Source organism: Pristiophorus japonicus, chromosome 9 (genome assembly GCF_044704955.1).
Source record: "Pristiophorus japonicus isolate sPriJap1 chromosome 9, sPriJap1.hap1, whole genome shotgun sequence".
Taxonomy (NCBI): domain Eukaryota; kingdom Metazoa; phylum Chordata; class Chondrichthyes; family Pristiophoridae; genus Pristiophorus; species Pristiophorus japonicus.
In genome coordinates this window covers 27,805,376-28,045,763 of record NC_091985.1, presented here as the reverse complement: position 1 = coordinate 28,045,763, position 240,388 = coordinate 27,805,376, and the positions used below count along the sequence as shown (strand labels likewise).

At 43.0% G+C, this 240,388-nt stretch overlaps 1 protein-coding gene across 3 annotated transcripts; it reads left to right on the top strand.

The window, feature by feature from the left end:
* Positions 1-120,559: 120,559 nt before the first annotated feature.
* On the top strand, positions 120,560-239,287 carry ahctf1 (AT hook containing transcription factor 1). 3 transcript variants are annotated; one of them, XR_011594987.1, is made up of 38 exons: positions 120,560-120,840; positions 139,239-139,367; positions 145,152-145,405; positions 146,862-147,042; positions 148,668-148,875; positions 149,113-149,229; positions 149,937-150,021; positions 152,587-152,737; positions 153,657-153,789; positions 157,996-158,177; positions 160,979-161,040; positions 162,080-162,208; positions 164,832-164,922; positions 168,654-168,743; positions 172,150-172,290; positions 172,628-172,732; positions 172,836-172,935; positions 173,198-173,321; positions 173,408-173,464; positions 174,127-174,273; positions 175,662-175,852; positions 180,714-180,858; positions 182,062-182,190; positions 186,054-186,198; positions 186,934-187,084; positions 190,600-190,707; positions 195,072-195,264; positions 197,624-197,821; positions 207,865-208,378; positions 208,794-208,911; positions 210,470-210,585; positions 210,692-210,793; positions 215,526-215,704; positions 220,289-221,879; positions 232,116-232,234; positions 232,682-232,818; positions 233,032-234,436; positions 239,247-239,287. XR_011594987.1 is itself a non-coding variant. In XM_070889213.1 (37 exons), exons 2-37 carry the CDS (start codon positions 139,247-139,249, stop codon positions 233,246-233,248), a joined length of 6,831 nt encoding a protein of 2,276 aa, XP_070745314.1. In that variant the 5' UTR covers positions 120,560-120,840; positions 139,239-139,246; the 3' UTR covers positions 233,249-234,480. The 3 variants fall into 3 exon arrangements, 2 of the variants coding, with proteins under 2 accessions (XP_070745314.1, XP_070745315.1); XM_070889213.1 differs by lacking the exon at positions 239,247-239,287 and having other exon boundaries at positions 233,032-234,480; XM_070889214.1 differs by lacking the exons at positions 210,692-210,793; positions 239,247-239,287 and having other exon boundaries at positions 233,032-234,480.
* Positions 239,288-240,388: the final 1,101 nt, after the last annotated feature.

The following is a 240,388-nucleotide window of genomic DNA, read 5'->3' as shown; positions in this document are numbered from 1 at the left end:
TTTCAGCGCCGGGACCTGGCTCCGCCCCCCCACAGCTCGTGCTGCCTGCGCCGAGTACCACAGGACCTGTAAGTAGGTGCAGACTACCGAGGATTTTTTTAGGCGCCGTTTTAGCTCGGAGGGGCGCCCGTTTTTTTTCTTGTGGAAACTTGGGCCCATTCTGTGGCAGATTGCCAAAATTAATTTGTATGCTTAAATTCGCTTTTAGATGATCATGCTTTGAATCTATTTGATTAAGAGCTGTCCAAAAAGAAAGCATTGTTTAGTGTCTTTGCTAATGACCTGTTCACTTCGTATTAAGGGACTATTGGTAACTGAACAAGCAAATGTTAAAAAAGAAAATATGATTTGATTGTTGTAGCAAGGTTCTTGATAAATATTACAACTTTTTATGCAGGTACAAAATGTAGTTTTGATTTGAGAGCTTTATAATTGAATGTATATGAAAAATAAGTTGTATTTCTTTTTTTTAAATGAAAGTAAATAGATATGTTAAAAACATAAACCGGCCTTTGGTTTGAAATCGATTGATTGCTTCTGATTCTTTGCTTAAAAGGAGTGATTACAATAAACTGAAGTTATCGGACTATGGAATATTAGATGTGGTTTGATTGGAACTGGTAATCTAAAATAAAATGCCCACCTTGCACATCAAAGACTACATTTTCAGTGTTACAGCAAATGCCGTTAAGCTAACTATTAACTCTTAAACCAGACCTAATGTGCTTGAAGGGGGTAGTATGTCGTATCAGAGCTTGGTCATTCTTCAGACTTTTAAATTTCAGAGTTTTAAATTTGTTTCGGAGCAGTTTAAGTTGTGTGTAAATTAAACATCATAATTATTATTAATTTCTGTAATGATGTTACTTGTGTAATTTTATTCATTGTAAATAAATTCAACTGATTGCTTCATTTGGAAGAAATGGTCTTTTCTGACTTTTAGAATAAAGCTGATAATACAAAATACTCAAGTAAAAGCAGTATGGTTAGTCCTTCTGCATGCTGTTCGCATTCACATCATCATCATAGGCAGTCCCTCAGAATTGAGGAAGACTTGCTTCCACTCCCTAAGTGAGTTCTTTGATGGCTGAACAGCCCGATACGAGAGCCACAGACCCTGTTACAGGTGAGACAGACATTCATCGAGGGAAGGGGTGAGTGGGGCTGGTTTGCCGCGCGCTCCTTCCACTGCCCGCGCTTGGCCTCTTCACGCTCTTTACGTTGAAACTCGAAGAGCTCAACGGCTTCCCGGATGCACTTTCTCCACCTCAGGCGGTCTTCAGCCAGGGTCTCCCAGGTGTCAGTGGTGATGTCGCACTTTACCAGGGAGGCTTTGAGGGAGTCCTTATAACATTTCCACTGTCCTCCTTTGGCTCGGTTACCACGAAGGAGCTCCGCATAAAGCATTTGCTTAGGGAGTCTCCTATCTGGTATGCGAACTATGTGGCCTGCCCAGCGAAGCTGATCGAGTGTGGTCAGTGCTTCAATACTAGGGATGTTAGCCTGGTCGAGGACACTGATGTTGGTCCGCCTATCCACCCAGGGGCTTTGCAGGATCTTGCGGAGACATCGTTGGTGATATATCTCCAGCGACTTGAGCTGCCTTCTATACATCGTCCATGCCTCAGATCCATACAGGAGGGCGGGTGTTACTACAGCCCTGTATACCCATAAGCTTGGTGGTAGATTTGAGGGCCTGGTCTTCAAACACTCTTTTCCTCAGACGGCTGAAGGCTGCACTGGCGCACTGGAGGCGATGTTGAATCTCCGCATCAATGTCTGCCTTTGTTGATAAGAGGCTCCCGAGATATGGGAAATGATCCACGTTGTCAAGGGCCTCATCATACAAAACAAGTTTTAGTTCATTGGAGTCGTGGGTTTGCTTTTTTTTGACCATTTTCCCAAGTTTACAGTGTTGAGCGAGGCTGAACTGCAACATGAAAAGTCAATTCACGGAATCCACATAATTCAATGAGGTATCACATGGTAGACTCATGACGATGAAGGTTAGGGCATGTAGAGCCAAGGAACCAATAGCTGAATGGATAGCAAATTGGCTAGAAAATATAAAGTATAGTGGTAAAGGCTATCTATTCAGATTGGAGGAAGGTAAAAAGTGGTGTTCCACAAGGATCAGTGCAGGGACCGCTGTTGCTCATAATAGCTTCTACAAGTATATAAAAAGGAAGAGTAGCAAAAGTAAACATTGGTCCCTTAGAGACTGAGGCAGGAGAAATTATGGGGAATAAGAAAGTGGCAGAAACATTAAACAAATACTTTGTTTAAAATCTGTCTTCACAGGGTAGAAGATGCAAAAAGATATCTAAAATGTTGGGGAACCAAGGATCTGATGAGGGTGAGGAACTTAATGTAATGAATATAAGTAGAGAAAAAGTGCTAGAGAAACTAATGGAACAAAAAGCCGACAAATCCCCTGGACCTGATGGCCTACATTCTAGGGTTCTGAGAGGTGGCTGCAGAGATATTGGATGCATTGGTTTTGATCTTTTAAAAATTCTCTCGATTCTAGAACAATCTCAACAGATTGGAAGATAGCAAATGTAACAATGCTATTCATGAAAGGAGGGAGAGAGAAAACAGAACTACAGGCCAATTAGCCTGATATCAGTCATCGGGAAAATGCTGGAATCCATTGTTAAGGAAGTGGTATCAAGGCACTTAGATAATCATAACATGATTAGGCAGAGTCAACATGGTTTTATGAAAGGGAAATAGTATGTGACAAATTTATTCGAGTTTTTTGAGGATTTAACTAGCAGGGTAGATAAAGGGGAACCAGCAGCTATTATATATTTGGATTTCCAAAAGGCATTCGATGAGGTGCCACATAAAAGGTTATTGCACAAGATAAGGGCTTACGGGATTGGAGGTAATGTATTAATTAGAATGGATAGAGGATTGATTAACGGATAGAAAACAGAGTAGGGATAAACAGGTCTTTTTCAGGTTGGCAGGCTATAACTATGCCACAAGGATCAGTGCTGGGGTCTCAGCTATTTACAATCTATATTAATGACCTAGATGACTAGATGTGTAATGTATCCAAGTTTGCTGACTATACAAAGCTAGGTGGGACAGTAAGCTGTGAGGAGAACACAACGCATCTGTAAAGGGATATAGATGGACTAAGTGAGTTGGATGGCTGAGCAGGCTCGATGGGCCGTAGGGTATACTCCTGCTCTTATTTCTTATGTTCCTATAAAACAAGTAATTCCATAACAAAATTTGCAGATATCAAACTGGGGTTATAGCTAACACTGAGGAAGAATGCAAATACATTAGAAAACTTGCAGACTAGGTGATTAAATGGAAAATTAATTTTAATATACATAAATGTGAGGTGAGGAAAAATAGAAAGATCATCTACACCTTTCAGAAAATAAACTGAATGGGGTAGCAGAGCAAAAGAATCTGGGGATTCAGGTCAACAAATCATTAAAAGCAGCTTCGCAGGTCAGCAAAGCAATTTAAAAATGCTAACATTGGGATTTATTTCTAGTGGTATCGAAAAGTAGTGAAGTTATGTTAAACTTGTATCTGACCCTGGTCAGGCTGAAATTGAGTACTCCTGGTCTCCATATTATAAAAAGGACATAGAACCACTGGAGATGATGCGATAAAGATTTACAAGGATGGTACCACAATTGCGAGATTACAGCAATCAGGAAAGAATGAACAGATTGGGGCTTCCTTATTTACAAGAGAAAACTTAGAGACCCGATAGAGGTCTTTAAAAATGATGAATGGGTTCGACAGGGTAGATCTGGACCGAATGTTTCCACTTGTGGGAGAATCCAAAACTTGGGGCCGTAAGTACATGATAGTTATTAAATGAATCCAATAGCGTGATGAGGAGAAATTTCTTTACTTAGAGTGGTTAGAGTGTACGACAGATAGCGGTTGAGGCAAATAGCTTGGATGCTTTCAAAAGGAAAGTAAATGAATACATGAGATAAAATGGAATAGAAAGATAGGCTGAAAGGCTGACATGCGGGAGATGGAATGGGAGGAGAATCATAGAATAGTACAGCACTGAAGGAGTCTATTGAGCAATTCCCTGCTTTTTCCTCATCTCCCTGCAATTGTTTCTCCAAGTATTTATCCAATTCCCTTTTTGAAGGCTACTATTGAATCTGTATCCATTACTCTATTAGGCAGTGAACTCCAAATCCTAACCACTAATTATGTTTATATTTAAAAAAAAGAAGTTTTCATCATGCTGCCTCTAATTTTGCCAATCACCTTCAATATGTGCCCCCCGGTTATCGGCCCATCAGCCATTGGCAACAGTTTCCCTTTATTTACTCTATCTAACCCTTTAAATGTAGTATCTCCAAATTTGCGGATGACACTAAGTTGGGTGGCAGTGTGAGCTGCGAGGAGGATGCTGTGAGGCTGCAGAGCGACTTGGATAGGTTAGGTGAGTGGGCAAATGCATGGCAGATGAAGTATAATGTGGATAAATGTGAGGTTATCCACTTTGGTGGTAAAAACAGAGAGACAGACTATTATCTGAATGGTGACAGATTAGGAAAAGGGAAGGTGCAACGAGATCTGGGTGTCATCGTACATCAGTCATTGAAGGTTGGCATGCAGGTGCAGCAGGCGGTTAAGAAAGCAAATGGCATGTTGGCCTTCATAGCAAGGGGATTTGAGTACAGGGGCAGGGAGGTGTTGCTACAGTTGTACAGGGCATTGGTGAGGCCACACCTGGAGTATTGTGTACAGTTTTGGTCTCCTAACCTGAGGAAGGACATTCTTGCTATTGAGGGAGTGCAGCAAAGGTTCACCAGACTGATTCCTGGGATGGCGGGACTGACCTATCAAGAAAGACTGGATCAACTGGGCTTGTATTCACTGGAGTTCAGAAGAATGAGAGGGGACCTCATAGAAACATTTAAAATTCTGACGGGGTTAGACAGGTTAGATGCAGGAAGAATGTTCCCAATGTTGGGGAAGTCCAGAACCAGAGGTCACAGTCTAAGGATAAGGGGTAAGAGATGCGGAGGAACTTCTTCACCCAGAGAGTGGTGAACCTGTGGAATTCTCTACCACAGAAAGTTGTTGAGGCCAATTCACTAAATATATTCAAAAAGGAGTTAGATGAGGTCCTTACTACTAGGGGGATCAAGGGGTATGGCGAGAAAGCAGGAATGGGGTACTGAAGTTGAATGTTCAGCCATGAACTCATTGAATGGCGGTGCAGGCTAGAAGGGCCGAATGGCCTACTCCTGCACCTATTTTCTATGTTTCTATGTTTTCTATGATTTTAAACACTCTCCTCTTGGCCTTCTTTACTTTGAGAACAATGCCAGCTTCTCTAGTCTATCCATGTAACTGTAATCCCTCATCCTGGAGCCATTTTAATAAACCTTGTGATATATTCTTCACGACATCACTAACAAACACACTTTTAAGATGGCTCCATTACACAGGACCTTGTCAGGTGACCCTTTTATTACTATATATCAGGAGTTGCATTACCACAGTAGTCCACAAGGTGGCACAATAGTCCACTAGAGCGAGCTTTATTACACTTCTCCCTCAATAAAGTAATCATAACAAAATAATAATTATATATAATTTGCATGGTTATACACAAAAGCTATGGACTTATTTTGCCATTTTTATTAATCAAACTTAACAACTGGTTTTCTGTTTCGAAGAGGATACCTTCGCTCTCGAACAGAACTTTCCAACCGTGGTGTCGAACTTAGACCCATTCTAGGCTGAGCCTGAGGAGAATTTTTCTCCAAGGGATGCCCTTGATCTGTACAACTTCAGATTGTTTATCTGACTGACTCAGACTCAGACTTTAAATTCTGACTTTCTCTTGGACTTGTTTCTAGAACATCTGATGTAGGATTTGCTACTTGTGACAAGACTATTTGATGAGTCAGAAATGAATCATTCCAACTTTCAACTCCTTCCACATCTGCCATCATCATCATCGTAGGCTGTCCCTCGGAATCGAGGAAGACTTGCTTCCACTCTAAAAATGAGTTCTTAGGTGACTGAACAGTCCAATACGGGAACCACAGTTCCTGTCACAGGTGGGACAGATAGTCATTGAGGGAAAAGGTGGGTGGGACTTGTTTGCCGCACGCTCTTTCCGCTGCCTGCGCTTGGTTTCTGCCTGCTCTCGGCGATGAGACTCGAGGTGTTCAGCGCCCTCACAGATGCATTTCCGACACTTAGGGTGGCCTTTGGCCAGAGACTCCGAGGTGTCGGTGGGGATGTTGCACTTTATCAAGGAGGCTTTGAGGGTGTCCTTGAAACGTTTCCTCTGCCCACCTTTGGCTCATTTGCCGTGAAGGAGTTCCGAGTAGAGCGCTTGCTTTGGGAGTCTCGTGTCAGGCATCCGAACAATTTGGCCTGCCCAGCGGAACTGATCAAGTGTGGTCAATAAAGTATGATCACTGTGAACAAATTATCCTGTCCATGATCAAACATCTTGACCAAATATGTGTGAGGGCCACATATCTTCACTACTTTTCCTGGTAACCACTTTCACAATTTATGGTGATGGTTCTTCACTCTAACCTTCTAATTCAATTTCACACTTCTCTCTCTTACTCGACCTCTATCATGATTCGCTTTCTGTCTTAATTGTTTCTCTTCTATTGTCTGTGCCAAGTTTGGCTTTAACAATGAGAATCTGGTTCATGGCTATCGTTTGAGAAACAACTCTGCTGGTGTTCTACCAATAGTTGTATGAGGAGTACAATAAGTAATTAGAAAATTTGCCAAATTGTGGTCCAACGATAACTGCTGTTTCCTTGAATTTGGATCCAGCATTTACTTAATGAGAGCACATTTTACAATTTGTATTGTGTGCCCTACTGCACCATTTGAAGCAGGGTGGTACGATGGAACCTTGGTATGTTTCACACCATTTCTGTTCATGAACTGTGCAAATTCTTCTGAACAAAATTGTGGCCATTATCAAACACAATTTCTTCTGGGAGGCCATATGAAAAAAACAAATTTTGCAAATTGTCCAGTGTTTTACTTGTTATTTTCTGCATTAGAAACAACTCTACCCACTTTGAATGGCTATCAATCACAATGAACAATCGTCCTTCTAGCTCAGCAAAATCAACATGTAATCGTTGCCATATTCTAGGAGGCCATTTCCATGGCTGTAATGGTACTGATGGTGGTTTTTTGCTTACTGATTGACATGTTATACACTGACTAACGATGTACTCTATATCTTTATCTAGACCAGGCCACCATAAGTAACTGCGTGCAAAACTCTTGGTCAAGCGCATTCCCAGGTGCTGGTCATTAAGATCTCCTATCAATTTGGAACTGAATTTATTTGTGATAACCACTCTTGCACCCCACATGATACAATCTTTATCCACTGACAATTCATTCCGATGAATGAAGTATGGATGAATATCTTTCTCTGATACCTGGTTTGGCCAGCCATTTCCAATGTAATCATGCACCTTTGAGACAACTGGGTCATGTTTGGTTGCTCTACCAATCTCTTTAGCTGTAACTGGCATTTCATCAATGTATGTAAAATAGAACACTTCTTCCCTGTTGGGTGTAACTTGTGATGGGGATGGCAACTTGGACATAGAATCAGCATTACCACCTGACATAGGTACAACAATGGGTGTAGCCCAATAACTTAGATCTACCTTAGAGATAATGTTCTCCGTGTCTAGTCTTTTGAGGTCTTGCCCAACTTTCTCCTTGAGTGCGTATGGTACTGGACGTGGCTTGCAGTAAAGTGGTCTAGCATCCTTCTGTACTCTGACACTCGCCTTGAATCGGACTGCCTGTTTCGCGGAATGCCTTTGGATATTGCTTGATGACATATTCTTTCAATGCAAATCTCGTTTCAACACAAAATCCCATTCCAATCCAGCTTCAGTGATCCCAACCAATTTCTACCTATCAAGGCAGGCTTGTCTCCTGCCACTATTAAGAGAGGCGAGCTCCGAAACTGATCCTTGTATTTCACCAGTACGGTGATATGCCCTACAACAGGAATTTACTCTACTGAGTAGCCTCGGAGCTCTATCTTTGACTTCTCCAGTGGAAAATCACTCAACTGGTCGAGATATAGCAATTCCGATACTACGCTCACTGATGCTCGAGTGTCAATTTCCATCGGTAACCTGGTTCCTGCAACTTCTACTTGGATGACAATACTTTGCGAATCGTTGTTGGGTACCCACGTGCTCATGATGACGTGCATCTCCAGAACCTTCTCATCCTGTTGCTTCTCTTCAATGTTATGTAGTCTCTGGCGATTTCTACTTATAGCATTGAATTTCGGTTTACTCTTCAGTCGGCATGCCTTCGTAAGATGCCCAGTTTTCTTGAAGAAGCACTTTGCCTTTACATATAGACAGCTTTGAGCGATGTGTTGTCCCAGGCACTGATAGCATAACTTCAATGCATTGTTACCCTGACCAGTTGCTGAGGCCTTGGGGCCCAACTGCCTTTTAAGATAAGAACATAAGAAATAGGAACAGGAGTGGGCCATACGGCCCTTCGAGCCTGCTCCGCCATTCAATAAGATCATGGCTGATCTGATCATCAACTCAGCTCCACTTGCCTGCCCGCTCCCCATGACCCCTTATCATTCAAGAAACTGTCCAGTTCTGTCTTAAATTTATTCAATGTCCCAGCTTCCACAGCTCTCTGAGGCAGCATATTCCACAGATATACAACCCTCTGAGAGAAGAAATTTCTCCTCATCTCTGTTTAAAATGGGCGGCCCCTTGTCATAAGATCATGCCCTCTAGTTCTAGTCTCCCCCACCAGTGGAAACATCCTCTCTGCATCCACCTCGTCAAGCCCCCTCATAATCTTATACGTTTCAATAAGATCGCCTCTCATTCTTTTGAATTTCAATGAATAGAGGCTCAACCTACTCAACCTTTCCTCATACGTCAACCCCCTCATCACCAGAATCAACCTAGTGAATCTCCTCTGATCTGCCTCCAAAGCAAGTATATCCTTTCGTAAATATGGAAACCAAAACTGTTGCAGTATTCCAGGTGTGGCCTCACCAATACCATGTATAGCTGTAGCAAGACTTCTCTGCTTTTATCCTCCATCCCCTTTGCAATAAAAGACAAGATTCCATTGGCCTTCCTGATCACTTGCTGTACCTGCATACTATCCTTTTGTGTTTCATGCACAAGTACCCCCAGGTCCCACTGTACTGCGGCACTTTGCAATCTTTCTCCATTTAAATAATAATTTGCTCTTTGATTTTTTTTCTGCCAAAGTGCATGGTCTCACACTTTCCAACAGCCAAATTTTTGCCTACTCACTTAGCCTGTCTCTGTGTCTATGTCCTTTTGCAGATTTTTTGTGTCCTGCTCCTCACACATTGCTTTTCCTCCCATCTTTGTATCATCAGCAAACTTGGTTACGTTACACTCAGTCCCTTCTTCCAAGTCGTTAAAATAGATTGTAAATAATTGGGGTCCCAGCACTGATCCCTTCGGCATCCCACTAGTTACTGGTTGCCAACTAGAGAATGAACCATTTATCCCAACTCTGTTTTCTGTTAGTTAGCCAATCCTCTATCCATGCTAATATATTACCCCAATCCCAAGAACTTTTATCTTGTGCAGTAACCTTTTATGTGGCACCTTGTCAAATCCCTTCTGGAAGTCCAAATACACCACATCCACTGGTTCCCCTTTATCCACCCTGTTCGTTACATCCTCAAAGAACTCCAGCAAATTTGTCAAACATGACTTCCCCTTCATAAATCCATGCTGACTCTGCCTGACCGAATTTTGCTTATCCAAATGTCCTGCTACTGCTTCTTTAATAATGGACTCCAACATTTTCCCAACCACAGATGTTAGGCTAACTGGTCTATAGTTTCTTGCTTTTTGTCTGCCTCTTATTTTAAATAGGGGTGTTACATTTGCATTTTTCCAATCTGCTGAAACCTCCCCAGAATCCAGGGAATTTTGGTAAATTACAACCAATGCATCCACAATCCCTGCCGCTACTTCTCCTAAGACCCTAGGATGCAATGCATCAGGTCCAGGGGATTTATCTGCCTTTAGTCCCATTATCTTACTGAGTACCACCTCATAGTGATTCTGATTGTGTTAAGCTCCTCCCCCCCCATAGCCCCTTGAGTATCCACTGTTGGAATATTGTTCGTGTCCTCTACCGTAAAGACCGATTGAACAAATATTTGTTCAGAGTTTCTGCTATCTCCATGTTTCCCATTATTAGTTCCCCGGCCTCGACCTCTAAGGGACCAACACATACTTTAGCCATTCTTTTCCTTTTTATATACCAACTCTTGCTATCTGTTATTATATGTTTTGCTAGTTTACTTTCATAGTCTATGATGGGGAGAATCGCCCTTCTCCTCTCTTAACAAGCCCAGATTCAACAGATGTACACCTTGGATAAGTTTCAATTACTTTAATTCCAACACGTGAAGGGGGAGCATCTCACTTCACAGTCGCCTGAGAAAGGATCTCCAACGAGCTGTTCAAATTGCACCTTAATTATACAGGGTTTAGCACATGGGTGTCCTCGTGGACAGACCTTAACAGTGACGTGATTGGTTATACCAATACATGATCAAATACCCATTTGTTCCCTCCTTCCAAGTGTCACTCCCTTATATTATATTGCTCCCTTGAGCCCAAGGTCAACGAGTGGTCATCTTGTGTACGTGCGGTTTTAAGCATACTTTCAATGAGTGGTCATCTTGTGGCTCTATGCGTACGTGCAGTTTTAAGCATACCTTCTGTTTAGCCAGCTCAGGGCCAACATAATAGCCAGCTAACATCTTAGATAATCAATCTTGCTCTTGCAATCCCCCTGTTGGCCCTTGGCTATATACCCCAAGATAGGCCAATGTGCTGTCCCCTCATTATTTCATCCAAAGGGGAAGTGATATTGTCAGCTTAATCCGTCCGTCTGGGTGGCCAAGCCCGTACCTTCGGATGGCTTCTCATATCTCTTTGCCTTCACACACCATTTACCTATTTTACAGATTTTTCCTTAGATAATAAAGATTTAGTTTTTTCTAAGGCTTTTATGAGGGCCTGAGGTATGGCTTTCCTCGCCCGTCGTTTACATCTCCAACATAATTCAATCAACAATACCATTAAAACCACACATTGCACAACCACCAATATATGGGATATTATTCTTATCCAGGGGTGCACCTGCACGTTTAGTACAAAGTTCCAAAGCCCTGCACACCAGGGTTGGTTTGCCAACATTTCTTTAGTGTCTTTCTGGAGTTTGTCGATCTTCTTCATCAGGGTGATGCACTTCTGCTGTTGTTCATGGATGTCCTGTTCCAACTTCGTTTGTTCTTCACTAAGTCTGGATATGTGTTGTCCTTGTAGTTCTTCGAAACCTTTATACCCTGCTTTGATAGTGTCCACCGCCGTTCCACTGACAGACTCTCCTTTCAATTCCGGATATATGATATATCCCTGAATATCGATGATTTCTTTTGGCGCAAAACAGAAATCGGTGGTTGTGATAGGGCAGTGGGTAACTCACTGTCATGTTGACCGCCGTGATGCTCACACACTATCCTCCCTTTCTTTGTGAGGCTGCGGTCATTTCGGGGTCCAGTGTCAGCGGTATGACACTCAACACACATCCTTCTGTTCGGCCATATCCACAGTCGTTGGTATCGATGTCTGGGCGCTCTTGGCATAAAACAACTTGATTATTCTTATAACAATCTTTAATATAGAAACCTTTGGTATTGTTTCCCTTTTTAATTACGTACTGGTGCAATTTGTGATATCGCACACGGGTCTGATTCCTTATTTCTCCTATGTTGCTTACTTGGCACAATGTGTTTCCCTTTGTCACGTCGTATTGTGGTATGTGATAACACAAATCCAATTACATTTTGATGTCCGGTTACACACCTGTTTTTAGGGACCCAGGCATGTCTATTCCTCTGGCCCTCACAGGCTTGGGTATCATAACTTCAATGCATTGTTACCGTGACCAGTTGCTGTGGCCTTGGGACCGAACTGCCTTTTAAGATAAGAACATAAGAAATAGGAACAGGAGTAGGCCATACGGCCCTTCATGCCTGCTCCGCCATTCAATAAGATCATGGCTGATCTGATCATCGACTCAGCTCCATTTCCCTGTCCGCTCCCCATAACCTCTTATCATTGAAGAAACTGTCCATTTCTGTCTTAAATTTATTTAATGTCCCAGCTTCCACAGCTCTCTGAGGCAGCAAATTCCACAGATTAACAACCCTCTGAGAGAATAAATTTCTCCTTATCTCTGTCTAAAATGGGCGGCCCCTTGTTATAAGATCATGCCCTCTAGTTCTAGTCTCCCCCACCAGTGGAAACATCCTCTCTGCATTCACCTCGTCAAGCCCCCTCATAATCTTATGGGTTTCAATAAGATCGCCTCTCATTCTTCTGAATTCCAATGAATAGAGGCTCAAACTACTCAACCTTTCCTCATAAGTCAACACCCTCATCACCAGAATCAACCTAGTGAACCTTCTCCGATCTGCAACCTAAGCAAGTATATCCTTTCGTAAATATGGAAACCAAAACTGTTGCAGTATTCCAGGTGTGGCCTCACCAATACCATGTATAGCTGTAGCAAGACTTCCCTGCTTTTATCCTCCATCCCCTTTGCAATAAAAGACAAGATTCCATTGGCCTTCCTGATCACTTGCTGTACCTCCATACTATCCTTTTGTGTTTCATGCACAAGTACCCCCAGGTCTCACTGTGCTGCGGCACTTTGCAATCTTCTTCCATTTAAATAATAACTTGCTCTTTGATTTTTTTCTGCCAAAGTGCATGACCTCACACTTTCCAACAGCCAAATTTTTGCCTACTCACTTAGCCTATGTGTCTATGTCCTTTTGCAGATTTTTTGTGTCCTCCTCCTCACACATTGCTTTTCCTCCCATCTTTGTATCATCAGCAAACTTAGTTATGTTACACTCAGTCCCTTCTTCCAAGTCGTTAAAATAGATTGTAAATAATTGGGGTCCCAGCACTGATCCCTTCGGCATCCCACTAGTTACTGGTTGCCAACTATAGAATGAACCATTTATCCCAACTCTGTTTTCTGTTAGTTCACCAATCCTCTATCCATGCTAATATATTACCCCAACCCCAAGAACTTTTATCTTGTGCAGTAACCTTTCATGTGGCACCTTGTCAAATCCCTTCTGGAAGTCCAAATACACCACATCCACTGGTTCCCCTTTATCCACGCTGTTCGTTACATCCTCAAAGAACTCCAGCAAATTTGTCAAACATGACTTCCCCTTCATAAATCCATGCTGACTCTGCCTGACCGAATTCTGCTCATCCAAATGTCCTGCTACTGCTTCTTTAATAATGGACTCCAACATTTTCCCAACCACAGGCTAACTGGTCTATAGTTTCCTGCTTTTTGTCTGCCTCTTTTTTTAAATAGGGGTGCTACATTTGCATTTTTCCAATCTGCTGGAATCTCCCCAGAATCCAGGGAATTTTGGTAAATTACAACCAATGCATCCACAATCCCTGCCGCTACTTCTCCTAAGACCATAGGATGCAAGGCATCAGGTCCAGGGGATTTATCTGCCTTTAGTCCCATTATCTTACTGAGTACCACCTCATAGTGATTGTGATTGTGTTAAGTTCCTCTCCCCCTATACCCCTTGAGTATCCACTGTTGGAATATTGATCGTGTCCTCTACTGTAAAGACTGATTGAACAAATATTTGTTCAGAGTTTCTGCCATCTCCATGTTTCCCATTGCTAGTTCCCCGGTCTCGTCCTCTAAGGGACCAACATTTACTTTAGGCATTCTTTTCCTTTTTATATACCTATAGAAACTCTTGCTATCTGTTTTTATATTTTGTGCTAGTTTACTTTCATAGTCTATGATGGGGAGAATCGCCCTTCTCCTCTCTTAACAAGCCCGGATTCAACAGACATACACCTTGGATAAGTTTCAATTGCTTTAATTCCAACACGTGAAGGGGGAGCATCTCACTTCACAGTCGCCTGAGAAAGGATCCAACGAGCTGTTCAAATTGCACCTTAATTATACAGGGTTTAGCACATGGGTGTCCTCATGGACAGACCCTAACAGTGACGTGATTGGTTGTACCAACACATGATCAAATACCCATTTGTTCCCTCCTTCCAAGTGTCACTCCCTTATATTATATTGCTCCCTTGAGTCCGAGGTCAACGAGTGGTCATCTTGTGTACGTGCGTTTTTAAGCATACTTTCAATGAGTGGTCATCTTGTGGCTCTATGCATACGTGCAGTTTTAAGCATACCTTCTGGTTAGCCAGCTCAGGGCCTACATAATAGCCAGATAACATATTTGATAATCAATCTTGCTCTTGCAACCCTCCTTTTGGCCCTTGGCTATATACCCCAAGATAGGCCAATGTGCTGTCCCCTCATTATTTCATCCAAAGGGGGAAGTGATATTGTCAGCTTAATCCGTCCGTCTGGGTGGCCAAGCCCGTACCTTCGGATGGCTTCTCGTATCTCTTTCCCTTCACACACCATTTACCTATTTTACAGATTTTTCCTTAGATAATAAAGATTTAGTTTTTTCTAAGGCTTTTATGGGGGCCTGAGGTATGGCTTTCCTCGCCCGTCGTTTACATCTCCAACATAATTCAATCAACAATACCATTAAAACCACACATTGCACAACCACCAATATATGGGTTATTATTCTTATCCAGGGGTGCACCTGCACGTTTAGTACAAAGTTCCAAAGCCCTGCGCACCAGGGTTGGTTTGCTAACTTTTCTTTAGTGTCTTTCTGGAGTTTGTCGATCTTCTTCATCAGGGTGATGCACTTCTGCTGTTGTTCATGGATGTCCTGTTCCAACTTCGTTTGTTCTTCACTAAGTCTGGATATGTGTTGTCCTTGTAGTTCTTCGAAACCTTTATATCCTGCTTTGATAGTGTCCACCGCCGTTCCACTGACAGACTCTCCTTTCAATTCCGGATATATGATATATTCCTGAATATCGATGACTTCCTTTGGCGCAAAACAGAAATCGGTGGTTGTGATAGGGCAGTGAGTAACTCACCTCACTATCATGTTGACCGCCGTGATGCTCACACACTATCCTCCCTTTCTTTGTGAGGCTGCGGTCATTTCGGAGTCCAGTGTCAGCGGTGTGACACTCAACGCACATCCTTCTGTTCGGCCATATCCACAGTTGTTGTTATCGAGGACTGGGTGCTCTTGGCATAAAACAACTTGCTTATTCTTATAACAATCTTTAATATAGAAACCTTTGGTATTGTTTCCCTTTTTAATTGCGTACTGGTGTAATTTGTGATACCGCACACGGGTCTGATTCCTTATTTCTCCTATATTGCTTACCTGGTGCAATGTGTTTCCCTTTGTCACATCGTATTGTGGGATTGATTGCACAAACCCTATTACATTCTGATGTCCAGTTACACATCTGATCTTAGGGACCCAGGCATGTCTATTCCTCTGGACTTCACCGCTTGGGTATCATTCGTGCCCAATGTCCATTCAGCAAATACATCATTGGTTATCCAATCCCGCACCTCCCCATTCTGGAGTTGTTCTAGGTTATGTTCTACCGCATTGTGCATCCAAGCCCCATACCCTGCACAAACTATCTCGGCTGCTATTCTTTTACTCATAGTTTGTCCAGCCTGGTTTACCAAATTTATCATTTTTGCATGGTCCCGCAATGTATGGGCAACTTGTAGCAGTTCCCATTCCGCGCCGTTCCCTAGCTGGGCCTGCATTTTCTTGTTATCATTTCCCGTTTCCAGCAGTCCTTTTAAGATCTGTGTGAGGGTGATGACCTGCTTTTCTATTGTTTGAAGATCTATTGTATTAACCGTCACAATGCCCGCTGCGTGTCCTGCACTAATATTCCCCTTTCTCCTCCTGCCTTTCCCATTTTTGTTTGGCTTTTTTTATGCTGAACTTCATAGTCTTGGATTCGGACCCCTCAAGGGCTCTTAGGGTTATGTTTTTATAAAAGTTTATAGTTTTCGTACCGCAAAACAGTGGGATCGTTATATCCGTTAGGTTTAATAATACCGTAATTACCCTTTGCCGTACCCCGAAGTGGATTTTGACCTTCGTTCTTTTTATTACTAATCCTCCGCTTGCCCAGTGTCATGTCTGGGTGTTCTGGGGTCGTTGTGGTTGGGGCTATTGTGTTGGTTGGGATCTCTATCTTACACACGAACATTCTCCATAAGGAACCATTACTACATTGAGATTCCCCAATGGGTATGGGGGTAGTCCCCTCCACCCCTATCTGGTGAGGTTACATCACACCCACACACACACTTGTGTGGATTTCCTTGGTCCGAGCTATTCATGCATGTCCATGATTGGTTCTGCCATGAGTCTCCCTTATCCAGGCTTGTCCATTCCACTTCAAGTCGCCCCCCCACTTTGGCATTTTCCGCAAAAGATTGAGTTTGTAGTGGAAATATTTCCTTGATAGCCATCTAGGCAACTTAGTGGTGGGTCGTGGCATAAGATGGGCTTACCCAGTATTCCTCCTACTAGGACTAGGGTTCTGTAAAACACATGTTTTCCCAGTCGTCACCGATCAGTTAGGGTCTCATGTTACACATAATGTTTTAACTGTGTCCAATGTTTCCACCGTCCGGTTCCGCCTATCGCCATGCACGCGTCGCTTACCATTATTACCTAGTGAGGGCCTGTCCATTTTGGTGAGAATCCTGGTTTTCGGGGTTTATTTTTACCATTACCTTGCTCCCAACCTGTTGTATCAGAGCCTTTTGTTACTTGGTGCCAGTTTCCAAGTCCTTGATCACTTGCTGATCCCTGGCGTGTGCCTTCAGATCGTGTAATTGTTCACATAATTCCATCACAAATCTCCTTACTCGGTCCTGGTAGGGTCTGATGTCATCACTCCCTGTCACTAGAACCTCAGGTAATCTCATTGGCCTTCCTGTCATTAATTCTTTTTTCAAAAATATACTTTATTCATATAAAATTTTCACAATACACTGGAAAATAGCGGTCAGCAATTCCATACAATTGGTTTGGATACTGACAGCAGTTCCATACAATGCACTAGCGTGCATTTCATTTCAAGGTAGTTTAGTACAATCCGTAAATCACATTACATGTAGTACTGTGCAGATGAGGGTATTACATGGAACAGATGAGAACAGGTTTACATTAGATTCCATTTCAATACCGATCACAAATCACGGTACATGTAGCACTATGTAGATGAATGCAGTACAGGCGGATGGGGATACATTTACATTTCTTTACAAGTTGCTAAACAGTGCAGAGACTTTCATTACACATGGCACAACACAGGTGTTTTTCAGTACATGGTGCTCTATGTATACAAGCAGATTAACAAGTACAGCCCCAGAGGGGTCTGATTCCATCCCCTGGGTTTACCGTGGCGAAAGGATCTTAAACTGCAGCTCTTCCCTATCGTGCCTTTGCAGCGACTGCACCAATCTTTAGTGCGTCCGTCAGCACGTACTCCTGGACCTTGGATTGCGTCAGTCTGCAACACTCGGCCGTGGATATCTCCTTGCTTTGGAAGACCAGCAAGTTTCGGGAAGATCAAAGTGCGTCTTTCACTGAGTTGATGGCTCTCCAGCAGCAGATGATGTCTGTCTCGGTGTGCGTCCCTGGGAACAGTCCGCAGAGCACAGAGTCTTGTGTTACAGAGCTGCTTGGGATGAACCTCGACAGCAACCACTGCATCTCCTTCCAGACCTGCCTTGCAAAGGGGCAGTCCCAAAGGAGATGGATGACAGTCTCGTCTGCACCACAGCCAACTCGGGAACAGAGTGCAGTGTCTCTGAATCCCCGGCTGATGGGTAGGGCCCTTCTCACCGCCAATCAAGCTACGTCTTGGTGCTTGTGTGAAAGCTCTGGCAATGAGACATTCTGCCTAACGAGTTCGACAGTCTGCTCAGGGAACCGTCCGACAGGATCCATCATCTCCTTTTGTAGGGCGTCCAGGACCTTGCGTGCATACCACTGCTTTGTAGCCTTGTGGTCAAAGGTGTTTTTCTTGAAAAACTTTTCCACAAAGGACCAGGTGCTGAGGCATGGTCCAACTAGTTGGAGTGTTCTGCGGCAGCCTGGCCAGACCCATCCTTCGCAACACCGGGGACAGATAGAATCTCAGCATGTACTGACACTTGGTGTTTGCGTACGAAAGGTCTATGCACAGCTTGATGCAGCCGCACACAAAGGTGGCCATTCGGATGAGAGCCATGTTCGAAACGTCCTTTCCTCCCTCGTCCAGAGATTTGTACATCGTGTCTCTGTGGACACGGTCCATTTTCGATCTTCAGACGAAATGGAAGACGGCTCAGATGACTACCACGGCACAGGAGCGGAGTATGGGTCAGACCTGCGCCACGTACAACACCGAGAGTACCTCACTCCTGATGACCAAGTTCTTTCCTGCAATGGAGAGTGAGCGCAGCTTCCACCATCCCAGTTTATGTTTGGCTTTAGCGATACGCTCCTTCCAGTTTTTGACGCGCGCCCCGTCCGCTCCGAAGCATATTCTCAAAACCTTCAGGTAATCTGATTTCACGGTGAAGGGAATAAAGGATCGGTCGGACCAGCTTCCAAAGAACATGGCCTCGCTTTTGCTGGTGATTTACCTTTGCTCCCGAGGCCAGTTCAAACTGGTCACAGATTGTCATTAATTCGAAAGGTGCGAGTCCGGTGGTCCGGTTTGGGGTCGCCCTTAACTTCATTAAAATCTAGGGCAGCATATCTACCCATCCCTTTCCTGTAATGTGGTGAACCAACTAGAGTTTTCTACAGTTCAAGCAGGACGCCTCTGCTCCTGCATTTCATATCTCGACTAATAAAAGCAAGTATTCCATATGCCTTTTTAAATCACCTTGTCTACCTAGCCTGCTAGCTTCAGGGGTTTGTGGACTCCAAGGTCCCTTTGTTCCTCTACACTTTTCAGTGTCGTACCATTTAATGTTTGTTTTATAATCTGCACCATAATCTGTTGCCCCTGTAGTTTTTAGCACTTTTTGCTGCTATATGCCTACACTTCATGGTTTGGATTCCCACTAAACATCATCTTTTAGAATTGCTTCCTGCTTTCTTTTTTAAAAACGGTCACTGTAGCAACTAACTGCGACCCCTCATTTCTTGCATTACAAAGAGCCTCTCTCTCTCTCTCTACATTTCCATCACGTTTGTCAGTCTGTTGCAGTTAGAAACATAGAAACATAGAAAATAGGTGCAGGAGTAGGCCATTCGGCCCTTCTAGCCTGCACCGCCATTCAATGAGTTCATGGCTGAACATGCAACTTCAGTACCCCATTCCTGCTTTCTCACCATACCCCTTGATTCCCCTAGTAGTAAGGACTTCATCTAACTCCTTTTTGAATATATTTAGTGAATTGGCCTCAACAACTTTCTGTGGTAGAGAATTCCACAGGTTCACCACTCTCTGGGTGAAGAAATTCCTCCTCATCTCGGTCCTAAATGGCTTCCCCTTATCCTTAGACTGTGTCCCCTGGTTCTGGACTTCCCCAACATTGGGAACATTCTTCCTGCATCTAATCTGTCGAACGCCGTCAGAATTTTAAACGTTTCTATGAGATCCCCTCTCATTCTTCTGAACTCCAGTGAATACAAGCCCAGTTGATCCAGTCTTTCTTGATAGGTCAGTCCCGCCATCCCGGGAATCAGTCTGGTGAACCTTCGCTGCACTCCCTCAATAGCAAGAATGTCCTTTCTCAGGTTAGGAGACTAAAACTGTACACAATACTCCAGGTGTGGCCTCACCAAGGCCCTGTACAACTGTAGCAACACCTTCCTACCCCTGTACTCAAATCCCCTCGCTATGAAGGCCAACATGCCATTTGCTTTCTTAACCGCCTGCTGTACCTGCATGCCAACCTTCAATGACTGATGTACCATGACACCCAGGTCTCGTTGCACCTCCCCTTTTCCTAATCTGTCACCATTCAGATAATAGTCTGTCTCTCAGTTTTTACCACCAAAGTGGATAACCTCACATTTATCCACATTATACTTCATCTGCCATGCATTTGCCCACTCACCTAACCTATCCAAGTCGCTCTGCAGCCTCATAGCATCCTCCTCGCAGCTCACACTGCCACCCAACTTAGTGTCATCCGCAAATTTGGAGATACTACATTTAATCCTCTCGTCTAAATCATTAATGTACAGTGTAAACAGCTGGGGCCCCAGCACAGAACCTTGCGGTACCCCACTAGTCACTGCCTGCCATTCTGAAAAGTACCCATTTACTCCTACTCTTTGCGTCCTGTCTGACAATCAGTTCTCAATCCATGTCAGCACACTACCCCCAATCCCATGTGCTTTAACTTTGCACATTAATCTCTTGTGTGGGACCTTGTCGAAAGCCTTCTGAAAGTCCAAATATACCACATCAACTGGTTCTCCCTTGTCCACTCTACTGGAAACATCCTCAAAAAATTCCAGAAGATTTGTCAAGCATGATTTCCCTTTCACAAATCCATGCTGACTTGGACCTATCATATTACCTCTTTCCAAATGCACTGCTATGACATCCTTAATAATTGTTTCCATCACTTTACCCACTACCGATGTCAGGCTGACCGGTCTATAATTCCCTGTTTTCTCTCTCCCTCCTTTTTTAAAAAGTGGGGTTACATTGGCTACCCTCCACTCCATAGGAACTGATCCAGAGTCAATGCAATGTTGGAAAATGACTGTCAATGCATCCACTATTTCCAAGGCCACCTCCTTAAGTACTCTGGGATGCAGTCCATCAGGCCCTGGGGATTTATCGGCCTTCAATCCCATCAATTTCCCCAACACAATTTCCCGACTAATAAGGATTTCCCTCAGTTCCTCCTCCTTACTAGACCCTCCAAACCCTTTTATATCCGGAAGGTTGTTTGTGTCCTCCTCAGTGAATACCGAACCAAAGTACTTGTTCAATTGGTCCGCCATTTCTTTGTTCCCCGTTATGACTTCCCCTGATTCTGACTGCAGGGGACCTACGTTTGTCTTTACTAACCTTTTTCTCTTTACATATCTATAGAAACTTTTGCAATCCTTCTTAATGTTCCCTGCAAGCTTCTTCTCGTACTCCATTTTCCCTGCCCTAATCAAACCCTTTGTCCTCCTCTGCTGAGTTCTAAATTTCTCCCAGTCCCCGGGTTCGCTGCTATTTCTGGCCAATTTGTATGCCACTTCCTTGGCTTTAATACTATCCCTGATTTCCCTTGATAGCCACGTTTGAGCCACCTTCCCTTTTTTATTTTTATGCCAGACAGGAATGTACAATTGTTGTAGTTCATTCATGCGGTCTCTAAATGTTTGCCATTGCCCATCCACAGTCAATCCCTTTAGTATCATTCGCCAATCTATCCTAGCCAATTCACGCCTCATACCTTCAAAGTTAGCCTTCTTTAAATTCTGGACCATGGTCTCTGAATTAACTGTTTCATTCTCCATCCTAATGCAGAATTCCACCATATTATGGTCACTCTTCCCCAAGGGGTCTCGCACAACGAGATTGCTAATTAATCCTCTCTCATTACACAACACCCAGTCTAAGATGGCCTCCCCCCTAGTTGGTTCCTCGACATATTGGTCTAAAAAACCATCCCTTATGCACTCCAGGAAATCCTCCTCCACCGTATTGCTTCCAGTTTGGTTAACCCAATCTATGTGCATATTAAAGTCACCCATTATAACTGCTGCACCTTTATTGCACGCACCCCTAATTTCATGTTTGTTGGGGAGGGCATCATCACTACTACTGTTTGGAGGTCTGTACACAACTCCCACTAACGTTTTTTGCCCTTTGGTATTTTGCAGCTCTACCCAGATAGATTCCACATCATCCAAGCTAATGTCCTTCCGAACTATTGCCTTAATTTGCTCCTTAACCAGCAATGCTACCCCACCTCCTTTTCCTTTTATTCTATTTTTCCTGAATGTTGAATACCCCTGGATGTTGAGTTCCCAGCCCTGATCATCCTGGAGCCACGTCTCCGTAATCCCAATCACATCATATTTGTTAACATCTATTTGCACAGTTAATTCATCCACCTTATTGCGGATACTCCTTGCATTAAGACACAAAGCCTTCAGGCTTGTTTTTTTAACACCCTTTGTCCTTTTAGAATTTTGCTGTACAGTGGCCCTTTTTGTTCTTTGCCTTGGGTTTCTCTGCCCTCCACTTTTCCTCATCTCCTTTCTGTCTTTTGCTTTTGCCTCCTTTTTGTTTCCCTCTGTCTCCCTGCATTGGTTCCCATCCCCCTGCCATATTAGATTAAATCCTCCCCAACAGCACTAGCAAACACTCCCCCCTAGGACATTGGTTCCGGTCCTGCCCAGGTGCAGACCGTCCGGTTTGTACTGGTCCCACCTCCCCCAGAACCGGTTCCAATGCCCCAGGAATTTGAATCCCTCCCTGCTGCACCACTGCTCAAGCCACGTATTCATCTGCGCTATCCTGCGATTCCTACTCTGACTATCACGTGGCACTGGTAGCAATCCCGAGATTACTACTTTTGAGGTCCTACTTTTTAATTTAGCTCCTAGCTCCTTAAATTCGTTTCGTAGGACCTCATCCCTTTTTTTACCTATGTCGTTGATACCAATGTGCACCACGACAACTGGCTGTTCTCCCTCCCTTTTTAGAATGTCCTGCACCCGTTCCGAGACATCCTTGACCCTTGCACCAGGGAGGCAACATACCATCCTGGAGTCTCGGTTGCGGCCGCAGAAACGCCTATCTATTCCCCTCACCATTGAATCCCCAATCACTATTGCTCTCCCACTCTTTTTCCTGCCCTCCTGTGCAGCAGAGCCAGCCATGGTGCCATGAACTTGGCTGCTGCTGCCCTCCCCTGATGAGTCATCCCCCTCAACAGTACCCAAAGCAGTGTATCTGTTTTGCAGGGGGATGACCACATGGAACTCCTGCACTACCTTCCTTGCACTGCTCTTCCTGTTGGTCTTCCATTCCCTATCTGGCTGTGGACCCTTTCCCTGCGGTACGACCAACTCGCTACACGTGATACTCACGTCATTCTCAGCATCGTGGATGCTCCAGAGTGAATCCACCCTCAGCTCCAACTCCGCAATGCGGACCGTCAGGAGCTTGAGGTGGATACACTTCCTGCAGATATAGTCGTCAGGGACACTGGTGTCGTCCCTGAGTTCCCACATGGTACAGGAGGAGCATAACACCCGACCGAGCTCTCCTGCCATGACTTAACCCTTAGATACACTTAAATTGGCAACAACAATGTTAAAAGCTACTCACTGATATAGAAGAGAAAAAAGAAAACTACTCACCAATCACCAGCCAATCACTTACCCTCTTGGCTGTGACGTCACCTTTTGATTTCTTTCTACTTCTTTTTGCCTTCTTCCTGTAGCTGCCTTTTATAGGCCTCTCCACGCACCTCCTCGACGCTGCTCCCGACTGCCGCCGACACTGGGCCCCGGACTCCCTGCTGTGCCTTTTATAGGCCTCTCCACGCACCTCCTCGACGCTGCTCCCGACTGCCGCCGACCTATATAACAGACTTCGGGTATCGTAACCTCCACACCCCCCCCCCGCCCCGTTTCTAATTTATGGGGGCTGCTGGCAGTTGTTCCTTTTTATGTGTCCTGATGGATGGTGTTATCATCACATCAATTGTCAGTTTATTTAATCACTTTCTTAGTCAATAGTCTAGTCCATTTACTTATTTCATAATACGTGCGAGTGATTAAAACAAGGGGTTTCTCTTCCTTTTGTTTCTTTTCCGACTCTCACCATTTTCTTTGTTCAGCGGGTGGGTCGTCTGAAATAATGATTAAACAAAATTGGAAAACAATTAGTTTTAGATTTTTGTCTGCTGGGTACCGTGTCAGGGATTCCTGGTCCCCATTCAAATTTCTCACTTCCCATGGCCATAGGTTGTCAGCGGTACGAGCCTTACTTGCTCGCCCTGAATGAGACTAATACTTGTAACTTATTGGTTGTCAGCGGTACGTCCCTTATTTATTCCGCATGAGTGAGACCGTTATTTGCAACCTTATCAATTATCAATCACAACTTTACACAGACACACTTCTAAATAACCGATCGCAATTGTTTCCACAAACCTCACCATCCCAAAAGTTCATTAGCACATTGGAACGTTATCTTTTTTTGAACCCCTTCTATAATGTGGTTTACCCCCTTTTTATCATTAAATCAGTTGCAACATATTAATCAGGCCTCACCGTCTTCTGTTATGATTCTCCCCACTAGTCTCGACACCATTCTTATCCAGGTACGATTAAGCCCATCACTCTCCCTGAACTCAGTGCAGGTTGTACTAGCCCTCTGCCAAAATCCCTTGATCATTCTCCCATGTAGCCACGCTGTTTTAGGCTTGCACCACCCAGATAGTCCTACTTGGGTCAGATCCAATATTACAGGTACTACTTTGTGATGCACACTATGGTACAATATCACCTGAGTTGAGATTACCATTAGCCCATTTGTTGGCCCTGGGATGTGGTTATGACAAACAATTCGCTTTTCCCACAAATCTGTTTATTCATTGGAGAAGGAACCTTTGGATGAGTCCTTTTTTAAACTCTACTGCTTGTACAACCGCGCTCCCGTACTGGATATAATGGACGGTTACAGTGGTATGATTACCATGCCACCATCATTGTACCCCTATCCTATACCTCGGCCGTCCCTACTTCTACCATTCACGATATGCCTCTTACTACTTTGTGGGATTGGCGGGGTTTGCGAGGTATGTCTGTGGACAGGAGGTAGTTCCAAATCTGGGATCGAAGAGGTTCTTCCAGCTCGTGTGTCCTGTCCACTTCCCTTTGGATCATACTGTGCCTGATTAGGTGGGGGTATCCCATTAGGCACCCCTTCTTCCTCATTCCCCTGGAGAGGACGAATCCCACTTGAGAGATTTACTCTCAGATGCAGTCGGTTACAGTGGTGTGCCCTCCTGACCCCTCAGGAATAATCCACTAACCCCCTGTAAATAACATCGCTTCTTCCCGATGGTCATCTACTTAAAACAAAAGAAACAGAATCTCTGGTGATTCTCTTCAAATTAAGAAGATTTCCACTATTCAAAAGGTATCACCACTGAGTTAAAACAGTTCACAGCTGCCTGTGAAAGAGTTAACTTCCTTTGTTTCGAAAACTGACAAATCACAGACACCATCAATCAATATCGACTTCAGCCAACTGCCTATTTCAGTTTAAATTCTCCAGTTAAAAATGTTACTTTTATAAAAGTCTCTTTATTTTTAGAATAAAAACACAAACATTCAGAAAAACACCTTTGCACATAATAGTATTTCATCCTTTTCTCCCCAGTTACACATTGGTCAGAATTTTTTTTTAAAAACCATATCAATTATTAATGTGAAATGCCTTATGTCTGGAACTAAAGACTCTCCACACAATTTACATCAACCTGAATTTGATCATGCCCATAATAAAGTCTGGTCTTTAATAGGTTAATTAACCTCAGTAACTCCAATATTAAACTTTCCAATGCCACTTGGAAAAAGGGGAGGAGCCACAGCCAAACAAAGGAACAGTCACACATGTTTTCCTAAAACTTTACTGAATCAAAGGAAAACATGAGAACAGTAAGAAACATGATCTTCTCTTTTCTCCTTTTGATTCAGTCATAACTATTTATCCATTAAAAATTAAAAAGTAGGACCTCAAAAGTAGTAATCTCAGGATTGCTACCAGTGCCACATGCTAGTCAGAGGAGGAATCTCAGGATGGCTCAGATGAATGCGTGGCTTGAGGAGTGGTGCAGAAGGGAGGGATTCAAATTCCTGGGACATTGGAACCAGTTCTGGAGGAGGTGGGACCAGTACAAACAGGACGGTCTGCACCTGGGCAGGACCGGGACCAATGTCCAAGGGGGAGTGTTTGCTAGTGCTGTTGGGGAGGAGTTAAACTAATATGGTAGGGGGATGGGAACCTATGCAGGGAGACAGAGGGAAGCAGAATGGGGACAGGAGCAAAAGATAGAAAGAAGAAAAGTAGAAGTGGAGGGCAGAGAAACCCAAGGCAAAAAGCAAAAAGGGCCAAATTACAGCAAAATTCTAAAGGAGCATAGTGTTTGAAAAAGACAAGCTTGAAGGTTCTCTGCCTCAATGCGAGGAGTACTTGGAATAAGGTGGACGAATTAATTGCGCAGATAGCAGTTAACGGATATGATGTAATTGGCATCACGGAGACATGGCTCCAGGGTGACCAAGGCTGGGAACTCAACATCCAGGGGTATTCAACATTTAGGAAGGATAGACAGAAAGGAAAAGGAGGTGGGGTGGCATTGTTGGTTAAAGAGGAAATTAATGCAATTGTAAGGAAGGCCATTAGCTTGGATGTTGGGAATCGGTATGGGTGGAGCCACGAAATACCAAAGAGCAGAAAACGCTAGTGGGAGTTATGTACAGACCACCAAACAGTAGTAGTGAGGTTGGGGGCAGCATCAAACAAGAAATTAGGGATGCGTGCAATAAAGGTACAGCAGTTATCACGGGTGACTTTAATCTACATATTGATTGCTACCAGTTTGGTTAGCTCAATGCGGTGGAGGAGGATTTCCTGGAGTGTATTAGGGATGGTTTTCTAGACCAATATGTCGAGGAACCAACTAGAGGGCTGGCCATCCTGGACTGGGTGATGTGTAATGAGAAAGGACTAATTAGCAACCTTGTTGTGCGAGATCCGTTGGGGAAGAGTGACCATAATATAGAATTCTTTATTAAGATGGAGAGTGACACAGTTAATTCAGAGATTAGGGTCCTAAACTTAAGGAAAGGTAACTTCGATGGTATGAGATGTGAATTGGTTAGAATAGACTGGCGATTGATACTTAAAGGGTTGACAGTGGATAGGCAATGGCAAACATTTAAAGATCACATGGATGAACTTCAACAATTGTACATCCCTGTCTGGAGTAAAAATAAAATGGGGAAGGTAGCTCTACCGTTGCTAACAAGGGAAATTAAGGATAGTGTTAAATCCAAGGAAGAGGCATATAAATTGGCCAGGAAAAGCAGCAAACCTGAGGACTGGGAGAATTTTGTAATACAACAGAGGACGACAAAGGGTTTAATTAGGAGGGGGAAAATAGAGTATGAGAGGAAGCTTGCTGGAAACATAAAATGACTGCAAAAGCTTCTATAGATATGTGAAAAGAAAAAGATTAGTGAAAACAAACATAGGTCCCTTGCAGTCAGATTCAGGTGAATTTATAATGGGTAACAAAGAAATGGCGGACCAATTAAACAAGTACTTTGGTTCTGTCTTCACGAAGGAAGACACAAATAAACTTCCGGAAATACTAGGGGAACGAGGGTCGAGTGAGAATGAGGAACTGAAGGAAATCCTTATTAGGCGGGAAATGGTGTTAGGGAAATTGATGGGATTGAAGGCCGATAAATCCGCGGGGTCTGATAGTCTGCATCCCAGAGTACTTAAGGAAGTAGCCTTATAAATAGTGGATGCATTGTTGATCATTTTCCAACAGTCTATCGACTCTGGATCGGTTCCTATGGACTGGAGGGTGGCTAATGTAACACCACTTTTTAAGAAAGGAGGGAGAGAGAAAACGGGTAATTATAGACCAGTTAGCCTGACATCAGTCGTGGGGAAAATGTTGGAATCAATTATTAAAGATGAAATAGCAGCACATTTGGAAAGAAGTGACGGGATCGGCATGGATTTATGAAAGAGAAATCCTGCTTGACAACTCTTCTAGAGTTTTTTGAGGATGTAACTGGTAGAGTGGACAAGGGAGAACAAGTGGATGTGGTGTATTTGGACTTTCAAAAGGCTTTTGACAAGGTCCCACACAAGAGATTGGTGTGCAAAATTAAAGCACATGGTATTAGGGGTAATGTACCGACGTGGATAGAGAACTGGTTGGCAGACAGGAAGCAGAGAGTCGGGATAAACGGGTCCTTTTCAGAATGGCGGGCAGTGACTAGTGGGGTACTGCAGGGCTCAGTGCTGGGACCCCAGCTATTTACAATATACATTAATGATTTGGATGAGGGAATTGAGTGTAATATCTCCAAGTTTGCAGATGACACTAAGCTGGGTGGCAGTGTGAGCTGTGAGGAGGACGCTATAAGGCTGCAGGGTGACTTGGACAGGTTAGGTGAGTGGGCAAACGTGTGGCAGATGCAATATAATGTGGATAAATGTGAGGTTATCCACTCTGGTGACAAAAACACGAAGGCAGAATATTATCTGAATGGTGGCAGATTAGGAAAGGGGAAGGTGTAGTAAGACCTGGGTGTCATTGTTCATCAGTCATTGAAAGTTGGCATGCAGGTACAGCAGGCGGTGAAGGCGGCAAATGGTATGTTGGCCTTCATAGCTAGGGGATTAGAGTATAGGAGCAGGGAGGTCTTACTGCAGTTGTACAGGGCCTTAGTGAGGCCTCACCTGGAATATTGTGTCCAATTTTGGTCTCCTAATCTGAGGAAGGACGTTCTTGCTATTGAGGGAGTGCTGCGAAGGTTCACCAGACTGATTCCCGGGATGGCAGGAGTGACATATGAGGAGAGACTGGATTGACTGCGCCTGTATTCATTGGAGTTTAGAAGGATGAGAGGGGATCTCGTAGAAACATATAAAATTCTGACAGTTGCAGGAAGAATGTTCCCGATGTTGGGGAAGTCCAGAACCAGGGGACACAGTCTAAGGAAAAAGGGTAACCATTTAGGACTGAGATGAGGAGAAACTTCTTCACTCAAGAGTTGTTTACCTGTGGAATTCCCTACCGCAGAGAGTTGTTGATGCCAGTTCATTGGATATATTCAAGGGGGAGTTAGATGTGGCCCTTACGGCTAAAGGGATCAAGGGATTATGGAGAGAAAGCAGGAAAGGGGTACTGAGGTGAATGATCAGCCATGATCTTATTGAATGGTGGTGCAGGCTCGAAGGGCCTACTCCTGCACCTATTTTCTATGTTTCCATTATTCCTTAAATCAATTTTCAATTTCTGATCCCTATCATATCTCCTCTAAACTTCCCCTCAATTACTTTAAACCTATGCTCTCTGTTGACCTCGCCGTCGAAGGAAACAGGACTTTCCTATCACTCTACCGAGACCCCACCTAATTTTATACAGCTCAATGAAGTCAACCCTCAGGCCTCGTCTGTTCCAAAGAAAAAAAAAGAGACCCAGCATCTCGAATCTTTCCGCACAGCCAAAATTCTCCAGTCCAGGCAACATTCTTGTAAATCTCCTCTGCACCCTTTTCAGTGCTATCACATCTTTCCTGTATTATCTGATCCTTTCTTTCCATCTCTTTATTTTGTTCCTGATAGCAGGCTAATACTACTATATGAGTCCGGTCCCCTTTATTTCTTGGCTGGCACTCCCACCACTTTGCCTGCCTCTCCGGTGGGTTGTCTGGTTGCCATCCCTTTTTCTTCATTCCCTCATGTTAATTTCATGTTTTTATGTGCTAGCATTTTCCCTATAGATCCCTCGGGTCCCCAGTCATATTCGCCGGCCATTTCTAAGATCGCTAAGGGGCTACCTTTCCCTTAGTGGGCTACTCTTGTACCTCCGTCGCGTCTCCTGACCGACACATGCTCGTTCGTACCGCGCCCCAGTTAGAGCCTACTCATACCCCAAGTCATACTTATTCTTTGGTCTCCGTGGCTCGTTTATTTGTTCTTTCTAAAGATTTCCTCCTTTCCCGTAAACAGTGCAACAGCTCTAACTTGTAGGTGGTATTTAAAACGTACTTACCCCAACAGCTGCCACATCATTTTCGAGTTAGCGAGTCTGTATCCTGCAGAACTACGCCAGTTGATGGGGAGAATCGCCCTTCTCCTCTCTTAACAAGCTCGGATTCAACAGACACCTTGGATGAGTTTCAATTACTTTAATTCCAACACATGAAGCGGGAGCATCTCACTTCTCAGTCGCCTGAGAAAGGATCTCCAACGAGCTGTTCAAATTGCACCTTAATTATACAGGATTTAGCACATGGGTGTCCTCGTGGATAGACCTTAACAGTGACGTGATTGGTTGTACCAACACATGATCAAATACTCATTTGTTCCCTCCTTCCAAGTGTCACTCGCCTTATATTATATTGCTCCCTTGAGCCTGAGGTCAACGAGTGGTCATCTTGTGTACGTGCGGTTTTAAGCATACTTTCAACGAGTGGTCATCTTGTGGCTCTATGCGTACGTGCAGTTTTAAGCATACTTTCTGTTTAACCAGCTCAGGGCCTACATAATAGCCAGATAACATCTTTGATAATCAATCTTGCTCTTGCAGTCTATCTTCCCTTAATCATTTTTTTAGTCGTTCTTTGCTGGCTTTTAAAAGCTCCCCAGTCTTCTGTTCTCCCACTAGTTTTGGCCCTTGTTTTAATTGGATACCGTCCTTTATTTCTTTAGTTAGCCACGGATGGCTACCTTTTCTCTTACACCCTTTCCTCCTCATTGGAATATATTTTTCTTGAAAGTTGTGAAATATCTCCTTAAATGTACACCACTGTTAATCAACCGCCCTACACTTTAATCTATTTTCCCAGTCCACTTTACCCAACTCTGCCCTCATACCTTCATAGTCTCCTTTATTTAAGCTTAGTACGCTGGTTAGAGATCCAACTTTCTCACCCTCCATCTGAATTTGAAATTCAATCATGCTATGATCAATCATTCCAAGGGGATCCTTTACTAGGAGATTGCTTATTAATCCTGTCTCATTACACAGGACCAGATCTAAGATAGCCTGCCCAGTGTTTGGTTCAGTTACATATTGCTCAAGGAACCCGTCCCTTATGCACTCTGGGAACTACCCCTCAAGGCAACCCTGACCAATTTGATTTGTCCAATCATTATGGAGGTTAAAATCACCCATGATTATTGCTGTTCCCTTTTTACAAGCTCCCACTATTTCCTGGTTTATTCTCTGACCAACAGAGTTGCTACTGGTAGGGGCCTATAGACAATGCCCACCAGTGACTTTTTCCCCTTATTGTTCCTTATCTCCACTTAAACTGTTTCAACATCCTGATCATTTGAGCCAATATAGTTTCTTACTATTGCAGTGATTGCATCCTTTATCAATGGAGCTACCCCACCTCCTTTTCATTTCTGTCTGTCCTTTCGGATTGTCAAGTACCCCTGAATATTTAATTCTCAGTCCTGGTCACCTTGCAACCACGTCTCTGTAATGCTATCAGATCATACCAATTTGTATCGATTTGTACCGTCAACTCATCTATTCTGTTACAAATGCTATGTGCATTTAGACAAAGTGCCTTTAAGTTTGTTTTTTTACCCTTTTTTTCCTGCTTGTTTCATCTCTCCTTCAAACTCACTTTCTTTATTTTTGCTTTCTAATTCCAGCTTTACTCCCCTCCCTACTGAATCTATTTTCAGGTTCCCATCCCCTTGCCAAGCTAGTTTAAACCCTCCCCAACAGCACTAGCAAACCTCCCCTGCGAGGATATTGGTCCCGGCTCTGTTGAGGTGCAACCCGTCCAGCTTGTACAGGTCCCACCACCCCCAGAAGCGGACCCATTGCCTCAGGAAACTAAAGCCCTTCTGGCTGCACCATCTCTCCAGCCTTGAATTCATCTGCTCTATCCTCCTATTTCTGTACTCACTAGCTCGTGGCACTGGGAGTAATCCGGAGATTACTACCTTTGAGGTTCTGCTTTTTAATCTCTCTCCTAGCTCCCTAAACTCTGCCTGCAGGACCTCATCCCTCTTCCTACCTATGTCATTGGTCCCGATATGGACCACGACCTCTGGCTGTTCACCCTCTCCCACCCCAGAATGCCCTACAGCCGCTCAGTGACATCCTGGACGCTGGCACCAGGGAGGCAACATACCATCCTGGAGTCACGTCTGTGGCCGTAGAAACGCCGGTCTGCTCCCCTGACTAGCGAATCCCCGACCACTATAGCTCTTCCATTCTTTTTCCTCCCCCCGTGCAGCTGAGCCACCCGTGGTGCAGTGGACTTGGCTCTGGCTGCACTCCCCAGAGCCACCATCACCCCCACCAGTACTCAGAACAGAATACTGGTTGGAGAGCGAGATGGACTCAGGGGACCCCTGCACTATCTGCCTAGTCCTCCTCGTCTGTCTGGCGGTCACCCACTTCCTCTCTGCCTACACACTCTTAAGCTGTGGGGTGACCGTCTCTCGAAACGTGCTATCCACGTTGCTCTCAGTCTCATGGATGCACCGCAGTGACCCCAGCTGCCACTCAAGCTCCAAAATGCGGAGCTCAAGTTGGTGCACCTGGAGACACCTCCTGCACATGTGGTCACCCTGGCTGTGTGAAGCATCCGGGACTTCCCACATGCCACAGGATGCGCAATCCACGGGACTGAGCTGCCCTGCCATCTCTCTCGTTACACTCTTGCTTTTAACTTGCAGGTGATTCACCTCAGTTGTCTGATGACTGGAAATGGTGCAAAATTCTCGGGAGTATTGGTCGGCCATATCTATTGACATAGCTGTTTGGCAAGCGAAATCAAAAGTCAAGTTAGGGGTTGTCAACAATGTTCTTCTGATTGCTTCATTTTTCATCCCACAAAAAGCAGTCACGCAATGCTCGGTCCTGAAAGTTTCCGAAATGACAGTAAATGGATAGTCTTTTTAATGCTACAATGTACTCACTGATACTCTCGTCAATTAATTGATTTCTTATTCCAAAACGATAACTTTCAGCAATTTCCAGGGGCTCAGGACTGCAGTGCTGTTCTAACGTGGTTAGAATCTGTGACAGTGGAGTATCCTTCGGAACAAGCACATTTTTCAGGGTTTCATACACCTCGGAACCTGCGTCAGTCAAGAAAATAGTCCATTTTCTTTCTAACACCTTACAGTTTTCATCATCAGGGACTTTGATACTACTATTTGCAGTGAAAAACATTTGTAGCTGCTCTACATACGCTCTGAAAGTCTCGATCGTGATGGAACTTACCCAAGCGCCCTATTATTTCCAAAGACGTGGCCATCTGGACTCTTCAGTTCAATCAAATGTGCTTGTAATTTACCTTGGGTTTTTAGCTGTGCTGCAAAACAAAGAACCTCTCAACGTCTCTCTGTTGTTTGGCAGGAATCATCCACCAACACACATTTCAACTAGGGAATCCGATTATCCCATCTCCATCGCCAATGTGATATATTTTTTACAACATCACAAACACATACACAAGATGGCTCCATTACACAGGAACTTGTGAGGTGACTTTGTCACATGATGCTTTTATTGTATTTACATGAGTAGTTGCATTTCCACAATAGTCCACTAGGTGGAGCAGTAGTCCACATGGGGAGCTCTATTTCAAATCTCTTCTGTCTGCTCTCCAATGGAGGATGGGAGAAAGTTAAGGGAACAAATAATATCTCCATATGTAATGCACCTTGAAAGAAACAAAAAACTTGCATTGATTATAGTGCCTTCCATGATCCCAGGAAGTGCTTTACAGTCAATTAAGCACTTTATCATAAAAGAAGTGTAGTCACTGTTGTAATGTAGGAAATGTGGGAGACTATTTGCGCACAGTAAGGTCCCACAAACAGTAATGTGATAATGAGCAGATAATGTTTTAGTGATGCTGGTTGCCACAAGACTTGACTGTTTCAAGTGCTCCAAATGGTACTGAAGCACTTTATCACAACTTACAATACATGGTGCCACACACGGTCACAACAAAGCGATGAAGATGGAAATCCTGACTGATTTTCATCTCCCAGAAATACTGAGACCAATTGTAATGCTCCAACTGCTCCTACTATGATTGAAAGCACAAGATAGATAACAGACAAAGGCGGCTATTCAGTCCATTTTAGCATATTCATCCAGAATCCCCATCAGAGCATCCAAAATTCTTCAGCAATTCCAAGGTTTCTGCCTCTACTTTCATATACTACAAATCTATTCCATGAGTTGATCACCCTTTCGTGAAGTAAAATTCATGACATCCGTTCTAAATTTAGATTTTACTCGTTTAAATTTGTGCAGTCTTGTCTTTCTAATACTGGAGCTGCTAGATGAAAAAAAAGACTACGGTCCATCTAGTTCGCCTTCTATCATCCTGGTTGTTGCATGATACAACGATAATGGAGTTGTTGATTAATAATAGCAATCAATCTCGATCAATTGTATTTTTCAAAAATGAGATGGTACTGCCCATCATCCCTTAAATCTCTTCTGTCTTCCACCCTATCACAGACTTTCCCTGTTGTTCTTTCCACCCCCCCCCCCACCCCCCGAATCTGTTACATCTCGAACTTTTCCAATTCTGAAGAAGGGTCACAGACCTGAAACTTTAACGCTCTTTCTCTCCACAATGCTTGACCTGCTGAGATTTCCAGCATTTTTTGTTTTATTTCAGATTCCAGCATCCACGGTATTTTGTTTTCCATTACTCTGTGTTCTGTCAACCAATTACGTATCCGTTGTAAAATATTTCCACTGATTCCTACTTTATTTTCAGTATGAGCTTTTACAGAAGAACTGTATCTGTTATTATGTAAACATTACGAATGTGTAAGACTTGCCACCAGGGGGTGCACCCGTGGGAGACCCAAGGGTCACCTGCACACCCTGGGCAAGCAGGTATAAAAGGCATTCTACCATGCTGCCTCCTCACTCTGGAGTTACAATAGAGAGACCGTCACAACAGTTTGAGCTCAAGATTTACAGTCTTGTGGAGTTATTCTAAACGTAACAGTATCAAAGACCTAAATGAAATCAGAGTACAGCACATCCACTAAATCTAGCTCCTTTGTCACATTCTCAAAGAAACCACAAAGTTAAATTCACAAGACCAGCCCCTCATGACCCCAGTTTGGCTACTAAAGAACGAACTTGCAGTTGTACTGCACCTTTCTTGTCCTGAAAGCGCTTCACAGTCAATTAATTATTTTTGAATGCTAGAGAGGAACCAGTAAAAGCTGGTTAAACCGATGCAGTAACTACAGGCAGGATCAAGAGAGTTTGGGCAGTCAATTGTCACTACCACAATTCATTGTGATGAGCAAGTTAAAAGGATCCATTCACACCTTTTGGGGTTGAATTTGGTCCTGGTGCCTGTTTTCCGGGTGGAAAAAGGAGGGGCGAAAGGAACAATTTTGAGGTGTATTTGCACCTATGTTATGGACGCCTGCATATTAGTCAAGGTGGCTTTGCAGGCGTTCGGACAACCACCTAAAACAGGTAGAGAATTTTTTTTACTAATGCCTGATTTAGGCCTCCATGCAGAAATTGGTTAAGATTGTGTTGTGTAGGAACAGAACTTGGGATTCTTAAGCGCTCACTGTGGCTTAAGTAATGATCGGCACCAAAAGGTATGTTTTAAAAATAAACCAATAGCCTAATATTCTTACATAAAAACAGTGAATGCCCAATATTCTTCTTAGTTAAATACACAAGCTGCCTGTGGAAGCATGACAGGTGCCGGCAGCCCGGAGTTAAACAAAAAAATGTTAATGAGGCCTGAGGAACAATTTTGGGCTGGCGTTCGGCCTCCCGGTTTGAGCACGTGCTGTCATGCTCCTTAAAATGGGCCGCAACCAATTTCCATCCCTTTGACTTAGAAGGCGGTCTTTTTAAAAATTTCACATTCCAGTGACAGACAGCAGCCAAATCATGCAGGTTTTGCAATTCACCAGGAACATAGGAACAGGAGTAGGCCATTCAGCCTCTTGAGCCCGTTCTGCCATTCAATTGGCTGATCTGTACTACCAGGCAGAGGCACTCTGTGGGCAAAACAAAACCCTGTCATTTTGCAGACAGCTCTAATGAGTTGTATCGATATTGGCAAGGAGTCCAGAAAACAATTGCAAGAGAACTACTGAGCAATGGTCAATGACCTGTGAGTTAATGTTCAAGCTTCAGTTGTCAGTGGTGAGACTGATGGCCACCAAACTAAGAAACATAGAAATCTACAGTGCAGTGTCAAAATCTCGACTCTCAATTTAACTAAAATATGAAACTCTGACACAAATAGCTCGGTAGATGTTCCTTTAATAAGTTTTACTTGCTGCAAGGAAAAGCCTCACTAAGTCAAGGGCTCAGCAAAGACTTCTACAGAGGTTCAAAATCACATTATCTTTATACAGAAGAACAAAGAAATTATGGTTCCATCGCGTGTATCGGTTCCGCCCTTGCGGTCAGCAAATACAGATAAGGAGTTCTTCAATCACTTAATTAACATTACATCCTTGTTTTAATTCTCTACATATCTATACAGCCTTTATCTAATACTTCTAAGGTTTAGCACAGCGACAGTTATTAGTAGGGAGTATAATTCTAACAGGACAGGGAGGGTAAATTCAAGGTTCCCTCACTCACACAGTTGGCCCCTGCTTTTCTAAATTAGTTGGCTGTCAAGGTTAGTGTGTTTATGCAGAAGCAAACTGTCTGCCGCAGGGGCTTCTGGGAGAACTGAGATTCCATTTTGTTTTATTACAAAAGGGTACATTTAACAGAAAGTGTAACTTCTAAAGTAATTTTCCACATTCCCCCCTTTTGTCCTTTACCAGGACAACTTGATCCATTCTAATCTTGCACAGTCTTTCTATTTCCAATTCCACACAAGAACCTTCAGTAGTTGTTGCTACAATAACCCTAGCAGTGGTCTCGGTTGGTAATATTGTTTCTCCCAACCTGGTGCAGCAGCACTTAACTAATACAAACAAAAGGTATAAGGCAAAGATTATCAGCAAGAATATGATCAAACCCTGTACCAAGGATTTTCCCAGGGATCCCAGCCATCCGGATACCCAATTCCACAAGGTGGTACTTCCCTGGCCAAGAGTTTGTTTGTACTCTATCACCCTCTTCCTAATATATTCAGCTAGATTGCTGATCTCTTCTGAATTATCCGGGATGTACGTACAGCATTCTTCACCAATTTACGTGCATGTCCCTCCCTCTTTGGCTAGGAGATAATCTAAGGCCATACGATTTTGGAGAGCCACCATTCGAATGGCTACCATGTCGTCATTTACCTTTTCGAAGGCCTGGGAAGTTGTGTTGGCTACTAATTCTACTAAATTAGCCAGTTCCCATAATTGTCATTCGTTCGATGCTATTCCATAGGGTGGTATCATTACCTCGACTATTTCATTTAACCATGTCAAATTCCGTTTAAGTCTATGGCTTCCATAGGCATCCCTTAGAGTCTTTGTTGTCCTAATAAAGGGCATCACATATCCTAAATAACAGGACCCCGTCTAGTTGGCTGGTAACCATGGGTAGGCTTTATGGCCGCAAATAAAGTAAGTGCAATTATAGGACGTCAGTCTCTGGTCCTTCCATACCATCCATACTCGAGTGGTCTCCCCATCCCACCTTTTACCCGAGGTTTTATTAAGGACCAGAGTCCAGTTAAAGATTGCTATCTTTCTCCCATCAGTGTGATTTGTCGTGGCTTGCCATTTAGTCATTTGGGGACATTTGCTGCATCCCACTTCTGGTCCTTTAGTTTCATCACTTACTAAGCATATTATACCTTCAGGATTTCCTTTCCCGGGAGTAATATTTAGGAAGGGTGGCTGACGGCTATTACTATAATTTGGCTGATGCCATCCCTGGAAGGTTGTAAGATTATATCCTGCTGACCTCCATTCTGTTAGATCCTTTGTTTCTGACACCTTGGTTAGGTTTGTTCTATTTTGCACTATTAACCATTCTGCCATTTCTGATTCATTAAAGGGAACGGATCTTAGGGGAATACCCCCTTCGGAGTGGACAGGTCCATGGGAACATATCCAACAGTCAGACAAGTTCCTTTCTTGAGCATACTTATGACTCAGTGCCATATAAACATTTTCCTGTAGTTCCCTTTGTTTATGTTTCTGTACCCCTGGTTCTGTCAATGACACAAGGCACAACCCTGTTGAGCATAGCACTTACAGTTCCTTATTCATTCCTCCTTGTCGGGTGTCCTTTTGCAATGGGACGCATGGATCCATGTTGGTCTTTCTTTTATCTTGATTGCAGTATTAGTTGTCAGCAAGACCTGGTATTGTCCTTCAAATCTTGGTTGTAGGCTGCTTTTTCTTTTAAAAATTTTGATATAAACGAAATGTCCAGGCTCCAGATTATGACACTTCCCCTCTGCTGGTTCGACTTGGGCTTCTTTTACCTGTGAATGAAAGCTGGAAATACATTTGGTTAGTGCGATACAATAATTCAACATATTTTCTTCCATTTTATGGATGTTCATTTGTTTTGCAGTAAACGGCGCAGTAAAAGGCATTCGTTGAGGACGCCCCATAACTATTTCATGCGGTGACAGATCTGTTGTTCTGTTTATTGCAGATTGCATTATCATCAAGGTTAAAGGCAGCAGTTCTACTCATTTTAAGTTCAGTGTCATTGCATAATTTTGCCAGCTTATTTTTAAGCATTCCATTATATCTTTCAGCAAGTCCGGCTGATTGTGGATGATAACTGCAATGAAAACGTTGGTTGATCTGTACTGCTTTACACATTTCTTTTATAACAGTTCCCGTAAAATGTGACCCATTGTCACTAGAAAGCTTTGCGGGAATTCCGAAACGCGGTACAATTTTTTTTAACAAAAATTTAGCAACAGTAGTGGCATCGGCCTTTTTACATGGAAAGGCTTCAATCCATCTAGAGAATACATCTACAATAACTAATACATACTTAAATCCCATACACACAGGTAATTCAATAAAATCTATTTGTAAATGTACAAAAGGCCCTATTGGATTTGGGTGGGAGGCAGATTCTACTTTTTCCTTCTTACCCGGATTCATTGTCTGACAGGTAACAACATTTTCAGAGATTTGTTTTGCAATTGACGAAATACCTGGTGCATACCAAGTTGCCAAAATATAATCTGCCACCCCCCCCCCCCTTTTGTAGTATTTGTATTTATTGTTGGATTACAAAATGTCAAATATGGTAATACTGTTTTTTGTTAAATTGGACTTCTCATTTATGCTTATAGTGCTTCACAGATCACAGAATGCAAAGTACTTGTTTGATAATTGTGTGCCCAACTTCTGTTTTAGAAGCTGAACATCAAAAACTCCAATCTTTTGCTTTGTAACTTCAATTTTATGATAGTGTCTCATAAATTACAACCTTTTAAGCTATAGCTTCTGGCACAGCAATTGTGTAAATTTTATTAAAAGGCTTCCAAACCCAAGATTTTTTTCCAATACACCTAAAATGTTTATCAAGGAGAATCACCTGAAATATCTCAAAATCCCAATTCAAATATTGTACTGCCAATCTTATTTAAAAATCTTCTTACTGAGCTAGAAGCTTTCTCGTCAAGGTTTTACACAAAGGAAAATGGGAGCGTACTCCCCCAGCCTGCAGCCTCGAGACACCCACGCAGGCTTTAAAAAAAAAAGGCATTACAGCTTCCCTACTCCGTTCTTTATCTCATTGCTAGACTAAATTTATTGTCTTTCAACCCAATGTAATCAATGATTACGCGTCTTCTTTCGACAAGTAAGCATGTCAAATAAATAATTTTTTTTTTTTTAAAAACCACCGGGACCATGTATTTTTTATCTTTTGCTCAACAAACCTATCCTTTGTGTATTTTCTAGCTCCGTAACTTATCATCCAAATAAATCCACGCCTGCGTTTCTAACTTAAAATTTCCTACATACAGGACAACACTACAAAAGGGTTAAAAAAAACTTTCACTCTGTTTGAAAAAGTGGGTGGAGCTAATACAAACAGAGTTCTACCACTCTTCCAAACAGGCTTTCAGACACATGAAAAATTCATTCCGCAGTCAAAAATCACACAAGCACTCTCATTCAAAGACAGACATTCACAAAAGTCTCTCTTCATTCAACAAAACTTGTTTTTTTTTGGCCAGCTCTATTTTTGGATCCATACATCACGATCAGGTTTTTTTTTTTTCCTTTTCTTACATATTGATTTACTTCCTCTGTTAATTTTATGTGGGCTCGAAGAATCGGAACCCAGGCCTTTTCTATTACTTTCTTTTTACCTCTTCTACCTGGGTCTCTGCCTATAAGACACTCCTCTAGACATGTTATCCTTTCTAAATTAAATGAACCATCAGGTGGAAATGGTTTGTTTTCACCTTTAGTCCACTTTACCTAATTTTTTAGGTGATCAATTGAAGACTGACCACAATTCTGGAGCATAAAATAGGCTGGTGTGCCCTTTGGTGGTGTTTTACTTGCTCCGGCACCCATTCTGGATGATTAAGATTTTTCAGTTTCTGATCTCTCAATCCTTTCAGTCAATGAGTTCTCTACGCCCACTTCTCCTGGCCGTTACGTGGCCTAATAAGGCTCTTAATTTGGACTCAAACTGGGTGTGTGAGATATATATTGACACGAACCGTAGTTGATCAGTTACTGTTTCTTTTCTCAATCAATTTTTGTTTTTCTGAATCACAATTTTCCCTCGTGACGCTTCCCGTTTCGTTAACTGCAATATCGCACAAAAGTACTGAACACAACAGTATAACAAGAACAATTAAAACAAATAACATCCACGCGGGTATACAAATCATAGCCTTAAACTCTATCTAAACATATAGTCAAATTCTCAGTCTGCATTGTACGCCACTACAGACTGAGTCCTTAACTTATCTAAAATGGTCCTATCTTGCAAGGACCCCGATCCTGTCTTTCAAGGATCCTGATCCTATCTTTCAAGGATCACTTTAATTCCGGTCCTATCTTTCAAGGATCATCGATCGATAGCGCTCTTTTACCTTAAACTAATGAAGATCTCCCCGGGCTGTTTCCAGATCGGATATTTACAGGATCAGATCCCTTCTGCCTTCAAGCCGAGAAGGAAATGATTAAAAAATAACTTTAGCTCTTAAATGTCGAGTCTCGTAGATCGCAGTACCTCCACTGTGGACAACAGATTACATATGCGATTCAACAGTAAAGAGACCCTTTGTGAGCAAAAGGCTCACCTTATTCTGGCCAGTTAAGCCCTTCACTGAAGAGGCACTATGTTTGCATCCGTTTACTCACAGAATAGAGGGTCAGCGAGCTCGGTGGAACCTCCAAGAAGTAACTATCGAAATCTCGACTCTCAATTTAACTAAAATATGAAACTCTGACACAAACAGCTCGGTAAATGTTCTTTTAATAAGTTTTACTTGACTTAGGAAAAGCCTCGCTAAGTCAAGGGCTCCGCAAAGACTTCTACAGAGGTTCAAAATCACATTATCTTTATATAGAAGAACAAGGAAATTATGGTTCCATCACTTGTATCAGTTCTGCCCTTGCGGTCAGCAAATACAGATAAGGAGTTCTTCAATCACTTAACATTACATCCTTGTTTTAATTCTCACATATCTATACAGCCTTTATCTAATACTTAAGGTTTAGCACAGCGACAGTTATTAGTAGGGAGTATAATTCTAACAGGACAGGGAGGGTAAATTCAAGGTTCCCTTGCTCACACAGATGGCCCCTGCTTTTCAAAATTAGTTGGCTGTCAAGGTTAGTGTGTTTATGAATCAGCAAACTGCTGCAGGGGCTTCTGGGAGAACTGAGATTCCATTTTGTTTTATTACAAAAGGGTACATTTAACAGAAAGTGCAACTTCTAAAGTAATTTTCCACAGCAGAGGAGGCCATTTCATCCCATCATGTCCGCGCCGGCCGATTAAGAGCCACACGACCCTTGGTTAGCAGTCCTGAAGGTTACATATAAACCTATGAACAATGGCGGGAAGGTAAAGAGCATCCAGCCCAACCAGTCCGCCCCACACAACTGCAACACCCCCTCCTGCACTGCAACATTGTACACTCCACCCCAACTGGAGCCATGTGCTCTCCTGGGAGAGGCAAAACAACATAAAAAACCCAGGCCAATTGGGGAGAAAAAAAAAATCTGGGAAAATCCCTCTCCGACCCATCCAGGCGATCAAAACTAGTCCAGGAGATCACCCTGGCCATATTCAATTCGCTGCGGTACTTACCATTATATGTGCACCAGCCAACAAGAGGTTATCCAGTCTAATCCCAGTTACCAGTTCGAGGTCCCGGCAGGTTACGGCACTTCAAGTCCCCATCCAAGCACCTTCTAAATGTGGTGAGGGTTTCTGCATCCACCACCCTTCCAGGCAGTGAGTTCCAGACCCTCACAACCCTCTACGTGAAGAAGCCTCCCCTCAAATCTCCTCTGAACCTTCCATCAATCACTAAAACTATGGCCCCTCGTAATTGACCCCTCCACAGGTCATGGGCTAGACTTTGCACTTTTTGTGAATCGATACCGCCCACTTAACGTCCATTTTAACGCTGAGATGAGGTATAACGCCCAGATATCGCCCAATTAGGCACAAAATAGAAAATAGAAAGTAACACCCACTTATCGCCCAGCATTACTTTCGGCATGTACTTAACGCCGAGAAATAATAATACAGTCCACCCACTTTTTGGGGGCATAAAGATCAGAATGGGAGAACCTAATACCCAAAATATCAGCGAGCGTTACCTTCGGCATGTAATTAAGACAGAGAAATAATATCTCATGCCCACTTTTTGTCGTAAAGATCAGAATTGCTGAAACCAATGCCCAAAATATTGCCGAGCATTACTTTCGGCACTTCGCACACATATCGTCGAAAATATTTATCGTCGACAAAACAGCTGTGAAAAAGTTGCTCTCACCTGAACTAATCACAGCGGTATGGACACCATTTTGTAAATCGCAGATCACTTCATTTAAAAGCCTGTTTCAACTTCTGGGGAGTTTTGATATACTGTGGAGTTCTTTTAAGGTGATTTGAACATCTGAACAAACATCTTATTATACTGTGGACGATTGGAATTTAGTTTAGGTGTCTTAGTGGGAAAATTTATTGTGTGAACAATAGGTATAATACTGATAGTTATTGGAATGGGGCCTGTCATTTCTCAGCCGGTCTTGATGACCACGCACATGCTGCAGACTCGAGAGGGTAGAAGGTATATTTCAACAGCATTAAGTGCCCAATTTAAGACGTGCCAGACTGCTGAGGAGGAGGAGACCTTATACCCCACACACTTACAGGGAGAAGCGGTCTTACCTGAACTTGTCCGATAACACGTGCCAGAGGAGACTGCGCTTCCACAAAGAGGTTATCAGTGAGATATGCCAGCTCATCAGATGAGATGTGCAGCCTACCAGCACCATCAGGGCCGCACTGTACGTCAAGATCAAGGTCACCGCGGTACTTTCCTTCTACACATCGGGTTCCTTTCAGGCCTCAGCCGGCGACATTTGCGCTATATCTCAGCATGCCACACATTGCTGCATTAGACAGGTCACTGAAGCCCTTTACGCACGCAGGAGGGACTTGATCAGCTTCCCTATGACCAGGGAGGCTCAGACTGAGAGGGCTCTAGGATTCTACCGAATTGCTAACTTCCCCAAGGTGCAGGGAGCAATAGACTGTACGCACGTCGTCATGCGGGCACCTTTTCAGGATGCAGAGGTTTTTCAGAACCGAAAGGGATTCCACTCCCTGAATCGACAATGAGTTGCACACCACCAGCAAATTATTATAGCAGTGAAGGCAAAATTTCCAGGCAACATCCTGCGTGAGAGCGCTGTATTTGACATGTTTGTCAGCCAGCCACAAGGTCAATGCTGGATGCTTGGTGACAAAGGATATGGCCTCGCCACCTGGCTGATGACCCCCCTGCGTAACACACACACCGAAGCCGAGAAGCGATACAAAGAGAGTCACAGAGCCACACACAATATCGTCGAGAAACCCTTAAGCAGCGCTTTAGATGCCTGGACCACTCCGGAGGCGAGCTATAATACCATCCTGAGCAGGTGGCTCAATTCATGGTGGTGTGCTGCATGCTGTACAATTTGGCTATCAAGAGGGGACAAGAATTGACAGAAGGGACTGGCGGTCTACCTCAGGAGAGAGAGGAAGAGGAGGACGAGGAGGTGGACGCTGACCTCGGGCCAAATAATCAGGCTGGCGCTGAAACCATGCCCTCGCTACCCCCTCTAGACTACAGGAAAGGACCCATGGTGGCTACATAGCTGCAAGACTCTTACGTCAGCAGCTCATAAATGAGCACTTTGCTTGAAAAAACGTTGCTGGTATTTACAAAGCTGCTGTGTCTGCAGCTCATACATCAATGGTGTGCATCACTTTGGTGACTGTTAAAGTTTAAGTTGATTCATGTTAAGTTCAATTATCCCCTTTTATGTTAAGGAATCACATGCGTGTAATGGTGCAGCTTTCTGAGACAATGTGCAACAAGGTTATGTTAAATAAAAAACATTTAATGAGAACATTTGTATGAAATCATAATTATAACTGTAAAAAAACACCCCACCCCACAACAAATTTATAACATTTAGATCAATCAAATGGTCAACATTTCCAACAACACAGAACACAAATGCAAAACAAGGTAGCCCCCTCCCCCAAACCTCCCAACAAAATTGCACCAACAACATAAAAATATGACCAAGACAACACACCTGTGGACATGCACCTCACATTCCTTCCCACCCCAGCCCCTTCCCCTCCTGACTCCAAGCCACTTGGCTGAGGAGCTCCTCAGGCGCTGCTTCATTGGGGAGGGGTGGGGGGGGGGGGGGAAATGACAGCAGAACCGCTGGTTGGACGGATACGGGAGAGGACGGTCCCGAGGTGGGAACGTGCCCCGAGCCAGAAGCAAGATCTTCCTCCTGGCTCTCGTGTCATTGGCAATGGGGGTGCGGCACCTTGGGGTGCAGTGCCGCGCTCCGGGACCACTGGGAGGCCTCTGCCACCAGTGTCCAGTGTTCCTGGCTATCACCTCCAGGGCCTCCGCCATCCTCGGCACGTACGCCATCATGGTGGCGGACATGCTGGCCAGCTGTTGGGATATGCCCCCCCATTGTCTGTAGGATCTGCTGACCTATGTCAACACTCCTCCTGGACAAGTCTACCCTGTCTCCGCTCAGATCTGACGCTCGTGGAGCAGACCTGCCGCGTCAAACCAACCTCCGCTTGGTCGGTGACGTCCTGGAGACATCTCGGGTGCCCTGTGGCAAGGTGCTTGGGCCCGCTACTCCCACGGCTGCAGGAGCACTAGATATCTTTGCTATGGACTGCATTATGGAGCTCGGCGATGCAGGCTCCTCAAAGTCAGCACCGTCTTCCGTGGAAAAGGGACCCAGCAGATCCACGGGTGAGAAACGGGGCTCCTCAGCACCAGATGGAGGATTGTCTGGTGAGTCCAGCCCCGGATCCCCAGCCTTCTGGGCTCGGTGGTCTTGCATGGGGCCGCGCTGCTGGCTTGAGCTACAAAACATAAATGAGGTTATTAGAGGAGAAGGGGGTGCTCGGGTCACAAGGTGATTCCAGCGCTACACACAGCATATGCACGACAAAAGCACCACCGCTATCAAAATCATCACAGACGTCACATTTCATGACCATGACCATGACCAAATTCTGCATTGCAATGATTCCCATAAGGCCATCATTATTTAGAGAACACTTTTTTCATTCATCGATCACATATTATTGCTCGGATATGAGTGGGTGTGGCATCTATTGACTTTACATCACGCAATGGTGTATACTTTACTCATGTGGCATCACATCAGGTTCTGCAGCTGCTTGTGTAGCCGACCGGGGGTGGCTCCCCACTAGTGCCAGCACCCGCTCCTCAATGTCGGTGAGGTCACTGATGACCCGGCACCTGTTCGTCTCTGCTCGGCCCTATTCCTCGAAAGCTTCTTCTGTAAAAAAAAAGTATCACCAGCAGGACATGGCATCAGATCATTGCGTGAGATCATTGCTAGGTCCTGTCACAGAGACTGATACAACACATAATAATCCTGATTATATCTGTCGGTTATGAAAATGATCATTCTTTATCTAAAGACGTACACCGTGAACGCAGGCTTTGAGTAAAACATTCCCGGTATAAGTACAAGGCATTACATCTGATTTTAATCACTCATTACACTTATATATTTATATAATTTGAATTGTAAGTACATGTAAATAAATGTAATGCTTACTCTGGCGGGAGCAGACAAGGTCATTCCAATGCTTGCGGCACTGGTTGCCCTCACGCACCTCGTTAGTCACCGACAAGACCACTTCGGCTATGTCGGCCCATATCCTCTGGTAGACCTGTGGGGTGGGTGTCTCACGCCCACCCTGGGTCAATTGACCCCAGCGTGACTCGACCTCCTGCAGGAGGGAGGCATTTACCTCATCCGAGAATTTCCTCACTCTTTTTCGCCCCCCACCTCACTACTTTTGCTAGCGTCAATCTCCACAGTGTGTTGTGTCGCCTCCAACATCCTTTACATTGTAAAAAAAATTTCCACCAAAAACTTGGTTGGGAGAAAGTTATTTGTGCTCTGACTTCTTTTTGCTGATGGAAAATCTCCCTCCTAACTCTCAAAACAGCCAAAAAAGCACACACCACATCCACACACGCTTTCAATTCCATTCTGCTCCATCTCTCTCTCCTCTTCTGCGCATGTAATGATGACCCCTGACCTCCTGAAATGCAGGAGTCCGTTGCTATGCCGTTGCTATGGACGCCGAAACTTTACGGCAGAAGGTCAAAAATTTTAATGCTAAAGCCCATTTCAGGTCGCTTGCGGTAATGCCCATTTTATAAAAATTGGAAGTTGGGGTTTTGAAAATGGGCGATCTCAAAACCCATATTTACCGCCACGCTGGAAATAATGCCCATTTTTGGGCGATCTGCACAAAAGTGGAAAGTCTAGCCCATTCCTCTTCATCATCAACCACACAGCCAATGTTAGTGTCGTCTGCAAATTTCTTAATCATACTCCCTATATTCAAATCTAGATCATTGATGTATACCACAAAAGCAACGGACCAAGTACTGAGCCCTGTGGAACCCCACTGGAAACATCCTTCCAGTCACAAAAACATCCATCAACCATCACCCTTTGCTTCATACCTCAAAGCCAATTTTGGATCTAACTTGCCACTTTGCCCTGGATCCCATGGGCTTTAACCTTCATGACCAGTCTACCATGTGGAATCTTATCAAAACCTTTGCTATAGTCCATATATACTACATCATACGCACTATCCTCATCGACCCTCCTGGTTACCTCCTCCAAAAATTCAATCAGGTTATCTGAATAGTGGCAGATTAGGAAAAGGGGAGATGGAACGGGACCTGGGTGTCATGGTTCGTCATTGAAGGCACAGCAGGCAGTGAAGGCGGCAAATGGTATGTTGGCCTTCATAGCTAGGGTATTTGAGTCTAGGAGCAGTGAGGTCTTACTGCAGTTGTACAGGGCCTTGGTGAGACCTCACCTGGAATATTGTGTTCAGTTTTGGTCTCCTAATCTGAGGAAGGACGTTCTTGCTATTGAGGGAGTGCAGCGAAGGTTCACCAGACTGATTCCAGGGATGGCTGGACTGACATATGAGGAGAGGCTGGATCAACTGGGCCTTTATACACTGGAGTTTAGAAGGACGAGAGGGGATCTCATGGAAACGTATAAGTTTCTGACGGGACTGGACAGGTTAGATGCGGGAAGAATGCTCCCGACGTTGGGGAAGTCCAGAACCAGGGGACTCAGTCTGAGGATAAGGGGTAGGCCATTTAGGACTGAGATGAGGAGAAACTGCTTCACTCAGAGTTGTTAACCTGTGGAAATCCCTGCCGCAGAGAGTTGTTGATGCCAGTTCATTGGATATATTCAAGAGGGAGTTAGATATGGCCCTTACTGCTAAAGGGATCAAGGGGTATGGAGATAAAGCGGGAAAGGAGTACTGAGGGAATGATCAGCCATGATCTTATTAAATGGTGGTGCAGGCTCGAAGGGCCGAATGGCCTACTCCTGCACCTATTTTCTATGTTTCTATGTCAAACACGATCTTCCCTTAACAAATCCGTGCTGACTGTCCCTAATTAATCCTTGCCTTTCTAAATGTAGATTTTTCCTGTCTTTCAGGATTTTTTCCAATAATTTTCCCACCACTGAGGTTAGGCTGACAGGCCTGTAATTACTCGGCCTATCTCTTTCTCCCTTCTTAAACAAGAGTATCACATTAGTAGTTCTCCCGCATCATGCCCAAATCCAAAGAGGACTGGAAAATGAATGTTAAGGCCTCTGCTATTTCCTCTTTTATTTTGCTCAACAGCCTGGGATGCACTTCATCCGGGCCTGGGGACTTGTCTACTTTCAAAGCTGCTAAACCCCTTAATACCTCCTCAATCACTATGTTTATATCATCCAGAATTTCACACTCCACCTCGATGGCAGTATCTGCATTGCCCCTTTCCTTTGTGAAAACTGACGCAAAGTATTCATTAGGAACCAGAGCAACATTTTCCGCCTCCACACAAAGATTACCCTCATGGTCTCGAATAGGCCCTACCCTTTCTTTGGTTATCCTCTTGCTCTTAATATATTTATTGAACATCTTTGGGTTTTGCTTAATTTTACTTGCCAAGAATTTTTCATGCTCTCTCTTAGCCTTCCTAATATCCTTTTTAATTTTACCTCTGAACTTTCTATATTCTTCCAAAGATTCTACAGTTTGTAGCCGTCGGTATATGACATAAGCTTCCCTTTTTTCCTTTATCCTCCCCTGTAAGTCCCTAGATATCCAGGGGGCTCTAGAATTGTTATTCCCATCTTTTTTCATTAAGGGCACATTTGGCCTGAGCCCTCCGGATCTCCTCCTTGAATGCCTCCCACTGTTTCGACACTGATTTACCTTCAAGTAGCTGTTTCCAGTCCCCTGTGGCCAAATCATTCCTCAACTTAGCAAAGTTAGCTTTTCCCCAATTTGGGACTGGTATTCCACGTCTATCCGTGTCCTTCTCCATAACTAACTTGAATCTGACTGAATTATGGTCACTGGCACCCAAGTGCTCTCCCACTACCCTTTCCACCTGCCCAGATTGATTCCCCAAATCTAAATCCGAAACCGCCTCCTCTCGTGTTGGGCTTGTTACATACGGACTTTAAAGTTCTCTTGAATGCATTTCAAGAATTCCGCACCCTCTATACCCTTCACACTATATTTGTCCCAATCAATATTAGGATAGTTAAAATCCCCTACTATTACTGCCCTATGGTTTTTGGACTTCCCAGAAATTGCCTACATATTTCCTCCTCTATCTCCCTCCCACTGTTTGTGGGTCTAGAATACATGTCCAACAGTGTGATCGCCCCTTTTTTTATTTTCCAATTCAACCCATATGGCCTCAGTTGATAATCCCTCGAACATATCATCCCTCCTCACCGCTGTAATAGTTTCTTTAATCAATATCGCGACTCACCTTCCACCCCTTTTTACCCCTCTCTGTCTTGTCTAAAAATCCTGTAACCAGGAATATTGAGCTGCCAAACCTGCCCCTCTTTCAGCCATGTTTCTGTAATGGCTATAATGTCATACTCCCAAGTGTCTACCTGTGCTCTTTGCTCCTCCGCCTTATTCGCTATACTCCTTGCATTAAAGTATAAACCATTTAGCACAGGAAGACCTCCATGATTACTACTTGCTGACCCTTGTTTCCTCTGTCTTACAGATTCACTTTCTAAATTCTTGCTATCCAATTTCACCTTTACTTCCTTCCCTATTGAATTTGCTCTCCGGTTATCATCCCCCTGCCAAGCTAGTTTAAACTCTCCTCAACAGCACTTGCAAAACTCCCCGCGAGGATATTGGTCCCGGCGCTGTTGAGGTGCAACCCGTCTGGTTTGTACAGTTCCCATCTCCCCCAGAAGTGGTCCCAATGCATCAGGAATTTAAAGCCCTTCCTTTGACACCAACTCTCCAGCCACGCATTCATCTTTTCCATCCTTCTATTCTTATACTCATTAGCATGTGGCATCGGTAGTAACCCGGAAGTTACTACCTTTTGAGGTCCTACCCTTTCATTTTTCTCTTAGCTTCCTAAATTCTGCCTGCAGGACCTCATCCCTCTTTCTACCTATGTCGTTGGTCCAGATATGGACCACGACCTCTAGCCGTTTACCCTCTCCCCCCAGAATGCCCTGTGTCCGCTCTGTGACATCCCTGGCCCTGGCACCAGGGAGGCACCATACCATCTTGGAGTCAGTTCTACAGCCGCAGAAACACCTCTCTATTCCCCTAACTATTGAATCCCCTAGCACAACAGCTTTTTTATTCTTCATCCCTCAGCCCTGTGCAGCTGAGCCACCCGTGGTGCCTTGGACTTGGCTCTGCATTCCCCAGAGGCACCATCGCCCTCACCGGTGCTCAGAAGAGACTATCGGTTGGAAAGATGGGGGGTCTCCTTCACTACCTGCCTAGCGTTCTTACTCCGTCTGCTGGTCACTCACTTCTCTTCTACCTGCAAGCTTTTAAGCTGCGGGGTGACCACCTCCTGAAACGTGCTATCCACTTAGCTCTCAGCTTCGCGGATGCACCGTATTGACTCCAGCCACCGCTCAAACACCAAAACGCTGAACACGAGTAATTGAAGCTGGAGACACCTCCTGCACACATAGTTGTCTAGGCCGTGCAAAGAATCCAGGACTTCCTATGTGCCACAGGATGTACAGTCCACAGGACTGAGCTGCCCTGCCATCCCTCTAATTAGACTTATCGCATTAAAATGTAATTAAAAAGAAAGCGAGGGAGAGGGAGAGGGAGAGGGAGAGAGACTTACCAATCAAACAGCCAACCACTTACTTGCCCGGACGAGAGCTGTGAACTCCTCGCCTACCTCCGGCCCTCCTGCTCCTCAGACTCCTGATCTCCTTAACTCTCTGGCCTCTCGGACTCATCGAAGTTGGGGCTGCTCGAATTTTCGTCCAGTCCGACCAGTAAGAAACTAAATTGTCAAAAGGAACAAAAAGATTCTGGAAATTCAAATGCTTCAACCACTAAAATTACCAACACAAGTTGAAAACAGAGTTAAGATTAACAATGATCTCCTGTGCCCCGTCTGAGAGCACCTCACGCTTAAGTGAGTGTGAATAAGTACCATCCTTTAGGCTTGTTGTTGCTTGCAGTAGCAGCTGTGCCTCTGCAGCGGTAACATTAAATGTGTTGTTCCGATCCTTGCACAAAGATCCCGAGTCAGATTCCGATAAGGCAGCGATGGGATGTCATCTGAATTGTGTTGCCTTTCTTATATTTTTCCTCATAGTTCTGAGATTTGATAGGCCCTTGCTAAGCATATTATGGATAACACTATGCAGTTAACATGGACCAATCAGAAAGCTGGGAGAACCTCGAGAAGCATACAGATATAAAACTTATTAGTGTAAGATTATGTGCTATTAAGCTTTCTGGTATAGGTAGGACACTGGGAGATAGTTGCTAACCTTTCCGCTGGAACAGCAGGTAACTTCTTCAGGAACTGATAACTAAATATCAGTCTATAGGCCAAAAATGTGAGGTTAAAGCCTACATCACATGCAAACAGACAGAAATCAAACACATCACATAGTATCCAATCAGCCTTTGCTCAGGAAAGGGGTTAGAAAATATTCAACAAATATCATACTGATCACCGAGGATAAATGAAAGCTATTTACTTCACCAACTTGCTAGTTTTAAAAATAAATCGTACGCTGTTCTCCTCTCACATGAAATTGCGGCGATAAAGGATACGGGGGGCCGAAATTCATCAACCTACTGCCCGCTGCCACCGACTGCTGCCCACATTCCCCGAGGATCCGCCCACTGCCACTATCGAGGTGGCCTGGAGCGGGCGGGAAGGGAGAGCTGCCGGGAACCACCCGCTGATGTCAGCGGTCGGCCGAGTGGCGCAACTGAGCGCCCGCCCGCCGAGTTCCCAGATTCCTGCGGGCAGGAGTCAGCGGCAGAACGGGGGTGGACTGCTCCATGGAGGCTGGTCTGTCCCTGACGGCGAGTATGAAGAACATTTTTACATTTTTTTTCAACAGAGACTTATCCTGCATGGGGTCCCCTGGAGTTCTTCCAATAGATTTTTTTATTTTTTTATTGGTGATTTTTTTTTTTCAGGCCTTCGGCCCTCCATGGGCCCAACTCCATCCTCGGCGGCACTTGGGTGGCAAGCGCCTCTGCCGTCGAGAATGAGAGCTCCCGCCCAGATTGGTGGTGTACGTCACCCATCGAGGGAGCTTGGCCATGAATATCCCACCGTAAGTACCATCCGGTAACTCGGCGGCCATTGGCAGCACTTGGGCAGGCGGGGGCCTTGATGAAAATCGGCCCCATGATCTTTTATATTGCTAGATAATTGTGGTTGTGATGAATCATGGTCAATCTCAGTTTCCTTCAACATGCTTGAGAGGGGCTTCTCCCAGAAGATAGCGGGACCAGGGGTTGGGTGAACAGTGTACGATGTTGCCCGGATGTGGTGAGCTTGAGGGGGCTATTTTCATACGTGTGTGTCAGGATATGAAGTAATTATGAAGTGCCTTCATTGTTGCAATGGAGGAAACGCAGTTGACAATTTGCACAATGCAAGATCCCTCAAACAGCAATGTGATAATGACCAGAGGAGAATCTGCCCCTGATAATCTGTTATAGGAACTGCCTTTTGATTATGAAAAAGTTATGTTGTAACCAGAGCCTTTTACAAATTGAGAGGCACGTGCAGGCTCCAAGCAATAGAAATAATATAATTTAAAGACGATATGGTAAAGAGTATTACATTTTTTTTTTTTTTAAAAAGTACTCCTCTTGGAGGACACACATGACTTACATTTGCAGTGTTCCTTTTTGACGCACTCAGGTTATCGATAACTTATTTCTTTAAAAACATTCAACCATATATCTTTGTACGATAAATGATAAAGTCCCATCAATCAAATATTGTTCAGCAAACTTTCTTTTAAAAATGTGGTTACAAACAAACAGAAAAAAAAAAATCAAAGAGCAAGTTATTATTTAAATGGAGAAAGATTGCAAAGTGCCGCAGTACAGCGGGACCTGGGGGTGCTTGTGCATGAAAGTCAAAAAGATAGTATGCAGGTACTGCAAGTGATCAGAAAGGCCAATGGTATCTTGGCCTTTATTGCAAAAGGGATGGAGTATAAAAGCAGGGAAGTCCTGCTACAGCTATATAAGATATTGGTGAGGCCACACCTGGAATACTGCGTGCAGTTTTGGTTTCCATATTTATGGAGGCAGTTCAGAGAAGGTTCACTAGGTTGATTCTGGAGATGAGGGAGTTGACTTATGAGGAAAGGTTGAGTAGGTTGGGCCTCTAGTCATTGGAATTCAGAAGAATGAGAGGTGATCTTATCGAAATGTATAAGATTATGAGGGGGCTTGACAAGGTGGATGCAGAGAGGATGTTTCCACTGATGGGGAGACTAGAACTAGAGGGCATGATCTTAGAATAAGGGCCGCCCATTTAAAACAGATGAGGAGGAATTTCTTCTCTCAAAGGGTTGTAAATTTGTGGAATTCGGTGCCTCAGAGAGCTGTGGAAGCTGGGACAGTGAATAAATTTAAGATAGAAATAGACAGTTTCTTAAACAATAAGGGGATAAGGGGTTATGGGGAGCGGGCGGGAGGAAGTGGAGCTGAGTCCATGAGCAGATCAGCCTTGATCTTATTAAATGGCGGAGCAGGCTCGAGGGGCCGTATGGCCTACTCCTGTTCCTCTTACTTATGTTCTTATGTAGCACAGTGTCATGAATTTCATCGAAATGTATCAAATCATTTCACCAAGGGTCTTCTTAGCAGTTCTCTCTTCCCTAATAATGAAAGGTGTGCCACAAACACATTTTTCCATAAAGACAGGACCCCTTTTAATATCTCCTTTGTATTGTGGATCCACATCCAACAATTCCACAAAACGTTCTGTCCCCTTTATAAGAACATAAGAAATAGGAACAAGAGTAGACCATACGGCCCCTCGAGCCTGCTCCGCCATTTAATAAGATCAAGGCTGATCTGCTCATGGACTCAGCTCCACTTCCTCCCGCCCGCTCCCCATAACCCCTTATCCCCTTATTGTTTAAGAAACTGTCTATTTCTGTCTTAAATTTATTCACTGTCCCAGCTTCCACAGCTCTCTGAGGCACCGAATTCCACAAACTTACAACCCTTTGAGAGAAGAAATTCCTCCTCATCTGTTTTAAATGGGCGGCCCCTTATTCTAAGATCATGCCCTCTAGTTCTAGTCTCCCCATCAGTGGAACCATCCTCTCTGCAGCCACCTTTCAAGCCCCCTCAATCTTATACTCAAGGGATCTCCTAAAATTGTTTTTTGCCTATTTCCACTGGTAAAGTCACATGTTTTTCCAGCTTGGTGCATCGGTAGAAAACAATTGCTTCTCGGTTGTGACTTGCAAAAAGAGGAAATTCTCCCAGCTCTTGGTGGATCCCAAAATCCACACGCGTCGCGTTAGTGACATCATCACGCACGTTAAGTAATGCATGTACACAATGTGCACAAAGACATCACTAATGTCATGTGCACACATTCTGGGATTCAACTTTCAGTCTCAACTTCTGGGAGGGAGATAATTTGAGGTAATTTCACTTGTTCTCTATGACTAAGCGCCAGGTGGGAGCATGAAACCTTAATTCCTAATCCAAAAAATGAGTCAAATTAAACCAATTTAGTTTAATTTTTAAAGGAGCAACTGTGATTTAACTAAATGGCACAACAGGCTCGAGGGGCTGAATGGCCTACTCCTGTTCCTATGCTCCTTCCTTCCTTACATGTTTTGCCCAATATGGTTAATTAGCATTGGCAGTAACATCACTGCAGTTATCTCACCGACGTACTGTTGGTTATTGAAACGGATATATCCTTTACAACGTCAGTAACAAGGCACTACACAATATGGCTCCAACGGTCAGCATGGTGACCTCGTCACATGACCCTTTTATTATTCATCAGGAGTTGTATTACCACAGTAGCCCATTAGAGTGAGCTATTACACTTCTCCCTCCTTAATGAAGAAGTAATCGTAACAAAATAATCATACATAATTTGCATGGTTATTCACAACAAAAGATATGGACTTATTTTTCCATATTTACAAATCAAACTTAACCATTGGTTTTGTGTTTCGAAGAGGATGCCTTCACTCTTGAACAGAACTCATCAAACTTAATTTTTAACTTAGACTCATTAAAGGCTGAGCCTGAGGAGAGTTTTTCTCTAAGGGCAGCCCTTGATCTACATTTGAACTCTCTACCACTTTAGTGTTTATCTGCCTCAGACTTTAAATTCGGACTTGTTTCTAGTATATCTGATGTAGGATTTGCTACTGGTACTCTACTTGTAACAAGACTCATAAGTCAGAAATAATCGAATCAATCTGACTTTCAACTCCTTCCACCTCTGTAGATAAAATATCAGTGTGAACAACCTAACCTTTCCATGATCAAACATCTTGACCAAATATGTGCGAGGGCCACATACCTTCACTACTTTTCCTAGGAACCACTTTCACAATTTATGCGGATGGTTCTTCAATCTAACCTTCTGATTCAATTTCACACTTCTCTTTTACTCTACCTCTATCATGATTCTCTATGTGTCTTAATTGTTTTTCTTCTACTGACTGTGCCAAGATTGGCTTTAACAACGAGAATCTGGTTTGTGGTCGTCGTTTGAGAAACAACTCTGCTCATGTTCGACTAGTAGTTTTGTAAGGAGTATTACGATAAGTAATCCAAAAAGTTGCCAATTTGTGGTCTAACGACAACTGCCATTTCTTTGGATTTTAATCCAACATTTGCTTAATGAGGGCACGTTTTACAATTTGTACTGTGTACTCTGCTGCACCATTTGAAGCAGGATGGTACGGTGGAACCTTGCTTTATTTCACACCATTTCTGCTCATGAACTGTGCAAATTATTCTGAACAAAATTACGGCCCATTATCAGACACAATTTCTTCTGGGAAGCCATATGAAGAAAACAATCTTCGCAAACTGCCTAGTATTTTACTTGTTATTTTCTGCATCGGAAACATCTCTACCCACTTCGAATGGCTATCAATCACAATGAAAAATTGTTGTCCTTCTAGCTCTGCAAAATCTACATGTAACCGTTGCCACATCCTAGGAGGCCATTTCCATGGCTGTAATGGTATTGATGGTGGTTTCTTGCTTACTGATTGACATGTTGTACACTAACTAACGATGTACTCTATGGGCCTGAAATTGAAAAACTTACCTCCCACTGCCGCCGACATTCCTCTCGTCAAACTGCCCCGTACCACTTTCAACGTGGTCTGGAGGGGAGAGCCGCCGGGAAGCGCCCGCCGACATCAGCGGGCGACCGAGTCGCGCAATTGACCACCCGCCCGCTGAGCTGCGATATTGATGCGGGCGGGAGTCGGCAGCAGAATGGGGGTGGACTGCTGGCTGGAGGCTGGTCTGTCCCCGACGGTAGGTAGGAAGGAAGATGGGGGAGAAATAAAGGTTAGTAGACATTTTGTAATTTTTTCTTTACAGGGACTTACCTGGATGGGGTCCCCTGAAGGTCTTCAGATGGTTTAATTTTTTTTTTTATGCTTTTGCTTTTCAGCTCTTCAACCCTCTCGTGGGGCCGACTCCATCCTCGGCGGCACTTGGGCGGCAAGCGCCTTTGCCGCCTAGAATGAAAGCTCCCGCCAGCTGCCGCGCAGATTGGCGTGTAAGTCGCTCGTTTGATGCCTGCCGACCTTCAAGGAAGTTCTCTGATGAAAACGCCGCTCAAAGTACCGTCCTTTGGGTGGCACTTGGGCGGGCAGGGAGCTTCATCAAATTCGGGCCCTATATCTTTATCTAAATCTGGCCACCATAAGTAACTGTGTGCAAAACTCTTGGTCAAGCACATTCCCAGGTACTGGTCATGACAATCTCCTATTTGGACTTGAATTTATTTGGGATAACCACTCTTGCACCCCACATGATACAATCTTTATCCATTAATAATTCATTCCTATGAACAAAGTATGGATGAATATCTTCCTCTGATACCTGGTTTGGCCAGGCATTTGCAATGTAATCATACACCTTTGACGTAACTGGGTCACATTTGGTTGCTCTACCAATCTCTTCAGCTGTGACTGACAGTTCATCAATGTATGAAAAATAGAACACATCTACCTTAGAGATAATGTTCTCAGTCTCTAAGTCTTTTGAGTTCTTGCTCAAATCTCTCCTAGAGTGCATATGGTATGGAATGTGGCTTGCAGTAAACTGGACTAGCATCCTTCTGCACTCTGACACTCACCTTGAAGTCTTGGATCGGACTGCCTGTCTCGTGGAACACCTTCTGATACAGCTTGACGACATCCTCTTTCAATGCAAATTTTGTTTCTGCACGAAAAATCTCGTACCAATCCAGCTTCCCTGATCCCAACCAATGTCTATCTATTAAGGCAGGCTTGTCCCCTGCCACTACTATGAGAGGCAAGCTCGGAAACTGATCCTTGTATTTCACTGGTATGGTGGTACGTCCTACCACAGGGATTTGCTCTCCTGAGTAGCCTTGCAGCTCCATTTTCAATTTCTCTAGTGAAATAAATCACGCAACTTGTCGAGATACAGCGATTCTGGTACTACGCTCACGGATGCACTAGTATCGATTTCCATGGGTATCCTGGTTCCTGCAATGTCTACTTGGATGATGATACATCACGAATCGTTATAAGATACCCTTGTGCTCCTGATGACGTGCATCTCCAGAACCTCCTCATCCTGCTGCTTCTCTTCAATGCTATGTAGGCGATTTCTACTTATAGCATTGAAAATTGGTTTACTCTCGAGTTGGCATGTCTTCGCAAGGTGCCCAGTTTTTTTGCAGCAGAAACACTCTACCTTCACATATGGACAGCTTTGAACAATATATTGTCCCAGGCACCAATAGCATGAATTCAATGCGTTGTTACCTTAGTCAGTCGCTGAGGCCTTGGGGTCCAACTGCCTTTTACTTTTAACCTGAAGGCGATTCACCTTGGTTGTGTGAGGACCGAAAATGGTGTGAAATTCACAGTGAATGGATAGCTTTTTTAATGCTACAATGTACTCACTAATATATAGAAACATAGAAATTTACAGTGCAGAAGGAGGCCATTTCAGCCCATCGTGTCCGCGCCGGCCGACAAAGAGCCACAGGGCCCTCGGTAAGCAGCCCTGAAGGTTACATATAAACCTATGAACAATGGCGGACAGGTAAAGAGAATCCGGCCCAACCAGTCCGCCTCTCAAAATGTCATACACTTCAATGAGGTCTCCCCTCTGTTACAAGGAGAACAAACCCAGCCTATCCAATCTGTCCTCATAGCCAAGATTGTCCATTCCAGGCAGCATCCTCGTAAATTTCCTCTGCACCCTCTCTAGTGCAATCACGTCCTTCCTATAATATGGCGATCAGAACTGCACGCAAATACTCCAGCTGTGGCCTAACCAAAGTATTATACAATTTAAGCATAACATCCCTGTTCTTGTATTCTATGCCTCGGCCAATAAAGGCAAGCATTCCATATGCCTTCTTAACCACCTTATCCACCTGGCCTGCTACTTTCAGGGATCTATGGACAAGCACTCCAAGGTCCCTTTGTTCATCTACACTTCTAAGTGGCCTACCGTTTAATGTGTATATCCTTTCCTTATTAGCCCTCCCAAAGTGCATTATCTCACACTTCTCCAAATTAAATTCCATTTGCCACTGCTCTGCCCACCTGACCAATAGATTGATATCCTCCTGCAGTCTATGACTTTCCTCTTCATTATCAACCACACAGCCAATTTTAGTGTCATCTGTAAACTTTTTAATCATACCCCCTATATTCAAATCTAGATCATTGATGTATGCCACAAAAAGCAAGGGACACAGTAATGAGCTCTGCGGAACCCCACTGGAAACATCCTTCCAGTCACAAAGACATCCATCAATCATTACCCTTTGCTTCCTACATCTAAGCCAATTTTGGATCCAACTTGCCACTTTGCCCTGGATCCCATGGGCTTTTACCTGCGTGACCAGTCTGTCATGTGGGAAATCAGTGGTTAGTGGTGTGCCACAGGGATCAGTGCTGGGACCACAACTGTTTACAATATACATAGATGACCTAGAGGAGGGGACAGAGTGTAGTGCAACAAAATTTGCAGATGACACTAAGATTAGTGGGAAAGCGGGTTGTGTAGAGGACTCAGAGAGGCTGCAAGGAGATTTGGATAGGTTAAGCGAATGGGCTAAGGTTTGGCAGATGGAATACAATGTCGGAAAGTCTGAGGTCATCGACATTGGGAAAAAAAACAGTAAAAGGGAATATTATTTGAATGGGGAGAAATTACAACATGCTGTGGTGCAAAGGGACCTGGGGGTCCTTGTGCATGAATCCCAAAAGGTTAGTTTGCAGGTAATCAGGAAGGCAAATGGAATGTTGGCCTTGATTGCGAAAGGGATGGAGTACAAAAGCAGGGAGGTGTTGCTGCAACTGTATAAGGTATTGGTAAGGCCGCACCTGGAGTACTGCGTGCAGTTTTAGTCACCTTACTTAAGGAAGGATATATTCGCTTTGGAAGGGGTACAGAGACGATTCACTAGGCTGATTCGAGAAATGAGGGCGTTACCTTATGATGATAGATTGAGTAGACTGGGTCTTTACTCCTTGGAGTTCAGAAGGATGAGGGGTGATCTTATAGAAACATTTAAAATCATGAAAGGGATCGACAAGATAGAGGCAGAGAGGTTGTTTCCATTGGTGGGGGAGATTAGAACTAGGGGGCACAGCCTCAAAATACGGGGGAGCCAATTTAAAACCAAGTTGAGAAAGAATTTCTTCTCCCAGAGGGTTGTGAATCTGTGGAATTCTCTGCCCAAGGAAGCAGTTGAGGCTAGCTCATTGAATGTTTTCAAGTCAAAGCTAGATAGATTTTTAAGCAATAAGGGAATTAAGGGTTACGGGGAGAGGGCGGGTAAGTGGAGCTGAGTCCACGACCAGATCGGCCATGATCCTATTGAATGGCGGAGCAGGCTCGAGGGGCTAGATGGCCTACTCCTGTTCTTATGTTCTTATGCTCTGACGCTGTCCTGGGGTTCCGCAGTGGAGTGAGCAGCCAAGTGGACAGAGGATATCCCTTGTCCCCAAGCAACCAACCGCAATCCTGATTCGGGCCGGTGAAGGCGGAGGGCACACTGGTCTGGCGCAGAATGAATGAATCATGGCTGCTGCCTCCCTTGCCCGCTGCCTGTCTGCACGGTGCTGACGGCGACGCCTTCTCCTGCGTGCTGCCCTGCTTCTGACCAGGTGTCGCCCTCCCAACACTCCTCCCATCCTCAGGGTGAACACTGCCAAGCGGGTCTCTGCAGCCCACAGGCCTCCACTAAAGAGTCAGACCTGAAAGTTGTACAAGAGTATATGCAAATCTCTGAGCAGTGCTCAGCAGGTTGAATGGAGCCAAAACAATTAATAAAACTATTAAAAGATAAATACAGTGGATGCTGTAATTTAAAATAAATATATTAAAATTAATAAAACTATTTCCCTACCAAAGGGCCCCGATCGCGGCAACACTCCAGCGGTGTCCCGTTTGACCACCGATTTGAATACCTTGTGGGGGCACCACTGGGAAAAGACCTACCTTTTTGCAGTTGTAAATCATGGTCCTGGTGGCTTTCCAGCTCTCTGCTGGAATGTCTCCTTTACAGCGGCTTCACCGCGCTGTTTCCGGCGGATGTGCACATCGCTCAAATCCTCCCCCCCCACCCAAACTCCGCGCTAGCCGGCCCTTCGGGAACGGTGAATTTCGGCCCCAGGAAGCCTTGCTACAATTGTACAGGGCCTTGATGAGACTACATCTGGCGTATTGTGCAGAGTTTTGGTCTCCTTATCCAAGGAAGGATATACTTGCCTTGGAGGCGGTGCAACAAAGGTTCACTAGATTGAATTAGTGGGATGAGAGGGCTGTCCTATGATGAGAGATTGTCTAGAATGGGCCTATACTCTCTGGAGTTTAGAAGAATGAGAGGTGATCTCATTGAACCATACAAGGTTCTGAAGGGGATTGACAGGGTAGATGCTGAGAGGTCGTTTCCCCTGGCTGGAGTGTCTAGAACTCAGGGGCACAGTCTCAGGATAAGGGGTAAGCCATTTAAAACAGAGATGAAGAAGAATTTCTACACTCAGAGGGTTCTGAATCTTTGGAGTTCTCTGTCCCAGAGGGCTGTGGATTCTGAGTCTCTGAATATATTCAAAGCTGAGATAGATAGATTTTGGGAGTCTAGGAGAAATCAAGGGATATGGAGATCAGGCAGGAAAATGGAGTTGAGGTTGGTGATCAGCCATGATCTTATTGAATGGCGGAGCATGTTCGAGGGGCCGTATCGCCTACTCCTGCTCCTATTTCCTGTGTTCACTGTCGTAACGTAGGCACACACGGCACCCAGTTTGCAGACAGCAAGATCACATATAGAGCAAATTACCACATCATCTCTTTTAGTGGTGTTGGTTGAGGTATAAATGTTGGCCAGGACACTTCCCTTTCTCTTCTTCAAATAGTGCCATGAGATATTTTACATATACCTGAGAACAGAGTGGTTCTTGGATTAAAGCTTCATTCAAAAAGGCACCAACTCCCTCAGTACTGCATTCAAGTATCAGCCTAGATTATGTGCTCAATCTCTGGAGTGGGGCTTGAACCCACGACTTTGTGACTCAGAGACGTAAGTGTATTACTGTTGGGCCAAGGCTCACACTCATGATAATTTTGAAGTTGAAATGACTGGAATAATGCAAGAATCCCCAATCACTTCAAACAAAATTAACCCATCAATTCCCAGTGACTGCTGAAGCACATCATTGGAGTTGGCTCCATTGCAGACTGCTCACTGAAATGATGAACATTAAATCTTCCACACAAAGTCTGAGGAATGAATGCTTGGTTTTGAACAGGGTCTAGTTCTCCTGTGTGAGAGGCAGGATCAGCAGGAAAGACATATCATACAAATTGAAGCACAAATTAAAAATGTGTAAGTAAAGAATATTTTTTGCAAACTCTTTTTTAATGTTACAATCAAAGCCATTTGATTTCATTTATATATAAATAATATATATATATAAATATATATAAATATCAGGCCTCGTGACTTAACTGTATTTTGCTGTCAGCACAGATTAACAGGATATTAGTTTCCTACAATAACATATTACCTATAGCTTCCTAATTTATTTTTTAAAAAAATCACTTTATTTAACGTTGGATACTTTCCAACAAACAATACTCCATGAAACAGTTTGGCAACAAAACTTTGAGAGTCGTTGAGAAAAAAAGCAAGTTAGCTAAACGAAGACTTTGTGGCCAGCTCACTTATTGGGCCTGAAATCACGCTCCTCACGGGTGCCCACGAGATGCGCACGCGCCCATGGGGACCCACAAGTTCCGGGTTTCGGTATGCAAAGTGCATGCGCCGAAACCCAGCATTTCCGATCCATGAAAAATTATTTTGACAGATCACATGCATGCGAAACTAAGGGGCCTCTGTGGGCAGAGAGTTCGGCAATTTTCCCAACTCCTGTCCAGCGAATGTCCTTCAAATTCTTACGACTGAAAAAAAGTAGGCTTTGACTTGTTTTCATCAGTATAAGACCTTTAAAGTACTGAAGTTGCATGTTCAGCCATGAACTCATTGAATGGCGGTGCAGGCTCGAAGGGCCGAATGGCCTACTCCTGCACCTATTTTCTATGTTTCTATGTTTCTACAGAAAAAGACAAAAAAAATAATTTAAACATTTAAAATCCTGTTAAATAAGGTAAGTTTATTTTCGATCCTTAAAAATATATACATTTATTTTTCAAAAACTTAAATTTTTGTTTTAAATAATTAATTAAATTCCATTTTTATTAATTTGGAATGTGTGATTTAAAAAAAGTTATTTTCAGTGTTTCTGGGGTATTCCCATTCATACTTATGGTGATTCCGTATATACCATAAGTATGAATGGGGATTCCCCCTACTGATAGGTCAGGTCAGGTCAGGTCGGGTCGGCCTACGTGATCCCATTGGTGCGTACAAAACCCTTATGTGCCTGGGATACGTGTGCGTCTACAAATGATTTTGCAATGATGGTCCCAGGACCAAAAGTCTGCGAACCTCCAGGTAGATTCGTAGAAATTTTTCAGGTCAGAGGCATCCGCCCGCAGGAAGCCTCCGACCACAATTTCTGGGCCATTGTCTTAAAACCACTGACAGTGATTTCAGTTAAAAATGTTCCTGCTTGAAATCAAGAAAACAAACAGGACCATTCAGGGCTTGACAGGGTAGATACAGGGAGGATGTTTCCCCTGGCTGGGGAGTCTAGAACACGGGGTCACAGTCTCAGAATAAAGGACCGGCCATTTAGGACTGAAATGAGGAGAAATTTCTTCACTCAGAAGGTGGTGAATCTTTGGAATTCTCTACCTCACAGGGCTGTGAAGGCTCAGTAGTTGAGTATATTCAAGACAGAGAGCGATAGAATTTTTGGATATTAATGGAATCAAGGGATTTAGGGATCAATTTTCGCCAATTATTTGCGCCGTTTTTTTAGTGTGAAGTTTTTTTTGGAGTAAATTCAAATCTCCAAATTTCCCCAAAGTTTCTGCACTAGGGTAATTCACTTAGGTAGGATTTTTTTAGGTTACGATTTTTAAAAATCTGATTGGGGACGTAACCTGCCACCCACGCCAAGTTTAGCCAGCTCCGATTAGCTCCAATTTTTCTGAGACGGCATATGTGACCACTCTGGAAAAACCTTCTGGGCAGTTAACAAAATCAGCACAGGTAAGAGAATCAGCAGAGCAGATGCAGTTTCACAGACCAAACAGCAGCAGAGAGAGTGGAAGTGGAGTGGAGGAGGGGGGGAGAAAGAGAAGAGGGAGAATAGAGGAGGGGGGGTGAAAGAGAAGAGGGAGAGTGGAGGAGGGGAGGAGAAAGAGAAGAGGGAGAGTGGAGGAGGGGGAGAAAGAGAAGAGGGAGAGTGGAGGAGGGGGGGGAGAAAGAGAAGAGGGAGAGTGGAGGAGGGGGGGAGAAAGAGAAGAGGGAGAGTGGAGGAGGGGGGGAGAAAGAGAAGAGGGAGAGTGGAGGAGGGGGGAGAAAGAGAAGAGGGAGAGTGGAGGAGGGGGGGGAGAAAGAGAAGAGGGAGAGTGGAGGAGGGGGGGAGAAAGAGGAGTGGAGGAGGGGGGAGAAAGTGAAGAGGGAGAGTGGAGGAGGGGGGAGAAAGAGAAGAGGGAGAGTGGAGGAGGGGGGAGAAAGAGAAGAGGGAGAGTGGAGGAGGGGGGAGAAAGAGAAGAGGGAGAGTGGAGGAGGGGGGAGAAAGAGAAGAGGGAGAGTGGAGGAGGGGGGAGAAAGAGAAGGAGGAGAGGGGGGGCGGAGGGAGAAGGAGAGTGGAGGGGGGGCGGGGGGAGGAGGAGAGTGGAGGCGGGTGGGGAGAGAAGGAGCGTGGAGGGGGGTGTGGAGAGAAGGAGAGTGGAGGGGGGGTGTGGAGAGAAGGAGAGTGGAGGGGGGGGGGGGAGAGGAGAGTGGAGGGAGGGAGAAGAAAAGAGTGGGGGGGGAAGAGAGAGTTGGGGGGGTGGGGGAAGAGAAGAGTGGAGGGGGGAGAGGGAGGAGGAGAGTGGGGGGGGGAAAGAGAGTTGGGGAGGGTGGGGGAAGAGAAGAGTGGAGGGGCGGGGCAAGGGAAGAGGAGAGTGGGGTGGAAGCCTTTTGGTTTTGGCCAGGGTTAGGAGCGGCAACCGGGATGGGGTGGCCGGGGGCAGGAGGGTGGGGGGTGGAAGAGACTTTTGGCATAAACTCTTTAATAATTTAATGCTGGTAAATTGCTGCAATGTCCAAGGTGCTTGTGCAGGTTGCTGTGAGCTGGCCAGAATGTGTCGTATGTTTCATTTTCCAGCCTCAGCCCGCAGTGTGTCCCTCATTACCCTGGCAACCCAATCGTTCTGGCGCAGATCTTGGGCTCCACCCCCAAAAGCTAAAGGACAGGCTATGCGACGCCAAAAACAATTCAAACGGGGAAAGTTGGATCATTTGTTTTTGGCGGAGTTGGGCCCCCCCAAAAAAAGGGCGTAACTCTTCAAGTACACCAAAAAACAGCATTGGGGAAAATTGAGCCCGTGGAGAAACATAGAAAATAGGTACAGGAGTAGGCCATTCGGCCGTTCGAGCCTGCACTATCATTCAATAAGATCATGGCTGATCATTCACCTCAGTACCCCTTTCCTGCTTTCTCTCCATACCCGTTGATCCCTTTAGCCGTAAGGGCCATATCTAACTCCTTCTTGAATATATCCAATGAACTGGCATCAACAACTCTCTGCGGCAGGGAATTCCACACGTTAACAACTCTCTGAGTGAAGAAGTTTCTCCTCATCGCAGTCCTAAATGGCTTGCTCCTTATCCTTAGATTGTGTCCCCTGGTTCTGGACTTCCCCAACATCGGGATCATTCTTCCTGCATCTAACCTGTCCAATCCCTGTCAGAATTTTATGTTTCTATGAGATCTCTTCTCATCCTTCTAAACTCCAGTGAATAAAGGCCCAGTCAATCCAGTCTCTCCTCATATGTCAGTCCAGGCATTCCGGGAATCAGTCTGGTGAACCTTCGCTGCACTCCCTCAATAGCAAGAACATCCTTCCTCAGATTAGGAGACCAAAACTGAACACAATATTCCAGGTGAGGCCTCACCAAGGCCCTGTACAGCTGCAGTAAGACCTCCCTGCTCATATATTCAAAACCCCGAACTATGAAGGCCAACATACCATTTGTCTTCTTCACCATCTGCTGTACCTGCATGCCAACTTTCAATGACTGATGTACCATGACACCCAGGTCTCGTTGCACCTCCCCTTTTTCTAATCTGCCGCCATTCAGCCTTCATGTTTTTGCCCCCAAAATGCATGACCATATATTTATCCACATTATACTGCATCTGCCATGCATTTGCCCACTCACCTAACCTGTCCAAGTCACCCTGCAGCATCTTAGCGTCCTCTTCACAGCTCACACCGCCACCCAGTTTAGTGTCATCTGCAAACTTGGGAGATATTATACTCAATTCCTTCATCTAAATCATTAATGTATATTGTAAATAGCTGGGGTCCCAGCACCGAGCCCTGCAGCACCGCACTAGTCATTGCTTGCCATTCTGAAAAGGACCCGTTTATCCCCGACTCTCTGCTTCCTGTCTGCCAACCAGTTCTCTATCCACATCAGTACATTACCCCCAATACCATGTGCTTTAATTTTGCACACCAATCTCGTGTGGGACATTGTCAAAAGCCTTTTGAAAGTCCAAATACACCACATCAACTGGTTCTCCCTTGTCCACTCTACTAGTTACATCATCAAAAAATTCCAGAAGATTTGTCAAGCATGATTTTCCTTTCACCTAAAGCAGTAATCTCAGGATTGCTACCAGTGCCACGTGCTAGTCAGAGTAGGAATCACAGGATAGCTCAGATGAATACGTGGCTTGAGGAGTGGTGCAGAAGGGAGGGATTCAAATTCTTTTGGCATTGGAGCCAGTTCTAGGGGAGGTGGAACCAGGACAAACCAGACGGTCTGCACCTGGGTAGGACTGGAACCAATGTCCTAGGGGGGGTGTTTGCTAGTGCTGTTGGGGAGGAGTTAAACTAATATGGCAGGGGGATGGGAACCTATGCAGGGAGACAGAGGGAAATAAAAGGGAGACAGAGGCAAAAGATAGAAAGGAGAATAGTAAAAGCGGAGGGCAGAGAAACCCAAGGCAAAAAACAAAATGGACCACATTACAGCAAAATTCTAAAGGGGCAAAGTGTGTTAAAAAGACAAAGGCTCTGTGCTTCAATGCAAGGAGTATTCAGAATAAGGTGGACGAATTAACTGCGCAGATAGCAGTTAATGGATATGATGTAATTGGCATCACAGAGACATGGCTCCAGGGTGACCAAGGCTGGGAACTCAACATCCAGGGGTATTCAACATTTAGGAAAGATGGACAGAAAGGAAAAGGAGGCGGGGTGGCGTTACTGGTTAAAGAGGAAATTAATGCAATAGTAAGGAAGGACATTGGCTTGGATGACGTGGAATTGGTATGGGTGGAGCTACGGAATACCAAAGGGCAGAAAACGCTGGTGGGAGTGGTGTACAGGTCACCAAGCAGTAATAGTGAGGTTGGGGACAGCATCAAACAAGAAATAAGGGATGTGTGCAATAAAGGTACAGCAGTTATCATGGGCAACTTTAATTTACATATAGATTGGGCTAACCAAACTGGTAGCAATGCGGTGGAGGAGGATTTCCTGGAGTGTATTAGGGATGGTTTTCTTGACCAATATGTTGAGGAATCAACTAGAGAGCTGGCCATCCTAGACTGGGTGTTGTGTAAGGAGAAGGGACTAATTAGCAATCTTGTTGTGCGAGCCCCCTTGGGGGGTGACCATAATATGGTAGAATTCTTTATTAAGATGGAGTGTGACACAGTTAATTCAGAAACTAGGGTCCTGAACTTAAGGAAAGCTAACTTCGACGGTATGAAGCGTGAATTGGCTAGAATAGACTGGCAAATGATACTTAAAGGGTTGATGGTGGACAATGGCAAATGTTTATAGATCACATGGATGAACTTCAACAGTTGTACATCCCTGTCTGGAGTAAAAATAAAACAGGGAAGGTGGCTCAACCATGGCTAACAAGGGAAATTAGGGGTAGTGTTAGATCCAAGGAAGATGCATATAAATTGGCCAGAAAAAGCAGCAAACCTGAGGACTGGGAGAAATTTAGAATTCAGCAGAAGAGGACAAAGGGTTTAATTAGGAGGGGGAAAATAGAGTACGAAAGGAAGCTTGCCAGGAACATAAAAACTGACTGCAAAAGCTTCTATAGATATGTGAAGAGAAAAAGATTCGTGAAGACAAACGTAGGTCCCTTGCAGTTGGACTCAGGTGAATTTATAATGGGGAACAAAGAAATGGCAGACCAATTGAACAAATACTTTGGTTCTGTCTTCACAAAGGAAGACACAAATAACCTTCCGTATGTCCTAGGGGACCGAGGGTCTGGTGAGAAGGAGGAACTGAAGGATATCCCTATTAGGCGGGAAATTGTGTTGGAGAAATTGATGGGATTGAAGGCAGTTAAATCCCCGGGGCCTGATTTCCTCAAGTACTCTGGGATGCAGACAGTGGCCCTAGAAATAGTGGATGCATTGGTGATCATTTTCCAACGGTCTATCAACTCTGGATCAGTTCCTATGGACTGGAGGGTAGCTAATGTAACACCACTTTTTAAAAAAGGAGGGAGAGAGAAAGCAGGTAATTATAGACCGGTTAGCCTGACATCAATAGTGGGGAAAATGTTGGAATCAATTATTAAGGATGAAATAGCAGCGCATTTGGAAAGCAGTGACAGGATCGGTCCAAGTCAGCATGGATTTATGAAAGGGAAATCATTCTTGACAAATCTTCTGGAATTTTTTGAGGATGTAACTAGCAGAGTGGACAAGGGAGAACCAGTGGTTGTGGTGTTTTTGGACTTGCAAAAGGCCTTTGAGAAGGTTCCACATAAGCGATTGGTGTGCAAAATCAAAGCACATGGTATTGGGGGTAATGTACTGGCGTGGATAGAGAATTGGTTGGCAGACAGGAAGCAGAGAGTCGGGATAAACGGGTCCTTTTCGGAATGGGAGCCAGTGACTAGTGGAGTGCCGCAGGGCTCAGTGCTGGGACCCCAGCTCTTTACAATATACATTAATGATTTGGATGAAGGAATTGAGTGTAATATCTCCAAGTTTGCAGATGACACTAAACTGGGTGGCAGTGTGAGCTGTGAGGAGGATGCTAAGAGGCTGCAGGGTGATTTGGACAGGTTAGGTGAGTGGGCAAATGCATGGCAGATGCAGTATAATGTAGATAAATGTGAGGTCATCCATTTTGGGGGCAAAAACACGAAGGCTGAATGGCGGCAGATTAGGAAAAGGGGAGGTGCAACGAGACCTGGGTGTCATGGTACATCAGTAATTGAATGTTGGCATGCAGGTGCAGCAGATGGTGAAGAAGGCAAATGGTATGTTGGCCTTCATAGTTAGGGGTTTTGAATATATGAGCAGGGAGGTCTTACTGCAGCTGTACAGGGCCTTGGTGAGGCCTCGCCTGGAATATTGTGTTCAGTTTTGGTCTCCTAATCTGAGGAAAGACGTTCTTGCTATTGAGGGAGTGCAGCGAAGGTTCACCAGACTGATTCCCGGAATGGCTGGACTGACATTGAGGAGAGGTTGGATTGACTGGGCCTTTATTCACTGGAGTTTAGAAGGATGAGAGGAGATCTCATAGAAACATAAAATTCTGACAGGGATTGGACAGGTTAGATGCAGGAAGAATGTTCCCGATGTTAGGGAAGTCCAGAACCAGGGGACACAGACAGTCTAAGGATAAGGAGTAAGCCATTTAGGACTGAGATGAGGAGAAACTTCTTCACTGAGTTGTTAACATGTGGAATTCCCTCCCGCAGAGAGTTGTTGATGCCAGTTCATTGGATATATTCAAAAGGGAGTTAGATATGGCCCTTATGGCTAAAGGGATCAAGGGGTATGGAGAGAAAGCAGGAAAAGAGTATTGAGGGGAATGATCAGCCATGATCTTATTGAATGGTGGTGCAGGCTCGAAGGGCCAAATGGCCTACTCCTGCACCTATTTTCTGTGTTTCATAAATCCACGTTGACTTGGACCGATCCTGTCACTGCTTTCCAAATGCGCTGCTATTTCATCTTTAATAATTGATTCCAACATTTTCCCCACTACTGAGGTCAGGCTAACCGATCTATAATTACTCGTTTTCGCTCTCCCTCCTTTTTTAAAAAGTGAGGCAGTGCAGTAAAGTGGAGTTGAGGTCGAAGATCAGCCATGATCTTGTTGAATGACAGAGCAGGCTCAAGGGGCTGAATGGACTATTCCTGCTCCTATTTGTTATATTCTTATGAGTAGCCAGACCTGGTAAAGATGGCAGGTTTCCTTCCCTGAGGGACATTAGTGAATGAATTGGGTTTTTATGACAATCAAACAATCACATGGACATATTTACTGATACCATCTTTTGAAGTGTCATTTTTTTTTTTAAACTGGATTTAAATTCTCCAACTGCCTCTGACAAACAATTGACTAACTTTGGGTCCCCAAACAATTCCTCTCTTGCATTTTTCCACATCCATTGGAAGAACTCTGAAATGAACAAGTTGCATTTTCAACCCTAGGACAGATCAATAAAAACAGACATTAAAATAACAATGAAAAGCCAAGAGAAACCGAAGTTCAGCTTCCAAATGAATAAGGAATTGCCCATTTTATTCTTATAACTTTGTAAAAAAAATATAGGGACATATTTCAGACAGGAGTAGACATTGGTCCATCTGGCCCACCCATTCAACTTCCTGCAAAATTGCCTTGAAGGATTTCTAAAATGTAATAAATTTGATTCCCATTTGATGACTGGAATTGTCCAGTCTCGTTTCAAATCCTGTCATGGTTTCTTGCTCCATCATCTACGCTGGTAGACTGTTCCACATGTTATCAACCCTTTACTGAGAAAAAAATTGCCTGAATTTCCCATTTTATTTTGTTGTCCCTAATTTGAAATTATGCTCCCTTGTTGCCGATTTTCTTACACAACAGAAAAACATATTGGAATCTATATTCTCCAAACCCTTCATAATCTTAAATACTTCTAGCCGATCACACCTCTCTTTTATTTTCTCATTTGTCTCATGGCTCTATCCCCTTCTCAAAATTAATTTAGTAACCCTCCTTTGCACTACCTTCACTAACTTAATATAGGGAGAACCAAAACTGCTCACAATACTCCAGATGCGGTCTTATCAAGGCTAGATATAATTTTAGGAATTACCACTCTCAAATTATGTTACACCCCAAGTTACTCATCCTAACATTCTATTCACTTTCCTTGCTGCTGTGAACACTGTACTGACAGTTTTAATGACCTGCTCACCCAAACTGGAAGATCTTTTACTGTTGCAACACTGCAAGCAAATTTCCACACTATTCTTTCCTCTGTTAACTCTCAGAATTGTACACTTCTCCGTATTAAACTGCATATGCCATGTCTGCCCACAGACCTAGCCTCTCTAAATCCTTCTGGATTTTTGCACATTGGCAATCTTTTGTCATTGTTCCTGGTTTGGAGTAATTTGAAAAGATTTGACACAATTCCAAATCATTTATAAAAATTCTGAATAGCAGCCCCAGCGCCAAGCCTTGTCCTATATTCTGCTGATTTTTAGGCAATATGGAATCTACCATTCCTATCTGCAATCTTACTTTCACCCCCTGTACACATTATTTTGGCCAATCTTACTTGACATCTTAGACCCTCAATTTCTTCTAGTGCTTGACTGTACTCTTGTCTATTTCTTGCAACTTCTTCTTGAGATCCATGATCTTTTACTCTTATTCCTGTCGTTTCACTTTAGCGTCATCGTACCACGGCCTATGATCCAACCATTCTGGATTTTTTGAGTGCAGAGGTGTGAAATCTCTTTATTAAACTAAAATTACTAGAATGAGATCTGCTTCTAGCATAATGAAGCCAAGAACATTGCTAACAATCATAACAGTGGTAGGCCAATCAGCCTCTCGAACCTGCACCGCCATTCAAATGAGATCATGGCTGATCTGCCAATAACTCCATATACCTGCCTTTGTCCCATGTCCCTAAATACCTTCCATTAACAAAAATCTATCAATCTCCGATTTAAAATTAACAATTGATCTAGCATCAATTGTCTTTTGTGGAAGAGAGTTCCAAACTTCTAAGCGTTACCTAATTTCACTCCTGAAGGGTCTGGCTCCAAATCTTTAGACTTTGCCCCCTAGCCCTGGACTCCCCAAGGAGCAGAAATAGTTTCTCCCTATCTGCACCCCTTAATATCTTGAAAACTGTGATCAAATCACAACTTAATCTTCTAAATTCCAGGGAAGGCTACCCTAGTCTGTGTAATCTCTCCTCGTAACTTAACCCCTGGAATCCAGGAATCCTAATTGTTAATTAATTCATGCCCTCATCTGAATGACGAGGCTGGACACTTAACATTGAGAATGTCAAGTTTTTTTTTTAAATCGCTAATGCCCCCAAGTGGCAGAATTAATATATTTCTGACAGCTGCTCTCAAACACAAAAACCTAGATGCTTAAAAGTATTTAATGCAAGTTCAACAGCCCCCATTATTCTAGAGTAGAGATGTATGATGAATTACCTACCTACCTAGCACTGGCATGCGACAGCCTATTATTCATAGAAACATAGAAAATAGGTGCAGGAGTAGGCCATTCGGCCCTTCGAGCCTGTACCACCATTCAATAAGATCATGGCTGATCATTCCCTCAGTACCCCTTTCCTGCTTTCTCTCCATACCCCTTGATTCCTTTAGCCGTAAGGGCCAGATCTAACTCCCTCTTGAATATATCCAATGAACTGGCATCAACAACTCTCTGCAGTCGGGAATTCCACAGGCTAACAACTCAGTGAAGAAGTTTCTCCTCATCTCGGTCCTAAATGGCCTACCCTTTATCCTTAGACTGTGTCCCCTTGTTCTGGACTTCCCAAACATCGGGAACATTCTTTCTGCATCTAACCTGTCCAGTCCCGTCAGAATCTTATATGTTTCTATGAGATCCTCTCGCATCCTTCTAAAATTCCAGTGTATAAAGGCCCAGTCGATCCTGTCTCTCCTCATAGGTCAGTTCAGCCATCCCTGGAATCAGTCTGGTGAACCTTCGCTACACTCCCTCAATAGCAAGAATGTCCTTCCTCAGATTAGGGGACAAAAACTGAACACAATATTCCAGGTGAGGCCTCACCAAGGCCCTTTACAGCTGCAGTATGACCTCCCTGCTCCTATACTTAAATCCCCTAGCTATGAAGGCCAACATGCCATTTGCCTTCTTCACCGCCTGCTGTACCTGCATGCCAACTTTCAATGACTGATGAACCATGACACCCAGGTCTCGTTGCACCTCCTCTTTTCCTAATCTGCCATTCAGATAACATTCTGCTTTCGTGTTTTTGCCCCCAAAGTGGATAACCTCACATTTATCCACATTATACTGCATCTGCCATGCATTTGCCCACTCACCTAACCTGTCCAAGTCACCCTGCAGCCTTAGCGTCCTCCTCACAGCTCACACCACCACCCAGTTTAGTGTCATCTGCAAATTTGGAGATATTACACTCAATTCCTTCATCCAAATCATTAATGTATATTGTAAAGAGCTGGGGTCCCAGCACTGAGCCCTGCGGCACTCCACTAGTCATTGCCTGCCATTCTGAAAAGGACTCTCTGCTTCCTGTCTGCCAACCAGTTCTCTATCCACGTCAGTGCATTACCCCCAATACCATGTGCTTTGATTTTGCACACCAATTTCTTGTGTAGGACCTTGTCAAAAGCCATTTGAAAGTCCAAATAACCACATCCACTGGTTCTCCCTTGTCCACACTACTAGTTACATCCTCAAAAAATTCCAGAAGATTTGTCAAGCATGATTTCCCTTTCATAAATCCATGCTGACTTGGATCGATTCTGTCACTTTTCCAAATGCGCTGCTATTTCATCTTTAATAATTGATCCCAACATTTTCTCCACTACTGATGTCAGGCTAACCGGTTGATAATTACCCGTTTTCTCTCTCCCTCCTTTTTTAAAAAGTGATGTTACATTAGCTACCCTCCAGTCCATAGGGACTGATCCAGAGTCGATAGACTGTTGGAAAATGATCACCAATGCATCCACTATTTCTAGGGCCACTTCCTTAAGTACTCTGGGATGCAGACTATCAGGCCCCGGGGATTTATCAGCCTTCAATCCGCTTAATTTCCCTAACACAATTTCCCGCCTAATAAAGGATATCCTTCAGTTCCTCCTTCTCACTAGACCCTCAGTCCCCTAGTACTTCCGGAAGGTTATTTGTGTCTTCCTTCATGAAAACAGAACCAAAGTATTTGTTCAATTGGTCTGTCATTTCTTTGTTCCCCATTATAAATTCACCTGAATCTGACTGCAAGGGACCTACATTTGTTTTCACTAATCTTTTTCTCTTCACATATCTATAAAAGCTTTTGCAGTCAGTTTTTATGTACCCGGCAAGCTTCTTCTCATACTCTATTTTCCCCCTCTTAATTAAACCCTTTGTCCGCCTCTGCTGAATTCTAAATTTCTCCTATTCCTCAGGTTTTCTGTTTTTTCTGGCCAATTTATATGCCTCTTCCTTGGATTTAACACTATCCTTAATTTCCCTTGTTGGCCACAGTTGAGCCACCTTCCCAGTTTTATTTTTACTCCAGACAGGGATGTACAATTGCTGAAGTTCATCCATGTGATCTTTAAATGCTTTCCATTGCCTATCCACCGTCAACCCTTTAAGTATCATTTGCCAGTCTATTCTAGTCAATTCACGCCTCATACCATCGAAGTTACCTTTCCTTAAGTTCAGGACCCTAGTCTCTGAATTAACTGTGTCACTCTCCATGTTAATAAAGAATTCTACCATATTATGGTCACTCTTCCCCAAGGGGTCTCGCACAACAAGATTGCTAATTAGTCCTTTCTCATTACACATCACCCTGTCTAGGATATCCAGCCCTCTAGTTGGTTCCTCGACATATTGGTCGAGAAAACCATCCCGAATACACTCCAGGAAATCCTCCTCCATCGTATTGCTACCAGTTTGGTTAGCCCAATCTATATGTAGATTAAAGTCGCCCATGATAACTGCTGCACTGGTGGGCGCAGTTTATAGGCCCCCAAATAATAACTTCACGGTGGGGCGGGCAATAATCAAGGGAATAATGGAGGCATGTGAAAAAGGAACGGCAGTAATCATGGGGGATTTTAACCTACATATCGATCGGTCAAATCAAATCGCACGGGGTAGCCTGGAGGAGTAATTCATAGAATGCATACGGGATTGTTTCTTAGAACAGTATGTTACAGAACCTACAAGGGAGCAAGTGATCTTAGATCTGGTCCTGTGCAATGAGACAGGAAAAATAAACGATCTCCTAGTAAAAGATCCTCTCGGAATGAGTGATCACAGTATGGTTGAATTTGTAATATAGATTGAGGGTGAGGAAGTAGTGTCTCAAACGAGCGTACTATGCTTAAACAAAGGGGACTACAGTGGGATGAGGGCAGAGTTGGCTAAAGTAGACTGGAAAAACAGACTAAACGGTGGCACAATTGAGGAACAGTGGAGGACTTTTAAGGAGCTCTTTCATAGTGCTCAACAAAAATATATTCCAGTGAAAAAGAAGGGCGGTAAGAGAAGGGATAACCAGCTGTGGATAACCAAGGAAATAAAGGAGAGTATCAAATTAAAAACCAATGCGTATAAGGTGGCCAAGGTTAGTGGGAAAATAGAAGATTGGGAAAATTTTAAACGACAACAAAGAATGACTAAGAAAGCAATAAAGAAAGGAAAGATAGATTACGAAGGTAAGCTTGCGCAAAACATAAAAATGGATAATAAAAGCTTTTACAGATATATAAAACGGAAAAGACTGACTGAAGTAAATGTTGGTCCCTTCGAAGATGAGAAGGGGGATTTAATAATGGGAAATGTGGAAATGGCTGAGACCTTAAACAATTATTTTGCTTCGGTCTTCACAGTGGAAGACACAAAAACCATGCCAGAAATTGCTGGTCACAGGAATGTGGGAAGAGAGGACCTTGAGACAATCACTATCACTAGGGGGGTAGTACTGAACAGGCTAATGGGACTCAAGGTAGACAAATCCCCTGGTCCTGATGAAATGCATCCCAGGGTATTAAAAGAGATGGCAGAAGTTATAGCAGATGCATTCGTTATAATCTACCAAAATTCTCTGGACTCTGGGGAGGGACCAGCGGATTGGAAAGCAGCTAATGTAACGCCTCTGTTTAAAAAAGGGATCAGACAAAAGGCAGGTAACGATAGGCCAGTTAGTTTAACATCTGTAGTGGGGAAAATGCTTGAAACTATTCATTAAGGAAGAAATAGCGGGACATTTAGATAGGAATAGTGCAATCAAGCAGATGCAGCATGGATTCATGAAGGGAAAATCATGTTTAACTAATTTACTGGAATTCTTTGAGGATATAACGAGCATGGTGGATAGAGGTGTGCCGATGGATGTGGTGTATTTAGATTTCCAAAAAGGCATTCGATAAGGTGCTACACAAAAGGTTACTGCAGAAGATAAAGGTACGCGGAGTCTGTGGAAATGTATTGGCATGGATAGAGAATTGGCTGGCTAACAGAAAGCAGAGAGTCGGGATAAATGGGTCCTTTTCGGGTTGGAAATCGGTGGTTAGTGGTGTGCCACAGGGATCGGTGCTGGGACCACAACTGTTTACAATATACATAGATGATCTGGAAGAGGGGACAGAGTGTAGTGTAACAAAATTTGCAGATGACACTAAGATTAGTGGGAAAGCGGGTTGTGAAAGCAGAGAGGCTGCAAAGAGATTTACATAGGTTAAGCAAATGGGCTAAGGTTTGGCAGATGGAATACAATGTCGGAAAGTGAGGTCATCCACCTTGGGAAAAAAAACAGTAAAAGGGAATATTATTTGAATGGGGAGAAATTACAACATGCTGCGGTGCAGAGGGACCTGGGGGTCCTTGTGCATGAATCCCAAAAAGTTAGTTTTCAGGTGCAGCAGGTAATCAGGAAGGCGAATGGAAAGTTGGCCTTCATTGCGAGAGGAATGGAGTACAAAAGCAGGGAGGTCCTTCTGCAACTGTATAGGGTATTGGTGAGGCCGCACCTGGAGTACTGCGTGCAGTTTTGGTCACCTTACTTAAGGAAGGATATACTGGCTATGGAGGGGGTACAGAGACGATTCACTAGATTGGGTCTTTACTCGTTGGAGTTCAGAAGGATGAGGGGTGATCTTATAGAAACATTTAAAATAATGAAAGGGATAGACAAGATAGAGGCAGAGAGGTTGTTTCCACTGGTCAGGGAGACTAGAACTAGGGGGCACAGCCTCAAAATACGGGGGAGCCAATTTAAAACCGAGTTGAGAAGGAATTTCTTCTCCGAGGGGGTTGTGAATCTGTGGAATTCTCTGCCCAAGGAAGCAGTTGAGGCTAGCTCATTGAATGTATTCAAATCACAGATTGATTGATTTTTAACCAATAAGGGAATTAAGGGTTATGGGGAGCGGGCGAGTAAGTGGAGCTGAGACAACGGCCAGATCAGCCATGATCTTGTTGAATGGCGGAGCAGGCTCAAGGGGCTAGATGGCCTACTCCTGTTCCTAATTCATATGTTCTTATGTACCTTTATTGCATGCCTCCCTAATTTCTTGTTTGATGCTGTATCCAACCTCACTACTCCTGTTTGGTGGTCTGTACACAACTCCCACTCGCATTTTCTGCCCTTTGGTATTCCGCAGCTCCACCCATACAGATTCCAGATCATCCAAGCTAATGTCCTTCCTTACGATTGCGTTAATTTCCTCTTTAACCATCAACGCTACACCACCTCCTTTTCCTTTCTGTCTATCCTTCCTGAATGTTGTGTACCCCTGAATGTTGAGTTCCCAGCCTTAGTCACCCTGGAGCCATGTCTCCGTGATGCCAATTATATCATATTCATTTAATGTGCAGTTAATTCTTCCATCTTATTACAAATACTCCTCGCATTGAGGCACAGAGCCTTCAGGCATGTCTTTTTAAACACACTTTGCCCTTTTGGAATTTTGCTGTAAACGTGGCCCTTTTTGATTTTTACCTTGGGTTTCTCTACCCTCCACTTTTACTTTTCTTCTTTCTATCTTTTGCTTCTGCCCCCATTCTACTTCCCTCTGTCTCCCTGCATAGGTTCCCATCCCCCTGCCATATTAGTTTAACCCCTCCCCAACAGCACTAGCAAACACTCCCCCTAGGACATTGGTTCCGGTCCTGCTAAGGTGCAGACCATCCAGTTTGTACTGGTCCCACCTCCCCCAGAACTGGTTCCAATGTCCCAGGAATTTGAATCCCTCCCTTTTGCACCACTCCCCAAGCCACGTATTCATCTGAGCTATCCTGCGATCCTACTCTGACTAGCACGTGGCACTGGTAGCAATCCTGAGATTACGACCTTTAAGGTCCTACTTTTGAAATTTAGCTCCTCGCTCCCTAAATTCATCTTGTAGGACCTCATCCCATTTTTTACCTATATCATTGGTACCTATATACACGACGACAGCCCAAGGCGGGCGGACAGACAGAGAAAGAGAGCCCCGCCATTCTCCTCCTCCAGCCAGTAGAGAGCCAGCAGCGCTTTTACTTTCACTACCCCCTGGGCAAGGCAGCATCTAGTGCCAGGAAAACAACAACTTGTATTTATATAGTGCCTGCAATTAGTAAAACGTTCCAAGGCACTTCACAGAAGTGTTATAAAACAAAACAAATAAATTTGACACCGAGAAACCTAAGAAATTACGGCAGATGACCAAAAGCTTGGTTAGAGGGGTAGGTTTTATGGAGCCTAAGGAGGAAAGAGAGGCGGAGAGGGTTAAGGAGGGAGTTCCAGAGCTTAGGGCCTAGGCAGCTGAAAGCACCGCCACTGATGGTTGAGCAGTTATAATCAGGGATGCTCAAGAGGGCAGACATTCTGGGTGGGTGAGGCTGAATGAGATTACAGAGATCGGGAGGGGCGAATCCATGGAGGGATTTGTGAACAAAAATGAGAAAGCAAGAAGCCGGTCAGGCAGCATCACTGGGAAAGCAGCAGGAAGGGCTTGCAACGTTAACCGCCGTATACTTCCTCACCCACCACCAAACCACCACCATGCATGCTGCCTGACCCGCTGAGTGTGTGCAGCTTTGTTTTCGGTTTTTAATTCGGGGATTTCCAGCAGTTGCAGTATTTAATTTTGGATCAATTTGTTTATCCCCCAGCTCGACGCCTTTATTTCAAAATTAAAACTTCCTGGGTTAGGTTGAACCTTTTTGAGGGAGGAATTTTACTTTGTTAAAAGTGGGAAAAGTTTAATGGGCGGAGGAGACTGCAACTAGCGTGTAGCGCCAGGAGGTAGGCTCTGTACTGGCCTGGGTTGATCTGTTACACGGCAGGAATATTTGAAGAATAAAGCGCGCTGCACTATCCGTTTCATTCACTGGAGGGGAGCGCTTTCAGTATTATTCACTTCACCCAACGTGGCTCTGTGCTGGAGATTAGTTTGCAATCGATGCTTGGTCGGTCCCCCGCGGAGCAATCGAAACAGATCCCAATAAGGCTCACACAGAGTTGCATCCCCGTCCCAACAGTCGACGGAAAGCCAATGGGCTTTAAAACCATTACTCCCTATACCCCACAGAGGGCAGCAAAACCTCGATACAATTGCTGCAGTCTTTAACCGCCTGTTCACATTCAACTACAGCCGATCCTTGCCTGCGGTTAGAGAAAGAGCTAAAAAAAAACAGCACGCGTAATACCACCGACCGAGAATGTCCCCATGCATTGGAAACCAGGTGATTTCCCAGAATTTGAAATGTGGAGCGACGGGCTTGTGCACATAAACCAGTTTCTCAATTGCTTCCAGCAATGAATGCTTCAGCACTTGGCCAACGCTGCAATGACCCGCGATGCCTCAATACTGACATGGAATTAAATAGCCTGACCCGGGAATTGTAACAGGGCCAGGCTCGGATTGCCGGCGCTGACGAAGTCCCGCTCTCCCAACGGAACGAGATCGTGGGTTTTTCGGCCCAGCTTCCAACTGGCACGGAGGGCATCTGCTTTGTAAAGCCTTGTTAAAACGAACGAGTTATTAAACATTTAAACACAGATTCTGGTAGCCCACTATACTGCCATCACATTTTAGTGATTCCAAATATCTGGCTATATGGAGGTGGGTTTAGGGGAAAACAGTGGTTTCGTATTAGTTTGTTTAACATCTGCACGTATAATTTTATGCCTCTACCCTACGTAAACTGGAGGTGATCCAAAACTCAGCAGCCCGTGTCCTAACTCGCACCAAATCCCGCTCACCAACCACCCCAGTGCTCGCTGACCGACACTGGCTTCTGGTTAAGCAACGCCTGGATTTCAAAATTCTCATCCTTATTTTCAAATCCCTCCATGGCTTCCCCCCTCCTATCTCTGTAATGTCTTCTAGCCTCACAACCACCCCACCAGATGTCTGCGCTCCTCTAATTCTGCCCTCTTGAGCATCCCCGATAATAATCGCTCAACCATTGGTGGCTGTGCCTTCTGCTGCCGTGCCTTCTGCTGCCTAGGTCCCAAGCTCTGGAACTCCCTGTCTAAACCTCTCCACCTCTTTCCTCCTTCAATACACTCCTTAAAATATACCTCTTTGACCAAGCTTTTGGTCACCTGTGCTAATTTCTACTTATGTGGCTCGGTGTCAAACCTTTATCTCCTGTGAAGTGCCATGGGACGTTTCACTACATTAAAAGGCACTATATAAATACAAGTTGTTGTTCCATGATTAAATGTTACATTTACCAGAATCCACTTACCATATATAGTCATGGATTTCCAGATAGATGGACCGCAGTTGGATAGAGTGCAATAGATTTCCGAATGTGATGTCGACAGTGCAGTATTAACATTGGTTCAATACAATTATACAGGAGCCCAAGTAGGTAATGCTCTGACCTGTCCTCCCCCTTTTGGTATCAATCCCTTTCTTGTCAATCCCTCTTGACCAAAATAGGAAGGGAAACTCCTGGAAAATCTGCTATACTTAAAACCATACTGATTGACTTCTCCCACCTTTTATGTGGGAAAGTTCTTTCTACTACTGGGCTTGAATAGAGACCCGAGGGTATGTGTGCATAAATCGTAAAGTTGGCAAGGCAGGTTGAGAAAGCAGTTAAGGCAGCTTATGGGCTCCTGGGCTGCATAAATAGAGGCATAGAGTACAACAATGTAGAAATGATGATGAACCGTATAAAACACTGGTTCGGTTCCAGAGGGAGTGCAGAAATTATTTATACGAGAATGATTCCAGGAATGAGGGACTTCAGTTACGTTGATAGATTGGAGAAGCTGGGGTTGTTCTCCTTGGAGCAGAGACGGTTGAGAGGAGATTTGATAGAGGTCTTCAAAATCATGAGGGGTCTGGACAGAGTAAATAGAGAAACTGTTTCCATTGGCTGAAGGGTCGAGAACCAGACGACACAGATTACGGTGATTGGCAAAAGAATCAAATACAAAGTAAGGAAAAACTTTTTAAAAAATTTTAAACACAGCAAGTGTTTAAGATCTGGAATGCACTGCCTGAAAGGATGGTGGAGGCAGACTCAATCTTATCTTTCAAAAGGGAGTTGGATAAGTATCTGAAGGAAAATAAATTGCAGGGCTACAGGGAAAGGGCATGGGAGTGGGACTAGCTGAGAGTCGGCATGGGCTCAACGGGCCAAATGGTTTTCTGTGCTGTAACCATTCTACAAGACTGAGAACTTGCAATGTCAGAAACACAGATTCATATTATGTCGTCGTACTCTAGTAACTGCTGAATCTTGACAAATATATCCTGGTTTTAAATAGATTACAGATGCAGAATAACAGATGCGCAAGATAATACAGTAATCTTTGGGATATTCAGTCTAGTGATGTATATCTTGAATTTAAGTGCTTATATTAATTATCAGTACATTGTCATGCTGAAGGAGTGCTGCACTGTCAGAGGTTCTGTCCTTCCATGTGATGTTAAAACAAAAGGACCCAACTGTTTGTTCAGATGGATATTAAAGAACCCAGAACTATTCAGGATGATACCAGGGATGAGAAACTAGTTATGAGGAGAGAGATGTTAGGACGATATCCAATGAAATAGAGAAGGCCGAGGAAGATTTAAGAGGATTTTAAAATGATGAATTTTGATAGAGTTGGATAAATCTAATTGAGAAGTCAATTACAAAAATGTAAAATAGTCACTAAGAAAGTGAAGAGAGATAGGAGAAAGAGATGGGTGCTTTGTCACATGGAGTAATTGAAGCAAGGATATTGCCATCTTTAAGGGAAGAGTTGATGAACATTTAAAGCAGAGAAAGATATGGGCCTATGGAGTGCAGCGGGCAGTTTAGAATTGCTCTGCTCAATAGATATGATGTGGGGAAAAAGCTTGAAGCTATCATTAAGGAAGAAATAGCGGGACATCTAGATAGGAATAGTGTAATCAAGCAGACTCAACATGGATTCATGAAGGGGAAATCATGTTTAGCTAATTTACTGGAATTCTTTGAGGATATAACGAGCATGGTGGATAGAGGTGTGCCGATGGATGTGGTGTATTTAGATTTCCAAAAGGCATTCGATAAGGTACCACACAAAAGGTTACTGCAGAAGATAAAGGTACGCGGAGTCAGAGGAAATGTATTAGCATGGATAGAGAATTGGCTGACTAACAGAAAGCAGAGAGTCGGGATAAATGGGTCCTTTTCGGGTTGGAAATCGGTGGTTAGTGGTGTGCCACAGGGATCGGTGCTGGAACCACAACTGTTTACAATATACATAGATGACCTGGAAAAGGGGACAGAGTGTAGTGTAACAAAATTTGCAGATGACACAAAGATTAGTGGGAAAGCGGGTTGTGTAGAGGACACAGAGAGGCTGCAGAGATTTAGATAGGTTAAGCGAATGGGCTAAGGTTTGGCAGATGGAATACAATGTCGGAAAATGTGAGGTCATCCACCTTGGGGAAAAAAAAAACAGTAAAATGGAATATTATTTTAAATGTTTCTATAAGATCACCCCTCATCCTTCTGAACTCCAACGAGTAAAGACCCAGTCTACTCAACCTATCATCATAAGGCGAGAAATTACAACATGCTGCAGTGCAGAGGGACCTGGGGGTCCTTGTGCATGAAACTCTTTTTGAGTTTATCTGTGAACAAAAAAGACATTAAACCGTGCCACCCGCCCTGGGTGACACAGCAGACATTTACAAGGCCCCTTTTTTTTTTCTTTTTTTTTTAGTTTGCAGGTGCAGCAGGTAATCAGGAAGGCGAATGGAATGTTGGCCTTCATTGCGAGAGGGATGGAGTACAAAAGCAGGGAGGTCCTTCTGCAACTGTATACGGTATTGGCGAGGCCGTACCTGGAGTACTGCGTGCAGTTTTGGTCACCTTACTTAAGGAAGGATATACTAGCTTTGGAGGGGGTACAGAGACGATTCACTAGGCTGATTCCGGAGATGAGGGGGTTACCTTATGATGATAGATTGAGTAGACTGGGTCTTTACTCGTTGGAGTTCAGAAGGATGAGGAGTGATCTTATAGAAATATTTAAAATAATGAAAGGGATAGACAAGATAGAGGCAAAGAAGTTGTTTCCACTGGTTGGGGAAACGAGAACTAGGGGGCACAGCCTCAAAATACGGGGGAGCCAATTTAAAACCGAGTTGAGAAGGAATTTCTTCTCCCAGAGGGTTGTGAATCTGTGGAATTCTCTGCTCAAGGAAGCAGTTGAGGCTAGCTCATTGAATGTATTCAAATCACAGATAGATGGATTTTTAACCAATAAGGGAATTAAGGGTTATGGGGAGCAGGCGGGTAAGTGGAACTGAGTCCACGGCCAGATCAGCCATGATCTTGTTGAATGGCAGAGCAGGCTTGAGGGGCTAGATGGCCTATTCCTGTTCCTAATTCTTATGTTCCTATGAACTGAATAATCTTCTATGTTAAACCTCAGAGCAGGGATTTCTCCTAATGTCCTGTTCCTCAACCAATGCACTAAAACAGATTCATCTTGTTGCTATTAGTGGAATTTAGTTGCACATAAATTGGCTGCCACATTTGCCTGCATAACATTGAATAGTCTTCAAATGTAATTTGTGCGAAGCACGTTGATATTTGATAATATATCTAATGCAAGTTGTTCTTTATCATTATTATGTAGATGGACTTGTTATGTTATCATGCTTTTAATAAAAGCTGTACTGTACAGCTATGTGGGAAGGGTGGGATACGATTTGCCATAATGAGCGTGGCAATACCCACGTTCCAGCTTCCTGAAGTTAAAAATGAATAGGCAGCTTTTAGTTTTCACTGAAACAACATAATTTTGGTCTGACTTAGAAAGCAAGCATTCAGAACAGGATCAGTAGTTATTTCAGCTCCCTTTCTTTTTCAAGCACTACTACTGGATCTCCCTTGGCATTGCTCACAGCACATCTGTGGATCTGCTGGTTTGTAGCATGTGTAAGAACACTGGGATCTACACTCCGACTAGAATATTCATCAAGAGCACCAGACAAATCCTTAACCATAAACCCTCATCAAGGAACCATGTGGGTTTTATCACCCAGTTTATGGTATGGGAGTAAACTTGGCTCACCGAACTGTCTTACCTCACCAGTTTGCATTATATTAGTATTTTTACTACCATCTTCCCATCAAGATCGGCACAAGCTACTAAGTGAATGAATTAACCATTTCTTACCAATTATCAAAGTCATGAATTAACCTTTGTTTATTAACCTCAGTTAGCAGTACTTACACATTGAGTCTGTAAATAATTGATAGGGTTAATTGACAAAATAAATAAATTACAAAGGCAGTTCAGTTGTATCACAGTAATTCAGCATTAACATTGTAAATTTACAGTTGAGATCAGGGTCTGAGATTGCTATTGGTGAGATTAATATAGGAACTGTCTTAGATATCTGACAAGCTAACAACACAAGATATCAAGGCTACTGAATAGATCAACACCAGAATGTACCAGGGCTCCAAAGGTTAAATTATGAGGAGAGATTACTAGGTTTGTATTCCCTGCAATATAGAAGGAGGTTTAGGGATGATTTGATTGAGCATTTTCAGGTTTTGACAGGAATTGATAGGGTGGATAGGGAGAAACTTTTTTCTGCTGGTGAGGAAGTCTAGGACAAAAGGAATATAACTTTAAAATCAGAGCGAGACCATTCAGAAGTGAAGTTAGGAAACACTTTCACAAAATGGGTATGGAACTGGCTCCGACAAAATGCAGATGTTATCTCAATTAATAATTTTAAATTTGAGATCGCTAGATTATTGCTAGCCAGAGGTATTAAGAAATATAGATCCAAGACGGGTGGATGAAGTTAGCATGCAGATCAGCCATGATCTAATTGAATGGCAGAACAGGTTTGAGGGGCTGAATGGCCTCCTCCTGTTCCTATATGGTTGCAGTGTAGTGTTGCCGACGATGGAGAGCACAAGATCATGGTAGGTGGGTGCATTGGCGACTATGCAGGCCGATATGTGACAGCCATTGAATATCACAAGACTCGCATAACCACATTCCCCGGGGGGGGGGGGGGGGGGGAGGGTGTTGTCCTGTTGATCCCTCTGAAGTTGCCGATCCTTCTGTCCCTGGAGTCTTGCAACTCAAAACCTTCACTTAATTCAGCATCTGTTGGTGGTGAGGGTTTTTCCAAAAGTCAATAAGCATGTTAGAAAGGTTTTCAAAACTTATCCAACCTCATCCTTACAAGAACGTGTATTTATATAGCGCCTTGAATGTAGTGAAACATCGCCAAGGCGCTTCACAGGAGTATTACGAGATAACAATTGGACACCGAGCCGCATAAGTAGAAACTAGCGCAGGTGACCAAAAGCTTGGTCAAAGAGGTATGTTTTAAGGAGCGTCTTGAAGGAGGATAGAGAGGCAGAGAGGTTTAGGCATGGTGCTGCAGAGATTGGGGCCTAGGCAACAGAAGGTATGGCCATGGCCACCAATGGTTGAGCGATTACAAATCAGGGATACTCAGGAGTGCAGATATCTCGGGGGGAGGGTGTTGGAGGAGATTACAAACTTAGGGAAGGGCGAGGCCATGGAGGGATTTGAAAAGAAGAATGAGAATTTTGAAACTGAGATGTTGCTTAACCGGAAGCCAATGCATGTCAGCGAGCACAGGGGTGATGGGTGAGCAGGACTTGGTGCGCGTTAGGAAACGGGCAGCCGAGTTTTGGATCACCTTTAGTTTACGTAGGGTAGAATGTGGGAGGCTAGCCAGGAGTGCGTTGGAATAGTCAAGTCTAGAGTTAACAAAGGCATGGATCAGGGCTTCAGCAGCAGATGAGCTGAGGCAAAGGTGGAGACCGACAATGTTATGGAGGTGGTCTAAGTTATGCTGCAGATATGTGGTCAAAAGCTCATTTCAGGGTCAGATATAACACCACGGTTGCGACCAGTCTTAGTTAGAAAATAGGTGCAGGAGTAGGCCAGTCGGCCCTTCTAGCCTGCACCGCCATTCAATGAGTTCATGGCTGAACATGCAACTTCAGTACCCCATTCCTGCTTTCTCGCCATACCCCTTGATCCCCCTAGTAGTAAGGACTACATTTAACTCCTTTTTGAATATATTTAGTGAATTGGCCTCAACAACTTTCTGTGGTAGAGAACTCCACAGGTTCACCACTCTCTGGGTGAAGAAGTTTCTCCTCATCTCGGTCCTAAATGGCTTACCCCTTATCCTTAGACTCTGACCCCTGGTTCTGGACTTCCCCAACATTGGGAATATTCTTCCTGCATCTACCCTGGATAAACCCCGTCAGAATTTTAAATGTTTCTATGAGATCCCCTCTCATTTTTCTGAACTCCAGTGAATAAAAGCCCAGTTGATCCAGTCTTTCTTGATAGGTCAGTCCCGCCATCCCGGGAATCAGTCTGGTGAACCTTCGCTGCACTCCCTCAACAGAAAGAATGTCCTTCCTCAAGTTAGGAGACCAAAACTGTACTCAATACGTCAGATGTGGCCTCACCAAGGCCCTGTACAATTGTAACACCTCCCTGCCCCTGTACTCAAATCCCCTCGCTATGAAGGCCAACATGCCATTTGCTTTCTTAACCGCCTGCTGTACCTGCATGCCAACCTTCAATGACTGATGTACCATGACACCCAGGTCTCGTTGCACTTCCCCTTTTCCTAATCTGTCACCATTCAGATAATAGTCTGTCTCTCTGTTTTTACCACCAAAGTGGATAACCTCACATTTATCCACATTATACTTCATCTGCCATGCATTTGTCCACTCACCTAACCTATCCAAGTCACTCTGCAGCCTCATAGCATCCTCCTCGCAGCTCACACTGCCACCCAATTTGGAGATACATTTAATCCCCTCATCTAAATCATTAATGTACAATGTAAACAGCTGGGGCCCAGCACAGAACCTTGCGGTACCCCACTAGTCACTGCCTGTCATTCTGAAAAGTACCCATTTACTCCTACTCTTTGCTTCCTGTCTGCCAACCAGTTCTCAATCCACGTCAGCACACTACCCCCAATCCCATGTGCTTTAACTTTGCATATTAATCTCTTGTGTGGGACCTTATCGAAAGCCTTCTGAAAGTCCAAATACACCACATCAACTGGTTCTCCCTTGTCCACTCTACTGGAAACATCCTCAAAAAAATTCCAGAAGATTTGTCAAGCATGATTTCCCTTTCACAAATCCATGCTGACTTGGACCTATCATGTCACCTCTTTCCAAATGCGCTGCTATGACATCCTTAATAATTGATTCCATCATTTTATCCACTACCAATTCAGTCTCAGACAGGAGTTGGCGTGAGGGATGGAGTCAGTGTCTAGGGAACAGAGCTTGTGGCGGGGACCGAAAACAATGGCTTCAGTTTTCCTAATATTCAACTCTTATGAGCCAGCATAGATAAACTGGCTGCCTTGCCTTTCTCCAAGAGGGTGATGTTAGCCTTCTGAAACATCAAGTATTATGAACCTCCATATGTAAAGGTTTTAACCATTCCTCCTGAATAAATTCACCTTCAGTGCTGCTAGCTGGCCATAAAGCCCACCTCCCTGGATCTTGGAGAAACTTGTACATCTAAGTGACATGCTTATTCTGCCTGTATCTGGCTGGTATAGTTATACAATCTTAACTTCTGTCATCTTTCTCTTTTTCTCTGTCAGAGATGCATTTAGAATTTTGCAGAGATACCCCTTCACATTTACTAGACACAGAACATCTACACCTTCTACTACAAAAACTACAAATCAAACTGGAACTAAACTAAGAACTTAGGACCGAAGGCCAAAGAGTTTTAGTGTAAAAAAAAAACACATCTTGTATATCCTTAATCTCTAAAGAATTCCATTGACAAATCTGAGTGAAACATTCTAGAAGAGTTCAGCTCTTCTGGTATCAAATCACCTCGCACAGCTCTGTTGAAACCGCTGATGGCCTCCAAATCAATGAATCAGGTCTTTGCTATCAAAGGGGTTGCACACAGGTTCAGTTAAGGCAGGACCTTATATATCCTCCTTAAAATATGAGTTGTCTTCTGGTAAGGAATGTTTTGCTTCTATAGGCATTAATATTTTAATTAGCATTAGCTCTTTCCTTTCCTCGCATTCAGCCTGACTCCATTTTGAAGATATATTTAACACAATTCTTAAGGCATTTCTTCTACATATTGGCCTGTTAAGAACTATTGATATCAATGACAGGTGCATTTCAGACACCTGGCAGATGGGAGAAGCCACACAATGCAACAAAGGATTCCCACTCATCCGGGGGTGGGGAGAAGTGGGGGTGATGGGTGGAAAGAAAGAGGGCAGGAATTCCAGGTCTCTCCTGCGAACATTCCGTAATGGTTCATTGGCATTCTTTGTAAGAAAATTCTGCACAACAGAATTAACTAGCGCTCCAGGCCATCGACCTCTTGGTGCGTCCCACAACTGCCATTTTATCAGCCAGTTTGCCTCAATGTTCTGGGCGCATTAGCAAGGCCACTGCTGGGCGCATTAGCTAGGCCACTACAAGGCTGGGGCAAAGGAAGCTCCCGACAACACTATTTCTGGCTTTGTTTGAAAGTAGTCTAAAATTGATCATGAGGATAAGCGGTGTTTTGATTTGTTGAGGAAAAGTTAAATTGTCAGGTGCTTGTAAATATCTGGCTCCAAGTGAGAGAAAAAAAAAGTATGACTTTCCTTTTTCTTCATACTTTTGAAGTCCAACAGATATACTGAAAACTTTTACAAAAAACTATTTGATCTCCCATGGCCTTGCACACAGATAGTCAAGACTAATTTGAATTTTTTAGGACAACTGGGATTGGAGGGTGTGGGATAATGGAACCAATGTATGGGAGTGGAATGAGGAGACGGCAAATATTAGGCGGAGAGGTAAAGATGGGTGTTGGAGAATCTATACATTTACTTCTGTAGATTTTTTAAAAAGCAAAATGGCTATTGCAAGAATTATTGGTAGAATAAATTGTAGCAATAAGATAGAATCATACAGCGCAATTCCCATCATGCCGGCTCTCGGAGTTACCAATTTAGTCCCATTTCCCCGCTTACTCCCATACACCTGCAAATTTAAAAAAAAAGAGAGAGATCCAATTCCCTTTTAAAAATTACTATTGAATCTGCTTCCACCACACTTTCAGGTAATGCATTCCAGATCATAATTTGCTGAGTAAAGAAAATTCTCCTCAACTCAGCCGGTTTTTTTGCCAAATATTTTAAATCTGTGTCCTCTGGTTACCGACCCTTCTGCCACTGGAAACAGTTTCTCCCTTTCTACTCTACTCTCATAATTTGAGCACCTATCAAATCTCCCTTTAACCTTCTGTGCTCCAAGGAGAACAATCCCAACTTCTCGAGTCTCTCCAGATACTGAAACCTCTCATCCCTCAGACCATTCTAGTACATCTCCTTTGCACGCACTCCAAGGTTTTGATGTCCTTCCTAAAGTGTGGTGGACACAAAATGAATAAATAAAGTTAGCCTTTAACTCAATATAAAAACATCTTAAGCAAGCCATACAGGAAGAACATTTTAGATCACTTTACCAAGAAGGTATTCCGGCAGAGACATGTATAATGAAAGATAGTTGACCAGGGTCTAAAAGGATGATAACTTTAGAGAATGGAACAGAATCTTGATAAGGATGATAAGGCCCCTATGGTTATGCCTGTTCAGCAATACGTTCAATGACCTATGGCTCATAAGTTACTCATTAAAGTGAAACTCAATGACCTAAAACGTGATGACTTAAGTGAATTGTAAAAGTCACAAATGTAACCATATATGGACAGTGAAATGCCTATTAAAGGAGGGAAAAACTTGAAATCTGTCGCTTCGAGAGAACAAGAGATAGCATCCAAACACAGCCGTGTCCCAAGTGTGAGTATCCTCCATTGGTACAGGACCAGCAGGGTACCTCCTTTCCACTATCATATTCCTGGGTCACGGGAATCCTTCTTGCCAGATTGTCCATGCTTCCTTCCTCCTCTGCTATTAACTCAGTTTCTCTCTCCACAGGTGCTGCCTGACCTGCTGAGTGTCTCCAGCATTGTCTGTTTATATTCTAATGCTAATTGGATGCTGATACTAAAAAGGATACACCTTTAAATAGATGCAAATATTAAGGATACATTATGGTTGAATGTATTCAATTTCTACAAAACATTTTAATACATGCAATGATTTTACTGCTGATGAAAACAAGGTATGTATCAAATCATCCAGAGAAATAGCAAGTTTCCCCCCTACTAAAAAGAGTGGGTCAGTCTTTGTCTGAATCTACAAGTTATTATTTAAAAAATACCCTATACTCACACCAAAATCATTGGAGAACTAGCAATGAGAACTATATTACAGTTTTCAATTTGTGCCAAGATCTGTACTTTGAGGGCTTCTGCCTTGTTAGAAATTCTAAAGAATCACCAGTTTATGGATTGCAAATCAATCATTCCATAGTTTTTAAGACAACTATTAAAACCATCAACATTAAATCAGTGCTCATCTCACTAACCAAACACTTTGAATACTACACAACAACCTTTATTTATATAGTGCCTTTAACATAGTAAGTCGTCCGAGAACATTTTATTTTGCTTTAAATAGGGCATCCTTTCCAAATCCAATTCCCTTTAAATTATGTTATAATCTGTCTCAATAGTGCTCTAATAATTCTTTGTATGAAAAATGTTTCTAGTGACACATTGGCAGCATTCTCACCTCGGAGTCAGAAGGTTGAGAGTTCACACTCCATTGAGCACATAGTCGAGGCAATCACTGCATTGTCTTTGGGATGAGGTTAGACCAAGGCCTTGTCTGCCTGTTCAAGTGGAAGTAAAAGATCCAGTGGCACAATATGAAGAGTTCTTCTGGTATTCAGGCCAGTATTCATCCCTCATTACACCACCAAATCAGATTATCTGGTCCAAAAGCAAAATACTGCAGATGTTTTCCAGGCGACACAGCGATTTACTTCTACTTCTTTCAATTTAGTATACTGTATTCACTGCTCATGATATGGTCTCCTCTATATTGGGGAGACCAAGCATAGATTGGTGACCGCTTCGCGGAGCACCTCCGTTCAGTCCGCAAGTGTGACCCTGAGCTTCCAGTCACCCCTCACTTTAATTCTCCACTGTATTCCCACTCTGTCCTCGGTCTCCTACACTGCTCCAAAGAAGTTCAACACAAGCTCGAGGAACGCATCTTTCATTTAGGCATTTTACAGCCTTCTGGACTCAATATTGAGTTCAAAAATTTCAGAGCGTAACCACTGCCAATCTTTGGCTGGCTGGCTGGCTGGCTCCCTCCCTCCCTTCCCACAGCCCTCAAGGCCTGTTTCTTTCTTTTTTTCTCCTTGTCTCTAATGGCAGTTGGTCACAACAACATAAGAAATAGGAGCAGGAGTAGGCCACAAGGTCCCTTGAGCCCGCTCAATCATTTAATACGATCGTGGCTGATCCGATCATGGACTCAGGTCCACTTCCCTGCCCACTCCCCATAACCCCTTATTCACTTATCGGTTAAGAAACTGTCTATTTCTGTCTTAAATTTATTCAATGACCCAGCTTCCACAGCTCTGAGGCAGTGAATTCCACAAATTTACAACCCTCAGAAGAAATTCCTCCTCATCTCAGTTTTAAATAGGCAGCCCATTATTCTAAGATTATGCCCCCTAGTTCTAGTCTCCACTATCAGTGGAAACATCCTCTCTGCATCCACCTTGTCAAGCCCCTTCATAATCTTATACGTTTCGATAAGATCACCGCTCATTCTTCTGAATTCCATTGAGTAGAGGCCCAACCTACTCAACCTTTCTTCATAAGTCAATCCTCTCATCTCCGGAATAAACCTAGTGAACCTACTCTGAACTGCCTCCAAAGCAAGTATATCCCTTCGTAAATATGGAGACCAAAACTATACACAGTATTCCAGGTGTGGCCTCATCAATACCCTGCATAACTGTAGTAAGACTTCCCTGCTTTTATACTCCATCCCATTTGCAATAAAGGCCAAGATTCCATTGGCCTTCCTGATCACTTGCTGTACCTGCAAACTAACCTTTTGTGTTTCAAGCACAAGTATCCCCAGGTCCTGCTGCATTGCAGCACTTTGCAATCTTTCTTCATTTAAATAATAACTTGCTCTTTGATTTTTTTTCTGTCAAAGTGCATAACCTCACACTTTCCAACATTATACTCCATCTGCTAAATTTTTGCCCACTCACTTAGCCTGTCTATGTCCTTTTGCAGATTTTATGTGTCCTCCTCACACATTGCTTTTCCTCCCATCTTTGTATTGTCAGCAAACTTGGCTACGTTATACTCAGTCCCTTCTTCCAAGTCATTAATATAGATTGTAAATAGTTGGGGTCCCAGCACTGATCCCTGCGGCACCCCACTAGTTACTGATTGTCAACCCGAGAATGAACCATTTATCCCGACTCTCTGTTTTCTGTTAGTTAGTCAATCCTCTATCCATGCGAATATATTACCCCCAACCCCATGAACTTTTATCTTGTACAGTAAATTTTTATGTGGCACCTTTTCAAATGCTTTCTGGAAGTCCAAATACACCACATCCACTGGTTCCCCTTTATCCACCCTGTTTGTAACATCCTCAAAGAATTCCTGCAAATATGTCAAACGTGACTTCCCCTTCATAAATCCACACTGACTCTGCCTGACTGAATTATGTTTTTCCAAATATCCTGCGACTGCTTCTTTAATAATGGACTCCAACATTTTCCCAACCCAGATGTTTGGCTAACTGGTCTATAGTTTCCTGCTTTTTGTTTGCCTCCTTTTTAAAAAAAATATAGGGGCGTTACATTTGCAGTTTTCCAATCTGCTGGAACCTCCCCAGAATCCAGGGAATTTTGGTAAATTACAACCAATGTATCCATTATCCCTGCCGCTACTCCTCTTAAGACCCTAGGATGCAAGCCATCAAGTCCAAGGGATTTATCCGCCTTTAATCCATCCTATTCTTACTGAGTACCACCTCCTCAGGTGATTGTGCCAAGTTCCTCCTCCCCTTGACTATCCACTGTTGGGGTATTGTTAGTGTCCTCTACCGTAAAGCCTGATACAAAATATTTGTTCAGAGTTTCTACCATCTCCATGTTCCCCATTACTAATTCCCCGGTCTCATCCTCTAAGGGACCAACATTTACTTTAGCCACTCTTTTCCTTTTTATATACCAAGAGAAACTCTTGCTATCTGTTTTTATATTTTGTGCAGTAGCCACGGATGGCTATCTTTTCTGTTACACCCTTTTTTCCCTCACTGGAATATATTTTCCTTGAGAGCTGTGAAATAGCTCCTTAAATGTACACCACTGTTCATCAACCGTCCTACACGTTAATTTATTTTCTTAGTCCACTTCAGCCAACTCTGCCCTCATACCTTCATAGTCTCCTTTATTTAAGCTTCGTACGCTGGTTTGAGATCCAACTTTCTCACCCTCCATCTGAATTTGAAATTCAACCATGCTAATGATCACTCATTCCAAGGGGATCCTTTACAAAAAAGATTGTTTATTCATCCTGTCTCATTACACAGGAGATAGCCTGCCCCCTGGTTGTTTCTGTTACATACTGCTCAAGGAACCCGCCCCTTATGCACTATAAACTCTTCCTCAAGGCTACCCAGACCAATTTGATTTGTCCAATCAATACGAGGGTACTGAAGTTTCATGTTCAGCCATGAACTCATTGAATAGCGGTGCAGGCTAGAAGGGCTGAATGGCCTGCTCCTGCACCTATTTTCTATGTTTCTATGTTTCTATGAGAGGTTAAAATCACCCATGATTATTGTTGTTCCCTTTTTACAAGCCCCCACTATTTCCTGGTGTATACTCCAACCAACAGAACTGCTATTGTTAAGGGGCCTATAGACTACGCTCACCAGTGACTTTTTCCCCTAATTATTCCTTATCTCCACCCAAACTGTTTCAACATCCTGATCATTTGAGCCAATATCATTTCTCACTATTGCAGTGATTCCATCCTTCATCAACAGAGCTACCCCACCTCCTTTTCCTTTCTGTCTGTCCTTCCGGATTGTCAAATACCCCTGAATATTTAGATCCCAGTCCTGGTCACCTTGCAACCACGTCTCTGTAATGGCCATCAGATCATACCCATTTGTATCTATTTGTGCCGTCAACTCATCTATTTTGTTACGAATGCTACTTGCATTTAAACAAAGCCTTAAAATTTGTTTTTTTAAACTCTTTTTTCCTGCTCGTTTCCTCTCTCCTTCAAACTCACTTTCTTTATTTTTGCTATCTAATTCCAACTTTACTCTCCTCCCTACTGAATCTATTTTCAGGTTCCCATCCCCTGCCAAGCTAGTTTAAACCCTCCCCAAGCCCCGTGCGAGGATATTGGTCCCGGCTCTATTGAGGTGCAATCCGTCCAGCTTGTGCAGGTCCCACCTCCCCCAGAAGCGGTCCCAATGCCACAGGAAACTAAAGCTCTCCCTCCTGCACCATCTCTTCAGCCACACATTCACCTGCTCTATCCTCCTGTTTCTGCAGTCACGAGCTTGTGGCACCGGGAGTAATCCGGAGATTGCTACCTTTAAGGTCCTGCTTTTTAATCTCTCCTAGCTCCCTAAACTCTGCCTTCAGGACTTAATCCCTCTTTCTACCTAGGTCATTGGTCCCGGTATGGACCAAGACCTCTGGCTGTTCACCCTCTCCCCCCAGAATGCCCCGCGGCCGTTCGGTGACATAATCCCACCATTCACACCCTCTCTCGACTAATGTTTTTCTAATTCCTGGCATCAGCATTTGAATTTGGGCCATCATCCCTTTTGTCGGGAAATTGTGTTGGGGAAATTGATGGGATTGAAGGCCGATAAATCCCCAGGGCCTGATGGACTACATCCCAGAGTACTTAAGGAGGTGGCCTTGGAAATAGCAGATGCATTGACAGTCATTTTCCAACATTCCATTGACTCTGGATCAGTTCCTATCGAGTGGAGGGTAGCCAATGTAACCCCACTTTTTAAAAAAGGAGGGAGAGAGAAAACAGGGAATTATAGACCGGTCAGCTTGATCTCAGTAGTGGGTAAAATGATGGAATCAATTATTAAGGATGTCATAGCAGTGCATTTGGAAAGAGGTGACATGATAGGTCCAAGTCAGCATGGATTTGTGAATGGGAAATCATGCTTGACAAATCTTCTGGAATTTTTTGAGGATGTTTCCAGTAAAGTGGACAAGGGGGAACCAGTTGATGTGGTATATTTGGACTTTCAGAAGGCTTTCGACAAGGTCCCACACAAGAGATTAATGTGCAAAGTTAAAGCACATGGGATTGGGGGTAGTGTGCTGACGTGGATTGAGAACTGGTCGTCAGACAGGAAGCAGAGTAGGAGTAAATGGGTACTTTTCAGAATGGCAGGCAGTGACTAGTGGGGTACCGCAAGGTTCTGTGCTGGGGCCCCAGCTGTTTACATTGTACATTAATGATTTAGACGAGGGGATTAAATGTAGTATCTCCAAATTTGCGGATGACACTAAGTTGGGTGGCTGTGTGAGCTGCGAGGAGGATGCTATGAGGCTGCAGAGTGACTTGGATAGGTTAGGTGAGTGGGCAAATGCATGGCAGATGAAGTATAATGTGGATAAATGTGAGGTTATCCACTTTGGTGGTAAAAACAGAGAGACAGACTATTATCTGAATGGTGACAGATTAGGAAAAAGGGAGGTGCAACGAGACCTGGGTGTCATGGTACATCAGTCATTGAAGGTTGGCATGCAGGTACAGCAGGCGGTTAAGAAAGCAAATGGCATGTTGGCCTTCATAGCGAGGGGATTCGAGTACAGGGGCAGGGAGGTGTTGCTACAGTTGTACAGGGCATTGGTGAGGCCACACCTGGAGTATTGTGTACAGTTTTGGTCTCCTAACCTGAGGAGGGACATTCTTGCTATTGAGGGAGTGCAGCGAAGGTTCACCAGACTGATTCCCGGGATGGCAGGACTGACCTATCAAGAAAGACTGGATCAACTGGGCTTGTATTCACTGGAGTTCAGAAGAATGAGAGGGGACCTCATAGAAACGTTTAAAATTCTGATGGGTTTAGACAGGTTTGGATGCAGGAAGAATGTTCCCAATGTTGGGGAAGTCCAGAACCAGGTGTCACAGTCTAAGGATAAGGGGTAAGCCATTTAGGACCGAGATGAGGAGGAACGTCTTCACCCAGAGAGTGGTGAATCTGTGGAATTCTCTACCACAGAAAGTAGTTGAGGCCAATTCACTAAATATATTCAAAAAAGAGTTAGATGTAGTCCTTACTACTAAGGGGATCAAAGGGTATGGTGAGAAAGCAGGAATGGGGTACTGAAGTTGCATGTTCAGCCATGAACTCATTGAATGGCGGTGCAGGCTAGAAGGGCCGAATGGCCTACTCCTGCACCTATTTTCTATGTTTCTATGTATTATAGACCCCCAAATGGTGGGAGAGAGAGATGAGTAAATATATAGGCAAGTTGCTGGGATGTCCAAAAACCATAGTAGGGGATTTTAACTATCCTAATTTTGATTGGGATAAATATATAGTGTGAAGGGTATAGAGGATGCGAAATTCTTAAAATGCAGTCAAGAGAACTTTTTTAGTCAGTATGTAGCAAGCCCAACATGAGGGGGCGGTTTTGGATTTATTTTTGGGGAATGAAGCTGGGCAGGTGGAAGGGGTATTAGTGGGAGAGCACTTGGGTGCCAGCACCCATAATTCAGTTAGTTATGGATAAGATATCGAGGAAGAGTGTGACATTCTGGATGAAAAGGAGAGAGAGAGAGAGAGAGAGAGAGAGAGAGAGGAAGTATTAAGGGGTTTAGCAGCTTTGAAATTAGTTAAGTCCCCAGGCCCGGATGAAATGCATCCCAGGCTGTTGAGCGAAGTAAAAGAGGAAATAGCAGAGGCTTTCCAGTCCTCTTTGGATTTGGGCATGGTGCTGGAGGACTGTTAATGTGGCACCCTTGTTTAAGGGAAAAAGGGATAGGCCAAGTAATTACAGGCCTATCAGCCTGACCTCAGTGGTGGGAAAATTACTGGAAAAAATCCTGAATGACAGGATAAATCCACATTTGGAAAGGCAAGGATTAATTAGGGACAGATCTATTAAGGGAAGATCGTGTTTGACTAACATGATTGAATTTTTTGAGGAGGTAACCAGGAGGGTCGATGAGGGTAGTGCGTACGATGTAGTGTATATGCACTTTAGCAAAGCTTTTGATAAGGTCCCACATGGTAGACCGGTCACCAAGGTTAAAGCCCATGGGATCCAAGGCAAAGTGGCAAGTTGGATCCAAAATTGGCTCAGAGACAGGAAGCAAAGGGTAATGGTTAATGGATGTTTGTGTGACTGGAAGCATGTTTCCACTGGGGTTCCATAGGGCTCAGTACTGGGTCTCTTGCTTTTTGTGGTATATATATCAATGATCTAGATTTGAATATAGGGAAAATGATTAAGAAGTTTGAAGATGGAAGATGACACTAAAATTGACTGTGTGGCTGATAATGAAAAGAAAAGTCATGGACTGCAGGAGGATATTAATCTACTGGTCAGGTGGGCAGAGCAATGGCAAATGGAATTTAATTTGGAGAAGTGTGAGGTAATGCACTTTGAGGGCTAATAAGGAAAGGTTATACACATTAAGCGGTAGGCCACTTAAAAGTGTAGATGAACAAAGGGAGTGCTCGTCCACAGATCCCTGAAAGTAGTAGGCCAGGTGGATAAGGTGGTTAGGAATGCATGCCTTTATTGGCTGAGGAATAGAATACAAGAGCATGCTTATATTGTTTGATACTCTGGTTAGGCCACAGCTGGAGTACTGCTTGCAGTTCCGGTCGCCGTATTATAGGAAGGATGTGATTGCACTAGAGAGGGTGCAGAGATTTACTAGGATGCTGCCTGGAATGGAGAATCTTAGCTATGAGGACAGATTGGAACAGAGGCGGCTGAGGGGTACAAAATTTTGAGGGGCCTGGATATTGTGGCGAGCAGGGGCCTATTTCCCTTGGTGGAGGGGTCAATTACAAGGGGGCATAGTTTTAAGGTGGTTGGTGGAAGGTTCAGAGGGGACTTGAGGGGAGGCTTCTTCACGCAGACAGTTGTGGGGATCTGGAACTCACTGCCTGGAAGGGTGGTGGATGCAGAAACCCTCACCACATTTAAAAGGTGCTTGGATGGGCACTTGAAATGCTGTAACCATCAGGGTTATGGACGTAGAGCTGGTAACTGGGATTAGACTGGATAACCTCTTGTTGGCTGGCGCAGATACGATGGTAAGTACTGCAGGGAATCGAATACGGTCAGGGTGATCTCCTGGACTAGTTTCGCTCGCCTGGATGGGTTGGAGAGCAATTTTCCCAGAATTCTCTCTCCCCAATTGGCCGAGGTTTTAATGTGTTTTTTGCCTCTCCCAGGAGAACTCATGGCTCCGGTTCGGATGGAGTGCAGAATGTTTTGGTACAAGGGGTGTCGCAGTTGTGTGGGGTGGACTGGTTGCTCTTTACCTTTCCGCCATTGTTCATAGGTTTATATGTAACCTTCAGGGCTGCTGACCGAGGACCTTGTGGCTCTTTGTCAGCCGGTGCGGACACCATGGGCGGAATGGCCTCTTTCTGCGCTGTAGATTTCTATGTTTCTATACCATTTGCTTTCTTAATTGCTTGATGTACCTACATGTTAACTTTCAGTAATTCGTGTACAAGGACACCGAGGTCCCTCTGAACACCAACACCTAATATCCCTCACCATTTAAAAAAAACTCTGCTTTTCTATTTTTCCTACTAAAGTGGCTAACTTCACATTATATTCCGTTTGCCATGTTCTTGCCCATTCCCTTAAGCCTGTCTATATCCCCTTAAAGTCTCTTTGCATCCTCCTCACAGCTTACATTCCCACCTAGCTTTGTATCATCAGCAAACTTGGATATATTACATTTGGTCCCCTCATCCAAATCATTGATATAGATTATGAATAGCTGGCGTCCAAGCACCGATCCTGGCAGCACTCCATAATGTTACAGCCTGCCAACCCGAAAATGACCCATTTATTCCTACTCTCTGTTTTCTGTTCTGTCTGTTAACCAATCCTCAATCTATGCTAGCATATGAGCCCCAATCCCATGAGCCCTAATTTTGTTCAATAACCTCTTGTGCGGCACCTTATCGAATGCCTTCTGAAAATCCAAATACACCACATCGACTGGTCCCCCCTTAACTATTCTGCAAGTTACAACCTCTAAAACTCGAACAGATTTGTCAAACAGGATTTCCCTTTCAGAAATCAGTGTTGATTCTGTCCAATCCTATTATTATTTTCTAAGTACCTTGTTACCACATCCTCAATAATAGATTCTAGCATTTTCCCTATGACTGATGTCAGGCCAACTGGGCTGTATTTCCCCATTTTCTCCTTCCCTCCTTTCTTAAATAGCAGGGTTACATTGGTTCCCACAGATCGGAATGTAACTATTCTAGAATCTATGGGAATTTGGAAGATGACAACCAATGCATTCACTATCTCTAAAGCCACCTCTTTCAAAAACCCTATGATGTAGGCCATCAGATCCAGGGGATTTATCGGCTTTCAGTCCCATTAATTTCTCCAGTACCATTTCTTTACGAATACTAATTTCTTTCAGTTCCTCATTCTCGCTAGACCTTTGGTTCTCTACTATTTTTGTGAAGACAATGTATTTGTTTAATATCCTTATTCCCCATTATAATTTCTCCTGTCTCAGCCTGTAGGGGACCCATTTACTTTTACTAATCTTTTCCTTTTTACATACCTATATAAAAGTTTTTACAGACTGTTTTTTGGTCTCTCGCTAGTTTACTCTCATATTCTATTTTCCCTTTATCAATTTCTTGGTCCTCCTTTTCTGAATTCTAACATCCTCCCAATCCTCAGGCTTACTGCTCTTTTTGACAACACTATAAGCCTCTTCCTTTGATCCAATACTATCTTTAACTTCTCTTGTTAGCCACGGATGGATCACTTTTCCTATGGGGTTTTTGTGCCTTGTACGGTGGCATTGTGGTTGTTACTGGACTCTTAATCCAGAAAAGGGGAATTCAAATCCCACATTGGCAGTTTGAAAATTTTAATTTCGTTTTTTTTTAAATCTGGAAATAAAGAGTTGGTTATCAATAAAAATAACAGAGAAGCAGAAAATGCTGCAAATATTCAGCAGGGCAGCAGTTGGAAAGAGTTAATGTTTCAGCTTGACTTTTCATCAGAACAATAACTGTTTTTATCTCCACAGATGCTGCCTGACTTGCTGAGTATTTCCACCATTTTCTGTTTTTATTTCAGATTTCTCACATCCACAGTATTTTGCTGTTGACCATGAAGCAGTCGGATTTTCGTAAAAAATCTAAATTGTTCACTAATGTCCTTCAGGGAATGAAACATTCCATTCTTAGCCAGTCTGGCCCATACATGACTCAAATCCCACACCAATGTGGTTGACTCTTAGCTGTTCTCACTCCGTTGAATCAAACTGCCAGAAGGCAGCTCACCAGCCCTTGGACTCTAAGGGAATTAAGAGATATGGGGATTGGGCGGGAAAACGGAGCTCAGGTCGAATACCAGCTATCATCTTATTGAATGGCAGAGCAGGCCCAGGGTCGTATGGCCTATTCCTGCTCCTATTAAAAACTTACTTTTATGTCGCGCCTTTCACGAGCACTGGATGTCCCAAAGCGCTTTACAGCCTCTTAAGTACTTTACAATGTATGAAATGCAGCAGCGGGGATAACTCCCCTGCTGCTCTTCCATGGGATCTTTTACGTCCACCCAACAGAGCAGACGAGGCCTCGGTTTAATGTCTCATCCAAAAGATGGCGCATCCTCCCTCAGCACTGCACTGGAGTGTCAGCCTAGATTTTTTGTGTGCTCAAGTCCCTGGAGTAGGATTTGAACCCACAACCTTATGGCTCAGAGGCGAGTGTGCTACCAGAGCCACAGCTAAGTGCTCAGAGAGCAGGACCTGGCTGTTCTCTGAAGTGGCCTAATACTCAGTTGAACCAAAGTGTCAGAAAGTGGCTCATCACCACCACAGGACTCTAGGGGAATTAAGGGATATGAGGAAATCGGGCAGGAAAGTGGAGTTGAGGTCGAAGATCAGCCATGATATTGAATGATGGAGCAGGCTCGAGGGGCTGTGTGGCCTACTCCTACTTATATTTTCAGGGGCAATGAGGGGCCCATCGATGCCCAGATCATGAGAACGAGTATATCATAGAATGGTTACAGCACAGGAGACCATTTGGTCTGTCGGGCACGTGCTGGCTCTCTGCAAGGACACTTCAGCTAGTCCCACTTCCCCGCCCTTTCCCTGTAGCCCTGAAACCCTAACCCGAACCCTTTTTCCTTCGGGTATTTTTCCCAATTTTTTTTTGAAAGCCACAATTGACTCTGCCTCCATCACCCTTTTAGGCAGTGCATTTCAGATCCTAACCACTCGCTGTGAAATTTTTTTTCCTCATGTAGCCTTTGATTTTTTTGCCAATCACCTTAAATCTGTGTCCTCTGGTTCTCGACCAATGGGAACAATTTCTCTCTATCCAGACTCTCATGATTTTGAACACCTTTATCAAATCTCCTCTCAACCTTCTCTGCTCTAAGGAGAACAATCTCAACTTCTCTAGTCTATCCATATAACTGAAGTCATTCTGATAAATCTTTTCTACACTTTCTCGAAGACTTTCACATCCTTCCTAAAGTGCGGTGCCCAGAATTAGACACAATACTCCAGTTGGGGCCAAACCAGTGCTTTTATAAAGGTTCATCATAACTTCCTTGCTTATGTGCTATATGCCTCTATTTAAATGAAGCCCAGGATCCCGTATGCTTTTTTAAAATCGCTTTCTCAACCTGCCCTGCCACCTTCAACGATTGGTGCACATATACCCCCCAGGTCTCTCTGTTCATGCATCCCCTTTAGGATTGTACCCGTTAATTTATATTGCCTCTTATATTGTGTTCAGTTTTGGTCTCCTAATCTGAGGAAGGATGTTCTTGCTATTACAGCGAAGTTTCACCAGACTGATTCCCGGGATGGCAGGGCTGACATATGAGGAGAGACTGGATCAACTGGGCATGTATTCACTGGAGTTTAGAAGGATGAGAGGGGATCTCATAGAAACATATAAAATTCTGACAGGACTGGACAGGTTAGATGCAGGAAGAATGTTCCCGATGTTGGGAAATTCCAGAACCAGGGGACATAGTCTAAGGATAAGGGGTAGGCCATTTAGGACTGAGATGAGGAGAAACTTCTTCACTCAGAGAGTTGTTAACCTGTGGAATTCCCTACCGCAGAGAGTTGTTGATGCCAGTTCATTGGATATATTCAAGAGAGAGAGTTGGATATGGCCGTTATGGCTAAAGGGAACAAGGGGTATGGAGAAAAAGCAGGAAAGGGGTACGGAGGTGAATGATCAGCCTTGATCTTATTGAATGGTGGTGCAGGCTCGAATGGCCTACTCCTGCACCTATTTTCTATGTTTCTCGCCTCATTCTTCCTACCAAAATGTATCACTTCTCACTTTTCTGTGTTAAATTTCATCTGCCACATGTCTGCCCATTTCACCAGCCTGTCTATGACTTCAAGTCGATCACTAGCCTCCTCACTGTTCACTATACTTCCAAGTTTTGAGTCATCTGTAAATTTTGAAATTGTTCCATGTACGCCAAAGTCCAAATCATTAAGAGAAGCGGTGGTTCCAGTACCAACCCCTGGGGAACATCACTGTATACCTTCCTCCAGTTCGAAAAACAACCGTTCACTCTACTGCGTTTCCTATCACTTAGCCAATTTTGTATCCATGCTGTCACTGTCCCTTTTATTCCATGGGCTTCAACTTTGCTGGAAAGAGTATTACGTGGCACTTTATCAAATGTCTTTTGGAAGTCCATCTACACCCAGTCAACCGCATTGCCCTCATCAACCTTCTCTGTTACCTCATCAAAAATCTCGATCAAGTTAGTTAAATACGATTTGCTTTTAACAAATCTGGCTTTCCTTAATTAATCCACATTTGTCCAAGTACCTGCTAACTTTGTCCCCGATTATCATTTCGAAAAGCTTCCCCACTACCGAGCTTAAACTGACTGGCCTGTAGTTGCTGGGTTTATCCTTACACCCTTTTTTGAACAAAGGTATAACATTTGAAATTCTCCAGTCCTCTGGCACCATCTTCATATTCAAGGAGAATTGGAAGATTATGGCCACTACCTTGAAAATGTCCTCCTTAACTTCCCTCAGCATCATAGGATGCATCCCATCCGGTCCTGCTGACTTTTCAACTTTAAGTACAGACAGCCTTTCAGTACCTCCTCTTGGAAAAGGAGGAGAGGTATCCCTGATAGCAAAGGATGGGATAAAGACAGTAGAGAGAAAGGATCTAGAATCAGTTGTGTGGAGCCAAGAAACAGCAAGGGGCAGAAAATATTGGTGGGAGTTATTTATGGACCCCCCAAACAGTAGTTGCAATGTATGGCAGAGTATAAATCAGGACATTAGAGGCACATGTAACAAGGGTAATACAGTAATCGTGGGGAAATTTGTAATAATACTGTGGAGGGCGAATTTATCGAATGTATACAAGATAATTTTCTAGATCAGTATGTTAAGGAACCAACTAGGGAACAGGCTATTTTGGATTTCATATTGTGCAATGAGAAAGGGTTAATTAATAACCTTGTAGTAAAGGGGCCTTTAGGGAAGAGTGACCATAATATGATAGAATTTTACATTGAGTTTGAAAGTGATTTAATTAAATCCAAAACGAGGGTCTTAAATCTAAACAAAGCAAACTACGTAGGTATGAGGGGCGAGCTGGCTACGGTAGATTGTGAAACAACATTAAACGGGCAGCAGAGCGGCCTATAAAGGCCAGCTGGTGCAGCTGCAGCGGGGAGAGAAGGCAAAAAAGTAGAAAGAAATCGAAAGGTGACGTCACAGCCAAGGGGGTAAGTGATTAGTAAGTAGTTTTTCTTTTTCTTTACTATATCAGTAAGTAACCTTAGCATTGCTGTTGCCAAATTAAGTTAATCTAGGGGTTAAGTCATGGCAGGACAGCTCGGACACATGTTATGTTCCTCCTGTACCATGTGGGAAACAGGGACATCTCTGGTGTCCCTGACGACTACGTGTGCGGGAAGTGTAGTCGTCTCCAGCTCCTGCCTGACCGCGTTGCAGAACTGGAGCTGCGGGTGGATTCACTCTGGAGCATGCACGATGCTGAGAATGATGTGAATAGCACATTTAGTGAGTTGGTCTTTCCGCAGGTAAAGGGTCCACAGCCAGATAGGGAATGGAAGACCAACAGGAAGAGCAGTGCAAGGAAAGTAGAGCAGGAATCCCCTGCGGTCATCCCCCTATAAAACAGATGCACTGCTTTGGGTACGATTGAGGGGGATGACTCATCAGGGGAGAGTAGCAGCAGCCAGGTTCATGGCACTGTGGCTGGCTCTGCTGCACAGGAGGGCAGCAAAAAGAGTGGGAGAGCGATAGCGATAGGGGATTCAATTGTAAGGGGAATAGATAGGTGTTTCTGCGGCCGCAACCGAGACTCCAGAATGGTATATTGCCTCCCGGGTGCAAGGGTCAAGGAGGTCTCGGAGCGGGTGCAGGACATTCTGAAATCGGAGGGTAAACAGCCAGTTGTCGTGGTGCATATAGATAAAAAACGGGATGAGGTCCTACAAGACAAATTTAGGGAGCTAGGAGTTAAATTAAAAAGAAGGATTTCAAAAGTAGTAATCTCAGGATTGCTACTAGTGCCACTTGCTAGTCAGAGTAGGAATCGCAGGATAGCTCAAATGAATACGTGGCTTGAGCAGTGGTGCAGAAGGGAGGGTTTCAAATTCCTGGGACATTGGAACCGGTTCTGGGGGAAGTGGGACCAGTACAAAACGGACAGTCTGCACCTGGGCAGGACCGGAACCAATGTCCGAGGGGGAGTGTTTGCTAGTGCTGCTTGGGAGGAGTTAAACTAATATGGCAGGGGAATGGGAACCTATGCAGGGAGACAGAGGGGAATAAAATGGAGACAGAAGCAAAAGATAGAAAGGAGAATAGTAAAAGTGGAAGGCAGAGAAACCCAAGGCAAGAAACAAAAAGTCCACTTTACAGCAGAATTCTAAAGGGTCAAAGTGTGTTCAAAAGACAAGCCTGAAGGCTCTGTGCCTCAATGCGAGGAGTATTAGGAATAAGGTGGACGAATTAACTGCGCAGATAGCAGTTAACGGATACGATCTGATTGGCATCACAGAGACATGGCTCCAGGGTGACCAAGGCTGGGAACTCAATATCTATGGGTAATCAGCATTTAGGAAAGATAGACAGAAAGGAAAGGGGTGGCGTTACTGGTTAAAGAAGAAATTAATGCAATTGTAAGGAAGGACATTAGCTTGGATGATGTGGAATCTGTATGGGTAGAGCTACGGAATACCAAAGGGCAGAAAACACTAGTGGGAGTTCTGTACAGGCCACCAAATAGTAGTAGTGAGGTTGGGGGCAGCATCAAACAAGAAATAAGGGACGTGTGCAATAAAGGTACAGCAGTAATCATGGGCAACTTTAATCTACATATTGATTGGGCTAACCTAACTGGTAGCAATGCGGTGGAGGAGGATTTCCTGGAGTGTATTAGGGATGGTTTTCTAGACCAATATGTCGAGGAACCAACCAGAGAGCTGGCCATCCGAGACTGGGTGATGTGTAATAAGAAGGGACTAATTAGCAATCTTGTTGTGCGAGGCCCCTTGGGGAAAAGTGACCATAATATGGTCGAATTCTTTATTAAGATGGAGAGTGACAAAGTTAATTCAGAAACTAGGGTCCTGAACTTAAGGAAAGGTAACTTTGATGGTATGAGGCACGAATTGGCTAGATTAGACTGGCAAATGATATTTAAAGGGTTGACGGTGGATAGGCAATGGCAAACCTTTAAAGATCATATGGATGAACTTCAACAATTGTACAGCCCGGTCTGGAGTAAAAATAAAACAGGAAAAGTGGCTCAACTGTGGCTAACAAGGGAAATTAAGGATAGTGTTAAATACAAGGAAGAGGCATACAAATTAGCCAGAAAAAGTAGCAAGCCGGAGGACTGGGAGAAATTTAGAATACAGCAGAGGAGGACAAAGAGTTTAATTAAGAGGGGGAAAATAGAGTACTAGAGGAAGCTTGCCGGTAACATAAAAAATGACTGCAAAAGCTTCTATACATATGTGAAGAGAAAAAGATTAGTGAAGACAAACGTAGGTCCCTTGTAGTCGGATTCGGGTGAATTTATAACGGGGAACAAAGAAATGGCAGATCAATTGAACAAATACTTTGGTTCTGTCTTCACAAAGGAAGACACAAATAACCTTCCGGATGTACGAGGGAACCGAAGGTCTAGTGAGAAGGAGGAACTGAAGAATATCCTTATTAGGCAGGAATTTGTGTTAGGGAAATTGACAAGATTGAAGGCCGATAAATCCCCAGGGGCTGATAGTCTACATCCCAGAGTACTTAAGGAAGTGGCCCTCGAAATAGTGAATGCATTGGTGATAATTTTCCAACAGTCCATCGACTCTGGATCAGTTCCTTTGGACTGGAGGGTTGCTAATGTTACACCACTTTTTAAAAAAGGAGGGAGAGAGAAAATGGGTATTATAGACTGGTTAGCCTGACATCAGTAGTGGGGAAAATGTTAGAATCAATCATTAAGGATAAATAGCAGCACATTTGGAAAGCAGTGATAGGATTGGTCCAAGTCAGCATGGATTTATGAAGGGGAAATCATGTTTGACAAATCTTCTGGAATTTTTGAGGATGTAACTAGTAGAGGGGACAGGAGAGAACCAGTGGATGTGGTGCATTTGGACTTTCAAAAGCTTTTGACAAGGCCCCACACAAGAGATTGGTGTGCAAAATCAAAGCACATGGTATTGGGGGTAATGTACTGACGTGGATAGAGAACTGGTTGGCAGACAGGAAGCAGAGAGTCGGGATAAACGGGTCCTTTTCAAAATGGCAGGCAGTGACTAGTGGAGTGCTGCAGGGCTCAGTGCTGGGACCCCAGCTCTTTACAATATATATTAATGATTAGATGATGGAATTGCATGTAATATCTCCAAGTTTGCAGATGACAAAAAACTGGGTGGCGGCGTGAGCTACAAGGAGGATGCTAAGAGGCTGCAGGGTGATTTGGACAGGTTAGGCGAGCGGGCAAATGCATGGCAGATGCAGTATAATATGGATAAATGTGAGGTTATCCACTTTGGGGGCAAAAACACGAAGGCAGAATATTATCTGAATGGCGGCAGATTAGGAAAAGGGAGGTGCAGCGAGACCTGGGTGTCATGGTTCATCAGTCATTGAAGGTGAAGAAGGCAAATGGTGTGTTGGCCTTCATAGCTAGGGGATTTGAGTATAGGAGCAGGGAAGTCTTACTGCAGTTGTACAGAGCCTTGGTGAGGCCCCACCTGGAATAGTGTATTCAGTTTTGGTCTCCTAATCTGAGGAAGGTGGTTCTTGCTATTGAGGGAGTGCAGCGAAGGTTCACCAGATTGATTCCTGGGATGGCAGGACTGTCATATGAGGAGAGACTGGATCGACTGGGCCTGTATTCACTGGAGTTTAGAAGGATGAGAGGGAATCTCATAGAAACATAAAATTCTGACTCGATTGGACAGGTTAGATGCAGAAAGCATGTTCCCGATGTTGGGGAAGTCCAGAACCAGGGGACACAGTCCAAGGATAAGGGGTAAGCCATTTAGGACTGAGATGAGGAGGAACTTCCTCACTCAGAGTTGTTAACTTGTGGAATTCCCTACTGCAGAGAGTTGTTGATGCCAGTTCATTGGATATATTCAAGAGGGAGTTAGATATGGCCCTTGCGGCTAAAGGGATATGGAGAGAAAGCAGGAAAGGGGTACTGAGGTGAATGATCAGCCATGATCTTATTGAATGGCGGTGCAGGCTCGAAGGGCCGGATGGCCTACTCCTGCACCTATTTTCTATGTTTCTATGGTACGATGGTGGACAAGCAATGGATAGCATTTAAACAATTAATACATAATTTACAACAAATATACATTCCGACAAGGCACAAAAACCCCACAGGAAAAATGATTCAACTGTGGCTAATGAGAAGTTAAAAATAGTATTAAATCAAAGGAAAAGGCTGATAATGTTGCCAAAAAAAAGTAGTAAACCTGAGGATTGGGAGGATCCTTGTTTACAAATCCTTCCATGGCTTCGTCCTTCCCTCTCTCTGTAATCTCTTTCAGCCTCACAAATGCCATCCCCACCCCCCACCGAGATGTCTGCGCTCCTCAAATTCTGCCCTCTTCAGCATCCCTGATTATAACTGCTCATGTGGCCATGCCTTCAGCTGCCTAGGCCCCAAGCTCTGGAACTCCCTCCCTAAACTTCTCCGCTTCTCTTTCCTCCTTTAAGACGCTCCTTAAAATCTACCTCTTTGACCAAGCTTTTGGTCATCTGCCGTAATTTCTTCTTATATGGCTCGGTGTCAAATTTATTTGTTTGTCTTAAAACACTGCTGTGAAGCGCCTTGGGACGTTTTACTAAGTTAAAGGTGCTATATAAATACAAGTTGTTGTTGATTTCAGAATTCAGCAAAAGAGGAGCAAGAAATCGATAAAGGGAAAATAGAATACGAGAGTAATCTAGCGAGAGACACAAAAAGAGACTGTAAAAGCTTCTATAGGTATTTAAAAAGGAAAAGATTAGCAAAAAAAAATGTGGGTCCCCCACAAGCTGAGACAGGAGAAATGGAATAAGGAAATGGCAGAGAAATTAAACAAATACTTTGTGTCTATCTTCACAGGAGATGACGTAAAAAAACTTGCACGGTCTAGCAAAGATGAGGAACTGAAAGAAATTAGTATTAGTAAAAAAAAAAAGTACTAGAGAATTTAAATATGACTGAAAGCCGATAAATCCCCTGGACCTGATGGCCTGCATCCTAGGGTTTTGAAAGAGGTGGCTATCGAGATCGTAGATGCATTGCTCGTCATCGTCCAAAATTCTATAGATTCTAGTACGGTTCCTGCGGATAGAAACGTAGCAAATGTAGCCCAGCTATTTAAGAAAAGTAGGGAGCGAGAAAACGGGGAGCTACAGACCAGTTAGCCTGATATCAGTAGTAGGGAAAATGCTAGAATCTATTAAGGACGTGGTGGTAGGGCACTTAGAAAATAATAGGAGTGGGCAGAATGAACACGGATTTCTGAAAGGAAAATCATGTTTGACAAATCTGTTTGAGTTTTTGGGGTTGTTACTAACAGAAGAGAGAAGGGGGTGGGTGGGGGAACCAGTGGTTGTGTGGTGTATTTGGATTTTCAGAAGGCATTCGATAAGGTGCCACACAAGAGGTTATTGAACAAAATTAGGGCTCATGGGATTGGGGTAATATATTAGCATGGATTGAGGATTGATTAACGTACAGAATATAGAGTATAGGAATAAACAAAGCATTTAAGAACATAAGAAATAGAAGCAGGAGTAGGCCAATATGGCCTCTCGAGCCTGCTCCACCATTTAATACAATCATGGCTGATCCGATCATGGACTCAGCTCCACTTCCTTGCCCGCTCCGCATAACTCCTTATTCCCTTATCAGTTAAGAAACTATCTCTGTCTTAAATCCATTCAATGTCCCACTTCCACAGCACTCTGAGGCAGCGAATTCCACATATTTAAGAGAAGTAGCGGCAGGGATTGTGGATGCATTGGTTGTAATTTACCAACATTCCCTGGATTCTGGGGAGGTCCCAGCAGATTGGAAAACTGCAAATGTTTCGCCCTTATTTAAAAAAAGGAGGCAGACAAAAAGCAAGAAACTATAGACCAGTTAGCCTATCATCTGTGTTGGGAAAATGTTGGAGTCTATTATTAAAGCAGCAGTAGCAGGACATTTGGAAAAACATAATTCAGTCAGGCAGAGTCAGCATGGATTCCTCCTCATCTCAGTTTTTGAAAGAGGTGCGGAATTGGAGCTGAGGGTGGATTCACTCTGGAGCATCCACGATGCTGAGAATGACATGAGTAGCACGTGTAGCGAGTTGGTCTTACCGCAAGAGAAGGGTCCACAGCCAGATAGGGAATGGAAGACCAGCAGGAAGAGTAGTGCAAGGAAGGTAGTGCAGGGGTCCCCTGTGGTCATCCCCCTGCAAAACAGATATACTACTTTGAGTGCTGGTGGGGGGGGGGGGGATGACTCATCAGGGGAGGGCAGCAGCAGCCAAGTTCATGGCACCATGGCTGGCTCTGTTGCACAGGAGGGCAGGAAAAAGAGTGGGAGAGCAATAGTGATAGGGGATTCAATTGTGAGGGGAATAGATAGGCGTTTCTGCGGCCGCAACCGAGACTCCAGGATGGTATGTTGCCTCCCTGGTGCAAGGGTCAAGGATGTCTCGGAGCAGGTGCAGGACATTCTAAAAAGGGAGGGAGAACAGCCAGTTGTCGTGGTGCACATTGGTACCAACGACATAGGTAAAAAAAAAAAGGGGATGAGGTCCTAATTTAAGGAGCTAGGAGCTAAATTAAAAAGTAGGACCTCAAAAGTAGTAATCTCGGGATTGCTACCAGTGCCACGTGATAGTCAGAGTAGGAATCGCAGGATAGCGCAGATGAATACGTGGCTTGAGCAGTGGTGCAGCAGGGAGGGATTCAAATTCCTGGGGCATTGGAACCGGTTCTGGGGGAGGTGGGACCAGTACAAACCAGACAGTCTGCACCTGGGCAGGACCGGAACCAATGTCCTAGGGGGGAGTGTTTGCTAGTGCTGTTGGGGAGGAGTTAAATTAATATGGCAAGGGGATGGGAACCAATGCAGGGAGACAGAGGGAAACAAAAAGGAGGCAAAAGCAAAAGACAGAAAGGAGATGAGGAAAAGTGGAGGGCAGAGAAACCCAAGGCAAAGAACAAAAAGGGCCATTGTACAGCGAAATTCTAAAAAGGACAAAGGGTGTTAAAAAAACAAGCCTGAAGGCTTTGCGTCTTAATGCAAGGAGTATCCGCAATAAGGTGGATGAATTAACTGTGCAAATAGATGTTAACAAATATGATGTGATTGGGATTACGGAGACGTAGCTCCAGGATGATCAGGGCTGGGAACTCAACATCCAGGGGTATTCAACATTCAGGAAGGATAGAATAAAAGGAAAAGGAGGTGGGGTAGCATTGCTGGTTAAGGAGATTAATGCAATAGTTTGGAAGGACATTAGCTTGGATGATGTGGAATCTGTATGGGTAGAGCTGCAGAACACCAAAGGGCAAAAAAAGTTAGTGGGAGTTGTGTACAGACCTCCAAACAGTAGTAGTGATGTTGGGGAGGGCATCAAACAGGAAATTAGGGGTGCATGCAATAAAGGTGCAGCAGTTATAATGGGTGACTTTAATATGCATATAGATTGGGCTACCCAAACTGGAAGCAATACGGTGGAGGAGGATTTCCTGGAGTGCATAAGGGATGGTTTTCTAGACCAATATGTCGAGGAACCAACTAGGGGGGAGGCCATCTTAGACTGGGTGTAGTGTAATGAGAGAGGATTAATTAGCAATCTCGTTGTGCGAGGCCCCTTGGGGAAGAGTGACCATAATATGGTGGAATTCTGCATTAGGATGGAGAATGAAACAGTTAATTCAGAGACCATGGTCCAGAACTTAAAGAAGGCTAACTTTGAAGGTATGAGGCGTGAATTGGCTAGGATAGATTGGCGAATGATACTTAAGGGGTTGACTGTGGATGGGCAATGGCAGACATTTAGAGACCGCATGGATGAACTACAACAATTGTACATTCCTGTCTGGCGTAAAAATAAAAAAGGGAAGGTGGCTCAACCGTGGCTATCAAGGATAGTATTAAAGCCAAGGAAGTGGCATACAAATTGGCCAGAAATAGCAGCGAACCCAGGGACTGGGAGCAATTTAGAACTCAGCAGAGGAGGACAAAGGGTTTGATTAGGGCAGGGAAAATGGAGTACGAGAAGAAGCTTGCAGGGAACATTAAGGCGGATTGCAAAAGTTTCTATAGGTATGTAAAGAGAAAAAGGTTAGTAAAGACAAACGTAGGTCCCCTGCAGTCAGAATCAGGAGAAGTCATAACGGGGAACAAAGAAATGGCGGACCAATTGAACAAGTACTTTGGTTCGGTATTCACTAAGGAGGACACAAACAACCTTCTGGTTATAAAAGGGGTCAGAGGGTCTAGTAAGGAGGAGGAACTGAGGGAAATCCTTATTAGTCGGGAAATTGTGTTGGGGAAATTGATGGGATTGAAGGCCGATAAATCCCCAGGGCCTGATGGACTGCATCCCAGAGTACTTAAAGAGGTGGCCTTGGAAATAGCGGATGCATTGACAGTCATTTTCCAACATTCCATTGACTCTGGATCAGTTCCTATCGAGTGGAGGGTAGCCAATGTAACCCCACTTTTTAAAAAAGGAGGGAGAGAGAAAACAGGGAATTATAGACCGGTCAGCCTGACCTCAGTAGTGGGTAAAATGATGGAATCAATTATTAAGGATGTCGTGGCAGCGCATTTGGAAAGAGGTAACATGATAGGTCCAAGTCAGCAAGGATTTGAGAAAGGGAAATCATGCTTGACAAATCTTCTGGAATTTTTTGAGGATGTTTCCAGTAGAGTGGACAAGGGAGAACCAGTTGATGTGGTATATTTGGACTTTCAGAAGGCTTTCGACAAGGTCCCACACAAGGGATTAATGTGCAAAGTTAAAGCACATGGGATTGGGGGTAGTGTGCTGACGTGGATTGAGAACTGGTTGTCAGACAGGAAGCAAAGAGTAGGAGTAAATGGGTACTTTTCAGAATGGCAGGCAGTGACTAGTGGGGTACCGCAAGGTTCTGTGCTGGGGCCCCAGCTGTTTACATTGTACATTAATGATTTAGACGAGGGGATTAAATGTAGTATCTCCAAATTTGCGGATGACACTAAGTTGGGTGGCAGTGTGAGCTGCGAGGAGGATGCTATGAGGCTGCAGAGTGACTTGGATAGGTTAGGTGAGTGGGCAAATGCATGGCAGATGAAGTATAATGTGGATAAATATGAGGTTATCCACTTTGGTGGTAAAAACAGAGAGACAGACTATTATCTGAATGGTGACAGATTAGGAAAAGGGGAGGTGCAACGAGACCTGGGTATCATGGTACATCAATCATTGAAGGTTGGCATGCAGGTACATCAGGCGGTTAAGAAAGCAAATGGCATGTTGGCCTTCATAGCGAGGGGATTTGAGTACAGGGGCAGGGAGGTGTTGCTACAGTTGTACAGGGCCTTGGTGAGGACACACCTGGAGTATTGTGTACAGTTCTGGTCTCCTAACTTGAGGAATGACATTCTTGCTATTGAGGGAGTGCAGCAAAGGTTCACCAGACTGATTCCCGGGATGGTGGGACTGACCTATCAAGAAAGACTGGATCAACTGGGCTTGTATTCACTGGAGTTCAGAAGAATGAGAGGGGATCTCATAGAAATGTTTAAAATTCTGACAGGTTTAGACAGGTTAGATGCAGGAAGAATGTTCCCAATGTTGGGGAAGTCCAGAACCAGGGGTCACAGTCTAAGGATAAGGGGTAAGCCATTTAGGACCGAGATGAGGAGAAACTTCTTCACCCAGAGAGTGGTGAACCTGTGGAATTCTCTACCACAGAAAGTAGTTGAGGCCAATTCACCAAATATATTCAAAAGGGAGTTAGATGAAGTCCTTACTACTAGGGGGATCAAGGGGTATGGCGAGAAAGCAGGAATGGGGTACTGAAGTTGCATGTTCAGCCATGAACTCATTGAATGGCGGTGCAGGTTAGAAGGGCTGAATGGCCTACTCCTGCACCTATTTTCTATGTTTCTATGTAACCCTTATTCCAAGATTATGCCCCCTAGTTCTAGTCTCCCCTATCAGTGGAAACATCTTCTTTGCATCCACCTTGTCAAGCCCCCTCATAATCTTATACATTTCAATAAGATTACCTCTCATTCTTCCGAATTCCAATGAGTCGAGGCCCAACCTACCCTCATAAGTTAACCCCTTTATCTCCAGAATCAACCTAGTGAACCTTCTCTGAACTGCCTCCAAAGCAAGTATATCCTTTCTTAAATATGGAAACCAAAACTGTGTTCTAGGGGCCTCACCAATACCCTGTAAAAATGTAGCAAGAGTTCCTTGCTTTTATACTCCATCCTCTTTGCAATAAAAGCCAAGATTCCATTTGCCTTCCTGATCACTTGCTGTACCTGCTTTGTGTTTCATGCACAAGTACCAACAGGTCCCGCTGTACTGCAGCACTTTGCAATCTTTCTCCATTTAAATAATAACTTGCTCTTTGATGTTTTCTCCCAAAGTGTATGACCTCACACTTTCCAACATTATACTCCATCTGCCAAATTTTTGCCCACTCACTTAACCTGTCTATGTCCTTTTGCAGCTTTTTTGTGTCCTCCTCACACATTGCTTTTCCTCCCATCTTTGTGCTATCTGTTTTTATATATTTCACGCTAGTTTACTTTCATAGTCTATCTTCCCTGTCTTAATCATTGTTTTATAGTCATTCTTTGCTGGCTTTTAAAAGCTCTCCAATCTTCTGTCCTCCCACTAGTTTTGGTGATTTGTAGGCCCTTGTTTTTAAATTGGGTACCGTCCTTTATTTCTTTAGCTACGGATGGCTATCTTTTCTTTTACACCCTTTCCTCCTCACTGGAATATATTTTTCTTGAGTTGTGAAATAGCTCCTTAAATGTACGCCACTGTTCATCAACCGTCCTACACTTTAATCTATTTTCCCAGTCCACTTTAGCCAACTCTGCCCTCATACCTTTGTAGTCTCCTTTATTTAAGCTTAGTACGCTGGTTTGAAATCCAACTTTCTCACCCTTCATCTGAATTTGAAACTCAACCATGCTATGATCACTCATTCTAAGGGAATCCTTTACGAGGAGATTGTTTATTCATCCCATCTCATTACACAGGACCAGATCCAAGATAGCCTGCCCCCGGTTGGTTCCGTTACATACTGCTGAAGGAACCTGTCCCTTATGAACTCTTCCTCAAGGCTACCCAGACCAATTTGATTTGTCCAATGAGAGGTTAAAATCATCCACGATTATTGCTGTTCCATTTTTACAAGCTCCCACTATTTCCTGGTGTATGCTCCGACCAACAGAATTGCTTCTGTTCGGGGACCTATAGACTACGCCCACGAGTGACTTTTTCCCCTTATTGTTCCTCATCTCCACTCAAACTGTTTCAACATCCTGATCATTTGAGCCAATATCATTTCTCACTATTGCATTGATTCCATCCTTTATCAACAGAGCTACCCCATCTCCTTTTCCGGTCTGTCTTTCCTTCCAGATTGTCAAGTACCCCTGAATATTTAATTCCCAGTCCTAGTCACCTTGCAACCACGTCTCTGTAATGGCTATTAAATCATATTGATTTGTATCTATTTGTGCCATCAACTCATCCATTTTGTTATGAATGCTACATGCATTTCGACAAAAAGAGCCTTTAAATTTGTTTTTTTTTTTAAACCCTTTTTTTCTGCTTGTTTCCTCTCTCCTTCAAACTCACTTTATTTTTGCTTTCTAATTCCAGCTTTACTCCCCTCCCTACTGATCTATTTTCAGGTTCCCATCCCTCTGCCAAGCTAGTTTAAACCCTCCCCAACAGCACTAGCAAACCCCCCCCTGGGAGGATATTGGTGCCAGCTCTATTGAGGTGCAACCCATCTGGTTTGTACAGGTCCCACATCCCCCAGAAGCGGTCCCAACGCCTCAGGAAACTAAAGCCCTCCCGCCTGCACCATCTCTCCAGCCACTTATTCATCTGCTCTAACCTCCTATTTCTGTACTCACTAGCTCGTGGCACCGGGAGTAATCCGGAGATTACTATCTTTGAAGTCCTGCTAATTAATTTCTCTCCTACCTCCCTAAACTCTGCCTGCAGGACCTCATCTCTCTTTCTACCTATGTCATTGGTTCCGATATAGACCACGGCTTCTGGCAGGTTTAATTAGGAAGGGGAAAATAGAGTATGAGAGTAAGCTTGCAGGGAACATAAAAACTGACTGCAAAAGCTTCTATAGATATGTGAAGAGAAAAAGATTAGTGAAGACTAATGTAGGTACCTTGCAGTCAGAATCAGGCGAGTTCATAATGGGGAACAAGGAAATGGCAGACCAATGGAACAAATACTTTGGTTCTGTCTTCACTAAAGACGACACGAAGACTGAGGATCTAGCAAGAAGGGGGAACTGAGGGAAATCCTTAATAGTCAGGAAATGGCTTTAGGGAAATTGAAGGGACTAAAGGCCGATAAATCCCCAGGGCCTGATAGTCTGCATCCTAGAGATACTTAAGGAAGTGGCCCTAGAAATAGATGATGCATTGGTGGTCATTTTCCAACATTCCATGGACGCAGGATCAGTTCTATGGATTGGAGGGTAGCTAATGTAACCCCACTTTTTAAAGAAGGAGGGAAGAGAGAGAACAGGGAATTATAGACCAGTTAGCCGGACATCGGTGGTGGGGAAAATGCTGGAATCAATTATTAAAGATGTAATAGCAGTGCATTTGGAAAGCAGTGACAGGATCGATCCAAGTTTGCATGGATTTATGAAAGGGAAATCATGCTTGACGAATCTTTTTTGAGGATGTAACTAGTAGAGTGGATAAGGGAGAACCAGTGGATGTGGTGTATTTGGACTTTCAAAAGGCTTTTGACAAGGTCCCACACAAGAGATTAGTGTGCAAAATTAAGGCATATGGTATTGGGGGTAATGTATTGACGTGGATAGAGAAATGACTGGCAGACAGGAAGCAAAGAGTAGGAATAAACGGGACCTTTTCAGAATGGCAGGCAGTGACTAGTGGGGTGCCGCAGGGTTCAGTGCTGGGACCCCAGCTATTGACAATATACATCAATGATTTAGACGAAGGAATTGAATGTAATATCTCTAAGTTTGCAGATGACACTAAGCTGGGTGGCAGTGTGAGCTGCGAGGAGGATGCCAAGAGGCTGCAGGGGGACTTGGACAGGTTAGGTAATGGACAAATGCATGGAAGATGCAGTATAATGTGGATAAATGTGAGGTTTGGTGGCAAAAACAGGAAGGCAGATTATCTGAATGGTGACAGATTAGTAAAAGGGGAGATGCAATGAGACCTGGGTGTCATGGTACATCAGTCATTGAAGATAGGCATGCAAGTACAGCAGGCAGTAAAGAAAGCAAATGGCATGCTGGCCTTCATAGTGAGGGAATTTGAGTATCGGAGCAGGGAGGTCTTGCTGCAGTTGTACAGGGCCTTGGCAAGACCACACCTTGAGTATTGTGTGCAGTTTTGGTCTCCTAATCTGAGGAAGGACATGCTTGCTATTGGGGGAGTGCAGCGAAGGTTCACCAGACTGATTCCCGAGATGGCAGGACTGATATATGAGGAAAGACTAGATCGGCTAGGCTTATACTCACTGGAATTTAGAAGAATGAGGGGAGATCTCAGAAACGTATAAAATTCTGACAGGACTGAACAGGTTAGATGCAGGAAGAATGTTCCCGATGTTGGGGGAAGTCCAAAACCAGGGGTCACAGTCTAAAGATAAGGGGTAAAACATATAGGACCAAGATGAGGAGAACATTTTTCACCCAGAGAGTTGTGAACCTGTGGAATTCTCTGCCACAGAAAGTTGTGGAGTCCAGTTTGTTGGACATATTCAAAAGGGAGTTAGATGTGGCCGTTACAGTTAAAGGGATCAGGGGGTATGGAAAGAAGGCAGGGGTAGGGTACGGAGGTTGCATGATTAGCCATGATATTGAATGGCGGTGCAGGTTCAAAGGGCCGAATGGCTTGCTCCTTCACCTATTTTCTATGTTCACCCTCTTCCCCCCCCAGAATGTCCTGTAGCCGCTCGGTGACATCCTTGACCCTGACAGCTGGGGAGGCAACATACTATCCTGGAGTCACGTCTGCCTGCTCCCCTGATTTTCGAATCCCCTACCACTATAGCTCTTCCATTCTTCTTCCTTCCTTCAGAACTGAGTACCGGTTGGAGAGCGAGGTGGACTCAGGGGACTCCTGCACTACCTGCCTCGTCCTCCTCTTCTGTCCGGCAGTCACCGAATCCCTATTTGCCTGCACATTCTTAAGCTGTGCGGTGACCACCTCTAGAAACGTGCTATCCACGTAGCTCTCAGTCTTGTGGATGCACCGCAGTGACTCCAGCTGATGCTCAAGCTCCAAAACACAGAGTTAGAGTTGGTGCAGCTGGAGCCACCTCCTGGAAACGTGGTTGTTCCGGCTGCGTGAAGCATCCAGGATTTCCCACATGCCACAGGATGTGCAATCCACGGAATTGAGCTGCCCTGCCATCCCTCTGGTTACACTCGCAACTATCAAGTAGAACTAAACTCTAAACTTTAGCAAAACACACCCAGCTGCTACTCGGCAAACAGCTGATTTAATTCATTAGTTCTCCTTAGATAATACAGATCACTTATTTATTTAATTGCAGTTCCTAACTTACATCAATGCCCAAGGTTTTTTTTAAAAAGCAAAGAAAAATACTCACCAATCCACCAGCCAATCTGGGTTGGCATGCTAGAACTCGTTGGGTTAGTACTTGGGCCTCAGCTATTTACAATATATATCAATGATTTGGATGAGGGGATTAAATGTAATATATTCAAGTTTGCTGATAACACAAAGCTAGGTAGGAATGTAAATTGTGACAGTGATGCAAAGAGGCTTCAAAGAGGGTATAGACAGGTTAACAAAGTGGGCAAGAACATGGCAAATTGAATACAATATGGAGAAATGTGAAGTTATCCACTTTGGTGGGAAAAATAGAAAAACAGTTTTTTTTAAATCGGGAGAGATATTGGGAAATGTTGGTGTTCAGTGAGACCCGAGTGTCCTTGTACACGAGTCACAAAGTTAACTTACAAGTACAGCAAGCAATTAAGAAAGCAAATGGTATGTTGGCTTTTATTACAAGAGGACTGGAGTATGAGTAAATACATCTTACTGCAATTATATAGGAACTTGGTGAAATTACACCTGGTGTATTGTGTAGTTTTGGTCTCCTTACCCAAGGAAGAATATACTTGCCATAGAGGGAGTGCAACGAAGGGTCCTGAGATTGGGGGGGAGGGGATTATCCTATGGAGGAGAAATTGAGTAGACCAGGCCTATATTCTCTCAAGTTTAGAGAATGAGAGGTGATCTCATTGAAATATACAAAATTCTTACAGGGCTTGACAGGGTAGATGCAGGAAGGATGTTTCCCCTGGCTGGGGAGTCTAGAACCAGGGGGGTCACAGTCTCAGAATAAAGGGTCAGCCATTAGAACTTGAGATGAGGAGAAATTTCTTCACTCAGGAGTGGTGAATAATTGGAATTCTTTACCCCATGGGGCTGTGGAGGCTCAGTTGTTGAGTATATTCAAGACAGAGATAGTTAGATTTTTGGATACTAAGGGATATCGAGTTGAGGTAGAAGATCCACCATGATCTTATTGAATGGCAGAGCAGACTCGAAGGCCAAATAGGCTACTCCTGCTCCCATTTCTTATGTTCTGTTGATCAATTTTTATCTCATCCAGTATCTCCATGATCTCCTCTTTCATTATGACTTTGGCAGCATCTTCTCCCGTAGTGAAGCCAGATGCAAAATACTCATTTAGTACTAAGCACTCAGCCTCCATGTGTAGGACTCCTTTTGGTCCCTAATCAGCCTCACCCTTCCTCTTACTACCTGTTTATTATTTATATGCCTATTGAAGACTTTTGAATTCCCTTTTATGTTAGCTGCCAATCTATTCGCATACTCTCTCTTTGCCCCTCTTATTTGCTTTTACACATCCCTTCTGAACTTTCTATATTCAGCCCAATTCTCACTTGTATTCTCAACCTGACATCGGTCACATGCACTCTTTGTCTGCTTCATCTTGCTTTTTATCTCTTTCGTCACCCAAGGAACTCTGGCTTTAGTTACCCTACCTTTCCTCCTCATGGGAAAGAATGTATCCAAATAAATGATATATAAAATAGAGAGAATTAATATTTTTTTCAAAACCTAATATTCTGTGTACGAACCAATAAAAGTAGACAGGACTAAAGAAGCATTTCCCCAACCGAGAACTTACACGCTGCTGCTCCTGTTTCCGCTGACAGGAAGGGCGGCATTCGCCGGTTTGTCGGGAAGCTGCAAACGGCAGGGATTTGAATGCGGCGGGGATTCCCGCCCTGGGCGTGCGGCTCTCGCGAGAGCTGGGGGTAGGGGGGCCCGACGTGAGTTGGAGCGGAGAGCAGTGCGCAGCTCCCGGCTGGCAAATGGCGCCGGCGTTAAACTAAAAGGAGCGGGAGACTGAGCTAAGAAGATAGGAAGGAATAGCAGCGGCTTGGTGGGGGCGGCAGCGGTGGAAAAAGAAATCGACACGGGCAACCGCCACCATCACTGAATAGGAGCGAGCCGAGGGGGGCGGGGGCCAAGTGGCCCTGGATTCATGACAGGAGCGCCGGCTTCACCCCAAGCGGCAGGCAGGCGGTGCATCCGATCGATCGCCGGGCAGGTACGGTTTGTATAACTCGTCAGCCCATCCCGGCACCCGGTCTATTGCAACCCCATTCCGCGGGGGGGGAAGGAGAGGACATTACTTTGAACCCGCGAAGTAGGCGAGAGAGAGCCTGGGCCGGGTGGCGTGTGTGTGTGTGTGTGTGTGTCAGTGACTCACTGCCGTGTAGGCCCCGGCGCGCGCGACTCTGCTGCTGCTCCGAGAATGCCCAGCACTTTAATGCCCGCTCTATATCAGTGTGGTTTTCAGATCTTTAGGAGGAGGAGGGAATGGGAAAAGAAACTGTTTGCAGAATTTCCAAACAATCCTTGATATTTTTCCCCTTTGATTCACTAGGTGTAAACGAGATGGAAGCATTGCCTTTCTCTCCCCATCCCTCGACTTCCTGCAGTTAACGTGTGAGGGAATCCCAAGTGTTCTTGCTACATTTATTAGGATTCATAAATCTTCACGGTGGTAAAGTCCACAGGGAATTGAACCTACCCAACCTCCTCCTCCTCCTCCTCCTCCGCCTTATTTTGCAAACGTAATGCTGGGATTTGTAGTTTTGGTGGATTAAATACGTTTGAATAAAGAGAAACCAGACCCACTTTAAGTCGAGCGCACCAGTTGAACATAGGTATCTAGGGTGTTTGGGTGCACATGGGGCGAAACACCTGTGTGGAACGAATCCGTACATTAAGTTGGTCTCGGGGACTAGTGTGAGTTGCACCACATTGGTGTACTGCAGTTTAACATGAATCTATAACATGTAGGAAAGTAATAGCAGTGATTATGGATCCTCTAATGCAAGAATGGGTTGCAACTTGCATTTGTTCTGTGTAGATAAGTATATTTTCGTTTTCAACAAAACTCCAAAAAGAAAATGCGGTTTTGTAATTTTTTTTGACATTTATGCATCTTCTATGGGAAAATATGTTGGTCGAGATTGATATTTGTAAAAGTATATTGAATTGAAGTTGTCTAGTAAGACAGTATGGTTTTTGTTTTGAAAATAATGAACTTCCATTTATTTAATACAAAAGCAAAATACTGCAGATGCTGGAATCTGGAATAAAAACAGAAAATGCTGGAAATCTCAGCAGGTCAGACAGCATCTGTCTGACGAAGGGCCATCGACCCGAAACGTTAACTCTGCTTTCTTTCCTCAGATGCTGCCTGACCTGAGATTTCCAGAATTTTCTGTGTTTTTTCATTTATTTCATGCCTTTTGCGCTCTCAACCAATAGATTACTGATAACTTAAGTGCAGTTATGACGTTGTCGTCTTCTTAGGCGGTCCCTATCGTATCGATTACATAAACTGTAGTTATGATGTAGGCAAATGTAGATAGCCATTTTGTGGATAGCAAGATCCCACAAACAGCAAATAAATGAATTATCTGCTGTTAGTGGTGCAGTGGGATTGTTTACATTCATCTGAGCAGGTAAATAGGCCTTAGTTTAACATCTTGTATGAAAGTTTGGATTATCTGCTAAATATACAGCATTCTCCCAGTTCTGCACAATTATGTGCTCATATTTTTGCTGCATTGTAGGTGCTGTACAAATGCTGGTCATAGTTGTGGTAGATTTATATTGAGTAGGAAACTCTATATTTTGGAAGAAACAACTATATTTTGACTTGGATCCCATTGAATGCAGTCAGTTTTGTAATCTGACCAGGTATATTTGATGCTGAGGCTGTTTGACATCAGTGTTTATTTGGTATATATATTTCAGCATGTTAATGTGAAAGCAAGAGCACATCTTGTGTTTCTATATTAACAGCATTGTTGTTTTTGGACGTTTTTGAGCATTGAATTTTAATATTATGTAAGGGGGAGAGAACAGGGTGTGAGCAAATAAAATCAAAAGGAAAAATTGTATATGCTGGAAACCTGAAATGGAAGCAGAATATGCAGGGCATGCACAACAGGTCATTTTAGTATTTATAAAGAGAAAAGCCAGATTTTGAACTCTGCTGGCCTGCACATTTGATTAAGATCAAGTTAACCTCTTGGGAAAATCCCCAAATTTGTCTTCCTGATCTCATCGTGGGTCATTTTGGAACCACGATCAGTCAACACAGATTGAATAGCAGTAGGGAAGAGTTCAGAAAGCATTAAGTTTGTGGCTTGAAAGCAGGTGGAATGATAGCATATGTGATTCTCTGAAGCAACCTATTCTGCCTCTCAATGTACAATTACAGTGGTTTCTCAAAATCAACTCATTGCAGCTTGTGACATCACTTGCATTGCGAACATTTCCTCATACAGGTGCTCACGTCAGAAATGGAAAATCACACAAGCCCAGGATAATTTTATCTTTAAAATGTTTTTTGTGTATCTGATCTTTGTGTATCAACAATCATGGTAATGCTATTATCAGGCCATGGACTGCTACTGTGAAACACACAGGTTGTATCTTATGGGGCTATAACTCTTCAGTAAGCTGGTTACTTTGTGTCAGCTTCTGTACAATAGTTGCCTTTGCTGTAAGTAACTCAAAACAAGTTTCTGAATTTTAGGAAAAATTACTTATTTGGTCGTACAGAATTAGCATCCTTCATGCTTCTCCAAGGCCAAATGCATTAATGAGGCTTTTATATCTCCTCTGTCTAATGCATCTTCCCGTTGTTAGCAGTAGAATTGTACTATTATAGATTCTACTATTGATTTAGACATTGGACAGGATTGCTCCTCTTAGTAACATCAAAACTAATTTTGGTAAAGTTTGTATTAAACTCTGCCGAATTAAGTTCACTATTCTCCAAAGTTTGTTTCTATTTGCTAGATTTAACTTATTGACCTGTCAAGATTTATCTTTTAAAGAATTGAGAATTCATAATTTCTAACTGATACACGTCATGCCTACTTATTTTGAATAAAAGATCAAAGGGCAAATGTGAGAAACTAAAAAATTTAAATTAAATCAGTTCTGTGGCACTGATTGGACCAGGTAATGGACCAGCGGCAATTTGTGAGCCGCATTCTCTCATTTTTGGCCCTAAGCAGTCTTTCTAGTGCATTGCTCTGAGCCTCCATCTGTAACCTGTCTGATTTATGGTGCTGACTGAATTGGGATTCAACACTATTTCTCATCCTTTTCTTGGTCTTCAGCAATAAAAACAAGGGAATGCTAATTGGTACTTTTCCCAACAACTGTACGGAAATTGAAGGAATCCTCTTAAAATAGAATTACTTAATAGAAATAAATACACTTTGTTTCCTGACGCTCCCCGGCCCCCCCCCTCCCCCCGCCAAACCCGGTCACTACTTGGCTACTGCCCACAGTAGCATGATTGAAATCAGGAGTTCACCTTGGGAAATTTCAAGCGTAGAGCCTTGTCCAAATACTCTGATGCAGCTCCTTACTGCATTCCCGAGAGTAATCTTTTGAACAACTCATCAGTTGACACTTGGCAAAAGTTTATGTAAGCCTGAGTCACTTAGTTAATTTTTATGTAAACTAAATTCTACTGGTTTGCTTATATTTAACATGTCTACTGACTAGGCGTTAATTATGTTTTAATCTTTCAAAGTTATTTCATAATTTAAACACATCATCACGGTAGGCTGGTGGCCTGTATAAGCAGGTTGGGAGCTCAACTTGCCTGTGATCAAAATAAAATGATCAAGAGGACAAGCTATCATTGGCACTTTTTTTCTAGCAGGCAGGGAAAACTATTATAAGCTATCCACCTCTAGACACCTAGGTGTTGCCTCATTTATGTTAAAGATGATGCTGTATTATGTGCAATATCAATAAATAGTAAGGTAAATGATACACTCCTTACCATGGATTGCATGGATGGTGCTTGGGGAAATTTATAGAAAGGCCAGCGAGATACGTTAAAACAGCAGGCAAAATAAAATGATGAAAGGTTCTGATGAGATAGATAGGGGAGTTAATGGCAAGGGAGTCATTCATTTAATATTGTCAGCGAGGAGAGGGGAGGAAAAATGTCTATGTGGGGTTATTGAAGCACAAAATACTTTGCCACATCATAGTTGAAGTAGACACCATTGCATTTTTTAAGAGAAATGTGGATACACATTTGAAGCAGAGAAAGATACAGTGCTATGGGAGAGCAAAGCACGGCAGGTTTAGATTTGGATTACCCGAGCAAAAAGTCAGAACATGCAGGAATGGTGCGAATAACCACCATATAATTGCAAAATTGGGGTATATGCATAATGAGAGCTTTCATTGCATTGTAATGTGGAGTATGTCAGTATATTTGTGATTGGTGTGGTGGAACACCGTTGAAAATGCTGGGTATGTATACTCGCTAACTAGCTGGGCAGCATGATATCAAGTGCCAGAAATGCTGACCTTAAAAGTAAATCATCAATAATTCAGTCCATGTGTAATATTAAAATGTATGCTTTCAGAGTCCCAAATATTGTTTCATGTATAATGCTTTGCTCTATCAAACACAATTCATATTTGTAGATCATTATAGACTTGTGTTAAATTTATGGACATGTTTATGCTCTATTATCCATATATCTCCTACTTGCAATTACATTCAAATTCCACTAATCCAAGAAGGAAAACAGTGCATAAGGATTGGTGTTTTGTTTATTCTTGGAGTGGCATGGGAAAGGGACATGCACAACCTGTGGGGCTGGGTAGAATTTGAATCCTTCCTGTAGTTAAACCAGCACAATTTGTTTCATCCCTTAAACTGCGTCCCTGATGGTTATACACACTCGGTTAATTGGATATAGGTTGTGGCAGTGATTTTCTGCCACTATTTTTTCAATGCCAATTTTCTCCCATTCCCTGCCAAATAGGTTGATTGTTTGCTGGGGAGCAGTTCCATGGGTGGCAGTCATTCTCCAGCACTTCTCCGTTGTCTTTTCACTTGAGCCATGCCAGTGAGGGTTGGAGTGGGGTGGGGGGGGGCATCACAGCCATGCTTGATGTTGATCTCACCCAACATCCAACAACTTCTAGCAAGAGCCACTGGATATCTAGAAGCAGCAGGATGCCTGCTTTTCACCCCTTTTCCCTAATCAGTGGATGCTGAAGCTAATTGTACTGCTGTTAATGCCACCCCACCTACGACCAGCTAACACAACACGGACTAAGGATTACTCTTGACAATGCCTCCTCTATGGTTCAGTTATTCAGTCCTTTAAACAAGTGAGCCATTGGGGTAGTTGTGCTGTGTCTAGCGTACCTTTTAACTTTTTAAACATACTATTTATAAAGCTTCCAGCAACAGTTAGTGGAGTTGCACTACATGAATCATGTTCACCTTTTGTGAGGAAGGGAGATTTATTTTGGTATGTTTGCCCTTTCTATCTGGTAATACCTCAACCTGGGCGGCTTACTGCGATGGGATGAAGTAGATGGAGACTGCTGATGCTGAACTGAACGTATGTAATTTTTGTCCCACATAAGGCTGAATTTTTTTTGTGAAAGAGAAAATAGGTTCATTTAGTATGGTGTTTTATTTTAAGCAAGTATTCCAATTTGCCATCTAAGACTTGAATCACTTGGGAGCATGACAATCCCTTTTTTGATCCACAAAATTGTTTCTGTGCTGGCCGATGTGAATTGAGAATGCTCATTGCAGAAACTGACTAATAACCAGCAATAATCACTTGTTACATAGCCAACACTAGAGGAGAATTGTGTGGGTAATTATAAATATTTAAGATTGAGATGAGGAGGAATTTTATCGCTCAGAGCGTTGTGAATCTTTGGAATTCTCTACCCCAAAGGTCTGTGGCTGTTGAATTGTTGAGTATATTCAAGGCTGAGTTACAGATTTTTGAACTCTAGGGGAATCGAGGCATATGGGGATTGGGTGGGAAAGTGGAGTTGAGGTTGAAGATCAGCCATGATCCTACTGAATGGCGGAGCAGGCGCTAGGGGCCATATGGCCTACTCCTCCTCTGAATTTTTGGTATTGCATCATCCATTGCAGCTAAATAAAATATCCAGTATGGTCAACTAAAGCAAGCTTTGCTCATTTTGGTTTTTTAAAATTTCATTTCTTTTTCTCTCTCTACACTCCATCCTCACAGCCCCCACCCCCCTCAATCGTTGTCTTGCTTATGATGAGATCATGGCTGATCCACCTCATTTTCACTTTCCTGCTCTGTCCCATGTTGATTTTTATTGCTTTTGAGACCTTTCTGAAGCACAAATAAAAGAAATGCAGCTGTTATAACTACTTGGAATATATTACTAAATATAAATAAAAAATAAACTAACAATTTCAAAGTGCAAAGTTTCATTTGTCACGTACAAGTGTTTCTAAATAAACTTTCTTGAATATGGAATCTTACTTCTCTAATCAAACTTCTCAAAGCATATATTCTCAGCCTGTTTTGATGTTTTATACAAACAGGTTCCAGTTACTTTTACTGCTTCATAAAGTAGTTCACCCAGGGTGTTACCTATAGTAATTTTCATTGATGCACAGAAGCTGAGGAAGAATGCTGTGTAAATGGCCAGTCTTCCCGTCAGTAAGAATTCTAGGAGTTGTAGGTACAATTGTATATTGGGAGTTATGAACTGGTATCTTGTTGAGTCTCTTCAGCTGACATAGTTAGTTCTGAAAAGTCCCAGTACCTGATTTGTTGGGGAACTACAAGCCTATGATGGAAAATGTTAAGTAATTCAAATAAAAATGCTTTAATCTTTTTAATTCTGTAATTATTTTGTATCTTTATGTTGCAATCCTTATTGCCATCAGTGGAGATTTGCATTATTGTGTGAGGTTTGGGTTAAAGTATATTGCTTGAAGCAGTGTGGAAATAGTTTTACGATGTATCTAAGTCTGAGCAGAATGTACATACTATCAACATGGTGCGAAACCAGAGTGGATCTTGCTAACTCTTAAAGAAAAAAATATACTCTAAAACAAATGATGTGAGTAGAAGGGGACAGTAGCCAATATTTTTATGTATCTTTGATACAAAAAGCCAAAGTATCTAAAGGACTTCATAAAATAATTTGATAAATAGCAAAAGTTGTACATCCCTTACTGTTCTCGGCAGTCTATTATTCAAGCCAGTTTAGGTGCATACATTTGTTAATCTGTTTATATCTTTATACATATTGGGGCTGAATACATTTTTGATGAACATATTTAAGTAAATGGTATTTTAATTTTTAAATATGTATGTTTCTTTTATTTCATGTGTTCATGTATTCTTTAAGTGATTTTCATTCATGCTTATGGGGTTTCCATACAAACGTGAACCCCATAAGTACGAATGGAGATTCCCTTCGTTTATTGGTTGGGTAAGCCAAGGTGATCCCTGGGGTGCTTGTGAACCGCATGCACCCCTAGGATATGTGGGCCTCAATGCAGGCCCAGGAGCGAAAATCTACGAACCTCCCGGACAACCAGGTAAATTCGTAGATTTTATTGCCGGTTGGAGGCATCCATCCGCGGGACGCCTCCGACCTCAATTTCTACCTCACTATTTCCGTCCCTAGCTCTGCTTCTAGAAAGATCAACTTCACTTGATTTGTAAGGTGCAATACAATTCTGTGTTCACTCTGATATATAAACAGTTGCTTTTTGGCATATAAAAGATTACATAGAAGTTATAGCTCAGAAACACGCCATTCAATTCTATTGAGATCTCTGTCGGTTTATGCTCCACACGAGCCGCCTCCCACCTTACTGCATCTGATCTTATCAACATATCCTTCTATTCCTTTCTCCCTTGTCCTTATCTAGCTTCTCCTTAAATGCTCCTATGCTATTCGCCTCAACTACTCCATGTGGTAGCGAGTTCCATATACTAACCACTCTCTGGGCAAAGAAGGTTCTCCTGAATTTCTATTGGATTTAGTCATTTTTATTGGCTTTCTTCCTATACCGAACATGTTCATGGAACACAGCAATTTCCATAAGCAGTACCTTTTACGTGTGCTGTAAGACCAGGCATATATGGCCATATAAGAATGAAATATTTCAAAAATTAATAGGTACATATTACAGAAATTAAAAATGTATGTAATACAAGAAAATGAAAGTAAATACATTAGGTGAAAGTGTTCAAGGATTTATTCAGTGTTAGTGGGCAGCTGAAACTGAGCTCAATAACTTGTACAACAAATTGTATTTATACAGCACCTTTAACATAGTAAACATCCCAAGATGCTGTTTGAACTAGTTAGGAACAAAATGTTCCTCGAAAGCTTATTCCCTTGAAAGTGTTGGAGAACAATTAATCTATAAGATTATTTCTGTCTGTCTCTGTGTGTGTGTGTGTGTGTGTGTGTATGTGTGTGTGTGTGTGTGTGTATGTCTCTCATATGTATAACATGCAATTCCTGTGTCACAATTTTGAGTCATTACCTGTACTAATATTGAAAATCTGTATATAAACATTAATAGTGACAAAGCCCCATTTAAAATGCAAACATTTTGCTATTTGTTGGTGAACCAATCAAAACACTTTTTTTTTAAACTCTTTACATTTTCCCTCAGTAACTGACATTTATTTGTCCAAAATAAGGTGTTAGTTTTTTTTAAATCAGAGCATTATATATATTATATTAACTCTTAAATTTACCAACTGAATTTTTTTGTCTTTAAGCTATTCGTTGAAGGTATTAGTGTCTCCCGAAAGCCTTGTTTGGACTTAATATTTTTGCCCAGAGTGGTAAAGTTCTTAGCTGAAGGCATATCCTCACAGTCTGAAGATGTGCAGTGTGCACAATTTCACAGGATGCATCAGTAGCATTTAAACTAGCCAAATGATTAGAATGTATTTCTCAGTCGCTAACCAAATTGATTTGGTTTGTTATAAAATTATTTGAAAATCTAGGAAACATTTTCTAAAGTTTTATTCAGCTAATTTAAAAAAAATTAGCCGACTGTTTGAAAGAACTTCAGAATGTACCGATTACACACCTGTTGACTTATTAGTTTCTAAATACAAGTACTTCAGAAAGTCTATTAAGGTGAGAGATAGTCTTCTCAATGGTGTGTGTATGTCTTTAATTACTCTATTAAAAAAAACAAATGAGTTTATAGAATCATAGAATAGTACAGCACAGAAGGAGGCCATTCAGTCCATCGAATCTCCACTGGCTGTTTTGAAATTGCATCCAGTTAGTCTTGCGTCTCTACTCTTTCCCCATATCCCTGAAATTTTTTTCTCTGTCAAATATTTATCCAATTCCCTTTTGAAGGCTAGTATTGAATCTGTATCCACCACCTTATAAGGCAGTGCATTCCAAATCCTAACCACTCGTGTTTAAAAAAAAATGTTCCTCGTGTAGCCTCTGGTTCTTTTGCCAATCATAAGAACACAAGAAATAGGAGCTGGAGTAAGCCTTTTGGACGTTCAAGCCTTCTCCACCATTCAACAAGATCATGGCTGATCGTCTACCTCAACTCCACATTCCCGCACTATCCCCATATCCCTTAATTCCCTTCGTTCCAAATATTTATCGACCTCTGTCTTGAATATACTCAACGACTGGGCATCCACAGCTCTCTGGGGCAGAGAATTCCAAAGATTCACAACCCTTTTGAGTGAAGAAACTTCTCCTCCTCTTCAGCCCTAAATGGCCGACATCTTATTCTGTGACTGTGACCCCGTGTTCAAGATTCCCCAGGCAGGGGAAACAACATCTTAGCATTAACCTTGTCAATTTTGTATGTTTCAATTAGATCACCTCTCATTCTTCTAAACTCTAGGGAATATAGGCCTAGTCTAGTCTATCTCTCTTCATAGGGCAATCCCCTCATCCCAGCTACTAGTCGAGTGAGCCTTTGTTGCACTTTCCTTGAAGTATGTCTTTCCTTAGGTAAGGAGACCAGAACTGTACACAGTACAGGTGTGGTCTCACCAATGCCTTGTATAATAGTAGTACGACTTCTTTACTCTTGTACTCTCTAAACTCAGTAACAAAAGCTGACATACCATTTGCTTTCCTAATTTCTTGCAGTACCTGCATGTTAACTTTCTGTAATTCATGCAAAAGGATACCCAGGTCCCTCTGAATGCAAACATTTCCCAGTCTACCGCCATTCAAAAAATAATCTGCTTTTCTATTTTTTTCCTACCAAAGTGGATAACTTCACACTTTCCCACTTTGCATTCCATTTCACATGTTCTTGCCCACTCAGTCAACCTGCTTATATATCTCTCTGCAATCTCTTTGCATTCTTCTCACAGCTTACTTTCCCACCTAACTTTATATCATCAGCAAACTTGGATACATTACACTCAGTCCCTTCATCTAGTGTTATGCTCCTCCTGTAATATGTGGGAAGTCAGGGACGCTTCCAATGTCCCTGACAATGACATGTGTGGGAAGTGCATCCACCTGCAGCACCTGACAGACCGCATTGCGGCACTGGAGCTGTGGGTGAATTTACTCTGGAGCATCCACGATGCTGAGAATGACGTGAATAGCACATTTAGTGAGTTGGCCACACCGCAAGTAAAGGGTACACAGTCAGATAGGGGATGGGTGACCAACAGGAAGAGCAGTGGAAGGAAGGTAGTTCAGGGGTCCCCTGTGGTCATCCCCCTGCAAAACAGATACACCGCTTTGGGTACTGTTGAGGGGGATGACACATCGGGGGAGAGCAGCAGCAGCCAAGTTCATGGCACCGTGCGTGGCTCTGCTGCACAGGAGGGCAGGAAAAAGAGTGGGAGAGCTATAGTGATAGGGGATTCTATTGTAAGGGGAATAGACGTTTCTGCGGCTGCAGGAGACTCCAGGATGGTATGTTGCCTCCCTGGTGCAAGGGTCAAGGATGTCTCGGAGTGGGTGCAGGACATTCTGAAAAGGGAGGGTGAACAGCCAGTTGTCGTGGTGCATATAGGTACCAACGATATAGGTAAAAAACGGGATGAGGTCCTACAAGATGAATTTAAGGAGCTAGGAGCTAAATTTAAAATGTAGGACCTCAAAAGCTGACATACCATTTGCTTTGACATACCATTTATTTTTTGAATGGCGGTAGACTGGGAAATGTTTGCATTCAGAGGGACCTGGGTATCCTTTTGCATGAATTACAGAAAGTTAACATGCAGGTACTGCAAGCAATTAGGAAAGCACATGGTATGTCAGCTTTTGTGGTCCTACTTTTTAATTTGGCTCCTAGCTCCTTAAATTCATCTTGCTTGAGGAGTTGTGCAGAAGGGAGGGATTCAAATTCCTGGGACATTGGAACCAGTTCTGTGAGAGGTGGGACCAGTACAAACCGGACAGTCTGCACCTGGGCAGGACCGGAACCAATGTCCGAGGGGGAGTGTTTGCTAGTGCTGTTGGGGAGGGGTTAAACGAATATGGCAGGGGGGTGGGAATCTATGCAGAGAGACAGAGGGAAGTAGAATGGAAGCAAATGCAAAAGATAGAAGGAAGAAAAATAAAAGTGGAGGGCAGAGAAACCCAAGGCAAAAATCAAAAAGGGCCACATTACAGCAAAATTCTAAAGGGGCAAAGGGTGTTAATAAGACAAGCCTGAAGGCTCTGTGCCTCAATGCGCAACTTATTCGGAATAAGGTGGACGAATTAATTGCACAGATGGCAGTTAACGGATATGATGTAATTGGCATCACGGAGACATGGCTCCAGGGTGACCAAGGCTGGGAACTCAACATACAGTGGTATTCAACATTTAGGAAGGACAGACAGAATGGAAAAGGAGGTGGTGTTAAAGAGGAAATTAATGCAATAGTAAGGAAGGACATTATCTTGGATGATGTGGAATCGGTATGGGTGGAGCTATGGAATACCAAAGGGCAGAAAATGCTAGTGGGAGTTGTGTACAGACCACCAAACAGTAGTCGTGAGGTTGGAGACAGCATCAAACAAGAAATTAGGGATGCATGCAATCAAGATACAGCAGTTATCATGGGCGACTTTAATCTACATATTGATTGGGCTAACCAAACTGGTAGCAATGCGGTGGAGGAGGATTTCCTGGAGTGTATTAGGGATGGTTTCCTAGTCAAGGAACCGACTAGAGGGCTGGCCATCCTGGACTGGGTGATGTGTAACGAGAAAGGACGAATTAACAATCTTGTTGTGCGAGGCCCCTTGGGGAAGAGTGACTATAATATGGTAGAATTCTTTATTAAAATGGAGAGTGACGCTGTTAATTCAGAGACTAGGGTACTGAAGTTAAGGAAAGGTAACTTCGATGGTATGAAACGTGAATTGGCTAGAATAGACTGGTGAGTGATACTTAAAGGGTTGACGGTGGATAGGCAATGGCAAACATTTAAAGATCACATGGATGAACTTCAGCAATTGTACATCCCTGTCTGGAGTAAAAATAAAAGGGGTAAGGTGGCTCAACTGTGGCTAACAAGGGAAATTAAGGATTGTGTTAAAGCCAAGGAAGAGGCATATAAATTGGCCAGTAAAACCTGAGGACTGGGAGAATTTTGTAATACAGCAGAGGAGAACAAAGGGTTTAATTAGGAGGGGGATAATAGAGTATGAGAGGAAGCTTGCTGGCAACATAAAAACTGACTGCAAAAGCTTCTATAGATATGTGAAGAGAAGATGATTAGTAAAAACAAACGTAGGTCCCTTGCAGTCAGATTCAGGTGAATTTATAATGGGGAACAAAGAAATGGCGGACTAGTTGAACAAATACTTTGGTTCTGTCTTCACAAAGGAAGACACAAAATAACCTTCCGGAAATACTAGGACACCGAGGGTCCAGTGGGAAGGAGGATCTGAAGGAAATCCTTATTAGGTGGGAAATTGTGTTAGGGAAATTGATGGGATTGAAGGTTGATAAATCCTCGGCATCTGCATCCCAGAGTACTTAAGGAAGTAGCCCTAGAAATAGTGGATGCATTGGTGATCATTTTCCAGCAGTCTATCGACTCTGGATCGGTTCCTGTAGACTGGAGGGTAGCTAATGTAACACCACTTTTTAAGAAAGAAAGGAGGGAAAGACAAAGCGGGTAATTATAGACGGGGTTAGCCTGACATCAGTAGTGGGGAAAATGTTGGAATCAATTATTAAAGATAAAATAGCAACACATTTGGAAAGCAGTGACAGGATCAGTCCAAGTCAGCATGGATTTATGAAAGAGAAATCCTGCTTGACAAACCTTCTAGAATCTTTTGAGGATGTAACTGGTAGAGTGGACAAGGGAGAACTAGTGAATGTGGTGTATTTGGACTTTCAAAAGGCTTTTGACAAGGTCCCACACAAGAGATTGGTGTGCAAAATTAAAGCACATGGTATTGGGGGTAATGTACTGACGTGGATAGAGAACTAGTTGGCAGACAGGAAGCAGAGAGTCGGGATAAACGGGTCCTTTTCAGAATGGCAGGCAGTGACTAATAGAGTGCCACAGGGCTCAGTGCTGGGACCCCAGCTATTTACAATATACATTAATGATTTGGATGAGGGAATTGAGTGTAATATCTCCAAGTTTGCAGATGACACTAAGCTGGGTGGCGGTGTGAGCTGTGAGGAGGACACTAAAAGGCTGCAGGGTAACTTGGACAGGTTAGGTGAGTGGGAAAATGCGTGGCAGATGCAGTATAATGTGGATAAATGTGAGGTTATCCACTTTGGTAGCAAAAACACAAAGGCAGAATATTATCTGAATGGTGGCAGATTAGGAAAAGGGGAGGTGCAACGAGACCTGGGTGTCATGATTCAGCAGTCATTGAAAGTTGGCATGCAGGTACAGCGGACAGTGAAGAAGGCAAATGGTATGTTGGCCTTCATAGCTAGGGGATTTGAGTATAGGAGCAGGGAGGTCTTACTGCAGTTGTACAGGGCCTTAGTGAGGCCCCACCTGGAATATTGTGTTCAGTTTTGGTCTCCTAATCTGAGGAAAGATATTCTTGCTATTGAGGGAGTGCAGCGAAGATTCACCAGACTGATTCCCGGGATGGCAGGACTGACATATGAGGAGAGACTGGATCGACTGGGCTGTAGTCACTGGAGTTTAGAAGGATGAGAGGAGATCTCATAGAAACATATAAAATTCTGACGGGACTGGACAGGTTAGATGCAGGAAGAATGTTCCCGATGTTGGGGAAGTCCAGGACCAGGGGACACAGTCTAAGAATAAGGGGTAAGCCATTTAGGACTGAGATGAGGAGAAACTTCTTCACTGAGAGTTGTTAACCTGTGGAATTTCCTACCGCAGAGAGTTGTTGATGCCAGTTCATTGGATATATTCAAGAGGGAGTTCGATATGGTCCTTATGGCTAAAGGGATCAAGGGGCATGGAGAGAAAGCAGGAAAGGGGTACTGAGGTGAATGATCAGCCATGATCTTATTGAATGGTGGTGCAAGCTCGAATGGCCTACTCCTGCACCTAGTTTCTATGTTTCTATATAGATTGTAAATAGCTGAGGCCCAAGCACTGATCCTTGCGGTATCCCACTAGTTACTGCCTGCCAACCCAAAAAGGTTCCCTATATTCCAACTATCTGTTTTCTGTCCATTAACCAATCCTCAATCCATGATAATATATTACCCCCAATCCCATACATCCTAATTTTGTGTAATAACCTTGTGTGGCACCTTATCGAATATTTTTTGAAAATCCAAATACGCTGCATCCACTGGTTCCCCCTTAACCATTCTACTCGTTACATCTTCAAAAAAACTCTTTTGATTTGTCAAACACGGTTTCCCTTTCATGGAACCATGTTGACTCTGCCTAATCATATTATGGTTTTCTAACTGCCCTGTTACCACGTCCCACATAATAAAATCTAGCATTTTGCCTACTACTGATGTCAGGCTAACTGGCCTATAGTTCTCCGGTTTTTTTTTCTCTTCCTCCTTTCTTAAATAGCGGGGTTATGTTTGCTACCTTCCAATCCTTGGAAACTGTTCTCGAATCTAGGGAATTCTGGAAGATTAATACCAGTACATCCACTATCTCTGCAGCTACCTCGTTTAAAACCCAAGAGTGCAGGTCGTCCGGTACAGGGGATTTGTCATCACTTAGTCCCATTAATTTCTACAGTACTATGTCTTTACTTGTACTGATTTATTTAAGTTCCTCATTCTCTCTAGATCCTTGATTCTCCATTATTTCCAGAAAGTTTTTTTATGTCTTCTACCGTGAAGACAGATACAAAGTATTTGTTTCATGTCTCTGCCATTTCCGTGTTGCTGATTATAATTTCTCCTGTCTCTACCTCTAATGGGCCCACGTTTACTTTGACTAATCGCTTCCAAGTTACATACCTATAGAAACATTTACAATCTGTTTTTATGTCTCTTGCTAATTTACACTCTTATTCTTTTTGCTCTTTCCTTAGCAATTTCTTGGTCTTTGCTGAATTCTAAAATCCTCCCAATCCTCAGGCTTACTATTTTTCGCAATATTATTAGCCTGTCCCTTTGATTTAGTACAATAGAAACATAGAAAATAGGTGCAGGAGCAGGCCATTCAGCCCTTCTAGCCTGCACCGCCATTCAATAAGTTCATGGCTGAACATGAAACTTCAGTACCCCCTTCCTGATTTCTCGCCATACCCCTTGACCCCCGAGTAGTAAGGACTTCATCTAACTCCCTTTTGAATATATTTAGCGAATTGGCCCCAACCACTTTCTGTGGCAGAGAATTCCACAGGTTCACGACTCTCTGGGTGAAGAAGTCTCTCCTCATCTTGGTCCTAAATGGCTTACCCCTTATCCTTAGACTGTGACCCCTGGTTCTGGACTTCCCCAACATTGGGAACATTCTTCCTGCATCTAACCTGTCTAAACCCGTCAGAATTTTAAACGTTTCTATGAGGTCCCCTCTCATTCTTCTGAACTCCAGTGAATACAAGCCTAGTTGATCCAGTCTTTCTTGATAGATCAGTCCCACCATCCTGGGAATCAGTCTGGTGAATCTTCGCTGCACTCCCTCAATAGCAAGAATGTCCTTCCTCAAGTTAGGAGACCAAAACTGTACACAATACTCCAGGTGTGGCCTCACCAAGGCCCTGTACAACTGTAGCAACACCTTTAACTTCTCTTGTTAGCCACGGATGGAGCACTTTTCCCGTGGGACTTTTGATTCTTAAAGGAATGTGTATTTGTTGTAAATTAAGTATTCTTTAAATACTAGCCTACTTGCTTGTCTATTGTCATACCTATTAATTTGTACCTGCTCTATTCATGTATTTTGTTGCGAATGCTTTGCGCATTCAGATATAGTGCCTTTAGCTTTGACATTTTTCTATTTTTCCCTGATTTCACCTTAGTCACTAATGTCCTTTTACCTTTGTTACTCTCTGTCCCTTCCTGACCCACTCTCTTATTTTTACCCCAAACTCTGCTCTGCTCTGGGGTCTTGACATTTCTCTTGCTGCTTTCGTGGACCACAACAACTGGAACCTCCCCTTCCCATTCAAAGTTCTTTTCTAGCCGCAATCACCTTAAACCTATGCCCTCTGGTTATCAACCCTTCATCCATTGGAACCGATTTTCTTTATTTACTCTTTCTAAACCCTTCACGATTTTAAACACGTCTAGCAACATTTCTCTCGGCCTTCTCTGCTCCAAGGAGAACAACCCCAGCTGCTCCAAGGAGAACAACCCCAGCTTCTCCAGTCTAGCCACGTAACTGTAATCCCTCATTCCTGGAACCATCTGAGTAAATCTCTTCTGTACCCTCTTCAAAGCCTTCACATCCTTCCTTTAAAACCAGCCTATACTATTTACTAAGCACACATTTCCACAAACAAAGAAACATTACTTCAGAGTGCTCAAATTTCATCACTTGCACTGTTATATTAAAAAGTGATTCATATGACCTAAAATGGTCCATGAGAGATTTTTGAACTGAATTTTCAATATTTAGATATATATTGAAAGGCTCTAATTGTATATAATGTTCAGCACAAAAGCAGGCCATTCGGCCCAACTGGTCTATGCCTAATTATCATTTTTTTTAAATGAAGTTCCTGCCACTTGCACTGTCCGCACTTATCACGGATAGCCGCCTATGTCGGACAAATGGCGCTAACCTTTTGGCATCACTGCAAGAGTCAATTACAAAGACACTGCTTAAAATGTATTTAACGCGCTGGCTATTTCGGACAGTTCAATCAGCTGTTTGCTCCTCGTTAAAATGCAATTACTTTAGTGATGTGTCTGTCATTAAGTCCTTTCATAAATGTTGCAACACGCACGCACACACACACACACACACACACACTTTGTTGAGCTCCTCGTTGTTGCAGATAGCAAGCTGAAGGTGACGGGGATGATGCGTATCGTCTTGTCCTGTGCCGTGTTGCCCGTCGTTTCCAGAATCTTGGCTGTCTGGAACCTGAGGGCATCGGTCAATCAGTCTGGGGCCACGCCACTTAGCTTGGGCTCTTGTGCACCAAAACACAGATGTGCTGTGTACATTAAAATAAAGCAACTAGCAAGGGATTCCACCGTGTTATTCTGGCAACAACTTTTTAGAAAACGTACTCCGTTGAAAATTTCTTGGCTACACCGTTCACCATGTACAGTGGGCAAATCTAGTTGACCTCAATGTGTCTGCTATAAGTGTTGGGTCTGTATTGTCAAAATGTAACCATTCTATTTCTTGACACATTTTGGGGAGGGGTGGGGCGGGCGGCGGGGGGTGGGGGGGGAAGAGAGAGCGAGCGACATCCAGGAACTAATCATAAAAAACAAATTTAATGTTTGATAATGCTTTCTCCTAGAAAGTTCCAAACCAGTACTGGTTCCGACTAAATGTCATCGACCTGAAACATTAACTTTGGTTCTCTCTCCACAGATACTACCGAACCAGCATTTCCAGAATTTTCTGGGTTTTTATTTCTGTTTTCCTGGGCTTCCCTTTCTTCCCCCACCCAGTGAGACCCGTGTTGATCAACACTAGGAATCCACCAGTGAGGGAAACACACATCCCAACACACCTGTGGTCTTACCAGACCCCAAAGTTCCCACTCCACAGTGATGCTGGACTGCTTAATCCCCACATGCTGCCAAACCCCACCATCCCAGTGCAACTAAAAGCCTAGGGTCACCCCAGCACTACCAGAGCAGAGGACTGCCCCTACTCCCCTACTCTGCTGCTAAATACCAGATATCTAACTCCAACTGGTACATCTTGCATACCAACTTACTGCATATTTTCAACTTTAAAATGGAAAAGGATACCAAAAAATGTTTTTAAAGTAGGTAAAGCAGTATATAAAATAAAAGCCATTCATTTATGGTTTTCACAGAAAAATGGACAGTCATGGAATTCAATCCCAAAATATGCTTTTAATAAAAGAATTTGACTTATTCAGTCACTAAATCAGTGGTCCTGGTGTTATCCCGAACATAATTATAAAAGTGTAGCCTCCAACTTGCCATGAACAACACCATGGGAGATCTGCTAGTGTTTAAAATTCTAAATACCTAAATGGCTGTGTAATTGTTCTGTAGCACCCCATATATTTTGGCTTATTCTATTTCAGAGTGAAGTATGTGTGAGCTAACAGCACAAGTCACCAGTAGTCTGCTACAGTTTCCAGAAGTGACCATAGAAGCTCTTGGTGACGACGAGTCCACACAAGATGAAGGGCTGTATGGGAAAATTGCCGCAGGTAAGGCATAACCATGTTCGATCAAAACATAAGATTTTTGTTGCTCTCTTTCCTAGCCTGTAACTTAATATAACATTTAAGAACACTCAAATGAATAATTTTGTGTATTAATCTTTTCCTCTTATCTTTCAGACCCCTCCCCCCCCCCCCCCCCCCCCCAAATTAGTGGAAATCACTGAACATCAGTGTGCTTTAACTACAAAGTGTTTGTTGTGTATTTCTGGAAAATGCGACACTGCTTGTACATTATGGTGTTTCTCCTCATTCATATCTATCTTGTGGCATTGGACATTTTTGTTTCCAGTTATTGATTGATTCTGGTCAATTTGTCCTTGATACGGTTCAATGGTGGCATCTGGTTTCAAGATATGTATGTTTTTCTACAGCTTTCCAGGAATGAAACAAAACATTTTTTTTGCATAATTTATCAACACTTGCTATCCAGCAACTTGTTGCAGATATAAGCATGTAGAAATGTTTTTATTTGCTGGAAAGATCTTCCAGGATCTGTCCCTTGCAAAGAGATTTTGGGCTCCAGTTCATTTCAGAATTTCAGGTCAGGCAAAAACCCAAGGGAAGGAATCTTTGAGTATTAAGTATGCAAAGAAAAGATCCATTTTTATGTTTTACTGAAATTTTTTTCAGGATTTCTCTGTGGTTAGATAATATCTTCATGTGAAGATAATATGCAAAATCTAGAGTGTTTGACACTTAAGGTGCTGGAGTTCTATGCTCTGTTCTAATTCACACTGTGAACTTGTTTTTTATTTCATTCAGTGCCAGATCTCCTTTGGCAAGCACCCTCTTCTCCCATAATTAGGTATAGGAGTCAAGTTGGGTTAAAATAAATACTGCTATTCATTGGGGCCAGTCAGCACTGCCAGCTACTAGGTCAAATGAGCAAAAGGATTATATAAACTAAAGCACACAAATTAGATTACTTTGCTTTTAAACAGTATTTTGCCTTGCAGCAGCTTTCTATATTTCCTTTTGTTGTTAAGGGTATAAAATAAATACTTTTTACTCAGAAAATATTTACAAATTATAATTCCTTTCAGAACCAGTCCTTACAGCATGGAGTAGGAAAGCTGCCCCGTTGGCTGAGGGCCTGAGTTTTATAATGCAAACCAAAACATTTAAAATTGAAGCAACTATGAACATTTAATATGCATCTTCTAGAATCATAGAAATTGCACTTCTTTCCTTGATTAGTAAAGTATTTCTGATGCAGTATTTAATGTTACTAAAAGCTCCTGCAGAAATCATCTTTTAATTTCAGGACTTTTATTCAGACATTTCCCTCCAAACATGGTGCATTCCTTCCAGAAGTGGCCATTCTTACCATTGTTACATTATTTCACTACATTTTGGAATTCATTAAACTTTATTTTTGTTGTGGCGAGAACTTTTGTATTAATCTCCATTCTAGAACCCATATTTAAAATCAAGTGTTGCTAGCATGTAGTTTTTGGATCAGCTATAAAGACCGTTTATCTGTCTTGTGTCCTGTTTCCAGATTTATTGGTGCAGGGTTGCTTATAACTAACCAGGCTCCAGAATCATTAGTTACTTTCCAATCTGTGGGAACCGTTGTAGAATCTATGACATTTTGGAAGATGACAGCCAATGCATCCACTATCTTTGTAGCCACCTCTTTCAAAACCCGAGGATGTAGGCCTTCAGGTCCAGGGAATTTATTGGTTTTCAATCCCATTACTTTCTCCAGTACTATTTTCTTTCAGTTCCTCATTCTCACTAGACCCCTGATGCTCCACTATTTCCAGGAGGTTTTTCGTGTCTTCCGTGAAGACAGTCACAAAATATTTGTTTTATTTCTCTGCCATCTCCTTATTCTCCATTATAATTTCTCCTGTCTCAGCCTGTAGGGAACCCACATTTACTTTCGCCAATCCTTTCCTTTTTACATACCTATAGAAGTGCTTGCAGTCTGTTTTTATGTCTCTCACTAGTTTACTCTCTCATTCTATTTTCCCTTTCTCTATAAATTTCTTGGTCCTCCTTTGCTGAATTCTAAAATCCTCCTAATCTTCAGGCTTGCTGATTTTTTTTTTGGCAGCATTATAAGCCTCTTCCTTTGATCTAATACTATGTTTAACTTCTCTTGTTAGCCATGGATGGATAACTTTCTTGTGGGGTTTTTGTGCCTTAAAGGAATGTATGTTTGTTGTAAATTATGAGATGAGCATTTTGGTCAAGCATGCGATAAGAACTGGCACTTATGCACTGTTTTTATTGTGTCCTTAAGGTATAATTATAGAAATTAGCTCTTGATGCATAATTGTTCCATGCCAGGCAATAATTATAATTAAGGTGCACAGATTTCCACAGTTTTATAACTAGAATTTAAGCAGAAGGGGTGTGTGAAATTTTCGCACTGTGTCCACTTGAACAATGAAGAACATCTAAGGGTACAATTATAGATTATGTCCATGCAAGTTAAAGTTATGTCTGCAGAGAGCATTTTGAGCTATACACTAGTGTAAAACATTGATGGGGGGAGAAAAGAGATGAATTAAGGATGCTAGCATATTGCCTTAAGTGTGATTATGTCAATATAGTGATCAAGTTAAACATTCTGTTTCCATCACCTGGAATTTCATCAATATTTGGATATTTTACAAATTTGTCCATTTTTGTACCAAAAAGACACATTGATATTGCTCGCTGGTATCAATACAATAAGTCTAAGGAACATCACCAAGATCCAGGTCGGTGATGGGAGTGTGGGCAGATACAGCAGGAGCGGCGAGGTCAGGGCAAAGAAGCGGCGAGAGATTGTCGAGGGACGTGATCGGGGCCCAGGAGAGGTGTGAGTTCGGGGCCAGAAGAGGCGAGAGCCCAGGGGCAGCACGGGCCCGTCCACACTGCGATACGTGTGCGCACTAGATCCGTGCAGCAGAGCTGGTCTCCAGTCGTCTTGGTTAATCCTTGCAACTGGACCAAGACCGAACTCTGTCAAGCTGGTGTGCAACGGTCACCACATGTTAAAACAATCCTCGCACAGGCATCTTCCACCCTTCAAGATTTTGTTTGGGACCTGGAATATTAGGTCCTTCATTGAAACACCTGTGAACTTTTTGACGTGGAAGCAAGTCATCCTCGATTCGAAGAACTGCCTATGATGATGAACGATGATGCTTGTCTGCTGGAGGTGGAGTTCTGATGTGAGCTGTCACACAATACTGGGTTGCTGCTTTGCATCTGGAATTTTACTTCGTACAGTTCTGCATGTTGCTGCAAAAAAGCTTTGAGCAGACACTTCCCCACTGGATTTTGTGATGGGGAGGAAGAATGAGTTGATGATAGCCAATATGTGTGGCCTCCTTAATGAGATGTTCTTGTGAGCAGGTTTTCTTGCCCCCTCCACCTCCCCCCCCCCCCCCCCCCCGCCTCTTATGCAGGAACTAAGTTGTCATACATGGTTGAATTGCTAAATGATTCTGAATCATTGACTGTATCTCTACTGATAATTCAACTAAGTTAATCAGTTTTAATGGGGGCATTCAGTAGGAGATTTTAAATTTGGGGTAATTGTTCTGTTTATTGTCTGCATTGTCTATCAGCACTGTAGCTGTACAGTGTGAGTTCAGAATTTAAAAGCTATGTTCGTAGAGGGGGAGTTGTCAGTTATACATATTTTACCTCATGCACTGCTGAGATTTGATATTTTCGCTGGGAATCTGGTAGCCAATATATGACTGAATATTCAGATGCAACATGTGTACTGCAATGTGTATTGTTCCTAGACTGCCTTTTAAGAAGTTTACTTTTTTAAAACAACAGTTCTGAGAAAGTTGCTGCCAATACATACAGCTGTGTTGTATTGTACGCTTTTCTAAAGAGCATGCAAATTCATTCCAGAATCCTATTGCTTCCTCCTTCATTCAGGCGAATGGTATGGTCCTAGTTGCTGACTTCTGTAGTTACTCTGGCTCCAAAGAAGCAATACCACCAGTTTACTTGCACTGAAATGGCAAGCTATACTCTTGTAGTGGTTCACGTGGGATATAATACTGTCCCGTAGAGGTCAGGATTACTGCCTGGTCTTGTAGATGGTTGTCCAGTGCTCTACTATTAGATCAGTGGTATTCAAACTTTTCTGTGAGAGGCGGGTGTGGTGAAGGTCTGATCTTAATCTGTGCTCCAATTTGGTTTGATCTAGCATATAGATTCTTCTTGGACCCCAGTTTAAAAATTTGTGTTAGGTCTAATGGGATTGGAGCCACCTTCCTCGTATGACCTGTGGTGTTAAGAGTATACTATGCCAAGGAGTAATGGGACCTGATTCACATCCAGGATTCATCAGTTAGCGATGTCTCAAGATATAATTGTGTATGTATGCCTTGCATCAACTCTGCATTGATGAAATCAGTGTGTCTCTTTTTTGCACATTTCATGTGGCTTCAACTCTGAACTGCATGTTATCTGTGCTGGCAAGAAGCTTTTGGCATAAGGGACTAGAGTGTGTATTGTGGCACTATAATATGTGATGAATTGCAGCCAGTTTTCTGCTCCAGCTGTTGTTTTAAAGGCATCATGTTGTCGGCTTGAGGGTGTGGGGGGATTTAGTGAATGCATTACAGCTGTTTGGGATTTACTTTTTTGCCAGTTTTGTGCCACTGAGTATAAGTGCAGCAAAAGATTGTACAACAAGGGCGCAAGTTAGGAGTTGAACGCTACCATTGTAGCTACTGAGCCAACTTATCAGATCTATGTACTGTACAACGTTCTCAAAGTATTTATTTGAGAGAATAGCCAAGTCTGTTTCACTGGTGCTATGAAAATATCTGCCAGGCATTTGTCAGCCTTTCTCTTGCTGAGATGACTTTCATGGGAGAAAAAAAATAATGTAGGTTATTATATTCAAATGGTTGTTTAGTTAACAAATACAGCACGTTTCAAGTGTGACAAATAAAAGTTGTCGCTTTGCAATATGGCACTGCTAAGGCTTTGTTTTGTAACATATCCTGAATGGTTACAGCAGCTTTTTTTTATGTTTACCTCAGAACCAAAACAAAATCTGATAGAAATATAATCAACAGAAATTCTGGAAGGGCATTGTTCAGATTGGGAGGAAGGTTCTGATGAAATCATCAATTTAAGCATGTTTATTTGAGCAGAAACTTTGAGTCAACACTGACTGCTGTTGTGGTTATTTGGTAAAGAAGTTAAGTTTCATCTTTTCGGTTTATATATTTCTCGTACCCTAACTAGATGGACAGTAAAAGTAAAGAGCTGCACCTCCCAGAGAATATGCAATGATTGAATTGTTACCGATATGTGAGGGGAATAAAGCTATTTATTATCTACCTACAGCAGGTAACACTATTTCTGAGGCGATCTCTTACAAACTTCTTCCCAAATTCTTTCAGTGGATATTCTCCACTTTCACACTGCAGCCCAGGCCACCCCCTTGCTTAATGCTTTTTAAACAAAAATCATTCTTGGGAGTTGGGGTGTCATTAGCAAAGTTGACATATATTGCTCATCCCTAGTTGCCCTGAGAATGTGGTGTTTTTTTTATCTTCATAACAATTTTGATAAAAACTGAGTGGCTTGTTGGTCCATTTCAGAGGGCAGTTAAAAGTCAAGCATGTTGGTGTGAGCCTGGAGTCACATATAGGGCCAGATCTGGTAAGGTTAGCAGGTTTCCTTCCCTAAAGGACATGAGAAAATCTGTTTTTTGGATCTTAAAAACCTAAATAAAGTGTTGAGGAAAATTCATATTTTACCAGCAGCTAAGTAGTTGTGTTTCTCTTTCAGGGAGAAATGGATTGTCCTGGCTAGCTTGTGGTGCTCATTTGGAGTTACTTAACTCAGTCACAGGTGAACGACTGTCTGCCTATCGGTTCCGTGGAATTGGAGAACAGCCCCCCACTATTCTTGCTGTAAAAGAATTTTGCTGGCTGAAAAGGACTGGATTGTTGATAGGATTGAAAGAATCTGAAGGTAGCATCCTCTGCCTTTATGACCTCGCAGTATCCAGAGTGGTTAAAGCAGTGTTCCTCCCTGGAAAGGTACATTTTTGTAATCCTTTTACTGCCACCCCCTCTCCCTTTACAAACTACTTGCATTGATCAGTCAAGCGCTTAATTTGAGTCTTTAACATATTTTAAGAATGCTTATGCTATTTGCAGTTAAGAAAAAGAAAATGTGCATTTATTAATCTGTATTTGTTTTTCCAGAAGGGTGTGTTTGAAATTTGTCATATCAGTTTTCACATTCTCAGCTCTCTGGACGCCAAGCAAGAGTTATTTCCATCCTTTCACAAGACTGCAAGGAAATGTGAAAATGCCTTTGTTTTCTATTTAACCTTCAACCAACTGTATTCCACCTGGGACAGGACTATTACATGTTTTGTTCCTTTCCAAAATGGTCTGAATTTCTACTTTTTACAAACATGTTGTTCCTCCTTTCCAAACACCTGTCTTTGCTTGGAAAGTGGAAGAATTTCAGCACTTGGATGCTAGATTTACCTTGTCCTTTTACTTTTTAAGTAAGATTAATAAAACCAGTTCATATTCCACATAATTTGTGAAGTGTCCAATGCTGCCAGCATCTAGTCCGGAATTGAGGGTTGTTCAAACTTAATTTCTGGTCAACTTCGATGTTCATTTTTAAGATGCCATTTGAAATAATGCATAATGTTTGTGCCTTTCTACTAAAGAGTATTATGTATTTCTGGTGGATATGTTTTTATCTTGTTGAAAAGTTCCATCTTGACATTAGTCAGGATCATAATAGCATGCGGGTAAGAAAGTATCTATCTTTTGGAAGGAAAATCTTTTAATCTTCCAATGTAACATTTTGTACCCTGACTCAGTCCCGTTCTGTACCTTATTGGAATTCAGTTCCTCCTGTTCATACATGGTGTTGTTTCCAAGAAAATAACTTGGTCATTACTGGAAAAGGTACCTTTTATACATGGTGCAGGAAAGACATATTGTCAATAACCAGCATCAAACTACTTAGTGATATTGCGCACATGATTTGGATCAGTTAGATCTCTGGTGCATGCTGGATTCTTCAGCTTGTAAAATAATGTTTTTTGTAGCTTTATTTTGTTTTATCCCTGATTTTAAAGTAATTTAGTTTAAATGTGTGGTTCTTTCTGTGCAAGGTAGGTGAATATTACTGATTTTTATGTTGCGGCACTTTGTAGATCAGCTGTCGAGTACCATCTGGATTGTGGAGGGAGGAACTCTTCTCACTTGCTACCTGGAACAATACCTTTCTTACTGCCTCCCTTAACTTAAGAACCAAATGAGAAACAGCTGAAAATGAACATTTAACGTAGTGTTTCAACATCAAGGTACATGATGTTGAGACACTACATTAAAAATAGCAGCTAGTAACGCTATCAGCTTAAGTTTATTTATGGTTTTTATTTAATATTTTGATGTATGATTTCAGATATGTTATGTATTTTAAAAGAAAATTGTGCATAATTCGGTGTTTTTTTTAAAAACTCAGGTGACCGCCATTGAACCAATAGTTAACCACGGGGGTGCCACTGCCAGCACACAGCGCTTGAACCAGAGTCTGCGGTGGTTTTTTGGCATAGTAGCTGTTGTAACTGACACCGGACATGTTCTGCTCATTGATCTGTGCTTGGATGACTTCTCGTGCAGTCAAAGTGAGCAGGAACCAGCAGGTAAATTGAACTGCACAACTGTGCCTGAGAATAGAAGTAATGATGCTCGTCTTCCTCTGCACTCTGAATTTTAAAGTGAAATTTGCGACCCAATTATTACTGGTTGGCAGTGGAGGCCTGATGCATGGTTGACACTTTCCTCACCACTGGTCCTTTTACTTTGCCATTGCCACCATGGTACGCAAAGATTCACCAAAATATTATATCCATTACACAATTACTGATTTTCTTTTTCATTTCCAAACAAAAATTTCCAAGTTTAACACATTCCTGTCACTCTTTTTCCACCACCCCCAGTGAAGAACTCTTGCCGTATGGGCTTTACTATACTTGTAGGTAGTGATGAAATTGACCTGCAGGGAGCAAATGTTCTTGAACTGAAACACCCAAGATATTCTCCACTCCTTCCCAGGAATAAATATTCTGCCCTTTAATATTACTTTGCTTCTCCTCTGCTGCTCAGTGCAATTTAACTTTGGGTTAGATTGGACTTGAACCAATATAATTATCTGGGGAGCTACAATTTGATTTAGTATGTTATTTTACCTATCCAGTGGTGAACAGAGAATCTTTTGAAATGGTTTCTCTTCCTGCTCCTGCACATTTGGCTCTGGAGACCCCAGGAATCCACCTTAGGCTCTGCCCTATTTCCCATTTACATGCTGCCCCTTGGCAACATCTTCCGAAAATACATGTCTGGCTCCACATGTACGCTGACAGCACTATTCTCTACCTCAGCACCAGTTCTTTTGACCCCTCCATTACCTCTGTGATGTCAGACTGCTTGTGCGACATCTGGTCCTGGATGAGTCAAAATGTTACCCCCACTCCAATCTCAAAGCAAAGTCCACTGTTCCCAGCACGGTGGCTCACGCAGCCCGTGCGAGCCTTTCATGTTTCCAGTCCCCGGGGTTGCCGGCTTCTTTGTAAAGATGCCTCTAAGCATGGATACAATATAACATGTCTTGTCAGGTATCAATTATTATCTTAGCCTTGCTTCTCCTCCACCATGATGGTGATGACTGGTGGAAAAAGTGCCAGAGGGAGATGCTTTGTCAGTTGCAGTTGAATGCTGGATTCCAGGTTTCCTATGATCTCCACTTGCGTGGTTCTCTCAATGGGTATTTTTTTTTAAAGCTCTTGTCTCTTGTGCTTGGGCTGCTTCTGCTACTGCTGTTGCTGGATGGGTAGTAGGAAGATGGGGGAGGATTAAGGACGGTGGAGTACTAGGTGGGGTCTCATGTTCTTTCTTCCCCCTGGCGGTGGACCCCTCAACACTGGCCCCATAGGCCCTTGCATTAATTTGTGCATGACCAGCATAAACCCTGTGGGCAGGCAAGCCCTGGTACTGTCCTGAGGTTCTCCAAGAGCAGTGCAAAGCAGAACTGTTCTGTCCTCTTGCTGATCTTCATTGCAATTGCAGGTATTTGTTTGAGTTCTACAAGTAAAAATGCTTTTCAAATTTGAAAATATTACTATAGGAATACCCATTGTTATAAAATGCTGACTGTAGGTTTCTGTGTGTTTTTTAGCTGATCATCCACCCAGGCCTTTCAATTAGGTTCTGCTGTGTTAAAACATTGACTTTATTTTCACTTGATGTGTTCTAACTAATCTCTTTTCAGATCTCGAAGTGGTCAATAGATCCCCTGCGGAAATCCCTCGTATGAGGGAAACTGTGATGAGGGAAGGACGGCACCTTTGCTTCCAGTTGCAGAGTCCATCAGCGATAGCAGCCACTGCAATGAGCTATGTCCCCAGAACAAACCAGCTGGTAGTTGGCTTTGCTAATGGTTACGTTCAACTCTGGAACCTGAAGACTTTGAAAAAGGAGTAAGTAATAAGTTGAGATTTTGTTTGCTCATGGTGCAGGATTGTCTCATTAACCTATCTGAAGTTTTCTAGGTCTCTTTAATATAATTCACATTTGACATTCAATTTCACTGACTAGTATAAGTAAGACTGAGTTATTTTGAAGCAGAGAGTCGACATTATAGTAACAACAGATGCCACATTCTAGTGGACTTATGTGAAATAGTTGATTTGATGGAAACCTTTTCCTTGGTGCAGATACTACTCGCAGTTGGAAGGAGGGAAGGTGCCTGTCTATGCATTCACCTTTCAGGAACCTGAGAACGACCCTCGAAACTGCTGTTATCTTTGGGCTGTACAGTCTGCTCAGGACGGGTGAGTGTATGCCCATAATTGTGAAAAATAATATAAAATAAAATGTGCAATATGGCTATGAAGAGAGCATTTCATGTTTAGTGTAAATTTAGTGCTCATCAAAGCGATTGATGCTGAGCATGGCACAGTTTATATTTTGGGCTTCAAATGTCTGGGTTAATCACTCCAAAGTTCGGTATAGCGCAGTTAGGTGCAGCGTAAAGCTCGTACTACTTTGCTGTAACAATGCATCTCTGCCTCAACCGCAGGAGAGCAACCACTATTGCTTCGCAGACCATTTTCTACAGTAGTCATTCTGTGGCATTCTGGAGAATTCAGTTAGTCCTGAATATGGGGAAATTTTCTGCTGTGGGAATGAGATCGAGGGTACCCAAACTTTATCACAAAGGACTATTACAACAGTAAACAGTAGATTTTTATCTCATTAGCGCGCGTACGAATTCGGCATAGAATTAATCTTGGAAGCAAAAGGTTGGCGTCTAATCCACTGCACCACCCAATTCTTCCAGCATTTTATATTCCAGAATAAAATTCATCTTTAGTTTTTGTTGATCCATTTTATATTCCACTATTTTAACCTACACTATAAATGTGTAGTTGAAATCCATGTCTGCACAGTGCTGGGATAGTTTTTGTGGTCAAGAAACATTGAAAGGGATAGTAATGTGTACAGTTATAGTCTGCTACTTGTTTGTTTTTGTTTATAGCGAAGGGGACGTGGTAAGTCTGCACCTGCTCCAGTTGGCATTTGGTGACCGGAAGTGTTTGACGTCAGGACAAATCCTCTATGAGGTACAGATCATTTTTTTTTTCTCCTATGGAACCATATGTTTTGATACATACACACAAAGTAACCCAAGTTAATTTGAGCGAATGGCAGTTTCTGAATCAAAATGGGAAGGAGATTAATGATAAAAGATTTGGGTGCTAATGTTTTTGAAAAGTATTTGCAATTTTAAGAATTTTTTTTAAAAGTCTAATCCAATTGGTGATTGCTGTGTTGTCTTGTTAATGAATGGATCCTCTGATATGATGCATAATTCCTGGCAATCTATACAGCTTCACATCTGGTGCATCTGTCATACCTCTGTTGCGAATGCAAAGTATATTCACACTTGTACCTGATTTATAGACTTGCGGACTAGCTTTGCCCTTGTGAAGGGGGAGGAAATGTAAGGAAGAGGAGAATGAAAAACGTTATGGATAATGTGAAGCTGTTGACGGTGATCATAGAAACATAGAAAATAGGTGCAGGAGTAGGCCATTCGGCCCTTCGAGCCTGCACCACCATTCAATATGATCATGGCTGATCATGCAACTTTAGTACCCCTTTCCTGCTTTCTCTCCATACCCCTTGATCCCTTTACTCATAAGGGCCACATCTAACTCCCTTTTTGAATATATCTAAGGAACTGGCCTCAACAACTTTCTGTGGTAGAGAATTCCACAGGTTCTCAATTCTCTGAGTGAAGAAGTTTCTCCTCGTCTCGGTCCTAAATGACTTACCTCTTATCCTTAGACTGTGACCCTTGGTTCTGGACTTCCCCAGCATCGGGAACATTCTTCCTGCATCTAACCTGAATAAAACCCATCAGAATTTTAAACGTTTCTATGAGATCCCCTCTCATTCTTCTAAATTCCAGTGAATATAAGCCTAGTCGATCCAGTCTTTCTTCATATGTCAGTCCTGCCATTTCGGGAATCAGTCTGGTGAACCTTCGCTGCACTCCCTCAATAGCAAGAATGTCCTTCCTCAGATTAGGAGACCAAAACTGTACACAATATTCAAGATGTGGCTTCACCAAGGCTCTGTACAACTACAGTAAGGCTTCCCTGCTCCTATACTCAAATCCTCTCGCTATGAAGGCCAACATGCCATTTGCCGCCTTCACCGCTTGCTGTACCTGCATGCCACCTTTCAATGACTGATGTATCATGACACCCAGGTCTCGTTGCACCTGCCCTTTTCCTAATCTGTCACCATTCAGATAATATTCTGCCTTCGTGTTTTTGCCAGCAAAGTGGATAACCTCACATTTATCCACATTATACTGCATCTGCCATGCATTTGCCCACTCACCTAACCTGTCCAAGTCACCCTGCAGCCTCTTGTCATCCTCCTCACAGCTTACACTGCCACCCAACTTAGTGTCATCTGCAAAATTGGAGATATTACATTCAATTCCTTTATCTAAATCATTAATCTATATTGTAAATAGCTGGGGTCCCAGCACTGAACCTTGCCATTCTGAAAAGGACCTGTTTATTCCTACTCTTTGCTTCCAGTCTGCCAACCAGTTCTCTATCCACGTCAATACATTACTCCCAATACCACTATTAATACCATTAATTTTGCACACTAATCTCTTGTGTGGGACCTTGTCAAAAGCCTTTTGAAAGTCCAAATACACCACATCCACTGGTTCTCCCTTGTCCACTCTACGAGTTACATCCTCAAAAAGTTCTAGAAGATTTGTCAAGCATGATTTCTCTTTCATAAATCCATGCTGACTTGGACCGATCCTGTCACTGCTTTCCAAATGCGCTGCTATTATACTTTAATAATTGATTCCAACATTTTCCCCACTACCGATGTCTGGCTAACTGGTCTATAATTACCTGTTTTCTCTTTCCCTCCTTTTTTTAAAAAGTGGGGTTACATCAGCTACCCTCCAATCCATAGGAACTGACAGAGTCTATAGAATGTTGGAAAATGATCACCAATGCATCCACTATTTCTAGGGCCACTTTCTTAAGTACTCTGGGATGCATCCTATCAGGCCCTAGGGATTTATCGGCCTTCAATCCCATCAATTTCCTTAACACAATTTCTTGACTAATAAGGATTTTCTTCAGTTCCTTCTCGCTAGACCCTTGGTCCCCTAGTATTTTCGGAAGGTTATTTGTGTCTTCCTTAGTGAAGACAGAACCAAAGTATTTGTTCAATTGATCTGCCATTTCTTTGTTCCCCATTATAAATTCACCTGATTCTTACTGCAAGGCACCTAAATTTGTCTTCACTAATCTTTTTCTCTTCACATATGGAGGAGGGAGTCTTGTGGGTTTCCAGTGCCATTGCTTTCTTCAAGTCCATGCTTCTCAAACCAGGATTAGATATAGACATAAAGATTATCTGTAGATATGTCTATAATATAAAATAGAACAACAGAAATATGTTAAGTCAGCAAATAGCAAAAGTCTGATCTTGCAGAGCTCTAGGTTCTGGAGACATGGTTTGGAAATCTGTTCTTCATGCACATGCCATAGAGATTAGTGGTGTGTTTAAGGGAGCGGAAGAAGAAAAGCTGGGTTACCATTTGTATTCAGTTTCTAAATGGTCTTTCTGTTGTTTTGAAGGGCTTGGAATATTGTGAAGAGCGTTATACCCAAGATCTTACCTATGAAGTATTTTCTTCAAGGACTCGGAGTACCAATGCTCGACTGCTGGGCTGCCAGACTATAGAGAAATTTCGGAATCATGCTGATAGAGAAGAAAGTGTGACTGAGGGTGAGTTTAAAGTATTATTTACATAGTCAAGACAAAGTTCTATTTTGATCCTTTTTGAAGGCCAAAGGGGGGAGTGTTACTGCTTGCATCCAGAAGTGTCCATCACTGCCTGCCATTGGGAAAGATTGGAAGATTCAGGTGCTCAACATTCACTTAATTGAGAAATGATGTGGAATTTCCCAATCTGTGTTAAATTTTCTGTTCTTAAAACACATGTAGCTTTGTCACTTATGATTGCATGTTACAAAATATAGCCTGATTTTAACTCTGGTGGGGAAAAGCAGAGCACGGTGAGGTGATTTGGAAACTCGCCCATTGCTACAGAAATCAGACCCAGGCTATTAAACTTTTGGGCCTCATTAACATGCTGAAAGTCAACTTCACACATGAAACAAAGTCTGGTGCCCGATGGCCACCCACTGGCACTGAAGTAAGTGTTGACAACAGGGTTCCAGGAGGGTCACAGAGAAATCGGAGGTGGTCTAAACTTCCCTTGTGGAACACTGACCATATTCCTGCTTGGTTTTTTTTAAGTATCTGTTGGGGACTCTTCATCTTCCCAGCAGGTTTGCGACTTCAGAGGATACAAAGTTCTAGGCACAAGCTTGCACTGTTTGATGCTCTATTCCTTATATGCATGACTTAAAGATCAGATTAATCATCACTTGCTGAACTAGGGTTTCTGGAGTATTCATAGGCAGTGGGAACACCTGGCTTGTATTCCAGTGCAATCTCTCAATCTCTGCATCCAGCAGTGACCACAATCAAAACTGTTTTCTTAAAGTTGCCCTTGTTTTGAAACCTGTTTCACTGTGTAAAGAGCAAAAATAATTGAATAAATTTAATAATTGATTTTACTGTGCTTTTGTTTTGTACTGAAGTGTTTTCAAGAAGCTTAGTGAGATCTTTTTGCTTACAGCCACCTCGCCAGACACCAGTGTGTCTATTTTCAGTTGGCAGGTGAATACATATGGGCAACGCAAGCCCTCTACCTACCTGGGTATTTTTGATATCAATCGATGGTATCATGCACAGATGCCTGACTCACTAAGGTAAGCGATCTGAATTTTGCTCATTATTTTCTTTTCATAACTATTTTTTGATAATACTAACATTATTGAACAGCCATAAAGCATTCAGTGTTAATGAAAACAGTCATAGATGGAAGTACTAGAGCTTAAATATAAGTGCCACATAAAAGGTAACTACACAAGATAAAAGGGTTGGGGCTAATATATTAGCACGGATAGAGGATTGGCTAACTAACAGAAAGCAGAGCGTCGTGATAAATGGCTCATTCTCTGGTTGGCAATCGGTAACTAGTGGGGTGCAGCAGGGATCAGTGCTGAGACCTCAACTATTTACAATCTATATTAATGACTTGGAAGAAGGAGCCGAGTGTAACGTAGCCAATTTTGCTGACGATACAAAGATGGGAGGAAAAACAATGTGTGAGGAGGACACAAAAAACCTGCAAAAGGACATAGTGAGTAGGCAAAAATTTGGCAGATGGAGTATAATATTGGAAAGTGTGAGGTCATACACTTTGGCAGAAAAAAATCAAAGAGCAAGTTATTATTTAAATGGAGAAAGATTGCCAAGTGCTGCAGTACAGCGAGACCTACGGGTACTTGTGCATTAAACACAAAAGGATAGTATGCAGGTACAGCAAGTGATCAGGAAGGCCAATGGAATCTTGGCCTTTATTGCAAAGGGGGTGGAGCATAAAAGCAGGGAAGTCTTGCTACAGTTGTACAGGGTATTGGTTAGGCCATGCCTGGAATACTGCGTGCAGTTTTGGTTTCCATATCTACGAAAGGATATACTTGCTTTGGAGGCATTTCAGAGAAGGTTCACTAGGTTGATTCCAGAGATGAGGAGGTTGACTTATGAGGAAAGGTTGAGTAGGTTGGGCCTCAATGGAATTCAGAAGAATGAGAGGTGATTTTAACGAAATGTATAAGATTATGAGGGGGCTTGACAAGGTGGATGCAGAGAGGATGTTTCCACTGATAGGGGAGACTAGAACTAGAGGGCATGATCTTAGAATAAGGGGCCGCCCATTTAAAACAGATGAGAAATTTCTTCTCTGAGGATTGTAAATCTGGGGACATTGAATAAATTGAAGACAGAATTGACAGTTTCTTAAATGATAAGGTGTTATGGGGAGCGAGCAGGGAAGTGGACCTGAGTCCATGATCGGATCAGCCATGATCGTATTAAATGACGGAGCAGGCTCGAGGAGCCATATGGCCTACTCCTGCTCCTATTTCTTCTGTTCTTAAAGTGCTCAAAATAAATAGATCATTGGCGAGTGATGGTATTAATCCTTGAATATCCTAAGAGAAACAAAGGAGGAGATTTGTGAGGTTCACATTATGGCCACCCTCCTTATTGGAGAGTTGAACATTGGGAGGCCATCAGTTGAAAACATGTAAGGTTTTCAAAAGGGGCAATGAAGCAGACTGCAGATCCATTTTAGTACTGGCTAAAATAATGGAATAGCATGCCAGGAGTAAACTTGAGGTTTACCTGTATAGTACACAATCCTATCCAGATGGATTTAGAAAGGGAAGATTCTGTCTGACCAACCTTTATTTTTTTTTGAGGAAGCAACATCCTAATTGGACTGTGAAAAGTTTTGAACAAAAGGCTCTAGCTAAGGTTAAAACAATGAGGATTTGGGATAAATGAATAAGAAACTGGCTGATGGGTGCAAAACATTGTGTACTTATTTGAGTTATTTTGGCAAGAGGGAAGAGCCCAAGGATCAGTATTGATGCGGCCACTATTTCTCATTTGCATCAACAACTTGCATTCGGATACTCTGTTCAAGCTAGTCCGATTTGCAGGTGACCTCAAACTAAACTACATTTTGCACTTGCACTAGACTCAGTGGGTGGTAATTCTGAAGCAGAAATGTTAGGGTGGCATTGTGAGCAGTGTTCTGAATGGGAGCATGTATGGTGCAGCAGGTTTATTTGCCAAAAATTATTATTCAGGTTGCTACATCCTGTAATGGCTTAACCAGATGGTGGAAATTAATTTTGTGGAATTCTTAGTCAAGACAGTTGTGATTTTGATTGAGATTTCATTAAATGGAGTGGCCTGTTGGCTTGGTGGTTAAATGTACTGCACAATGTGGTACTGAGGTATACAAAAAAAATGACACCATAAGTTTGATCTCTTGTCTCTGCTAAGTTTGTTGATCTGTACGTTGGATATAGGGATTGGGTAATGCTGGCTTTTAATCTCCAGGAATACAGGTAAAATATTGAGATGGAAGTGTTTTGCTGTTTCTCTTCGCTGTGATGTTAGTCATAACCTCGTGGGGGCAGATGGGAATTGACAGGCTAATTCGGAGGATATGAGGATTTGGCCTGGAGCGGGTGATAGTCTGATACTGGGTCTAAGAGGAGAGGTAGCTCTTGTGCATCTGTCTGTTTGTTCAATAGCGAGCATCTTGAGGGAAGGAGTGCTCCATTTCCTAGAATTGATATCCCTCCGTTTGAGAGTAGAAAAGTTGGAAACATCAAACCTTTCCACAAAGGACGCGACTGCTACTAAGTTTGCGGGGTGGGAATGTGAGTTGTGGGGGGATGCAGACAGACTGAGTGAATGTGCAGGAACATGGTGTGTGGAGAGGTGTGAAGTTGTCCACTTTGGTGGGAAAAATAGAAAAAGTGTTTTTTGAATGGTGAGAGATTGGGGGATGTTGGTGTTCAGAGGGACCTGGGTGTCCTTGTGCACGAATCACTGAGGGTTGGCATGCAAGTACAGCAAGCAATTAGGAGGGTGAATGGTATGTTCATTGCAGGAGGATTTGAGCATGGGAGTAGAGATATCTTATTGCAATTATGTGGAGCACTGGTGGGACTGTACCTGGAATGTTGTGTGCAGTTTTGGTCTCCTTGCCTGGGGAAGGATATGCTTGCCATAGAGGGAATGCAACAAAGGTTCACCAGACTGATTCCTGGGATTGGGGAATTGTCCTATAAGGAGAGACTGAGTAGACTCGGCCTATATTCTTTAGAGTTTAGAAGAATGAGTGATCTCATTAAAACATACAAAATTCTTACAGGGCTTGACAGGGTAGATGCAGAGAGGATGTTTCCCCTGGCTGGGGAGTCTAGAACCAGGGGTCACAGTCTCAGAATAAGGGGTTGGCCATTTAGGACTGAGATGAGGAGAAACCTCTTGACACACAGGGTGGTGAATCTTTAGAAATCTTTACCCCAGAGGGCTGTGGAGGCTCAGTCTTTGAGTATATTAAGACAGAGATCGATAGATTTTTGAATATTAAGGGAATCGAAGGGATATGGGGAAAGTGGAGTTGATCAAACATCAGCCATGATCTTATTAAATGGTGGAGCAGGCTCGAGGGGCCGAATGGTCTACTCCGGCTCCTAATTCTTATGTTCTTATGAACCAGAAGTGTTCTGTACATACGCGCTTCAGGTTCGTCACAGGGGCGGGCTCGTTAAATGTTTTTTAAAATGCCGGGATGGAACGGGCTCTGCGGGAAAAGTGCCAGGAGGGAGCGGCCTCTGCGGGAAAAATGCCGGGAGGGAACGGGCTTTTGAGGGGATAAAACAACTTCTGGTTCCAGATTAATGCACAGAAGCACGCTTCTGTGCAGCTTCCGGTCGTTGACAGCAGTCACTCCGTTCTACGAAAGGTCACTCTCCTATTGTGATCTCACAGAAAAGGCAGTGATGATGCAACTTTCAAGGCAGTGTGGCATCTAATTGACTCAGATTGTCTGGACTGTAACCCAGTAAGAGCTTAAACGAGTTGGCTTGGAGTAGGTGAACAGGGAAAATACCCCAGGCTAGCTGAGGAAATCCTCAATTAATATTGAAGCTTGTCGCATGCACAAGTATAATAAACTGACTTTGGACTACATTGTAATATATTTTAGTTTCAAAGACTAAACTATATTTCTGAGAAGTGTAATTGTAAAGCTGCTCTATAGCAAAATGAGATATGCATGCTCAAAATTCTGATCCAACAAATTGAAAATGTTAAACTTCAGAAGGTCAAGATCTATTTATTATGGTAAACCATCTAGCTTCCAGATGATTAACAGTTTAGTTCCTGAGTTACTTACTCAGCAATGTATAGTTTTTGTACGGGCCATGATGGAACAATTCGAGTGATGTATCTGTATTCTGCCTGCACCTCTACTTTAAAGTGTAGAAAGAAATTTGGCACTAGTTATAATTTTATGATTTAATTCCATGATTTCTTATTTACAGAGTAGGAGAGCAGCTTCATAACTGCCCCTACTTTGCATTGTGGTCCCTCGATGCTGTAGTAGGCATGACCTTTCCATATTATCTGCTGGATGTCTTGGTACACGAAAGAAGCCTTAGCCGTGGAGTTCCTCCTTCTTATCCCCCACCAGAGCAGTTTTTTAATCCTAGTACCTACAATTTTGGTGAGTGTATTCAAGTGACTGAAGTCTTTTATAGTGTTATAGCAGAATGTAACATTCATGTGATAAAATGTTAGTGGGAATAAAAATTAATTAAACTGGTGATAATTCAATATTAACATTCTGATTTATATCCAAAAGCTGCTATTTTTGTTGGGGCCAGAGGTAAAATATAACCCATTTAATCTAGTAGTGGGCACTGAGTTTATCCAGTGAGTAACTAAACTATAGAGGTCAATGTTTGTTCGATGTTGGTTTTTTCGCAGAATTAGCTGATCTCAGCTGGGGCAATAGTAGGGAAGCTGCTCATGGCCCCTCATGATCAAGCAGGCTCATGCTTGTGTAATGGCCACTTGGGAAAGTTAACTTAGAATGATCTTCGCCCATCAAACCATATTTCATTTATAAGAAATATAAGGTATAGACTTGCAGCTTTGTATTTTGTAAGTTATTCATTGAACCTCATTTGTTTATGGCGTACTGCTACTGGTTTTAAACCTGTCCAATTTGTAATATTTGTGTTGTATTTCTCCACCATTGGAAGCTGGCCCTTCAACTGCCTAGATCTTGAGCTCTGGAATTCCCCCTCTTGTGTTCTCTCTCTCTCTCCTCTCATTCTCACTCATCCTTTAAGATGTTCCTTAAAACCTACCTCTTTGACCAAGCTATCTCCTAATGTGACTCAGTGTCAGATTAAATAGATAACACTCCTGGAAAGTTGGAACATTTTACTATGTTAAAAGCACTATATAAATGCAAGTTGTTTGCAACAGAAAGGGTGGGGGTGCGGGGGGAGATGCACTTTTGTGGTTTAATTAGCTCAAGGAAATTTGAGGGAGCTAGTTCATTTCTCTTGATGCCTTTGCATTGTTTGCCACATATTTCAGTCTACTCGGGTAATAACAGTAGTGTTCAGTATTTATCACTTTTGTAGATTTTATTTTATGGAATGAAATGATGAATGCTAAAATGTTAATAGCACAAACTAAAATTGTATGATGTGGGATTTTAATTAATCTGCATTGTTTGAATGGTTTAAATTGCTGAAAGTGTATGCACACTGGTTTATTTTTTTTGTTTTACTTGAGACTTTAAGGCATAGAAACATAGAAAATAGGTGCAGGAGTAGGACATTCGCCCCTTCGAGCCTGCACCGCCATTCAATAAGATCATGGCTGATCATCACCTGAGTACCCCTTTCCTGCTTTCTCTCCATACCTCTTGATCCCTTTAGCCGTAAGGGCCATATCTAACTCCCTCTTGAATATATCCAACGAACTGGCATTAACAACTCTCTGCGGTAGGGAATTCCATAGGTTAACAACTCTCAGTGAAGAAGTTTCTCCTCGTCTCAGTCCTAAATGGCCTACCTCTTACCTTAGACTATGTCCCCTGGTTCGGGACTTCCCCAACATCGGAAACATTCTTCCTACATCTAACCGTCCAGTCCCATCAGAATTTTATATATTTCTATGAGATCTCCTCTCATCCTTCTAAACTCCAGTGAATACAGGCCCAGTCGATCCAGTCTCTCCTCATATGTCAGTTCTGCCATCCCGGGAATCAGTCTGGTGAACCTTCGCTGCACTCCCTCAATAGCAAGAACGTCCTTCCTCCGATTAGGAGACCAAAACTGAACACAATATTCTAGGTGAGGCCTCACCAAGGCCCTGTACAACTGCAGTAAGACCTCCCTGCTCCTATACTCAAATCCCCCAGCTATGAAGGCCAACATGCCATTTGCCTTCTTCACCGCCTGCTGTACCTGCATGCCCACTTTCAATGACTGATGTGCCATGACACCCAGGTCTCGTTGCATCTGCCGTCATTCAGATAATCTGCCTTCCTGTTTTTGCCACCAAAGTGGATAACCTCACATTTATCCACATTATACTGCATCTGCCATGCATTTGCCCACTCGCCTAACCTGTCCAAGTCACCCTGCAGCCTCTTAGCATCCTCCTCACAGCTCACACCGCCACCCAGTTTAGTGTCATCTGCAAACTTGGAGCTATTACACTCAATTCCTTCATCTAAATCATTGATGTATATTGTAAATAGCTGGGGTCCCAGCAACGAGCCTTGCAACACCCCACTAGTCACTGCCTGCCATTCTGAAAAGGACCTGTTTATCCCGCTTCTCTGTTTCCTGTCTGACAACCAGTTCTCTATCCACGTCAATACATTACTCTCAATACCATGAGCTTTAATTTTGCACACCAAACTCTTGTGTGGGACCTTATCAAAAACCTTTTGAAAGTCCAAATACACCACATCCACTGGTTCTCCCCTGTCCACTCTATTAATTACATCCTCAAAAAATTCTAGAAGATTTGTCAAGCATGATTTTCCTTTCATAAATCCATGCTGACTTGGACCGTTCCTGTCACTGCTTTCCAAATGTGCTGCTATTTCATCTTTAATAATTGATTCCAACATTTTCCCCACCACCGATGTCAGGCTAACCGGCCTATAATTCCGTTTTCTCTCTCCCTCCTTTATTTAAAAAGTGGTGTTACATTAGCTACCCTCCAGTCCATAGGAACTAATCCAGAGTCGATAGACTGCTGGAAAATGATCACCAATGAATCCACTATTTCTAGGGCAACTTCCTTAAGTACTCTGGGATGCAGACTATCAGGCCCTGGGAATTTATCGGCCTTCAATCCCATCAATTTCCTGAACACAATTTCCTGACTAATAAGGATTTTCTTCAGTTCTTCCTTCTCACTAGACATTATGGTTGAACTAAAAATAACAAACTTCTTTTGTACTCTAAATGGACTTTATTTTTATTTTTACAGATGCAACCTGTTTGATAAATTCAGGACTTGTGCATATAACATGTTCTGGGTTTCAAAAAGAGGTGAGTATTTAATGTTTATTTTGTGAAAATCAACAGTGCACTCCCACTTTCATGCCAGAATAGTATTTAATATAGCTGTCGTTCAATGTCACTTCATTTATTTGAGGTAATGTTAAATTTACAAAGAAAATGATAACCTGTTAGTATTTTAAAATAGTAAAACCTGTCAAATTCAGATTTAAGCTAACCCAACACTACTTAAGCTGGATATTAGACTAGTTTCTTCAATCCTTGTGAACTAAATCCTTTTATGATTGATAAATATATTTTTGCCAATTTAGCTGTGGCTGTTTAAGATTATAGAATCTTGTAACCTTGAAAGCACTGCTTCTGATCTGTGCTATATTTTCAATATTTTAATAGCCTTCAATTAATCAGTTAATCATTTGGAATGCAGTAATGAATTTGTGCTGTGGGTCTGAGTGTAATTGATTTGAACTCCAGCTTCCTGTTTGAGGCACTGACTATTCTAGCATTGTATCCATGATGCTGCCATTCATTTTTACGATTCATTCAACTGGATCTTTGCTTTATTTTCTCCTCTACTCCACTTGTCATCACTTGCCTTTTAAAAAAAATCTACAGTTCACTGTTGTATCATTTGCTCAGACTGCTGTTTGGCACCAGGTTTTCTGTGTGGAATCCTGATTCTGGACATCCCTCAATATAATATGGTAGTCCTTAACTAGCCACTCAGTAGCAATACTCACATCCCAAAAAGCTTGCATTTCAACTCTGGTACCATGCAAGTTCTAAAAGAAATTATACATTGTAAGAACTAAATTTTAAAGCCCTGTATTTATTTACTCATACCCATGATCCATAATTTATCAGCTTCTATAAGAAACTGGAGACTTTGAACCGATTGCCTTTGCTATATGTTCAACTTGTTTTAATCAGCTCTCCCCAGTCTGCAAGAAAGTACTTTATTGGCCTAATATGGTAATTTTTATCCTAATATCATACATTTACTATCCTGATAGAACTTTGTTGACGAACTGTTGATCATCACACTACTGATATCTAATTTGTTTTCTAGACATTGAATTATTTGAAGAAAACTGGTCCTTTTCTCAGTGAAGCTATACCTGATGGTTATAGTCGTTGCCTGATGGCTGGTCTTCTTTCTCCAAGACTTGCAGATGTACAGCCTTCTTGCCTCACACAAGTAAGTTGAGAGCGAGAATTTATATAGTGCCTTTCACGACCACCGGTCATCTCAAAACGCTTTACAGCCAACAAAGTACTTTTGGAGTGTAGTCACTGTTGTAATGTGGGAAACACGGCAGCCAACTTGCGCACAGCAAACTCCCACAAATAGCAATGTGATAATGACCAGATAATCTGTTTTTTTTTTATGTTGATAAATAAGGGCTAAATATTGGCCAGGACACCGGGGATAACTCCCCAGCTCTTCTAAATAGTGCCATGGGATCTTCTACGTTCACCTGAGAGGGCAGACGGCACCTTGCTTTAATGTCTCATCCGAAATACGGCATCTCTGACTGTGCAGCACCCCCTCAGCACTGCACTGGAGTGTCAGCCTAGCTTTATGTGCTTAAGTTCCTGGAATTACATACAATCTTCTAATGATGGGTACAAAGAAACAGTGAAGGAGAAGAAAAGGCCATTTGGCCCATCAAATCTTGTCAATCTTACACTCCAACTCTTGTGGAACATCATCCACCTTCTACCCTGAATTTCTATACATTTCATTTTACTTGGCATTTTTTCATTTGTAACTAAGTTTTCTGAAATAATTAACTATATAATCAGACAGAACTTCAATATTTACTTTATCAGTAATATTCTGAATTAATTATTGATATGGAAGTACTCCTTCAGCCATGGTGGTAGCACTCTCGCCTCTGAGTCAGAAGATTATGGGTTCAAGTCCCACTCCAGAGACTTGAGCACAAAAATCTAGAGTGATGCACCAATGCAGTACTGAGGGAGAACTGCACGTTGGAGGTGTCTGCTTTCAGATGAGATGTTAAACCGAGGCCCCGTCTACCCTCTCAGGTGGATGGAAAAGATCCCATAGCACTATTTTGAAGACAAGCAGGGGAGTTATCCCTGGTGTCCTGGCCAATATTTATCCCTCAATCAACATTACTAAAAAACAGATTATCTGGTCATTTATCACATTGCTGTTTGTGGGAACTTGCTGTGTGCTAATTGGCTGCTGTGTTTCCTACATTACAACAGTGACTACACTTTTACTCTAAGACTTGAATAAATAATTTAAGTTGACACTTCAGTGCAGTACTGAAGTAATCTTTTGGATGAGTTGTTAACCCAAGGCCCAGTTTAGCCTGTTCAGGTGGATGCAAATGATTCTGTTCAGAGAAGAGCAGAGCGTTCTCCTGGTTTCCTAGCCAAAATTCTTGCCTTAATCAACAGAATTTTTTTTAAAATAGATCGATTGTTCATTCATGTCAATTGTTTTTGGGATTTTGCTGTGTGCAAATTGGCTGTCAAGTAATTGTCTTTGAGGTGCTTTGGGTAAACCTTGAGGACTATATAAATTGAAGTTCTTTCTCCCAAAGTTTTCTTTCTTTCCCCCTCCAAAACCTCTGTGTATAAACTGCTTTTCTTGAAGGTTGCAATCAAATATTTTAGTTTTTAATTACAGCATTGAAACTTGTGGTTTCCTCCCCATCCATATAAAATACACAGACTAGCAGAGAAAAGGCACAGCCTTTTTACAAGGGAACATTACTTTATTGGCAGAGGGGTGGAGACAAAGTATTGACGACAAAAAATGCTCTGGGGTTGCACCTTAAACAACATTTATAGGAAACTGTTTAAACATTTATTTTTGACGGGATCTAAATATGTTGCTTATGACCATAATTCTTGTATAGCCTTCCATTAGTTCATATATGTTCAAAAGAGTTCTGACTGCATCAGGACTTCAGTTCTGGACATGGTAGAACTATCTACTTGTCATGCCATGAACAACCTGGGCAGCGCCGAGCCTGCTGCCAACTGAGGCAAGCTTTTACAAGACTTATAAATGAAATAATTTAATGCATGATGATCTTATTGATTAGCTTTGAACTTATCAAACTGTAGTTCACGTTTGTTAAATTTTTAGTGCAGTGACTCAACAATACTTTTCACAAAGAATATTAAACAGAAGTGAGCTGTTCAGAGCTAAACAGATAAATGCATTGAGCAGCACACAGTAGTTGGTGAATACATCATTGATGACCTTTTCGCTGGGCGACAAGCCCATGAATCAGCTATTTTTGTCAATTCTGTCAGATGATTAAAGCATGAAAATGTAGGCAGGAATGATTGAATAATTTGGGCCCAGACTGTTCTCTACCTAAATTTATTATCTCGAGTGTTGCAACTATTTGATAAGGTATAATTTGATTTATTTGAGGAAGAGTTAATTCATGCACTGTACTTAAGCAGGGTTTTGCTGTATTGAAATAAAGATGGCAAAGTTGACACATGGTAGTTTACTTTGTGGTTGTCTCACTGACTGCCTCTAAGATTTAATTAAGTCACTGAATAGGTTTCACTTATGAGGGCTATAACATTAATGTGTTTGCAGTGATTTGAGTCTTTTAAAAACCATATAATTTCCAGTGTGCGCCTCATCAGGAAAATGATTCGTTATTCGCTTTGAGGCTCACTGTGCCAGGTTACTTTGTACACGAGGTCCTGTTTCATTGCATAGGGACTGTGGGCTTTCCTATGGAGACAGACCTTTAAAGTTGGGATGAGGTGGTATCTGGAGTGCAAATTCAATTATAACACTAAACTTTTTTTTCAAGGAAGAGAAACTTGAAGCAATTTTGTCAGCAGCTGTGGAATCTAGTTCCTTAGGGTTAATAACTGGGTGCATCAAACAGTGGACATCAGAAGGTAAGCCTCCTGAAACCTGTTTAAATAAACAACTTTTAACCTGGTTACTCCCGTGTCCATTTTAAAGTTTAAGTATTGGATTTGAGGTTATGTGATTGAATGAATGGAATGCATCAAATTGGTCATGGGCCAAATTATAATGGTGTATTTTGAAAATATTACATTTTCAGCTTCTGTTCCCTGTTGCAGCTTGATATTCTGGCCTTGTCAATACTGTGCTGATTATATTTTTGTACTGCTGGACGAGTTTTTATAGTCACTGGCACTACTGCGGCAGTACATTTACAAAGCCCCAAGGAGTCTCTTCTGTGGACTGCAAAGTGCGCAGGCTTCAGTTTTGCCCCTCTATTTTCTCATCAAAAGTAGCTGATGGGACAGTTCAGTCTTCCAATCGGAAGAAAATAGAATGGTAGTAAAAGAGACTCCATGGTGGAACAAGCTCGAGGGATTGAATAGTCCACTGTTCCTGGGGCTTCTGTAAATGTAAAATGTGTTGGATATTGCACTGGCCAAAGTTGTACTGGAAGTGGCATGAGGGAAAAAATGCAAAAATAGTCCACTGTTATCAGTCCCGCACCAAATGCTTTGCTGCACTCTTGAGGCCATTTAAGACATGGCACCAGGTCCAATAGTGGATTGTAATGGGATAAAAGTATATTCTTCTTTCCAGTTTTCAGTCCTCTTCTCTTCTCTTCTGATGCTGGTGACTCATCAGGGGCAGATTCACAAATGCCAATAGTTCTCCAGTGTCTCATCCCAAGTGTCAACTTTTTGTATTGGCCTAGACACCAAGGGCCCAAGTTTCCACATGATTTGCGCCTGATTTCTAGGAGCAACTGGTGGCGAACGGACTATCTTAGAAATCGCAATTCTCCACATTTTTTTTTCTGCAGTTCTAGTCAGGTAGAACAGTTCTACTTTGGAACATAATTTTTTCTTCAAAAGGGGGCGTGTCCGGCCACTGACGCCTGATTTGAAAGTTTCCACAGTGAAAACGTACTCCAAACTAAAGTAGAATGGAGCAAGTGAAGATTTTTGTAGAACTGAAAAAACCTGTTCTACACATTAAAAAATCAGGCGCAGGTTACAAATTAGGCGTCCAGAACGAGGTGGGGGCGGAGGGGGGTGGAAAGGAACTCATTAAATTCTACAATAAATCCTTATTTATACTTTTACAAATATTATACAAATAAATCCAACCTGAATAAACAAAGAAAAGATTAAATAAACCATCTTCCTACCTGTGTGAAAGTGCTTCAGCCAGGGAGAATTCTGCAGCCATTCGTGCCGCTGAGCGGGAGATGGGGAATGGGGGGTGGGGGGGGGGGGGGGGAGAAAGTCGTTCGTGCCGCTGAGGGGGAGGGGGAGGGGGGGGGGGTGGGGAGAAAGCCGTTCGTTGCCGGGGGGGAGGAGAAAGCGGTTTGTTGTTGTGGAGGGGAGGGAGGGGAAAGAGACAGCGGTTTGTTGCCGGGGAGGGAGGGGAAGGAGACAGCGGGTTGTTGCCGGGGGGGAGGAGAAAGCGGTTTGTTGTTGTGGAGGGGAGGGAGGGGAAAGAGACAGCGGTTTGTTGCCGGGGAGGGGAAGGAGACAGCCGTTTGTTGCCGCGGAGGGGAGGGAGGGGAAGGAGACAGTGAGAAGGGTAGCCTCAGTGCTGATGTGCTGATGGCAATGTGATTTTATTAAAAAATGTTCAAAAATTAAACAGCTACAAAGAACTACAAAAATGGTCGAGTGCCAATGTTTTTTTTCACACTGAGCATGCGCGAACGCTCCAACGCGCACGCGCAGCGTTGCCGGCAGGAAAAAAACTAATTTAAATAGTACCCGCCCCCTCCCACTTACAAAATCGGCGCGAGTGTAGGCTCCGCCCCCCTGGGCGCCGCGCCAAACAGACAAGAAGCTGCAAAGCACTCGAGAATAGCGCGTTTTTTTTCTGGCGCCGTTTTAGGCGCGAAAAACGGGCGCCCAGCTCGGAGGGGCGCCCGTTTTTTATCCTGTGGAAACTTGGGTCCCAAATGTTGACCATGTGAGGAAATTACAGCCGTTCCTGTCCTCGATTAGTATGTACAGTCTCGTCTTGTCCAGCAAGAATTTCTAGATAGTAGTCATGAATGATAACTCTGGCATCCTTTCCCCTCCCTCTCGCCTCCTACTACCCTGACTAAATATTGCATTCAGTACATAATTGTGTAAATATGTGATGGTATAAAATTAAATATTTTTTTTAATGTGGGTCAGTCTCAACTATTGTTTGCCCATGCTAGGAAATTAAACATTTTCCTACTTTTTGCACCCAATTCTGTGTTGGGGTTAAAAGAAGACTTATCTTCCTCAAGATAGACTCCCTAATATAAGGAGTCGACACCCACCCATACAGCGACCATGGAATCACTCAGATGAAACCTCAGTTAACCGTTTTTTATTTGGACATGCTCGGGACGGTTCCGATGAACAACAGTTTGTAATGACAGTTACACATTTCCTGCGGTGTGCGACCCTCCTATAAAACCATCGATTGGCCTACTGCTATAGAGATTTGTTGACTCTTATCAGACTAGCTCTGAGTGGTTATTCCCCACCTGTCCATCTCTCATCACACTCTTCTGGAATGTGTTCAACTTTGCCTCAGTTTATCATGACGTGTGAAGTAACCTTGCTTCCCAGGGCTTCCTAGTTTCTCATGAGATTCAGATGCTCTTACAATCTATGTTCCCAAACATTTGTGTACTTGTTCTGTACTGAATATGTAAGTTTCCATCGGTCAATTACCATCCCTACCGTAAGACAGAGGAACACCCGATTCCTCAGAACCCCCTAATTCCCTTTAACCTGATTCCATGCCATTCCCTTATGCTTCTTACTCAAGTGAACTTTTTACCCCCTTACACTCTGTATTAATCAGGCCCCAGCATGTATAACAAGTCTAGGATATAGCTCATTCTGCACTGAGCTAAATGATGCACCTCAAACTTGTCACCCTTGGAGATGGCAAAAATAGGATAATTTGATTCTATAATTCCGGGCTGCATTCAGATCCAAAGTTCAAAGCTCTGAGTTGAAAGAATAGTGTGCTAACTCACTGTATCACCTTGTGTCACAAAGCTAGGTTTGCTTTTAATATATTTTCACTATAAATCAGAATATTACAAATTGCACTTTTTAATATGTAGAGGCGATTTTAAGATGAATATAACAAATCAACAGCATATTATTGACACAAAAGTTGTCGTTAATGAGCTTACATTTTTCACTTCGAAAAACTTGAACAGTAAAGTTTGAGTTGTAAATTTCTTTTAGCTTCCTTAATCTTTTTGTACATATTACCGTATCGATTCAAAAATAACTGAAAACAGGTGCTGGGACAATTTATAGCTATGTGAAGGATTGAGGTTCTGTAGTTCTTCAAGAAAATGACAAATGCAATTAAACCCCATGAAACTTATTTCTTTGACCTTGGATATACTTCATGAAGGAATTAGTGTTTTATTTTCCTACAATTATGATTTTTTTCCCCCCTATTATTTCCATAACTTGCAAACTACAACTGAATTTTCTAGAATTGAACACTGCAAACTACTTTTTTTTTTAAGTCATTTCACTTCAGTTAGTGGTGAAATATGTAAAAAATGTTAAATCTTGTGCTTTAACCGTAAAATTTAATTTCAGATAGCTGTTTTAATCTGTGGTTCTGCTATATTGTGATGCTTTTATTTTTAACTCTTCACCGCAAGAACAACCCAGGTCAGCTGCCAGTCTGCGCTTTGTACTTGAGTGGACCTGGAAAAAAATAACTCGTACCAAAGAGGAACTCGACAACATCTGTAAGTCCGCAGCTTGTGAATATTTTTTCCCCAGTAGTTCTCAGCTTTTACAGTACATAGTCCAGTATTAGAGGTTATATTTTCTTTAAAACGCACGGGTGGCGAGAGATGGTGTTGAAGTATACCGAGCCTTTTACCTTTCCCGTTTTGTTCCTTTTGAAGGTGGTGACTCACCTGCGGTGCAGATTCACGAATGTCAGCATGTGTTTCTAAACTATTTTTTTTTAAATTTGCTATCTGTTCATACCCATAAAATTAAAAATTTTTCCTGGCTCTAGCATAAGTTTTGTCTTTGACATAGTTCCTATATACTTGCGTTGGGTTTTAATCATCTATCTCTATGGACAATGGATTACTTCCATGACTGGAAGAAAAGTATTGTATGTTTCTGTATTCTATGAACAGTTAGTCACCTCAGTAAATTGCTTTTGTTTACCATCCCCTAACTCAGCTTATCACTTTGTTAGTAACTTGTTTTTAAAAAATAATGGTTTGCTGTATGCATAGATGTGTACATGAATCCTAAAATAGAAATAGAAGCTTGGGCAGCTGAAATAAACAGACTGAAACAATCTTTATGTTGTCTAGTGTCGCTAGATTACAGGTGGTTCTTTATTGCTGGTTTTAATTTCCAGATCAGTAAATCTGTTCATTGTACTGATCTGAAAGATTTATGTATCCATACCATTTTGGAAAATTAAAACTTAAACAAGCCATATCAGTCTTTTCAGTTCAGAACATTGCGTGTCTTTATATCTTCTAGTACAGTGTTGACACGAGCTACATCTTGCTAATTGAGATTCAAGATGTGGCTAATTACGTTTCTGATGAATAAAAAATGAGTAATAGATAGTCGTTGAGCATGTGATCTCAGTACTCGTATTCGCATGGCGTACGCATGTGCACTGTAACATTTTTGTGCGTTTGTGGGTAAAATGATAAACAGTCACAGTCCGGCCATAAGGATGGCTTATTTGAGATATGAAAGTGTCACGATGGTAAAAATCAAAGGTGCTCCCGATCTTGAGGATGAAGCAGTGCAGAGGGAATTGCATGACCTGGAAGTCCTCAGTGCTGACAGTAGATGAAACAAGTATTAAATTCCCTGCAGCCCTACAATCCTCCAATATATCTGCGCTCCTCCTATTGGGAGAAATTATGAGCATTTCTCACTTTCTAGTTCATGGTCATCAATAGAATTGTCTCCGATAGCATTGTTCACTATTATTCTGGAGTATGTTTGTTTTCCATGAGTAGGATACTCATCCCCAATACCACTGAAACCCTTATCTATATTTTTGGCATCTCTAGCCTATTATTCTAGACCCTCCTTGCCAGCCTTCCATTCTGCTCCCGCCACGAACTCCAACTTGACCAAAACTCCTGCTGCCTGTAGCCTGCTCTGATCGCCCATCAGCCCACTCTTCGTTGGCCTACGCTGTGTCTCTGTTTCAATTGGTGAAAATTCTTGTCCTCATTTACCCCCCCCCCCCTCCAACCACAGCCTGGCCCAACCTTTATTTGTAGCTTTTTCTAGCCTTGCATCTCCACCCACAACTTTTAGTCCTCTGATTCTGGCCACCTGTGCATTTCCCCCTTCCTTGTTACTATTGGTGGTAGAGTCTTCAACTGCACTGGCCCATTTATCTGGAATTCACGCTTAATCTGTCTAATTCACCATTTCTCTCTCCGCCCTTAAAAGCCTTCCAAAATCCCATCTTTTTCACCAATTTTTCCAGTCACCTTACAAAGCTGTCTCCCACCATGCTCATCTGTGCTCCTTTATCCCTTTAATCTATGTCCCCCACCATCCTTTAGTAAAGTGCCGTAGGATGTTTTCTATGCTTTAGGATGCTTGTATAAATAAATGCAACCTGCTGTTCTATATATTTTCAGTTATTTTTGTCAATGTAGTGTGGGCTTTGTAGGACGCCAAGCTGACCACCCAGAGCAAATGGGAAGACTTTTATTTTCAATATTTGATTGCTTTTCTGGAAGTTTTCAGTTCCTGAATTAGTAGCTTTGGAAAGATTTTGAACAATTTGGTTGGTTTTGTGATAAGTTATCGATTGGTAGCTTTGCCTATCTATCTAATAGTTTTTGATTGGCTCACCACACACTCAGCTATATTTGGTCTGATCAGTATGGGAGTTATTTGAGTTGTTCAGAAGATGGTGATGTACACTTAAGGTGCTACACACTACTATTAAAACTTAGTTACAGCGCCGATTAGACTGCTTGATGAATTTATATATTTGAAATATGAGCTTTAACATAAGAATTAGGAGCAGGAGTAGGCCATACGGCCCCTCGAGTCTGCTCTGCCACTTAATACGATCATGGCTGATCCGATCATGGACTCGGGTCCACTTCCCTGCCTGCTCTACATAACCGCTTATTCCCTTATCGTTTAAGAAACTGTCTGTTTCTGTCGTAAATTTATTCAATGTCCCAGCTTCCACAGCTCTCTGAGGCAGCGAATTCCACAGATTTACAACCCTCAGAAGAAATTTCTCCTCGTCTCCCCTATCAGTGGAAACATCCTCTCTGCATTCACCTTGTCATAATCTTATATGTTTCGATAAGATCACCTCTCATTCTTCTGAATTCCAATGAGTAGAGGCCCAACCTACTCAACCTTTCCTCATAAGTCAACCCCCTCATCTCCGGAATCAACCTAGTGAACCTTCTCTGAACTGCCTCCAAAGCAAGTATATCCTTTCGTAAATATGGAAACCAAAACTGCACGCAGTATTCCACATGTGGCCTTTTCATCAAGAAACATGGTCCGTTATCTAGGTGTGTTAGGCTGACTATTGGATTAAACTATTTGTATTTTGGCCAAACCTTGAACATTAACATCTATTGACATTTTTTTACCTAGTTTATTGTTCTATAATTTCAACCCATAGCCTCTTCCTAAAAACAATTTATTTTTCCTTTGTGTGGTCTTGCCATGTTGACGACATCTAGCTGAAACCTAACCAATGTATAACTAGCAACTGAAAGATATGCAAATCAGCTTGGAGCAAATCTACATCTTGTGGGGGTGGTGGGGTGGCGGGATTTGGTACTTCTCGTCTTCCTGTCTGGAGGGGGCTAGTGTTTGCTCAGTAACTCCCTGTGATAACGTGGCTGACATCACTAATTTGCATGTATAGTACTGCAGGCATGAGTTAAGTGGATCACCCCAAATGAATTAATAGAAATAGATAAATTACATGCTCAGTTGTAAAGAATCTTGCATTACAGGTACATTTATTCTCATTAAAATGCTGGCTGTTGATGCAGATACTAGTGTAAGTCAACAAGTGAGGGTTAATAGTTGTGAGATATTCAAGATTGTTTTGAAAAGGTTGCCACATCCTTAACTCTAGTGTGTTTCACTTTATCCTTTAACCACTAGGTGTTCCACTTTTTGATGGATCGTGTCACTTCATTGACCCACACACACTCCAGTCTCTGCAGCACTGCCAGATGTTACTTAGCAACCTCACCACCATTGTTAGCTGTTTCCTTACTGAAGCCCAGGAGCTGACTGAGCGAGGTGTGTGTATAAGTGTTCCAGCTGCCATTCCTTTGTGTATATTGCTACTAATATGCCATTTTATTTTGTGTGATCAACAATATTTTTAAGCCTGTGCTAATTCTGTTTCCTTAATCATACTAACAAATAACCATCAAATACAATTATGTGGCAGTAACCTACAAATAAACATTTTGAGGCAGCTTTTCCAGTCATTTTAACTGCTTTTTGTCACACAATTGGTGGTGATGATAAGGAGAGACTCTAGCTAAATATTTAGCACTAGTTCATTACGACATATTAAAAAATTCTAGAACTCCTTTTGTTTAGCATATTGATATCAAATATTTTTCAACAGGACTGGTTGATTTAATGAACAAACGCATTGTAGGCACCCTGATTTCTCAATACGCTCAGGTAGTGTTATGGTTCTGTCGTGCTGGCCTACTCCCAGAGGGTTCAGGTAAGACCAAGATATATTTTTTAAAACTGATTATCAGCTAAGCAAAAATAACAACATTTTTATGCTATACAGTCTACATAAATGCTATTTACTTTTCTCTTAGATGATGCTGATGTATTACAATTATCCAGGCCCATCTACAACTATCCAGTTATACAAAATTATTATACCAACAGGCGGCACAAGTTGGAGCGTTTATCAAAGTATGTTCCTAGGGATTATTTTTGTGGAATTGAATGTACAGTATTGTGATCCTCAAATCTGCTAAATAAATGTACAGTTCAACTCCATTTTGCTTTTTATATGTTCCTAGTTCATAATTTCTGATTTTGAAATCAATATCTTGCATGTAAGTTTCCCCTGGAAAATTATTTTTAGAGGAAAATTGATTTTAGGAAAGAAGCATTGGATAGTCACAAGATGACTCATATTTCACACTTCTGTTATACTGTTTGCTTTGCCCAGAGGCAAATGGTGTTCAGACTGCCTGTTGATCGATGGGATGGTTTCAGAGACTGGGGATCACATAGAGCAGTTGTGGAAAAGGGATGAAGGAGGAACAGGAAAATATCCACCATCAACTCTTCACGTAAGATTGTGATTCATGAATGGTAAAATTGGATTATTAGAAATTTTGCAAATGTTAAAACTGATTGTGTTTATTTTTAATAACAGGCTCTTCTTGATGTGTATTTACTGGAGACTGTCGATGAAACGACAAAGCATGCCATTGTATCCTTCAGTTGTGTAGAAGTTTTTTTTCAATGTGTGCAGCCTTTCTGGCTTACTGATTCTGCAAATAACTTGTGCATGGAAAATAAGATTATGCTCAAATTTATGCAATGCACACCATGTACTGCTTGAAAATACTTAAGTTGAAAATACAGTAATGGAAAACTATACAGAATTTGTGTGGTAAGTAGCAGTGCCTGGAACAATATAGAGATATCCAATCTAGAAAGAAAACTGTGAATAGTAGTGTACTTGTTTGGAAGATAATTGGTCAAACTGGGGTTACCTAATAGGGAGAAGACAATTTTGAGTAAGGGCTACTTTCTGGCATCCTTAAACTAGAGAGAATCAGTGTATCTTACTGCTTACCCGATTACCAGTGCACACATTTTAAGCCATGATGCTAGTAGATGATGTTACTGGAATTATTGGTGCTTGCCAAGTATTTTTCTTTATTTCAACTACAAATCATTCAAAAACAAGTATTGAATGAAACTATAATCATTAGTACATTGCATTCTTTGTGGGAAAGCCATTGAAGTGCGGCCAACTGGCTGATTTGCAAATACCTGGCCTCCTGTTGTGATTTTAATTATATAGGTAATTACTTATAATTTGGGTGATTGTGCTTATGTTTTGGAACCTTAACCTTTGATTTCCAGGCTATTTACCTGCTGCTAGATGTTCTTTCTTCTGTTCCTAACAAGAATGAATCTTCAATTGAATCCTTTCCACCTGCTTTTGCCGTACCTGTGGGTCTGGTGAACCTTATCCAAGGTTTTTGGCTTTTGGATCACAGTGACCATGAGGTAAGTACAGACACCAGAAATAATCTCTGCTTGCCCCTCAATTGAAACACATTGTTGATTTTCTGTTGAAATTTTAATCTGCCTAGGTGGATTACTTACACATTGAAAATTGATTTTATTTGCTCAGTTAAAATTGTATACGATAACTTACAAACTTTAAGAATAGCTTTACTAATCAAGGTAATGAGTATCACACAGGAACTCATCTTTTTAGGCTCAAATCTACAACACGTAGATATCAGTGAAACATGTGCTGTGAAGGTCAAAACAAATGACATGTCTGCAAGAAATCCAGACTAGATGCGATATACACTAGCATTCTAAAGGAAATCAGGAAGGAAATGGGAAGTGCTCCATTAAATATTTTAGGAGCACCATAGTTACTGGCACAAGGATTGGTAGATAGTACATTGTCATCCCAATATTAAAAATAAAAAAGAGAGTGACATGGCTTGTAAATTACACACATCTACAGCGAGAAGAAACACTTTATGGCATTATACAGAAGGTTATTCTGCTCACCTAAAGCAAGCAGAGTTCATAAGGAATAATAAGCATGGATATAGAAGCAGTATGCCGTACATCACCAATCTGCTGGAATGCTTTGACGAGTTAACTAAAGTAGTGGTTTATTACCATCACAAGGTAGATACAGATGAAGGAGGCCATTTGGCCTATCCAGAACGAACCCCCTCCCCATTGTTTATTTCATCTGTTTCTTAAATAATTTCTGCAAAAGCAGAGAAGGAAAAGGACTCCGATATGATACTATTAAGTTACTGAAAGTTTCAAATTAATTTAAAGTTGTTGACAACAATATTAATTATGCAAGGGCATTGACAATCTTTGCGCAGTCAATGAACCGATAGCATCTCCCATGTCCCAAACGGTCGCCTCTCTCCAAACATTATTGCAACCCGCAATTAAAGCAATTACAACCCGCTCTCACCTGAACACTTGCCTGTGGTATAAACGTCAAATGCATTAGGTGACACCGAGGATTTGTTTGCTGATGACATTTCTATATGTCCCAGACACTAATTCCCTTTTAATTTGTGCTTTAAGACGTGTAAAACAATCCCTTTATTAGATGGTTTGGATGAAGTAGGGTGGGAGGAGGCTCATTGTGGAGCATAAACACTGACATAGACCAGTTGGGCCAAATGGCCTGTTTCTGTGCTGTAAATTCTGTGATTGAGACGCAAGATATGTCTGTGATAGAACTGTCCCTATGGTAGTAAAATTATTCAGTATATTGTGCAGCAAGAACAGCCACAGAAATCATGAGAGTAAGGTTTGACGAGTCTAAACGAAATAAGTGGTAGTGATCGTCCGTTGGAAAATATTGCATTTTGATATTTTCTTTTATTCCTTCCCCATTTTCCAAGAATGCTTTGGATCGTATTTTACATCCAGCTACCAGCAGGTCGCTGTCCTCATGGCAGCATGTCCGGATCATACAGGCCTTGATGTGCCAAGGAGAGCATAGGAAGGCCCTTCGATACATGCAGGCAATGAAACCTTCAATGTCTAGTAGCAGTGAGGTTAAACTTCACCTTACTGTGCTGCTGTTTAACAGGTAACTGAATTGATTCTGAAGTTTATTTTTGCAATTCTTCTCACTGCTGGTTGAATTAAGGGACTATCCTTTCAGTTGTTGGAGGTAGATTTGCTTGTAGGTACAATTGCTATAACACATCAATTGTGCCAACTGTTTTGCGAGCATGAACAGCACGAGTGTAGTTTCTCATTGGGCTCATTTTTTCGTTGTGGGGGAGGAGAAGAGAGAAAATCTCAGGACTGTTAACCAAAATTATATGTACTGTGTCTCTAAATATAAATTGGGGTTGACCCTGTCGAATCAGACATTACTACATCTGTATATTTTTAAAAATCAATTTAACTTGCATTTATGGTACTTCAAGTACCAGCAAAGTAACAAAATGACCATAACAGTAAGACAACACTGCTACTGTTGCGTATGCAATAACTCAATAGGTTTAGCGACTTGACTCGACTTTATTAGCTCCCCCTGGTAGCAGGTAAACCTAGGCATACATACATGACATAATTCCCCCCTCAAGATCTTGGTTTATCAGTCCTATTTACAAATTGAGATGGTCCGGGGCTTTCCGCTCCCTCGTTGATCGTCTCAGTTCAATTCCAGATCTGGGTGAGCTCTCCGAGTCATTCATGATTTGAGGCTGGGTAGCCGATCTAATGGGAGTGGCAGTGTCCATGTTGGGGATTGAAGGCCCAGATTCACTGACAACAGCAGGGTTTTCTGATGGCTGGATATGAATCGGTTGGTCATAGATGGTCGTGTCTTCAAGCTGTTCCGGTTCGTCGGGTGTGTGCCGCAATTTCGTCTGATCAATGTGCCTCCTGCATGTTTGCCCATTAGTGAGCCTGACAATAAGCACCCTGTTACCCTCCTTGGCCATAACAGTGCCAGTGACCCACTTGGGGCCTTGACCATAATTTAGCACATACGCAGAATCATTAATAGAGATGTCGCGTGACACGGCAGTGCGAACATGATACTGCTGATGTTGACATCTGTTTTCGACATGATCGTTAAGATCAGGGTGGACAAGCGAGAGCCTGGCCTTGAGACCTCTCCATCAACAGTTCAGCAGGGGGGACCCCGGTAAGCGTGTGGGGTCTCGTCTTGTAACCAAGCAGTATGCATGACAAGCGAGTCTGCAAATAAGTGTGAGTTACGCGTTTGAGGCTCTGATGGATTGGATGGCCTTGACCATTGGACGTGGGTTTGAATGGTGCGGACCTTGCGTGCTTGATACCGTGAGTCTCTCAAACTCTTGAAACTCCAAACTCATGAAGCACAATCCAATGTCGGGCAGACCATGAGTGGCGAACATGGCACGTAGGCTCTCAGTGGCGGCTGTGGATGTGCTGGATGACATGATTACCATTCTATCCATTTGGAATATGCATCCATCACCACCAAAAACATTTTTCCCAGGAAAGGACCCGCATAGTCGATGTGGATCCTCGACCATGGTTTGGATGGCCACGACCACAGACTTAGCGGAGATTCCACTGATGCATTGCTTAACTGTATGGAAGTGTTGCACTGATGCACACATGACTCCAAATCAGAGTCAATGCCAGACCACCAAACGTGAGACCTGGCAATGGCCTTCATCATCACAACACCGGGATGGGCACTGTGTAAATCCCGTACAAATCTCTCCCTGCCTTTCTTGGGCATAACAACATGATTACCCCATAGCAAACAATTAGATTGAATGGATAGTTCGTCTTTGCGACGGTTGTAAGGTTTGGTCTCATCGCACACTTCCCTGGGAATGGCCGACCAAGGACACAGCGTTTTGCAACCGATAAGATCGGATCCTGGTTGGTCCAGGTCCTAACTTGTTGAGCAATGACGGGCAACCCTTCACTCTCAAAGACATCCATGACCAACAGTAGGTCTGAGAACTGTGGTGTTTCCACCTCCGGCGTGGGCAACGGTAAACGGCTCAATGCTTCGGCACAATTCTCGGTGCTAGCTAAGGCTTCTTTCTCTACCATGCCGTAGGCTCTTTCCGTTTTAGACATGCTTCTCGACACATACGCAACGGGTTGTAGTTTGCCGACTCATTGGATTGTTGGAGCACGCAACCAACCCCATGTGATGAAGCGTCATAGGCCAATACTAAACACTTGCATGGGTCATAATTTGTTGGAACAAAGCAGATTTCTAGCCATCTCGAAGGTCTTGTCTTGAGATACACCCCAAACCCAGTTGTTGCCTTTTTCTGAGCAGCTCTAATAATGTGCTCCGTTTAGGTAAGACATTACCGAAGTAGTTGAGAAGACCAAGGAACGAACGCAACTCTCTCAAATTCTGGGGTCTGGCTGCATTTTTGATGGCCTCTGTTTTTGATGCCGTCTGCAGCAATCTTCCTTCCCAGGAATTCGACTTCCAGTGCCATAAAGACGCACTTTGAATGTTTCAGCCTGAGCTCCACTTTGTCCAGATGAAGTAGAACCTCTTCCAGGTTGTGCAGGTGTTCGGCAGTGTCACGACCTGTGACCAAAATGTCATCTTGGAACACCACGGTTCTAGGGACATCTTCAGTAAACTCTTCATGTTTCTCTGAAATATGGCTGCAGCCGCGCGAATTTCGAGCGCACAGCCTCTACAAATATACTGTCTGAAATGGCACTGATGAGGCCGATGATTGCCCCCACAACGCCAACAGGGTGAAATCGCATTCGTGCTCAATGGTGGACTTCTAGCCGCTACAGGTTTCGCAAACAGTTGGGTAGGCCCTGCCAGGTGCAGCTCTGCCAACCAACGACAAAATCTGGTGCACCTTACTTGCCGTGGAGTTCTGACTCTGCAAGGAAATCTGCTTTGTACTATCGACCGTGGTCAGGCAAGCCTGGGCGATCGTGATGGCCCTGCTCAGATCCAGCGTCTCCGCAGCCAGCAGCTTTTGCAAGATCACCTCGTGGTTTATGCCTATTACAAAGACGTCGCGCAGCATGTCTTCCAACGCGGTTCCAAACTTACACGGCCCGGCGAGACGTCTCAGTTCGGCAACAAATTCCTTCACGTCTTGGCCCTCGGAACGAACATGCTTGTAAAAGCTATATCTCGAGATAATGATGCCTTCTTTAGGTTTGAGATGGTTCCGAATCAGAGCACACAATTCCTCATAGGTCTTTTCCGTTGGACGTGCAGGTGAGAGGAGATTCTTTGAGGCCATAGAATTTTGGACCACAAACCGTGAGGAACACTGCACTGTGCCTATCTGCGTCAACATCTTCATCCATCTTGTTGGCCACGAAGTATTGGTCGAGGCGATCTGTAAAATCCTTCCAGTCTTCTCTCTCCATGAATCGCTCCAGGATTCCAACGGTGCTCATTATTTGTGTGTGTGTGTGTGTGTGTGTGAAAGTTCGCATTGTGCCTCGTCGCCAAATGTTGCATATGCAATAACCCAATAGGCTTAGTACCGTGAACTCAATCAGGTGCGACCTGACCCTACTTTATTAGCTCTCAAAGTGAGGATTAAACATGGAGGCATTTTTTTATATACAAGGGCTACACGTGTGTGTCTGTGGCCCAAAGACCTCTGACGGTCGCACCCCCTGGTGACAGGTAAACCCAGGCACACATACATTACAGCTATATTTATGTTTTTGGACAACCGTACCGACAGAACACTTATTATCTGTTTCGGAAGCTCTACCAACCACGGCTTTCTTTTGTGGAGGATTTATCGTAGCACCCTGTTTAGTTGTAGCCCCTCTCCCTTTATACCCTTTCTTATCACAGCTATGTGTCAGCTCTGCTGTAACTCCCTTTTGCTTTTGCATGAAAATTATTATTCTGGGCTGCTGCTAATGTCCTTGCAATCAATTATCTTTCACTCCGCTTATTTTTTCCCTTTCTGAAGGCTATTCAACTATAGGATTCATTCTCTTACAGGTCATGCATCCAAACTCAGCCACTTCTAAAGGGCATTTCCAAACTATCTTCTTTATTTTGACAGGATACAGACATTCCAAACATTGATTGACTATTTAAAATATTATCATTTTAAAATTACGTATGTTCACACAAAATTATTATCCAATAGGCCCCAAATAGGTTACGTCCATCATCTTGAAGCTGGCCAGTATGAAAAGCTACAGCTGAATAATTTGCACTCCCTGCTTTTGTTTTCTGTAGCACCGTAGACAGACAAAGTTAATTGTCTTGTTATCATGTGTACATCTATCTGACACCAGAGGGGTGCAAGAGCTGGGCATTTAAAGTTGTACTTTTGAAACTGCCTTTTAGACAATGGTTGAAAACCTGCCTATAAATACTGAAGACACCAAGGTGGGAGAAAGAAGTGTCCAGAATAAGGAGGCATAACCTTAAAGTTAGAGCTAGGCAGTTCAAGAGTGATGTCAAGAAGAACATCTTCACAAAAAAGGTAGTAGAAATCTGGAACACTCACTCCCAAAAAGCTGTTGAGGTCATAAGAACATAAGAAATAGAAGCAGAAGTAGGCCATCTGGCCCTTCACACTTGCTCTGCCATTTAATAGGATCTACCTCAATGCCACCTTACTGCATTATCCCCTGATTCCCTTAGTATCCAAAAATATATTGATCTCTGTTTTGAAAATAATCAACGACTGAGCAATCTACAGCTCGCTGGGGTAGAAAATTCCAAAGATTGCAACGCTTGGAGTGGAGAAATTCTCCCCATCTCAGTCCTAAATGCCCTACTCCTTATTCTGAACTGTGACCCCTAGTTCTCGATTCCCCAGCCAGGGGAAACATCAAGGTCAATTGAAAATTTCAACACTGAGATTGCTAGGTTTTTGTTATGGGCATGTTAAAAGTTTGTGTGAAACCTGAGATTGAAGCTAAGCACAAGAAACATTTATTTTGTAATATTAAACTTTCAGGTGTATGGTGGAAGCTTGGCATCTACTTCGACTAAATGCTAACAGAATAAATGTAGAGGACCTGCTAAGGCACATGTATGAATTATGTCAGGAGAATGGGCTGATGGAGGAGCTACTTAAACTCCCTTTTACTGCTACTGAACAGGTAAGGTACCCACAAATCACTAATTCTTAAGACAACTGAAGTCTGGAAAGTGGAGTTAATTTTTAGGTCTAATTTGGAGAAACAATATTTTCTGTTCAAATCATATTTTAGTAGACAAGCGTTTACTGTTATAACAGGGTTAATATAAAAGCCACGTGAACACAGCATCCTGCAATATTTGTATAGTTTTATACTTATTTTTTTTCTTCGGCAACTTTCTCCTCCTGCAATGTGGACTCATTACTGGGGATCTGATTTGTAGGTGGGTAGGCACTTTCAGCATCTCGATCAAGTAATAGTTCTTCATGTGTGAGCCCCGGTGGGCGGGCGGGGGAGGCGGCGGCGATGAAGGTGGGCATCAGAAGCAAAATCACCACATATTTATGTTGTCATAAAATATTTTTTTTCTGATTTTTTTTTTTTTAAGTTTTTAAAATTATGGTTTAATATAAACTTACCTTAGTGGGCAGGGTTTGTAACAATAAAATGTGTTTTTTACATTTTACTATGTTTTTGTATGTTTTAAAACTCTTACGCCTGTAAAAGTAGGCTCTGCCCCTGCTTTTATCAGGCGCAAATGTTTTCAGGACATTCGCTGGGCAAGATATGGGTAAATGCCACAATCTTGCCCATGCGAATGTCCTGGATGTGGAGCTATGGAGGATCTGTCAAGCCAGTTTTCAGCGCATGCGCATTGTGCAACTGAAAGCCAGCTTTTGCGATGCCTTCCCGGGTCCATGTACACTCCGTATGGACCTGGGAGGCAGGAATTTCTAGGCCATAGTGTTCAGAAGCAGAAATCGTGGCCCTTTTCTGTCACCCCACCCTCTAATCTAATCCGGGGGCTTGCTATTATCCCTACTGTCACGCCAGCTGAAATCAGCTGTCGATACACAGACTGCTGATCAATTCTGAGCCTTTCCTAGGCTCAGCTATTAACTGCCTTTCTAGCTGAGCCATCATGGAAGCCAGTTATATAATTACAGTAACCATATTTTAATACTTCTGTTCATGCTATATATTTTTTTCGATCTTGAGCATGTATTTGGTTATATGTTTAGTGTTAGCAACACGAAAGTACTAATGTCAAAAATAATTCTCCAACGTTTACCTCCTAAAGTGTACCAAATATGCTAACGCTCTTCAAAATGGGCATGCAGAATTTGATGCTTTTGAGAATTCAGATTTATCATCTATTCACAGGAGTGTTTGGAGAAGTTTTTGAAAAACAGTGGCAGTCTTCAAAACCAAGAATTTCTTTTAGTTCATCACCTTCAACGTGCCAACTATGTACCTGCCTTGCAGCTTAATCAGTCACTGAAAATGAGTTTGGTAAGTTGAAAACCACCTCTATTTGATTATTGTTTTTAATTATTGGGGGCTGAATTTAATTCTGTCTCCACATCAGCCGAGGGGTGTGCTGGGGAAAGTGGGGAAAGAGATCTTTCTGGTATACCTTAACAGCTTTGTATGAAATATCAACCTCACCCACATTTGTGGCGTTTGAGTGTAAAAAGCAGCGCGATATTCTAGGATAACATTATGTTAGTGTTAAAACATTTATGTGGATACAAATTTTGGTGTCTCTTTTTTTTCTTTAAAATATTTTATACATTTAAGCCCATCTGAAATTGTTCAGGCCTTTGGTTTGCAACTACGGAGCAGTGTTAATTATCTATCACAAAGACCAATTTATTATATCATCTAAATGGGTTTTTGTGTGTGTGCGTGTGTATAATGTGTGTGGAATTCAAAACCATTGAATGATGAGCAAGAGTAAATCTGCCTGTGTAGATTAGATTAAACTTGGCCATGGCTAGTTATAAAGGGCCCAAGTTTCCACATGATTTGCGCCTGATTTTTAGGAGCAACTGGTGGAGAACGGACTATCTTAGAATTCGCAATTCTCCACATTTTTTTTACTGCAATTCTAGTCAGGTAGAACAGTTCTACTTTGGAACAGAATTTTTTCTTCAAAAGGGGGCGTATCCGGCCACTGACGCCTGATTTGAAAGTTTCCACAGTGAAAATGTACTCCAAACTAAAGTAGAATGGAGCAAGTGAAGATTTTTGTAGAACTGAAAAAACCTGTTCTACACATTAAAAAATCAGGCGCAGGTTACAAATCAGGCGTCCAGAACGAGGTGGCGGGGGGAAGGGAACTCATTAAATTCTACAATAAATCCTTATTTATACTTCTACAAATATTATACAAATAAATCCAACCTGAATAAACATTTATAAGCAAAGAAAAGGTTAAATAAACCATCTTCCTACCTGTGTGAAAGTGCTTCAGCCAGGAAGAATGGTGCAGCAAGCCTCACAAAACGAGGGAGCCGACCGAACACGGGCGGGGTGGGGAGGGAGGGAGGGAAGGGAGCCGACGAACGCGGGCGGGAGGGAAGGGAGCCGACGAACGCGCGCCAGGGAGGGAGGGAAGGGAGCCGCCGAACGCGGGAGGGAGGGAAGGGAGCCGACCGAACACGGGGGGTGGGGGAGGAGAGGAGGAGGGAGCCGACCAAACGCGGGCGGGGGGGGGGGGAGAGGGGGGGGGAGGGAGGGAAGGGAGCCGACGAACGCGGGTGGGGGGGGGCAGGGAAGGGAGCCGACGAACGCGGGCGGGGGGCAGGGAGGGAAGGGAGCCGACGAACGCGGGCGGGGGGGCAGGGAGGGAAGGGAGCCGACGAACGCGGGCGGGGAGGGAGCCGCCGACCGAACGCGGGGGGTGGGGGAGGAGAGGAGGAGGGAGCCGACCGAACGCGGGCGGGGAGGGAGAGGGAGGGAAGGGAGCCGACGAACGCGGGCGGGGGGGCAGGGAGGGAAGGGAGCCGACGAACGCGGGCGGGGGGGGAGAGGGAGGGAAGGGAGCCGACGAACGCGGGCGGGAGGGGGAAGGGAGCCGACGAACATGGGCCGGGAGGGAAGGGAGCCGACGAACGCGGGCCGGGGGGGAGGGAGGGAGGGAGGGAAGGGAGCCGACCGAACGCGGGCGGGGAGGGAGCCGCGACCGAACGCGGGGGGTGGGGGAGGAGAGGAGGAGGGAGCCGACCGAACGCGGGCGGGGAGGGAGCCCGCCCGAGAACGCGGGGGGTGGGGGAGGAGAGGAGAGGGACCGACCGAACGCGGGGCGGGGGGGAGAGGGAGGGAAGGGAGCCGATGAACGCGGGCAGGGCAGGGCAGGGCAGGGAGGGAAGGGAGCCGTCGAACGCGGGGGGAGGGGGGGGGGAAGGGAGCCGACGGAACGCGGGGGGGGGGGGGCGGAAAGGGAGAGGAAGGGAGCCGACCGATCGCGGGGGGGGGGGCGAGAGGGAAGGGAGCCGACCGAACGCGGGGGGGGGGGGGAGGCGGGGGCGAGAGGGAAGGGAGCCGACCAAACGCGGGGGGTGGAGGGAAGGGAGCCGACGAACGCGGGCGGGAGGGAAGGAGCCAGGGAGGGAGCTTACCGAACGCAGGGGAGGGGAGGGAGGAAAGGGAGCCAACCGAACGCGGGGGGGGGGGGGGGGGGGGGGGAAAGGGAGCGGTTCCAGACGGCTGGCGGGAAAGAGAGAAGGCTGCAGGAAGCCTCAGAAATTGAGGAGCCATTTCCCGATGGCAAAAGGGGGAGGTCGTTGGGAAATGGCTGCCTCAACTTTCTGAGGCTTCCTGCACCCTTCTCACTGCTACAAGAAGCCTCTGTGCTGATGGCAATGTGCTTTTATTAAAAAATGTTCAAAAACTAAACAGCTACAAAGAACTACAAAAATGGCCGAGTGCCAATGTTTTTTTCACACTGAGCATGCGCGAACGCTCCAACGCGCACATGCAGCGTTGCCGGCAGGAAAAAAACTAATTTACTAGTACCCGTACCCTCCCACTTACAAAATCGGCGCGAGTGTAGGCTCCGCGCCCCGGGCGCCGCGCCAGGCAGGCAAGGAGCTGCAAAGCGCTCCAGAATCGCTCGTTTTTTTTCCGGCGCGTTTTAGGTGCGAAAAACGGGCACCCAGCTCGGAGGGGCGCCCGTTTTTTATCATGTGGAACTTCCACAGGAGTTGCTCCTATTTTTTGGAGTATCCTAAAAATCGCAATTCTCCACATTTAGTTTGCTCCAGTTTCAGTGAGTGAGTTTCAGTTTCTTTTTATTCTTTATTTGAAAAGGGAGCGTTACCAGCCATTTACACCTGTTTTGGCCATTTAAGCAAGTTTAGACAGCAAAAAGTTACTCCAAACTAACTTAGGCCAGCGTATGTGCCCACTTTTGTACACTCAGAAAAACCTTGCGGACACTTTAGAAATTAGGCGCAGGTAACCAGAGATTGCGGGGGGGGGGGGGGGGGGGGCGGGGCGGGGGGGAAGTTAGAGGGTTTTCCAAAGCATTAAACACTTCACTTTTAACAATAAAGAACCATCATCAATATGACCGTGTTATGATAGGAATGGCAGGTTTTTTTTTAAATCCCAAGCAGCAAGACTGGACAGGGTGTAGGTGCTATCAGCCTGATTAAACTGAGTATATTTTTAGTAAAAAATAGCTAGATATTAAAGGACTGGAAAATCTTTGAAGATTCTTTTCTCTTCTCTTCTCTCCACCCAACCGCCCCCCCCCCCCCACCCCCCCCCAAACCGGATCAAAACTCTTTTCTTCCCCTCACCCACCACGCCCCCCGATCAAAAATCTTCCCCCCCCCCCCCCCCCCCAGCAACCTGTCTCTTGTAACCCTCAGCGTGGGAAGGCAGCGGCCGACCTGTGCAACAGGCCACTCGGCCCGGGATAGGGACAGCGTGCTTTGGGCTCTCCCACACAGCCTGCAGAGATTCGGGCTGCCAGGAGCTACTGCGAGAGTGCGCGCACGTGCCGAGGTCCCGGCACTGTTTTCAGCGCCGGGACCTGGCTCCACCTCACCACCCCTTGTGCTGCGCTGCGCCGAGCCCGAAGACGTCCCAAGAAGCGTGGAGAATTACACGACAAGTTTTCAGCGCCCTTTTTATTCTATGAGGTGCGCCGTTCCAAGGGTCGATGGAAACTTAGGCCCATAGTCAGGAGTCCTATGTTACATAGTATATCTTGCTTCACATAAGCTAATACATTCCAGTGTTGACTGTGGGATGAAAAGGATCTAGCTCTGGAGGAAGAAAGGTATGGAAAGTAAAGAATAAGGCATGAGGATACAAAAAGGGAAAACGACGGGAATAAATATATTTTTTTAATGTTTTATCAGAATGATCGTGATCCTCAAATTCGAGAGAGAACAGCTGCTAGGAATTCTATCCTGGAGCAGTATGGAAAAGTTCTTCCAAGGGTACAGAGAAGGCTAGCAACTGAACGTACAAAACCTTACCATAATTTAGCAATTTTACGCGAAGGTGAGACGATGCTTCAAGATTATTCTAAATTTTGAAATCTGCAATCTATAAGTAACTTTTCACAAGATAGATATAGCTGAAGAAGGCGGTGGCAGTGCATCTTAGCTTGTCCATCCAAAAAGACCCTAGAATTTCCTGCTTCACGACAGTGATCTGTTTTTTGTTTGTGACACTAGTGTTTTTTTGTTTTCTACCTGACTTCCAATCGATGCTATCTCCATGTAGAGAGCTGTTTGTTGACACTGGACTTATGTTTGGCTTTTTGCTAAGTTAAACCTATGCTCCTTTGTACCACTGGCATAGTTTCATTTAAAATAATATTATGGATTTTCCTTTTTAATGCTACATATCTCTGAGGTTAATATTCAGTTGCTTCTTTTCAAGGCTGAAAAGTCCAAATATTTCTGGTCGTTCCTTGTAACTCAGTTCTCTGATACTAGGGATCGGCTTTATGGTTCTTTTCTGAACTACATCCAGTGCTTGAATGTCTGACATGTGTCTCATTGACCAGAACTGGACACGGGTGTCTGTGAGCTCACCAAAGCATCACACAGTTTGAGCATGATTTCTTTCAACTTGTACTGTGCTGTTTTGATTATTTGGTTCATCGTTCCATTTGCTTTGTTGATGGCTGCTACACAGTGGTTTGATTTGTTGAGTGTTCAGTCTCCTAAAACCTGTGGATCTTATTAAACTTCATCCACTTAAGAATTTTTATTTTGTTTTTGCAAACAGTTACACGGCCCAAACCATTATCTACTGTGGCGAGGCGGACTACTTCGGGAAGTGTGATTACTCGTGCAACATTCATCAGTTCAGTGCTTTCCAAGGTTAACGAGGTGTGGCTAAAAAACGAGCAAGAAGAATCTCTGTTTCCTCACTACAGGTAAGGAATTCTAGTACTGCAGTGGCGGTCTTGGCTACTCCACTGTGTGCAGCCAATAGCTGACGATGATTTCCTTCTGTGTGTCTGCCATACAAAATCAGAATATGATATAAGATGAGTAAAAAGTAGTATTTGATGCCAAATTTAGATTTTAAAAGCTTGTAGATTGAAGGGCAAAGGTGGGACTGAGTGAGTTAAAGATGTCTGTAGTTTTGAACTAATAAAAAGATTCGCTCAAACAGTAAATGGTAATAATGGGGTGGAAATTGCAGTCGGAGGCTTCCCGTGGGCAATTGCCTCTGACCTGAAACATTTCTATAAAAGTACCTGGTGGTCCCGGAGGAGCGTGAGATTCCGGTGGGGAGGCCTTCTCTCCCCGCGCTGCGAAGCACGCTCCCGTCCTCGAGGTTCCCACACAGAAGATGCAGTCACGTAGAGACAATCACTATCACTAGGGTGGTAGTGCTGGACAGGCTAATGGGACTCCAGATAGACAAGTTCCCTGGTCCTGATGAAATGCATCCCAGGGTATTAAAAGAGATGGCGGATGTTATAGCAGATGCATTCGTTATAATCTACCAAAATTCTCTGGACTCTGGGGAGGTACCAGCGGATTGGAAAGCAGCTAAAGTAACGCCTCTGTTTATAAAAAAAAAGGGGCAGACAAAGGCAGATAACTATAGGCCGGTTAGTTTAACATCTGTAGTGGGGAAAATGCTTGAAGCTATCATTTAAGGAAGAAATAGCGGGACATCTAGATAGAAATAGTGCAATCAAGCAGACGCAACATGGATTCATGAAGGGGAAATCATGTTTAACTAATTTACTGGAATTCTTTGAGGATATAACGAGCATGGTGGATAGAGGTGTACCGATGGATGTGGTGTATTTAGATTTCCAAAAGGCATTCGATAAGGTGCCACACAAAAGGTTACTGCAGAAGATAAAGGTACGCGGAGTCAGAGGAAATGTATTCGCATGGATAGAGAATTGGCTAACTAACAGAAAGCAGAGAATCGGGATAAATGGGTCCTTTTCAGGTTGGAAATCGGTGGTTAGTGGTGTGCCACAGGGATCGGTGCTGGGACCACAACTGTTTACAATATATATAGATGACCTGGAAGAGGGGATAGAGTGTAGTGTAACAAAATTTGCAGATGACACAAAGATTAATGGGAAAGCGGGTTGTGTAGAGGACACAGAGAGACTGCAAAGAGATTTAGATAGGTTAAGCGAATGGGCTAAGGTTTGGCAGATGGAATACAATGTCGGAAAATGTGAGGTCATCCACCTTGGGAAAAATAAAACAGTAAAAGGGAATATTATTTGAATGGGGAGAAATTACAACATGCTACAGTGCAGAGGGACCTGGGGGTCCTTGTGCATGAATCCCAAAAAGTTAGTTTGCAGGTGCAGCAGGTAATCAGGAAGGCGAATGGAATGTTGGCCTTCATTGCGAAAGGGATGGAGTACAAAAGCAGGGAGGTGTTGCTGTAACTGTATAGGGTATTGGTGAGGCCGCACCTGGAGCACTGCGTGCAGTTTTGGTCACCTTACTTAAGGAAGGATATACTAGCTTTGGAGGGGGTACAGAGACGATTCACGAGGCTGATTCGGGAGATGAGGGGGTTATCTTATGATGATAGATTGAGTAGACTGGGTCTTTATTCGTTGGCGTTCAGAAGGATGAGGGGTGATCTTATAGAAACATTTAAAATAATGAAAGGGATAGACAAAATGGAGGCAGAGATGTTGTTTCCACTGGTCGGGGAGACTAGAACTAGGGGGCACAGCCTCAAAATACAGGGGAGCCAATTTAAAACCGAGTTGAGAAGGAATTTCTTCTCCCAGAGGGTTGTGAATCTGTGGAATTCTCTGCCCAAGGAAGCAGTTGAGGCTAGCTCATTGAATGTATTCAAATCACAGATAGATAGATTTTTAACCAATAAGGGAATTAAGGGTTCTGGGGAGCGGGCGGGTAAGTGAAGCTGAGTCCACGGCCAGATCAGCCATGATCTTGTTAAATGGCGGAGCAGGCTCGAGGGGCTAGATGGCCTACTCCTGTTCCTAATTCTTGTGTTCAGCCAATCGGGTACAGTATTCCACAGCTTTCTCATTAATCGCAATGAGAACTCCGTATCTACGAGTTCTCATTGCTATTAATGAGGGGGAAAAAACAAACACACTAAAAACATCATAAAAAAATAAATAAAAAACAACCTCATAATTAAAATTAAAGTTAATAAATATCTTAGAGGAAAAAATTCCGAGTTTTAAATTTTTTTAAATTATGGTTAAAAATAAATGTACCGTAGTGGGCAGGGTTTTTTATAATAATTTTTTAAATTTAATTATATTTTTGTATGTTTTCAAAACTCTTACGCCTGTAAAAGTAGGCTATACGCAAGAATTTTGAGGACATTTTCTGGGCAAGATATGGGTAAATCCCGCAATCTTGCCCTTGCAAATGTCCTTGCACCCAATATGCACGCTGAAAACGGGCTTTTGCAATGAGGCCAGGATTTCTGCACCAATGAGTCTTGATTCTAACACAGTGAAGATAAATTGTTTATGGGATGGCTAATTTGTAATTTAACGGATAAAATTAATATCTGCAGTAGTATTGATTAAATTTTAAAGAAGAAAATTTGTGACCTGGAAGAAAAGGTTTTCTGGCTGGAGGTAAAAGAAAGATTGCCCATCAGCCCTTCCTGTCCAGTAACGAGAGGTGTTCGTCTCCCCAGATACTGTAACAGTATTGAAGCAACAGTAGCTTTAGCAAAGTGATTTGGGAGTTAATTTAGGATTAGGTCAGATAACTATCAATTGATGAAAGACCAAGAGCGTAGCCATTAAAGGGAATAAATAGGGAGATAGCTGTTTGCTTTTGCAAGGAACATGGAGAAACTGTCTTCAAAGAATTGGAAAAATTCAAATATTCATTGCCCCAGGGAAGGCTTTGGATCATTACAATACAAGAAAAGTTTATGTACTGCTCAGTTGATGGAAAGGAGGTGAGTCACCCTTAAAGATTGCTGTGGATGACTTTTGTGCTTTGGAAGTTGCCAGTGCAAAGTGGGTGAAGAAAAATTTATACTGTGCTATTTATGTTTTTCGGATTTGATCTTTAAATGCATAATTATTTCCTGAAAGGTGTACTTTGATCTTTTCGGGCAATATTCTTGGCCTTCAGGTCAGTAAGCCAATGACAAGCCTAGATTCTAGCAGCTAAGCATCACGTGGAGATCTTGTATGTTTAATGAACAGAACTTTAAGCCACCCCTTTTTCAGAATGATAAACATGAACAGTGACACTGATGAAATTTTAAAGTAAATCTTGTGATTTATCCAGAAATTTTACTATCCAACTTCAATGTGTCTACTTTTACTGCGGTACAATCTTTCTGTAATAACCTGCATATGTGCATTAAAGACGAGGTGAAAATAAATTCATAAATGTAAGAAGGAAAACATGCATGTGTTGATCTATGCACTGAAATCTTTTTAAACTTCAGTCCTAGGAATAGTGAATCACCTTCAGTTAATCCCGCTGTCAAATCTACTGAAGTGCCTGATGCATTTGTTGGGACACCAATCAGCAGGCACTCTAGAAGACTGTCCAGGTAGAGATTGTTTTTTGTAATAAATTTGTTTTCACTCTGACTCGTGCTCTTTTTTGCTCTTGTGCACTCTCTCCCTATATTTGGAATGTTATTCCTTATGAGGATCCATTTTAAAACTGGGTTTTAATCCAGATATCTGTAATTATTATATTTTGTACTCATCAGAGTGAAAGATGTCAGTGCTAGGAAATTAAACTTTTCGAAGCACTTCCAGGTCAGATTTAGCAGAGACCAGATGCACTATGTAAGTCCCTTTATTGTCCCTCAAAAATGCCTCGACAGGCAGTGTAGTGGTTATGTTACTGGAATAGTAATCCAGAAGCCTGCACTAATAATCCAGAGACACAAGTACAAATCCCACCATGGCAGTTTGTGAATTTGAATTCTGTTAGAAAAGACAAAAAAAATCAATCGAATTTTGTGATCGTGAAGCTATTGCAGTGTCATAAAAACCAAATTGGTTCACTAACATCCTTCTAGTGAAGGAAACCTGCCATCTTTACCTTGTCTGGCCTGTATGTGCCTCCAGATCCAGACTCTTAACTCCCCTCTGAAATGGCCTAGTAAGCCACTCCGTAATATCAAACTGTTACAAAGAAGTATAATACGAATAAAAGTGGACGGACCACTTAGGTTTGACCTAGGCATCAGATTCATACACAACAAAGGCACACCCAGCTCAGTCGACCCTGCAAAGTCCTCCTTACTAACGTCAAGGGACTTGTGTCAAAGTTGGGAGAGCTGTCCCACAGACTAGTCAAGCCTGACATAGGCATGATTCTGTTTCTGTAAGTATGACTATCGGCCAATGTCCCAAGCTCCTCCACTATCACTATCCCACTGGCAGGACAGACCCACCGGAGGTGGACTCACTGGTATATAGTCGGGAGGGATTGACCTTGGGAGTCCTCAACATTTACTCCGGACCCCATGAAGTCCTATGACATGAGGTCAAACATGGGCAAGGAAACCTCCTGCTGATTATCATCCACCACCGTCCCTCAGCTGATGTATCGGTGCTCCTCTGTTGAACACCACTTGGACTAAGGGCATAGAATGTACCCTGGGTGGGGAACTTCAGTGTCCATCACCAAGAGTGGCTCTGCAGCACTGCCACTGATTGAGCTGGCCTGAAGGACATAGCTGCCAGACTGGGCTTATGGCAGGTGGTGAGAGAAAAACCTACTTGATCTCATCCTCACCAATGTACCTGTCGCAGATGTATCTGTACATGACCACCGCACAGACCTTGTGGAGATGATGTTCCACCTTCACACTGAGGTCACACCTCTATCATGTGTGGCACTCCCATGTACTAAATAGATTAAGCAGTTCAGAACTGGGCATCCAGGAGGCACTGAGATTCATCAGCAACAGCAAAATTGTATTCCACCACAATCTGTAACCTAATGGCTCGGCATATGCCTCACTCTACCATTACTATCAAGCCAAGCAACCAACCTTGACTCAATAAGGAGTGTAAAAGAGGAGTAGCGCCTTGCAAACCTGAAAATGGTGGCAACTTAAAGCTACAACGAAGGACTACATGTATGCTAAACAGTAGAAACAACATGCTATTGACAGCTAAGCGCTCCCACAACCAACGGATCAGATCAAAGCTCTGCAGTCCTACCACATCCAGTCATGAATGGTGTGCACCATTAAACAACTAACTGGAGGAGGAAACACCATAAACATTCCATCCTCAATGATGGTGGAGTCCAGCACGTGAGTGCAAAAGACAAGGATGAAGCGTTTGCAACCATCTTCAGCCAGAAGTGCCGATAATCCATCTCGGCCTGCTCCTGAGGTACCCACCATCACAGGTGCCAGTCTTCAGTTAATTCAATTCACTCCACATGATATCAAGAAACAGCTGAGCTCACTGGTTACAGCAAATGATACGGGCTCTGACCACATCCCTGCTGTAGTGCTGAAGACCTGTGCTCCAGAACTAGCCTATAGCTTATAACCAAGCTGTTACAGCACTGACATCTGCCTGACAAAGTGGAGAATTGCTCAGCTATGTCCTGTCCGCAAAAAGCAGAACAAATCCCATCCGGCCAATAACCACCTCATCAATCTACTCTCACTTTCCATCACTTTGCAGAAGATTGTCGTTACAGCGGTATCACGCGGCACTTGCCAATTACCTGCCGCCAATGCTCAGTTTGGGTTCTGACTGGGCTCCGAACCACATTACAGCCGTGGATAAAAACAGTGAATTCCAGAGGCGAGGTGAGAGTTATTGCTCTTCACAACAAGGCAGCAGACTGTGGCACCAATAATCCCCAATAAAACTGGGGATCAGGGGGAAAACTGTCCACTGGCTGGATCATACTTAACACAAAAGAAGATGGTTGTGGTTGTTGCAAGCCCATCAGCTCAGCCCCAGAACATCGCTGCAATAGTTGCTCAGGGCAATGTCCTAGGCCCAACCGTCTTCAGCTGCTTCAGTGACCTACATCGATCATAAGGGTCGAAGTGGGAATGTTCGTTGATGATTACACAGTGTTCAGTTCCATTCGCAACTCCTCAGATAGTGAAGCAGTCCATGCCCGCATGCAGCAAGGCATGAACAATATCCAGGTTTGGGCCGATAAATGGCAAGTAACATTCGTGCCACACAAGTCCCAGGCAATGGCCATCTCCAACAAGAGAGTGTTTAACCAACTCCTCATGACATTCAATGGCATTACCAACATATAATCGCCCACCGTCAACATCCTGGGGCTCACTATTGACCTGAAATTTAACGACCAACCACTCAAATACTGCAGGTACAAGAGCAGATCAGAGACTGGGTATTATGCAGCAAGTGACTCACCTCCTGACTCCCTCAAGCCTTTTCATCACCTGCAAGGCACAAGTCAGGAGTGTGATGGAATATTCTCCACTTATCTGGGTGGGTGGAGTTCCAACAACACTCAAGAAACTTGACATCATCCAGGACAAAGCAATCCGCTTGATCAGCGCACCATCTTAAACGATCACTTCCTCCACCACTGGTAAACAGGCTTCAGTGTGTACCATCTACAAGATGCACTGCAGCAACTCACCAAGGCTTCAGTAGCATCTCCCAAACCCGTGACCTCTTGCGCCTAGAAGGACAAGGAAAGCAGACATATGAGAACAGCACTACCTCCAAGTCACGTACCACTGTCTTGGACATACATCATCGTTATTAATCATCGATGAGTCAAAAGTACCTTCAGTACACAAACTGCTGCTGCGATTCAAGAAGGCAGCTTACCACCATCCTCTCGAGGGCAACTTGGGATGGACAATAAATGCTGGCCTTCCCAGTGACACCTGCATCCCGAGATTTAATTAAAAAAAAAATGTTTTTAAAACCCTTCACTGACCAATGTGTTTTTTTTTTCCCCCCACTTGTGCCTTGCATCTTCATCCGACTAAGACCACTACAGGTTTTCTTCCACTCTGTTTATTTCCCAAGTCTATATATTTTTTCCCATCCTAGTCATAACAACCACTTTGGGCAGCGTATGTAGTATACAGAATATTCATTCGGTCATGGACTCTGATAAAAAGGAGTTTTGACTTGTTAAAACTGAGCAATGTTTCTTTCTAGCAAAACAACTGATAATTAAATTTCAGAACTTCCTTTTAGTAGTACAGTAATTGGTTTATGTCTTGATGCTGAAGCTTGCATCTTTAACATTTACAGTTGAAACATAAATACCAATATTATAATCTGACCGTATAATCGAGCACTGTTTACGTGGATATTGTTGTTAGAGGACTGCAAATTAAGTAATATTGACTGGATTGACTGGGCTTGTATTCACTGGAGTTTAGAAAAATGAGAGGGGATCTCATAGAAACATATAAAATTCTGACTGGACTGGGCAGGTTAGATGCAGGAAGAATGTTCCCGAAGTTGGGGGAGTCCAGAACCAGGGTTACAGTCTAAGGATAAGGGGTAAGCCATTTAGGACCGAGATGAGGAAAAACTTCTTCACTCAGAATTGTTAACATGTGGAATTCTCTACCGCAGAGAGTTGTTGATGCCAGATCTTTAGATATATTCAAGAAGGAGTTAGATATGGCCCTTACAGTTAAAGGGATCAAGGGGTATGGCGAGAAAGCAGGAAAGGGATACTGAAGTCAATGATCAGCCATGATCTTATTGAATGGTGGTACAGGCTCGAAGGGCCGAATGGCCTACTCCTGCACATATTTTCTATGTTTCTAATACAGAGAGAATAGCTTTCTCAAATAAATTCATTTTCATTACATCTTTTGCAAATAGTTCACTATTACTTCTGTTGAGAAAGTGTGGGGGCGGGGAGGGCAACGTCCAGAGAGCTTATATTTCTGACAGAATTCTTTTCTTTGATTAGGTTATTGGATTCTGTGCGGCAGCTGAAGACCCACTCAACCTTGAAAGCAGAGACTACTCCGTGTACACAAAGTAAGGCTAGTCCTTGGGTGACTACCAGTCCATTGCAATCATGCACTGTCAATACTGGCTACCTCAGAGGCATTTCTACGGCATCAGAACTAAAACTTTTGCAAACACCTCCTGTGGTGAAGGTATGTAATTAATTTTTATGTATTTTTTGGATTGAGTACATTTTATGAAACCTGATTAAATAATTCCTAAGCAGAGGAACTATACTGTAGTCAATGTTACACCTCCATCATGAAAAATATTATTTCATGGGGCAGGACACAAAAATTAAGTTGTCAGCCACCTAACTGGTGGATGGAGAAAGCACAGGAGATTCAGCAGCTGGCTGACAGCCATGATGTGCGAGGATTCTTCACCGCAGTCAAGGCCACCTACAGCCCAAGGCCCCACCCCACTGCTGGCCAAGAACGGGGAGACACTCATCAAGGACACCGAGGCAGTCAGAACCCCCTGGAAGGAGCACTTCGAAGATCTCCTTAACCGAGACTCTGCCTTTGACTCGAGTGTGCTCAACTCCATCCCGCAGCATGCTACCCGCCACCACCTCAGCAAAACCCCAGCCCTGCACGAGGTAGAAAAGGCCATCGCCAGTTCAAGAACAAGAAGGCAACAGGAGTGGATGGAATCCCTGCTGAGGCACTAAAGTATGGAGGAGAGGCACTATTGGCACAAATGCATGACCTCATTTAGAGGGAGGAGAGCATGCCGGGAGATCTGAGATGCAGTAATCGTGACCATCTTTAAAAAAGGGGACAAGTCCGACTGCCGCAGCTACAGAGCAATCTCCCTGTAACCAGCCACTGGGAAAGAATCCTCCTCAACCGTCTTCTCCTTGTGGCTGCAGAGCTCCTCCCGGGGTCACAGTGCGGATTTTGTCCCTTACAGGGTACAACGGACATGATCTTTACTGCGCGATAACTGCAAGAGAGATACAGGAAACGGCACCAACCCTTGTACATGGCCGCCTTTGACCTTACAAAGGCCTTTGTCACTGAACCGCAAGGGACTATGGAGCGTCCCCCTCCGTTTCGGCTGCCCCCAAAATGTTGCCATTCTCCGCCTGCTCCACAACGACATGCAAGCCGTGATCCTGACCAATGGATCCATCACAGACCCAATCCACTTCAAACAGGGCTGTGCCATCGAGCCAACCCTCTTCTCAATCTTCCTCGCTACAGTGCTCCACCTCACACTCCACAAGCTCCCCGCTGGAATGGGACTAAACTACAGAACCAGTGGGAACCTGTTCAACCTTCATCGACTCCAGGCCAGATCCAAGACTGTCCCAACCTGTGTCGTCGAGCTACAGTACACTGGCAAGGCTTCAGTCTGCGCACATACAGAGGCTGAACTCCCAAGTCACAGTCAACATCTTCACTGAGGCATACGAAAGCATAGGCCTTACACTAAACATGTGTATGACAACGGTCCTCCACCAACCTGACCCTGCCACACAGCACTGCCCCCCCAGTCATCAAGATCCACGGCGCGGCCCTGGTCAACGTGGATCACTTTCCATACCTCGGGAGTCTACTATCAGCAAGAGCAGACATCAACGAGGTTCAACACTGCCTCCAGTGCGCCAGCGCAGCCTTCGGCCGCCTGAGGAAGAGTGTGTTCGAAGATCGGGCCCTCAAATCTGGCACCAAGCTCATGGTCTACAGGGCTATAATGATACCTGCCCTCCTGTATGATTCAGACGTGGACCACATACAGTAGACACCTCAAATCGCTGGAGAAATACCACCAACGATGTCTCCGCAAGATCCTGCAAATGCCCTGGGAGGACAAACGCATCAACATTAGCGTCCTCAACCAGGCCAGCATTGAAGTACTGATCACACTTGATCAGCTCCGCTGGGTAGGCCACATTGTCCGCATGCCAGACACAAGACCCCCAAAGCAAGCGCTCTACTCTGAACTCCTACATGGCAAACGAGTCCCAGGTGGGCAGGGGAAACATTTCAAGGACACTCTTAAAGCCTCCCTGATAAAGTGCAACATCCCCACCGACACCTGGGAGTCCCTGGCCAAAGACCACCCTAAGTGGAGGAAGAGCATCCGGGAGGGCACTGAGCACCTCGAGTCTCGTCGCCGAGAGCATGCAGAAAGCAAGCGCAGGCAGCGGAAGGAACATGCGGCAAACCAATCTTCCCACCCACCCTTTCCTTCAACGACTGTCACAGGTGGGACAGACCGAGACTGTAATTCCCATATTGGACTGTTCAGCCACCTAAAAACTCACTTTTAGAGTGGAAGCAAGTCTTCCTCGATTCCAAGAGACTGTCTATGATGATGATGATAAGTCAAATCTATTGAACTGGGTTATTAAATAGTTTCAATATGTGCCCAGTATTGCTATGATGAGTGATCTTTCAGTTTCCCCATGTTTCTGATATTCATTGTTTTTCATGGAGAGGCCCAGATATCAAACATGGTGTGCACTGGGAAATAAAAATTTTGTTTCGCTTTCCTTTTCAGAGGGCAAGAGCATTTACATCTTCAGAAGCCAATTTTGCCAATTTTACTCCTCAGTCTATCTTAAGATCCAACCTTCGCCCTACACCCTTGGCATCGCCATGTGCCTCACCGAGTAGGTCTTCAACTCCTTCAATTCGTGCTAAAGAGACCAAAATTTCTTTCACGAAGGAGAAACTGACTATTCGATGGACTAATGGGGTATGTATTTTGTAGTTTTGGATTAGGCAAGCATTCAGGTGTTTGATTGTTACTCAGCTTTATTAAAGGAAGTTATAATCGCCTTTGCTACCTGATAACGTCTTGATCATTAGCTATCTTCTGCCATCTGGAGTTTTTGAATTCTCTCTAAACTGAATGTAAACACATAACCCTATGGCTATAAGGCAGGATGATTTCTATTTCATGATGCTTCTCTGTTCAACTGAGGATATTTATAACGAGTTTTGGTGGGTTGGGGGGGCAACATTCTGTGCAAGTTCTTGAATTGAAGGTCACATCTTGGAGTTCAAAAAGATTGTCAAATCATGAGCATTTATCTAATTCAACTACATTTATTTTTCTATATTTTAAAAAAGCATAAGTGTGTCATAAATGCTGAGGCAGACTTTCAAATACTGTTACTGAACCTCATTTAGTCTTGGACTGGTTATGGTGAACCAGCAAGCTGTCATAAAGCTTCATGGCAGGTTCCTCAGAATTCCCTTCTGAGGATATTTTATACACACTGCTGCTTTTTAAATGAAAATACCTTTAAACTATTAGTACAATATGCAGCAGTGATGAAGGCAACAAAGCACATAGCTCGAGAATAGAGCATGTCCCAGAAAGTGATCTAGTTCCTATGATGCATTGCTCTGTCCCCACCTTGAGTACGGTGCCCATTTCTGGGCACTTTACCAAGAGGGTGATATTCTGTTCATGGAGGGAATACAAAGGTAGGCATAAATTTGATGAATGAGATTTTGGCATCCATGTTGTGGAGAAGGAATGTGGGTTCTGAGATTTTTGCAGTGGACAGGGGAGGCAGCTTAGAGATGATTTTATTGAGTGATTTTAAAATCTTAAAAGGGAATAGACCAACTGAATCCCAGAGTGATGTTCATGATTACCAAGCTTTCGGACTAGAACAAGGTTAAGATGCCAAGAGATGGGAATTTGTGGAATAGTATACTCTGAGGTAGTGGCAGACGATTGGAAGAGTGAAGGATAGGTTGTCCTTTGATCATGTGCTCCATGTCTTCCTTTCCATCCACATCTCCTCTAGAACTGTCATTTGTTTGGGGGAAAATGAAATGATTTCCATGGTATCTATATGAGCATGTTTAAACAAAACATCCTAGGCAGTCTTATTGAGTGCAAAAAAAGTACATCTTAATGAAATTCTGGTCAATGAGACTCTTCGAAGGGATCTAAAGCCGATCTAAATGTTTTTCTCTTTTGCCAATCAGGTAGCCATTTTATCAATTGTGGGTGAAGTAGCTTTGTGTAACCTCCAATAATTAGAATGGCCCGGATTTTGCGGTTGTAATGATGGTGAAAACTGTCAGCGTCAAAATGACACCAACTTCTGGCATCCGCAAAGGCGCAATTAAACGCAGCAATACAGAAGTTGCTGTCAGTGATTCTCTGCTGCTCCACAGATCAAGTCCCCGCAGACAGCAATCTTTGCGAAATCAATGAACGGACGAGAACCTCCCCTTTCACGCTCTAATCATCGAATCATAGAAATTTACAGCACGGAAGGAGGCCACTTTGGTCCATCATGTCTGCACTGGCCGATAAAGAGCTATCCAGCCTAATCCCACTTTCCAGCTATTGGTCCTTGGCCCTGTAGGTTACGGCACTTCAAGTGCACATCCAGTTACTTGTTAAATGTGGTGAGGGTTTCTGCCTTTCAGGCAGTGAGTTCCACACCCCCACCAGCCTCTGGGTGAAGAAATTTCCCCTCAGATCCTCTCTAAACCTCCTACCAATTACTTTAAATCTATGGTTTAACCCCTTGTTGTTAACCCCTCTGTGAAGGGAAATAGGTCATAGAAAAATAGAAAATAGGTGCAGGAGTAGGCCATTCGGCCTCACGAGCCTGCACCGCCATTCAAAGAGTTCATGGTTGAACATGCAACTTCAGTACCCCATTCCTGCTTTCTCGCCATACCCCTTGATCCCCCGAGTAGTAAGGACTACATCTAAGTCCTTTTTGAATATATTTAGTGAATTGGCCTCAACAACTTTCTGTGGTAGAGAATTCCACAGGTTCACCACTCTCTGGGTGAAGAAGTTTCTCCTCATCTCGGTCCTAAATGGCTTACCCCTTATCCTTAGACTGTGTCCCCTGGTTCTGGACTTCCCCAACATTGGAACATTCTTCCTGCATCTAACCTGTCGAAACCCGTCAGAATTTTAAACGTTTCTATGAGATCCCCTCTCATTCTTCTGAACTCCAGTGAATACAAGCCCAGTTGATCCAGTCTTTCTTGATCTGTCAGTCCCGCCATCCCGGGAATCAGTCTGGTGAGCCTTCGCTGCACTCCCTCAACAGCAAGAATGTCCTTCCTCAAGTTAGGAGACCAAAACTGTACACAATACTCCAGATGTGGCCTCACCAAGGCCCTGTACAACTGTAGTAACATCTCCCTGCCCCTGTACTCAAATCCCCTCGCTATGAAGGCCAACATGCCATTTTCTTTCTTAACCGCCTGCTGTACCTGCATGCCAACCTTCAGTGACTGATGTATCATGACACCCAGGTCTCGTTGCACCTCCCCTTTTCCTAATCTGTCACCATTCAGATAATAGTCTGTCTCTCTGTTTTTACCACCAAAGTGGATAACCTCACATTTATCCACATTATACTTCATCTGCCATGCATTTGCCCACTCATCTAACCTATCCAAGTCACTCTGCAGCCTCACAGCATCCTCCTCGCAGCTCACACTGCCACCCAACTTAGTGTCATCTGCAAATTTGGAGATACTACATTTAATTCCCTCGTCTAAATCATTAATGTACAATGTAAACAGCTGGGGCCCCAGCACAGAACCTTGCGGTACCCCACTAGTCACTGCCTGCCATTCTGAAAAGTACCCATTTACTCCTACTCTTTGCTTCCTGTCTGACAACCAGTTCTCAATCCACGTCAGCACACTACCCCCAAACCCATGTGCTTTAACTTTGCACATTAATCTCTTGTGTGGGACCTTGTCAAGCCTTCTGAAAGTCCAAATACACCATATCAACTGGTTCTCCCTTGTCCACTCTACTGGAAACATCCTCAAAAAATTCCAGAAGATTTGTCAAGCATGATTTCCCTTTCACAAATCCATGCTGACTTGGACCTATCATGTCACCCCTTTCCAAATGCGCTGCTATGACATCCTTAATAATTGATTCCATCATTTTACCCACTACCAATGTCAGCTGACCGGTTTATAATTCCGTTTTCTCTCCCCCTCCTTTTTTTAAAAAGTGGGGTTACATTGGCTACCCTGCACTCCATAGGAACTGATCCAGAGTCTATGGAATGTTGGAAAATGACTGTCAATGCATCCGCTATTTCCAAGGCCACCTCCTTAAGTACTGTGGGATGCAGTCCATCAGGCCCTGGAGATTTATCGGCCTTCAATCCCATCAATTTCCCCCCAACACAATTTCCCGACCAATAAGGATTTCCCACAGTTCCTCCTTACTAGACCCTCTGACCCCTTTTATATCCGGAAGGTTGTTTGTGTCATCCTTCGTGAATACCGAACCAAAGTACTTGTTCAATTGGTCTGCCATTTCCTTGTTCCCCGTTATGACTTCTCCTGATTCTGACTGCAGGGGACCTACGTTTGTCTTCACTAACCTTTTTCTCTCTACATATCTGTAGAAGGTTTTGCAATCCGTCTTAATGTTCCCTGCAAGCTTCCTCTCGTACTCTATTTTCCCTGCCCTAATCAAACCCTTTGTCCTCTGCTGAGTTCTAAATTTCTCCCAGTCGCTGCTATTTCTGGCCAATTTGTATGCCACTTCCTTGGCTTTAATACTATCCCTGATTTCCCTTGATAGCCACGGTTGAGCCACCTTCCCTTTTTTATTTTTACGCCAGACAGGGATGTACAATTGTTGTAGTTCATCCATGCGGTCTCTAAATGTCTGCCATTGCTCATCCACTGTCAATGCATCCGTTATTTCCTTCCTATCCACTCTATCTAAGCCTCTCAGAATTTTGTACACTTCAATAAAGTCTCCCCTCGGCCGCCTCCTGTTCCAAAGAAAACAGACCCAGCATCTCCAATCTTTCCTCATAGCCAAAATTCTCCAGTCCAGACAACATTCTTGTAAATCTCCTCTGTACCCTCTTGAGTGCAATCACATCTTTCCTGTAATGTTGTGACCAGAACTGCACACAGTACTCTAGCTGTGGCCTAACTAATGTTTTATACAGTTCAAGCATAACCTCCCTGCTCTTCCCTTTATTAGCGGAGGCATAGAATACAAGTATCCCGTATGCCTTCTTAACCACCTTTTGTTCCTCTACACTTCTCAGTGTCCTACCATTTAATGTGTATTCCCTTGCCTTGTTGGCCCTCCCCAAATGCATTATCTCACACTTCTCCGAATTGAATTCCATTTGCTACTGTTCTGCCCACCTGACCAGTTCATTGATACCTTCCTGCAATCTATAGCTTTCTTCTTCATTATCAATCACACAGCTAATTTTAGTATCATCTGCGAACTTCTTAATCATTCAAGTCAAAATCATTGATATATACCACAAAAAGCAAGGGACCTAGTACCGAGCTCTGCGGAACCCCACTGGAAATAGTCTTCCAGTCACAAAACACCCATCAATCATTACCCTTTGCTTCCTGCCTCTGAGCCAATTTTGGATCCAACTTGCCACTTTGCAATGAATCCCATTACAAAGTGGCTTTTACTTTTGTGACCAGTTTGCCATGTGGGACCTTATCAAAAGCCTTGTTTAAATCCATATACACTACATCAAACGCACTACCCTCATCAACCCTCCTTGTTACCTCCTCAAAAAATCAAGTTAGTCAGACATGACCTTCCCTCAAAAATCCATGCTGACTGTACTTGATTAATCAGTGTCTTTCTAAATGAAGATTTATCCCGTCCCTCAGAATTTTTTCCAATAATTTTCCCACCACCAAGGTTAGGCTGACTGGCCTGTAATTACTTGGTCTGTCCCTTTCTCCCTTTTTAAGGTATCACATTAGCAGACCTCCAGTCCTCCAGCACCACACCGGTAGCCAGAGAGGATTGGAAAATAATGGTCAGAGCCTCTGCAAGTTCCTCTTTTGCTTCTCAACAGCATTTCATCTGTGCCTGGGGATTTATCCACTTTCAAAGCTGTTAACCCTCTTAATACTGCCTCTCTCTCTGTTTATTTCATCTAATATTTCACATTCCTCCTCCCTGATAGCAATGTCTGCATCGCCCCTTTCTTTTGTGAAAACAGACGCAAAGTATTTATTAAGAACCATAGCCACATCTTCCGCCCCCACACATACATTACCTTTATGGTCTCCAATAGGCCCTACTCTTTAGTTATCCTCTTGCTCTTAATGTATTTATAAAACATCTTTGGGATTTCCTTGATTGTACTCGCCAAACATTTTTCATCCTCACTCATTGCTTTCCTAATTTCCTTTTTAATTGCACCCTTGCATTTGCTATATTCCTCTAGAGTTTCTGCAGTGTTGAGCACTCAGTATCTGTCACAAGCCTCCTTTTATTTTCTTTATCCTACCCTGTGTGCCCCTTGACACCCAGAGGTCTCTAGATTTGTTCATCCCACTCTTTTTCTTTAAGCGGACATACTTGCTCTGGATCTCCTTCTTGAATGCCTCCCTCTGACACAGATTTGCTTTCAAATATTTGGTTTCAGTCCACTATGGCTAAATCACCTCTAAGCTTAGCAAAGTTGGTTTTTCCCCAATTGAGAACTTTTATTCCTGGTCTATCTTTGTCCTTTTGCATAGCTACCCTAAATCTAACTGAATTATGATCGCTAGCACCAAAATGCTCCCCTTTTTTAAAAAAAAATCATTCGTGGGATGTGGGCATCGCTGGCAAGGCCAGCATTTATTGCCCTTGAGAAGATGGTGGTGAGCCACCTTCTTGAAACGCTGCAGTCCTTGTGAAGGTACTCCCGCAGTGCTGTTATGGAGGGAGTTCCAGGATTTTGACCCAGCGACGATGAAGGAACGGCGATATATTTCCAAGTCAGGGTGGTGTGTGACTTGGGGAAGAACTTGGAGGTGGTGTTCCCATGCGCCTGCTGCCCTTGCTCTCCAAGGTGGTATAGGTCGTGGGTTTGGGAGGTGCTGCCGAAGAAGCCTTGGTGAGTTGCTGCAGTGCATCTTGTAGATGGTACACACTGCAGCCACGGTATGTGGTGATGGAGGGAGTGAATGTTTAAGGTGGTGGATGGGCTGCCAATGAAGCGGGCTGCTTTGTCCTGGATGGTGTCGAGCTTCATGAGTGTCGTTGGAGCTGCACTCATCCAGGCAAGTGGAGAGTATTCCATCACATTCCCAACTTGTACCTTGTAGATGGTGGAAAGACTTTGGGGATTCGGGAGGTGAGACACTCGCCACAGAATACCCAGCTTCTGATCTGCTCTTGTTTCTGTGGCTCGTCCCCAGTTAAGTTTCTTGTCAGTGGTGACCCCCCAGGATGTTGATGGGGCATTAGGCGATGGTAATGCCTTGAATGTCAAGGGGCGGTGGTTAGACTCTCGCTGGTTGGAGATAGTCATTGCCTAGCGCGAATGACAGCCCAAGCCTGAATGTCATCCAGGCTTTGTTGCATGGGGGCACGGACTGCTCCATTGTCTGAGCAGTTGTGAATGGCACTGAACACTGTGCCGTCATCAGCGAACTTTCACATTTCTGACCTTATGATGGAGGGAAGGTCATTAATGAAGCAGCTGAAGATGGTTGGGCCTAGGATACTGCCCTGAGGAACTCCTACAGTGATGTCCTGGGGCTGTGATGATTGACCTCCAACCACCACAACCATCTTCCTTTGTGCTAGGTATGACTCCAGCCAGTGGAGAGTTTTCCCCCTGATTCCCATTGACTTCAGTTGTACTAGGGCTCCTTGGTGCCACACTCGGTCAAATGCTGCCTTGATGTCGAGGGCAGTCACTCTCACCTCACCTCTGGAATTCAGCTCTTTTGTCCATGTTTGGACCAAGGCTGTAATGAGGCCTGGGGCCGAGTGGTCCTGGCGGAACCTAAACTGGGCATCGGTGAGCCGATTACTGGTAAGTGCCGCTTGATAGCACTGTTGACGACACCTTCCATCACTTTGCTGATAATTGAGAGTAGACTGATGAGGCGATAGTTGGCTGGATTGGATTTGTTCTGCTTTTTGTGGATGGGACGTACTTGGGCAGTTTTCCATATTGTCGGATAGATGCCAGTGTTGTAGCTGTATTGGAACAGCTTGGCTAAGGGTGCAGCTAGTTCTGGAGCACAATAGCCGGGATGCTGTCGGGGCCCATAGCCTTTGCTGTAGCCAGTGTACTCCGCCTTTTCTTGATATCACATGAAGTGAACCGAATTGGCTGAAGACTGGCTTCTGTGCTGGTGGGAACCTCAAGAGGAGGCCAATATGGATCATCCACTCAGCATTTCTGGCTGACTGATGCCCCTTTCACCTGCCCAGCTTCATTCCCAAAAATTAAGTCCAGAACCACCCCCTCCCTTGTTGGGCTTGCTACATACTGGCTAGAAAAGTTCTCCTCAATGCATTTTAGGAATTCCACACCCTCTATACCATTCACGCTAATTTTATCCCAGTTAATATTAGGGTGGTTGAAATCCACTATTATTACTGCCCTATAGTTTTGTGCACTTCTCAGAGATTTGCCGACATATTTGTTCTTCTATCTCCCTCTGACTGTTTGGGGGTCGATAGTACATTCAAAGCCGTGTGATCGCCCCTTTTTTGTTTTTCAATTCAACCCATGTGGTCTCATTTGATGATCCTTCCAAAATATCAGCCCTCCTCACAGCTGTAATTCCACAATGAATACTGACCCCCCCCCCCTGCCTCCATTTTTACCCCCATCTCAACCAGGAATGTTGAGCTGCCATTGCTGCCCTTCTTTCAGCCATGTCTCTGTAATAGCTATATCATACTCCCAAGAGTCTATCTGTGCTCTCAGCTCATCTGAATTATTCCATATACTCTTTGCATTGAAATATATACTATTTAGCACTGCCAAACTTCCTTGTTGTCTATTTTCTGGCCCCTGTTTCCTCTGTCTTCCAAATTCACTTTCTTCTTTTCTACTTTCCAATTCCAGCTTTGCTTCTCTCCCTACTGCATCTATTCTCAAGTTCCCATCCCCCTGCCAAACTTGTTTAAATCCTCCCCAACAGCACGAGCAAAACCCCCCCCCCCCGCAAGGAATTGGTCCTGGTCTTTGTTGAAGTGCAACCCATCCGGCTTGTACAGATCACACCTCCCCCAGAAATGGTCCCAATGCCTCAGGACCATCCCTCGATCCACGCATTCATCTGTCCTATCGTACTTTTGTACTTGCGAGCACATGACACCGGGAGTAATCCCAAGATTACTACCTTTAGAGGTCCTGCTTTTTAATTTCTCTCCTATCTCTCTAAAATCTGCCTCTAGGACCTCATCCTTCTTTCTACCTATGTCATTGATACCAACATGGACTACAACCTGTGGCTGTTCACTCTCTCCTCCCAGAATGCCCGGCAGCCGTTCGGTGACATCCTTGACCCTTGCACCAGGGAGGGAACATACCATCCTGGAGTCACATCTATGGCCGCAGAAACACCTATCTGCACCCCTAACTATCAAATCCTCTACCGCAATTGCTCTTCCACTCTTCTGCTCCCCCCGTGCAGCTGAGCCCCCTCCCCCCCCCCCCCCCCCCCCCGTGGTGCTGTGGTCTTGGCTCTGGCTGCACTCCCCAGAGGAACCATCTCCCCCACCAGTACACAGAACAGAATACTGGTTGGAGAGTGCGATGCACTCGGGGGATTCCTTCCCTACCTGCCTGGTTCTCCTCTTAAGTCTGGCTGTCCATTCCCTCTCTGCCTGCATATTCTTAAGTTGCAGGGCCACCTCTAAAACCGTGCTATCCACGACGTTCTCAGCTTCGCGAATGCACCGCAGTGACTCCAGCTGCCTCTCGAGCTCCAAAACCCGAAGCTCAAGTTGCTGTAACTGGCGACGCTTCCTGCACATGTGCTTGTCCATGTTAAGCGAGGCGTACAGGACTTCCTACATGACACAGGATGTGCACTTCACGGGACTGAGCTGCCCTGTCATGCCTCTATTTATTTGATTATGAACTTAACTATGAACTATTTGACTGACTATGAAATAAACTTAAAACTAGAACACAAAATCACTCACCGGCTACTCACCAATCAGCTGTTTTCCTTGAGCCGACGTCACACTTTAGATTTTTGTCTTTGTTGAGGCCCGGACTCTCCCAGTCGCGCCTGGACTCCCCCCTCGCTCTCTGTCTCGGACTCTCCTTTCCCCCCCTGCTCTCTGATCCTCTCCCTCCCTCGCCCTCTCGGACACTCCCGGCCTCTCTGATGGATATCGCTGTTATAAACCCCAGGATAAGGAAAGCGTTGTTCATTGGGGTGTAACTGGGTTTTTAACGACGTCCTAAGTCATAATTACTGCTGATCAACCTCTGGCTCTGACAAACTAATTTTACATTTGTGGAATGCCAACTTTTTCCATTTGATAATTCCGTATTTTTAATGTGTTATATTTTTTGAAAAGTTTGTTTGATATTTCAGCTTCTACCTTAATCATATGTGTATGTCCCAATCTTTATTTCGCTCTCTGTAAAATTTATAAAAAGTGAAGGATAATCAGTGCATTTTACTTCCTGGTTTGCTGTCAGTGTGACTGACTGCTTAGCCGGCTTGATAACTTCACTGTTACTGGAGGCTGGAGATCCCCTTAGCGCCAGAATCAAATTAACGTCGGGAAAGGCGAAATTGATGCCACAAAGATAGCTAGATCTTTGTGTAGCAGCATTCTTCGAGGTCAGCAGCAAGCGCCATCACTTCGCCGCTGACTGCAAAATCCAGGCCAAAATATTAAACAAGAGGAATAGCATTTTTAATCGTTAGCCTACTGTGACCTCAGAATTCACGAGTAGCCGATGAATGGTTAACCTGTTATTTGCAGCAGGTTGCAAATTCACATATCTCTTTTAATTCAAGGTGGCAGCTGCTGATGAATTACAACTACTGCCTTCATCATCCAAACGGATTCCACGAACACCATCCATTGAGTCATGGCCTTCAACCACAGAAAACCTGGCCACAAATGAGTTAACTCCAGACAATGAAGTACTGTCTGAGCAAGTGGAGATAATTGATCTTTCTGGTACTGATAAAGATGATGACAAAATTGAAGTCCCAAAAGACGACTTTGATAGTTCTGGAAGAACAGAAGAATGGTCCATCGAAGAATATGTAGATGCTGCTGAGTCTCTGGATCGAGCGGACACTTCCAAGGAAATGGGCAGACCAGTTTCTGCAGATGTATTCATCCTAAATACGGAAGAGACAGTCTTAAGTGGCGATCCTACTCACGTGGAAGAACATGTTGTGGAGAAACATGCTACAAGTGGCCAAGAAATTGAGGTGCCTCAGACTGAAAATGAAGATGTGCCTGAAAATGAAATTCTATTTGTTGAGTCAGATAATGAGAAAAACTCTGAGTGTGAAGAAGGTATGTTTTGCTAAACTTAATGGATTTATATTTTTTTGTTTTCGACAATAATTGGGCCGTTAAGCCAGCCATGCGCACAAACTAGCACAGTTTAAAATCAGGTGGCATAATGTTGTGCCAAATGTTTCTCACTCCATCGCATCCATTAAAGAGCCTCATTGCATAGACCTTCTTGGATCCTAATAAGCCATGTAAAGGTTGGTAAAGAGCAATATATTTGGGCTTTTTTACTGTTCTAACTGATTCATTTTACAGATGGTGCTGTGTACACTGAAGACGTTGACTACCTTTAGTTTTGATCAGGGAATTGCAACGTGTTCTGAAATCCTTCATTTTAGGATTGAAATAGTTTTAATTTTAACTGGTTTTGTCTGTCAAACAAAACTAGTAATCGGTTTATACTTTATATTGCTAGTTTTGGATGTCAAGAATGGAAGTACTTCACTATCTGTAAACATTGCCACAGCATTCATCAGCTCAAGTAATGAAGAAGCAGCCCTGTTGATGTATAACCTTGAATCTGCTAACGAGGGGTAAGGCTGCAATATTTTTCCCCTTTAACTTCTTTGTCAGCATTCACTTATTGTCTGTACACTTCTCCATCTCACGATTTGCTCAACTTTTTTTTTTGCACCAAATTTGCAAAATAGTTTCCATTCCTCTTCCTCTTGATTCCCATTTGCACAAAGGTTGGCCTTGTCTTGGTATGTTGGTAAATCAATGTATTTTAAACATTTGGCAATTTTTTTTTCTTTGATTATTGTGTTGCTTTTATAACACACATTAATAAGCTTGGGAAGCATTTTTCATCTGTTGAATGAACTTTATCTGCCAGTCGTGCGCACATCCTCGAGGTTGACCACGGCACATCATTGGCCCAGGGCCTGAGAGCAGATCACATGTTCACTCAAAGTGTTGTGTGAGGGAGAAATGACCATACGGATATAAAGTAATGATTACATTGAAAACAGAATAACATTGTCACTTACAACTCTATTCCACTTTCAAGAAACCTCCATGGTTTACACACGACTATTATATGCTTTCTGCAAGAGATATGCCTACATGGTGAACCAAATGTTCCCGTGAAGCAGCACCCCCATTTCCCCCTTACCCCGCCCCCACAACCCCTCTAGTGCTTGTAGCGTATCTGATTTTGCAAAACCTAACTGCCATTTTTCCTATTTTTTTCAATGCATTGTTTCCAATAATGGATTAGTTACCCTGCTTCTATCAGAATTTGGATATGAATTCAACTTAAATGAATAAAGTGAAACTCCCCTCTCTGGCTGTAAGAATCTCATAATTTTAAAAATACAGATACACCTAGCTCACTTCCTGGTAGATGCCAGTGTGTGCCACATAACTGCCAATAATTTGCCATTAACATGACTGTCTCATTCAGTGAGACCATAAGCAACAGCTAATCTGGGAAATGCAGCTCCTTATTGAAAAATCAAAGGATGCTCTTCTCAGCCTGGAATGATCTCTGAACTGAATCATTCAGATTATTATCTGACTTGAGTGCTTGTTACCAATTAAGGGGAGGGGGGGTGGGTAAAGAAGGAAATTCCATTCCTAGTCAGTGTTTTCTCTAAACATTACGGCCTGGATGATGTGCATTAAGCTGTAGGGAAACTGCTTGCACTAATCAAAGGTTTTTAGACTAGAAGCATGATGATCAATTATGGCAGCACTTTTCAGCATTAATTCAGTTAATGGCACTGTTAGAAGGCTCAGGGGTGACCTAATAGAGGTCTTTAAAATTATGAATGGGTTCGATAGGGTAGACGTGGGCGAGATGTTTCCATTTCTGCGGGAGTCCAAAACTAGGGGCCATAAATATAAGTTAGTAACCAATAAATCCAGTAGGGAATTCAGGAGAAACTTCTTTACGCAGAGAATGTGGAACTCGCTACGACGTGGCGTAGTTGAGGTGAATAGCCTAGATGCATTTAAGGAAAAGCTAGAGTAGAAGGATATGCTGATGGGGTTAGATGAAGTAGGGTAGGAGGAGCATAAAAACACCAGCATAGGCAAGTGGCCTTTTTCTGTGCTGTTAATTCTGTTTGCTTTTGTTTGACTATTCAGTGAAGGCGTGCATCCAGAAATGCCTGAGGAACAACAGCTATCTCATATACCACAGGAAAAGGAAGGATTGTTCCAGAGTGAGGACATTCTCCACTCAGTCACTACAGACGCTGAACGTATGTCTAGTTCCTTTTATTACTTCTGTGTAAAATTACTATCTAGTTTAAATAAAACTAGCTTACTATTGCGGGTGAGCTTTTTTTCACATTTTTTTCAATGCAGCTTCTACAGTCAACAGGTTTGTTTGCCAAAGAACAATTGAAAACAACTGGAGGGACTTTTTCTGTGAAATCCACGTCAGCGGCGTACCTTCTGAACAAAAATGTGTGTAAAAATGGCTGTCTAATAAACAAAACCGCCCGATTTGCTGTCTTTGAACTTGTTTGTGCAAAATCAGTACTGTGTAGTTACATATGAATGTAGATTCTACAAACATCTCCTGGAAGATCATGGTTTAAGTTAACATGAAAGAAAAACTTGCATTTATATAGCACTTTATCACAACTCTGAATCACTTTACGTACAATTAATTATTCTGAAGTGCAGTACTTCTATTGGTAAATAATATGCTGATAAACTTCCTGCACCGGTCCATTTTGTTTCTCCCTGTATTGTGTAGTATGCATACTCTTGTTGATAAGAGGCTCCTGAAATATGGGAAATGGTCCACCTTGTCCAGGGCCGCGGCGTGGATCTTAATGACTGGGGGGCAGTGCTGTTCGGCGAGGACAGGCTGGTGGAGGACCTTTGTCTTACGGATGTTTAGTGTAAGGCCCATATTTTCGTACGCCTCAGTATATTGATGTTGAGATCCAACACCGCCTCCAGTGCGCCAGTGCAGCCTTCGGCCGCCTGAGGAAAAGAGTGTTAGAAGATTAGGCCCTCAAAACTGCCACCAAGCTCTAGGTCTACAGGGCTGTAGTAATAACCGCTCTCCCGTATGGCTCAGAGACATTGACCATGTACAGTAGACACCTCAAGTCGCTGGAGAAATACCACCAACAATGCCTTTGCAAGATCATACAAATCCCCTGGGAGGACAGACGCACCAACATTAGCGTCCTCGACCAGGCCAACATCCCCAGCATTGAAGCACTGACCACACTTGATCAGCTCCGCTGGGCAGGCCACATTGTTCACATGCCAGACACGAGACTCCCAAAACAAGCGTTCTACTCGGAACTCCTTCATGGCAAACGAGCCAAAGGTGGACAGAGGAAACGTTACAAGGACACCCTCAAAGCCTCCCTGAAAAAGTGCAACATCCCCACTGACACCTGGGAGTCCCTGGCCAAAGACCGCCCTAAGTGAAGGAAGTGCATCCGGGAGGCAGCTGAACACCTCGAGTCTCATCGCCGAGAGCATGCAGAAATCAAGTGCAGGCAGCGGAAGGAGTATGCGGCAAACCTGTCCCACCCACCCTTTCACTCAATGACTATCTGTCCCACCTGTGACGGGGACTGTGGTTCTCATATTGGACTGTTCAGCCACTTAAGTACTTATTTTAAGAGTGGAAGCAAGTCTTCCTCGATTCCGAGGGACTGCCTATGATGTTGATGAGTATACATGCTAATCACTAGAAGGATAAAAGGAACTTAAGTCTTTTAACTGTCTGGTTTTGCATTAAATTAAGAAACACACATTTGCTTTTATGGTTGGAAACTGGAACCATAGGTGTTTACAGCACAGGCGGAAGCCATTTATAACACAGGAGGAGGCCACTTGACCCAATGTGTCTGTGCCAGCTCATTGCTTGAGGAGTCCAAAACTAATCACAAAATTCTTCTGTCTCCCTGCGTCTTCAAATGTTTATCTACTCTTCCCTTAAAAGATGCAACACTGTCTACCTCAACCACTTGTGTAAAGCATCGGATGGTCCTATAACCCCTTGCGTAAAGAAATGTCTTCTAACTTCTTTCCTCACTCTCTTACTAGCAATCTTAAATTGATGACGCCTAGATGCTGACTCGCTAAATAGTCTTTTACTATTCACACTATCAAACCCCTTCATAATTTTAAACCCCTCTATTATATCTCTTCATTTTCTATGCTGTTGTGGAAATAGTCTCAGTATCTCATCTTCCTCATTGCTGAAAGGTTACCTTTATTTCAGTAGACGCATTTTCATACTCCAAATGAGGAATGTTTTGTGTTGTGGAGAAACTGCCACTTGAACAATCTCTGCATTCCCAGGTCAGGTAAAGGATGGCTAAATGGAGAATCTAACTCCCTTTGCTCTGCTGCACCAACTTGTTTTAAACTCTCATTCGGAAGTACTCTATCCTAGGCTAGTATTTAATTTGACAATTTCTTTCCCCAGCCACCCTTAAAATTGACGAGAGATTGCAATTTTGTATTTAATTCAATGTTATTCTGTGCTGCGAGCTTGTGCAGTTGGATTGTAAATTTTCCAAATTCATTTCACATAGGACTCTTGTAGTCAGGGGGGAGAGAGAAATTATTTATATCAATAATAAATGCTTGTGCACTGCCACTGTCTTTCACATGCTGAGAGTGGCATCTGTATGTGACATCCCACATTTACGCTGCTCTCCTAGCCTGGCAGCAGGGTTGTAGGCAGATGTTCATGGGTCTGCAATTCTTTCACTAGAGTATGGGAGACAGATTTAGCAGTGCAAATATAGGGAACTGCCTCAAGGGTGACAATTTCCTGGAATTTGATGTAAAGAAGCATTGGTGTAAAAGTGCCTAATGTTTGAAATTTGAGCTCAAGTCCCTGGGGTAAAAGGAGAATATGCTAACTCATTGTGATACTACTTCAGTATATTACCTAGTTAGATTATTATCTTTGTTGTTGCCAAGTTGCTTCTATCCTTTTCCAAACACCTTCTGGTAACACTTGCTCCAACTACTGAAGTGATGTTCCATCTAGACAGGGGCTACTATGTTTTCCCAAGTATCTAAAGGGGTAGTATTTCGGCACCCACCAACCACTTTGCCAGTTATAATTCAGTTGCACATAAAATAAAGTAAGTCTGCTGCACAAGTAAAAACACCAATTATGGAAATAAGCATAAACAGCTGAGTTTGTAGATTGAGGTTTTGCCATACTAGATGTAAGTGACTGCAAGCACAAGCATATTCCGATGAGGATCTGGTGAGAAGGATTTAGAGAGGCTAGGTCTGTGGGCAGAGACATGCCACATGCAGAGAAACTAGCACTACAGGGGCTATGGTAGCATAGTGTTTATGTTACTAGACTAATGATCAAGAGGCCTGGAGTAATTCAGTTAATTAAATAAATCTGGAATAAAAAGCTAGCATCACTAATATTGACCATGAAACTACTGGATTGTTGTAAAAGTCTATCTGTTTCACTAATGTCCTTTCACCATATTTGACTCCAGGCCCACAGCAATGTGGTTGACTCTTAACTGCCCCCTGAAATGGTCTAGCAAGCAGTTGTATAAGGGAGACTCGCCACCATCTTCTCAAAGGCAATTGGGGATGGGCAATAAATGCTGGCCTTGCCAGAGACACCCTTATCACATGAATGAATTTTTTTTTTAAATACTGGGGTTAAAAGGGTTAAATTTTGAGACCAGGGTGCATAGATTAAGCTTGTATTCCCTTTCTAACTGGTGTTTAAAATGATCCAAGGAGTTGATGAGGTAGATGGAGAGAAACGATTTGCTCTGTTGGCAGAGTCTAGAACAAGGGGACATAATAAACTTAGAACTAGACTCTTCAGGGGTGATGTGAGGAAACATTGTTCACACAAAGGGTAGTGGAAATCTAGAAAGGTTGTTGAGTCTAGATCAATTGAAAATTTCAAAACTGAGCTTTTTGTTAGCAAGGGTATTAAGGGTTACGGAACCAAGACCAGTAAATGGAGTTAAGAGACAGATCAGTCATGATGTAATTGAATGGCGAAACAAGCTCATGGGGCTGAGTGGCTACTCCTGTTCCTATAGATGAGGCATGAGGCCAACAGAAATACAGAACATTTATTGACATGATTTTCAACCGTTTAAGTGCCAGTTGCTTCCCCATGTGAAGGAAGGGAACAATCTGAAACTTAGTCACCAAGGAGGCTGCAACTGGAGGCTGCATTTTCTCGAATAGCCATTGGCCTAGAAATTGCGATAGGAGGCATACCTCCAGATTATGCCTCCAACTCACGAAACAATTCCGAAAGAACCTACTGGCGTTCAACCTGTGTAGGCGTATGGCAGCGTAAAAGCCCACTGATCCCAGGGGTGCAGGCATACCTGGGATTTTGTGCGCCTGGTCCTCCAATGACAAAGGGGGATTCCATTATAATCATTTACAAAGGGAATCCCCTAATATGCAATGGAATCCCCAAATAATTATACAATGTACAGAATAGTAATAATTATACATGTACTGAATTGCAACTTTATATGAGCCTTATATAAACCCTTGTGCTTTTACCAGCCATAAGGTTTGTGTAGACAATTGCTGGGCAGTTGTTGAGCAAATAGCCCAACTCTCTGCCAGCAATACTAATTTTTCAGGCGGTTTGGATGATCTGTCAAAAGGCACACAGTGATCGATAGCAAGTTCCGAATTTCGCGCATGAAATCCAGAAGTTGCAAAACCTTTCAAGTGGATTATGACGGCGCACTGTCACGGAGACTGCAATTTCAGGGCCAGTGTATCTTCATATGAATTCTGTTGCAATGATCTTGTGGCTCTTAAGTGTAACAGTTCCTTCATTTAGAATTTCAAAGATTTGACCCACATAATGGTGGAGAAAATTAATGTTTTCTTTGGGAGCCATAGAAATTGTTGAAGCAGTGATAAATTTTATTTTATGGGGTACGGAGAAGAAAAAGACCTCATCAATGTACACCTCAATGTGAAAAGGGGAGTGTTGAACATGTTGAATCTTATGGCACACAAATGTGCAGGATAGTTAAAACCATTTGATTCATCAGCATCTAAAGCCCTTTTTTTAAAGCCAAGGTAGATATTAAATATTTAATTTTGTTTACTTGGTACTTAAACAGAAGAAAGGGATTTGGATTGCTCTTTAAATTTTACACTTTTTTAAAAAAATTTGCGTTTCCAGCTGTGGTGATTGTAGTCGACAATGAGGACATCCCCAGTACACCGTCAAGAAATGAAGAAAATGGGTCTGCATTATCAAGAAATGAGGAAAGTGATGTTGAAATGATGGACATTAATGCGGTGTGTACACAGGATGAACCACTTGCAGTTTTCCTTCCTGTAAACACTCCACATTTGCAGGTAAACTCAATAATATTCTCCATTTATAGTAGGGCTGTATTTCTCATTGGAGCATAGAAGGCTAAGTGGAGATTTGACCGAAGTGTTTAGAATCATGAAAGATTTAGATGGAGTAAATAAAGGAAACCTGTTCCCAATGGCCTACGGTCGATAACGAGAGGGCACAGATTTAAGGTGTTGGTAAAAGAGCCAAAGGCAACATGGGGAAAAACGTTTTTATGCAATGAGTAGTTAGGATTTGGAATGCATTACCAGATAGGGTGGTGAATACAGATTCAATAGTGGCCTTCAAAGGGGAATTGGATAAATACTTGGAGAAAAAATTATAAGGATATGGGGAAAGAGCGGGGGTTTGAGACTAACTGGATTGCTCTTTGAAAGAACTGGCGGAGACTCGATGGACTCCTGTGCTCTACTAGATACATAGAAAATAGGTGCAGGAGTAGGCCATTCGGCCCTTCTAGCCTGCACTGCCATTCAATGTGTTCATGGCTGAACATGCAACTTCAGTACCCCATTCCTGCTTTCTCACCATATCCCTTGATCCCCTTAGTACTAAGGACTACATCTAACTCTTTTTTGAATATATTTAGTGAATTGGCCTCAACTACTTTCTGTGGTAGAGAATTCCACAGGTTCACCACTCTCTGGGTGAAGAAGTTCCTCCTCATCTCGGTCCTAAATGGCTTACCCCTTATCCTTAGACTGTGACCCCTGGTTCTGGACTTCCCCAACATTGGGAACATTCTTCCAGCATCTAACCTGTCTAAACCCATCAGAATTTTAAACGTTTCTATGAGGTGCCCTCTCATTCTTCTGAACTCCAGTGAATACAAGCCCAGTTGATCCAGTCTTTCTTGATCAGTCCTGCCATCCCGGGAATCAGTCTGGTGAACCTTCGCTGCACTCCCTCAATAGCAAGAATGTCCTTCCTCAGGTTAGGAGACCAAAACTGTATACAATACTCCAGGTGTGGCCTCACCAATGCCCTGTACAACTGTAGCAACACCTCCCTGCCCCTGTACTCAAATCCCCTCGCTATGAAGGCCAACATGCCATTTGCTTTCTTAACCGCCTGCTGTACCTGCATGACAACCTTCAATGACTGATGTACCATGACACCCAGGTCTCGTTGCACCTCCCCTTTTCCTAATCTGTCACCATTCAGATGATAGTCTGTCTCTCTGTTTTTACCACCAAAGTGGATAACCTCATATTTATCCACATTATACTTCATCTGCCATGCATTTGCCCACTCACCTAACCTATCCAAGTCGCTCTGCAGCCTCATAGCATCCTCCTCGCAGCTCACACTGTTCTATGATTCCACGGTTAATGTATTCTTTAAACTTTACAGTATGTATAATTATACAAGCTGTTCTTCATTCAGCTTCTTAACATAGATGCAAAGGTTGCCCCCCAAATTAGGGGGAAACTGTAGGACCCACACATGCATCTTTCCATCCCTTTCAAGGCATGAAATATCTTAGTAATGTATCTTTAATTCTTTATTGTCTCAAAGTCTGTCAATCCAGATTGTTGAGGGTTGGCATAACAGCCACTGCAGCCAATTGTGCAGCTTTAATGGTAAATGTGATTAAATATCTAATGACAACAGATACCTGGAAACCTGATCAGCTCAAATGGACTTGTACCATGCAAACTACTAATTTGGGGCAGTATGTTCTTTACTTTGAAAACCTCCCATCATTCGGCCTTAGGAGTGCAACGAAGGATTCCTGGGATGGGGGCATTGTCCTATGAGGAAAGATTAAGTAGACTCGGCCTATATTCTCTACGGTTTAGAAAACTGAATGGTGGTGCAGGCTCGAAGGGCCGAATGGCCTACTATGCTCTTCCCCACAAGTGGAAACATTCTCTGTATCCACTCTATCAAAACCTTTCATAGTTTTATCACCCCTCAGCCTTCTTTTTTCAAGAGAAGAGAGACCCAGCCTGTTCATCCTTTCCTGATATGTATACCCTCGCATTTCTGGTAACATCCTTGTAAGTCTTCTCTGCACCCTCTCCAGTGCATCTATATCCTTTTTATAATATGGCGACCAGAACTGTATGCAGTAACTAGTGGGGTCGAACTACAGGTTTAGCATAACTTCCCTACTTTTCAATGCAATACCTCTAGAAATAAACCCGAGTGCTTGGTTTGCTTTTTTTTATGGCCTTGCTAACCTGTGTCGCAACTTTTAGTGATTTATGTATTTGTACTCCGAGATCCCTTTGTTCCTCAACCCCACCTAGACTCACGCAAGTAGTAAGTGACCTCCCTGTTCTTCCTACCAAAATGTAATGCCTCACATTTATCTGTGTTGAACTTCAATTGCCAATTATATGGCCATTCTGCAAGTTTATGAATTGGAGTTATCCGCAAATTTAGAAATTGTATTTTTGATTCCAAAGTCGAAATCGTTAATATAAATTGTGAACAACAGTGGTCCCAGCACTGATCCTTGTGGAACACCACTACCCACCTTCTGCCACTGTGAATAGCTACCTTTTACCCCTACTCTCTGCTTTCCGTGTTGAAGCCAGCTAGCTATCCATTCTGCTACTCATCCTCTGACTGCATTCTCTGACCTTGTTCATCAGTCTAATATCGGGTACCTTATCGAAGGCCTTTTGAAAATCTAGATAAATTACATCTACTGCAATACCATCTTCAAAAAATTCAATGAGGGTGGTCAAGCAAGACATTCCCTTTTGAAATCCATGCTGACTATTATATTTTTGGTTTCTAGATGTTCTATTTTCTCCTTTAGTAGGGAATCCATTTTTCCTACCACCAATGTTAAGCTGACTGGTCTATAATTCCCTGAATATGTTCTATCCTCCCATTTTAAATATAGGTATTATGTTAGCTATCCGCCGGTCCTCTGGCACTACACCTTTTTCTAATGAATTATTAAATATGTGTAATAATGCCTCTGCTATCTCTTCCCCAGATTCTTTTAAAATGCATGGATTAGGGTTTTATCCTCCTTGAGTTTGATGAGTTTATTTAATATAACCCCTCTTTATTTTGAATATACTTATCTCATTACTAATCTCATCATCTAATGTCATGTCCACCTGTTCTATCTCCCTGGTAAATACTGAAGCAAAATAATTATTTAATATTTCTACCATCTCTCTATCAATACCTGTGGTATTATCCTGCCTATCCCTTAATGGCTCTATTCCCATCCCAACCTTCCTTTTTTATTGATGTGCCTGTAAAATATTTTACTATTTTTTATGTTCCTTGATAATTTAATTTCATAGTTCTTTGCCTTCCTAATTGTTTTTTTGGCTTCTAATCTTTTTGTATTCTCCCTCATCATGCACTCCCATGCTGTCTATGTACTCAATGTATGCCTCTTTCCTTACCCTCAGTTGTTCCATGGCTTTATTCCTCCATGGAGTCTCATTAGTGTTTAGTTTGTTCTTTCCTTTTAGCAGAATATATTGTTCCTGCACGGTGTTGAATACCATTTTAAATGTTTCGTACTGCTGTTACTTATTTTATTTTCCCAAGTTTTATTCTCAGCCCCTCAAAATCAGCTTTTCTCCATTCTATTACCCTGATTTTCGTCATACTTATGTCCTTCTCAATTACCATCATAAAGCATATTATATTGCACATTTTGGCTGCCGCTTCAGACCTGAGCCCTTTTACCTCTTTTAAACTTCCTTCTTCTGCTTTTTCTCTCTTTCCCTCCCTTGTCAATATCTAACATGTTGTAAAACTGTTCTAAAGTGCCTTGGGACATTTTATTATGTTAAAAGCGCTTTATAAATAAAAGTTTATTTTTATATTATGGTCACTAGGGCCTAGATGTTCCCCCACTTTTACTTTTCTTATCTGCTCTGGTTCATTCCCCTTTACTAGATCCAATAGCAAATCCTCCCTTGGGCTTTCTAGATATTGGATTAAAAAGGAGTCCGGTATACATTGTAGGAGCTCCATTCCCTTAGCCCCTTTACCTACCTCTTCTATAGTAATATCAGGGTAGTTGAAATCCCCAGGATGATTACTCTTATGTATTTTACTCATTTCCCTAATTTGTCTGCATATTGCTTCCTCCACCTCCTTTCCACTATTAATGTGATTGATCCTCTATTATCTTTTATCTCTATCCATATGGATTCTATTTTTGTCTTGCTGATGGCTGCATCTCTTTTTTTCTACTGCCATTATGTTATCCCTAATAACAAACAATTACAGTGCAATACCAAAATGAAGCTTTTTGTGCAGTGGAGCTGAGGGAATACAATTGTGCATGATTCCTGCAGGGGACTAAACTCCAAGAGGTTTCCCCTCTGTTTGGATGACTACCTATTTATTTGTATGGTGAAGGTTGTAAACTATACTCGATGAGAAAGATTAACCAAAAAAGGTAATATTTACATTTAAGTGCTTGCCTTTAACACTATTTTCTCCTTTAACTGTGATCCATTAGTATGTGTATTAAAATAAACCGTGTAGTGAATTCTGATGTACACAAAAGGGTGTCAAAGTAGGTGTACTTAAAGGTGTGTATTACTTGTAGAAAATATTTTTGTTAAAACTCCTGCCTCTGATTACAGGATGTTGATGATGGGTTTGAAGTGCAGCCCCCAAGGGAGGAATCTTGGCCTGCAGCTTCTGCAGAGCCGGAGCAACATGAACCAGTTGTATTTGCTGGAGAGTATGATTTTGAACCTGCAGAGCAGACCTATAATACAATAACAGCTGTGAGCGAAGCTGAAGATGAAGAAGTTGAGGTTGCAGAACACCATAATGTTCAAGAAAACTTCACTTTAATGTTAGAAGGCGATGATGGAGATGAGACTATAGAACTGTTAACATCTGCAGAGACAAATCAACAGCTTGCTTTAGTTGAGAATGAAAAGGCAATTCCATTTGAATCAATGGAAATGCAAATTAGTGAACCCAATAAAGAGACTCCAGAGGATAATGCTGTTGAAAGTGAAGAGCAGACGTGTATAAAAAATAATTCTTTAGTTCTTGAAGAACCATTGGAAGACCAACACAATCTGGCTGAAGCATTGTCTTTTGTGACTGAACCAATTAAAGTGGCCATAACAGATCATTCAATAGAGATTCTTAAAGGAGGTCAATCAAATGTAGAAGAATTGCCTGAAATGATCTCCTTACCTGTTCAGGTAGATAGCCCAGTAACAAGTGAGATGAGTGGCTTGTATAAAAGCAAGGCAGGAAAGAAAGAACAGCCAAATGTGTCTGAAGAGACTGTTGACAAAGTTATACAGAGTAAGCAAATGGAGGCTGTGGAGATGCCTACACGGTCCTTGAGAGGAAAAAGTAATAAAGTGACTGAAACCAATAATGAGAAACTGGTATTAGTGGAAATTCAGGAAGTTAAACCTAAAATGAACATAGCTGCAACACCAAGGAGGAGTATGAGGAAAGCTGGTACAGGTGTAGGTGAGATCCTGAAAAATAACTTGGCTGAGCCTAAGGATGTACCACTTGATCAAAAAACTGACTCGGTCCATCCTACTTCAAGGTCCACCAGAAAAACTATCAATAGTAGATCAAATGTCATGGAAGGTAGTTTGCTTGTTGCCAAAATGCCACTCAGTCAGCATACTGAAACTGCTCCTATTTTGAGATCCACAAGGCGAAGTGTTGCTATTAAAGCAGATGCAGAACACATCTTGCATGGTCCTTTGAAAACACCACTAAGTCAGAAAGCTGAAATCATTCCTATTTCTCAACGGCCTGCTAGAAAGAAAAGTAGGAAACTTTCTGAAGTTGATGCTCTACTGAACGACCCACTTTCAACAATGGAGTTTGATGAGCTAGTGCCTGTGCTACCTACACCCAGCAGACTTACAAGAAGTAGGGCCAAAGATGCCCACCTTGTGGCACTAGAAAACATTGCTGAACTGACTTCAAATGTCGAGATAACCTTGCCTGCTAATTCAAAGACAACAAGGAGGGGGCAGCCTGTTGCAAGCAAAGACACACCAAAGCCTGTTATTAAAGATGACATTGAGGATGGCAGGCAAGAGGAACAGCTTACAGTAACGTTTACCCACAAACCAACTAGAAGGAGACCTGGTAAAGGCTCCGAATCACGGGCAATAATTTTAGCAGAAGAGGTTCCTTATGCTTTCTCTCCTCCTCTCACAAGGTCATCAAGAAAGTCAAAAGGTAATTTTGTTTGGAGCTCTTAAATAATGCTTCTTCAAATGTATTTTGAACCTTTTTGTAGGCACTTGTAGCTGGTTTAGGCTATTTTATTTTATTTTACTCAACCAAATAGACACTACTGCAAAAATTGAAATGAAGGCCATAGTTCAATTAGCACAAGTGTGTACAGTTCTGACAAAGTCATCGGCATTTTCTGTTTTTGTTTCAATTTCCAGCATCAGTAGTATCTTGCTTTTGCACAAAGTGGAAAGTTTTGCTGTTGGCCTGAAACATGAACATTTAGCATTAATTTATTACCTCTTTTACCAATACTACATAACCTCTTATGAAGCATTGCTCATTTGCTTCATTTTCACGTACACATGAAGAGACTAGCAACTATACGCAGGCTGGATAAGGCTGGTGGACAGAACCACTGGTGGCCTCCCACCGTGCTGTAAATTTCTATGATTCTATGTAATTTTTCACTTGTGTATGTAGAAATTGTTACAAAAGTATATATCACTTTATATTAGCACAGCAGGCTGAAGTGTATCACCACTGTTTTTTGCAAGTACATTTGAGTTAATTATATATTTTGGAATTTTTTTTTCCTTTTTGCACCAATTTTCTTTTCCCCCTTCTGAAAGCATTAACTGCTTGCTTGGGGGGTATGGTTCACTTGGTATTGATCACTCTTGAGTATCATGCCCAAATGGTCATTCTTCGTGTGTGAGCACAGATGATGAGCAAGGCCACAAGAAAATTACAGTCTAATTTTTCACAGAAATCCCACTGCCACAAAAGTCGCTTCTTTCCTATTTCTGTTCCCTCATAGGTGAAAGTCCATTCCCTTTGTTAAAAACCATGTGTTCCATTACCCATTTACCCCTCATTTCCATTACTGGCTCCTTGGATATAGTTTTTGCCAGCTCTGGGAATTTCTGCTCAGAGTGCAGTATCCCCACTCCACCGTGGATCACCTCAGAGTGAAGTAGCAGTATCCGATGAGAAGCACCAGTGAGGGTCAAGTCTAAGAAGACTGCCTGCGTGAACTTCTGGGTATAATCCCTCTGTAGAGTTCAGCTCTGCATAAAGGAGGCCCTGCTGTCCTTATGACATGAAATATCACTTTTATCTTTTTTATGTAATGAATTGTAAATAATCTGATGCACAGCCTGAAAAGGGGATGGAAACCGATTCAATAGCAACTTTCAAAAGGAAATTGGATATATACTTGAAAAGGCAACATTTGCAGGGCTATAGGCGAAGAGCAGGGAAGCCGGACCAATTGGATAGCTCTTTCAAAGACACAGACACGATGGGCCGGCTGGCTTCCTTCTGTGCAGTATGATTCTATTCTATGTGAAAAACGTATAAACAATCTGATTTAACGATGCAGGGTATCAATACATATCCACAATAGTCCACACCTGTCGGAAGTGGAAAATTCCTCACAGTTTTGCCATTATCTTCAGGGTTTTCCATCAGCTTTGATGTGTCGCGTTGATTCTATCCTCATTTGCAAATATGCATTTTCAGGGTCGCTGAATAGTGATAAACAGCAGGAAGCCTGGTTGATTTTCTTTAATTTCTGTTCCCTGAACGATGGGGCAATGATGCAACAAATTCCTATCCCGGCTGAGACCAGATGGTTAACCTACCCCAGGCTGAGAAATGAATTCAGAACCATGCTGGTGCATGTAGCTCAGCTACTTACTGCCTTAACCAGCTGAACTTGCGAAGTTGTATCAATATTTGACAAAAACATCAGAAACTTAGAGTGAAAAAGTATTCCAGCTCATCAAGCCCACTCCGTCCAGAGTCCAGGTGTAATTATTCTGTCATGGACTCTCCTCCCACACCACCTGGTGATCGCTTACTTTCAGAGACATTCATTACTTTCTCTGGCCTCCCCTCCCCATGTTAAATACCTTTCTAATCTTCGATTCATTTCTCAATCCAGCTCCTTTTAAGTTGCCAACTTATCCTTAATTAGTTACTTCCTTTGGAATTTCAGTTTTGACTACCTGGGGAGAGGGGAAGAGACATGTTTTGCTAATTTGTAACCTTCCTTGAGGCTTGTGAATTTTGTATTTGAATAGGCTCATTCCCAGATAAATAGCTCATTTACTTTCTATATCATCTGTACCTTGCATTATTTTGAATAACTGCATCATATTCTCCACATTTATGATTTTCCCAGCAAAATTTAGTTTCGTCACTTCAGACTTTCTTCAATAACTTTAGACTCCCAATGCCTGGAATCGTCTTTGTCATTCATTGTTTTGATCATCCTGAATCCAATTGAGTCATCCTGCACTTTAATTAATCCCAGCACTGGCTTTATGTGATTTATCATTTCATGAATTCTTTTCAGTGATCATGAATAAAAAGTACTTCTGCTGATACACAATTTCAATAAGTTAATTGCTTCACATTTACTCAAAGTGCAGTTTGAAGAATCTTGTATATTAATTGAAGCAAATGGTATCTATGAGTCTGAAAGCATTGAGGGGCATCCTAATGATTACAATAGCCCTCACATTTCTGGTGTCCTGCTGTCTCTTGTGGTTCCAGTGGATTTCCGGGTTTTATGCTCCCATCGCCGGTGTATATAGGGGGGTGTTATTTCTGTGCTCACCAAGGTAAGAGTTGTAATGCTCAGCCACTTCAGGCGCCATCATGTTACATGACGCATGGGTTAGAAGCACAATGATGCTTGAGCATCCCCAATTTTAAACGCTTCATTATTGGTGACTGCCTTTAGCTGCCTAGGCCCTAAGCAATTCCTCCCTAAACCTTTCCGGCTTTATACCTCTCCTCCTTAAAGCGCTCCTTAAAACCTACCTCTTTTTGGTCATAAGGTAATATCTTCTTATGTGGCTCAGTGTCAGATTTTGTTTAACGCTCCGGTGAAGCGCCTTGGGATGTTTTACTACTTTGAAGGCGCGTTATAAACATAGAAACATAGAAAATAGGTGCAGGAGTAGGCCATTCGGCCCTTCGAGCCTGCACCGCCATTCAATGAGTTCATGGCTGAACATGCAACTTCAGTACCCCATTCCTGCTTTCTTGCCATACACCTTGATCCCCCTAGTAGTAAGGACTACATCTAACTCCTTTTTGAATATATTTAGTGAATTGGCCTCAACAACTTTCTGTGGTAGAGAATTCCACAGGTTCACCACTCTCTGGGTGAAGAAGTTTCTCCTCATCTCGGTCCTAAATGGCTTACCCCTTATCCTTAGACTGTGACCCCTGGTTCTGGACTTCCCAACATTGGGAACATTCTTCCTGCATCTAACCTGTCTAAACCCGTCAGAATTATAAATGTTTCTATGGGATCCCCTCTCATTCTTCTGAACTCCAGTGAATACAAGCCCAGTTGATCCAGTCTTTCTTGATATGTCAGTCCCGCCATCCCGGGAATCAGTCTGGTGAACCTTCGCTGCACTCCCTCAATAGCAAGAATGTCCTTCCTCAAGTTAGGAGACCAAAACTGTACACAATACTCCAGGTGTGGCCTCACCAAGGCCCTGTACAACTGTAGTAACACCTCCCTGCCCCAGTACTCAAATCCCCTCGCTATGAAGGCCAACATGCCATTTGCTTTCTTAACCGCCTGCTGTACCTGCATGCCAACCTTCGATACACGCTGATTTGAAAACAAGGGATGAGAATTTTTAAATTGAGGAGTTGCCTGACCTCGAGCCAAGGTAGGTCAGCGAGCACAGGGGTCAGGGGGGAACAGGACTTGGTACGAGTTAGGACACGGGCAGCAGAGTTTTGGATGAGTTCAAGCTTATGGAGGGTGGAAGATGGGAGTCCGGCCAGGAGAACATTGGAATACTCCAGTCTAGAGGTAATAAACACATGGATGAGGGTTGCTGAGGCAGGGGTGGAAACTGTTGCTATTACAGAAGTGGAAGTAAGCGGCCTTGGTGATGGAGCGGATATGTAGTCAGAAGCTTATCTCGGGTTCAAATAGGACTCGAACATTGCGAACAGTCTGGTTTAACCTCAAACGGTGACATGGGAGAGGAATGGAGTCGGTGGCTATGGAACGGACAGTGGCTTCGTTCTTCCCAATATTTAGTTAGAGGATATTTCTGCTCGTTCGTTACAAGATGTCAGACAAGCAGCCTGACAAATCAGACAGTGGAGGGGTCAAGAGAGGTGGAGCTATGTGCCGTTAGCGTATACGTGGAACTTGACATGTTTTCGGTAGAAAGACTTGGCAATTATCCCAGTATTTCCAGAGTTAAAGAGACAATATACTGGCCCACTGCATCTTGTAGATATCACCACAGTTGTCTGGAGAACAACACTCAACTTAGTACTACCTAGGTCTGTTAGAACTATATGGGGTTGCTCTTGTCACTGAAATACATTTTTATTCTCCTTGCAATATATAGTGTGTTTAACCCAAAGCACTTCATAGATAAAATGGAAGCTGAACCAGGAAAGAAGAGATGTGAAGAAATGGGGATTCAGGAGATATTTAAAGGAGGCGAGAGAGATAAAGAGACATTTAGGGCATTAATTCTGGAGTGCAGGACCGAGCTGGCTGAAGGCTCTGCCAATAATGCTGGGGCAAAGGGAGAGGGAATGCACAAAAGGTTGGAGTCAGAGGAATGGCCATTTGTAGAGGCCAATGATACAGGACTTGAGGAATTTGCAGAGGTAGGATGGAACTCGGCCACAGGATGATTTAAAGACCAAGATGAGGGTCAAGGTCAGCAAATACAGAACTGATGGGTGATTAACACTTGGTGTAAGACAGAATGCAAGTTGGAGTTTATAGAGAGTATTGGAGTAGAGGACAAGCAAGGAACTCTTGTAGACAGTAAGGAATGGCACGGCTGCTTCACAGTATTTTTGCCTCTATTGACTTAGGAAGATGAAGTAATATGTGGAAGAACCACTGATGGGTATATATTTAAATATTAAAATGGAAATAAAAGGGGTCAGAGGGTCTAGTAAGGAGGAGGAACTGAGGGAAATCTTTATTAGTCGGGAAATTGATGGGATTGAAGGCCGATAAATCCCCAGGGCCTGATGGACTGCATCCCAGAGTACTTAAGGGGGTGGCCTTGGAAATAGCGGATGCATTGACAGTCATTTTCCAACATTCCATTGACTCTGGATCAATTCCTATCGAGTGGAGGGTAGCCAATGTAACCCCACTTTTTAAAAGAGGAGGGAGAGAGAAAACGGAATCAGCCTGACTTCAGTAGTGGGTAAAATGATGGAATCAATTATTAAGGATGTCATAGCAGCGCATTTGGAAAGAGGTGACACAAGTCAGCATGGATTTGTGAAAGGGAAATCATGCTTGACAAATCTTCTGGAATTTTTTGAGGATGTTTCCAGTAAAGTGGACATGGGAGAACCAGTTGATGTGGTATATTTGGACTTTCAGAAGGCTTTCGACAAAGTCCCACACAAGAGATTAATGTGCAAAGTTAAAGCACATGGGATTGGGGGTAGTGTGCTGACGTGGATTGAGAACTGGTTGTCAGACAGGAAGCAAAGAGTAGGAGTAAATGGGTACTTTTCAGAATGGCAGGCAGTGACTAGTGGGGTACCACAATGTTCTGTGCTGGGGCCCCAGCTGTTTACATTGTACATTAATGATTTAGACGAGGGGATTAAATGTAGTATCTCCAGATTTGCGGATGACACTAAGTTGGGTGGCAGTGTGAGCTGCGAGGAGGATGCTATGAGGCTGCAGAGTGACTTGGATAGGTTAGGTGAGTGGGCAAATGCATGGCAGATGAAGTATAATGTGGATAAATGTGAGGTTATCCACTTTGTTGGTAAAAACAGAGAGACAGACTATTATCTGAATGGTGACAGATTAGGAAAAGGGGAGGTGCAACGAGACCTGGGTGTCATGGTACATCAGTCATTGAAGGTTGGCATGCAGGTACAGCAGGCGGTTAAGAAAGCAAATGGCATGTTGGCCTTCATAGCGAGGGGATTTGAGTACAGGGGCAAGGAGGTGTTGCTACAGTTGTACAGGGCCTTGGTGAGGCCACACCTGGAGTATTGTGTACAGTTTTGGTCTCCTAACTTGAGGAAGGACATTCTTGCTATTGAGGGAGTGCAGCGAAGATTCACCAGACTGATTCCCGAGATGGTGGGACTGACCTATCAAGAAAGACTGGATCAACTGGGCTTGTATTCACTGGAGTTCAGAAGAATGTGAGGGGACCTCATTAGAAACGTTTAAAATTCTGACGGGTTTAGACAGGTTAGATGCAGAAAGAATGTTCCCAATGTTGGGGAAGTCCAGAACCAGGGGTCACAGTCTGAGGATAAGGGGTAAGCCATTTAGGACCGAGATGAGGAGAAACTTCTTCACCCAGAGAGTGGTGAACCTGTGGAATTCTCTACCACAAAAAGTTGTTGAGGCCAATTCACTAAATATATTCAAAAGGGAGTTAGATGAAGTCCTTACTACTAGGGGGATCAAGGGGTATGGCGAGAAAGCAGGAATGGGGTACTGAAGTTGCATGTTCAGCCATGAACTCATTGAATGGCGGTGCAGGCTAGAAGGGCCGAATGGCCTACTCCTGCACCTATTTTCTATGTTTCTATGAAACTATTAAAAGTTTTAATCAGACTTAACGGTTGATGACAGAAACTGAGGGAGGTTTGTGATGTAATAGGTTTCTTTTCAAAACCAGCATTGTCCCAAAGGATTGGAGGGTAGCCTCGCATCAGTAATAGGAAAACTGCTCAAGACTATAATAATGAGTATTTAGATTTCCCCCGCCCCCCTTATCAGACTTCTAGTCGTATTCCTAATTTTATGCCACGCTACTAATATTTGCAAACCAGTGGAGACGATCTTTTACTATTTAACCTCTCAAAACCGTTCATAATTTTGATAATTTCAGATTCTTCTTTCCTCTTGCCTTTTGTGTTTCAATGGGGGAAGTAAGTTTTCATCCCTTTCTTCATAACAATAACCACTTATTCCTATTATCATTCTTGTGAATCTTTGCTGTACGGTTTTGACCTACCTTTTCAGGGCTCTGTATCCTTCCTAAAATGGAGCGTCCAGAGCAGCAAGTGATGCTCTAACAGCATCCTAACCAATATCCTACAGATCTGAAAAATGTCAAATTACTCTTTTTATCCCCTGCCATCTCTATTCATTTAGTTGTAATCCTTTTAGTACCAAATGTTTTAATCTTTACAACAGATGTGCTTCTTTTAGTACCATATGTTTTAATCTTTGTAACAAATGTAATGTCCCATCAAATTATTGATTGGCACCCCATCCACCACCTTAAACATTCACTCCCTCCACCACTGGTGCACCGTGGCTGCAGGGTATACCATCTATAAGATGCACTGCAGCAACTCGCCAAGGCTTCTTCAACAGCACCTCCCAAACCCATGACCTCTACCACCTAGAAGGACAAGGGCAGTAGACGCATGGGAGCTTCTAAATTCTCCAAGTCGCACACCATCCTGACTTAGAAATATATCACCGTCACTGGGTCAAAATCCTGGAACTTCCTACCATGTTTCCTGTGATTTTTCCTTTTCTGTACGGTAACTAACTGCATGGCCCATTCAAATTTTCACTCATGCACGGTTATTCCCATTGAAAAGCCAGTGAGTAGGAGGCCTCCGCTGGACCTCCAGACAGCTGAGAGGCTACACAGCTTAGCGGCAACTTTGCTCCCTAACTAACAGTACTGTGGTAGTACTTTACTACACGGACTGCAGCGGTTCAAGAAGATTGTTCACAATCACCTTCTCGAGGGCTATTAGGGGTGGCAATAAATGCTGGCTTTGCCAGCGATGCCCACATGCTGTGAATGAATAAAAAACATTGGAAATGTATGGCAACTGCAGTTTAGCATAGATAAATGTGAAGCGGTAGTTCTGAGGAAAAGAACAGCGAATGATTATATACTGTGGTAACATTCCCGTGGGGATAAGGAACAGGGTGATCTAGGGCGCAGATACACAGGTCTTTAACAGCAGAATTACTGGTGGGGAAAAGCCCTAAAAAGCACAGATCAATTTGTCAGATTCAGAAGCTGTGTGTACTTTTGGACACCCCATTATAGAAATCATATTGGAAAAGGTGGAACATAGATTCACTTTATTTATGGTTATATAAATAAGAAAATACAATTTCAGCCTATTTACATTTTATTGTTGTCTTGTTCCCTCTTATTTCAATGCAGTAAACTTAATTCCTTTGTAGTTAATCCACATTATCTTCTTTGGCACCGATATAAGGCTGGCATAAGACTATAGGGGAGATTTTCTGCTTCAGTGCTTCTGGCACAGGCTAGGAGTGTATATCGGTAAATTGGATGCCCCCAGTGTGTGACTTTCCATGCATTATTATAATAGGTGGAAATTTACACTTTCTGATGTGCGCGATTAAGGCACGAGACAGGAGCGCTCGAGGAAAATCTCACCACCCTTTTTCTCAGTGCATCCTATTTTCATTTATCTCCGAAAATAGCAGTGCTGGCATTTTATTTGCCATTACATGCCTCTTCCATTGAAAGGAAATACCACTTTGATGTACAGAGTGTTAGCATTCTACAAAGGGAGAATATTATACATTCAAAAGTCTGCAATCAACTTAACGCAATGGTCTCCTTCTGTGCATCATCAGGTTGTTAAGCAGACAATGGTAAATTGGCTTGTAGAATGCATTTCCGTCTGGCTCAGAACAAGGCCTCATATGATAGAGATGAGCAACAGTCAAGATGCACTCTGAATGACGTGAATCTGTTTAAGATACCATATTCATAGAGTATACATTTTATATGGAACAACAAGTGATAAATGATGGGAGACCATATCGACAGTAGCTCTTCCGGTGCCCTGGCCAATAGCTGTCCCTCAACTATCGTCACTAAAATAAATCATCAAGTCTTTTACCTTATTACTGTTTGTGGATCTTTGCTGTGCACCTGATGGCTGTCACATGTCCCTACACTTCAACGTGTCTACAGTTCAAAAGTGCTGCGCTTTGGGACGTCCAGTGAAATAGGCTCAACTTGAATACCTTTTTTTTAAGTGGCCATCTTGGTGGACCATTTGTAATTCTACCACAAACAATCTGCACTCCACGTTAAAATTCAATATTCACACTCTGGCCAGTACCTCTAATGAAACCTAACCTGTCCAGTCCGGTCAGAATTTTATATGTTTCTATGAGATCCCCTCTTAGTCTTCTAAACTCCAGTGAATACAGGCACAGTCGATCCAGTCTCTCCTCATATGTCAGTCCTGCCATCCTGGGAATCCCATTGCAACAGAGTGGGGAATTCTTCGCACATCCATAATGTGTTACCTGAATAATTCAACATCTGACTTTAATAGGACTTCGATAAAAGTTTTGTTTTTGCAATTAGACTTGGATAAATTAGACTCTTTTAAATGAACATGGGCAACATTTATCCACATAAATGAACGAGGCTATAATACAGTACTAATTCGCAAGTCTAATTTATCCAAGTCTAATTGCAAAAACAAAACTTTTATCGAAGTCCTATTAAAGTTAGATGTTGAATTATTCAGGTGTAACACATTATGGATGTGTGAAGAATTCCCCACTCTGTTGCAATGGGATTCCCAGGATGGCAGGACTGACATATGAGGAGAGACTGGATCGACTGTGCCTGTATTCACTGGAGTTTAGAAGACTAAGAGGGGATCTCATAGAAACATATAAAATTCTGACCGGACTGGACAGGTTAGATGCAGGAAGAATGTTCCTGATGTTGGGGGAGTCCAGAACCAGAGGTCACAGTTTAAGGGGTCAGCCATTTAGGACCGAGATGAGGACAAACTTCTTCACTCAGAATTGTTAACCTCTGGAATTCTCTACCGCAGAGTTGTTGATGTTGATGCCAATTCGTTAGATGTATTCAAGAGGGAGTTGGATGTGGCCCTTACGGCTAAAAGGATCAAGGGTTTATGGAGAGAAAGCAGGAAAGGGGTACTGAGGTGAATGATCAGCCATGATCTTGCATGGCGGTGCAGGCTCGAAGGGCCGAATGGCCTACTCCTGCACCTATTTTCTATGTTTCTAATGGGACTTTGATGTTTTGTTTTTGTATGAGTTGGTCACTTTGAGACTTTTAGAAGCTTGTCAATACTGTTAAATGTGTTTGGGATTTCACATTATTGAATACCATGAATTTGTCATCTTTAATAGACAGGTGGTTCCTTCACCAATTTTGTTTCCAATTTTATTTTTAATAGTTGAGAAAACCATGTTGGAGGAGCCTTCTGTGCAACAACCACCAGAGTTTGTTTTTTCTACTCCTCTGACAAGGTCCAGAAGAAGTGGCAAAGCAGCCTTGCAGCTAGTGAAAGAGCAGGTAAACAAACTGCATTTTAGGATCGAGTATAAAGATTCTTTCTTTTAAAACTTTATTAAACTGGACATGTGAAATAAAACTACTTCAATTAACCTAATGGGGCTAGCAAGTTAAATTTCAGATGAGCCTGGAATGTAAAAATGTAAGTTGGGAGAGTTTGTGCAATAAAGGAATTGGTTTTGATGGGCTGACTGGGGTTTTTTTTCCATTTCTGGTTTATATTCTAACTTCTGGACAAGGCATATTGTGCTTGACCTGCAGTTGTTAGGGTGCCCTCATTTTCTTTCTAATTGTAACTGCCAAACCTTTGTACCTAGAAATAAACAATTATTTTCATTGGTTAATGTACTTTTCATGTTTAGCAGTAAAGTCTAGAGAGTAATACATATTTATTTGTGAGGAAAATAATATTTTGTTGAAGCAATTTTTCACTTTTGTGCACTTCAGGACTTGCATGTTATGGAGGATGTTGTCCCCAAAGTAATGGAGGTTAGAAAACTGGAAGAGGAGAAAAGTAAAAAACGCGAGGAGAAAATAAGTACCAGAAGCAGAACTACAAGACTCCGAATGAAAAAGAGTCCCAGGTAACGTTCTATAATTCTTCAAAAGTAGCTTTTGCAGGGGCAGAGTAAGGCCGTGGTTGGAGTTTGCAGTTCTGTCTTGCTCAAAGGAAAGGCACTGACAATTTAAGCACTATCCTAGGAGTTTTTATTGACTGCTATCTTTTACTGAAAACACATGCCCTTAATGTGAAACTTTAATAGATTTTGACACATTGATTGCTTCTGTCTTGACAGAATAACCAAGAAGGCTTCATGGTCAGCTCCGCCAGTGGAAATTGAATTTCTTTCTCCTTTAGCAAGTCCTTTGGATTCTCTGTCCAGTAAAAGAGGAAAAGCAGAGGATGATGCTGGATCTGTAGAACACAAGATGTCACTTCGTTATAAGAGGAAAAAACTGATCCCAGTGTTTCGAAAGCCAGTCACTCGTAGAAAAGTAAACCGGCACAAATAATGAGAAGTTTTACTGTTTTATCAATTTAATACTTGGATGCAGTTTATATATAAGAGTTATACAGTATACAGAACTGAGTGAATTTCTGAAGTTCATCTAATTTTCGGAAAATAATTTATATAAATTATTTTAACATTTCATGAACAAATGGTCTGTAAGGGGAACTGTAGCTCCATATGGAGTATTGTAACTGCTTTTTTTTTTGTTTTTAGGCAAATGTTTCTCATTTTAATTTTGTAATGAATCTTCATACATTTTATTAACATATATAAAATGATTAAATGTAAATATTTTTGACATTTTAGGGAAGTTATAAATAAAATGTATACTTGGCAGTTTGATATGTTTTTTGCATTTTTGTGATGGAACATTTTGCCAATGGGGTAAATGGTACAGTATATGCAGTTGTACATCTCTAAAGTTTGTTTTTATGATCATTTTAGAGACATGATAAGATTGTCAGTAATCTGAGGCACGGTTCAAAGTGGTGCTTAGCTATCTTAAGCTATCATACCTCATTCAGTTTTAGTTATAAGAACATAAGAAATAAGAGCAGGAGTAGGTCATACGGTCCTTCGAGCCTGCTCCACCATTTAATACGATCATGGCTGATCTGATCATGGAGAATAGGTTATAATTGGCATATAATACTTGGATCCCATCTCTCTACTAAATACATGAAGGCAGTGTCTCCCGTCTGTCAGGAAATGCCCTCCAGTTTAGTAAGCTGTTTCCTCATTCCATGGATACTTGTCAATTCATGTCGTTGCTCACATCCAATGCTATTCATGTGGCAGGTATAGGGTTTCCAATATTCATCCATTGGAAACTACTCATTTCAAATGGATTCAGAAAAGAAAGATCTCCATGAGTGAAGAAGCAGAAGATTCCATCTTTAATTGTTTTCAAATGAGTGATGGGAAATATTTTGTACTGAAGATACTTTCTCCCTTTTCCCTGTAACCCAGCCTTTTCTGCTCCTTTTTAAGACAGCCAAGCACCGATTTTTGAAATCTCGCCCAGGTATCTCACTGAACCTTGTAACATACTAATTTTATGTCACGTGATGCTGCATCACGTTATTTACTTTTGTCACAATGCTTGTATCATGTTTTTGGTTTTCATCAAGATATGCTTGGCGTGCTGCTACAAATCACACAACAAACTGAGACAGCTCAGCAAATACTGGTAAGTCAGGCAAATTTTTAAAAAAAATAAAAAGATTGCCGAAATTTCTCTATACAATGGATTCCTTTTCTTCTCTTCGAGTTTGTTTATTGTCACCAACAGAATCTTCAGTTCTATTTAGTAGATTCCCATTTGTTGTAACTGAATTTTGCATTTTACTTTGCATTCTATTTTATTTTAAGAGGAGCTCCACCTCCTCTTCCCCTTTCCAACTTACAATCCCTATTGTAATTTTGCACCTCTAATGTTGCACATCTGTTGCTTATAATTATTGAAGTACTTGCTTATTTATGCAACTTAGAGACTGGGGAAATATTTTTAAAATAGACTGGTAGCCCCGCTATATCACTCATATACATGCTACGGGTAAACAAACTGGATCATGTAGCTTCATTATTACCAATTATTTTTAACAATTGTAAGCTGTAGTCTGAGCCAAAGAAGACCATGGAAGGGCCTGAAACAATTCTTGTTGATTCTTTATAGATTAACTTTCAAATTCACATACACACTGGTTTAGGGATTCTAGTCATTCTCAAAACATGATACCTCCCAATTGTTAAACTGTAAATTTTGCAAATCCTCAAATGCTTTTCTCTCCCATCTCAGACACAGCTTTGCAATATCTGTGCATAAATTGACCATTTCCACTGTGAAGCAACCTTCATGTTTGTGTATCTAGGATGAGAAAAGGTCAGCCGGCTCGCCCTCATTTCACCCACCTGCAACAGCCAAACCCTTTCTCCCCATCTCCTGCGAGGGACAAGCACAACTGTGACCAGTAGTCAATTCAGGAGTCCAGTTAGAAAAGTCCTCTCTGATCTCTCGTGGTCAATCAGAAAAGCTCCAGGAGATCCCAAAACCAGTAGTTATTTTCCAGAATAATTTATTCTCATCTTCCATGCAATGTGATCATTTCATTTTCCTGAAATCCATCTAACATTTTCATGAAGGATTATAAGATATTGGTGCTGCCTCTGGAATCCTATTCCACATGTTAGTCTCCTTCTGAGTAAAGTAAAACAACTTCATCCACTGCTTCCTCAATGTGTATGTGTGATACCTAGTGCTACCCCATCACCTCAAACACACTATTTACTTGCATATGATGTCCATGCCTTTAATAATCTTAAATGCCTGAATCAGACCACCTCTAAATTTTCATCTTTCCAATGAATAGCAACCCAAGTCATCAAATCTATCTTCATAGATCAATGATGTCGGGCTCGGGACCATCCTTGTCCTCTGCATCTTCTCCAGGATTGCAATGTCCTTCCTAAGAGGGGTGGGGGGAGGGACCAAAACTGGAACAGTGCTCAAAGCTGCCTAATTTCTTTGCTAAGATGTATAAGATCTCCACGTAGTCCTGACCAAACAGCATTGATATGTTGAGTTTCAAAGCTTTCTGCTAAGGCAGGATCTTGCACCCAAGCTATAACTTGGCCCTAGAATAATTTGTTGCTGGACACACGGGCTACATCAAAACAATGGGGCAGATTTTAACTATCGGGCTGCTGATCAGCAGAGCATGCTGACCAACAGCCGAACATTGCCGATAAGAGGCCCAGTGCATTTTGAGGGCCAGACTTCATGAACATATTTGCAGTGAGTTGCAGGCAGAAAATGGGCACTCCGGTCGGTGCAGCTCTGGCCAAGAAAAGGTAGGTCGACGGGGGGGCATGGGATGGCAGCAGCCCACTTATTTTCGTGATGACTGGACAGGTGTCCTCCTCTAAGCCCCAGAAAATTAATTGCAACACATTTTTTGAGCCTCTACTGTTCAGCCATTAAGTTTTACTGAGCGAAGCGTGTACCCAATAGGACCCCAGTTTCCTATGGCATCTGTCCGAATGCCGCAGGAAAAATGGCGATAGAGCGTGATAAGTCGACCACCTCCATTTTAACTTTATTACTGCCTTGTTTCCACCGGGTGGCGGGAGTTAAAGAATCTCCAAGTATTTGAATTTGAGACTTGTTTTCTGTATGTCTTGAGCTGCAAAAGGTCAGGAAAGTATAGAGTTTAGCCACTGGTTTCAGTCTTGAGGTGCAGTTGGACAAGACTTTGTGAGAAGTGTGAAAGCAGAGTTTTGGTTCTTGCAAGTTTGGTGCTAATGGGAATTCAGGCTGTTATCTACATTAAGTTAGACACTGGGATGGAGGTGCAGGAAAACCTCATGTGTGTAGAGTGTGTGTGGGCTATCATGGATTTGATTCTCAGTGTTTCCAGGGGCAGCAAGTTTGTACTAAGTAAGAAAATTAAGGCATATGAGAAGAGAGGAAATGTAGCAGCAATAATTCTAGAATGATACAGCACAGAAGGAGGCCATTTGGCCCATCGTGCTTGGGTGGGCTCTTTGGTAGAGCTATCCAATTAATCCCACTCCCCTGCTCTTTCCCCACAACCCTGTCATTTGTTTCCTTTTATATAGGTTGGTTGATGGACTGAAAACAACAGATTAGGGCAAGAGTTGGAAAAGATGTATCCCATGAGTCGATGCTAGAGTCCACTTTTGTTCCCTGTATATAATCATTTTGGATTTGGCCGCAAGAAGGTCAGTCTTGAATTACATAGAAAATAGGTGCAGGAGTAGGCCATTCGGCCCTTCGAGCCTGCACCACCATTCAATCTGATCATGCACTTCAGTACTCCATTCCTGCTTTCTTTCCATACCCCTTGATCCCTTTAGCTGTAAGGGCCACATCTAACTCCCTCTTGAATATATCCAGCGAACTGGCCTCAACAACTTTCTGTGGTAGAGAATTCCACAGGCTCACAATTCTCTGAGTGAAGAAGTTTCTCCTCATCTCGATCCTTGGTTCTGGACTTCCCCAACATTGGGAACATTCTTCCTGCATCTAACCGGTCCAATCCTGTCAGAATTTTATGTGTTTCTATGAGATCCCCCTCATTCTTCTAAATTCCATTGAATATAAGCCTAGTCGATCCAGTCTTTCTTCATATGTCAGTCCTGTCATCCCGGGAATTAGTCTGGTGAACCTTCGCTACACTCCCTCAATAGCAAGAATGTCCTTCCTCAGATTAGGTGACCAAAACTGTACACAATATTCAAGGTATTCAAGGATCAAGGCCCTGTACAACTGTAGTAAGACCTCCTTGCTCCTATACTCAAATCCTCTCGCTATGAAGGCCAACATGCCATTTGCCGCCTTCACCGCCTGCTGTACCCGTATGCCAGCTTTCAATTACTGATGCACCATGACACCCAGGTCTCGTTGCACTGACCCTTTTAATAATCTGTCACAATTTAGATGATGATCTGCCTTCCTGTTTTTACCACCAAAGTGGATAACCTCACATCTACATTATACCGCATCTGCCATGTATTTGCCCACTCACCCTGCAGCCTCGTAGCATCCTCCTCACAGCTCACACCGCCACCCAGCTTAGTGTCATCTGCAAACTTGGAGATATTACATTCAATTCCTTTGTCAAAATCATTTAATGTATATTGTAAATAGCTGGGGTCCCAGCACTGAACCTTGCAGTACCCCACTAGTCTGCCATTCTGAAAAGGACCCGTTTATCCCGACTCTCTGCTTCCTGTCTGGCAACCAGTTCTCTATCCACGTCAGTACATTACCCCAATACCATGTGCTTTAATTTTGCAGACTAATCTCTTGTGTGGGACCTTGTCAAATGCCTTTTGGAAGTCTATATACACCACATCCACTGGCTCCCCCTCTACTAGTTACATCCTCAAAATTAGAATTACCAGAGAACGCCCAAGTAGGGGGTTTGGCAAACAGCAAAGCGTGCTACAAAAATCTTCAGGAAGACAAACTGGTTAACAGAATGGGTAGACAGACAGTAGATGTAATATAAATAAGTGAAGTAATACACTTTGGGTGCAAAAACAAGCTTTGGGTCTAAATACTCAATGGAAAGTCAATGAAGGGTATAGATGAAAAGGGAGACCCAGGGGTTCAAATACACAAGTCCATGAAAGTGAGTGCATGTAGATAGCCAATCAAGGGGCCCACCAGCATTTGGGATTTTAAAATAAGAGCATAGAGTACAAGAATAAAGAAGTATTAAATTTGTACAAAACATTGTTCAGGCTATGTACAATTTTAGGCAACCCATTATAGAAAGAACATTAAATCCTTAGAGTGTACAGTATAGATACATCTGAATGCTGTCAGAATGGGAAACTAAAGAAAGACTTGGATTTATATAGCGTCTTTCATGACCACTGGACATCTCAAAGCACTTTACAGCCAATGAAGTAGATGACATGAGATAGAGGTTTTTTAAATTATGAAGGGTTTTGATGGTGCTTAGGGATAGATGCATTCCTCTTACTGGGGAGTCAGTGATGAGGAGCGATTATTTTTAAATTGAGAGGTTGAAAAAATTCCTTGTGCAGAGGATTATTGGTTCATAGAATGCTTTACCCCAGGGATTGGTTGATGCAGAGACCATTGCATCGTTTAAGGAAAAATTGGGTAATATTTGAAGGACGGGACTAAGGGAGGAGAGCAGTGGAATTTGTTTTAGGTTGATCTAGCAGAGCTGGTACAGATACAATGAGCCAAATGACTTCCTGTGTTGTAAATATGTCTGTTCCTTGGTGAAATCCACCACAACTTCCTTTTTGTGATTTAACTTTTGGCGGTTTGCGGAAGGATGCCACACCATGGTTGCAATCGTCATTGGCCGATGTCATCCGCTCTCAGTGAGCTGTATGCTGCAGCTCGGAGGCTTGTCATACTTGATAGTGCAGTGATTGGTTTTGTTCTCTATTGGTTCGGATTGCCCTCCACCATTTCCTCTCTCTTTTGATTACAGATTCGATCACCGTCTGCTAAGCCACTGCGATTGCGGCAAGGGAACAGTAGGTCACTGCCCACCATTTTGGGGGCATGGCGGCACTATTTTTGCCGGGCAAGAGAGCTGATAATTCACCCAGAGTCTCAATGTTCTTGGCACCTGAGCTACATTTGGCTTCTTCCTGAAATCATCACTATGCAATGAACTTGATTGGTAACCGATAGCACTGTTTTGTGGGAGAAATTTGAGTATAATTAAGGATACTGTTCGAAATATTATCTCTCATTACAGCCAGGAGGCAATTCAAACTTTTGGTTTTTTGCTACTCCACCTTTCTGTGGTAAGTGCGACATCCCCACTGACACCTGGGAGTCCCTGGCCAAAGACCGCCCTAAGTGGAGAAAGTACATCCGGGAGGCACTGAGCACCTCAAGTCTCAATGCCAAGAGCGTGCAGAAATCAAGCGCAGGCAGCGGAAAAAGTGTGCGCTAAACCAGTCCCACCCACCCCTTCCCTCAATGACTATCTATACCACCTTTGACAGAGTCTGTTGCTCTCGTATTGGACTGTTCAGCCACCAAAGAACTCACTTCAGGAGTGGAAACAAGTCTTCCTCGATTCCGAGGGACTGCCTATGATGATGAGGCGTGTGTGCCAAGATTGCTGGACAATAGAATGTCTATAAATCCCATGCTCATATATACCCTGTAATGTTTGGTTTGAATTGCCTTCCTTAATTATGTTGCCTTGCTGAATTTGGATTGAAAGTGGAGGGAGGATATTGGCTCGTGCTTGTCCCTGTGCTGATGATGCTATGAAAGCCCACTCTTAATTCCCAAAAGCTTCAAACTGTTCATTCACTAGTGAATACTCAGATTGTCCTGGAGCCTCCAGTAATTAAAGATTAATCTCCTGAACAATGCTTCCAGCAACCCTGAAGAAAAATGATTGGGGCAATTAAAAAAACATTTTTTTTTAAAAACACTCATTTATTAGTGGTAAAAATATTGGCAATGTGCTGAGTGAGTGATTACACCTAGGACAGCAGTAAGGGTCTTCTAGTTCAGCATCCTTGGGCTAGGGAGGGTGAATAATTAGTCATGGCTCTTGTGTCTGATTGCAATTCAGTGACTCCTGTTGGAAATGCTCATACATGGCTA

Bases quoted from the DNA above. Each gene is read 5' to 3' on its own strand.
- ahctf1 (XM_070889213.1), top strand. From the start codon at position 139,247: ATGTGTGAGCTAACAGCACAAGTCACCAGTAGTCTGCTACAGTTTCCA. The intron at 164,923-168,653 runs GTAAGCCTCCTG...CTTCACCGCAAG, and splicing joins CAAACAGTGGACATCAGAAG to AACAACCCAGGTCAGCTGCC. The intron at 208,912-210,469 runs GTAAGGCTGCAA...TTGACTATTCAG, and splicing joins CTTGAATCTGCTAACGAGGG to TGAAGGCGTGCATCCAGAAA.